We start from the raw sequence: 225305 nt of genomic DNA, 5'->3' as shown, positions 1-225305 counted from the left end.
ACAGTCCTAGTGTGCAGGTGTATAACAAGGCAAACAAACAAACAACAGCACCAGCAGCCCCAAACAGAGCCCCAGAACACCTCTGGTACTCACCTTGAACTCTTTTTCTTTGCCTGCTCAAACACACTGCTTGGCTCTTACCAGGGCATATATAGAATTTGCTGTTGCAGAGTTATTCCTGGTTAATTCACTGTTTATTCCAGTGTGGCACAAGAATTGGGGTGGGATTATCCTGGTCCCAGCCAGCAGCAAGTACTGCTGAGTGATGTAACATATATTCTGCTGCTTCTCTTAGCTTCTTCCAGCTAACCTTTTCTCTGTTACAACACAATCCATTCCTCTCCAGGTGCATAAACCACCCTTTAATGTTTTTCTAGTGTGGCCTGCATGACAGTACCTCCACATCTCACTTGCTGTCCTCTGTGTTCACACTGAATCCTGCCCTGTCATTCCCAGCACCATTACACGAGGCTGTTCCTGCTGCTCCCCTTTCTGGACTGGCACCCCTGCTCCTTCCCCTGTGCTTGCAGCTCCTTGTACTGGCAATTTTGGCTGGAAGAATATCCCTGGATGTGCCACCATCCGTCTGGCAAAGGGAGGTGTTCCTTGGAGCAAGGAAAAGGCACTTTGTGAAATGCAGTTTGCTGCTTTTTTGAGCAGAGTTGAAGGTGTCTGGTTTGTGGCCATCTCTGCTTGCTGGGAATTGCTGCTGCCTCCCCGTTGGCTGGAGGCTCTCTGGCACAAATCCATTCTGCTGTCGGGTGCTGGATCTCACCCTCTCTGTGTGGTTTCTGGTCACAGCCATCCTTGGGCAGATGCCATTTAGACACTGGTCCAACTCATCAGACAACTTGCTTTCCTGCTCAAGGCCTTGGGCTTCAGTCAAGTTAACCTCTGAGAAGCCCTCTCATCTTCAGTTGGATGCAGGAAGGATTTCATTTGTGCTGCCTTTGCTTTTCAGTATTTTTTTCCCCATAGTGTATATATATTGTATATACTCCTATATATGTATGCACACTCTATGTACTTAAAAATATGGACTCTGTGCTCTATGTGATCACACACATATGCATTAGTTTATCTGTCTGTCTATACATCTGTATGTATGTGTATTGTAAATCTTGTAGGAGTCATACTTGCACTCATTTTTCTCTCAGAGATTTTTTTTTCCTGGAGTGTTCCCTGAGCCACAGTTCTGTGGTTTGCCCCATTTTTCCCTTTAAAATCCATTTTCCAAGAACATCTAAAATTACTAAGCTGTTTATTCAGTTGCCTTTTAATGTCTAGAACCTTTGCAAAGAAATATTTCAGAGCAGCTATTTTCAGCTACCTTTCTCATACCTAGTTCTATTTTGTGCTACTTTACTTGTAGTTTCCATGACAATTATCCCCAGAGTTAGAGGCAGCCTTGCCCTCCGTTGCTGTTTTGCAAAGCAGCCATTGCTCTTGCCCACTTGAGACTCTGAGTGCAGAAGTTCATGTTTAATACCAATTTTTTATTTCCATAATTTCTCTATATCCCACTAGCACTGCTTGGGTTCTGCAGGTTGCTCTAATATATGTTGCATCCTGCCTATTTGCCATGGTAATGATCTGGAGGGCAGAGACATCCCATCCTCAAAAGGAGAAGCATATTCTGGCTGGTGGAAGATGGTGGAAGAAGACACAATGTCCACAGAAGGACTCACACAAAGGATTAGCTTCACTTGGTGCAAGGTAACCCCTGTCCCACAGTGCAGTGGAGCCAGGTTTGGTTCCTGGTAGGATGGAAGAGGAGGAGGAGGGTGGGCACAGTGGGTTTGTGCAGGACCTGAGCCCTGGCTGCCTCCTGCCCCCATCCCCCAACACCAGCTCCCCGCTGGGCACAGCCTCTGTTTGGCCACATCCTCCCTCCTGGACACAGGATGCCACTTTCTTCCTGCACAGTTGTTCAAACATGAAAATAATGTACTTTTAATATTTTGAACTGTATACTGTTCAATATATATTTCAATATCTTTTAATGTTATTATCATTTTGGTGTTTTTCTCTTGCTCATTCTTCTTTTCCTGTTTTCTCCATCCCACCTCTAGTGAGTCACAGCAATTTTTGAAGTGCCCAGCAGCAATCCTTTGATATATTAGCCTTATACATTTCCTTATTATCCTTATCTATTCAGTTTGGTACATGTAACTGAACTTTCTGTATGATCTACTCTCAATCCTGCCAGTACCTCCTCACCCCTTTTGTGCATCTTTTTTTTTCTTTAGTTGACTGTTTCCTTCCAATTTTCCATGTACTGCCTCCTTTCATTCTTACCTACTTGCATCCTTTCCACTCACCACCCCCAGTTTCCTCTCCTGAATCCACTTAAGTGTAATCTAAAACATACTTCTTGAAAGTGAAAGCCCAGAGAAATATTTGCTCTGGCTCTCACTAGCACCTCTCAATGCCAGTGAGCTCTGGGACAGTGGATTCTCAGCCCTGCAGTAAAATGAGCTTTTCCTGTAAGTTTAAAATTTGATTCTTTCTCACAAGCTACAGTCAAAGTGATTGTCAGCTCAAAAAGTACCTTTTAACTAAATTCAAAGGAATGCATCCAGAGCAGATTTTTGAATTTCCACATGATAAAATTAATTACAATTAGCAGCTTGTTACTGAAACAGAAAACATCCAGAATGCCACAATATTTGAAGTTATTTTTAAAGGAAAAAAACACAGATCAGAGAAAAAAGCTTCAAAGTCCAAACTGATTATCTTCTTAAAGAGTCTTAATTGTTTGTAAGATAAATGGGAATGAAGAACTAGGGGAAAGAGAGCTCTTGCAGCAGAGAGAGTGTGATCCTCCACAGCACATGAGCTGTGAGTGATTCAGTACTGAATAGCCCCAAATTACCAACCTGCCCACCCAAATGGCACCACTGACCAATGGACTAACTTGGCTTGTAGTGTGGCAAGGGAGACTGAGAGCTCCCATTTCAGGTGGCTATGGGATAATGAATGTGGCTGCTGGTTCCTGAGAGCAGCTCTTCAAAGCTCCTGCAATGTTTGTTCATCCTTAGTCAGATGAAATGCAGGGTTTTGCAGTCATATGGGGTGAATTGCTGGCTAAGTTCCATGACTTGTTCCACTGGCTGCTGGAGGTGATCTGCATGGATGCATTTTGTCAGTCTGATCCTTGCTCTGTGGATTGCTCACTGTGAGATCCAGCCCAGCTGCAGCAGGCTTTGAGGCAATGTTCCTTGTCTGATGTGCCTCACCAGAGACACCCTCTTGGCAGTAAGGGGTTAACCTCCCTTTCCTGAGGATCACTGGTGTTTGATGTTCTCCTGTCCCCATGCTCTGCTGTGTATCCAGTCCCAGCTCCTTGGAACAACCTTGGCAAGAGCTCTATTCCCAAAATGCCCCATGCTCAGGGCTGTACCCAGCAGCCTGGCAGCTGGTTGTGCCAGGATGCCCAGCTGGGCTCCTCCATGGGCAGTGAGAGGCTGCTTGCCTGATTTGACAGTGTCTATCCACACCTCCTCCCAGCTCAGCCTGAGTTGTTGGATTGGCTATGGGGAAGTACAAGCAGTAGCAGAAGAAATTAGAGAAAAGAAAGAGTGGAGGACCAACCTGTGCATTGACCAGCCCCCACCAAGCCCCACAGATTTGTCTCAAAGCATTAGCCAGGAGTGGGGCTGGGACCCCTAAAAAAAGGGCTGGAGTGAGTACTGGGGAGACAAGGAAGAGAAGGGGAAGGTAAGCAGGCTGGTGAGGTGGGCCTGGAAATTGCATCTGGAACTGAAGCTCCCAGACTTGCATCTTTCCCTGTGTGGTTGGACTTGCCACAGTGCCCCAGGGATGTGGATTTTGGAGGCAGTCATGCCTCTTCTCGAGCTGTGGTGTTTATGGCCTGCTGTGGTTTTGGCACACAGTTCCTGTTTCAGCCTCTCCCCAGATGCATGGTTTGGGTATGAAGGTTCCCTGTGGCACGGGGGGCTGCTCCCAAAGTCTGAGGGCTGCATGGGCATTGTCACTGGTGACTTTTCCAGAATCCCTTTCCAAAGAAGATGGAGCCAAAGTGTGGCTGCCCTGCAGTCCCTACTGTTGGTACAAGGCAGCAAATATTTTATTCCAAGTTGGACTAATGATGAAAATGTGCTGGACACTGGAAAGAGATGTCTTGAGCACACAAAGCAGCTTACAAGCCTGAGAAGCAAGGACGGAATTTTTCATTTGGCAGAATAACACGCATAGTGAGCACTCTTGTTTTTAATAAGCTCACAAAGCTTTCTTGAAAGCTAGAGATTTTTTTTCCATCCTGAACACATGAGGTATTTTCATTTCATAATGAATGTATGTTACGTCCAACTTCCAAAAAGCCTTTCACATAAAAAAAAAAAAAGAAGCAAAGAATATTTCAGATGCTGAAGTGAACAGGGTGGAAGTAATCATGAAACAAATGCTGGAATATTTGCTCTGTGCTCAGAGATTGTGTGGCATCTTGTATTGTCTGAAACAGCACCAGATAATAATCATAAGTGCGAATCTCTCAGACTGGGGCAACAGGGAGAGGAGCCAATCTCTGGTCTCCATAGAGCTGGAAGAAATTTCAGATATTTCTGTTTGTCTGCAGAACAGCTGGGGACTTCTCAGACATGAATCTAATTAAGCATATTCCTTGCTACAAACACTTCAAGTCCTATTTCTGAGATCCAAATGTCTTTCCGAAATGAAGCCGTAGGAATATTGCTTTCATGCAGCCTGCTTTTTCTAATTTGGTCTGGGCAAAATTAAATTACAGTTATAAGCTCAGAGGAGAATTTACTGAAGTCAATAATATTGATTGATATTTGGGCATCAGCGTAATGCCATGCATTAGTGATAGCTGAATTTAATCCACAGGCCCACGAGGGCTGCCAGCAGCAATGTGGGGATTGGATTGGACAGGCTGGGTGACATTTGACATGCCTGGTCCCCTCCATCCAGTGATGGGTATCCTCCCCACCATTTGGTACTGGTGCCTGTCCCTACCTCCTGCCCTGCCCTGGGTTTGCAGGTGGTCAGGCTAAGACCAAAACTTAAATATTAAATCTTTTTTTTTTTCCTCTGTTTGCAAAATCCCAAGGTTTAAAATAGAGCATTTATTTTCTCAGTAGAGAAAAGGACTTGCCACAGCAAAGGGCTTAACTGGAGCCATTCCATTCTGCTGGGATGTGAAGTGGTGCAAGCCCAGCTGCCTGAGCACAGTGTGAGCAGCCAGGGCTGCAGCCTGTGGCATGTCCCTGCTTCCTCTGGCACTGGGCACACTGAGATCCTTCAGCTGTTTTCATGGCACAAAGCCCTCGTGGCACAAACTCTCCTGCCTGGCTCTGTGGGCTGGCTGCTCATCCAGTAACCATGCCCAGAACACAGGGCAACTGTGCCCAAATCAGCCCTGCCACCCCTCTCTGAGACCCCATGGCAGCCCCAGCCCCACCACAGCTCTGCAAACCATTAACTTCCAATCTGCAGCCACTTTGTTTTAAACTCTGAGTTTCAAACCAATTCAGAAGAGAAAGAACATTCATTCCTGCTTGCTTTCTTCTGTTTGTTTTGTTGTGTGGCACAAGATTGCCACTGACTTCTCTGCTGCGTGTGGAAGCCCTCTCTGGAATTCCTGCAGATTTGAAGGAATCTTTTCCTGCTGATATTGCAGGGAATACACCAATCTGAGCAAAAATCTCAGTATCAATGTATTCATTAGTTTTCATATTTTCCTTGCTATATTTATTCCTCTCTTAATCCAGTTGAAGCCAAGCATGAGGCTTGCAAGAGGCTGGTCCTAGGCTTCAGGTCCTGCTCTCTGATGCAGGTCACAGCCATGGCAAGGCTCATTGGCAAAGCCACATTTCCTCAGAGTGTCTCATGCAACTGGAAAAAACAGATAAGCTTTCTGTCACATAAGCTTGGGTCTCTTTATATGCAAAGTTATTTGTCTGTGCTCCTCAGAGAGTTTGATTTGTGTTCATTTGCATGTTCCAAGTATAGTGAAACCCAGTGAATTCTCCTGACATGTTTTCACTCCTGCAAGAAACATGATGGGAAGTGGAAGATACGATCATTTCCCTCCCTAGTGGCATCAGTAAGTATCACACGTATCAGATTAAACCCTTGACATTTTTCCAACAGTGTGAAATTTGCTTGAAGATGCTGGAAAATGAGTTATAGATGTGAAAGCAAGTCTTGGAATATGAGTGCAAACATGTTAACCCTAAAACCAGCATAGTTTGCTTTTTCTGAAATCCTGGTGTGTGGAGCTGGAGGAACTGGCAGGGAGAACTGCCACCACAGAGCCTGGGGGTGAGTAAGATGTGGGCCATGAGGCAGAAATGCCTTTTGGCTCCTGAGCAGTGATGGATAGCTAAATCCTGCCCAGTGATCCTCAGGGGTGCACCCCAGCACTGAGGGGGGACATCACTTGGGGGTGCCTGGCTGGGGTCAGGTGTATTCCTGCCCCAATACTGGGTGCAAACTCCTGTGTCATTGTGGCCCGTGGGGAGAGCTGCCCAGCAGGTTTGCATGAGAAAAAAATACACTTTTCACTTAGCTGAAAAGATAAAATCCCTCAGGTGTTGCTGCAGTATGATCATCCACCTATGAAAGATTTCTGGAAAAATGCACATTGGTTGGGGATTTGAGGTGCTCTTGTGGGCAGAACTGAGCCTTTCATGCAGAATTTAAGTCAGGACTCTTTTATGCCTTACAATGAGTCTGATTTTAGTGTTTTTACTGCAAAAACTCTCCAGTAGGTTTTCAGACACTTCTCCCCCTGACATGCTGAAGTTGAAAGGCACAGTAGGGTAACGATTTTGGATTTTCCATGCTTGCATTTGGGATCCATCATGTTCTGATGGTCAAACCTCGTCCTGGTAGAGTAACCCCATTTGAGCATGGCACATCCCACTCAGTCCCCATCTTGGGGATGGTTTATTATCCCATACAATTTTGGGGATTTTTGATCTGTTTTGTTTTGTTAGTGCTCAGGGTGCTGCTGTCCCCACCCCAGCCCCCATCCTGCCTGGCTCTGGGGCTGTTGCAATAAATGGGATCCAAGCTGGGGTTCCTGGAGGGAGCTGGGTGTAGGTGAGAGGCAGCCCTTCCTTTGAGTGTTCTGTTCCCCTGGACACACGTGGCCGGTACCTCTGACCAGGGATCCTGCTGTTCCTGTGGGCTTTGCCTGCTTCTTTGTGGTGGTTATTTTTCTTTTTTTGCTTCAGCACTATGACTGAACTTGCCAGCTTGGCTGCTTTTGCTGCTGTGCTGTAGGGAAGCCCAGAGCCAGTGTGTGCCCTGCCAGGACTCAGGAACATCCTTGTTTTCCCACCTGGAGCTGCCCTCACCCTCAGGGATCAGCCGGTGAGAAATCCCAAGGGGTCTCTCTTTCTCTGCCATGTTTGGGAGCTGGGCTGCTGCTGCCCAGTCCCTTCTGTGCCCCTACTGTTGCTGTGGGTTTTTTGCTACCCTGGAGCTGTTTCACCCCCTGCCTGCCAGGAGGTCCCTCAGCCTGGCTACAGCTGCAGACTTTCTGCTGCCCCTTGCTTGTTGCCTTGGGGAAGCCCGTTCTGTCATTGCACCTTGCTGCTCCAAGGGGCTGCAGCCCCTTTTGCCATCCAGAGGGGCACCAAGACCAGCTGTCCCTGTGAGTTGTTAGGGCAGCTCCTTCTCCATCCCTCTCCTGGCTGTGCCCACCATCACCGTGTGAGGGAAGCAGCCGAGAGAGATATTGAAGACCTTTCTCCTTTGAGGAAATGCTCATTCCAGGGCATTTCCTCCTGAAATTTGTCTTGAAACTGAGACAGTCCCATTCTGCCTCCTCCATTGATATGCACAGGGCAACAGTGAGCAGCAGCAGCAGAACAAAAGCTGAGAGAAATATTGTGCATTTTAAGGAACAGACTAATTGTAATCCAGAGGAATTGTTGAGGCAATTACACTGTTCAAAGTGCTTTCAGTGCCTCTTAATAATTTCTTCTGCATTATCCTCTTGCTCCCTTGGAGATGACCAGGACAGAAGTTGATTGCAACTGCTGCTTGTGAGAGTGCAGCGGTTCCTTGGGAGCCATTAGGGATACAGCATCTGCTGGAGTTGCCATGGAGATGCCAGGACTGATTGTAAGCCAGGTGAAGTGCTCCTGCTGCTGCTGGCTCATCCCTCCTGGGGGACATGGCCACACAGCCTGACACTGGGGTGGGAGGAACAGCAGCCTCAGCCTGGGCACTTGTGCTGCAGGGAGGGATCAAAGCCAGGTGCTGGTGGCTGGAGCAGGACCCATCACCAGGGTGGTGAAGCTGTTGGGAGCAGTACAGACATGTTTGAGATGCACATTTGCAAAAGGAGATCGGCCACAGGAGGGGTTTGCTACGCCAGATCTCTGTCCCAAATATCCTGGCTCAGCCTTTTGCAGGTTCTCTCTGGTTTTCTCACTGACCTGGCCAGGAGTTGCTCCAAGGGAGCTGTGGCTGTCACTGGGTGTTCATACCCAGAGGAGGAGGTAACTCCTTTTGGGGTTGTGTTGTAGCAGTGAGAAATCTGGTCTTTCAAAATCTGGCAAGCACAGTGTGACTTGAAGTACAGTCTGAGCATAAATTAGCTGTGAAGACATTTGTCTGTGGCAGAGGGAAGGTGGCTCTTTGGCAGCAGGTGGCTTGGCTTGCTTTTCTGCAACAGATATTCTGTCTTCACTTAATAAACAGATAAAAGGGTGATGCAATTGACATCAGGCTCATCTATTCTGAGATCTGGCATTTGGGAACATGGTTTCACTGCCTGGATTTGCCTGGAAGCATGTACCATTTCACAGGCAGGAAGGTCCTTCACTGTTAATAAATTCTGACTGAGATTTAATTTCAAGATAAGCAGGTGCCCTCTGTGCCCCAGCTTTTCACTGCAGCCATTGCCTGCATTTTTGGTTTGCCCAAAAAATCAGACTTGCACCCCGTGCTGCCCTCTCCTATCTATCTATTTATCTATCTGTCTATCATCTATCTCTATATATCTGCATACATATATATATACATATCCTACTTTATAAATATCCTGCCCTGACACAATGATCACCTCCTTTGAAAGTTAAAACAGTTCTTACATATTTCAGTCATCAGAATGAAGGTCAAGAATCCTTTTTTTTTGTCTTCTTTTGAGAATGGTAATGGAAAAAAATATTACCAGATATGAAAACAGGGTCAAGAAGTTGCAGATAAATGGGACAGAGCATCAAGTGAAGTGACAGGAGACCTAATTATGGGATTGAAGCTGTGGCATGAAATAGGTAAAAATCTCACAGGAATTTGTATCTCCTTTTCTTTTTCTTTTTTTTTTCCCCCAAAGAACTTTAAATGCTCTTTTCTTTTCTCACCTCAGCCTTTTAGAAATCAGTATATTTTTAGCTCAAAGTTGGAGACAAGGACCAAATGGCCTTGGCATTAAATGTTTCAGTTTTCCAAAAACAGTTGGAGAGGTGTTCGCATTTCCCTCCTGGTATTCAGGACTGGGTGACTGACCTTGGAAATGCGGGGGAAGTCAAGGAAAGCCATTGGGCTTTTTTCCTCCCATTTTAAATTGGAGTTTATAATCACCACCACTACACATCCAGCTGTACTTTATACCAGCTACTCACTTCATGTGCTTAATTTAGAAGGGCAAAATTCTGTGGCACCAAAATATTATCCCATGATTGCAGCTGTCAGTTCATCCTTGCTGTGTGTGGGTGGCATGGGCCATGTGGACCTCTGGTGGGAGGTGTTCCCTGGCAGGGGAAATGGAACTGGATGATCTTTGGGGTCCTTTACAGCCCAAACCATTCTAAGATTCTGTGTTTGGAGAGTCATGTTTGCACACCCAGGAGTGACCGTTCACATTCATGCTCAAGTGCTTGCCCATCCAAAGGTTCAAACTTGCTTGTGCAAGTGGCATTTGATAGGATAGATAGATAGATGATAGATAGAGAGAGAGACAGAGAGAGAGAGAGAGAGAGAGATAGATAGATATAGATAGATAGGATAGATAGTCAGCCAGCCACAAACCTCAGAAATTCAGGCTTCTGAAATACACACACACTGGGGGAGGAAATTAGCAATCAGGTTAAGGTTAAATTGAGAAAATGCCCCTTGTGCCTTGTGCTGTGTTGTGAGAAGAATAAGAAGTGTGTGCTCTGCAGGTGGGCAGAGGCCTGGGAAGATGCTGGTGGGCAATCCATTTGCACAGTCCTGTGCTGGGAAAGTGATGGTAATGCATCAGTGAGAGGGAAATATTACTTTGTGAGTATGTAGTGTCCTCCCACTGCTCCCAAGGCTCCTCAATTCCCAGGGTTCTATGAATAAATAATGCAGTATGAAAATACAGGCAAGGTGTTTATCAGGGCTGCTAGATGGAAGCACATCTGCAGCTGATTTGGAACTGGCTGTTCTGCCTATAGGTTAATGTGGTGGCTTTTGGGAGCATCACTTCTCTGGGAAAATGTGCATGCTGGTGGGGAGAGGGTATCATGCTGATCCCAGAACATGCTTATCTTTAGGAAAGAGTGCTGGGAAATCTTTCTTCACTTTGGTGAAATGATTACTGCCTTATCATTCAGAGCTTGAGGGATATATCCATGCTGTTCTTATAACATGTTATTTCTTCACAGTTCCTCATATAAATGGTGGAGGCTGTGATGTCTGTGTGTGTATGGCAGGAGAGAGAGAGCCTTGTGCCTCTGTAAATGAAAATCCATCTGTTTTCTGTGCTGGAGGTGGATGCTCAGTGCCAGGCAGAGGCTGCTTGCTTGGGTGGTCACAGTGGTCAGCTGAAGCAGCCCTTTTTTGTTTATATAATGAGCAAAACCTCAATCTTCTGGGGTCCACATGTGCAGGGACAATGGCACAATCCTCTCTGGACAGAGGATTTACCTCCTGGAGAGGACCCTATTCCCAAGCACTTGTGCCTACAGCATCTCTGGAAGTGTTTGATCTTGGAGCCTCACTTGCTGCCTTCAAGCCTCGGCGCAAACTCCTACTCAATTTTCTATTATTTTTGCCTGTTCTTTAGCTTGTTTCATTCCTCATCCCAGTTTTCTCCTGTACATGTGATTGAATCCAATACTGCTCCCTGCCCAATTATGGAGGTCTGGAATATTGCACTGAACTCTGATTTTAAAACTGTCACCTGGAAAAAAAAATTGCATTGCACATGGAAATAAAATCAAAATTTAAATTTCATTGAAAGGAAAAATGAGTATTGAGCAATTTTCATTGTAATCTTCATGTCTTAAACCAATCTCAATATTCTAGCAATAATTTTGGGTTGTTTTGACCTGAAAGAATCAAAGTCTTTCTTTTCTGACAAGGCTGACAGATGCTTTGACTGATGACAGCAAAAATCAGGTCTTTTAGTCTAAGAAATGTTACAACATGATTTGCATACAAACAGGGACTGAGACAAGCTCTTGAAAATCTCTTGCACTTGCAAATCCTGACATTGGAGATGAATAAAAGGAATTTTATTCCCAGAGCCCAGTGGATGCTCAGCAATTATGACATTGTCATAAACATTGGTTTGAAACTCCAAATTATGAAAGTGAAACTGGGAGATTTTTGCCTTTTTCCCCCTAGAAAAGCTCTCCCCACCCTCTCCCAGCTGTTAACAATCCAGGAGCATTAAAGGCAGGGATCTCTGGGGCTGCATGAAGCCCTGTGGGGAGCCAGGCTTGTTTGCTCCAGTTCTCTGTGCATCCCAAATCAACTTCTCCTCTTTGTATCTTTTGCCGTAAACAATTATCTTCATAAATATGCAAAGATTTGCCTCCTCTGAGCAAAACCCTCTACTGTCACAACTGGGCCAGGTTGTGAAGCCAGGCACATTTATTCCCAGCACTGTGAATTCCAAAATGAACTGCTGGAAGGCCAAGTGTTGGGAGAGGAGGCTGCTCTAGGGCTCCTGCCCAGGGGCTGCCTTGCTGCGTGCCCAGCGAGGAGAAAGCTTCTCCCCTTCCCCTTTCACTTCCTCTTCTCCCTTGCCTTTCTGCTTTCCTCTTTCCCATTTATTTTGCCCTTTTGCCTTTCCCTTTCCCTTTTTTCCTTTCCCTTCAGGCTGGCAGACCCCACCAGTGCTCCCAGCTGAGCCATCTCCATCCCAGGCTGGGGCCACATCACCATTTTTGGAAGGTCTCATTGAGGTTCCCCACATTCAAAGGCTGCTGTGCTGAGGCCTGGCTTTCCTGGCATATAAAAAAATTGCCATTTCACTCATGTGTTACCCAAGGATTAAGCTTTAATGTAACTCCTCAGTGGTGGGTGAGATCAGTGTAGAGCAGCAGGGGGGGCACAGGGCAGCATCGGATCGTTGGACCAAAATCTTGAAAATTTTCATCTAAGCCTCAAGGATTTTGCAGTGACTCTCCCTGGCTCCCCTTTGCTCCCCTGTGGTCACATGAACAGAAAGCAGTGTGAGATGCAAGTGTTTCACTCAACATTTTAAAGCTGTTTGCTACAGGAATCTATGAATTTAGTAAAACTTCCTAAATATTCACAAACTGCTCAGCAGGCACGTGATGAGGGATTGAAGAAGCAGGATTTACTATTTTGAAGAGTCATCACATAAATTATTCAGCAGCCCTGATGTGCCCAGCTGTGTTCACTGTCCTGGGCCAGGAGCTCCAGAGGTTGCTGCTCCCAACAAGGAGCAATTTTGCTGCTTTGGCTTTTGGTGGGGAGTCAAGGTCAGACCTAAGCCAGGCAGATGGGGCAGGAGGATGGGGGGGCTCATTGGAAGCCTCTGACAGGAAAAATCTCCATTGGGCCAATACATGAATGACCTTTCCAACAGGCACTCTGTGCAATGTGAATGAGCAGTGATAATTACAGAATTGCAGCAGCTCCAGATGTTTTGTGTATGTTTCAGTCTTCATTTATTTGTTTTCTGTGCCAAGTTACTTGGGATACCGAAAAATGTAAATAATGAATATGTGATGAGCAGCGAGAATGAATCCCTGCCCTGCCTCCCTCTTCCAATAAAGCTAATTAATCCAAGTACCAAGAATAAAAACTGCTTGAGTCTGCTCCAGCATCAGCCATGAAAGCATTCTCATGAGCAGATAATTGACAATTAAGGCCCAACTTACAGAAAAGAAGAAAAAAACCCAAGTTTTATAGAGCTAAAGCTCTATAGCAGCAAAGATCTAAGGGAGGAAACAACTCTGATAGAAATTGCTGGCATGCAGTGCCAACAAAGCTGGCTCAAGCCCTGAGCCACTGGTTTAAATCACAACTCCTTTGCCAGCCTCCTTCACCCCAGATTTTAAATTTCTTGTTGTTCAAAGCATGATTGTGGTGGAGGTTTGGAGATGGGGAAACTGAGGCACGGGGCACAGGCAGGGCTGGCAGCCGAAGGGGCCCCTGTGTTTGGGTGGCAGTGATTGCCTGGCTGGGTTTGGTAGAGAGCAGGGCATGGGCTGATGTACCCATGGCCTGGCTCAGGGCTGCCTTTCTCCTGGGTGTGCATTTGGGATCCCAGTGCAGAGGGCTGAGCTTTGACTGCAGGAATTACATGGGATATATGTACATATAGATATATACTGTGATCTGATGTGTGCTCTTCAGAGTTTAATGCTTTATTTAGACTGATTTAACTTGCTTCACAGGGCTTTGTTTATCCATTTTAATAAATCATCTCTTTCAGCTAAATCTTGCCTTAAGAGTTGATCATATCCAGAGCCTCTAAGAGCACAGCAGATATAAATATTTGCTTTTACAAGGGGAAAACTCTCCTGAGAATGCTTTAGCAACTGACTGGGTTTGCCTAGAACAAGGAAACTGGTAATTTGCTGAGTGCTTAATAAGAAGTGAAGAAGCAGAAAGGTGGAGCTGCCTTTGGTCCCTGATCTGAGGGCCAGTGTCCCACAGGTGGTAAATCCTGTGACCTGGCTTCCTCTGCTCCTCCCTACAGAGGATGAAGCCTGGCTGCAGATGAAGCTGATGCTTTAAAACATAGCACAACACTGGAGTCCATTGTTGATGGGCAGAGGCAGCAAATTCAAATCATTTGAACTTCTAAATTTTTCTTCCCTCCTCAGAGATTCTGACAAACTTGTGGATGCTTTTGGAAAGGGGCCCCAGCTCTCCAGTGACTCCCCTTTTTACTCAAACCAGATCTGAATTCCTAAATAGTTTTAAGGATCTAGGTTAAAAGTGTATTGCATTAAAAAAAAAAAAAGAAAAAAAGAAAAAAAGGATAATCTTAAAAATAAAATCCTCTGGAATTGCTTTAAGTTAATGAGCTTTTCTGGACATGGAGGATGGTTATCTAATAGGTGGCAAATAATCTTCAGGAGAACGAGGACAGCCTAGATTTCAAGAATAGCGCAATTGTATGTAAATGCAAGGAACTGGGAGCTTTTTTTTAGCCTGAAAGAGCAAAGTTCATCAGATACCAGGGCAGTTCAAAGCCCAGGAGCCCAGACTAGCTGAGAGCTGGGGAGGGGGCACAGCAGCAGTGCCAGGTGGGTGCTGCCAGTCCCCCACTGCACAGGCATGGACTTTTGGGGTAGTAAATTGTGAGGGTAAACGTGTGTCTGTTTCTCAGGAGCAGTTGGTCTTTGCCAAACTGAGGTAATTTATTAACCCTCCTCTCAGCAATGCTGCCCCTCACTTCATAAGCAACTAGGTTTTCAAAGCCAGGGTGCTTTGGGCTATGCCAGAGTCACTTGGGCCTTTAGCAAATGTGGGATTATCTGTGGATGATAATTTCCAGACCAAGTGCTGCTGAATATTTCTAACTTGACACTTCTGATTTTTCTGCAGAGGCTTTGCTCATCTCATTATGATGTGTCTGCTAGGTTTAAGGCTGTGTGGCCTTTGACTTCCTGAAAAACAAGCCTTAGGTGTGCTAGAAGCTTCCCTGCACAGCTCTAGTGGTTTTTGGGCCATGTTGTCATGCTGGGGTGTTTCAGGTGTTGCAGGGACCTTAGGGAGCCCCCCATGTCTGCAGGGGAGGATGGATGTGAAGGATGCTGTGCTCCCACCATCACACCAGCCATGGCCAAGTATGTGATGCAAACCTTGGCTTTGCAATGGGGGTTAGCACCAGCCCATCCCATGGGAATACTGGGTGGGTTTTGCCAAGGACTTTCTGGACAAAAAAAAGGGGGAAAAAAGAGATATTTTACAGAAGAAACTTGTGGTAGCAATAGACCATAGCAATCTAGATTTAATTATTTTTGTGAGCGACAATGACAGTGTGCCGGGCTGGCTCTGGCAGCACAGCTGTCTGGAGGAGCCCAGCAAAAAGCTTCCAGCCTGGCCAAACCAGGGACACTGCAGGTGACCCCAGGGGACCTGGGAGCCACTGACACTCACCCTGAGCTTTAGGGGGTGTCACCTTCAGCAGCTCTGGAGACGCAAAAGCAACGTCAGCACACGGGCCCTGCTTCCATGGGCAGCAGGCACAGAGAGGGGAATCAGCAGGGCCAGATGGCAAAGGAGCAAGATTTTACAGACTTGTAGCTCCATCCCTCAAGCTCAGTGGGTTTGTCAGAAATGGTTAATCATACTCCAACTGGGCTAAGCAGAAAAAAAAACCCAACTTCTTTTTTCTTTTTCAATCACGTGCCTCAAAGTGTACTGGACTTCTGGAGCCCATATGAAAAATCAAAAGGGTTTGGAAGCTGCATTTTCATTTATTGCTGAAATTTGTACCAACCCTGACTTTCCTAGAAAATGTGACCTGCCACTTTTCTGTTTTCTGTGGTGCTGGTGAAAGGTCCATCAGAGGGGGACATCACCTGAGAGACTCTTTTCTCCCCTGTTTGTTGCCCATCTGTTCCAATTCCAGCACTGCATTAAAACTGGGGTGCATTGCAGGGATGCAGAGATGCTCTGCAGTGAGAACCAAATTTTGAAGAGTTGCTTCCAGCAGCAAAATCATTGTGTGAACAGAGGCACTGTGCCTAGGATTTTAGTAGACAGACTGCACATGCAGAGTGCTGCAATTCTGCTGCAAGGAGTCTCTAAACTTGTTCTGTTACCCCTGGGGAGAGGCAGCAAGCAGGGAAAGAGGAAAGGCTGGGATTAGTTTTTTACCATTTGCTGAGCTACCCAAGCTCCTGCTGCACAAGAGCAGCTCAGCTGTACCAGAGCTGACAGACATTTGTTGTGCTTTTAATCACTGACAATGAATTAAACTGCACATATTAAATTCCAATTATAGAATAACCTGTAGTTACAGTGTCATATTTGTTGCTGTAAGCAATACCCCTATCCAGCTTAACAGGTCTGTTTTGGAAAACATGGCAAGATCTGTGAACTTCTAAGAAAAGGCTGTTATTTGTACATTTTAGGTTGTTAGTCTCCCCCAGTATGCCAGAGGCCCAGCAGGGATTTCAGCTGAGCTGTGCTGGCTTTTACCAGGTGAAGATTTCCAAAGCTGTGTGGATACGGCTCTTGGGAATATCTTTGAGTGGTGAACATGGTGGTGTTGGGTTGTTCTTGCTCAATGATTTTAGAGTTTTTTCCCAACCTTAATGAATCTATGATGTGGCTTTTTAAACAACAAATAATGGGTCCAGGTGTTACAACACCAGATCTCCAACCCTGGGGAAGGTGTGTGGTGTGCAGGAGAAGCTCCTCCACCAGCTTTCCCTGCCCACCAAAACCATGCCAACGATGGAGCTGAGCTGGTTTTTGTGCTTTTATTTCAAGACCAGCTCAGTAAAAATCAAGTTTTTTATTCATGATTAACCAACACTCTTTAAGAGCAAAAAATGTACACAAGACTCTTCCCTTTGGATGAATATTTCCATTTATTCCAACTGGAAAAAACATTTTTAAATATATTTAAGTATCATTTCTTTTTTTTTAAAGGAATAATAATTATCACATTGTCCTTTACAAACAACAAAAAAATTCCTAGCAATAGTCTGTGGTATGGAGACATCCATCTTCTAGATTTTTCTGCATCTGCTGCTTTGAGTAGGCATGGGGGTGTCCCTGTGTGTGCCCAGGGCTGCCAGTGCCACCCCTGCAGTGGGATCCACATTCCCAGGGTGCAGGGAGGGGTGGCCTCGAGGTGCAGGGACACCCTGAGGTGCCAGCAGCACATGGGCCAGGGCAATGCAGCTGGTTAAACTCTCAGCCCTCCTGTGGCTCAAAGCCCAGCCTTATTTTAACCCCCACAGGTGCTCTGGGTGCCAAGAGCCCCTTTCTGCAAACTTGCTCCTTTATGGGAAGCACTGGGACAACCTGGCCTTGGCTTGCAGCTGGGATGGCAGAACCCCAATGGATTAAAGCACACAGAGAACAAACTCACATCCACCAGAATACAACACAGCTGAGCCCCATGCAGGGGCCCTCTGCCACGGCGAGGGGCTGGGCTGAGCCCCCCAGGGGACAAACCCTGGCCACAATCAGCCCCAGAGGGGCCAGGGCATCTTGCCAGGCAGGAGGGACCCGTGGGGAGCAGTTTGCAGGTGTTCTCATATGTCGTAGGCAGGAGGCAATACTGAGACTTCCACTTGGATATGAACAGCAGTTAACCCAGGAGACTAGAGCACCATAAGACAAGTCTATATTCAAAACAACGTCATGCTGACATCACACAATTGCACCATTTACACTTTATTTACTCCAAATAATAGTTCAATGTTTAGTAACTTCAGCGTTCTCTACAGAGGTGTGAAATTCCTTCTCCAGCTTTGGTAATTTACAATGTTGCAGACATTTGGTAGTTCTGGTCTTTCCTATTTAATAATAGTAATAATTAAAAAAAAGGCCCTTTTGCAGCTGTCAGGGGTTCCTGTATCTGACTGATGGAGTGTACCTGCAAATCATAGGCTTCAAAATGCCACTGAGGCTTGTCAAGATTTAATGAATCAAAAACCATTCTGTTTATTGACCAGGATCAAAACAAATAAACAGAAAAAAAGGGTTAAAACAAAAAAAAAACCCTCAAAACCAATGAAAACTCAGACTCTCACTGATAAACTTAAGTGATGATGAAATGGAAAGGGGGTTCCAAAGTACTGTTTGGTTAGCTCTGACTGAAAACAATTCTGAACGTGCATGCATTTTCCCAGTGACTCCTAAGATATAGAAATTCCTCTGATATTACAAAATACAAAAATATTTTCTCCAAACTCTCATTTACATCGCATTTACAACAATCATGGAAATAACTTAGGCTCCCACACTGTCCAAGGGACAAATCACCTACCAACATGGCTAATGGAAAACAAAAATGTGGTGGAAAGCAAAACCTTACCAGCAAACTGATGCTGAGAGTCAACAGTGGCAACCAAAACGTACGGACAAACAGAGCTCAAGGGGCTGGCAGTATCTGGGAGAAGGAAGAGAAACTACTGGGTAAATATTACAGGCTAAAGTGAACTTTTAAAATTTTTATCTCCAAAGTAAGATGTGCAAAATATATTCACTGTGCCCAGGATTATGACTATTTATAGAAGCCGGTCTACAACCTCCTTAACAAATCCCTACTCTTCGGGCCTTTTTTTTGTTACAATAAAAGCACTTACATGATCTAAAACAGTGCAAGATCGTGAGTTAATTTACATTCTCCCAAGGTGCCTGGCAAGGATGCCATTAGGATATGATACAGTTCTTGCTCTTCTGTCTTTTCCGGCTGTGCAACTGTCCCCTGGCCCCCACCGTGGAAGACTTGGGCATGCTGTACGAGCCGTACTTGTGCAGCAGCTCCTCGCTGGTCACGTACCGGAGGCGGGCAGGCTGCGGGATGGGCTCCCCGAGGAAATAGCCCTCGTTGTCAGACTCCGAAGAGGAGGAGCAGGTGGAGCACCAGTCGTACTCGGCAAAGTAGGGCCCCCATCTCTCGCCCAAGTGGTTCTGCAAGGCGAGATCCGACACCGTCCGGGGACAGTGGCCGTAGACATCCCTGTAGGGACCCTGCTCCATGGTCTCCCTGCAGCTCCTCTGGTGCACGAAGGGGTCGTAATCGTCCCTGGCTCGCAGCGAGGGTCTCTCCTTGAGGCGGTAGCACTGCTCGCTGGCCAGGTGCAGGGCGTTGTCGGAGCGGGAGCGCCGCGAGCGCCGGGGCCGGTGCGGGCGGTAGTGCCGCTCGTCGTCGCGGAGCACGGTTCTGCGGCGCGTGCGCTCGCTCATGGGCGCGTGCCGGGGGATCTCCTGCGGGCCCAGCTTGGCGCCGGGCACCCCGCTGCCGTAGTCGAAGCTCTGGTGCATCCGCCCGTGCGACGGCCGCTCCTGGTAGCCCAGGGGGCTGGCGAGGTCGTGCAGGGTGGGCTCCATGTCCTGGTACTGCTGCGCCGACAGCAGGCTGCGCACGGACTCGGCGCTGCGGAACTGCATGGAGGAGTTCAGGGTGCCCATGTTGCTCATCTTCTCCGAGACGTTCATGCCCGAGTCTTTGCTCAGGTCAGGCATGGAGAACCTGGAGAGGTGCTCCTGGCGCTTGGCTCCACCGTCTGCTGAGAGGCCTTTGCAGAAAAAGGGTAAAGGGGAAAAAAAAAAAAAAAAAAAAGAAGTTAAGAAAGAGAATTTTCTGTCAGCAGAGATGCAGGGTGGAAGTTGGTTTTGGCCCAAGACTTTTGCTTTAAAAAGTAACTCAGTGGTACTGATCCTGTCCTGAAGAGCCCTTTTTAAGAGGAGGACTTTAATTTTTTTTTAAAAAGCAGGCAGTTCCTCCTTTGGGGAAATCACACCAATTTAAGGAGTTTTGAGTTGGACTCCAAGCTGCTTTTCACGACTTCCTTTCCCATATGTCTGCACTGTCTGCGACTTGATAGGAATAACCAATGATGCCAGGGAGAAACCATGCGTCAGAGGTAACCCGAGGCCTCCTGCACGCCGAGCTAAGTAGGGTGCCATGATCCAGCACTCACACCTTCTGCAATGACAACACATTTTGGAGGACTAAACAATGTCAGTGGCAGATGAAAATGCAGCCACTGACTTAATTCGGGGTTCTCACTATGCTGGACCTCACAGGTCCCCTGAATGACACCCGTGGAGAGACCAAAGCAGCAGTTGGGTTTCCCAGGAAGCAAGGAAACACCCCAGCACCAGAGGGTCTGCTGGAGCTCCCTGTGAGCAGCAGGACAGTGGGAGGGTCAGACTATCCCTGCAGATATCCAGGGAGTTGTGCATGGCCAGGAGCCAGAAACATGAGCTCCACCTTGATGGGCTGCTCTGCTTGGGAAGGTGACCCATTAGATCTCTCCCATGTGCCAACGAGCCCTGAGCTCCTGCAAGGTGCTTTCCTTCAGCCCAAGAAGCCTTCACCTGGCAGCAGGGAAGAAGTGGGGTGTCTGTTCAGCACCTGCCTGTCAACAAGAAACTCAATGCACCCCACGGTGCCCTAGTCCTTAGCCTGTTTCATGGCTGCTTCCTGACTATTTTCTGACTGTCTCCCTGTTGGCTTGAAAACTGGCAGCAGTCACTGGTTGCTTGCATGCTCAGGACAAGATGTTTCGCAAGTTATTTCAAAGAAAATCTGTTCCATCCCAAATCAAACGTGGAATGTTTGCTTTGGCACCCTTCTCTCCATCCCTTCTCCCACAACATCCCAGTGCAGACCCAACACAGCACCGTCAGCAGAATTTCCAACATGACACACAGCCTTTATGCAATCACCAACAATTTGTGACTTTGTAAATTAATTTTAAAAAATAACAACCCAGCCCACAATTCAAGAATAAAGCCTTTTTTCCTTTAACAAAAGCTGTTTGCATTTCATCAAGAGCTTGGCTCCTTTCGCATTAGCTGCTGCTGCAAACCTGAACAAGAACAAGGGTTGCTGTCACTAACCCCATTCAGGAGCTGCTTTAGGGTTTCCTTGGGCTCAGCCTTGAAAAGATCAACAGCTCTTGCAAAGCTGGGCAGAGTTTTCCAAATCCTGCTTTCGGCGGCATCAGGGAGAGCTTTAGCCATTACTGGCCCTCACATGGTTTGGTTTTGCTCCCTGAGTCCCAGCTTCTTTGCTTTCCCGTTGTTAATGAGGGTGTTTTTGGAGTTTATGATTACAGAGAAAGGTAAAGTGAAGGATCCCTGAACGTCACAGGAAGAGGGATAGGCTGGGTTAAAAACAAGGGAAAGCCATGTTTTCTTTTTAAAAGGACACACTTTTCAAGTCAACTTAATGCTTTCTTTCTTCCTCCCTAAATCACACTGACTTTGAGTGAGCAAGCCCAACCCCACCCAGTGAGTGCCCTTTGGAAAAAGCTCTGTGGATGGGCTTCCTGTCCCCTTTGAAGCTGCCCACCCACACTCCACACTCCCATGTTTCTCCTCCTGGCTGGAGCTGCGATTTTGTGCCTGTGTACCCAGTGGAGGCATCTGTCACATCAGGCACTGCTCCCCATGTCCCCTCCTGTGCCACTGTCCCCAGCAGCCCCTGGTGAGGGAAAAGCAACTTGGGAACACGCGCAAAGATTCCTGAAAAGCCGGAGCAACAGCGGGACTGCCGGCAGAGCTGATCACAATGAGAATCATGGCTGTTGACAGCCCAATGTGGCCTTAATCACATCTGTCACACAATAGCTGACACCAAGGAAAATGAGCCCTCGGTGACATTTATGCAGCACTTCATTAAGGGAGCCGGTGCAGCTCGGCAATAAGAATGAGCAACAGCAATGCTGTGCAGAAATACAGCTCCAACACCACAGGATGCTGCTGTGGCAGCAACACTTTGATTTTGGCAGCATCATTAACAAGGGGCTGACCTTGCCTCACTCACAGGGGGTGCACGAGCTTTGCTCCCAGTGCCAGCCATATCAGGTGGTACCTATGGGTCTCAGTGCCCCTCAGAGCCATCTCCCTCCTGTGGTCCTGCATCCAACAAGAACAGAATGAGTGTCTGGGCACAGGCTCTGGAGACATGGCAAGAGTGAAACAGTTTTTTCAAATTAAAGAGGACATATCTGCATCCTTCACATCACAGACAGGAATGATGTGGCCAAGATCAAGCAGGACAACCAGGAGGGAAACCTGTTTCCTTTATGTAGAGTAAAGCAAGCTGTGGTAAGCGAGGTACTCGAGCTTGAGAAGGGCAGAGCCAGAGCTTCACTGGTTAAGTTTGTGCAGAATAGGAGTCTGCAGCCCCTCACACACCTCCAGCAGACAACCATGAGTGCTTTAGTCTCTTCCCCTTAGAAGGCAGCACGGGGCAGTGAGTTCAGACAAGGATCCTGTGACCACGTGAATGGCTCATGCTCAGAGTGCAAGGTTTAACCAGTCCTGGGGATGTTTCTGGCCGATCATTCAGACAGCTTGATTATAATTAAGCACAAACATTCTGAGATCTTGATTTGCTGAGAAAATGCTGATTGTAAGAGGAATCCAGCACTGAACATGTCCATCACCATTGTCAGCACACAGAACTTGGGGAGTGATGGAGCCTGTGCTCAGGAGGCTCTGATGCAAAGCCAGCCCAACACCCACTGGCTTCATCTCTCCATATGACAGAGTGGAAAAGGCTCTATGCTGAGGGTAAAATGTGTCTTCCCAGGTAGACTGGGCAGGTTGCACATGCACAAGCCTTTTTTTTGGTAGCCACGCTTGGCAATGACCCAGCAAGCTGTGCAGCTGGGAAAGGGAAACTTTATTTTAGCTGCTCATGGTGACAGGTGAAGGATTTATTCCACTTGCTCAGGAGCAAAGCTGTGCTTTTCCAGCTGAAGGCACTGAGAGCTCTGCATGGCTCTTACAGTGCCCACAGCAGGTTACAGGTCCAGGATTCAGTCTACAGTCCTTGCAGAACACAAAGGTGTCTCCAGGCTGAATTTTACATTTATACCAAGGCATCATGAGCAGGGCTAGGCCCAGATTAGTCTTTCTAAAGTCTCAAAATGTCCCTCTCTATGGCTCTCTGTGGAGCCACAAGACCTCAGGAGGCAGAGTGGGAACGAGCCAAAAGTGCTCCAGTCTGACCGCAGTGAGATCAGGGGATAGCAATAACCATTTGTCAAAAAAAAATTCATCTAGAAAACATGATCTGGGAATAAAGTTTTAAAGAGCAGAGGTTGTTTAGTCTAAAGGAGAGAAAGCTGAAGGGGATATAGTAACAACCTTCAAAGGCAGAAAAAAATGCTTGCAAAGAGGAGGGAACACATTTGACTCCTGCTGACTCCTGCAACGAAAGTTTTAAATTGGGGAGGAAGAAAACTCTTGCTGTGTAATCACAGCAGAAGGTGACTGGGGCAGGCTCTGGCACTGGAGGGTTTCCCTGGCACCCAAAGGCAGTGGAGTGGGTGCCCAGGCACACACAGGGTGGTTCCAAATTCCTGGTCCCACACTGCCCTGGATGGTGAAGGTGGCACCAACCCCTGTGTCCTGAGGTCATTTGCCATTCCAGAGCTACACCCACCCATGAGGCCCCATCTTCTTGAGCTGCCAGTATTTATGTGCAGCTGTTGCACCTCCTGCTTAATGAAGTGTTTAATCTGAGCACACAGCTAATAACCCCAGAGAGCTGCAGTCTAGAAGAGCACACGAGATGAGACCCCACCATTCAGCCCTGGCTTTCTCCTAATGAAGAAATGTGAGATTCTGTTTCCCAAGGTCATCCAAGGGAGCAGGAGCCTTGCTCTGGCCCATGGTGTGGGATGGTTGTTACCACATCACCAAGACCATTCCAAGGGTGCAAACCCAGGTATAACATGCTGACCCCACCAAAATTTACTTCTGCATGATGCTCTGAGACTGAGCACATCCACTGCTGGCTGTCCCAGAGGCACATGCACTGGAAGGGATGTCACTGCTGCCTCCAGCATGGTGCTTCGGCCAGTGGCTGTCCTGGAGCCAGACTGGTGCCAGCACCACAGCACACACAGACACAGCAGGTTTTTCTGCTGCTGCTCTCCACTGCATGGGGCTGCCAGGCTCAACATTTCACCCTGGAGCCATGGCAACATGTGCTTTCCCAATGAGCACAAGGGAGAGCTGCAGCTCGCCTGTGGGTGCTCGATATAGAAGTGGAGCTTGCTGCAGCACCAAGAAAACCAAGCAGGTTTCTGGGTAACATTCAGGCTCACTAAGAACACCCTGTACCACCCCCTCTGAAGTCTGTCCCCTCCCCTCCTGAGAACCATGCTTATCCCATAAACACTGCCAAGGGAATTAACACCCCAATAAGCAAAGCCACAGCACAAAGGTACCCTTGGAGAACATCACCTCTACAACCTTGCCACAACAAAAAGCACTCGGAGTGCTCCAGTCCCACTGTATGCTGTGCTAAATGGGGGCTGCAAGTTGCATTATGAATTATTAAAGCACTCAGCAAATGACAGCACAGAGTGTGTGGGCTGGGTGTGAGGCTGGCAGTGGAGCCCCCCACGAGGGGAAGCAGCTCCCAGCCCCCATTAAATCAAACTCCCCGTGAAGCTGCGCTAACACAGGGTGAGCCAGCATCCCACTGCAGGAGAGCACCAGCCAGGGAATGCAAAATATCCTGACATGGGATGTTGCAAACAACTTGGGCTTTGCTGATGCTTGCTTCTTGCCTTAACATTTATCACAGCAGACACACACATCTGTGCATCACAGCTCTCACCACAGAGGTGCCTGCCAGCACCAAAACCCAGCACCCAGCCCTGACAGCCAGTGTTTAAATGCAGCTATAGATACACAGGAGGATACAGCACAGTGTCTCTTATGTCCAGCCCCTTCTCTCTCACACAGCATCAGGCATCCTCACCACTCCTCAAACAGGGTTTATTTCAAGGTCAATGTGTAGAACTAAAAAGAAATTTAAGGAGAAAACAGCCTGCACAGAGCTTTGTTTATAGCTCAGCTCTGTCTCACTTCTGAACGACCTCAGGGCATGCAGAAATAAAGCAGAACCTTCATGTAACTGGAAATCATGGAAAATAAACAATTTGAGGGAAGGCACAGCCCCCACCAAGAGGGTCACAGTCCCACCAGCCTCCCATGGTATGTCCCCATGTGTGACCCACGGATGTCATTGGTTATTTCCCACCCAAGCAATCCTTTCCAGCTTGGTGGAAGAAGTCCCTTACTGCTTGGAGAAGAGTTGGATTTTAACCCAGAAGCCCCACTATAGCTCCTTTACCAGCACTCCCCTCTGCTGCATCCTCCCAGCCATGCTGGGGATGTTGCTTGCCCCAGTAACATCCTCCAGAGTCCATTTTGGTTGTCTCTCTGGTTTTCATTACCCCACCTGCCCTGCACTGTCCATGTGTGACACTGAAGGGGTGAAGACATGCAAGAGGGCGGCCCCACAGCATGCACACCAAACCTCCCAGTGCTGAGTGGCAAAAGGGAAGTGAGGGGGAAAAGAAATGTTCCTGACAGTTTTTTAGCATTGGGCCTTTGGGGTGGAAAACCTTTATCTTCACATCAGTTTTGAAGTTATCTGTTTTGGATTAGGAAATGTTATACCTGTGCCTCAAAATTGCAAAAATTCCCCCCAGGGATCTGATTTTCCAGCTTGGAAGCAGTTTTGTGCTGGCTGTGTCTGGGAGAAAGAGAGTGATAAGAACGTGGTGGAGAGCTGGGAGCCTCCTTTTTTTCATAGAAAAACTCAGGAACAGCCAAATGTGTCACTTTCTGCATTGCATAACTCAGCTGGAGCACTTGGGGCAGCTGCCCTCTCCAGCCCAGGGGAGAGAGGAGCACACAGGGAGGGAGACCAGCATCCAGATCCCTCACTGCCATCCCTGAGGGTGTTCAGGAGCTGCTCCCAAGCCCCCAGTGCAGGAGAGGCTGGGCTAATTAATATCTCTCCAGAAAATACAACCCTGGCCCTTAGTAAGGGCTTGTTCTTACCCTCACCTGCCCTGCAGCTTTTAGCTCCTCTGCAGGCAGAGGAAGAAAAAGGACTGGAGACAGATGATGCTGTTCTGTCACTCTGCAGCTCAGACAGGCAGGGATCAGCCCTGCTCTCTGCTTTCTGGTTATATCACACTTGTCTAGTCCTGGAAAAACAAACTATTTGGGGCCTTTGGGCATCACACAACACATGATGACAAGCACAGTGTGTGCCATACAAATGAAATCACATTCCACCCTGTAACAGCACCAGTTTAACATATTTATAAACTGGATTTATGCTTGTGACAGATGTTCCCCCACCCAAACTCATTTTCTCAAGGAATCCTTAAAATCTGTTTCTCCTTTTGCATGCAGCAGCGTCACCATTCAACATGACTTCTACCTCCAAAAGGCTCCTGCTCTCTGTAAGCAGCACAAAGGGACTGTTCCCAGACAACAACATTTAGCCTGCAGGTACTTTCTTAAATGGGCTATTTGACCAGCTGTCATTTTGTGGAAATAACTGCTTAGAATCAACAGAGTTCAGCTCCTAATTTCCAATTCCACTGCCAGGCACAGGCAGCAACTGCAACATCTTTCTGGAGGAAAACACAAACACAGGGAGCAGGGCTGATGGGCCAAGTATCTTTTGGAAAGTGATTAACCTCTGGCAGGATCAGGCTTCTCATCATGGGCAAACCTTCCTGGACAAATTCCATCTTAGCATTGTCCCAGTTGCTTAATGCAGGGTGCTACAAAGCAAACATTGCTACAGGATCCACTGGTTTTGTTCTTGTTCCTGCCATTAAAAAACTCAACAACCCAAAACCCCCAAAAGTAGACAAAGGAAGCACAATATAAATAATAATATAAAAGAAAATCAGCAAAAATGAGCTCTGTCTTAGAAAATAGGCTGAGAAATACTGTTTCCTTTTTGCTTCTCCATCTGATTGCCATGTAGTGAAGGATACAGTCTCTAAGAAGCTGTAGCAGATTGGAGTCTGTTTTAGCCTTCAGCTGATGGCAGAATAGGGATTTTCAAACAGGAACATGGAAGGGAAGGAGAGATGCCCTCCACCAGCAGGAGACACTGCCCTTTGCCACTGGATGTGCTTAAATCCCATCAGCATTTGTGGCAATTACACAAGCACAAACCAGAGGACAGCAGGGACACTCCCACCTAATTCCAACTCCAACACAGAGCACAAGCAGGGTCACAGCCACCTCTGCCACTCACAAGTCTGCTGTTGCAGCACTGCCCATGGTGACAGCAGAGCACTGTAACCCTGCACTGTAAGGGCACATGCCCAGGATTAACACCGTGTCTCACCTCTTTACTAACCCATGGGGAATTGGCTTTAAAGTGATTAAATAGAGCCCTTTGGTAAGGAAGAAACCTGGGGTCTTGCAGGAGATTGGGGTCACGTAGATCTTGACCCACACAATGGCTGACCCTGAAATGTTACAGGGACCAACATCTGCTCATGGCAGGCAGCCTTCCGGCCACAGGACAGGGATTAGCGCTGCACAGCCCTGAGTTATCTGCATTGCTGACTGTCTCTGCCTAATTAGCAGTTAAGTCGTTGTAGAAACATCACAGCAAAACCCACTGCCAGGGAGGTACCAGCTTTTACCATGTGCTCTCCAGGTCAGGGACTGTTTGCCCTTCAGCTCCCTATAAAAAACAGACTGTTTTCAGTGATGCCATAAAACCTGACATGGATGCGGTGTTAATTATTTCAAAGTGAAAGGTGGAGCAACTCTGCAGCATTGGTAGCTCAAAGGGACTTTGTATGTGGATGCCTGGGAGGCTCTGGCAAAGCAGGACTGGAGGATATGGGGTGAGCCAGACCACCAGGCTGTGGCTGGGGGGAGCTCTGTGGGGAGCTGGATCAGCCACAGCAGTGAGTGCAGGGATGGGAAAAGCCAGGCAGGGGGGTGCTGTGCCCTAACATCACTTGACCAAAAACCTGCTCTCTCACAGACCTCATCCAGGTCACCAAATCTCCCCGTCCTCAAAACACTGCCAATTAAATGGGATGATAATTGTGTCCTCCATAATTGCAGACATGGCCCTGGGGGAGCTGCCTGTTGCTGCTGCAGTGCCCTTAGCTCAGCTGAGCCAGCTCCCAGAGCAAGGAAAATTATTAGAACCTTACACATTAATAAAAATATTATCACCTCACTCTGCAGAGGAACTATGAACACTCACTGCAAGCCTCATCACGCTGAACATCTGCTCCAGAAAGCAGGAACACAGCAAGCCATGAAGGCAGTCACTGCCCCTGAGGAAAGTCAGACTCTGGCTCTGTATGGTGGACAGATGCCTTTGGGAGGTAGCATTTTAAATCCCTCCCAGCATTTTAAAAAGGGGTTTCTAAAATGAAAGGCAGAATGATTTTCATTTTGATACGGAGGCCTTGCCTTGACCTATATCCCCAATAATATGTTACACTTCAGCCCCAAAGCATGCAACAACCTCTCCACTGCTCAGGGATTGCTCATCCAAGCTTGGTGTTACTCAAGACTCTTTGTACTGATGGGGTTTACACAACACAAGTTTTCAGGAACACAAAAGGCTTTGGAAATGTGGAGTTTTGCTTAGGAAAACCCTGTTTTGGAGAGCAATTCCCAATTCCCTCGCCATTTCGCATCTATTTTTCCTCTGTGTATATCTGAGACTGTTTAAGCAAAAACCCTTCCCAGCTCATTAGCTTCTCCTCTCCTCCTGTTTTTCCACTTGCTGGATAGGGAGATCCTGGCTGAAACAGAGATCATTTCACATCTTGGCATGGGGCTGGCAGCTTCCCTAAACAAACACACCAAACCCCAGATGAGGAGTCACGGGCATAGCAGAGCAAACCTGTCCATCCAGGCAGGGCAGAGCCCAGAACTGGGATTCAGGGGGGCTCAGCTCTCTGTGGGCTTGGCAATCCTCACCACCCGTTGCCAGCAATCTGTGGGGGATCTTCAGGACCAGGCACAAACACCCCACAGGCCACTCCTTGCCAGCAACAAGGCAGAAGGGCTCCATTTTGTAGGGGTTCAGATGCAAGACCTGCCCAAATCCAAGCAATGATTGGCTGGAACAGAGAAAAGCCAGGGAAGCTGCAAAGAAAAAGCAAGGCAGCTTCTCTGGTGAGAAAACCAGAGCAAAGCAGGCTCAGTATTCTCTTTTCTGAGTAGCTCTGTGCTGAGGGACGTGGGAGCTGTGGTGGGCGAGCGAAGCAGAGCAGGCTGCAGGAGGACAGAGCCTGCCCAGCCCCGGCTGCAGACCAGAGCCTATGCACACACACACACACCCATCCCTGCAGCCACGAGTGAAACCCAAACATGTTTAGGGTGAGAGGACTGAGAAATATGACCCTGGGATGTGCTCGTGAGAAACAAGCTCAGCCTGATGGGACAAGCATCTTGCCTGGCTTTTCCCTGCAGTTTCTACCAAGGGGTTGGGGAAGAGGAATTAAAGAGCTGTGCAGAGAGGGGGAGGAATTTCTTTTAACTAGTCACATGCTTGAGGACTGCATAACATTCAAAAGGGGTTAACTGGGCCTATTTCAAGGCATTCAGAAATATTTTTAGCCTGCAAGGGCAGCTGACAGCACTCCTTCAAGTGCTGAAAGCTGGAATCTGCCTCTGCGTTAGCAGTTGGCCTTGATTTTCCCCCTCTCTTCACAAAAGGGATGATTAAAGGGTTTGAAAACATTTGTTTTGAGCTGCACAGAAAGGCCAGACATCCATAAAGCACTGAATTTGGTAAACAAGCAAGCGAATGGAGAGGAACTGTCAAGGCTTGTCAGGACCTGGCAGACAAGGCTGTGTCACTGAGCAGTGGTCGCCAGGCTTGGTTACCCTCATCCTGGGAAGACACCAGGACACAAGGGATTCAATTGCATGGAGGGCATGCTGGGGTGGTCTCAGGGTGGCAGGAGCAGGGGTGACATACCTGTGGCATTGGGGTGACATACCTGTGGCATTGGACAGTGCCAGGGATTCCATGGAGCCCCGGGGAGTCTGCTCGGTGGGCGTCAGGTCCTCTGTGAACTTGAGGGCATTGATGGGGTGACGGGTGCGGCACTGCGACGCTGGCATCCCCCCCTCCTCTTCCTCTTCATACTTGGGGACTTTGACACTTCCTCTGGTCTCTGGGAAGCTCTGGTTGGACATGTCACTGTAGCTCTCCTGCGAGCGGAGCCTCCCTGAGTAGTAGTCCTCCCTGCAGTCCTGGATGAAGCTGCCACCGTGGCTCTTCATGGCCAACGAGGAGCTCCTCTTTTGGTTGCTGAAGTGTTTTGCCCATAAATCTGACTGCGAGCCTGGGACCTGGGTGGGGTTATAGGAGGTTCTTATGTTGCACTGGCTGAGAAGCTGCAAGGGGGTTTGAGACTGGCTTTGCTCCATTTTGCCCCCGTAGTGATAGAGCTCATCCCGGCTCCTCCACAGGTGGTCCCTGTTGAGGCTGGGTGTCTGGCTGGCCAGGCTCAGCAGATCCATCTGCAGGGACAGCGGGTCCACGTCGGTGGAGAGGCGGTTGGAGGTGACCTGCAGCTGGTTGCAGGGGCTGCGTGCCCCCTCCTCGCCCTTCCCCTTGTTCTTGCCGATCTTGGCGCTGCGCCGCGACTCCTTGGCCCGTGCGCTCTGGAAAGCTGAGTCGGAGGAGTCGGAGCCGTTGGGGTCATCGCCAATGCTGCAGGCCCTGGAGCAGAAGATCTGCCCCTGCTTGGGCAGGAAGGGCCGTCCCAGCAGTGACTTCTTGCACTGGGCGCAGCAGAAGCAGGTCTCGGTGGCGTGCCAGTGCTGGCCGTCGTACGTCATCTGGCCCTGGTCAATGCCTTGGGAGAAGATCACAGTGTCAGGGTCATCTAGCACTGCACTCAACACCTGCATCAAGACCAGGCTGGATGGGCTTCTGAGCAATCTGGCCCAGTGGAAAGTGTCCCTGCTGATGGTGGGTGGCTGGAATGAGATGACCTTTAAGGTTCATTCCAACCCAAATTATCCTATGACTCTATGACATGCACTCAGCCTTGCTCTTGAAAGCCCTTTTTCAGGGTTTCTCTGATGCATGAAGTTAATCCCATTTTTAATTCCTCCCAATTCTAATTCCAGGCCTTTGCTTGGGAATTACTCAGTGTTGGGAAAGGCAGCGGAACCATGCCTCAAGCTATTTTCTATTAAATGGGGATATTTCCGATCATAAAGCAAAGGAATGCAAGAAGTTCTCCATAAAGTCCTTGAAGTAAAAGCAATATGCTGCTTATTAAAAAAAAAAAAAAGAAAAAAAAAAGAAAAAAAAAGCCTCCAGCTAAACCATAATGAGGAATTTGTTCTGCTTGGTTAAGTATGTAACAGAGCAGATGACACCCCTGTCCCTTGCTGCTACTGTGGTCCCATCCTAACTTTATTTTGGCTTCAAAAGAGCCGGCCCCAGGGGTCGAGCACACACCCTTGCCTTGCACCCAGCCACATTTCCTGGGTTGCTTCACCAGGCCCCCCTTGGGTTCAGTAAAGGAATTGACACAGACAGTCTGTCTCCCTCCAGCCAAACCCCAGGGAGCAACATCTGCACAGTGCTCTCAGTCAGAGCCGTGAGCAAAGCTCCAGAGGTTTCAGTTACAACATTTACACACTTGTTTAAGCTGCTGTTCCTGGCCAAAGCCCCTGCTGCCCCTGTTCCCTGAGGAACTGCCACGCACAGTGTGGGCTGGCTGGCACGGCGGGTGCTGCGCCACATGTGCACAGCACGTGCCTGCTCGCCCGCTGTGGGGCCAAGTGCTGGCAGGTAACTCATAAATGAACACTATGTTACTGGTCTGGTTTGTTCCAAGCTAAGTTAGGTTTAGTATAATCGGTATTTTCCTCCCCTTATAGTGAGCAAAATGCGTTTATACAGTTGGGAGTGCTACACTTGTGAGCAGAAGAGAGATAAGATGGAGGGTGGGATTTTATCAGCTCCTTTTCCACTGCCCAAAGCCATCTTGCAGAGGAAGGAGTGCAGCCTCCATACTCCATCCTCACCTACCCAACCCAAGCCTTACAAGGCTTTATCACATGCTTACCCCTGATTTATGTAGCTTGTCAGCACAGTGCTCAGTTCACTACTATGACAGACTTGCAGCAAAATGGTTGCAGTCCCTCCTCTGCTAGAAATGTGCAAATATGCACCAAACCAGACATTTTACCCTGAAAACCTGACAGTCAGCAGGCTCCAGCAGGCTAGCTGGAGTGAAGGACAGCAGATGGGGGAAGCACAAGAGAAGGGACCATGCAAGAATCATTACCAGCTGCTTCTTCACCTTCCTGCAGCTGAGCTTGTGGGAAGGATGTGCTGCAGGTCACAGTAGATGCATCCTCCCTGTGTTTCCCCTCCCTGTGCCATCTGGCTGCTGCACAGCAGGAAAATGTTTGGTTTCTTTTCCTCTGCAGCATATGAAGTACTTGAACAGCTCACCTCCATGGACAAAGGAAGGGCTGTCTGCGTGCTCACTGTGCTCAGCCAAGTGGCAAAGGGAGCTGGGGAGAGCAGCAAGAGGCTTCCCAGCCCACCCAGCTTGGGGACATCTAGCCCCTTGACTGAAGTGCATTTTAAATCACTGTTCTAGAAACATAAATTGACCCTGATCCATTATTTCTTTCTCTCTGAGAACATCTATCTGCAAGTTGATTGAAAAAGGTCCAGAAACAATAATGATGCCTAATGAACAAGCATCTTTTCTGAGAGTAGCTCATCAAATCATGTGATCCTTTGCCAAGCTTGGATGAGAAAAACCTGAGTTGAAGAGCCAGGCTGTTTACAGGAAAATGAGATTTAAAGGGAAAAAAACGTGCCAGTGAAATTTTATTATGCCAGAGAAAGCTTTCACTAGCTGCCATTGCTCCTGAAGTTGCCCTCTGATAACCCTCCCCTCTCTGACTACAGAAAGGGATAAACAGTGGTTTAACCAAATAAATCACCATGTTACCTCCTTGGTGGGATGAGAGAGAGGCACAAGCACATCTGGTTGCCCCAGCCATGCACAGTCCTGTGGATGCCATGGGACAGAGAGAGAGAAACAGCAAGCGTTTCTCACAGCAGCTTGTGAGAATTTTTAGGGAGCTGTAAGGATGTGATAACTAGTTAAGTATAAACAATCTGCAGGTGGTGTTTTTCTACTTCGTCTTTCTGCTCTTCTCAAGGATGGTGCATGAGGAAGATGTTTTTGTTAGTTAGCCAATCCAATAGAATCTATCGTATCACTATAAAAATCGCATGGTTCTCTTGAATTAAGCCTTTTCTGCACTTTCTACAACACTGCCTCCTGCCTGTTCCTGTGTTATCCTGTGTTATTGTGCACAAGAGTGACACAGTCCTGCCCACAGCCCCACGGTGCTGTCAAGGATGTAATCCAAAAGCTCCTGTGAGCCCCGTGGGCCGTGCCCCCTGCCCGTACCGATGTGCTGGGCGCAGGTGTCGCAGTACTCGGCGTACAGGGACTCGAAGCAGCTGCAGCAGTAGGGCCTCCCATCCTTCATGATGTAGCGCTGCCCGCCCAGCACCGTCTCGCACTCGAAGCAGCAGAAATGCTTCATGTGCCAGTGCCGCCCCTCGGCCTCGGTGCACTCATCAGCAAAAATGATCTGGGGAGGAAACACAAGCGTGGAGAGGAGATGGTCAGAAAAGGGACCTGGGATGCAGACACCAACCTTTGTGTCTCCTGCCCTGCATGACAGCTGGGCCTCTTTGTTGATGCACCCTCTAAATTTTACAGCTTACTCCTCCAGTCCTGCATGAGAAACTCCCATAGTTTGGTTTGCGGCAGGGGCACCCATCATTTCTTAGGAAAATCCATTAAAATGCAAATTCCTCCGAAGCGTGTTAGTGCCCAGACTACAAAGTGTTAAGGCAGAGCTGCAGTGATGTGCTCGTGAGCTCACCCATCAAACAGAGGGGTCGATCAGGGTAATAAACACACTTATATACAACCTATCGATCTGCTGGACTTCTGAAGAACAGAACAGCTGCTTACTGGAACACATTTACTCATCTCTGAAACAGGGACCTGACCACAAAGGAAGAGCAAAAACACAAGGAAAAGTGGCAGCTCTCTAGAGGAGAAAAGATGGAGCTACCTTGGCTCCTCATCTTGCTGCTACCCCAGCCTGGGTGTCTATAAAGGTGATTGCAGTCATTGTACCAGTGGGGAAACTGAGGCACAGAGTGCTGTTAAGGATGAGTTGGAGAAGCAGCCATATAAAGTGTCTTCAGCAGATGCTTTCTTGCTGTGGCTTCTTCTCATCCCCACCCATTCTCAACTTACAAAGCCAAGGGAGCCAGCAGCCTCAGATCTGCTCCCTGTTTCTCTGTGCTGGCACAGGGTACACCAAAAGCTTTTCCCTTGCAGATCCTCCTACCCCCGAATTATTGTTTCTCACAATTAGTAATTGATGTTTTAGGGGAAGAAAAACATGCTGAAAAATGAGCTGAATGAAAGAATTAAACGAGAATTTGCAGGGATAAAAAATACATGAAAAAAATTACCCAGCCTAAGCTACAAAAAAATAGAACCAGTTGAATGGTTAGGGTTGTCTTTCATTGGTAACACTACAAATTTAATTGGACACATACATCAATGCTCTTTATATTTGAAGTGCATATAGCCTTGGATATTTACTATTACATGCTTACAAGGATGGGACGTGGTATTTTATAGAACATACGGTTTTCCACACTATGGTTTTCATAACTTCAAAAACCAGAGCAATTTCCTTCACCAGCCTTTTAAACAGAGATTGACACTTGAGAAGTGCTCAGAGGCGACTCTGTATGGTTTTCTATCTCAGTTTTGTATTCTATTTGTTCAGCTTCCTGTAGCCTGTTAATCGCCTCTCTCAAAGCCTATTTCAGCTCGGCGTGTACTCAGACATGACTGACTTGTAAGAAATACAGCACTCATCCCACCAGGGGCTTCTTCAGGGGAAATGGAGGAGAAGGGAAGATCACCACACCCAGCTGGGCTAAAATCACAAAGAGAGGGGGCTGTGCCTCTACTGGAAACAGTCATGGAAACCTCCCCAGCTTCCTGTGTGTAGATGAGGCCCTAACTCATAACAGTTCTAGGCAGACTGAAACGAAGAATATTTGAAACCTCAGGAAAAGCTTGCTCAAACCCTTGGCAAAGCCATGCCATCAGTTTGGTGTGTATGCCTCCATGAAAAAGTCAGGGATGGAGGGGAGATGCCACCCAACCCTTCTGTTCCACCTCAGCGGGCAGCAGCACTCAAGGCAGATGCTGTCTCTTACCTCATCACATGCAGCACAGCGGGGCTTGAGGCATTCGGCGTGGTGCCTGCCACAGTAGATCTTCCCATCCTGGTAGAAGTAGATCAGGTCAACCAGCAGCTCGTTGCAGACACTGCAGATGAAGCAGGGAGGATGCCAGCAGACACCGTGTCCCGCTCGTGAGGCGAAGACAGCCATGTCCCCTCCATTGATCTGGCCACCGCACTGTCAGAAAAGCCAGGGATTAATGGAGGAGTGTGGGTGACCCCACTGCCACCCATCACCAACAGGTGCTCTCACAGTCACTGCCCTGCATAATGCCAGGAGATGAATTCACAAGTTCATGTCAAGTATCATGAAAGGTGCCCTGACAGACCCCAGCACTCACACCTGGCAGGGCCACAGGCAGGTGCTTGTTTCGTGAGTGTCATTAAATCATGGAATGGTGTGACTTGGAAGGAACCTGAAGATCAACCAATTCCAATCCTCCTGCCATGGGCAGGCTCACCTTCTACCACACCAGGTTCCTCAAAGCCTCATCTAATCTGGCCTGAACACTCTCAGGGATGAAGTAGCCTCAACTTCCCTAGGCAACCTGTGCCAGTGCCTCAACACTCTCAAGGAAAGGATTTCTTTCTAATATCTAAACTAAACATGCCCTCTGTCAGTTTAAAGCCATTCCCTCTATCAATATATGCCCTTGTAAAAAGTCCCTGTTCAGCTCTCATGTAGTCCCTTTAGGTACTAGAGAGGTTTTTAAAGCACCCCAGAACCTTCTCTTCTCCAGGGTGAACAGCCCCAGCTCTCTCAGCCTGTCTTCAGAGGAGACATATTTCACTTAACTTGGTGATGCAGGTACCAGTTCATCAGCCACTACCCACCTGCTCACAGATGGCTCCTGTCATGGTTACAGGGAATGGCCGAACATTGCCTCTCCCTAAATTTTCCCTCTTCCTCTGGTTGCTGAAGAGTTTGAGCTCCCTCTTCTCCTCCTCATCCAATGAGTTGCAATAGCGAACCTAAAAAACACAAATGATGCTCAGTGCCTGGGGTGTCCCTGGCTCGCCACTCAGTGAGGCACCATTCCATGGGCACTGCAAACCTCTGCCCTTGGCTGTGGGGAGGCTGGAGAAACAATGGGCTTCAGGTAGCTGGGGTTTGGTCAGAATTTCAAGAGGTTGAGATGAGAAAAAAGGGCAGGAGGATTGTTGCTCTTTGAGCACTCAATTTGTAGAAAAGTCTTAAAAGTTGGGTTCTCAGAGACCCACCAAGACCAGCAACTGGACTGATGGGTTTTCCTGCTTTCTCCATCAGCCTCCTGTGGCAGAGGTCTTCATAACATTCCACTAGCATTTCTAGAGCACAGACCCTTTTCTTTGCACAAAACACAGAGTTCCAGTGACTTGTGAACTATTTTTCCAGCACAGGATCAAGCCTGCTCATTTGCAAAACCTCTGCATTGCGAGGTAATAAGGAAATAAGTAAAATAAAAGGATATAAACAATGAATGATGCAATTTCCCTGAAGCTTATAAAACTCTGAGGTTTTACTGGCTATTTCCATCCTGCAGGCTTAGCTCTTGGCTGGTTGCATTTCAATGGGGAATACAACTAAAGAGCCAGGGAGGTCAAATGTAGCACCAGTGCCCAATCCACCCTCCGTTATTTGGGAGAGCAGGCTCATGGAGCTGAGCAGCGTTATTCACATGAGCAACCAGCAACACAATGTTAAAAGGAGCAAAACTGAGCACGAAGGGAAACTGGATGCAAAATCTGCCAATTTGCAGAAAATACACACAGACCTGCAAGTCCAACTTGCAGGAAAAGAGGCTGCAGTAGCAGCATTTGTGTGTATTTATTCTTATGTTTTTTGGCTGTCAGAGGCTGTGGGTTTCCAGCAGCTGCCAGGGAAGGAGGCAGGCAGGTTGGGACCCAAGGGTGTACAGGAAGAAATCCCTTTGTGCCTGGAGCTCCCCCCATGCTGACAGTGCTGTGCCCATGGCACCCAGCCACACGCAGGCAAAGTTGTTAAAATCTGACTGAGATCAAACAAGTTACCTGCATGTATTTCCCAGAGCTGCTTCTTCAGAAACTAGCATGAAAATAATTTTTTTTGTTTACACAGGGAAATTTTGCGGGTTACCAAAAGCCAGTGTTCTCACTGGTGAGATCAGGACGTCAAAGACCAGACCCTTTTTGCTGCCTCACATCATTCCTGCGAGACGTAAGAAGGTTTATTTTGCTCTGACTGGTTTTGACTCAACCTGTGGCCTTGCAGGCTCTCCCAGCTCATGAGGCTCAGCCCAGAAAGCCCCTCCTTAGCACACTCACTCCCACTCCAAGGTGAGTCGGAAGCAGCACCTGGGAAAAGGCTTTTGCAACTTTGGATCTGTCTCTAGATAATCTCAACAGCATTCCAAGCCACTTTTAACGGAGCCTTGGCCTCCAAGGGCTGAGGAAATGCTTTTCTTTCAGACAACTGAGGAAAGATGACTTAAAAAAATTTTAACTTTTGAAACAAACAACTCCCCACTCCAACAATCAAAGCAGGAAGCAAATACAGCAACTTAAACAGCAACATGACTGAAATTCAAGTATATCCCCCTGAAAAGCAAAAGGAGTTGAGAAAGGAAAGCCACGCTTCACACAAGCAACCCCAGGAGGAGCACCCACTCCCCACCCGCAGCCCTGCTGATGTCCAAGCACATTTTCTGGATACTGACCTCATTGTCATGTGGCGGCAGCTGGTGAAGAAGCTGCTTTATGCGAGATTTTTCTCCCGGGCTGTTGACATAGGGAACCTTGTCCTCGGGCAGGCAGCTGTAGTACTGGTGCACCTAGGGAACAAAAGAGGGGGCTCCTGTCAGTGGGGTTCCCTGGCCGAGCCCATGCCCCTGTGCCCGGCCAGCAGCCACCCCCTGAGGCAGCAAGCGCTGGGTCTTCCCCAAGATTCTGAGCAAGGAAACGCTGCCAGGAGCTGCTCTGGGTTTGTTTTCTTTTGTCCTCCAAGGCAGAGGGGTGGCAGCCCCGGCGAGGTGGGCACGTTACCGTTTGCTCTGTCAGCCTCCATAGCGTGAGCATTGCGCCGGCTGTGGGGATGTGTCGGCACCTGCCTCGGCAGGGAGGTTAAGAAGGCTGCGCCCCAGCAGTCTCCGTGTTGCCGGCTATCTCAGCCTCCACCTCCATCAAACCCCTCCGGGCTTTTTTCTGCAGCAATTTGTGGAAATAAACAGCAGATAAAATCTGTTGGAAGGCTCAGTTTTTCTCTTTCGTCTCAGAGCGTGTAATTAAAATCAGCTATTAAAAAGGCTGAGGAACGGCGTGCCCGACGCTGGGAGCGCAGTGCAGCCCGGAGAGGAAGCACACCCTGAACCCCAGCATCTCTGCTCCGACTGCCACACCTGGGATGTGCACTCAAGGGCCGGGCCAGCACCGGGAGGGGACTTGCTGGCTGAGGAGCCACTCTGAAATGGCCACAGTGATGTTGAACAGCTTGGGAAGAACCAGGAGAAGGTAAAGGTAAGCTCAGCTGGGACTGGGATTTGCTGCAGCCCCAGATGTCTCTGGATGGTTGGGCAGAAGCAGAAAGCTGGTTGGCTTCCGTAAATCTGCTCCTGGCTGGAGAGATGCAGGCTATTCTCCCAGTGCACACAGCTTTCTGCCTTTGCCATGGTGGGATTAGCCCCGAGATGCTCCCTCAGCTATCAGCAATTCATTTTGGAGTGGCTGCACTGCCTGCAGCTTTCACAGGGCTTTTCCCAAATAACACTTCCTTTGCCATGGTTTCTGATCAGCTTTTTCCCTCACTGTATGCTTTGGACTTTGGCCTAGAAAGCACCACCTAGGCCAGCTCTCTCCAGAGAAGCCCCCTCTGCCTGCACAGCCCCACAGCATCTGCAAATGACAGGGGGGTGCTGTGGGTCACTGGGAGGAAGGGGGACACGGGCTGGTCACACAGGGCTGGCTGCCAGGGGAGCTCACCCATGGGCTCACAGGCTGATGGGGGTGGCTCACATGCAATTACCTTCTACAGAAAGAAATATCCTTTTATTCCAGAATAACTATCCAAACCTAGCTTTATTCAGGAATAATTGCTCTGCATTCATCTCACTCCCTGCTCTCATTCAGAACTACCTGAGAGCAAGAGCTGCTCCAGTGGTTTTCTCAATTTATGGTTCCTCCCAAACCGATGTCACCATCCACCTTTCCCCATCATCAGGTTTTCCAGAAAGGGAGATTTTAGCAGATTTCCACACGCAGGTCTGCAGTGCTGATGACAAGGGAACTGCTTGTGTCGTAAAGCTCAGGAACATGCTGAGCATATTCCACTGCAAAACCCTAAATTTGTTTTGCTAAGGCACAGCAGAAACAGACCCACCAGCTATGGAAACTGACAAAGAAAGAATGGCTGCAAAGTATTTTGTTATGTTAAAAAGAAAACAAACTACATACATTAGAATACTTACTTTGCATTTATAGAGCATCCTTCATCCAGGAACATCAAAGCACATTAAAAACACTAAAATTCTTATGACGTGCTATCCAAGGTAGCAAATATACACATTGCAAAGGCCTAATTGCAGCATCATGGTGTTAAATAAGCTCCCTAAGTTCACGCCGCAAGTCTGCAGCAGAGTTTGCAGTTGAAAATCCCCCAGCAATGCCCCAGCAGACCCTTTCCTGGGCTGCCAGGCTTCCACACAGTCACGCTGTGTGTGCCCAGCCAGCACACACCCCTGTGGCTTCTGCTGCCAAATCCCCCACGTGCAGAGAGGCTGTTCACTGTGCCCTGTGCTCACATTGGTTAGCTTGTGTTTTGATTTCTTGCAATGAAGTTTTTTTTGCCCACCCAATCCTTGAAGTTGGTGGAGACCATAAATTACTTTTTTTTTGAAGAGCTGCCAAACTACTACAGCAACGAGCCCCAAGACGCTCACCCTGGGCAAAAAACAAGGATGGGAGCTCTTCCTTCAGCTGCCTGGGTGCTGCATTCCTGGAGCACAATCCAGCAGGATGTACGTGCCCAGCTCTGCTCCTGCTTCCGCTGGGAAGTTTTCCATTTACTCCCAGCAGGACTGCAGGAACTGGTTCCCATCACACCAGCAACATAGCTTGGCAGGGATGGGCAATTTGGTTTGAGAAGCAAAACAAAATAAATACAACAGGCTCCAACCTGTGTTCTGTTGCCTGAAATAACCTGAAAGGGTTTGCTTTGGATCTGCATCAGCCACAGGGACCTTCTAGAGGAGTGCTCATGGAGAGGATGGAGCAGAGGCAGCTGCCAATCCTTGTCCAGTACCTGTGGAACATCTCATAGGGAGAAAATCCTTATGCCTGCCAACAACTTTCTGCAGCCACCATCCCCTTCTGGAGCCACCATTCCCTTCTGCAGCCACCATCCTCTTCTGGGGAAAAACTTGAACCAAAGGGACACACAGATCCTTTCACCTGGGACATCACTTCTATCCCAAAGATCCACCCAGGGGGTGGATGAAGAGCAGAAGGCCACCCCTTGCCCAGGCTGACATCAGGCCATGCCTGTGCATATTACACTCTCTCATCCATCACCTGTTCCCATGGCATGAACCCAGCTCCTTGGATGGGAGACCCAAGGGAGGGACAGGGTCACAGGCTGCCAGTGTTCCTGCCTCTGTGCCCAGCTGGCTGCTGACAGCATTGCTGACCTGGCATGGGAGCAGCTGGGCTGGCACAGGCCTCTGTGATGCTCAAAAATAAAGAAGGAAAAGGGGATTCTTAGATCAACCTGGTTTTTCAGGGAAAAAGCCTACAGAAAGTGTTAACTTGCTGGGAAACTAAAACTGCTCACTCTGCACTTTGCTTTTGTACAAAAGGTCACTGTTTTATGCTCAAGTAACTCCTCCTCCATCCAGTTCTGTGTTGCAGCATGCACAAGCCTTGTAGCTGGTGAGCCTTGCAGGGCCAGGGCCAGACCCCCCATGTGCCTGCTGATGGCTCCTCACTGCCCTTACGGGCTCTGCAACAGGAGTTGCACCCAGATAAGGATAACAGTGTGGGCAATGACCCCAGAGAGTTAACATTTCCTCTCTAAACCATGCAGTATCTGTAACTGTTTTATTATTAAATACTTCTGCTGTACAACCCAGCAGCTCTGCATCCTCCTATTTCCCCTCACAACAGATCTGTTCTGCCCGTGGTTATCCCAACAAACATCATTAACACACAGGAGGCCCTTGTGGGGCTGGACTAGCTTTTATCCTCAGTTTTCCCACTTGTCTCACTTCACTGACTTCTGCTCACATCTGCATGAGAGAAATCCCAAAAGAGACTGGAAAACATCACACTGAGTTAAAATAAAGCTTCACACAACATCTCAAGGTTGCAGATGCCATGAGCATGGTCTGGCCAGTGCACTGGACACAGGGACAGCTGTGGGTGCTAGGTACCAAGGGATACTGAGGGGCTGGGCAAGCTTCATCCTGCCCCAGGGAAGTCCCACTTGGACAGGCTCCATGCTACCAGAACCTGGCACAACAGATTCTCAGGGTGTTATTCTCACCTTTATAAGGAAAATGTCCAAACACCAAGTTTTGCTAACAAAAACCGACATACATCTTGGAAATTTAACAGCTGCTTGATGCTAAAAGGGAGGAGGGGAAGGTAGAAATTAAAAAAGTCACAAACCAGGAGAAAGGAAAGAACATAATGTAAAAACAGGGCAGGAAAAAGCCTTTAAACTGGAGCCAACTTTATTCAAAGGCACTGAAGAGAGTAATTACATTAGTTTACAAATGCCTTTGTGCTCTGTGGTCTTCTTAGGTTTGGAGTATGTTTCCAGTTTAACTCTGACAGTTTACAAACCTACCCTGGCCCTGCTAAATAAAGGCAGGACTACAGCTTGCCCTGATGGTCCCAGGGTGACCAAAGACAAAACCCACATGAGCGTATCTGTGAGCAAAGCCTTACACCTCCTAGAAGGAAAAGTTTGCAAACATCCTGTAAATTCAAGCTATTGGTGAAGGATCTCTTTGATCAATGAATTAAAGGAGGTGGAGGGGAAATATCATATTTCTTACGCCACAAATTGCTGTTGGGAAGTAGCATTTGGTTGTACTCGCCCTGAGCACAACCCCCCTCCCAAAGCACCCACCAAACCGGGCTGTTTGGGATGACTCGATGGCTGGGATGGACTACAAAGGAGCTCACGGTGTCCTGGCACGGGTGCTGACTTGCTCAGCCCTCACAGCTCCAGCTGGGCAATCCTGCCTGGCTCTCCTGAAACCAAACCAACTGCAAAAGCAACTGCAAGGCTTTTGCAAAGAGCCCTGTGAGGGCAGGACGTGCTGGCCTGTGCACAGTAGGGTGGCTGAGCGCGGATGTCCCCAAGAAGGGGACCTTGGTGAGTCAGCCAGCACTCAGGCACAGTGCAGTAAAGCATCGCACACAGTGGAGTCTGTTGAAAACACAGCATTCCCCAGTGTCCCCACCATGTCCAGCACAGCATCATTTCCCCTGGGAACGTGCCAGGGTACCACAGCCCTGGCAGCCCATTCCATGACAGCTTGGGATGTCCCGTGGCAGCACAGGGAGCTGGTGGCACATTGATGTGTGTGTGCTTCATTGTGGCCCCTTCTCCTGGCTCACTGCTGCGTGCAAACTCCCACGGGACTTGGCTGCTGAGGGAGGAAGGCAAACAGTGGCTCTGACAAGCCTGTGCTGGCCTGGGCGAGCAGGGCTGCTCCTGTGGCTTGCCTGCTCCTCCCCAGTGCCAGCTTCTGAACAGCACACGCCAGGCTTTAATGACCCTTTACACTGAGCACTTAAAATTGACAGAGAAACAAACCTGATGCCTTTGTATGTCTCTCATTTCTGCTGGCCTCCCTTGGAAAAGCAAGGGGAAAAAATCCCAAACAAACCACATGCAAATAACCTTCCCAATATGTCTGTGAAACACTGCAAGTGTTTGTACACGTTGACTCACACACGAGCTCCACAGATGACAGCACGTGTGAGCCTGGAAAACGGGTTCAGTGTGCTTTGGCCTGAGTCTGGCACGTCCTCCTTTTCCAAGGCCATTAAGATACAAAGCACTGATTTATTTTTTTGAAGCAAAACAATCCTTACAGCAGGGCCAGATGCTCTGAAGAGTGGGAACTGCTGGCTGGCTCTGCCAAGCGTGGGGATGCAGGCAGGCAGGCAGGCACCCTGGAGGGATGCAGTGTCCCCTGAGAGCCCAGAGCCCCAGCTGGGAGCAGGCCTGTGTCCCTCCCAGACTGAGAGTGTCCATCACACAGCAGAGGGGGCAGATGCACTCCTGGCGCCGGGCAGTCCGGCATCCCGCAACGCTGCGCGCCTGCTCTTGGAAACCCGCTCCTAAGGCAGAGGGACAAAGGCAGGGAACAAAGGAAAAATCATTTCTCTAAGTGCTATTTGCTCTGGCACGCTCTGCGGCTTTCCGCACGCTCCTCTCCCACGGCAGCTGAGGCGTCAGAGCGCTGCTGCTCCCAGTCAGAACGACATCCATCCCTGCCAAGCCTCTGGAGCAGCTCTCCCTGCAAGAGATCCCTCGGAAGCGCCGCTTCCTGCTGCCATCAAAGAGGAACGTTTGAATGAAGGCTCTACGTCCGCACGTTTTAGACTTGTGAAAGCCTATGACATGGTTTTTCTTTTTTTTTTTTTTAAAGCAGAAATTGAATTTGGATTAAAAAGAGCCAGATCAGTGCTTTCAACAGCATCAAGAGCGGTCTATGCTGCGAGGTCCATGCAGGGCTCAGGGTCCCCTGGAGGACCAGGAATGATAATGATCATCTTCTGCATTGATCATCACTGATCATTCCCCTGGGCATGCCACATAACATGCTCTTGGATTTCTAAGGCACGGGGTAGCACACTTGTGTAACACTGCAACTCAGAAAAGCTGTAATTGCACACTGGAATAAAGCTCCAGGAGAAGTTTCTGTTGGGTAGTCCAGGGTTTTTCAGTTTCCTTTTCCACTCCCTGCTCCTCCCCTGCCTCTCACCTCTGCTGACCTCCACACATATTCTTCAAATTTCAGAATCGAGCAAACCATGTCAGGCAAGTGGTTTCGTTTCTGTGACCCACCAAGAGTAGCTGATTCCTTCCCTGGTAATAAGATTGTTCAAGGATTAAGTAATTTAGACAGCTTCCATTGGCTCACCACGATCAGGGTAACACCCCAGGATACAGAAATGGAGCAAATGTCCAGACACAGTTTTGCCATGGGCTCTTCTGCAGCATGGGATGTGCTCACACTTCATCCACTCTGTTCCAGGTCAGGGGAGCAGCTCCAGGACCTCCTACCCCACTCCAGCTGCCCCCAAGTCATGCAGCACTGGCATCACAGGCAGAAAAAGCAAAGCATTCCGTGTGCAGGACTGCTGCTCCATCCAGCAGCTGGGAAGCATTCGGCACAGTCCGATGCCTGGAGGCTGGATTTAGACAGCTCCAGCCTTGAAATAAGAGCCGCTAACTGCCGGGCTATTTAGATACTGAGAGAGTTCACCGGGGAGGTGATGGACTTACCCTACCTCAAAGTGAAACTGGAGAGCTTTTCAAAACGTGCTGAAAGGCAGCTTTTGGGTAAAACACTCCAGCGTGCACATGTGTAAGCGGGCAGAATGAGAGGCAGCTGCAGCTCCTGGGAGCAGGGTACACCAGGAACAGCTTCTCCTCAGGGCCCTCACTTTCCATCCATGCTGCTCTGCTCCCAGGATCTACCAGCAAGGAAGAGCTCTTCATGGGCCTTTTGTCCTTCCTCTACCAGGTTGTAAATCAGCTTGTCTGCTTCCCACTACTACACAGGTTTGGGTCGCTTTGGTTTGTTTTACTCCTTCCTTGCCCCATGCAAGCCTTCAGTCTCTTGAGGAGTGAAACAGTTTGCTGAACTCAGGAGTCTCAAGAAAGGACAAGATGATACAATGACCGTGACACACAGGCACAAGTGAGACACACGTCCCCCAGGGATGCCTGGCCCAGATAATGTACCATCTGCCTCACCAGAATGGTGAAAATCTTTATGTAAGGTGTAAATGCATGTTCAGTGTAGGTTCATCTCTGTTCTCCTTTCCTCACTTTGTGACCTGAACAGCAACTGATGAAACTTGAAGGTTTTATAACTCGAGCCCTTGCAACAGGTCTTTCAAAATATCCAGAAGAAGGATTAACACATATTCTAGCCCCTGGATAAATTCCCTGTGACAGCTACAAGTTTCACACCACTGCAAAGCTCTTCAGGTCCAAGCTCTAACGGCTGCCTTAGAGAAAAATGGTCCCCTGAACCTTCATGCTGCTAATTTTAGCTCAGATGAGATTTTCATAACTTTTTAAGGGACTCAACCAGAGCAACTGTGTTGACAACAAGAGGGAATTAAGTTCTTACAGCACATGCAAGGTTCTCAGATGTTGGCATGCCAGAGCCATACAAAAAAGCCACAGCAAGGCTGAAGTAGAGCTCCATCTTTTGTTTAATTGGAAATTTCTGCCCATAACCAGCTGCTCCTAATACTGAGACACAATAAAGATAGAAATCCTAAAAAATCCCTTGTATTCAGAAATTCAAAGTGGCATGTTATAACCCCTTTGGATTTCTCCAAACCACAGGCCCAAGGAATTCAAGGCTGCACATTCACATGTATTTACACATGCCCTGCCTAAAAATGAGAAAAACACATCACAGAAGGACTTATTTTCAAGCATCTGCCCTCAAAGTTATGTCAGTGCAAGGAGGATCAGCTGTCACACTGCCAGCCCCAGCAGACAAACTGGCTCCCAAAGATGTCTTCCTCTGTCTCTGCAGCCATGCTCAGCCTGGGATTTTGCTTTGCTGAGGACACACTTCTAAAGGTGTTTGCCCATTTCAAGACTTTGACACTGATTTCTTTATCCAACCATTGAACTGCAAGGCAGAAAAAAAGAGCATTTCACAAAGCCCATGTCCCTGCTTCTGTACAGCCATCTCTGCCATTCCCATCTGCATCCCTATCTTCCAGAAGGGAAGTCCCTCTTCTGCCATAAGACAACTTCTCATTGAATCCAATCCAAGTGGATTGGATTCAATGTGGATTAGACCCCACAGAAGCCTCCTGGCCATCCTGTGTAGCTGATTGCTACTACAAGAAACTCTGTTTCCTTATCACATTGTGATTTATGGAGCTCAGTCCTGGGTTTTTACCTGTCACTTTCCTGGCTGGCAGGTTGTTGCTGAGCCTTACACCCCTGATGGTCTCAAACCTCTTCCAATTTCCTGCCTGAATGCATTTGGAGACAGTTTATGTCTTGGGTGTTCTTGGGCTAAAGTTGGAGCTTGGGTAACTGCTCTGCCCCCTCTAACGAACAGGGCAAAGAACAATCCTAATGAACAATTTGCAAGGCTGGACAAACCAAGCTCTTGTAGGCTCCCCAATGAAATAACATTTCCAGTGTCCTTCCAGTTTACACCCCTCTTTCTTGAGCAGACATGTCATACATTTTAGTTAGTTTACCAGAAAAATTTTCATCATACCTTATGGAGGGGTGCTATCAATTTTTAAATTACTATCCTAATCCCTGTGTTATATTTAGAAATATATTTCATTTATGGCTTTTGAGTAAAGCCCTTTTTAGCCTTACACACTCTAAGACTTTTTAGTCTCACACACTGATGAGCCATAATATAAGGGATAACTTCAAGCTCCACTCCTCATTACAATGTTTGGATCAGTATCTGTGAACATTGGACCAATGCTTTTTTTGTCTTCAGTATTGGGCATTGAGAGTACCCAACATGATTTTCACTATGACATGTCTCACAGAGCAGCTGAGGCCTGAGTTAGTGTCCAGGAGTACAGTGAGACCTTATAGGCTTGAGTCTATTTCCCTCTAGATGACAGTAATTTAAGCTTTGGATTGAAGGGACTCTTCAAATACTGAAATGACCTTTGGACACTGCCAAAAAACAATGTCATGTTTGCAGGCCAACTCCTCCCCACTGAAATCCTGTAAATTGCTGTGTTGAGTGAGGCATGAGCGCTGTCTCCCAAGAATAGTGAGGCAGGGAGGCTGTCGTCCAAGTAAAATAAGAAAATTGCATTAGTCTTTCAGGGGAACACTTACCTCCCCAGTTCATATACTGCACTAAGATTTTAATAAAGTAGAATATTGCGGAAAAAGTTGTTTCATTTAATCTGCTTCACATCCAAAAAAAATGCAACAGCGAAACAGCAGGAGGCAGAGAGAAATTCCCTGCCTGTTAATGTGTTATTTTCAGCCCAGCCTGACAGCAGTACCCTCAGCCAGGGCAGAGCCCACCAGCTTGTTCCATGGCAGGCACCAGCCTTGCAGAGGCTCCACACCACGTGCACACACCTGACTCATTGACCAAAAAAGCCACATCTGCCTGCAGACTGACACGTCCCCAGTGAGCTGCTGCAGAGGCATCTCCTACCCCCATGGGAGGTAAATGGCCCCTCCTGCACTATGGGGCAATCCCAGCCATGGGACAACCTTTCTGTGATTCCATGAAATTCAGGGTGCTGCTCTTCACCAGGGACAAAGGCCAGGCCTGCAGTGTGGCTCCTGCACAGCCCAGGAGAGTCACATCTCGTTTTTGTCATCTCAGTGGCTCATCTAACACGTGAAAAGTCATGACAGGGCTGGCAGATGAGCCATCCTCTGCTGGATGGATTTCAGGGCCTGTCTCTGCCTCTGCTTACGGCTGCTCTTTATCTCCATGGTGATTAGAGACAGGACTGAAGTGGCAAATTTGCCTAAAGGCCCAGCGATGCAGACTGAGGAGTGTACTGAGAAAACAAGTTTTTGGACTGAGGAGCACCGTGACCTCTGCAAGGAACAGATGCTGGAAGAACCTAAAATTACATTAACCTGAGTAATGCATGAGATGTCAGTAGCAACTGGTAGAGCTAAAGGAGTTCTCTTTCCTCCTGAGCATGCCCAACTCCCTGATGCCACATTTAAAGAGCATCTAAAGGATCAAAGAAGCACACAGATCTCCTGGAATATGTCACCTCCATGCTGAAAGAGGGTTTCAATCACTGCCCATAACCATGTCTACCTGGTCAGATGCCACCTGTCACTAAATACCTGTATTTCCACCCAAAGCTACAGGACCATGGGCCAGCTTGAGCTCCAGAAGCTGCTGACATGCTTGGTCAGAAACCAGCAATGAGAGCAGGTGGCACCAGCTTGGGTATGGTCCTCCAATGGGACCCCCCAAACCCATCAGTTCATTTTGCCACAGCACGAAGGACCAGCAGAGCCACTTCAGAACCATCTGCATTTCTCCACACACCACATCTTGTACCTCCTGTGAGGCAAAAAGAGAGCTTCTGACATAAGGAAGGTGACAGAAAATAAGGCTGCTGCCTGATTTGCATGGTTGGATGGCACCAAATGAAACACATGGTGCTGTGGAGTTTCAAGAGAGCACTGAACAAGGCTTATAAAGACAAGGAAAAAAAAAAAGAAACAAGCTACCAAACAACTGGATTTTCTCTAATCAGACAGATAGTATTTACAGCCTACGGGTGGTGCCAAAATATTTCAGGAAATTCCTAAGCCTGTCTGAATAAAAGCACAGGAAAACACAGTACTTAAGGACAGCAACTATGGCAGCAAGAATGAAAGCTTTCCACCCCCTTCCAGCCTCCTTACAGTTTAAAATTATTGCCATATCATATCATTCTGCAATTACCAAGGCTAAGCTCATTTTGCCATCTTCACTGCAAATGATGTTCTGACTTGAACATATAAAGGACCAGCATAAAAATCAAAGGAATCATGTAAACTGGAAGGAGCAGAATCAATGCACACTCCACAGAGCACACTGAGGTCTAATCCGTCCCACTCAATCCTGCACCAAGAGACTTGAGCTTTATTTAAGTTATTCCTTCCAGCAAGGCATAAACATCATGCTTGGAAAACCCAAACCACAAAGCTTTTGGCCCATTTTTCAGAGTTATCTACCAGCTTTGACTGTCTGCCCTGGACTCACCACAGAGAAGAGCAGTCCAGGAAGGCAGAGCACAAGCACTGAGCCCCTGAGAAACACTGGAGTCCCATTGCTTCTTTCCCAGTGAAACATTAGATACGTCTTTTCCCTTGCACAACCACAAGAAATCCCATCCTGGAGGTATTTTGTTTCCCCCCTCTCAATTACCAATTACATCCACAGATCCAGAAAAACACAGGTCCTGCAAGGATCACGTGTCTGTTTTGTTCCATTTGAGCATTCAGACCCTGCAAAGTCTCTCTAGTGCACTCAGAAACAACCACACACAACAAGTGCTTGCACCCCTAGAAGAAAAATCAGGTAAACTATCAAAAGAACACGCAAACCCAATTATTTTCTGGTAGCTGGGTGGTGTCATCATTACCTGCTCAGGCTTCAGGCCAGGGGGCACCCAGGCATACTCCTCCAAAGCACAGCCTGAGTCATCGTCAGAAGTTGAATTCCTCTGGAAGTCAAACATGAGCTTCGTGACTGTCTTCTCCATCTCCAGAGGCATAACTGTTACAATGTGCTCTTCCTGGGAGCACTTACAGTGAAGGCAGATCTTCCTGTAAGGTGAGGAGAGAAAAAGAGAAGCCCTGGTGAGCAGTGCTTTAAGTAAGAAAGTGATTCCTGCCAATCGAGACTAAACTCATCCCTTTCTTATCCTCAGGCATTTTCTAACACAGGATTTGTCTCTCTTATGAGGAGGAAATAAAAGTCCCTATTTACTGCAAAAACACTTGGCAATCCATCTGAGTCAGACTGCCCAGTGTTTGGGGATATGCAATTGCTTGTCCCTTTACTGCACCACACAGAGTAAGTATTTCCAGGGGCCAGCACAGGCACAGGCCATGCCTGGCGGGGGTCGACTTGCCAGCCAGAACTGCGGAGTCATTACTGAATTTAGGACAACTGAGCACTTTGCTAAAATGGGAAATGGTGGATTGACTGGGAAGCTGTGAATGACAAGTCTCTTTAGCATGCTGATAGCATAAATTTGCTTATTAAAGTAGCATAAAAATTGATTATAGTCTGAACATATAAATCTAAATTAAATTAAGGGAGGTTACAAAACCCACACTCACACTGCAATGGAATCTTAACCACCTGGCTTGGTGGCACATGCCACAGCTCAGCAGCACTGGGAGGAAAGCATAAGAGCTGAAAGAACAGCCCAGAGAGGCTGCAATTCAACAGCCATTTGATTAATTCACTGCAAGTATCTGCTGTTCTTAACATTCCTTTAGAGGGGCTGTTCCTGCAGCTTGTGGCCTGTAACAGATTTTCTTCACAGGTTTGAACCTGAACTTTTATCTGCAGGGCTGCAAGGACAGTACAGACTCACAGAATGGTCTGGGTTGAAAGGAACCTTAAAGGTCATTCAGTTCCAACATCCCCTGCCATGGGCAGGGACACCTTCCATTAGACCAGGCTGCTCAGGGCTCCATCCACCTGGCCTTGAACACTTCAAGGGATGGGACATCTGCAAGTTTTCCAGGCAATTTGTGCTAGGGCTTCACCCCTCTCACAGTAAAGAATGCCTCCCTAATATCCAATCTAAACTTTGTCTCAGTTTAAATCCATTCCCCCTTGTCCTAACACTATATGCCCTTGTAGAAAGTCCCTCTTCAGCAATCCTGTAGGCTCCTCCAGGTACTGAAAGGCTGATAAGGTCACCACAGAGCCTTCTCTTCTCCAGGCTGAACAATCCCAACCATCTCAGCCTTTCCTCACAGGACAGGTGTTTCATCCCTCTAATCATCACACTCCCTTCACCAGGGTAACAGCGAAGGACAAACCTGGCTGAAAACGTCTCCTGACAAAGAAAAAGAGGTTAAAGGGAATGCTGATAAATTGGCTTCTATTTCTGAAAACTCAATGCTTTTCCACAGGCTGGGTCAATGGTATCTACTTTAGAGCAACCACACAGGATTCTGAATTAATTTGCACTAATGAAGCACCACTGACTTCTGAGGAATGAGATACGGTTTCACTTGGGTAGCAGAAGGGAGACATCTCAGAAATAAGAAGGCACAACACAAAATCAAGGGAAAATATGCAGCTGCTATTGCAGGTTTCCCTGCTCTGCAGTAAAGCTAAGAAATTCAGAGGGAAGCAATAGTTAAACCCAGGGGCTGGAATTTTTAAACACCTTTCCTTCTCTTTCACTGCTGTGTACAAGCCAGCTAAGCATAGCAGTGCTCGGATCCAGCTTCAAGTCTAAATTTCCATTTGGCCATTACAGCACAAAAAACGCACTCTAGCAAAAGTCAAGAGGCTCCGTTAAGTCAAGCCAGGGAGATTTGCCAGATTTTCCCATTTCCTGCCTTTCATCAGATCTAAACCACACAGCAACCCCCACACACTCCAGCGTCTGGTTTGCGTCCAGTCGGGGAGTCTCGGCATCACCTCTGGCTGTTTCCTTAAAAAATAACCAAGGTACCATTTCATGTGAATATTTTAATTAATCAGCTACCGTGGAAGGGGTACTCTGCCTCAGCAAAATCACTGCTATCATTGATGCTTCCATCTCATTTCATGATACAATTAAAAGCAGCTTAATAGGAAACAAGATTTTAAGGATAATTCATAGAGCCCCAGATTTGGTCCTGGAGTTAAGTTATTCTAAGGCAGTTCAGGACTTAACCAAATTTTGACTTTTGGGATATTGATCATGTGCTTCAAAGGGGGACAAACCCAGCAGTCCAGTGGGAGCATGAGCATTATGATGGGGGAAAAGCCAGAGCACAGGCTTCCTCCTCCTTCCCACTCTAGATACATCCCCCTCAGGAGATGGGACATGGCAGGAGAGCATCAGACATCTTGGCTTTTAATAAATTAAATAAATCAGGACTTGTAATAACAGTGTCAAAGACTGAATCGGTGAGATGTATGATCAGTCAGACCCCAGAGATCACTCCCACCCCCCCAGCTCACACCACACACAGCCAGGAGCCTGAGGACTGGGTCAGGAAGCTGGTTTACCCCCCTCCCTCCTGCCCCATCCCAGGCAAGTGAGCATGGCTGGGGAGTGGCTTCTCTAGTCAGAAAAACAAAGGATGAAAACAACACAGGTAGCCTATCTACTCAGTAGTGATGTCCCCAAGCCAGAAAAACTTTGCACCATTAAAACTTGACCATCTTCAGGCATGGGGTTTCTGCCACCTCCCTGGGCAAACTGTACAAAACTCAAGACCTTGTCTCTGAGATATTCAGCTTTTTCCTGCTCATTAAAAGCAGATGATTAACAGCTTTAATTACAATTTTCTTTACATTAGGATATGTTGTTTCATGGGAACAATACCCAGTGTCCTAGGAGTGTCTTTCCACTTCTATGATCAGGTTTCCATGACTTCTTCACATAGGTCTCACTTACTCAACTTTATTTTATCATCTTCCAGCTCACCATAATTAAAAATAATTCCCCATAGCAAAAATTTAATATCAGAATGTACATTTCAAATGTGAGATGAAATTGAAAAAAAAAAACCGTTTTCCCCTGCTGCACTCAGAGCAGAGCAGCACAAAGCGAGACAACGCACGTGTCAGCGCTCGCCTGTGCCTGCAGTGACCACAGTGACAATGTGGGTGCCACAGAGGGAGCTGGTGGGTGTTGGAGAGGAGCAGGGCCATGGCTGGCAGCCTGCCTGGCTGCTCCTGCCAGCAGCAGCTCCTTAGTCCCTCCTGCAGGAAGTGCAGCACAGCCAGCAGATGCTCAGCACATCCGTGTGTCACACACCTCACCCTGGACAAGGAGCCGCAGCCTTGGGGTGGCACCTCCTCCAAAGGGAAACCCATTACCTTGGCTCTGGCCAAGCCTCACCAACACCAAAGCCTCAGCAACAACAACCTCTGCTGCCTGTGCAGCCTTGCACAACTTGAGAAGAGTGCAGGCAGCCAGGTTTTATTTAGCAAGAATAAATTAACACCAATCACTGGCTGGAAATCCCGTCTTCATTCATGAGCCTTTCCATCTTGCTCCCATCCCAGGTCTGCAAGCTTGTCTCAGGGAAGAATCAGAGATATCACCAGCACTGGGGAGGAAACAACGGAGCAAGGATGGCTGACAGCATGACTGGCTTTGAGCACAGAGGGTGAATAAAGGAGCTTTTAAGCTGGTGTAGCTTGTGGACAGGGAGGAAAGGCAAGCAGGAGCCAGCGGCAGGCAGGCTGCTGCAGGAGGCACGGGCTGGGGAGCATCGGCAGGGCTGCTCTGCACAGAGCTGCACACAGAGCTGTCCTGTGCTGGGGCCAGGGCGGCGGGAAGCAAATGAGGAGAAAAAGAACATTTCCTGGTGTCAGATTTAGCTGGAAAGGAGCCTGTCTTGAATTGACTTCACATGGTACAAAGCAGCAATGTCTCAGAAACAGACTGAAAAATTTCTTCTCCTCAAGGCCAGTGAAGTTACAAGATGGATGTGTTTTATTTTGCATTGGCTGCTTTTTACATGGTGCTCCTGGCACAGTGGGCACGTCCTCTCCTCAGAGGAGGCTCTAAGCCCACTTCCAATCATATCCCTACCCACACACTGGTACAGGAGGAAGGTGCAAATAGTTCCACCACCCCACACCAGGCCTTTGCTCTTATAAATGAAAACAGGGAATGTGAAGCAAACAGGAGCCCAACAAACCAAGCACAGAACATGGCTTCAAAGTACCTCTTGCTTGGGATGCTGAAGTACACTCCCAGCTTTGGTCCACTTGCGTGGATCTTGACACGAAGCCAAGTGACCTGTGAGGCCTCTGGGACAAGGCAGTCCCTTGTTGTACAGCCATGTTAGCAAAGCACAGCCTCTGCCATCTCTGTGGCCTCCTGCAGCCCTTTCATCTCAGCAATGGCACCAACAAAAAGCCAAACCATGCTGAAAACACTAGTGCTGTGCAAGAGGCTCTGGAGAGAGCTGTGAGCATGACCCCAGCTTTCTGAAGAGAGATGAGGTCTCCCTGCTGTGAAAAACCAGCAGACTCCAATTTGGGAAAGCATGAACAGAGCTGAAAAGTCAGGGAAGAGAGATGGAGGGCAGCCTGTCACCAAGGCAAAGGGGGTCCTTGCCAATAGTGTGTAGCTCCAGCAAAGGAGCCAGGTAAGCTGGCCTCTCCCAGGGAACAGCCTGTGTGTCTGGCTTTTGGGATGGGACTCCCTAGGATGCTGAAGGCAGCACACCCCTGCCTGCAGGAAAAGCTCCTGGCCACAGGGCTCTTCTCTTCCTGTTCAGTGGGTGGGCATGCAGAACATAACACAGCAAAGAGCACCAAGGCAAAGCCTGCCCAGGCTCAGATCCACAAATATTCTGAGAAAGGGCAGAGCCCAATGCCTCCCAGCAACAGCAGGAACGAAGGCAGAGTTTAAAATTGTGGCAGAAATGTTAAAATTCCTCCTGGACAAAGAAGGAACTCAGTAAACAGCCCTTATCACCCACCAGCGGGTGCTTATCTCTGCTTCTCACTTGTTTCTTCTGGGATGGAAATAAATGGGCTGTGTCAGGGAGCAGCTCCCTCTCCAGACAAAGCGAGCAGCCGGAATGCCATGGCCCTGCACGGCCATGGACGCCTCTGCTGTGCTCCCTAATACAGGATTTGCATGCATTTGTGCACACATTAGCATGCAAGATTTGGAATCCCTCAAAAGGCAATTGTCTGCTCTGCTCAGATGGGGTGTGTAAATGCAGACGGACAATTCCCTTCTCACTTGGCTTAAGACACACATGGCAGGCTGATCTCTTTCCAGCATCCTGCCATCATTCTGACTGCAATAAGGCTTTTGGGTCATCAGTCAGTAAATCACAAAACCCCAAGACCTCTTGGAAAAGGGACTGGAGGCTCAGGATTTGGGGCAGCTCCTATAACCCCTCAGTCTCTTAACAAGGGTGTCTTAATATCCCTGCCTGTTATCTGCTCTCCTCAATTGAGAGTTAATGAGGCATCTTCCCATCCCAAGTGAGCTCCAGCCATACAGACACCTTTTTCCAGACCCCACAGGCAGGGCAAATATTTACCTAAATGGAAAAATTAACAGTCCTTCACTGCCACAGGGAGAGTCCAGCAGTTCTCCTCCAGCACGGGGAAACTGAGGCATGGAGCAACCACAAGCAGCACCCAGCTGTGGCTCCCCCATGGACTTCCTAACCATCAGAGGAGTCCCAAGCTTTTGTGCTTGAAACAGACAGTTCAGACTGAAATTCTGCCTCTTTCTCCAACTTCTCTAACACTGTATTTTGAACCAAATGGTCCCAGCAGCCCCCATCCAGCTGCTGCCCATGGCCTCAGGACCCATGGATCCCAGTGACAAAGGGGCATCTCCCCAGACAAAATATTTCTGCAGCTTCTCAGCTCTTCCAGTCACTGGAGCTGAAATAACCCCAACCTATCAGTGGGAATGAACTGCAAAGACTCTGTGTTACTTGGGTCGAAAAGGAAGCTTAGCAAAAGCTTTTACCTGCCTACTGTGGTGCAGGAGGAGGTGAATTTGACATGGATACCTAAAATAGCAGGAATTCAAAGTCTGAGGACAAGGTGCCCTTGGTGGCCCGCAAGGACAGTCAGGGGATGCCAACATTCACTTGACACACCATGTTGTAGGAACAGCTGGCTTGACAGATCAACATCAGGTGGTAGCAACAGAGCTGGCAGAACAGTAATGCCAGGAAACCAAGGAAGAGAGAAATAATCCAGCAACCAAAGTGGTTGCATCCTACAGACAGAAGTCCCCAGATCCCAAAGGCCACAGGAAAAGCACATGTAGCCACCCATCTGCATGAAGGTCACATTAGGTGGGGAAACACTAAGAGGATGGAGGAGTTGCAAATCAGACTCTTCTCCATTTTCCCCATCCATGTTCTTGTCTCCCTCCTCAATTTTGCCCTAAGCAAGGCAACTTTCTTTACAGTATTGATTTATTTGTAGTTACCCCTGACCCTTGCAGTGCCCACAGCAGCAGTTGTGAAGGTATTCAGGATGGCATTGAAGCTTTTATGACAAAGCCTATTTCCACTCCTGGAAAAATTCTCCTCTCTGGCTGATTTGTCCATGTTTGGCCTCAGGCTGGAGACTAATTTTAATTTTAAAACTCATCCTTTACCAACGCAGAAGCTATTCTTGCTTAATTAAGAAAAATAAGAATAAAAAAAGAACTACCCCTAGTACTGCCAGTTGCAGCCAAATATGAGCAAAAGCAGCCTTTGAGGATTTTCCATTTGTTCTGCTTCCATCTTGAATCAGGACCATCCCTTTCCCAAGCAGGTAGAACACCTGCCTGTGGGTTCCACTGCCCTGTCTCCAAAGTACTGCTTCCCTGAGGCACAGCCCGGGGCAGCCTCCAGGCTGCTCCCAGTCCTGCTGGGGTCTGAGGCACCACAGGCAGGGAACAACCACCAGCACACCAGCGGCAGACCAGGAAATTAGAACAAAACACAACACAAGGCACAACCCCCCAGATTCCTCATCTGATCTGTCTGGTGCCCTCTTAGGCAAGCAAGGAGTCCCAGAACCACAGACCAAAGCTGTGGCCAGACTTTTCAGCAACACCCCAGGATGAGAATGAAAACATGACCAATCTTTCCAGCCTGTGGCTAAACCACAGTGGGGGATCTGGGGTGCATCACAGGCCATTTGGGAGAGCCCAGGTGCATCTCAGTGCTCTGCAGTGAACACAGGTCAGTGCTTGGGCTCCAGTTTCTCCTTGTGAGCTGGGTAAGAGCAGCAGGGTGTAGAAACACCCTCTTGACCTGAGCCACAGTGCCAGGCTGCTCCCATGAGCCACAACCCCTGACACAAACTGTGAAGATTCTGATGCATAAAGATGAGATGGTTAAATTAAAGGATATTAATAACTCAGCAGCTCTCAGAAGAACCCTCAACTTGGGTCTCTCAGGATATTTTGCAAAAGATTCAATAATTTTTTTTTTCATAATAGAAGTTAGACAGAAGTGGGCAAAGTGCTACACCCACGTGAGCTGCAGATCAAGCAAAGGGGAGAGAGAGAAGAGGCAAAAGAAGCTGCAGTGAGCCCCAGCCTGTTGCCCAGCCATGCTACCAGGAGAAAAGGCATCCAACAGGCTGCTCTCTCACATCCAAGACGATGGAGGCAGTCTGCCAGCTCACAGGCTTACCGCTACTCTCAGCATATTTATATTAGGGTTGTTTTTTTTCCCCTTAAAGGTCCAGCTCTTAGCATACAGAAACACTAATAACCACATGTTTTTCCTCAGTCATGGAGAAGAAATGCAAACCACTAGTTCACAAGTTGAAGAGAAGAACAGGCTCAGGAGCAGCAGCAATAACCCTGAAGCTGGTGGGCAAACAATGCTGAAGCCAAGGTCATGATCATAAAAGGCAGAAGGTACAGGATGGGCAGATGCAGGGGCTGTGGACACCCAGGAGGGTTTGGTGTCCCCCATGGCAGGACAACCCCAAACCCACGGATCCCAGAGACCAATGGGCCTCTGGCTGATGGGGATGGGAGAGGGGAGACAGTGGAGGAGCAGGCACAGCAGGGCCCTGAGGAACTCTCCCTCTGGGCTCCCCATCCAAGAGCCAGTGTGGGTCTGTGTGACAAAGCCCTGCCCTACCCTGAGGGCTATCCTGTCAGATTTTAATGATAGCACTGGGTGGCTTTTTAGCCTAACAGGATGTAGAGCAGTCTCACAGGAGGTCCTTTCTGCTTTGTTCTTAACTGAAGATGAAAATTCCAAGCCTGGGGTTCTAGCACCCTGGATCCAAACCCAGCTGTCCACTGAGAAACCCATCTCAGTTCAGCATGCAGATCTTCACTGTTTTCTCAAGTTTTAATAACTCTGGGCTCTCCACAGGCAGTATTTATCTTCCTGCCCCTCTCTTTCCCCCATCCCATTCCAGGCTCCAAGCCCATCACTCCAGATTAGCTAAACTAAGTGAGTTCCCAGTGACCTGCCCCAGGGCTGTATACACTATTTTAAGGGCCTTCACTTGTATTTGCAGCATGACAAGCAGAAACCACGGGAAGCAGTAAACACGCTGCAATCCAAGCATCTCACAGGCCATACATCCTAAAGGAAAAAACCTGGCTGATGGGCAAGGCGCTCAGAAGCAGGATGAGCTAGACTGAAAATGATAATTTATTTCAGAAGTTAAGGCTCAGACGGTGTCCCCCGAGGCAGGCAATACCGACCCGCATGTGAAAGCAAACACTGGCAGCTGATCCGAGGCTGTGCTGGCTGAGCCCGGCCAGGCTGCCAGCAGCAAATGCGCAAGGCTGGGTCATTCTGTTAAGCCGAGTCTGGCTGGCAGAAAACACACAACGAGAGGAGATTAAAACGCGAAGCAAAATATAATCTTGTTAGCTGCAGACAGTTTTACTTTACAAATCTTTATCACAGGCTCAAGCCGGCACCCTTATAAACACAATGCAGTGATGCGAGACATGTAAGTGCTCCCACAGCAGGCGAAATAATCGCCGAATGAAAATAAGTCAGATAAGTTACAAGATAAGAGAGCTAAAACTGAAAGGATGACACTGCATCTGGTGCAAATAATTATTTTGGCATTATTCTGTCCAGCGCTAATCCTCAACTGCTCAAAAAGATTCAATCACTGTTTAGCACCGCCAAGGAATCATGACTAGAAAACAAAGAATAACTGGATTAAAATCTTTCCACGGTCACAGGTCACGTCTGTGTCACATCTGCTTAAAATGTTCCTTCAAGGGACAAGAAAAAAAGGAAATTGGACTTGAAAAGATTGCACTGAAAAACATAACCCCCAGGTTGCAGTTCTAGGTTGGTTTATAGTTTGCCATACTGGCATGAACAACAAGGGCTTAGAAAGATTATTACTTTAAAACTTCCTATTCTCAGGAAGGCAAAACCACCAAAATAAACATCTGAACGGCAGCGTCCTCATTCACAGCCCCAGCCTCCACGCAGTCTGCTCAGAAAATGTGCAGAGAATCCAGGCTTCTAGGGGCTGCATTCACCAGAGCAATACAATTAACACCGAGAAATGAAGATTTTTAAACTCCTATTAAAGCCAGCTGAGCCTTCCTGATTATTTTTAAAACGAGAACTCCATTACAATAGCATCAGCATTTCTCCCAGACGTCCTGCAGCTGCAGAAATACAATTTAACAATTAACCTTATACATCCATAAACACAGAGCACAGCAAAGGCTGGAAAAACAGCGCAGCCCCTCGCAGCTCACCACCAGCAGCACACTGAGCAAAGTTAGCACTGCGTGCATCCATGGAATGCTCCTTATTCCTCCTCCTCTACTTTCTATCCCTTCTAAAAACCCACGACAAATCTGGAGTGACTGGCCAAAGGCAGCTCCTTACCTGTTCCTGCTGGCGATGGCAGCGCAGGAGGGAAGGATCTATGAGCTGCCCAGCTGCCCTAGCCGTGCCCGGTGCCTGCGGGCTGCTCGCAGGACCAGCCGGAGCCCCGCAGTGCCACAAAGCATCCCTCGCTCCGGCTCTGGGGCTCTGTGGAAGCCTTTCCGAGCAGGCACGTTCCCGTAGGAAAGCTGCCCTGGCAAACCGTGCCTTCCCTGCCCCGCGTCTGCAGCTTTCGCCTCAATCGCCTCGCTTTGAAATCCGGCTCCGGAGGGTCCCTCCCTCCCTGCTCCCAATCCGAGCGGATCCAGCAGCTCCCCCCTCCAGCCTGCCTTTCTCCGAGTGACCCTCGGAGGTGGCGAGAGGATGTCCAATTTGCTCGCCGAGCGCAAGGTATTAACGAGGAGCGATGCAGCCCATGGAGAATAATTGGCGGCGCGGGAGCGGCGCGGGGCTCTGCTGTTGCATTGCTCTCCTCTCCTGCATGTTAATGAGCAATGATGTCAGCAAGCCAAAGTCACCGCATCCCACCCGGACCGCCACGGCCCGGCCACCCGCCCCTTTATTTACATGGAAATCAGCCCGCTCTCCCAAATCGATACATCCTCCAGGTTGCTTGGGCAATGGGAGGGGGAAAAAAAAATCCTCCTCGCTCGCTTGCGTGTTTCTAAGAGTTGGCTGCGCACCAGCAGCCTAAATTGAATGGTGCGAAGACATTAATTATCCTTCCCTTCTTATTTGATGCTGACCGAACCTCAACTTGCTGTCAAACTTCAGGTACCGCTTCTTAGGTATACGGGCTATTAACGCAATGATCCGCTGGCTCCGAGCAACGCATCATTTTTCTCCTGGCTTTCAATGCCCTCTCAATTATCTTCTACACTAGTTTGCTATGATTCCCTACTGGCTTTTAGACGCAGCATGTTTATGACCAGCAGGGCTAAATATTCAGGGGAAAATAAGTTATTAGCATGGCATTTCGGTCACTGCATATTTGAATACATTTTCTCTCACAGGGCCAAGACAGATGAACGATTCACACCTTTTTATGTGTGTCTCAGGTGAGTACTGCGAGCCCCAGGAATACAGCACCTCAACGGGGATGCTAAGCCTCTTTCCCCTGTGTTTCCTTCTCCTTGGAAAAGAAAATGCAGAGAAGGAGCTACGGTGCCAAATTCCTTCTGCTGCTCTTTAATTCCGTTGTTTGGGAATTGGATGGTCAGAAATGAATAATCTGAGTCATCTGGAGGACAGCGTACTTCTTAGTTTTTAGCATTTGCAAAAAAGTGTGTGAAATTCAAAAAAGTCGTTTCTGTGGACTCAAAAAAAAAAACCCCATAGAAAGCAAATAAAACTTTTCCAACACACAGCACTTCTTGTTGAGGAATACATCTGGTCCAGGTAGCTGAGCTTGAAGACTGCAGATTGAGATGGAGATTGAAATGCACTTTAGGTGGGACCCCGAGACAAGAGGCCGTGAACTGCCAACCTTTGGGATAACAAAGGACATGAAGATGGGGGATGCCAGCCAGGTGAATGAACACTGAGAGACATTGCAGGAACTGGGAATTGCCGACCTTTTGGATAACAAAGGAGTTGAAGAGCAGCGATGTTAGTGAGGTGGATGGACAGGAAAAAGGAGAGCAGGAGCCGGAAAATGACTGGAGGGAAAGGCTAGACTAGGAGAGGATAAAAGCCCAGGTGTTCTCTCTTGGAGGGTTCTCAGAGGCACCAGCTTGGGCTAGGTCTGTGTTGCTGCTCCGGGAATAAATGGCTTTATGGAACAGGACATCTGAGACTGCTATGGGAAACCTGGGGTTGAACCAGCGAGGAAACCTGGGGCTGAACCAGTGAGGAAACCTGGTCTGGCTGTGAGAGGGGAAGCCAAGAGGGGATCTAGGCTCACTGGAGCTGCTGCCATGAAGGGGCTTCAGTCCCAGAAGTTAAAGTCTCTGGCCTTGGGAGTGTGACTGCCAGAGAGTCTTGTGAATGGTCAGAGTGGGAAGTTGCCTTAACATTCTCTTGCACGCTCTTGACTTTTGATGCCTGACTCCAGATTTCAGAGTCCTTGATTTTGGCAATATTAGCTATGTTTACAGAACACAGAAGGATGCAGAAACTACAGCTGTGAGTCTTTCTGCAGCCTCAAATGCCTTAAATTGTTATTATTAAGGCTCATAAATTAGGTTTAATTACATGGAATTACACTCAAAATCTCAAGGATGAGATCTGCAGCTGGGACAAACCAGCTCAGCTCTAAGAGCCTCCCCAACTTACTCAGCCAAATGGGACAAATCAAGAATGTGCAGTGTTCTGAACTCTCTCTTTTTTTTTTTTTTTCATTTATATTAAGTTTGAGCAGCAAGTTCAAGAGTTGAGCACTGACTCTTAGTGCATCCAGCCAGATCAGACCTTCCTTTCACAGAGCAGGGGCTTCTGCTAGAGATGGCTGAAGTGCCAAGGATGGTCTCCTTCAACTCCTCCAACTACAAAGAGCAATAGAACTTGTAGGAAAAATCTTCCCTGATCCTTCAGCTTCCTAAACTGGCCCATTTTGCCCTTTCCAGCCTGAATCAGCGCTGCCGGCAGGCTGTCAATCTTGCCTCTGTGATTAATGTGCCATGGCCCCAAGACAATTTACTTTTCCTCTTACACTCAGAACATGTTAATTACAACACAAAGGGAATGAGACAAAACTGAATTGGGCAGAAGCAAACAAAGAAGCCTGCTTATAAAATGATAATGTTGAGCAGAAATGCTGTAGAGCAGAAATTACGTGTGTTCCTTGTAAACATATCCCTCAAAGCACGCAGCAGTGACTCGGGGCTGCAAACAGCACAAGGAACATGTCCTGCTCCATAGGACACGTCCTCTGGACACTCATTTTCACCCAAAATGAGTAAAAATGTCTGACTTTATTGTCATTAATTTTCCAAGAGGAAAGGCCCTTTAGCTGCAAATACTTTGGAGCAAAGTCTCTATTCGTGCTCCAAGGGTCTCCATCAGCTGGCCTCACCCTCAGGGGAAAGGTTGGCAAGGCACGTGTCCAACCCCACACTTCTTGTACAACACCCTCTGTGCCACCATCTACAGCAGCTTCAATCACTCTGCACCAGCCTGACATGATCCCACCCCAGGGCACACGGCAGTGCCATCCCCACACAACCAACCACCCTAAAGGTGAGTTCTGCTTGGCTTTCTTGGCCAACTGATCATCTGCACAAAGGGATCATACCATGAACTGCAAGCTTTTCACTCTAAGATCATCCACAAAGATTAAATGGGTGTCAGAATCACAAATGGAAGTAAAAGATCAGTGAAAGACCAATGTCTGTAACACTTGAGCTGCAGGGCTAGCTGCGAGCAGAAGAGCTTTGTGTCTCCAAACAGCGTCTCTGACTGTCATCGCTCCTGACAGACCTCTTGTTCCAATACTTGCAAATCTAAATATCCACAAAATCCAACGAACAGCCTCTTCTGAGACAGGAAATCAGATCAGAAGCTGTGTAACGTTTGGACACACAACTGTCTCAGGGAAATGGAAATGAGCCTTCCTGCTTTGAAAGCTGCCGGTTTGCTGGCAATTGCTCCATATTACCGTTACCCACTGTGAGGCTTGTGAAAAGGTCATGTGTTGGAATAACTCCAGAAGGCACACAAGATTTCTTGACGGATTCTGCACATTATGCAGGTGAAATGGGTGTTTCATTAGGCAGCAAGGAGAATACTGAGCTGGTGGGGCATATTATCAAAGGTTAGGTGAAGGACTTGCACCATTACAAGGATGGATGCTGACAACTGCCAGCAATGAAGCAAACGACCAGAAGTAAAAAGCTACTAAAATAAAGAAAGATCAAGAGCAGGAAGCCCCTGCTTCAATGCAGTGGTGTGAGACAGACAACTCTGCCTGTAAATGTAGCACCATCTTTCTTCCCTTTGTTGCTAGCTTTAATGACAAGGAGCCAAACCCAGTCAACTCTAAACTTTCTGCCATTTGCACAAACTCAGACCCATGGCTAATTTAACAAATCATTGCAGAGCCCATGTTTCATAAATGCTGTGTTTTATTACCTTGATGTATCGATTGTCTGTCAATCAATAGAGTTCCATGTGACCATGTTGACTCTCCTGATGACAATGGGCTGCACAGCAGAGCCACACGGAGCAACAGCAGGCTGGTGTCCCCAAGGTCACTGGGCTCCTAACCTGATGAATGTCAGATCAAGTGGCCTTTCTGAATTATTTAGTGAGCATCCTCTGCTGCAGCATACCAGGGCACTGCACAGCACTGCTACCTTGTGATGTCACAAGAGGCTTCAGACTCTGCCACCCCAAAATGCTGCCCACAGGGACACAGACTGTCCTGAGGCAGGGGGGTTGAAGGTCCCCACCACCACTGAGTCCATCCTGGCTCACAGCCACAGGCATAGTAATAGATTACTTTCCCATCGCTCTTTCTGACCACAGAAATACAGAATTGGACACTACAGCGGTTTTTTCCTGCACTATTCCCATGCTCACCCTGTAATTTGCAGAGCAATACCCACTGGCAGAGCTAGTGCTCCCAGCCCAGTGCCAGCACAGGATGAGCCCAGTGTGGTCCCTGGGCACAAAGCAGTTTTAAGCAGCTGAACAACAGGCTGGAGAGGGCACAGCTTTGCAAACACTGGATGGGAAAGGCAAGATGACTGCAAAAAGCTGTTAGTGACAGGGAAGGGAAATGGCTCCATGTGGCAGGGTACAGCCCCACTCTGCCCAGCCAAACACCTGGCTCTTCAGGAGACACACAAGCATGTGCCCCAAGTATGGGGAAAGCTCCTTGGAGAATCTGAGTCATGAAATACAGGTCAGGACTTCAAATGCAGATGAGCTTTGTTTTTTCTTCATTCTTTTTGAGCAAGGCAGCAAACGCTTCCTCACAGCTCTCAGTGCTAGAAGCAGGGATGCCTTATCTCAAATAAAAATGGGATAGACAGAGAGGCAGAGAGACCAGCATCAGACACAGATCATTAATCTCCAAACTTGGCGTCCTCCACTTCTCCTCAGGGTTGCCATTTGTGCCTTCCTGTGGCTGCTGCCTGAGACCAACCACAACAGAGCCAGTCCTCCGGCTGTCACCACTGCTGCCTTCCACTCATTTTTGGCAGAGCCATGGGTAAGGATCTGTGCTGTCAGTCTGCAAGGGGGAATTTAGTTTTTAAAACACCATCGAGCCCAGCAGTAGCTGACGCAGAAGGGGAGGCACAGCCCATACACACTGCAGCTGATTCTGGAGACAATTTTCTGTGTTTCCTACCAACTCACCCAGAGAGACAGGTCTGGCCCTGGCTGGTACCCTCTGGTGCACAGCCAGGGCTGGACAGCGAGGTGTGGCCATGAGCTCACGCTGTGCTGCCCATGTCCTCTGGCAGCACTGAACCACACAAATGCAGGGATGATCAGCACACTGTGCTGATGCTCCTGAGCATCACTGCCTGGTACCCCAATCCCCTCCCTGGCAGGGCACCCCAAAAGGATCCTCACCCACTGACCGTCCCTACCCCAGCACTGCACACCCCGGTGTGACACACAGAGCACACCAACAACAGGGTTTCATCAATCACTATCTCTTCCTCTCTCTTTTTTTTTTTTAATCACCTTAATGTAAGAAGCTTTAGAGAGCTTAACACAATAAGGCTTTCATAGCCTCCAGCTTCCACTTGGCACTAATATGTTTTTTACTTTTATATGTTGAAATCAAATTTGTAACTGAATGTGAACAATCCAGATGCACCCGTGGTTTTCTCCCCTTTGCTAGCCTGATAGGCTTCTCATCTGAAGACTTTAATTGTGTCCTTTAATGATGTCTACAAAAGCCTCATTAAAGCAGTCTATCGTAATTTAAGCTAAATAAACTCAACATAGCTATTTTTGTAATCATATCTTTTTCTTGGGGCCTTTCCACAAACAATAAAGTGTTCACTGAAAACGCGTTACAAAGGAAATGCATAAATCTTCAGCTTATCTGGTGGTACGTTGTCCAAAGATCTAAACCTTTGATCAGCAACAAATTAATTTTCCATTTACACAAAACAGAAGATGTATTTTCAGGATAACCAACTAACCCTGCAAGCCTGCACTGACATGTGCCTTGGCAGCAGCTCAGGACTCCCTCGCTGCCGCCCTTCTCACTGCCTGACACTGTCAGGGTCGCTGTCACATCAGATGATTTTTATTTTATTTTTTTGGCTTCAAACCTGTCTAACAGGGTGTTTCGGGTCAGTGGTTATGTACTGAGGATTTCTTGCCTTAAGTCACTGATCTCTCCTCTGCACTGCCTGGCCCTACCACCAAAGCTGTGCATTCCCCAGGACCAGGGGAATTGACCATCTCCGTGCTCAGAGGCCAGCCTTGAGCCAGCCCAGTCCTCGACAAGTGACACAAGCCTGGTTTTTACCTCCTTAAACCAGACTGTGCACATCTTCCCTGGCTGCCAGCAGGATTTCAGTGCTTCCCCTCACTTTGGCTGGCACCACATGAGCCCCTGCTCCCAGTCAGGTCCTGCAGGGCTGCACAAACCTCTGATCCTTGACACCAGCAAAGGTCTGAGATGGCAATGCTTCTACTCCCACCCAGGAGACACAGAGCCAACTAAGACCTGTTTGCTGCTTGCACCCAAACTGTGTTAAATGCCCAGGGAGGTAGCAAATTCAGCATGTTTTTGGATCCAGTCAATTCTCTCATATGATGTCAGGGAGGGAATCATGCATGCTGGGTCACGAACAAGAAGGAGCTTGCAATGTCTTCAAGTCTTAAATTTCCCAGTGTATCTGCAAACACAGGGAAATCAGACATGGTCAGGAATGCACCTGGCTCCTCACTTCCCAACAGGGCAATGGGAAGAAAGGTGCCCAAATGGGTTTTTATTTCACACCTGAGAACAAGAAGTGGCCCTGGACGATACGAAACCAGCTAGTGCCAGCAGATGGACTAGCATGTGCTGTTTCAGTACACCCCAAATTCCACAAGACTTCTACAATCAAGCCGACCTTGATTTTAAAATAATCCTCCAAAACACAGAAAACAATAAAATTCTGAAAAGTGGCATCTCTGTTTAAGCTTGGGTGGTTTCTCAGCCCCAGCCCTCTTAGGATCATGGCCCAGTGCCCTTCCTGGAATGCACAGAGGGTTGTCCTGTCTTAGGCAATGGCAAGGTTCCCAGCCTGGCTGTCCCACTGGTTGAAGCTGGATAGAGCTCCAGTATCCTCCAGACAGCCTGGCAACTGCACACACATGACAGGAGATGTTTGCTATTCTTCCCTTTGTTTTAATTAGTAATAACAACTTGTTACCATGGCTTGACATTTGTTCATACTTGGGAATAAATTGCTTCCTTGAACGATATGCTGAGATTACAACAGGCTTTCTGTGTTTCTGTTGGTTTTAGTAGCTCATAACAAACCATGAAATTCATTACTCTTGCCACAAGCACCCATGAGATGTGCCAACCAGGGTGTGATTTATACACAGCTCAACTCATGGAAATTAAAAGGTTTTAATGTTGCCTGCAAGAAGTCCAGGGTTTGAAATTTTATACAGCTGAATTACAGAAAAAGAGAATCCCAGATGCAAGCCACTGCATTGTTTTATCTGCCTCAGGACTCAACATTAAAGTCAGAGTAAAAATAATTCACTAAATATTAATTAAGTGTGTAATTTGGACAGCCTTTTTAGTGATAAGCCTTCTGGCCTGCAAGTTACTTCAATCTCATCTGTTTTTAACTGCTTTGAAGCTATTAAAAGGACGGTATTTAACAGCAAAACTTCTCTGCTACAATATAATTCATCAAAGCATTCTCACTGAAAGGAATCACTGGAGAACAGCCTGTGCCTCACCATCCTTAATGGGAATGGGCTGTCAGTCATACTCCAGTCCCATCTCTCCATGCCGTGTCAAGCCTTGTACATCAAACCCAATACACAAATCGCCAGCTCCATCAAGATCATTAGAGCTGCTCAGCCCGTCAGGGAAAGGTCAGCGCGTCACTGCCTGCTCCAAACACAGCATCAATCACAGCCCTCATCAAAGGCAGCCTCAGCAGCAGCTGGAAACCTGCATCCCTTCCTCCTGCAGCAGCCTGTCATCCCCTAAACCTTCTTCTCTTCTTGTACAACACGGCCAGGCTTTTATCTTATCATCATCTATAGGGAAATGCAACTATATAGTCTGCTCTGGGAACAGAGGGATCAGCACCTGCAGGGAGGGATTAAGGCTGCATCAGGAGAGGGCTGGCCGGAAACGTGGCCACTGATTCCTACCCTGGCTCCCTCCTCCACGGGGTCCCACAGTGTCCCCACTCCCCTGGATGGGTCCAATGCAGGCAGTGTCACAAGAGCATCCCTTCTCACTGTGTCAGACCAGACCCACACACCTGGAAACAGTCCTAGGGAAGGCTCAAAGCCATCCTGTAAGATGCTGTTGTTTCCATCAGAGCCACACTGAGGCATGGCTTGCAGAGAGACCACATTACCCTGCCAGGCTGCTGCTGGCCTTCCACCAGCCTGAGCCTCAGCTGTGGGGTTTATGTGAGCCCACGAGGGCATCCTGCCCCACAGCTCAAGCACCAGGAGGGGTGGAGAAACCCAATTGCTGGCAATTAACAGGGGACACCAGCATTATTGAATGCTATGGCTCCCACCAGCCACTGCTCATTAAACATGATCAAACCACGGGCCATTTCTTCCTCTTTTTTCTCCTACCAAGCTGTGTCGAACATGCAGCATTATCTTCAAAGGGCAAAGTGGAGATGTTTGCTAAACACAAGCAGACTAAGTACATCAGCCTTTTAGAAGCAGCTATTGCTGCTGGAGACTTAGTGAGTCCCATTGTTTTGTGGCTCATGCAGCTTCTTTGGAAGCTGAGCTTCTTTGGGCTGTTCTGCAAAGCCAGCACCTTGTGACAAGGCATAAACCCTCCCCAGGGAAATAAAAAACAGGTGGGCATCCAAGGAGTGGGGCTTTCTTTCTGCTGAGTGTTTAACTTACAGTATCTCCTTGCAACAAAACAACAGCAGTTTGGGGTCAGCTCAGCAGCTGACTGAAGGCAGGATTAGCCAGGCTCCTGCAGCAGAGGGTTGAAGCTATTTCTGGAAAATCGTGGATGGGTTAAAGCTGGGAATCTTCCTGTAACATGCCCTGACTGGAGGGGACTGCTCTGACCAGCAGTTAGCCTGGTTGCACTGGTACAGGGCAAAACAAAAAGTAGGAAGAAAGGCCTCTTCCCTCCATCTCAAACAAGCTGGCATGCTCCATACCAGGGTGGCTCACCTGGCTGTGACTTTCAGAAATGTGGAGTTGCAGAGTAAGGGCAACACCTCCCCTTTGCATGGCCTTAATTCAAGGCAAACAGCTCAACCCCCAAATCCCTTCTCTGTACAAACTGTGACCATTCCCTTGTGTCAGTACAGAGAAGCAGAGGGGGAGCACCGTGAGGCTCTCTGGGGTAATGAGCACTTCAAACCTATCTCAAAGGGATGAGCAACCATGGATGGCCAACCCGACAGATGGGGGAGGAGAAGGGGAGCTCAGATACCAGCGAGACGATTGTAATTAGTGTAATAAGCAGCAATTGCAGCCCAACAGCTGCAATTGCCCTCCCCGAGCATCTGCCGCATGCACCAGCACCAGCCATGGCCAAGGACTTTGACACTTGCTGCACTCTGAACGTCTCTGCCGTGAAAAAAGTTCTGACTTTGATAGTTTGCATTCCACACAAGACACAGAACAGAGCACATCCATGCTTTTCCAGCCTCTCCACCTCCACCTGAGTGAGCAGCACTGTGTGCTGACAGAAGGGACATGAAATTGGGTTTAGTTTTGATGTCAACTATGATTTTGCCTGTGACTTTGACCAAAACGTTGTTTCCTCTATGTTGAGGCAAACCTGCCATACTCAACTTTCTGAAGTGCCTGAAGCCCCAGAGATAAGCTACACGAATTGCAAAACATGACAAATACAATTTTCAGTGGATATATACAACCATCCTCCACTGATGGGTATTTATCTGATGTTCTTTCCTTACACATCTTGAAGCACAACAAAGTTGGCAGTGAGCATATAGCACAGAAAAAACTTCCACCAGTTTTAGGGTCTGGATCAACATCCACAGTCAGCACAAGGGTTGCAAATCTGCTGATGTGACAAGCTACAGGACCTAAATTGCAAAAATATGCTGTGGCTTAGACCCAGACTAATTCTGAGTAATTTCTGGTGCTCAAGCTCCCCGAGGGAATGCTCTTCTCACTTCCTCTCTTCTATCCCTTGGTCTAATGGAGGTGGTCAGGGGAAGCAGTCAGATCCTCAGGGTATCTGCATATTTTGGCAGTAGTTAAGGATTCAATTCCCAATGATTTTTAGTGGGTGTTAAGACACTCAGAAAGTATCTGCTGTGAATATGTTTGGAGGTATGAGCTCTAAGCTCTTCAAGCAAGGGACTGTTTCTTGTTGTGCTTAAGAAAATGAGAGTATGAAGACAACAAATAAGGACAAGCTCGGAGAGCAGAAAATGTTTATGTTGAGTAAATTTAACCCCTCATGAAAGGAAAAAGCCAAGGCTGGGTGGGAGAGTTCAGGAATAACTGCAGCCAGGAGGTTTGCTGAATGTTCCCTGAATGACCAGTTAGGCAGTGTCAGAGGCAAATTAATCAAAGCCATCTATGTGGGGTGCCACAAGGCATCCTGTGAAAAACAGAACAAAGCAGAGGCTGAGGCCCAGTGAGAGCTCTGTGTGCTGCACGCCTGGCACAAACCACACCACACTCCTGACTGCCATCAGGATCTCATTTCTCATACAAAGGACAGGGGAAAGGTATCAGGAAGCCAAGAGCACAGCTACAGTCAGACCTTTCACTTGCTGCTCTGCTGAACAGTTCCAGTGGAAATCAATGGGGGTTTCAAGTACATAAATGGATCACAGACATCCACATTGAATCCATTTGCTAATTAGTCAAGATTAACATTTATTTTATTCAACAGGCATTCAGGTAAAGGAGGTAATTCTCTCTATGTCCCTTTTACACTTGTTAAGAAGTAGGACAAAGCTGTCTCTTGATGACAGTAATCCTAAAAGGAACTTTCCAGCAGGGGAGGTGCCTGTGGGCATAGCCTGATCTGGGCATGTCACTTGCTACGGCTGGACAGGGCCAGCATCATGGTCCTTCAGCCCCTAATCCCAAATCTGGCAGACCTGTGCAACCACTGCAGCTTTTGACATGAGCCTGACACCAGTCTTGGGCTCAGAGTACTGGTCCAGAACAAGGCATTCTAAAATCTAACACAAGACCCCATGTCATCTCAAAGGAAAATTTAAACCATCAGGCTGCTACTGCTCAATACTTCCATTAACACTGGGAAATCTAAAACACTTTGCTGTGATCCTGTATCTGAGGATGCAATGGCCAGCAAGTGAAAGTATTTCAACCATTTAAATAGCTTCACTTAACAAATATAAGAAACCCTTTTGATTTATAGCACCAGAGTAATTTGATACCTTCTGTGCTGTTAATGAAGCAAGAATTAATAGCATTTTATCATCAGTTCTAATCTTCCTGGCATCATTTCATGCCCACAGAAAACTCACTCTGTAACTCGGTACCTACAGCTCCTGTTGGATGAGGCCCCTGGCCACAGCTGGTTTCCAGCACTCTGAGAACTCAATCTCTGCTAATCCCAGCCCTTTACATCAACTCAGAGCAATCTAAAAAGGAGACACATGAAGTCACTTAGGCTTATCTCTCTAATTGCCTGCCTGCAAATCAGGGGTTCAGTGTCAGCCACTTGCACTCTCATAAGACACGGCAGCCAGAAAAATCAGACCTAAAATATTCACCGCAAGCATTTTGAGAAGGGTAAGTTAAACTACCAAAATCCTGCTCACTGCTGCAGCTCCAAATGCAACGCCAGCTACGAGGGACACATCTGGTAACAAAGGCAGCGTTCATGCCTTGCCTCTGCTGCAGCCCTTTCCAGGTCTGTGGCTGTGCAACACAGACTCCAATTCTCTCGGCAGCTTTCTTGAACTGCCCAGTGCCAACAGAGTGAAAATGTTAATGAATACTGTCCCATAAATACTTAATGCACATTTTCCTGCGAGTCCTGCTGTGATTAAATAGCCACCTCATTACTCAGTACCATCTTTCTTTCTTTTTTATCTTTGCATGAAATACCAAGAGTTGGAACTATAACCACACAATCGAGCTGCTGGAAACATCACTGCATAAACCAACATCAACAGGGCAAAAACCAAACACAGATTTCCAAGGAATGCAAAGAGAAATCGAACCCTGTTAAGAGCAAATATTTCCTCTCAGCTACCTCCTCCCAGGATCAGCAGAGGAAGAAAAGCAGAGGGGACAAGCCTGCAATATATTTTCTTCTTGAGTCTAGCTTATTTGGTTTTACTGTCTTTTTCCATTGCATTTGGAGGTCCTTGTGACAATGGGGGTCCACTGCAGGTATCCTGTGGATACATGAATCCCTGGGTACTGCTCTGGGGCTGGCTCTGCTCTGACACCAACTTCTGAACAGCTGCAACAGGAACTCTGCTGTTCTCCCTCATCTGCAGCTTGGAGGGTGTCCATGATTTGTCCAAGGTTACACAAGCAATCCAGGACAGACAAGTCAGGGAACATGGATCACCCAGAGGCATTGCTATAGCAGTGAACATGCTGACCAGAGCACAGCTGACCACAAGATCCACCATGCCTGCTTGCACAACACCACGACAATCATTTAGGAATCACGACAGAGAAATATTAGGATTTTGTTTTCTAGACCATTAGAATTCCCATATTTGAGTCCTTCCCACCAAACCCTCAGCTATTTCACAAACCAACCCAAAAGCTGCAATTCCCCTGGGATTCCCAAGACCACAAGAGTAACGCTGAGAGGCCAGAGTCAGCCCAGTTGGCAGCACTGGGGCTGGGGGTTTGTATGTGCTGCCAAACGTGACACGTGGGATTTCCAGCACTGCCATCCAAGCAGGTCCCAGCTGGAGTGAGTGCTGGTGCTGGAGACACGTCTGTGCTGCTCCCTGTGGTTTTGCTTCGCAGGGCAATGCTCTGCCTTTCACATAGGCCATGGGAAATGTTTCCTCTGACAGAGGAAAGTCGTACAGTCCAAATTCATGCCAAATGGCTAAAAATGTAGAAGAATCAAAGGACTAAAGCTTGTGTACATCAGAACTTTTGGTAATTCCTCCCAAATACATAATTTTTTGGCACAGATGCTTCAATGTAACTGAAGGGCAAGCATTTAGTTCCATTTTAGCTGGGAGAGTCCCAGCTCTTGTCCCTCTGATTTAAATATGGAAACAGGCTCATTATGCAATATGTGTTTCAGCGAGTTCTGCACCAGGGAGAGTGTGAAGCTAAGGCTAACGAAGGGAATATCATTAAAGTAATAAACAGTGCTAAAGCAGGAACAAATAGACTGGTCTGAAGCACGGGCTGCTGCCACATGTATCACAAGGAGTCTCCGAAGAGAAACATTTGAGTCTCTTTGAGATGCAGGAAAAAGCGCAGCAGAGGATGGTGTGTGGGGAATACTGGTGAGGAACTGGTGCCAGCTGGAGAGGTTGCTTTTGAAGCACTGTGTGGAGACAGTGGGCAGCCAACACAGTGCCATGTGCTAATTCATGGGAAATGTAAAGACCACTGGCGATTAAAAGGTGCTTTATCCCCATCGGAACTGGTCCTGAGACACAACCCCAGTCTTAGTCCAGCTAATACACACAAACAGGGCTTTCAAAGGACCACTTCAACTCATTTTGTTTGTCGGCATGACACAGATGCCAGGAATAAATGCACATCTACACCTCATTTCTAATTCATGCTGCCAGGAGAATCAGCCCACAAGAAGCACCAGCATCTCCTGGAGTCAGAACCACACATGCCGGCACATTTCCACTGCCACCCTTCAAAAGAGAAAAAAAAAAAGAACTTTTCCCCCGTTCTCTGGGTGAGCAAATAGAGTAATTTAAGGTGTAAGTAGATGAAGTAGCTAATTAAGGAAATAACCGATAACTTAAATCAAGACCATTAGAGGAAGCAGCATGTTGCTGCCATTACTTAAATGGCAGCTGAGCTAAAACATGCTCACTCAACCTGAGACTTCAAAATCCACAGTCAGCCTGATCCACACAGGGAGAGCTTCCCATGTCACCCCTCCACGGGGGCCAAAGCCACTAAGGAAAACACTCAAATCTCCTGGTAATTTCCTACAGTCTGAACATTTAATCATCCCCAGCCACCACCATAAAAATCCCAAGCGAATGATTCACATGTTGAGAGAAATTTGCAATAAGCAGCAGCAGCAAGGTCTTCTGCCCTAAGAAGCAGCCTCCGCCTGCTTTTGGCAGTGGGGAGAACAAACCCTCTGCAGAAATAAATTCAAATACATTGGGCCATATGAATTTTGCTTCTGGCATCTTGTGCTGATCGTGCTCCTCAGCCAGCTGCTCCCAGGGTGGACTCTGGGATTTCTCTACCCACCCCCATGGGGTGTTTGCACACCAGTGCCACGTCTCTCACTAATTATTCCACCAGTTGCACAGACAAAACATCTGCTGAAGAAGGGAAGGAATCCTAAAGTACACAAATAATTTGCACTGCCTAAACAAAGGCAAATAGAGGATGCTGTTAAACCCCCACCCCCTGCCTAGCAAACAGACCCAGGAGCTCTGCCCACAGGCTGCGGCTTCCTCTGCCTTCTCCAGCAGGAATGAATCCTTGTTTCCAACCAAAACCGCAGTTTGTTACTAACACAGCCTCCTTCTGTTTAATTCCTAAATTATCCTAAAGCAACTGAATTCGGCAAGTCGATTAAGTACTTAGAACACTTAGTTTCCTTCAAAAGAAGCTTTTGTTTTGCCTGAAAAAAATTGGAGTTTTTCTCCTGAATTCATATTAACAAAGGCATGAGAAATCCAACATCCCAAAGATAAAAAACCCCTTTATCCTGCATTAAACACAGCTGCCAAAGACCCAAAAATCCGCATTCTGTCATTCCACACATATCCTTGCAACAGCTGAGAAGACACACAGCAGGTCTGGAAACTCAGAGCTGAAGATAAGCTGCAGCCTCCCGCGGGGTTTTACTCTTCATGGGTTTTAAAGAGAGTGAAAACGCAGGAGCAGCTCAGGGACTGGCGACAGAAGTCATGTCTGCATCAAGGAAAAGTTTTACTGTGTCCGGATATTCAGCCAAATATTAGCAGAGGATAGAGCACAGCCCTGCTCCAGTGCCTGGCCCCCAACAGCCCCTGGGTACTGCCTGCAAAGGGAACCGATGCTCGCAAAGGCAGGCAGGAACCAGAGCTGAAAGAGAAAACCATCTCCTAATGCAAACATTTGTCGAGCATTAAAGCCTCTTATACTTTCAGAGGCTGTAAACGTGGCGCGATTACTTACCCCGGCTAAACAGGCATTCACAGGCTGGAACAGCCCCATGGAACGGGTGAGGACAGAGGCAAGGAGCGGCAGGACAGACCCTGGAGCATCCCTGGAGCTGGGGCTGCCTGTGCCCTGCCAGCAGCTGTGGTCATCTGGGGAGGGCAGGGCCCTGGCGCTGCCGGAGCGACGCCCACCGCAGCTTTAGCTTATTGGTGAAAATCCTAAACCCCGATCCAATCCTGTCCCTTCACCCAAATGTAGCTCTCTGCAGAGGCAACATCCTTCCCAGTTTTGACTAGCAGTGTGAAAGCAAAGTTACCTTGCCAATGTATAAATCACACAAAGAGAAGCAATAAAAAAACCACCCCCACGCTCAAATTTATTTCACCTCTTTCTGACAAAAAAAGTTTCTTATTTACTTACTAACAGCCATGTGAGAGCATTGAAGAAAGCTGGCAACTCTCAGCCTGTATCACCAGATCAAAAATCAGTATGGTAAATATTAGGATGCCAATACAAGCACTGTTTGTAAGAAAGCCTACCAGTGCTCCTGTCACATCTGGGGCAGGACTGTAACACGTACGGAGGTTTGCAGAAACCATCAGCACATGGGTCCTGAAGTTATACTGAATTTCACAAAGGAAACGGAATCATAAAGGTAACTGAATCATAAAGTGCTGCTGGCAAACAGCCTGTCTGGCCAAAACATATGGTTTGCCTTTTATTTTTCAGCCTGGCACGGACAACGACTGTAGAGACACATCTCTCTCTGCTATACACACACCTAGATGCTTGACCCTGATTGACACTCTGGCTGCACTGGTTCTGTGTTTCTGGTCTCAGAAAGCACAGGGCTACAGGCAGCGACCTGGAAACCTGCATTCATTTGCAAACAACCAACAGGCAGGGATAAAAGCCTCTCATGCAACTGCACATTGCTGCACTCACTTACAGATGTGCAACCCTGGAGCAGCTCCAGAGCGTGGGCTGGCATCTGGGTGACCTCTGAATGTGCTCACACAGCTCCTCCAAGCGAGGGGGGAGCCAGTGGTCTGCACTCCAGGTGTCCCAGCAGACAGGCAGCAGAATCCAGATGTGGGCAAGCTGCCCCAGCCCTAGCACAGGCTGGGGATTCAATGAGGTCTATTCATGGAGGAGAGAGCAGGGCTTCCAGGAACACAGAGGAAGCATTTCGGAGGGGTATTCCCACTGCAAGCCCAATAAGCCTCTTTGCATTCTAACCCCACCACCACTGCAAGCTTTAAATATAGAAGTAATCAAAATGTACGTTAAAAGAAGAACTTAGAACTTGGCAGTGTTAATCTAAGAAACATTCCACTGGGGAGCGGGTCTGGAAGAGCACTGGCAGCCTCGGGGAGGGCTGAGCCTGGCTCTCCAGGAACAAAAGCAGCTTACAAACCAGGTTTGCCACGTGAGAGCCTAATTAGAGACCGAAGCCCACACAGCAAACAGACAGACTACAGAGGAAATTGGAGCCTAATTTACATGGAGAACGATTACTTACTGCAACCAATTAGTGTCAAGCTGACTGACAGACTACCCAAAATATATTCTCCCCACCCTCCCCTGCAAGTCTGAGTTTTCCCCACTGTGTCATTTAACCTGGGTTGTGTGGTAGGTGAGCAGTAGCACCTCAGCACTAGACATGGGACAGCAAACAGGGACCTTCTGAGTGTGTCCATAAGAAACACACAGTTAAAGCCACCCTTGTGCCACCTGGTGCCAGCCTCAGCTGAGCCAGAGACAGCACCATCAGAGATCAGTGTAATGTAATTTTTCGCCTGGTCTTAAATCCTTGAATGACATCCTGAAGATCCCAAAATTTATTATTTTGGAAAGGTGCTCACCCTTTCCTGAGCATGTATTCTGCATGGGGACTTTCACACCCTCATTTGCAACCTCACAGTAAAACTTTAGTAAAGGCTGTATCCACACAGAGAAACTCCTCCTTGGCTGGCACAGCACAGGGGTGCCCATGGTCCCATCAGTGCCTCTGCTGGGCAAGGACACCACCTTCATTCAGAGCATCTCTCTTCAGCAGACCTGGAAGAGGACTACTTCATCATGCTTCCCAAAGTACAAACCTGCTGCTAGTTCTGCATCAAACCTGCCCCTCCTCCCTATCAATTACTACCCAAACTGATAAGCAGACTTTAAAACCTCCTGAAGTGCATACATGGAACTGGGCAAATGCCATTTACCTTCCTTTTACTGTTACAAAAGAAACAACTCATTCTATCATAATTTTTCCCTTCCCAGCACCATACTCATTATTAACAGGACTGACTAATTGCTGTCCTCTCTTCCACGCCCTGGCACATGCATTTGGAATGCACAATGACAACAGCGTTTCAATGCAACTTGCTGTGTTATTCTTCACAAATTCCTAAGTGTGGTCTGTCTGAGCAGCCTGTCTGACTACTCATCAGAGAGCTCTTGAGTACACACACTCAGGCACGCAACAACCACATTCTGGATATTTGAGACCAGATAATCAGCCCTTCCTTTGAGAAACACCAATATAAAGCACATTTAATGACTTTATGAGTCTTCTGCATGGATGAGATAAACATTTTTAATCTCTGCAGGCTGCATGGATATATGGCATTTTAAAAGCAGGTTATCCTAAAAAGAAAACTTGGAGGAAATGCTTGGTAGAGTTTATGTAGCAGCTGTTTGCTAATATCTGCAGATAGTCAGGACCTCAGATGGGGTGAAACATCAGCAAGAATCCTTTGAATTTCAGTTCACTTCACATCAATGGTGCTAAATCAACTTACACCACAGAAGTCCCATCAAGAGAGGTAATGCAGGATCATCCCACCTGGGTGTCCTTCGGATACAGACACCAGAAAGGCTGCAAATCCTGGCAGTTCTGGTCTCTCTCTTTGCTAAATTAAAAGTCTCTGTTAGTTACCAAGTGGATGCAATGAAAATGCATGTGTGCTCATGCTGCTGAGAATTAGGCTGTTAATCTGGTGTTTGTGCTCCTGGAGTTTATCTCCTCCACACCTCCCTTCTCCCCAGGGAATGGCCTTGCTGCCACTTTATCTGCAGCTCTAAGGACAACACACGCTGCTTCGTTTCTGAATTCCCCTCCAGTGCTACCCCTGAACCAAGCTCTGCAGAGAGGGGGGCTCCAGCAGCTGTAATTCCCATTAATTCCCCTTATGATTAACAGGTCAGCTCACTCCACCCTGATGACAGTGGGCTTCGGAAGTCTAACTCTATCAGAATTATCTATGCATAAAAGACAGTCATTACAGGAACAAACGCCTCACTGAGACTTTTATCAGCTGTGTGCTCGCTGCTCGCTGTTGTGCCACTAATTTAGAGAGGCACAGGCTTTAGAGAGAGCAGGGAAGGCTTCAGCCTCACTGCTCTGCAGTGGCTCCAGGCACAGGAACCTCTCTTCTGTGGTTTTGATGTTGATTATAAAGCTGTGGAGGCAATCACTCCTGGAGAGGGGCAAGGGCAGGTGGGAGTGCAGGGAAATTACAGAAACGTTCTTCTGAGTGCATCCCATTAGGGCTGGTGGCAATTACACATGCTGATCAAGGAGGCGGGCTTCCCAGAACTGAAATTACCGGGCTCTGAAATTACCAGGAGGGAAGGGAAGGTGAGAGAAAGAAGGAAAAAAGGAAAAAAAGCAGAAGCAGCAAAATAACCCACAGACATCCCCTGGCTGCCTGGGAGCAGGGACAGAAGAGCCACCTCCTCCCTGCAGGCAACCCTTGCTGGTAGTCACTCAGGGGAGACCCACAGAGATAAAAGGCAGTAAGGCCAGCTGAAAAATGCTTGTAAAAACACTAATGGTCTCAGGTCCTTCTGAGCCACCTCAAGCACCGCTAAATCACTTTTACTTGCTTTCTGGTGGGTTTTGCTTAGGTTTACACTGATGCACTGCACATCCCCATGTGCAGGTCAAAACCTGTGTGGATCCACCAGCCAATCTACAATGCAGGCATCACTGCATCACTATCATCATTTCTTCCTCTCATCTTTCCACTTTTTTCACTAGTTGCACAGGAATAAATGAAGAAACCAACTTAACAACATCTTCCTTTCAATACACACTATTGGGAGTTACTGTAGTAATAAAAACCAGAAGGAAAAGGCAAGAATTTTCATTGCATCCACTGTGCAGCCTTGCAGTCCTGACCCTGGAACTCCTGACAATGTGTCACCACACATTATTAAGAAATATTCATATTAATCCCAACTGTAAAGCTCTACTTCCAGCCAATTAAACTGCCTGAGCAGCTGAGCTCTCCTGGAGACCTTTGTACTCTCCTTTATATTTTTTTTTTAAATGCTCTCTTAGGGAAAGGAATGGTTTCTGCAGAGATGAGCCACCAGCTCCTTCCAGCCTCGTCGTGTGTGTATAAAATGTTCTTGGCTGCTTTCAAACACTGCACATTAATCTGTGCTATGGAGCCTGTCTCCTTCAGTGTTCCATCATTTCTCTTCAAGACTGGTGAGACAGAACTGTTCCACTTGGCATCACATACCCTCCCTGCCCCCTTCCAAGATTTTTTTTTGTTTTGTTTTGTTTTTTGTTTTGTTTGTTAGCTTTGTTAGCTTTGGGGGTTTTTTTGGGTTTTGTTTTTTTTTTGTTTTTTTGTATTGCCACAATAGCTCACAAGCCATCACCCCTGGCAAATCTGGACCTGAAGAATATATTGCTGTAGCAGCCCACAGATATATGATATATGAGACAGCCAGGGTGTTTAGGGAAGATTATGGATTTAGCACTTCAAATTATGAAAAATACCAGTGCTCCCTTCCTGCAGCTTAGGACACATAACTTCTTTCTCCCCCTTCCAGGTCTTTGCCTATGTCTTAACCTGGAGGGACAGAAGCTGCTTCTTGAGTTAAGGGCTGCTGGAAACAAACCCCAGACAGGTGTTTGAGTAGTGATGACCGGAATTTTTTTGTGAGCAATGTGAGCCCCACTGCCCCACCTTGACAAACCCTTGCACTAATAAATCAGAGCCTCTCCCACACACAAAGGGCTCTCTGATACAAAGCCAAGTATTTTTATTAACCCCACTCCTGGAACATGGATTTTCATGCCTGCCTGCCCAAAATTTGCCCACATGAGGATGCCTGTTGCTCAGGCCATGCCAGCCAGGCACCTCACTGGCTGCTTGCATGTGTGACCACTACCACAGCCAAAGTACCTTCTCAACTACCTGTGCGCCACCAAACTGGCAAATCATGACATTTCTTCAAGTATTTATTAAATACTAAAATGTTCTGTAGTGCAGCCAATAGGGTTCCCCCCAGAGAAGCTTCAGCTGCAGCCTTGTCTGCTGAGAAGCGTAACCTTGGCTGTGCCCCACTCAGAAGAGATGCACCCATTGCTGGCCCAAGTGGTTCCTTGCCATGAGTTATGAAGGACAATTCCCTTCTTCACCCTCCTCTCATCACCTTGGGTGCTGCACTCCATGGAAACAGCCGGAGCCTGAGGAATGGAGAGGAGCTGAGCAGAGAAGGACCAAAGACCCCCTTCATGCCCCATGCCAACTGCTTTACCACACCTGAGCTCACCACAAAAGCGATGAGTGCCTCTTCCATAGATGGGGCTTCCCAGGAGGGCAAAGGGATGTGAAGGATAAAAGCTGCCTGAGGATGCATAAGCATCCTAAACCCTGCCAGTTGCTGGTGATCCAGCAGCCACAGGCATCTGCAGCACATCTCGTGTTTTGGAAGCTGCAATGGGAACACCATGCACTTTCCCTTTTTTTCAAGCATCCCTAAATCCTTGGCTCCCGGCATTTCTGCAGTGATTAAACACACAGTTCTCAACATTGAAAGCCCATAAAAACAAAAATCCATATGGGGAGTGTCCCCATAAACCAGCCGATACCTGCCAGCAGCTGTAATCTTGGTGCCATCAGATCTGCACAATAAATGAGTTCATTTTACTGGGGTAGGGTTTTTCTACAAAATAGAAATCAAAATTGGCTTGTGAAGATGAACGATGCCGGTGAAATTTTTTTGCTGCACTTGATTAAATACACACAACAAACCCATTTTTTTCTACTTGAACGATAAACTCAATAGTCTAAAATTAAGCCCAGCAGGGTAAGATCCTGTATAGATTTCAACAGATACTAGGATATTTTTTTTGAAAACCTGACTGTAATGTATACACATTGAAAAATCACTTGAGTACCTCTGGCAGCAAACATAAACACAGGGAAAGCTAAAAATCATGTTGTGTTTTTATCTTGATACATCCTGCACTGCAAAGTACAGGCCTGGTTTGCCATTTCATGATAAACCAACCCTTTGCTTTTGATCACTTCAGTGTGTAACCATGGATGTGAATGTACATTAGTACAACGAAAAGAAAAGGGGAAGGAGAAGTCCAATCACAGAAGCACACCAACCTGAACCACATGCTTCCCAACCAAAGGGTATTTGTAGATACCAGAATTACCATTTCTCTTCAAGACAACTGATCCTTTTAATGAAAATATAAGAAGCCCTAGAGAAATTCTGGTTGATCGTTATTAAACGCACAGACTTCATGCATTTTTTTTCCAAGAAAATGACTGAAGCTTGGCTTTAGCATAATCCTGAAGATTATTTACATCTTCTATATTTTTTTTCCACTGCTGCTGAATAATCAAGGCTCCTTAGAAAACCACTGCCAGAGAAACATAAGTATTTTTTCCCCTTCCTTTCCTCTCTATTTTACCTGCTTTTATACATTCTTTCTTCCAAAGAAGCAGTGAGGAGATGTTAGGATTTTTCCTTTTTTTTCCCCCCTTTCTCTCAGGGAATTTTGTCCCATTTGTTGCCTAAGAGATGATAACGACTGATAACTTAAGAGACAAGAGATGAGGTTGGGAAGGGGAAGGAGGGAAGGGTGCAGCTGGCTACTCTCTTTGCTGGGGGGGTTCTCTGAGAAAAGACAGAGACACCTCGAGATTTTGGCAAGCAGACATGACAGAAATCCCTGGGGAGAAGCTAGGAAGGGGCAGTGTGCACACTGTCTCAGTTTCCCTCCTCAATCCCCAGCTTCCAGACATTTGATGAAAGGGAGCTCAGGTTGCCTTTCAAACATTTTTTTCTCAGCAGAAAAACCTAAGAGAGGAAAAAATTGTGGCTCCTCAGAAGGCAATGGTAGGAGCTGTCTCTCCTCTTTGAAGGAAAGGGCTCCAAAACACTGCAAGTTCCCTGAATATTGGGATGCTTTAGGGAAGGAATCTTACAGGGATGCTTCAAGACAAGCACTTTGCTTTCTGCCTCAGCATTCTTTATTATTTCCCATCACACAACCTCCCTTTTTTACCCTATCCACTCAAAGGGCTGTGCACAGGGAATGAAAACAATTAACTACTCCTAAACGCGCAGGGCTGCAACTGGCACGGTAATGAGGTCATTATGCACCTAAACATGCCTTCTAAAAATAAATTACATCCAGGTACAGAGATCTCCTGGCTGCACCGTGCCCAGGGAATTATCTTAATGCAAAATCTCTAACAGCCTGGTTTGGTTTGGTTATTTCAAAGCAAACCTGGCCTCATCAGGACAATAACTAGGGCTTGGCTGATGCACAGCATCACAAATTTCGGCTCCTCTCGCGTCAAGGGGAAGCCAAGAGAGCTGGAGCTCTGCAGGGCAGAGGCTGTGTCAGAGCCAGGGGTCACCTCTCAGCCCACCAGGGCACAGCCAGGCTGAGGGAGCTCTGCTCCACAACCAGGTGCCATCACAGGTCAGGACCAACATCTCATCCTGCTTGTGTGACATGCTTCCTGTCACAGTGTGGGGACAGACACTGCCAAGGTCCTGCCCAGAAAGGATCCCATCTGGCGAGCAGCCTCGGTTAGAATTACACAGCAGCCTGGGCTGCAGGAGGCTCGTTTGTAGTAATTACAAGAATGATATAGGCACATGGGAGGACATCAAAGGACACTGGTGGCTTTGATGGCACAGGTCTCTTTTTTAGTGGTCAACAGGCAAAAACTCCCCTGTATCCTTGAGCTTCTCTTAATAAACCAAAATTGTACAGATTTTTTTTTTTTTTTTGGTGGAGTAAGCAGACAAGTCACTACAAAACCCACTCCAGGGGAAAATTAAAGGTCAAGATTTTTATTTTAACATGTGCAATTCATAGAATCATTTAGGTTGGGAAAGTTCTCTAAGATCATCAAGTCCACCCACTAACTGGTACTACCACATCCACCACTGAACCCTGGTCTGAAGTGCCACAAGAGACCTGTGCATGTGTATGCACAGACACACACATTCCCTGCTCCAGTGCACAGCCATATGGGCTGCTTTGCTTCTCCTGTCTCCCAAACTGAATACAAACAAGGCTTCATGTATATTGGAATCTGTAGGAAGCTTAACATTTACTTGGCTTTTATGTAAACACTTAGGTGAATTACACAAGTTTCAGCCAAGAGGCTCAGCACCCCGCTGTGCTGAGCCAGATAATTCATTACAATTAAAAGCAGAGAGGGAGGCAATCAGGCTCACCCCACACCGGGTGGGGATGGATTTGCTCTCCCAAATGGTTTCCAATTTGTCTTCTAGGAAACCCCACAGGCATTTGCTTGGGAATGCTGCTCCTGCACCCCAGGGCCAGGCTGTGTGAGCAGGGCTGGGGACATGGAGGTGTCCCAGCCACCAAGGGAGGGTGTTTTGGGCTGTGACTGTGTGAGTGAGGCAGCACCTGCTGAAACTCACCTTGCAGCAGGTGAGCACTGCCCTGGGTACACATAGAGAGCATCACACCCTGACAAAAGTACTTCAATAATAACAATACTGATAATAATAATAGTAATTTACAAAAAGGCACGTGGATGTTGTTGGGGATAAGGTTTAGTGCCGAGTTAACCATTTGACTCGTGATCTTAGAGGTCTTTTCCAACCTTAAGGATTTTATAATAAAAGAACTCCCCTGCCATAAACACATGCATCACCCCAAACTGCAAGGCAGCATCTATTCCCCAGATCTGCCTTTCTCACTCAGTACCCATAATATGCTAAGATATTAAAACTATCCTGTGGAAAGTGCTGTGGCTTACAGTGCTGAAGACAAGTGGTGTTATCATTTGGTATTTCTTCTCTTGTTATTACAGTGAATCTTCACTACAGCTCTGAAAAGAATCCAATTATTGCTTACCACTGGTAAGGTCACTGTTGCTTTGAACAGAGATTTGGGTAATACTCTGATTACTCTTAAGCAAATATTGCTGAGACTTGGGCAGAAATTTCAGAGAGATTGAAAATCCATTTAACTGGAAACCAGGGAAAAGGGAAAATATTCACACTCTAGTGGATATAAACAACAAAAAGAAGGTATCATTTCTCTGTATTATTAAAAAATATTGGTTTATCTGAAATCAACAGCACAGATATATTCAACTATTAAACAATATATGATTTCTCATATCATATAACCTTCAAAATACAGCAATCATTGAATCTTTATTAAATGTTCCCATATGGGCTTCCAAAGGTATTGAACTACTTAAGTGTAATATATGGAAAACAGCAAAAGGTTTGTATCACTTGTGGGAATAAAATAGCTCCTGAAGAAAAGCAGATATCAAAGATCAATCTGTAATAAGGAAAGGAAGTTAACTTTCCTTACAGTGGTCTTGGAGATAATTTTTCTGCATGGAGCCAACGAGATAACAACAAAATCATACAAAATACAGATGGTGCCAAAAATGGTGTCTATTATAATTCATTTGGTGCAATTAATCATAGTTTCTTTACTGTCAGACCATCTCCAGGTAATGGCAAAAAAAAGGGGGGGGAAATACCCAACTCTTTTTGTTATTTTTCCATAAGAAGAAATTAATCATATTGTCACTGGAAGATGCTTTTTCTGACATTGCTTTACTTGAACTGGCCAACTGATTAAAAACAAAACACAGCAAGGACTTGCTGTCCTTCTGCTGAAAGAGTGGAGAAATGCTGAGATTAACCCCCGAGTGTCCTGATAGCTAGGAATGACCCACCAGAAAACCCAAACAAGCATCCCTGGACAGGGAGAAGGATGAAAAATTCCAACAGCTCTGGGGGTAGCCAGGGCTGCCTGACCCATGGATGGCTTCTCCTCCTCTCCTTCTTGAAACCACATTGTTTGCTGGAGAGTCTCCTCTCAACACCCCCACAACACATCTTCATCCCAAAGCAGGGATCTGTGCTAGGGTCTGGGCTGAACTGCTGCTCAGCCCTGGTGGGTTTGGCACAGTGACACCCCTAAAACCCTTTTAGAGCTGCATCTTTTTATTCTCTCCACACTCTCCCAGCCTCCCGAGGTTTCCAGCACCGCAGGCGGATTATGCCAGGGAGGGATGTCACAGTGCTGTGCCAGGAGTGAGACAGCAGTGACATGGCCCTGGGGACACAGGGGGGTGAGCAGGCACAGTGCTGCACTGTCTCTCTCCTAGGAAACCTGCCCCGCCTGCCTCACACACGCCACAATCCCAAGGGGATAGTGAACAGTGGAAATCGCATCAAGAAAACCTATTTAAAGTGATACCCCACTGTCATGCAGCACAGGAAAAATGTGTGCCTCAGCTTTCCAGATGACTCTATTCCCTCCAGAGAGCTGCCTGTGAGCAAGCTGCCTGCCCAGCACCAATGAATGATATGGCAGTGCTATCACAAAGCCGAACCCTGCCTTTGTCCTGCCAGTCTTTGCCTCCTGCCTGCCCATCTTGGACCAAGAAGGGGACAAAGAAGGCCTGGGGAGGAGAGAATCACTGCAGGGCAGCCACTGCCTAGTAAAGACACCAGGGGAGCAGGATGCTCAGGGAATGAGGATGCCCAGGGGATGAGTGAGATCCCAGACATGGCTAATTCCTCTCTGATGGCTAATGAGGAATAGAGCTCCCACTCACCTCCCAGCACAAGCTTCTCCCCTCTCTCCCCAGAGCCAGGAGGCAGCGAGGGGCTGCACTGGGATTCAGGCATGTTTTGCAGCAGGAGGCAATGCTCTCACCCACATTAACATCTTTTCTATTTTGAACCTCAGTCCTGGTGCCTTTCTCCCGGGTGCTTCTTAATGCTTTCCTCATCAATGCCCACACCCACTCTGCAGCACAGACACCTGCAGGCTTTTAATTGCTCCTGGATTGCCTTGATTAGATGCTTTTGGGTACCTTTGACTTTTCTCTCAGGAGGTATCCAAGAGACAGGCATAAACTCACAGTTTATGCCCAACCCAGAGTGCTGGGCTGTTTTCTCTTGTACGTACACAGCAGCCAGGGCTTGGGTCTGCTTACACCATCCCTGGGCATCTACAGTGCTATGAAATCAGCATGCAAAGGGTATAAAATACTGTCTAGCAGAAACTACACTTCCACTGGGCTAAGGACTGACACCTCATGGCTCATTTCTACAAAAACCTAAGTATGTTGCCAACTAATCACCTCTTTCCTACATAGTAACTATATCTGGTTTTTATTTTGCAGCTCTTTCTCTGAAAACTTGTTTCTTCAGAGAAAATGCAGCAGCCTGAAAAACTGAAAACTGACTAGGAAATAAATTGTATTGGTGCCTTAGGAAGAGCATGGGCTATTTTTAGCACATTAGACCATTATGTTAAATATTAGCAAACAGAGGAAGAAAAAACCACATGGTTTTGTGCTTCTTGTTAATGGCACTAATCCCCAACACACAGGAAAGCCCATGGGACAGGATTTTAAAAACCATTCTGTGAGCTGGAGAATAACCTCCAGGTTAAAAGTGCATTAAGATAATTATAATGAAAAACATCTCTGTCAAGGGTGGATCTCAAATCCCTGTTGAGGGACAGGTTTAACTTCTCAGCAAGTGAACACAATCAAACCACACCATTGTTTTGCTGCTAGTGGCTGGAGTAAGTCATCCTGGCCACCTCGGTGGGGCTGGCACTGGCACAGGGACCCAGGATCTGCTGCTGCAGGATGCAGGCACTGTGGGGCAGCCTGGCATGCCAAGGGAGCCCAGCATGCCAAAATGCCCAGGCTCCTCACAGCATCCCCCTTCCAAAAAGCAGTCTGGGTGAGACAGGCTGAGACCTAAGAAATGATGGACAGCTCTGAGATAAATGAACAGATGCAGCATCCGAGGAGAGGGAAGGCAAAATGCAGAGCCAGGTAGCAAGCACTGCCTGTGACTATGCTGGCACAGTCCAGCCTCAATGCTGCCAGGGTTTCCAAGGAAGGAATAAAAAAGTAATAATTATAAAACCCCCTAAACTCAGCTGGCAGACCGCTTTTACAGACATTTGCACAGACACTGGACGAATATCCAAAGTATAGTTGTGTTTAATATTGCAACTTTACAAACAGCACCTGATAATGCTGACTGGGTAGAGCACTTCCCAAATAAACTTTACAGTGAGGAGGACCAAGAGAGGACACCAATCTGCTTTTAGCCAGGGCTAAATGTGAGGAGCCTGGGGAGGCTGCAAGCAGGAAAACAAACCAGTAAGGGTGGATTTAATGCAGAAACCCGAGCTGGCTCATTAGCGTGGAAGCAGCTGTCAAAGAGCTCAGGACCAAAACACCTACGTGGCCAACTGAGCCCAGCTATTTAACCCAGAGTGAATGAGACTTCACTGGTGGTACTGTGCCACCACGCAGACCAAGGCAGCTGAACAGCCAGCAAACACCACGTGTGGTGGGATTTCATAGATCCAGTCCAATAACCAGTTGCACAGAGCAAATGCACATTGAAATAATGTCACTCGCAATATCAAGGCTCTCATCAGGGACAATGTAATGAATCACTGCTGAAGCCAAATTTAAAAGGATATTGATGCCCAGGCATCCCATTTGGTGCTCAGATAACATATGGCACATGTGAATTTTATAGCTTTTGTATTAATCTGCCCAGAATGCCATCACTTTGTGAGATTTCATGAAATATTAAAATTAATGAGGATAATTTATTTTACAACTCTCGGCAAAGGCCCTAGGAATGATGAGAACCTCCCCATTAAATTCACTCAGGTTTGTGACTTGCAGCCCTAATATCTGGCATCTGTTTGCCAAGTGAGAGAAAGGCACAATGTATTTCAAGCTGGTTATTTGATGGATTGGCCTGAATTTATTTATTAAGGTTTCTACAATCAATTATCATGGCAGGAAACAGAGAGGGAGGGATGATAGACTAAGCATGTTTATCAAGCCACGTGAAATCTACAGAGACATTCAATACAATTCTCTAGCCACTGCAGGAAAGTGTCAAGCATGTTTATTGATAGCCCAACTGTGCACTGCACAGTGGGCTTTCAAAAACCCAACAGAAGACTATGATGTATAAGGACAATATAGGAAAAGGCTGAATTTTCATGTCTTGTGATGAATACAACAGTGCTAGAGTCATTTCTAAAAGGACTCTGTCCACCTGTGTGCAAAACAGTATTTGAAATATCAGCAGGTGGCAAAATGCACGTGTGCCAAAGCACAAACGAGGCAGTGACAGCATTGGAAAGCAGCTGGAGCCAAGATATTCCCTGCTACAATGATTACTGTGGAAAAGAGTGGTTTCTGCAATGTGTATCTGGGAGATTCAAAGCCAACAGCTGCTGGGAACTTTGAACAAGCACAGAATTCAATAGTAAATGTCTGATGAATGGTTAACACCTTGCAAATCTTTCAAAGAGCAGGGAATGGTATTGAACTGGCAGCCTGCTGCAGAACTATGTGCGCACAGGGTACAAAGTCAATGTTTCGACCAACTAATAATGAGAAAAGAAGGGTTCATGCAAGGTACCTCAGTCCAACCAGCTGGCCCAAGGGGTAGGGGAATTGATTGTGTGAGTAATCGTGTGCGTCTTGGACCTTGGCTACGTCTGTGCACGCAGGAAGAGGCAGTGGAAAAAATCAAGTGCAGCAGGATATTGTTGTGTGCAACAGCCTCGGCTGTGCTCGTGTCTGAAAAAACAGTTAGCAACCAAGCCCTGTACCTGAAACAGATCACGCACCAACTTCTGCAGAGTTTATTATTCGCTTATTTCCTATTGCAAATTGGTTGACTGAAATTCTCAAAGCTTCGCAAGCAAACAAATCATCCTAATAAACACAAACTGAAGGGAATGGGTGGAGACACATCTGCTTAAATGAGCACACAACTGGTAGTTACTGAAAAGACAGCTATGAAAACTTGAGTCTGTGTCTACAGAGATGTTTCCCATTAAAAAACATCTTGTTAATACCAAATACTCTTGGACTACTTCTCCGCAATATAAAATATCATGTGCAAAATTACATTCTACTTCCAAGACGCCATACACAGGAACAGCAGAAAAACAATATTATGAAAAAGGAATTTCACAGTTCATGTTATTGTGCCAAAATAGCTGCACTGTGACCAAACACACCAACCACAAAAGAGCCAGTATCTGCCCAACAGCAGCCCACAGTCAGAATCAAAACTGATAAGGATGATGATGACGATAAATGAAGTTGGACCAACAACAACTGGCTCTGAATTACACTTTGATTCTATTATTTCTATCTCCCAAGACAGACATGCTCACTATATTGAGAACATATGGTGACATGGTGACACGTGGATTTGAATCTATTTCAAAGGTATGTGGAGTCATATAAGCAGAGCAGGAACGTGTGCTTGCTCCAGCCAAGATACTCATTTATTCTTCATATGCATTTATGTGTGGGAATGGGCTCATCAGCAACACTGCTTGGTTCATCCATAATTAACATCTGGATGCCAAAGAGAATGAAAGCTGACACAAAATCCAAGTATTCCAAAACTCTGCAAACTCTCTGGATACTTGAAAACTAAAGAAGTATCTTGACCTGAAAAGGAGACCTTCCATTCCCAGTTTAAGCATGCGCTAAATTGTACAGACATGTTGGTCCAGGGTGTTGACCCCGTGTCTCAGCTGATGAGGGATGACCTTGCAAGATGGAGTGATCACACAGTAATGCAGAAAAAAGAAAAGATGTTTGTTTTCTGGGAAATGATCAAGTGGAATCACAGAACCACAAAATTAACTAAGCTGGAAAAGACCTTTGACATCACCAAGTCCAATCTATGACCTAACCTAACACCCCCTTGTCAACTAAACCATCCATTCTTTTTTTAAACACATCCAGGGATGGTGACTCCACCACCTCCCTGGGCAGATGATTCCATTGCCCAATCACTCTTTCAGTGCTGACATCTAACCTAAACTTCCCCTTCCAGCCTGTCCAGGTCCCTTTGCAGAGCCCTCCTACCCTCCAACAGATTGACACAGGCTCCCAGCTTGGTGGCATGGACTGAATCCCCTTGTCTAGATCATCAGTGAAGATGATCAGGACTGGCCAGTATTAATCAGGACTGGCCCCAACACAGATCCCTGGAAATGATGCCATTAAATTAAGGGGGGCTGGTGAGTAAAAGACAGGGAGAGGAGAAAAAAACCATACAAAAGAGCTTTCATGCACCACCAAAACATGACAAGGATGCAGATGGCCATACCTTGCTCCCACAAGGGGGTTTGCTGGAGAAACATCCCCTGAGAGATACCTCAAGTCCTTGCTCATCACACCCCAGCCTAGGGGCCCTGTTCTCTTCTCAGTGCAATCACAGTGCTCAGCTGGCTGAGATGCAAAATTTTGACTGGAACCAAAGAATCTTGAATTTGCTCTGCAATTTTGTTTCTGGAAACCTCAGAGCAGCTCTGTCCTTTCCTGTAAGGCAGCCCCATGCTGCTCATGTATGGTTTCACTGAGTCTCCTTGCTTCTAAAGGTCCATCAGATATAACTAGGCTCAGGAAATGGACAAATACACTTGGAAGAAGTCCTTAAAATACTAGTAATGTTCCTTTAAACATTCACTGTAGTGCTTTACTGGAGGATACCACATGCCCTCTGTGCTGTGACCTCCACCAAAGAAAGTAATCCTGGCTATTCCAGGCTTTAACCCACAGCAAATCAATATGGATCACCACATTTTACCTGTCCCTAGAAATAAGGAGGGATTTCTACAAGCCACTACCTTCTCCTCAACTAAACCCCCCTGCGAAACCCCTCGGAAGACTGGCCAGCCCAGGGTTTTTTGTACACTTTTTTATTTTTTACAGCTTTTTTCAGAGGATGTGGGCAAAGTTTAGATGCTGACTGACCTAACATCAAACCCTCAGCCACCACCTCTGCAGTACTAGGGCTTGCAAATCCATGCAATGCACCAGCAAGGTAGGGTTATCTGTGGTATAACTGACTCAGGAGCAGATATGAACCCTGTTCACCCCTTGGTGAGGTGAGAGGCTGAGGCTGATGGACAGTTTGCTTTCAAGTAGCTGTCAGAGATGGAGGTGAAGTCATCACGAAGCAGAGGTACTGTGGTGAGGTGAGGATGTGCAACCCACTATGAATCCTCAGCCACGCTTTTATGCCAAGCAATTAGGGATAGACTCCTTTCACCATAAACATGCTTCTTGTTTGCAAACAAAATTAATGCCACAGCAGAACCTGCTTACAGAACATCAACACGAGTCTGAGATATATTTTCTCCCTCTACAAAGAGAAGATTAACCATAGTACTTCTGGCAACTCACACTTCAATTAGTAAGAGCACTCTCTTACGAATAACCCCAATTATCAACTATCAAAATCCAAAGTTTCCTACAAGAGGGGTTTAATCAAATGAGGAAAACAAAGATTCACTTGCTGTTAGCAGAAGGATGGTCCATCTTTACCTTCCCAGATGCTCTGGGCATTTGGCATCACAGCCACAACACAGTGAGTCAATAGACATATTATATATATTACATATGTTATGTATCAGTACTTTAGGTCTCCAAAGGCATAGGACTACAGACCACTCATCAACAACAAAGCTTATGTGTGCTATTATCCACATAGTTCATGCTTCCAATCTGCCTAGTGTAACTGTCTTGGGTGATTTAAATAAGAACTGAAAATCTTCCCACAAGACTGAAGCAGCACCATCGAATTTGTAAATACCTTGGGCTCCACAGAAGGATGTTAATGCTAATACAGGGAATCTGATGCAAATGAAAAATGAAAAAACCCCTCATTATAGAGTTTCTTGTAATGACAGTGCTCAAATATAACCACAACAGTCTGCTTTTGATTAGAGCAAGCCATTTAGCGCCGCCGTTGTTATTTGTTGTTTCTATGGTTCTTTGGGTGCACATCGCTCCTCCCAGACAAACACAGAGAAAGGCTCAAAAGCTTCTTCACTGAGATAACAAATCCCGCTGGATTTCAGTAATGCCCAGCCTGTGCACATCTCTCCCCTCCTCCTGGTTCCAACAGGGCTTTCCATATGGACTTCACTTCTCTTTCCTCCTTTTTGGAGGAGTGGGGTTCCCCCTTACACATTGAGCTGCACTGGGAACTTTCCATGTTCTCCTATCCATCAGCAGAAAAAGTTCTCACTTCTATTACATCTGGAAAAAAGTCATTCCCACCTTAAGGAGAATTGTTTGGGGTTCATTTAAACCTGTGTAGTGCCATGGATGCCAAAAAAAGGGCCCCAGATGAGCACCTCAAATTAAGCACATGGTCCCCATCCAGCTGCCTCCAAGGTACGTCTACATGGCCAGCACCCAGTGACCCTGCAGCTATCACAGATGTACCATAACTTCAGACTTCTCATCTGAGGCTTAATTTGATTTCTTTTTTAAGAAAAAACCCAGCAAAACAAAAAACCTCCAGCAATCTGTTGGGTCAGAGGGTTAGAAAATGGGAGTCCAACTTTAATTAGGCTGTGGTTGTTAACAGCCCTGTAAATCTGTATTTTTACACTGCATGCCCAGATTTGTGACCTGGGCTCCCTGGCACATGCCTTCATTTGGCTGCAGGAGGTGACACCAGGCACACAAAAGCAGCTCCACAGCTACAGGGTCAGTTTGTGCAGCATTAATGAGGCAATATAGATGATAAGAAATACATCCAGTGCCTGGATATACTGAATGCCCGAGGGAACTGGGCTCATATTAAACAACAAAATAGTGATCTGTTGTGTAGGGATGCAGGCCTGAAAGAATGGTTTCCAGATGAGACCACACCACTGGTAAAGAGAGATTGAAAAAACCTCTCTTTTTAAATAAAACAGAATAAAAAGAATAGTATCTACACACACAGTATATCTATAGCACACATATATCTTGCTTACATTTTTCCAAGGAGCCTTTATGATAGCTCTCCTATAATTTGTGTCTCTTTTGTACCAAGATTTATCTTTTAAGCATAAGGTATTTTATTGATGCAAAATGGGGCCTTCTACTTTAGAAAAGAATTTGAATGAGAATGGCCACACCTTGCTTTTGTCCCCCTCCAAATTCTCCCAGCTGTGGATGGCTGGGATGGACTGTGAGGCTGGAGCTCAGACAGCAAGAAAAACAAAGGTAAAGTTGTTTTAGTTTTTATAGTACTTCCATGTGCAGTACATAAACCCCTATTCAGGGTAAAGAAACTCATTGTGGAGCTGGAGGGAGAGATAACCAGAGTACAGAGATCTCAATAAATAATGTCAAACTATCGAACTGTCAGATTTGGCTCTCTTCTATTTCAAAGGCACCAAACAAACACTTGGAATTAATAAAATATCATTTAGAAAAGCCATGTAATAACAAGGCTGGTAATAAATCACATTAGGAAAGCATCCCAGTACAAACTTGTGTGTTAGAGCAACAGATCCTGGGAGTATAACACTGTTCTCCACTCCTCATTATTAAAACCTTGCTTTGTTGCCATCAACATGTTGTTCTTAAAGCTGTTGAAAAATTTCCTGCTTCTCAGTGATTTTAAAGCAATGTTCAGTATGGGTTGAAATTCCCCCCTGAAGCTGCTTAGGTTGCTGTGGGGCAGGTCACCACGTGCCTCCTCCTTCTGTCTGCCCAGATACTGGACCAGAGGAGAGGGGAACTAAGACAGTGAATCCTGACAATATTTTACCTATTGTTACACACTTTGATTTCTACTCCACTTCTCACATCTGTTTGTCAAATCCAGCTATTTGCTTATCCATTTCACTTAAACATTATTTCCCTCTTTGACATAAACAGTTTATCAGTGGAGAGCTACTCTACACCAGATGAGGGCTGTGAGCAGTACTCCACCCTCTTACTTATGTAAATGCTGTTTATTAATGACAGAACAGAGTGCAACACCTGAACCAAGGCCTGTGAAACTCTGCACCCACACTCTGGCAGAAAATCTGAGAAATGTGGGAAGGTTTGATGGGGTGTACATCAGAGGGAACCCCAGCTTGTTACCAGGGAGCTGTTGGAGCTCTGAGCACCTTGCAATGCCAGGGAAGGCTCTTAATGAGCCAGCCCTAAATGCAAACCCATTTTCTGCAAGTCCCAAGAGGTTCTAAAAAGGCCTCATTTTTCTGAGGGGTAATGTCCACTGTGGCAAGGTCAGGACAGCTTTTTGCTTTGTTGTCACCATTTTACCCCACAGCTGGAGGGAACCCTGCCAGAGGAATTGAGTGAAATGGTAGTTACAATATTATGGCAAGAGATTTGCACCACAGATCAGCAGCTGATGTGATGAAAACCAATATTCCCCAGTAAAATGGTATTCCCTGAATGACTGACCAGGCAACTCAAATGAGTTTAGTACAAAAAAAGGAAAAAAATCTACAGGTCAAATTATTTAAAACCCTGTCTAACCCTTGTTTACTTCACTAATGACAACAAAATCTCTCACTTTTCATCTGCATTACTTCAGCTGTTTATCAGAATTTCAATAAAGATTCTTTTTCTTACTCTGTTTACTTCAATTTTCTATTTCTATTAGAGGTTTCAGACTTCAGCTTTGAACACTGGCTCCACTCTGCTGCTTTTCATCTTGCACCAGCAGACTTGCAGCTGACTGAAATAAGGTAACCTCTCCTCTGCTTGTCCCCGGGCAGAGCCCAGGCAAGGTGCAACTCCCTGGATAAACACCCTGTGAGCCACTTCGTTACTGAGGCTGGGTGCTAGCTAATTAATTGGCTTTATCTGTTCCTCTGTGCTGTATTTATTCAAGGCAGCCCCCCCAGAAAGGCTGGCTGCCTCGCAGTTACAGCATTCAGATGTTACAAGTTCATGAGCCAGAATCAGTAAACATGATGCAATTATAAAAATAAGTTGGTGTGGAAAATCAATTTAAAGGGTCCTCGAGAGAAAAAGCACTTCTAGATAAAATGCCTCATAAAAATGCACATAACAGCACCCTGGCTGTGGCACAACCAACAATCCAGGACTGCATTTTATTTCATACTGGGGGAGTTACACCCCAAGACAGATATCTGATTCTGCCTTTCCCATCCAGTGTGTGTCCAAGGTCCACAGCTCTGGATCTGCTCCCCCTTCCCAGACTTTGACTGGACCACACCAAGCACTCAGCCATTTGGCAGACTGACAGGATGGGTCTTCTCCTGTTGTACTTCTTACTGTTTCCCAGGGTTTCTTCTGATTTTACTGTCATGTTAATTCTCCTGAAATCCTGTGATAATCACCCTTAATCCAGCTGTCAGGATCCCAGCATTTGTTACCTTGCATTTAGTCCAAGGAAGGTGTGAAGGTGTTTTATTACAACCAAGTCACACACAGATGAACTTCTAATTGCAGAACTGTTTCTACTTGCAAACCAATTTCCTTAAGGAAGATGAGAAAGCCTTTGCACCACCCTGCACTTTCACATGGTCAGCACATTCTATTGGCTCTCCTGGCAGTCACAAAACCACTGTCCACCAGCTTCACTGCTTGCCTGCAGTACTGGACAAGAGAGGACAAGTCTGATCACTAGTGGCTTCTTCCTGCTTCAGAGGTCTCAAGAAATTCAAGTGGTTAAATCTCTAATCTCATCAGAGGGCTCTGGTGAATCATGGCCTCTCACAGTCTGAGGTCATCAACACGTGTTCTCAGCTGCAAGACCATCTCTTCAGGATGCTCTGTCCTACATCTCCAGCAGCTGGTGCATGGGCAGGAGGAAGGGCACCCACACACCTTGGGAAAAAAGCCCAGCTGCAAAGCAGGCACCATACAGACATGTGCCCACTGTGCTTGTCATCATCTCGAGGAGAGAACAAGTTTATAGAATTGCAGAATTGTTTAGGTCAGAAAAGACTTTCAAGATCATCAAGTTCAACCATGAACCCAGCACTGCCAAGCCTACCACTAAAACATGTCCTTGAGTACCTCTTCTACTCTGCTTTTAAATACCTTCTTCAGGGATGATGACTCAACCACTTCCCTGGGCAGCCTATTCAACGCTTCACAATCCTTTCAGAACAAGTATTTCCTAATATCTAATCCAAACCTCTCCCAGTGCAGCTTGAGGCCCATTTCCTCTTGTCCTCTTGATTGCTGCCTGGGAGAAGAGGCTGACCCTCACTTCTCTACATCCTTTCAGGGAGCTGCAGAGAGTGAGCCTCTCTGAGCCACCTTTTCTCCAGGCTGAGTGCCCCCAGCTCACTCACCACTCCTCATAAGCCCTTAGGAGTGTTCTTCCCTTTAACTTCTATCAGCAAGTTCTGAGAGAGTCCTGTGAGGAGCCTCATCTTGTTGAAGCCAGGATTACACCTTCCTTGCCCTCAGCTTGACAGCAGGAAGAGTTGTCAGGATGTGCAGAGAGACACTTACACAGTGACTGCCTGAGCACCACTACAGCCACATAGGCTGGGCTGATGTGTGATGCCCTGAGGGGTCCTGGGGCAGGTGTTGCAGAAGAGCACAAGTTTTGGGATCTCCTGGTAGAGAACCATCCCTGTGCCCCTTCCTGGGCTCCAAGCAATGAGACAAACTGAGCATTTGGGCAGAGTGCTATCCCAGCCCTTGTGCCAACATGTGCCAGATGCCATGGCAACTATGGCAACTGGTGCACTGAGCTAATGCTGTCTGGCCACAGTTACATCACCTCATTAGAAAGCCTCTGCCTGGCACTGCCCTCTCTCCCTGCTCTGCCTGCAAGGGGAAGAGAGCACTTCTGCATTGCAGGGCCCTTCCAGCAAAAATGACAGCTCCCCATGCAGGTGATGGAGCTGGACCTGGCAGGCTCTCCCACAAAAAACTCCATTCCATGGGGCAAACAGAGGTGGGTGAGCTTGGGAGGCGATGCTCTCCCTCATATCCAGCACGGCCCCTTCCCTTTGCCTCCCCCCATGTGGTGTTTAAGGCAGCTCAGCAAAGCATCCCTGACTTGGGGCTGGCTCCCACCCACCGGTATCCACACAGGACCTGCTTGGCTGGACTGGCCAGCACCATTTCTGTGGTCTCTGTGTGTGGTCCCCGATCAAGCACCATCTGTCTTGAGTTTAGCACAACAACGCTGCAGCCCCACCAATTAAAACAGGCTGCAGAGTTAAATCCTGAGTAAATGCAAAGTTAAGTAAATGATCAGCAGTGAAGATAAATAGCACAGGGATGGGTCTGGCATTGAGGTGGGAGCCAGAGGGGCTGGGACACCACAGAAGGTGATGGCACGGACTCCAAACTAACTGCAGGTAGAGCCAGTCCCCATCCTGACCCTTAGACTGGTGACAGTGACACCAGGACACCGCTCACTTTCTTTAATGCAGCCTTAACTGTTCATTTTCTACTGCATGGTACCTCACTACTACAGTGTCAAGGGAAAATGCAATTGTTATCCAGCCTGCCTGGCATCCTCCCCATTCCAAGCATTCCATGTCATACTGGAGAACAGGGTGGGATGCTCCCAGTGCCTGCATCCAGCCCCTGCACCTGCTGAAAGCCTCTTTGAGGCACCCAGGCCTGCAGGTCCTGCCTGCTGTCCCAGTACTGTATCTACCAAGGCTTTTAGTAGATGCAGGAGCTTTAAGAAGCTCTCAGAGGAGCAGCTCTGCACCATGCCCCTGAGGATGCCCAGCTCCATCTACCCCACAGGCACCATTGCAATAGCACATTCTACCAATACCACTGGAGAGGTCCTGCTGGCTCCAGTGGGAAGAGGACTATTTCTTAACCTAGATGATGCAGGTGGAAGCTACTCAGTGGGGATAGTTTAGATAAGGATCATATAAAATAGCTGAATCCCAATTCCTGTGCAGAAATGTATCTAGTTGTATTTACCACCCACATACTATTTTATGAAGACAATCTCAAACCAGAATTGTTGCCATTGCTGAAGTTTATTTTAACATATGGCCAACTGAGCCTAAGAAAAACATGTAAAATACATTTTAATGTGCTATTCTTGCCTAATAGTTTTTATAATTTTTTTAATGTGCAATATATATTTATACATTCCAAACATTTGGGGAGGTGTACATTAAAAAATTATATCAGTCACAAGCTGACTGTTAAATGAAAAAAGTACTGTGGTTTCTTTGTGTTAGCCCAAAACCACTAGCATTGCATTAATTTTCAATAGGTAAAAGGTAATTTGTGGCTTCATAAATTCACTTCAAGACATGGTAATTCTTACCTGGTCACAGCTGTCAGACATTGATAGGCTATACTATGGTGATGGGTTTTTAGAACCAGAGATGGATGTCTTGTGAAAATCCTGATGTATTTAAACAGCTGAAAAATTCTTTCAGTCCAGAAAAAGCCCAGCTGAACTCCTGGCTGGGGTCAGCTGCTTTCTCTACAATTCAACAAGGCACTGAAACACACACCTAATACTGAGTACAGGAGTCAGTTCTGCTGCCTTTGATAAACCATTCATGCATACAACTTTAAGCACACAATTTGCCACATAATCACAGATATCAGGACCCCATTAACTGAAAACCATTGGCAGAATGAGCATCCTTGGGGTATCCAGCTCTCTCATCCTCTTTGCACACAGGTATGGTGCAGGCACCATCCCACTCCTGCAAACAGGGAATGCTGCTTGCCTCCTCACTCCCAAATTATTCCCCCAGGCCTTAAAAGTGTGTCTGGCAGTACTGATCATCCCCACAACAGTGAAGTGCAGTAACACATCAAACCACTCTTGGGCTGCCCTGGATAGAGAGCATTCCCTCTCTCCAGGTTGTTCAGTCACTCTCTCCCACAGAGGAGCATCCTGACGAGAGACCAGGATGTGCCACCCAGCCAGAGGGATGCTGGAGCATCAGAGGGTGCAGCCCATGCAGAGAGACCACAGGGCAGCCCAGGCTTCCCCAGCAAAGCCCCTGAGCTGCTGTGACCTACCCACCCATTCCCACATTGGTTTCTCATCCATATGATGCAGACCCAACCAAAGGTGGCAATCACAGAATCATTTAGGTTGGAGAAGACCCTTAAGACCATCAACTCCAAGCATAAATTTAACATGAGCCTTGCTCCTTGCTCCTTCCATGATGCCATATAACCAGAACATGCCAGCCATTCCCTGGTGGAAGACAGGCTCCCAACTCATCAGTGACCACACCCAGGGCTGGAAAAAGTCCTTGTCAAAACCATGATGAAGTTACAGCTAAACACCTCTTCATCAGTCCCTGCTTCTCATGCTTGAAGGGACATGTATTTATCCTCACATGAAAGCCCACTCTGCAGAATTTAATTGGATACATTCTAAAATATCAGCTTTGTTTCTTCACCAATAAACCAGAAAGCTGCTCTCTCACATGTTTATTTGAAATAGGGATTTAGCAAGTATTAAATGCTCTCCTCTTAGCCATGGTTCCAGGCCTGGATTTAAATATCTGTGTTACAAGATGAATTCTAGCCTTAAACTGCAGTAAGCACATTCTAAAAATGGAATAAAATAATAAATTCCATGTGCAAATCTCTGCCCTCCTGGTAACCTTCCTGACCCAAATACAGCCAATGCTCTGACCGGCATGGGATGGTCCCCTTGGTGTATGCTTCAAGTAAAGGAAGCCAGAAAGCCAAGGCAGAAAACGCTCCCTAATTTTTGCAGTTTTCAGCTATTACCCTCAAAGGACAGAGGGTTGGAGAGGATGAACTCTGAGACCACTTGCAAAGGCCACTCTGCACACACGCAGCATTCTTTACTCAGCATTTACATATTGACTCGCATCCTGTTTTGCTGTAAACCATAATATTACTTCACTGCTGTCTGAAAAATGCAAATTCCAGCAGATCTGGCAAAACACTTTAGCCACTGCTTAGCTTCCAGTCCAGCAGTTGCTCAATGGGGCTATTCATAAGCCCTGCACAGACTTAAATCCTTTTTGCACCAAGCAGTGCTGAGCTCTTTGCCTCGCTGCAATCTGGAGTTCCCGGCAGGAGATATTTTCACTTCTGCCCTCTGGCTTTATCTCCTCTCTGTGCTGCACATGATGCAACAGCCAAAAAACTGAACAGCCCAAACCAAACAAACAAAACCAAACAAAAAATCCCCCCAAATCAAATCAAACCAAACCAAACCCATCAAGAAAATCACAGAGAATGCAATGACTTTGATTTGTTTTCAGTGCTGGCCTGAAGGCAGCCATAGTTCAGCACAAGAAGTGGGTAGCAAAGGATGGTATTGCTGATCACAGCCTGGCTCACCACTACAGACACAGCAGAACTGTCATTTTCTATATTTTCTAGGACACCACTCATACAGAAAACATTCAAGATTAACCTTACATTAGGTACGGGTTTATCATTTTATGAAACGCATTTTTAATTCCTATTTTTTAAAGAGAAAAAGGAGAATCATATAGCATTTTACATCCAGTGAATCAAACTCCTTATAATTAGGACTGCTGGTTTCCTAGGTAACAAGGATCCAACTCTTTTATGTGAAGTAAAAATAAAGAACAACTCCATCCAGCTACCATAGTGGTGTGGGCACTTTATGCCAGTGACGGGATGGTGCTGCAGACGTGGTGGAGCTTGGAGCACCCAGGGCAGTTCTGCTCTGCTGCCAGTGCCACCACACTGGAGGAGGGAACAGAGCAGGAGAGTGTCTCCAATCCAGCCAAAATCATGGACATGGACAAGGTGTAGGCAGGGATTTCTCCAGCCTTCCCACTGGTGCCTGTGTCCCCTTGGCCCAGGACTCCACTGCTGCCACCACCCCTCTTTCTGCAAGAACAGCATCGCCCACACCCCTCCCCAAGGGCTACAGCCTCCTCTGTGATGACTTCACCTCTAATAATAACTTCCAGAGCCCCATGGACTCCAGAGGAAAATAAACTCCAGTTACTTTTCCCTTTTACACTCCTCTTATTTTAGGAATTTGATGTGGGTGTAAAAGAAAAGAGACACACCTATCATAGCTGGAAAAAAGCGCTGTGGGTATGATGTGACTCTGGCAAGCACAGAAGTGAATCACAGGAGGATCTGCACCGACTCTCTAAAGCAGTAATTTGCCTGGACCAGGCTTCTGCAACAGATGTTGCCATTTATATATGTAATTTAGTACTGCTTTTTCAATAGTATATATAAGAAGAAAATGTGTGTGAGCATGTCTGTGTGTTAGTGTGTATGTAACTCTGTGTGTGTGAGTGTATTTGAGTCTGCAAGAGTGTGTGTGAGTGTGGCACAGTCACTACACAAAGTCAGCACTTTTGCAGCAAGGCCTGGGCACCTGGAGAGCTCAGATGTCCCAAAGCCCACCAGTCACTTGTATAAAATGGTTATTTTCTGGATGGTTTCTCCCTCTTCCCCAGCTTCTGGCAACCCAGAGCCAGAGCCTGTACTGAGAGCAGCTGAAGGGACACGGCCAAAAGGACAGCCCCTCTCACAGACAGCTGGCCTTTGTACACCCCATGTAATGTGTAGGAAGTTCCTGGCCTCCCTCTGTCACCACAGTCTAGGAGATCATTTTCAATCAAGCACCACGGACTTCTGCAGCCCTCAATACATTGTATTCCACGGCAGATGTCAGGTCAGAGTCATTCATGCAGTCAAAAAACCTGGTTACATTCACAAACCATGTAAGCATCTGAGCTACCAGGATGTCTTTTGAACAAAACAAACCCAATTATTTGCACAACATTGGACAGGGGGTTGTTCACTCCTGCAGAAGAATGCCTGTAATGTTTAAATGCTTTCCAAGAAAACCCTTTTCCTTTTTTTGCTTTTCATCCAACCACAAAGCTTCTTCCTTATCTGTTAGGAATCTTTATTACAGATAAAACTGATGAGAGAATGAGATAGGCTGAATAAATTTGCAACTGCTGCTATACTATGAGCCAATAGGGGAAAAGATATAATTTGCTTGAGCTTCCAAGTACTGCTTTGAGAAGAAATGTGGCCATCAGTGCAGCTCTGGTGCTGGCAAGGACCTGTGGGCAGCCTGGGAAGGCCTTTCCCTCTCCCTCCTCTGCCTCCCCACCTGCATGGTGTGACCTTGCTGAAGGAAATCACCTGGGTTCAGAGCACCCTCAGCAAGGTGATCCCTCTTGCAGGGGCACCGAGCCATGGCGAGTGAGGCTGTGGTGCCACAAGTCCATGTGGGCTCAAAGGAAGAAGGGAACTTATGGAACAGAAAGGCATCCAGGGATACCTGGAAATCACCATGGCTTAGAAAGTCCCCAGACTGCAAATACTTTGGGTGTGGGAACATGCGCAAGACACCAGACACTCCCAATTACCTGACTCACCCCTTCCTCTCCACTCTCAGGTTGTGCTCACCTCTGCATTCCAAAAACCAGAGCATCTTGTAAACCACCAAACTAATGTCTGCTTGTCTGGTTTTTTAGTTGAAAACATAGAAATGCTACATTTGACAAGTCACTCCTTTTGCTTCCAGAAACTTTTCAGACCTGTTTTCCCACTTCTCCCCTACATGCTTTGGCCGGTTATAAGCACCAAGGAAGTTTTACCAAGGAGGTTTTCAACCCAAGTCTAATGTTAAATAAAGCTCAGATTCATGGGACACTAATAAACCCAGCAGAGACATAATGTGGCATGAGACGTTTGCAGAATTCACTTTGGAAATCCACAGAGGTGCTTAAAAAGACATCTACCCTGATCAAAGTGATTTATATTTTTCATGAGTGAGCAATTTGCTTACTAGGAAAAAGACAAATTTAATTTTTAATTTGATCCCCATCAAAACAATATTTTCTTGTTGCTATGACAGCTGAAAGGAAAACCTCTTCCCTTGGCAAGAGCCAGCTAACAGCACTGCCGCACATCCCCCAGCAGCAGCTCAGGGAGGGAACACAGCCATGTGCATCATTTTTGGCTCTTGGTGGCTTTGATTTGATGAGATTTTTTTAAAAGGACGTTCCGAAGCCAGGAAGTAGAAAGTGTCTTTGGAGAGACTGAGGGGAAAGAGCTACAAAACATGGGAGCCTCGTAACACCTGTGGGACCGTGGACTCTCCACAGCCCTGAGGATCATCCCAGGGACCCTCTGGGTTTCACACCAGGCTCCTCAGATCAGCTGCCCTGCACCATAACCCAAACTGCACCTCTAATCCAAGATGCACAGTGCTGGGAGGGGAGAAAAAAAGACATCTGCTGACCATCAGCAGATATGGCAAGAGGCCAACAACAATAACAGAAAGGGCTTAAATACATAACCGTTCTTTTCCTTCCACTCCTCCATGGCTACCATCCTTGCAGTACTGAAGAAGTGCCCTGATGAATAAATATCTTCTTTGCCTTAGCAACAGTTAGCAACAGAGTCATGGTTTTTTTGCCTTGCTCAAAAGAAACACATTTCCAACTAACATAGATGATTTAAACGGCAATAAATATAGGACGTGGGTGTAATCAAAAATCGCTGAAATGCAGATCACACTTTTTAGCCTGGGTTATTTTAAAGCACGAGCAAAACTGCCAATGATCTGTAGAAAGAGCAAGGAGAGGGCTAAAGGAGAAAGGAAAATCAGAGCAAGGTTTGAGGAGGACAGAGATACACTATCCATTCCTCCTGAGCAAAGCCAGGAACAGCGATGAAACCTGAGGTTTGCCTTCAGCCTTGAGTACCATTTGAGTTTCTGCAGCAGATTCCACTTTTTACAAACTGCAAAGGTCGCATATAGTAAAAAATCTGTTAAATCCATAACCCCAGTGCACAGCAAACGTATTCTTTTCACGGCTCTATTCCTTTAACAGTTCATTTAAGATGTCTGCCTTGCATTTTTCCATTTGGTGTTGGGAAAATGTTTTCCTTCACCTGGCATAGAGCCCAATTCAACAGAAAAAGAAAGCCCTCCCCGTTTCCATGGGGCCCTGCAGTATAAGACATGGGACTGATTTTACCTTTAACCAGGCTACTTTCAGCTCTGCCACCAGTATTTTGGCCCCTTCCCTTTAGTCCAGGCTCTTTTCTTCCTGGTCATTTAGAGGATCCTTTGCTGGTTCCTTGCTGCTACCTACCATCGAGGGCAATTCCCTACTACCACCTCTGCTCCTCTAAGGGTTGTCATCACCACCTCCACCACAATCCATGAGAGCCAACTCCCTGCAACCCTTTCCATCCCACACCCTCAAGCCTTGGTCCCAAAGAATACAAAGCTCTACTGCCATCAGCAAAATGTCACAAGACATGGGTCTAGCTGGGGTTTTGGTGACACCTCCATGCTCTTTCTCCACCAAGAGAAATATTCCTGATTTCCATACAAATCACAACAGGAATCACAGCTGGACCACAGAACATAGCCTGGTTTCTACCCAACACCAAACAATGCCAAATATCACTAACTGCAAACCAAAATTATGGCATGGTCTTGCTGATAGGGTACTGCTAAAGGGTAGCCTCAGGGTCCAGCAGTTCCATGGGGAAGAGCAAATCTTTGGGATGCCTGGCTCCCACGGATACGGGGGGAATGGCAATTGGAGCCAGACAGTTCCAATGTGTCCTGATTTTATTTCTCTAGAGAGAAATAAAATATGTCACAGGTAAAAAAATATCTCAGAGAGATAACAGCCTTTGGTTCCTGCTGAGTTTTTCACGATAAAAACTGGTTGAATTATTTTATTTTTTGGATTTCAGACTGAAGCTGGAGACGGCAGAAGGCATCTTGCAGCCAAGTAAGCCCAGCTCCCCAGCTGCCACTGTGCAATGCCACATCCCCTCTTCATCCTGTTCTATTTCAACAATGAAAACCTGTTAGGTGCTTTTACCTAATCACCTGTTGACTTCAGAGAAGCAGCCCCCAACTCAGTGATGAACTGAGGAATGATTCCCATGCCACACTCCGTCAGGACACTGCGCTGTAACCACGTCACAGGGCTGTGCCGTAAGGATTTGTAGCTGAAATGACTCAGTAGAATGATGCCAGCTGTGCTGACTGAGAATTGGGCTGCTACGTGGCTTTCTATTGTACGTAGATGTCTAAATCCCTAAGCCTGAAGTGAAATAATTTATAAGCTTCAGGTAAAAAAGATCTACTCCCAAATCCTCATCGCTTTTCAATCCTGGTCTCTAACATATTATACTCTGTCTGCATTTAATGTGCCCTTAAGGTGGGGATTAGGCAGACATTTGATTACATCCTTTATGTTTATGGCAATTCATTTCCAAACCTTTACAAACTTTAATTAAATGCTACATTTTTACCGCCTCATCCTGAATTGAGAGAGAACAGCAGAGAAAAATCTGTCCTCAAACAGAATTTACATTTCTAAAGCACCTTTTTCTGTGCAAGCACCTTAGGGCTACTGCATAAAATCATCCTGAGCTGCCTTAAGATGTATCAGTGCAGACATCAAAGCAGCTCTAATACCCAGCCTCACGCAGACCTGCACACAGCTGAGATCACTGTGTTTCCAAGCACGAAATAAAACAGTTCCTGCCAAAACCAACCATCGATCCCCTCAAGAGGTGGCCGTGGGGAAAGTGAGAGCAGCAGCCAAGCTCCAGCAGAAAAACCCAACCTTTGCCTTTGAGAAGGCTCACAGGAAGGGGCTTGGTAGCCAAAAGCATGGCAACTTCATTCAGTCCCACAGCCCCTTTTCTTGAGCATCTCTGTCCTCAAGAGGAGACGCTGCTGTGTTCCCATAAAGCTGAAGGGAAGCTGAGCATTCCCAGTGAGGAGATCTCAGCAAAGCTAGTCCTCCAAAACTGGGAATGACCAAATCCTCTCCAAAGGTAATCCTCCCTGGACTGTAAAGACTTCCAGTGACTGAGAAATGTAATGCCATTCCCTTAAAATTTGGACTCTTCTCTTGGGTTGCAGTTGGGGTCACGCCATCGCTGGTCCAGTGAAAGGCCACACACCTGCATGCATCGTCTCTGTGGTCATTTTGCAGAGGGACACAACCCAAAATTTGTCTCTGCTCAGCATTTTGGACCAAAGACATTGGTTTTGAAGCCAAATTTTAATTACAGGTTGGAAACTGGGAATTTACAGGTTGGAAATTGGGAATTTGTCCTATTTTAAAGTCTGGGTGCAGCAGAAACCATCCTCAGAAGCTGCTGGATCAAAAGGACAGGAATCTTGTAAGATTGGTTGAGCTCTGAAGCTTTGCTCTTTGGGGCCAAGACAGAAGAAATGTTATCAAATTTTTATCAGTTAAGAAACTCAAGCCTGGCTTGAACACCACCACATCACTGCAGTCCATTGGAATAAATTCAAACTACTTAAGGAGAATACTAAAAAAGGTTTAGTTGAAAATCTCACAGGTTGGCTAGCATCAAGATCAAAGCTGCAGACACAGAAAACAATGAATCAGCAGCAAGATCCTTGTTTTCTACTTTCCTGCAGCTCTCTGCCCATCCTTTCAATGCCACATCCAGTGATGCTGTGCCTCACTTGCTGCCTCCCCATCCTACAGCATTCAGGGTGGCATGGTGACATGAGATCTCTGCAGCTATGGATGATGCCACCTGAGCTGGCAGGGCACTCCAGCTCCCTGTGCCACAGCCAGCTTCAAACTCTTTAAACAGCTTGGGGGAGATGGGATTTAAATCATTGATCACCCTTGCGTGTGCCCCCTGTGCTGGGCTGAAATTTCACTCCTTGGGTTACCATCACTGGAAGCACCACGCATGCACAGAGCGTCCCACTCTGCAGATTCACTCATTGCTCACTTCCAAACAGCTTCACTTTTCCTGGATCACACAAAGGCATTTCCCAGCAATAGCCATGGTCAGGCCAAATTTTGGTCTTCCAGCTGCTGTTGTTGCCATCAAAGAGCATTAAGAAGATGTAAAGCTTTGTTTCATTTTGCCTAAAAAAATCCCACAAAGGCCAGACAAATTTTATTCAAGGACTGTTATCACAGGTCTTGCACTGATGACAACTTTCTTGGTCCCTGGGAAATTCATGACATGACTTTCCCAAGGTCAGGATTTCACTCCAAACTTGGAAGAGTTCAGGTCAAAAGGAAAGTTTCAGCAGTTGCTGCATGTGCTCCAAGGAGTGGCTGGAGCAGGGAGGCAGTGTTTAACAGCACTTGCAGCCCTGCAAAATTTTACAAGACACAACCCTCGCATTAGAGGATCCATTTCTTTCTTCATAAAATATATTGGGCCTTTCCACAAACTCCTTTTATTGGTCCATTTGGCTACTCACTCCTTTTATGAACTACTCAAGCTCCTGGATCATCTGGAAAAGCTGAGGGAGGTGGTGGAGCTGAACCACAATGATGTGCTAGCCATGGCTAACAACCCTGTCTGCTACCAGGGCTCAGGCACTGTGTGCCAGCACACAGGGCAGCTGGGTTTCATCCCCTGAAAGGAAGCATGCAGCATCTTTTTAACCCATTTCTTCTCACTGCCTACAAGATTTTGGAGTCCCAAAGTGGAGATAAATCCCCCAAACCCAGGTGCCTTTATGCCTTTCACTTCAGACCAAAATCTACTTGGCAGCAAACAAGCAGTTAAGACGGGGATTTCTTTTTTTAACCAGCCTCCTACATCTCTTCCATGGGGTCCTTTAATTGATCTAGTTAGAAAGCAAGCTTGCATGGAGGTCCACATGCTAACATAACAACATATTTTAATTGTGTATTTAAATAGTTTCATTTCTATTGACTCTGGCTAAGGTGAGTCATAAGGCTTGCTGGTCTCCAGCACAAGGCTGGATAATTCACGAGTGCAGCTTTTCAAGCTCTGCATTGCCACATCTCTGTTAACAACAACAAAACATTTCACAATCACTGTTTCCCAAGGAGACAAATACCTGAGGCACTCTGTGTGCTAAGTCCAGTGCCTTGTGGAATGGTCAGCACAGAAAAAAAGACCAGCAAATCCTTACAAGAAAGGAAAAGCCAAGCAGTACAAGCAGATAAGTGCCCGGCTCTACAAACGTGCTCCTGCCCAAAAACCTGTAGCCAGAAGGGCAGAGCCAGGATCCTGTGCTCCAGGCTGGGGTGTTACAACTTGCTCTTGGTCCCAATCCCAGACCTGCAACAGTTCATTCCCAGCAGCGTTCTCCCAGTACTTCCCAGCCCACCAGCAGATGCAGAAGCATCTAACTGGTGGTGGCAGCACCATACTGCTCTCACAGCCCCAAAACAACCAGGAACCAATCCAGGAGCCACCATAATGGGACAAAATGCCCCATCCCAGACCCAGCTCCAGTGACACCTCCAGGAAAGCAATTATCCAGGCACAGTGATATAACAGCATCTTTATCCTAGTGAGAAGGTGCTTTGCAGCACGTGGGCCAGCTTGTATCCTTGAAATTACTCACATATGTCATGTCTGAGCTGTACCAAGCCCTTGTGAAATAACCAGCCAAGGACAAACGCTGCTTGTGACAATCCCATGGAAAGGTTGTTTTAAGCCATGTAACAAGGAGCTCTGCTGCCCTCCCAAATAGCAGGAGCTACTTTAAAAAAACCCTTACTATTGTAATCTTGGATTACTCCCTACCACCCAAATCCACTTCATCATAATTAGCACCCATTATTATAAAGCCCCTCCAGCATTTCCATATTTCTCTGATCATTATATGCCACAGATTCTCTATAGAAAAATCCACCCAGCTGTGTATTTTGCATAAACTGGTTATCTTGAACCACATGCCCTCTCATTCTTGTTACCAGGCCCATATTTTATACAACAGCGTTGACACTTCCAGATTCTTGCAGGAGCCCTGCTTTGAGAGATTTAGATTAAGCCCAACGCAAGCAGCTCACTGGGGGAGACGGGAGGAAATCTGAATTCCTCTTGAATTAATTACTAAAATCTGAAAATTCAGCATGGCATTGTATGATTTTACCATGAAACACATCACCCAAAGCATGTCACAAAATCCAGCCACCCAGAATACCTCAACAGCATTACAATGCAGCCAAAAGCTGATCAAGGACTTGGCTTTGGAGTTCTTTATTCCCTCTTAAAAGAAAAACACAAGGTGCACTAAGAGTTAAACTAGAAAAACACCTTGGCAGTACCTTGGCAGTGTCTGAGTAATTAGCTAAAGGGAACAAAAATGAAAAAAGTCCATTTTTGTTGGGGAAAAAAAAATTATTAAAGAAGTGAGATGGCACCAATCTCTGTGATCATCTCTGGACCATGAAGCACACACCTCTGTACCTCCAGGATGGGGTCCCTCCCCAGCAAGCAAGTGCTTCATCTTCCAACTAACAACACCCCAGCCAGCATCCAGCCCTTCCACAGCATCCTTGGGGTTAGGGCTGCTTCCTGCTTCAGGCACAAACCTCAGTATTTTAAATTTCCTTACACAGATAACTCCTACAGTAAGGATAAAAACAATCTCAGGGACTTCCACGAGAGCCTCGCAACTCCACAAGCTTTAGTGCTGCTGGGAACGAGACCTCAGCACTACAAACTCCAGCACAGAACACCCAAGCCCCCAGATCTGCTGCTTTTATAGACAGAAGGACTCTTAATTCTGTCCCCTCCAATATTATCCATCTTTCAAGATCTTTCCTTTGCTCGGGCAGTTCCCAGCATCCTAGGCTGTCGCCAGCCTCTGTGCCTTCAAGAAGATGAAGATTGCAACCCTTCACTAGCCAGGGCCTCTTCATTTTCTCCTCTCAGCACACTTCAGTTCCCTCTGAAGCTCAGCATAACAGCAGGCAGAGCATTAATCAACACAACATGTGCTTCACCTAACTTCAGCAACCACTACGAATATTTAAGTTTTACATTATGTGCTGGGATTATTTTTATATATACGCCACCCTGTGTCTTTTTATATACACACTCACACCCCTGTATAAGCAAACACACACAGAGTATTTCATTTCTGCAAACTATAATTTAAGCACAGGGATTGTTTTCCCCTTCAGGCAGCTGGAGCAGCAGCCGAGTAGTGCAGCAGCGATGCCGAGTGCCCTCTGCTGTACATGCGACAAATGCTTCTTTGTTTAAAAATATTCTTTAAATACTTATAACTTTTCTTAGGAAAATATTTATTAATATTACATTTGATCATTTCGAACGCAACATGCAATAATGATGCCACCTGATTTCTCCTGTCACACTAAAAGATTCATGTCTCTTCCAAGTTACCTCAGCAGAAAGTAAATAAGTCTGGGCTGGAACTGCACAGGGTTCAATGTGAAAATGTTTTATTTATACACCTGAAAATGACAAAGGGAGATCAGAACAAACAATATAGCTTTATTATTCAGGCACTTATCAGATAGCCTTCACACTTCAGCAGATCACACATCTATTAGAGGTACAAGCTGAAACTGTCACGTGGCAATGTGAAATCATTTTTCTATTGTAAAGCAGCATTGTTCCTGCTACTGGAAGGAAAGATAATATTAAAACATATTCAAATATATGTATTTCAAACTGCTACACCTCGTAATAAATTATGCACTTGATATTAAAAATCCAAGCTACGCTGCACAAACCTGACTTTAGAATATTAACTTTTCTTGTCTTCTCATGTTCCAGTTCTTCTCACATCTGACATTTAAAGGGGCTGCACTTTAGACACATGGCCTTTATGGCACCAAATGCAGATAATAGGGCCCAGCCACAGCAATGTGATGAGTGCTCCCACTGACAGGTGAGAAGAGAAAGGGAATCAGCCTTGTCCCCATCCTGCTGCTACTTCTTCAAATGTGTAATTTCAAGCAGAAGTCTGACTTTGATAGAGTTGGGATTTTGCAAAAATAGGGATTAAATTATCTGCTAAGAGTCAGGGCAAGACAGGGGACACCAAGCCCAGCAGCATCTCTGCACAGGGCTCCACCTCCAAGGCAGATGGGTCAAAGAGCAGCCAGGTCCTTCTCCACAGAGCAAACCCTGCCATGACAAGCACCCGACAGCCTGGAGAGGTCAGAGCAGCACTGTCTGCTACATGAGCACCAAAACCCCGGTTACTGGCACCACGAGGTATTTTCTCCCTCTCTGTGTCACGCTCCCACAGAAGGAGACATCTTTTTTTAACCTGTCTCTGTGCAATACCTTGGCACTGCAAGCAGGGCCCATCTGCTCTGCAGAGCTCCGTGAGGACACCTCCACACTGCCCTTGGAGGGTGGGAGGAGGACAGGGGGGTCCAAGCACCCTTGGGTGCTGGCTTGAGATGCCCAAACCTCCAGGTGCTTTCACACAGCCACTCTGTCCCTGGCAGGTCAAAGAGCTGGTTGTCATCAGCACAATCACACCAGAACAACTGGTTCCTCATCCCTTCCAGTGACTCACTGCAAAACCTCTCAATTTCCAGCATTTGTATTCACTTCACAGCTTGGATTTCCTAGAGGAGGCACTACCCAGGAAAACAAGCCTCCTCTTACGCCCTCCTGTAAATGTGTCCACATGAAGCTGATCAAAAATATTTCAGATTATTTTTTTAAACAAAATCTTTTACCAGCTTTTTTTTCTGCCAACAAAATGCTGTGGTTTTTTATAACTTCTCATCTTGCTCTTCTAAGAGCATTCAGGGATTCTTGTCCTAGATTCCCTGTCTTGGTTGAAGGCCAAGCATCACTAGCTGAGCCAGAGGGAATATAAAAGTATCTTTCTAAGACGCTATAGAAAAGAAGAAGAATTGGACCCTGGGAGACAATTCGCTTTTATGCCTTGGGTATTTAAGGATCAAATGCACATTTGTGAGCTGACACCAGGTAAAGAGGTGGCTTTGAGACTTTATGGCATCTAAAGAAGCCTCTCAAAGCATCTTTTTACCAACTAGAGCAAAAGAGAAATCAAGGAGAAGTGACACAACCCCTGGTGTGGCTGCCAAGCCCCTGGGGACAACAGGGCTCATGGGCCACTCCTGGTGACACCAGGGGCACTTGCAACCACTGCTACTCTTGCAAAGCAAACAGATGAAGGCAGGAGAACAGGAACCACCCAAGACATGCTGAGAAGGTTTCCTATGGTTACTGCTGCCATGGAAATATGTTTTTTTGTTGGCTTGATCTAAATAATCTCTGGCTCCCTGGCTGCAGTATGCTTCCTGCAAGGTTGGGCTGGATCCCTAGACCTTCACCTTGCTGCTGGAATGTGAATGCACTGAGCAGTGGCCACCTTCAAGCTGGTCCAGGAGCATCTCAAACCTGAACTGCTTGAGCGCTCCTCTGGACTCCCTGAAGCCTGTGACTTGGTTTCAAAGAGAAGAGGAGGAAAGAAAGTGGAGGGAGGGGAAAAGACATCCTTTACTAATTGCTCACAGCTGTGTCCGAGCAGCTCCCACTTCAGCTGCCAGGAGCTGCAGGCTCGTGCTCTCCCCAACAGGCTCCAGAGCAACAGAAACCCCTCAGAGGGAGAGGGACTCTCCATCCATCCTCTGAGCTCTGCATAGGGATTTCAATAATTACACTTACACACTCCCCTTATCAGCAAGAGCAGCCATTATGTTTTTTATCACCGCAGCGGCAGCATCCACACAAGGGCAATGGATAGGGGATGAAACGTTTGCTGCAATGGCTCAGTACAAAGTGTCTCGCTCTGCAGTGAGAATAGTAATTGTCTCGCTGAGCTCTCCAAGTGATAAGCCCTGGTATCAGGGTCCTGTGAAGAGTGGAGACACACGTGGGAAGACACAGCCTCTCCAGCAGCAGAGAGGAGCACCCTGAGTTTTCTGTACACCTCTTGACCCAAGCACTGGGGAACTCAGAAAGGTTCTGGCCATTGGGACTGCACTGATGCATGTCTGGGGTCTGCAAGCATGAGAAAAATGTTCTTTACAGCCACGCTCATGAGATTTACCCTGAAATTAGTTTTCCTCACATCAGACAATTCTGCTAATGTTACAAATTCCTTCAACATTAGATAGCGACCGCAGAGATGCTACAAGCACAGGAAGGGTCCGGCTTTCCACCACCACTGCTGGGAGATTATTCATTGGAGAAAAAAGCAAATAGCCAAATGAGCACCACAAATTGCAAAGCCAGCTGCCAAAGGTCTCAGCTGATACTATCGGCCATCCTTAAACTCGGTGATAGACTTACGAGCCAGACAACGAAAACGCAATTCATTATTTGAAGAGTGACTCACTGGTGTAATAAGGATGGATTACTGGGCGGGGGGGAATGAGGTGGGGAGAATGTCTTTGAAAAAGGCTAAAAGACTGAAGATTGACTTTTTAAAGGCAAACAGAAAAAGAACAAAAACAAAGAAAAACTCTTGAAAACACTGAACAGACTCTCAACAGCCGAGAGCAACAAAGAGGAGGGCAGCGCTCCGTGGGCGTCAGCCAAAAGCTGCGCCCGGCCCCTCCAGCGGGAATCCCGGCTTCCAGCCTTTATCCCACCAAAGCGCTGGCTGGCAGCTTTTTCTTCCACGCCACAGCACGCTGGTGACAAAGGCCTGTTGCAAACCCTCTAATAAAGCAGTAGGAGCTTTCCTGCCGGCCCGACCCAGGCCACACGCAGCACGGCACGGCCGCGCTCCAGCGGGACGCAGCCCGGGGCAGCGCGGGTCTGAGCGGCCGGAGGGACAGCTCGGGAAGGGCGTGAGGGTGGCGACAGCGGGGGTGACAGCTCAGCTTTGCATGTCATGGGACCAGTGCAACTCTTCATCTCCCACCTCCTCCCTCTCATCAGCTCAGCAGAGGCTTCAACAAGTGATTTAACCCATTTCCCTGGGCTTGGGTGGATGCACAGGGAGCTCAGGACCTTACACATCCAGCGGCACTGGGCTATAAAATCATTCACCATGTCCCACTAATTCACAGCTTCCAAATCCAAAGCTGTCTGCTTCTAGGAGATCCCAGTGCTAGCCAATCCATCCTGCTTCCAGGTTTTGTGGGTCTTTTCCTGGGCAAATCCATCTCAAAAGGCTCCATGAGGGAACTGTGCTTTGCCAGTGTCCGGCAGCACAGCCCCGTGGCTGAGGCACCAGCAAAATATTCACTGGCCAAATTCTGCCCTTGGGATGGCAAACCCCACTGGCTCATGCCAGGCAGGCAAACTTCTACTTTTTGCATACCAAGAAGCAATTGTAGTTATTAAAAAAAAAATAGTGCAAAAAAAAAATCCCGACCAAATTTTAAAATTATTTGTTTAGAAGTAAAATACCATACAAACTCAGAATTCAGTGTGTCTGCTCTACCGACAGCTATCCATCATCACTGTAATTCACAATCACACCAGATACAGAATAAACCCCACAAAATCAGCCCAAATCCCGCAACAGCTTATAAGTGTTTTTTCACACCATTCATAAAAATAGAATTGCACATGGCCACTTCAAAACAGACAGAAAATCTACCCACACTGCCCGTTCCCTAGGAGAAATTCTGCTTTTCTGGCTTTTGCCAGCAGCTCAGTGGCAATGGAGCCAGGCAGAGCAGCTCCAGTGAGAGCAGCTGCAGAGCAGGGCTCTGTGCTCAGCTGAAATTCAATCAACAAGTGTCCAAACTGCTTTTGAGTTCTTGCAATACAATCCCGAGTGGCTTGTAAAGGACTTCAAACAGGCTCCCTGGGCTTGCCCGGAAACAAATACATACCTCACCTGCTCTTTTGTACATTGCATACAAAAAATTAAAGAATTTATTTTAGGCTTTTTGCCAGGGACAACACTGCCTCTGACACTGTAATGCTCTGGTAATGTGGATACTGTGTCTCCCAGCCAACACAAACAGGATACCTTATCAGTCTTGGCTGTCTTAAGTGCTGTTTCAAGTGCTGTTTCAGCAGCAGGGCACAAAGAAATGGAACCCACAAGTCAGAAAAAATTGTTGAGAGCTCCTTAAATGTAACTGTGCACTCAACATTTAAGAAAAGAATTGTCCCAGGGCAGGGCAAAGCTGATACCTACACCACAATCCACCCAAACCCCCATGGCAATGGCCCGGACACCCCTTGGTAGAGATGCTGTTGGAACAGTGGGAGCAGCACGAGCCATCACTCATTATCCCTGCTCTCCCTACTACCATGGGGGTGAAAAGCCCCCCAAAAAGTAGACCTGATTTTCCAAACACTTACACAAGTGTTTAATCTTGCAGGTGTAAAAAAATAGGACAGCTGAAGTCATGGATGCCAAGCCAAGTGCACAGTGCAGCATCCCCCTGAGCTGAGCTCCAGTGCCCACAGCCACCTACACCAAACCAGCCTGGGCACAGGGGCTGAAGGGCACTGACTGCCACTGAAGAACCTGGCAGGGAGTGGCTTCTCCTTTCTGAACCTGTGACCAAATAAGCACACAAAAAATAAATTAAAAACAAGCTAATGGTACCAACCGCTTTGTGAAAGGCTTTAAAATCAGCAAACAAAACCAGCCTTTGAATTTTTTTGCACTCCCTCTGCCAGGGTGACAGCATCTTTTGGAAGCAGGCGACTCCTGCCCACCCCTAGGGACAGGCACAGGTCCCCTAGGGACAGCAGCAGCCTTAGCCCTCTGCAGTCCCTTGGGGACTCACCTCAGGAGTGTTTGATGGATCTGCACTGGGCTAGACCTGCACTGGCTGAATTTTGCCCATTTCAGCAGGTTCCCAACTGCAAAATGATGAATTTTCTAAAACCTTCCAGGCTAGCACAATTCACCATGGCAGTGATAGGAACATCAGACTATTCAAGATAAGGCATTGCTATTCTCACATCTCCAAATCCTTTCCAATAAACATGCAAGGAAGTGCGGAATATCTGAATCCTAAAGAAGGGAGGCACAAAGCCTGTTATTCATGCCAGGGAAAAGCTGGGAGTGTGTGTGTGCAAGAGACATAACCTATGAGAAATGCTGAAAACATATGGAAGCAATAATCTGTACTTTTTTTTTCTTTTGGAAGTAGAAACAAATGCTTCAGAATTCGGTGTTATTCGTTCATGTGCTGCGTTACAAATATTATTGTTTCTGCTCTCTGGATGAGGAACTAGGCAGCAAACTGCAGACCCAAAGGCACCCAGGGATGAGCTTGCTGGGGTGTACCTCCTATGGGCAGGATCAGAGCCCTAGGAATGCAGACAAAGGCTGCAAACACACAGAATTTCTCGCTCATTTCAAACACACAGATTGCTGCTCTTGTGCACAGCAATCTCCAGAGCACTGGGCACTAAACAAACAAACCTACAAAACAAAACAAACATCCACTGCCACAAGCAACTCCCTGCCTACAGTCAACAAGGCAGAGAAGGGAGTTGCAAAGCAATTTGTGCATCGTCACCCAACATCATCAAACATCACAGGGCGTCTGGTCCACTACCCCATTTCAGGTCACAGTCTCATGACATGCATCTCTTTTCCTTGTCCAGAGGTTTCTGTGATCCAGCGGTCAATCAAAACCCCTTGGGCTGATCACCTGGGATCTCCAGGCAGCTCTCTCCTGAGAAGATGAGAAGTTTGTCTTTGCAGACACTCCCTGATCCAAAAAGGCCGGATGAGATCAGACTTCAGCAGGACTAACTGCAGTAGATTACAGCAAGATGCTGAGTTATGGAAATAAATAAACAAATGCTCAAAACAACTGTATGCAGCAAAATTTGTTAATAAGGAATATTACTGAATACTACATCAGGTCACATAAATTTGCCCTGAAAGGCAAGGGCCAGGCACTGTGTGCTGCACAAACACACAGCACTGATATTAAGAGCACAATGTGTGACAGCAATGCATGAAGAGAAGCAGATCTCTTCCTCAGCAAAATGTGATTCCAAAGGACAAAGATTGTGTGACGTATGCAAGGAAAAAGATGCTCCAAGAAAAAATGTAAGACATAATCTCACACTGAAACTAAAACCCTGGCAAACCAGTCTTTGTCTTCATGTCATGTTTATTACTGCTTTTCAAATTCTTCTGCAAACCAGAAGAATAACTATGGCAACAAAGACTTCTCCAAAGGTTTTCAGACTCTATTTTTAAAATTGTCTTCTCTGTCACAGCATCCAAATTCCTTCCCTCAGAAACCAGCCGTATGCCACTGCCTCTGCAGGCTTTGCAAACCAGGTGGCACATCCCCCTTCCTCACACCAAAGCTCAAACACCATCCTGAGACCTGCGTGTCCTGCTTCTATCTTTTTAGTTGGTGGGTTTGGAGAAGGCAGGGAGCAGGGAACAGCAAGGTCTGCTGAACTGCAAGAGTATTTTGGCTTTCTCTAGGAGCAAACAAACCATGGCTCCGTGTGCTAAACACATGCCAATCTCCCAACACGAAGGATCAGCTATTTTAACGGAGGTACTAAGGCTGTAATTTTACTTCACCCGGAGTAAATCTGAAATTAGTTCTTCACAGTAAGCTTAACAGCAGCAAAAGCGAACCATTTGTCACCTTTAAGGTTTGCATATTCACACTAATTGCACCGGCACTAGGTTATAAATTCCCTTCCTTGCTCCTGGACCACCTCCCTCGAAGGCTTTTCTCTGCAAGACATTATGCAAAAGACACTGCTAATGGCTATTCATTCACCAAACTCCAGTGACAGCTTTATTTAATGCCAAAGCTTGTTAACAAGCTGAATGGCACACAGTTTAATGTAATGCAGATCTGATTAGAAAACAGCAACCGGGCTCCTAAGGAGTTCAATTTTTATTGAATTTGATTTCTCTTTTTCCACGCAAAGCCACCTTTATTAATGAGGATTTGGTTACCTACACGCCATTTCCATTTTCTAGACTGGAGCCCACACAAATGAACTCAGTCCTTTGGCACTTTGCTGACAACCCACCACAGCAGAAAGTGATGAGACGAGAGGAAGGAGTCATTTTTCTGCTCAGCCCATGAGAAATTCAGGATTTTACTGGTTATAGTTTGATAGCTGTGTCTTCATGGACTTTGCCCCCAAACCTTCTGAGAAAAAACACTTACTTTTTCCTCTTTAGGGCTAAATGATTTAAAGCTATAAATTGAATTTCTGCCTCACAACGAGAGGCAGAGATCTGTGGCATGCAGAAGAGAGCTCTTTGATGGAGTAAGATGTAGGCTCTAGCTGGATTGAGGTGTTTTCAATTGCTTGCTTCCACCACATTAGCATTAAATAAACTGACACTGCTACAGGATAATTCACCTACTACCTTAAATGTGGGATTATAATTTCAGAGCAATATTACGAAGATTCTAAAACAAACTTCAAAAACCAGGGACGTTTTTTAATTCTTTAACAATCCCCTTTCATCTTCTTTTTGCACATCACCTGCAGTAGAGAGAAGGCTTATTCTGAAAACAGTTCTGCAGAATATAAATTATTTTCAAGAGGTTTCCCTGTCTCGGGAAGCATGCCTGTGCTTCCAGGAATGATAAATTCAGCAAACGCTCAGAGCCATCTCTGAGAAAAGTGGCTGTTAAGGCAACATAGGAACACAGGAATCTTCCTCTTCTAACAAAGCAATCTGCTTGCTTGAGGTAGTGCCTGCACAGATCACACCTAAAATCACAGGTAAGTAGAAAATACACAGTCCAGCATAATTAGGTATAGACAATGCCTGCCTCAGCAATGGCTTCAGTGTCTGCAAGTTTATAAATTCTGTCTCCCTAAAGTGTTATCACCACTCTGCATCTTTGAAGCAAAAACACCCCATTTACATTTATCAGCAAAACTCTGCTGTCAAAGGATTATAAAAAGCCTTACAAATCTCTACAGGTCAACTGATCTGGATTTATACCCCTAATGTGAGGATCTCCTTGCAAAACCTTGTTTTCTTGTTTTCTTTCAGTCTCATTCTGCACGTTTAGGTGAGCAGCCCCACCAGTCAGTGACTGCAACATCTCCTGCACAGAGGGCACAGGCTCCTCAGCATGTTATCAACCTACAAACTATTGGGAATAATTTGTCTGCTTACCTATTCCTGGCATTAATAGACCATTGCCTAGTGAAAAATGAACGAATTTCCTCTCTATTGTGTTCTGGCAAATAGACTGCTTTATTTGGTTTAATTGTGTAATTACTCTTACATCAAGGCAATTAAATGGGAATGTCTGCAGGAGGGCTCTCAGCTAATCGAGTCCTGGTGTAAGGAAACTTGGAGTAAGGTCTAACCTGCTCAGTGGGATGCAAACCCTGGAGCACAAAGGCTGCAATGCCTCTGGGAGCTGACCCCACCCATACCCAAAGGGTCCCCATCCTTCTCCTGCCCCAAGGGACATAAGCACTTCTCTCCTGAGAGAAAGCTGCTGGAAAAATCCACACTGTTTTAGCAAAATCCTCTCCCAGGTTTGGGGGTCCTCAGCAAAGGAGATGGCTATGGGTAGTCCTGGCAGGGTGGAGGCTCCTCCTGCACATGGGGTTTGGCAGGATCTGGCCTAGAGGCACAGTGTACCAATGCAGAGGGCACAGTCTGAAAAGAGCTGCAACATCCCTCTCATCTGACACTCCCCAGGCAGCTGTGTGCCCCTTCTGCTGGGCCATTTGGCCTCTGGTGGGATCCTATCAAAATTCACTTAATCCTTCAAAAGCTACTGTACAGTTGTACTCTCTGACATTACGAAACGTGAAGCGCAGCACCTCAAAAGTCCTTGGGGCAGGGTAGAAATAGAAACATGAAGCACAGCACCTCAAAAGTCCTTGGAGCAGGGGAGAAATACTGTTGGTGACCACGGCTTTTCTTCTTATCCTGCATTTGAAAGTTCTCCTTAGCACTTTTAAGTATTACAAAGTGGCTCTGCAGGGACACGAGGAAATCCGGGACAGCCCGAGGACCAGGGCAAGCCCCACCTGCTGCTGTGTGCATCCCTCAGGGCAGGCCTCAGCCTATGGAACCCGTCCCACCACACCCTGGGGCAAATGCCAAAGGGAACAATGATTTGCAAGGCTAAACGTTAAGATACAATTCAACAGGAATATATCAATCCCCATCCTTGCTCTGAATCCAAGCTTTAATCTGGTGAGACACAGCTCTGAGAGAAGTAGGGCAGAGGCTGGGAGGAATGCCAAGCACAGCAGATGCTGGAGAAAAGGGTATACCCTGAAAAATAAGGTTAAAAGGTCGCCAAGGGCTCCCTGGCCTACTAAGACTATGTAGAGCTCCCAGGGCCCACAGCCCAGATTTAATATCACCGAGTCCCAGATCGCACATCAGCAGGAACTCATTTCGAGACAGCAGAACATGGGGAGGGGGAGAAGGGGCTGACCCAGGAGAAGGCCAGGGCTTGCTGTGCTTATCAGGCACCGGCACTGTCAGGTTTGTAAAGAGACAGAAATACCATCTTTGTAAAGACAAGAGAAATAACCAAAAATACTATTTTTGCCGGAGTTTCACGCAGCGGTTTGGTGCAGACCGCAAGAACCCCTTCAGCCCCATTTTTCCCTTCGCACCCCACCCCACCCCACCCAGGTTGTCCCTGACAGGGCGGCTTCAGCCCCCGGCATGACCCGGAGCAGCAGGACGAGCTCCTGACCGCACTGGGGAAGCTGCGAGTCGGTAATCGCCAAACCAGTTACCCCAGTCCCGCATCTGGATCCTGCTGCGCCCCGCACCGGCGGCGGCCGCGGGCATACCTGTGTGGGGGGTGGCCCACCCGTGTCCCCAAAACCCCCACCGTGGGTGGGCAACGCGCTTCGGACTAACACAAGCCCTCCCAAAATAGCCACACCTGCACCCCGGATGCGCTCGGAACCAGGAGGGCGCCGCGAAGGGAGAGCCGCGACGGGACCCAGCGTGGGGGGACGGGGGCGATGGGCCGGGGAAAATCGGGGGTCGGGCCGGGGAAAATCGGGGGTCTGGCCGGGCCTTACCTCCACTTGTGCAGGGCGAAGCCCGGGCACTGGTCCCCGCAGGTGTTGCAGGGCTGGCCCCGCTCCGGCTCCCCCGACGCCGTCAGCTGCAAGGAACAGCAGAGTCAGCGGCGGCTGCGGGACGAGGGCGACGGGAACGGGCACCGGAGGGATCGGGAAGGGGCACGCCCGGGGGAAAGGCACCCGCACGGCTGGAAGAGGGCAGGGGAAGGGCTGGAGCGGGGACGCACTCCAAGCAAGCGGCACATGGGGGCGGCGGGGACCCGCCGGGCGCCGGGGCGCAGCCGAAGCGGGCGGCGGGACAGAGCCACAGGTGGGAGCGGAGCGGGGCGGGGAACGAGGGGCGAGGGACCCCTGGCACTCACCGAGCGGCTAGAGAGCCGCTTGCGGGAGCCGCGGCCGAACATGGCAGCGCTCCCGGCGCGGAGCCCGGCGCAGCCCTGCCCGAGTGCGCGGCAGCAGCGGCCGCCCCGTCCGGGCCCGTCCCGCCCCCCCGGCGGCCGCCCCTCGGCCGCGCTCCCGCCCCTCACCCGCCCCTCAGCCCGGCAGGCACCGCCCCGGCACGGACCGGCTCCCCCGCCCCGCTGCCGTCGCTCCCCTCAGGGTTAACCGCGCTCCCCGGGCCCTGCCGGCCCTGGCCGCCCTCGGAGAACCGCGCTCGGCCGCGTGTGCAGTGGGCAGCGCGATGTCCTCGTTGGGCTCCAGAGCTGGGTGGCGATAAAGAAGCTCAGCTCCCCAAGGGCAGAGCTGGGGCTCGGCAGGGCGCACGCTGAGGTTACCTGCGCTGTGCAGGGGATTTCACTGGCCCAGGCACGGAGCGATCATCCCGGATTCCTGCCGGGGATCCCCTCCTCAAGGAGGAAAGGTTTAGCCCACAAACACGAGCAGGGTGCAGGAGAAACACTGTCATAGGAAATATGTTTGCGGCCTGAGATGCTGGAGTGGGACGCAAAGCACCTGTTACAGCCCCGAGCTCACGGTGCTACCGGAGCTACGTGTGGGCCAGCAGGGCTGTGATCCTGGGATCCAGGGGCTGGGAGCTGGGATCCTGGGATCCGTGGGGCTGGGAGCCTGAGATCTGTGGGCCTGGGAGCCTGGGATTTGTGGGGTTGTGATCCTGGGATCCGTGGGGCTGGGAGCCGTGATCCTGGGATCTGTGGGGCTGGGAGCTGTGATCCTAGGATCTGTGGATCCATGGGGCTGGGAGCCATAGGGTTGCCCATGCATCAGCCCACCCTTGTCATGCATGCAGTGCACTAAAAGCAATGCCCACCCCGTGCCCCTGGGGTTTGCAGTCAAACAGCACATCTGGCACAAGGCAGAGCAAAATGAACCGTGGGGAGAGGAGGAGCAGCAAACGCTTCACAGAGCACAGGGCTCCTCGGAAAATCTTCCCCAGTGGGGCTGGAGCGGCGTCGCCATTAGCATTTCACAGCTTCACCCAGGGTTGTGGTTGTTTGCAGATCCTGTCAGCTCCTTCCCCTCCTTCCCTGCCTCTTTGTTCCCTTGCCTTGCTGCCTCACAGCTGGTTAAAATGGTAACCCTTTGATAATTTCTTTTTTCCATTTAATCAGTTCTCATTTTTGTCAGTTCTTCTCTTGTATCTTCTTCCCTGGGAGGCTGAAATGAGGCTGGAAGCTGTGGAGCTGAGGTGGCCTTTTGAAGAGTCTCAGACAAAAAGTTTCAGGGAGATTTTCACTCTTTCCTGCCATAAATACTGTACTTCCTTAAAAAAACCAAAAAACCCCAAACAAACAACCAAACAAAAACCCAAATAAAACAAACAAACCCAACCTAAGGAAAATAAAAAACCCTCCACGTGGAGAATTTTATAATGGAGAAAATTTCCTTTTCCATATGCTTTCTTCATGGCACTGAGAAAATATTGAATGCTCCCTGCTCTGTTTTTCTGTGGTTGCTATTTTTACCTTTCCAAAACCCTCCAAGCTTCCCTCTATTGCTCCCTTCTGCTGAATTTCCTCATCATTTTCCTTCTTGGTTTCTCTCCCAGTTTCCAACTCATACAGTGGTGCATGAATATATTATAAACTCTCAAGGGAAGAGGCGATCTCTCCAAGTATACATTTCATCACACAGTGGGCAACTGGTTGCAGACTGGGTTTTGACCTTGTATTGAAACATCTCAGCCTCCAGCCTATATCCAGTGTCAAATGCATTATCAGGGTGCTGAGTTACTGTTAGCTCTACAGAAGGACAATGGGATTTCAGGGAGTGGGTGTCATGCAAGAGAGGGCCTGAAAATCTCCAGCACTTTGGGTGTCTTGCATAAGGTTCAGAATATTTAAAACTCCAATTAAAACTGCTGAAATAAAAGCAGTATTGGATACAGGACTTATAACAAGATTCAACGTGCTGTGGGAGATGCTTTAAAGGTGACCTGCAAATCCTCTTTAATTGCTCTGCTGTTGCAAGAGATGCTGTGCGCCCTCAATAACAGGGCTGGCGAGGACATCTGCTATGAGTTTAAAACAGCAAATGTAAGTCAAAGTTGGAGGATAAATTCCTTGGAGGTGTGGCTGTACTGAATCACAGCTCCAGTCTTCTGATGAAGATGCAAGTCCTAAATTGCTACTTAAAACAAGGCTGGCTGGTCCCCTCCCAAGCTGTCCATGAAGCTACCAAACTTCCCTGTCACCCTGCATGCTTGTGTCCTCCAGGCTCATGCCAGCAGATACTGCAAGCACAGGGGGGGACACAAGCAAAAGTCAGGGGAGGCTCTGAGCATCAAGGCTTGCATCAGTATGTTCAGAAGAGGGAAGATGAGGACTCAGCCTGGGAGTGCAGAAAATGCAGATAAGAGGGGTGAGGAGTGCTCACTGCTTCTGCTGTGCCTGCAGAGGGATCTGGGGAAATCAGGTCCATGCAGAGCCATAAAAATGTTCAGGTAGCACAGACCCCCGTGAAGTCAGGTCCTTAGGGACTCCTGCTCACCTAAATATCTCATGGGATCAACAATTTCTCTCTGGTCTGAGACATGCAGGGTAAACAAAAGGCTCTTTGGGAGGACCCCATCCCCCCTTTTAGGGATGCTCAGATGCTCCCTCTCTATAAGGAAACAGCCAGGCCAGAACATCATCTCTGGATGCATTTGGGAAAGGGAGGGGATACATTATCTCATTGGCCTGAATGCTCCTCTTCTCTTTCCTCCCCCAGAAAAGCTGCCAAGAGTAAAGATCTCTCAGGAAATAAACTCCCACTCCCTTGTTCTCACCATGTGCAAAGGGGATGATGCACCATCCTGGCATGGCTGGGTAGGCAGGGGACAGCAACACAGCTCCAGCCCTACCTGTGCTACCACAAGAGCTACTTTCAAAAGAGTATTTTGCATTATTATTTTTATAGACATGGAGATCTTCCTCTTGAGTGGAGGCAGACTCAGCTTGGAGGTGGGGGGTGTCAGATACTGCTGTCAAATAGGCTCAGAAACAGACACACATGTATAATACATGCTAGACAGTTTGGCTGACAAATTATTGTTTCTGCTGTCACTTAAATTGTTCCATACGTGATCTTCCCCTCCCATTTCTGTTTCAATCAAACCTGCCTAGAGCTGACTCTCCTTCCAGCCCTTCTAATGACTAAACCAGTTTAAAACCCAGTTTGCTCCATTCATGCACTGAGTTGGACCCATTTCCCTTCCCTTTGAAGTTGTGGATGGCCAAGAGGAGGGAAATGACAGGGATGCTCTTTGCTTCCTGCTCCCTGTTGTACCTGATACTACAGAAATAATTATGATGAAAATCAGAGAGCTCAGGGAAAGGTATAATACAGCTCCTGTGTTAGCTTTTGGTCACAAGGTAGGTGGAACAGGGACTGGCATGGGATAGATCTGTGCAGAAGGGCAGCCTGGGATGCAGGGCAGAGCTGTCATTAGGGCTCTGTTCTCCTGGTGACCTCCATCCCATATGGGACACCAGCATGTGCAATAGCATCAGTGATTGTGTCCCAGCCCAGTGGGCAGTCCTTACCAGCTGGGAAGAGGAGCTGCAGGTCCACAGCAGTAGCTGCAACCATGGGATGGGAAATATGGGGACAACTTGTGCCACCAAAGACCATGGAAAGTCTGCTTCCAGCTCTGGTCCAGTAATTCTGGATGGGAGTTAGCTGGCAGACAAAACAGTTCTGAGTGTGAAGCCAGGAAAATTTGCTAGTCTTTCCAGGAAAGTGCCCCTGGCTTTTCTATCCTGCAAACCGTGCCTCATGTCAGGAAATCACCTCCAAAATACCCACATGCAGGAAGCTCTCATCCTCTCTCCATCAGCTCTGACACCCCTGTGCCTCTTACAGTCCAGCCCTGACCATGAGCACCAAGGCAGGGGTAGCACCAACAGAAAGCAGTGTAGTAAGGCAGAAAGCAGCTCTCATTTTCATGCTGGACCCATCCATTTCTCCCCTCTGTGATGTCAAGGTGAATTTGGCTGTTACATACTGAGTCAGTCCCCTCGTGGTTCCTCCTGCCAGCAGCCTGTGCAGGTGAATTACAGCTCAACATGAGCCCTGTCTCCATCTAGTACTGTGAAGGTTATAAATGTCTCACTGTTATTAGGAAGTTATTGTCTGAAGCCTTTCAAACAGCAAAAGGAGGGCTTAAAAATACCTCTAAGTGCCACAGCTGCTGAAGGAGTTTGATGGGGACTACACCTCTAATTTACTGCATCGTTCCTCCACCAAGCCTCCTTCTTCCTGGGTAAATGTGCCCCCATGAGGGTCTTTTAGGAGTTCTCAGTGTTTCCACTCATTCCAGCTCCCAGATTTGCAATTACTGCAGGCAGAAAAGGCTGTGCACAAACCCCAGTTTGAGGTGGGGAGATGGAATTTCAATCTGTGCTGTGCATAACAGGAACCCAGGCCGGGATGAATCATGCTGTGTTACTTTGGTTTTAAAATTTTTTTGCGCTGCGTAGGATTTTCTGGGGCATATTCCATCAGGCATGTAATGGTCAGATTCACTCTGAACGTTTCTTACAGGGATACTTTGCAGTACACACACTTCAAATGTCACAAATGGCAACAAAGTAGGCTTAGCAACTTAACAAGCCCTTCTACAAGTTCTGGAGATCATACATTTTCTCAGTGCTCTTTATCACAGCCATTTGACTATTACTTTTTTGTTCGATTTCTCTGTTCTGAGGTATTTTGATTAAAACGGTACTGAGTAATTGCACCTTTTTTCTTTCATCAGTACACTCATTTGTAAATATCCCAGGAATTTTTTTTGTGTCCTCCCACCCAGGAATGCAAATGGCCATTATGTGCTCCCCAAGGTATCTCCAAATAACCCTTCTCCTTTTAACCTTAGGATTTTATTGTGTTAGTTGCTAAGTAACTGAGTAAGATTTATAGCCATCTATTGTTAATTTTGAAGGCGGTCTTCAATTTCCCTGTAAATAGCATTTGGGAGTTGGAGTCCACACCAATAAAAAGTTGGAGCCCAGTTCCACTCTGTGGAGAGCAGCACCTGCTATGAAATGCAGAGCCAAGTGGATACATAAAACTTATCCTCTCAAAAAGGAACCTGCCCCTCTCAGGCTGGGCATTGCTGAGGTGCTGGAGGGACCCTGGCCTCTGATGCCAGCATGGCAGAGTGTCACTGGCCCCCTTCCCTCCCTCCTGCTCCTTTCCAGCCCCTCTCCTCATCCCTCAGGCTTTTGCTCTCCAAAATGAAATGCCAGTGCTTCAGCTTTTCCCAGGTCTGTATTTCTCTGCTGTCAAGCTCAGGAACCCCTCAGCTCAGCTCCCCCAGCCTCTCTGACAAAGGGGTGGGAGATGGCCCTAGTTCATGTGATTACTTAATGCCTTTCAATTTGAAGCTAAACAAAGCAATCAGGTGGGACTCTGCCAATTTGCACACAACATCCTAGTGCTATAGCAACAAGTAACTTTCTACTATCCCCCCTCACTCCCTGGAGCTGTCTTTAGTGCAGCAGAATTATTTGCTTTACGCTGTAAATTCACACTTCTGCCATGCTACTTTGACTTTTCAGGACCATTTATGAAGATAAGGGAAAACAAACCAATTTAGGGTAACTGGCAGAGAGGCAGGTGTCAGCAGGCACGGCAGGAGGCGAGCTGGCAGGAGTGAAGCCATCCTGCCCTTCCTTTGCCACAGCACTGGAAGTGTCACAGACATCCTGCAATCCCTCACATTAATCATTCATTTGCCACCCTGCAGGTGGAAAGGTCCTTTGACTCATGTTTTTAAAGCTGTTTTATTGTCTCTTTTGATTGGGAGAAAAAGAAAAGAGTCTTTTACTTACCATTTTACAGGGTTGAAGCCTGCTTAAAAATAGGGTAGAGAAATGCCTAGCAAAACCAGGCTGCTGGTGGTAGCTCAGATTATGAGAGATTAGGTAGCTGTGAGGCCAGAAATTGTTTCTTTTCTAGACACCAATGTTATCAGGTTTTATATTGGTGCTGTTTTTGCCTGCTGGAGCCACCAGTTCTTTAGCCAAGGCAAACAGCCCAGGACAAACCTGCTGTCAAAAGCTTCTGGTTCTCCCAGGTTAAATGCTGCCATACATTTGAGTTCTTGAAAGCCCCAAGCCATTGGGAATGATCAGATGGGAGAATGCCCTTACTGAAACCTGAATGTGAGTTGTACCTGGAAAGCTTCACATGCCACTTGCACAATGTGGAGGAAAGCTGAAGAGGAGGACACACTCAGGTTATCTTGGGCAACAGCCTCTCTGGGGCAGGCAGGCAGCTCTCAGGGGTTATTCCAGGTGAGCTCTGCCCCAGCACAGGGCACACCCACTGCATTTTTCCACACAGAGCAGGATGAAGCTGTCAGTGTTGACAAGAGCTGTTGAAATGTCTTGAGGACACCCCACTTCAAGCAATTCAGTCAGCAGAATTTAGAAATATCTCTAAAAAGTGGATCTGAAGGGTATCACCTCTCTATTTGCCCTACCTGAATGGAGCAGCAGCTCAGGTGAGAGTCAGCAGAGTGATCTGCTGGGGTTTCCTGTGCCACTGATCTGGGTTTACTGTTCCCCTGAGACATGTGGTTTGAGGAGACATGGCATGCTCAGGGATGAGGACACTGAAGGACAGACAGGCAGCAAAATGTTTAGGTAGCTGAGCCCCAGCACAGTAAGAAGAAAGGCCATTGCCTCCTGCTCCCACAGACAAGGCTCAGACTCACTGTGCTGCTCCTGTGCTGCTCGGAAACAAACCTCCATGGCCACTGCTGCCCTACATCTCCTTTCAGCAGCTCATGGTTTGAAATTCTAGGTCTCAGTTGTTTGCCAGTTCAGCTGTGCTGCGTTTTCTGAAGCAGGGACAGGCTGCCACCAGTGTGTACCTGCTTATTCTAAGCTCTGGCAAGGCATCAGCCTCAGTGGGAAGTGCAGAGCTGCGTGCTCCCACCACTACACACGTGCATCCTACTCCAAAGGGCTACTCACACCTGGGACCAAGCTGAGAAACTTCATCTGGGAAGTCCAAGCCATGCATGAGGCCACAGCTCCAGCCTCTGGCAGCATCTGGTACCTGCTTGCATCCTCTGCTGCGGGCGGCCTCGCTCCCCTCTGCGCGGGGGCTTGGAGGCAGCACCTGTATTTACTGCTACTCGGATTTGCCAGTAACAGCAACTAACCTGGACGTGTCTGTTCTTGCCAGCGAGTTTGCAGGGAGCCATTCCCACTTCCCTGCTGCCGGCAGCAGGAGCAATGAGAGCGTTTCACAGTCAATGCTCCTTTCTGTGTGGGGCTGAGGAAGGCAGGCAGCGAGCTGTGAATAGCTTCAAAGAGGAAGGTCAGAGGATGGATTAGAAAAGGACAATGCAGAAAAGACCTGATTAATTTAATTGCTCATCTGAAATGTAGGCGCAGACTAAAGAAGGATGAAGAAATTATAAGCATATGAATGGAGCCAAGTAATGATTTTCAGAGAGAATATCAGAGCCCTGCCTCCCGCTGCACCCTCTGCCCCACATACAAAGGGTTTTGTAATCAGAGATTATTCCAGACTTCTGGCTCTTCTCCTCATACTGTCTCTTAAGAAATGGAGACACTGACTACCAACACATGTTTAATTAGCTGCAGCTTGATCTTGTTGCTGGCGGCTCAGACTGATCATTAGAGCCAGGCATGTGCCAAAACCTGTGAGGAGATGTAATGTGGAAACCATTCTGCTCCCAGCAGAACTGAGGCTTTCCTGGTGGAAATGGATTGATGGGCATGGCCTCAGCCTCTGCATTTCATATCCTGCCTAGAAGGACCTAGATCAGTGACACAAAGGAGAAATGAATTTCTACCTCCCCTTACTGAAAATGGTACCTACATCAGATCTTCTTGTACTTACAGTCAACAGATCACAGCTCCAAACACTTCAAAATCAATATTTATAACTAGAGAGAGGCAGAAGTAATTTTATGGAAAATTTCACAGGTTTATTTTTCTTTTTTTTTTCATTTGAAACAAACAAACAAAAGAAACCTCCCCAGGAAATATAGTATAAAAGGCATTTGGGTTAGGTCAAAATACTATGCTTTTTTTTTTTCTGAAATCTGTGCCTTGTATTTGCAAATGTTAAATAGCTGGAAAATTAAGCCAACTTTGAAGTGGAAACTCAGGCTCTTCTGTGAAGGCTGAAAATAACTTCTTAGCATTCTTCATCTCGCTATTGCAAAGAGAGGTCAGAAACTTGTCAGCTAAATCTGCTTCTGGAAAGCTACAATTCCAATTGCCTGGATCACTTCACAGGCGAGAATACTTGGAAAATGTTGGAGTGAGACTGACAGGCACCACTTTCGGTCATCAGCTTCCTCCTCCTGCTCAATGCAAGCCGGAGCTGCCTCCAGGAATCTGTTCTGCAGAGGGACTCATCCCCTCCCACAACGTGACCAACACTACGAAGGGCTGTGACTGCTGGATGAACTGAAACACTTCTCTTACAACGACCTGGTTGAAAGAGTTCTCCATTTGAAGAGTTCAAGTGATGGGAGAACTTAAGGCATGGGCTGAGCCACTTCAGCTGTTAATGACACCTGGGTTGGGTTGAATTCCTGTGCCTTTGCCTGGTAATGGGAGGTGTCTCACCTCAGTGCTCTTCCCCTGACAGAATGCTTTCTTCTGAGTCAGCCCTCAATCATCTGTTTGAGGAGTTGTGTTGGAAAGACTCAACAGAACAGGCTTCTCTGCACTCTTCAATTTTCAAAGTATGGCTATGAGGAAAGGAAGGAAATGAATCAAATGTCCTGATTTAGGACTAATTCCTTGAGACACGCCTTTCCAACAGCCTTCAAGAAAATGTGTTTTTCTGTAGAAAAAAAATGCCCATCATTGGGGCAGAAGGCCAAAATGATCAAGCAATCACCTCTGTCTCTGAAGCTGCACAAAGAGACTGGAGAAGAATTCTGCAATTGCCATAGAACCAGCACTAAACACACAGAACCTAAGCACTGAAAGTGTTAAAATGCCCTTTCATTATACAGGGCTGGAAAGTCAAATATGATTCAGGGTCTGTGTATTAATTCCACAGCAGCTCACATTTAAAGTCTTTATAATAATTTATTATGGATAAATGATAGAAAAGACATTTTTACGAGATTGGTCATTTAAAATAAGAATTGAGCTTTTGAAACACTGCATGTTCTGTTTTCTGCATCTGACAGTGTTTCAGACAGCACAAGGGAGGAATCCTCTCTCCTTTGAAAAAAATAGAAGCTGGAAAAGGCTGGACCTGCCAGCACTAAGAGATCTGCAGCATTTTCTGAGACAAAGCATGAGGAACATATAAGGGAAGACAGAAATTGCAACTTCACTCTTACCTGCAGTATCTGGGGCAGTGGTGATGTAACACTGGTTGCACTTCAACACTTGATTGTCATCCTGAGAGGCAGTCCCTACATTTCCTTCCTTTTAAACCAAATTTCTCCTGCCTGAATTTTCTTGTATATTTGATACTATCTTTTCTAATTTAGAAAAGTTGATTTTTTTTTTAATTTTGTATTTCTTTCCATAACACTAGAAGTAGTGTGGACCAGGCCATTATCCCAGCTCATCCTTCAAAAACATTTGCAAAATGAACTGCTTGTCTCCCTTACATGCCATGTCAAAGGATGTCCCCAGTCATTGAGGGCAGCATCAGCCACTCACCAGACACATCTGAACAATGCATGGGACATCTCTGAGATGTGCTTATGCAGATTATGCACCTTGGAGCAGTCCTCTCTGGACAGAAATTTGGGAGCATCAGCCTCTCCAGCCATCAGGACATGAGTGGGTGGTCATGGCCATTCTCCAAGGTGGTCCCTGGTCCACAGACTCCAACACAGGTTTGGGGCAGGGCTCCATAAAAACAATATTCTTCACATCCCTCATTCCTTTTTCATGGGACAATCAAACCCACACCTTGGAAATAAACACCAGCACAGAAAAAAAATGTTTACCATTAAATGTATTATTCCCTTGTGTACAAAGTATTTTGCCTCTATTGTAGGACACAGGTATTGAAATACGATGGCAAATGCAGCAAGACCATATAGACATGTCATACAGGTATTCTCATTTCCTTTTGAGTATAAGCAGAAAGAAAGGAAACATTGTACAGGAAAGTGCTTGCAAAAAAATACCCCAGTTTGTAGAAAAATAATGGCATTGATATACAAAACCCAGAGTTTTTTCCTGAACAAGAAATGTCTATTGTCTCTGTTCCTCAAAATCTGCTCTATTTAACGATGACCATTAAGGAATGTCAGGATTAGTGCTCTGTCATTTTTTTCCCTTAGAGTTTATTTTGTATTTTTTTAGGTTCTGCTAGCTCTGTTAATAGCTGCCCTGAAACTATATGGTAGAAATTAATTTGTACAGGTCAAAATAGTATTTCTTTTTATAAATAGCCATTCACTTCATTTCACTTCCCTTCCAGTGGTAAAGCACCACAATTTCTTTCTGAAGTTCATAGTGCAATTTTCCCTTTTCCCCTACAGAATTTATACATAAGCAATTATTAGAAAATCACTATTCCATTATTACTCCTTTCCCCTTTCCCTTTTTTCTCTTTCTCTTTCCCTTTTTCCTCTTTCCTTCACCAGTTCTCCAGCTCTGGGCTGTACCACAGCTCTGCTCGCCTGTGAGGTGTCTCCCAGCTGACAGGAATGTGTCAATCCCTGATTGCCAGGCTGACAGGTTTCACTCCAAAGGCTGAACACAGCCTGGGACACACAGGTTATGAATCCAGGGATTGGATCATTTATCACCATTGATCCAACTCTTTTGTAACACACTGATTACACATCCTTTGGGGAGCTCTGTAAAAGACTCACACAAGATCCCGAGGTTGTGTTTGGTAACTGCTTGCATCCAAAATGGAAAGAGTTATCTGGAGTAGCAGATAAGCCTCTTTGGTTTTCCAAACTGCTGGTAATTTTGTGCTGAAAAGCTTCCTTTCCTTGTACTTTGTGCTCCTGGCTGCCTTGACATAAAAGGTGAAAGGGCAGCACCTTCCTATCACTAAGTAAAGTTGTGGAGAAAGAGATACGGGACATATCATAGACTACAACAGCAACCTGGTCACATCACCCCGTTCAGTGTGCTGCAGAGCTCTGTGAAAGCGTGGCGTGCCACAGCTGAGGGCTATGCACAGGCAGGAGCCACCACACCTAAGGGACATGGCTCCTCAGTTTGATTAAATAAAAGCCAATAGCAAATGTCTGGCTGTACATGGGAATGAGGAGAGGCAAGGAGCACAGATGCCTTACCAGGAAGATCCGAAGCAACACAGGAGTAGGCGTAAAGCAGCTTGCTCTTGAAGGGGGGCAGAATCATCTGTAGGTACAGAGTGATCTTGCTGAAAGGAGGCAGCGAAGCCTCCCTCTGCAGATGGTCTGGGAGTGAGTAGGAAGCTGGGGAAATGCTGCAAGTGCCTGCAGGGGAGTACCCTGGCCAAGAGAAGGGGTGGCTTGGCTGGGTGTGCTGTCCCCATCCCTGGGGGCACTGTCCCCATCCCTGGGTGTGCTGTCCCCACAGTCCTCACCAGCCCCATGGGGAGGGAACACCACAGGGATGCTTTTGTCTTCATGCTAGGATTTTGTAACAGAGTCTGTAAGAAACTACATCTCTTCTGAGAACACAGCCCAGGGAAACATATGGCCTGATCAGCCTGTCTGGGATGAGTTAATACCCCGCTTCCAGATGGAGTCAGGAAGCACAGTGGCACATGCAATTAGGAGACAAAGATACATTTTTTTTTAAAAAAGTGAGTTCACTTCAGAACCCTAAAAAAAAGGGGCTTGAGCTGAAGGTCCATCTGCAGGAATTTTCCTTAACCTGGGGTAGATCTTGATTGATTTGAATTGCCTGACAATTTTTCTGCTTTATCCCCTTTTTCAATGATAAAGGCACTGGATTAACTAAAACTACAGAGCATTAATAAATATTATGTTAGCACCAAACCAGTGCTTTCAGCACTGGCCACAGAGGTCATGTGAAATTCAAAACATACCTAAAAGATAAAGATTGCTAATGCAACTAGCACAGTATTCATTGTCATGTTTTCCTTGAGTGCTGTCAGCCTAATCCCTAAAAATAAAAATTTAAGCACATCTTGTCTAATTTCCTTGCATAAAGACAGATTGAAATGCCAAAAATACCCCTATGCAGATTGTGTAGCACCGTGGAGGGCCAAAGCAGCCCATAACTGAAGGAAAATTACTGACTGAAAGTAAACAACTGAATACAGTGACAATTAAGTATCACTTGTCATAATGCTACATATAATGTAGAGTATGCAAAATGCAGTGGTTTGACTGCAAGATTTAACAATAAAAATAAAAATAGTAAAAGCAGCCTTAATATAATGATTATTTTACGTACAAAAATATTAAATCAAAATAAATAATCCCAAACATAAATATTATACTGTACATTAGGAATATGCAATCTATATACACATATACACAGATATAAAAGTGGAAGGCAGAGGTATTGCATCACTATCCTTCATCCATCTCTCATCTCCACTGGCTGCTCCCAGAGAACCTGGAAAACACAGAAAAGGTGCACATTTGGAGTCATCCTGGCCTCTGGAACATGTCACCAGAGAAAGTGGCACAGGAGCAGAGCAAAGGTGGGTGCCAGCAAGGTGGGGAGGTGTCTCCAGGTGACAGTGCTGTATCCACAGGGGTTACTGGGGCAGCAGGGGATCCCACTGGGATGCTGTGTGGGGTGGGTGGCTGTCACCAATGCACTCCACATCTTTCTGCAAGCATGGCCTGATCTGCTCCTTCTGGGCATTTTGGGGGAGATTCTCCTTCATGCAGAAGCAGCTGAGAACTCACCACTGCTATAACACCTGAATGTCGAGGCCTGTTCCAGATGATGGAGTGCACTTCCCACAGTAACCACCACATCTTCCCACAACTTTGGTACCATCCTGCAGGCAAAATCAGAAATAACAGCTCAGTAAGAGCTCAGGAATTCCATGCTGTAGAAGGGCCAGATCTGGGTTACTCAAGCCATGGTTTTTAGGGTGTATAATAAAACAAATGATGCTGAAATCAATCTGTGAAATCACTGCTGTATTCAAATGTACACAAATTCTCTTTAGTGCTAGCAGGTCAGATGGTGGACACAAACAGGAAAGGGTAGTTTTGATTTATTAAATTGAAAGCTGCCCAAGGAAAGGCCATTTGGAGGGTATCTGAAGGATATCTGCTTTCTGCAGTTTGCCCCACAGTGAATAACAGGAATGAGTAGAAAACTTGGCTCATGCAAGAACAAAACCACTCTGGGTCAGTAACAACTGCTCAGCTCTGCCTGAGCATGGGAAGGGCATGGAAAGGGTATTTGCAGGCAATACCAGGAAATATCCACTTGGAAGGGAAAGTCCTGGAGTGGCTCCAGAGACAAGAGAGGAGGGAAAGGCACAGGGTGAGGTGATGTCACTTGCTCCAAGTGCCAACCCTCCTCCCCTTCCCACAGCCAGTAGGGGTAAGTATGGAGTGGTCCTGAGGTTGACCTGGTCTCCAGGTGAGCCCAGCAAGCAGGGTGCAACTCTGGGCCTGAGTCAGGAGATTAATACCTCCATCTGGCCTTCCTTATCTCACCTCTGCAGAGTCTTTCTCCTCCTGGTCATTAGAATGGACAGACAGTCCTTGAGGGGAATTCAACCCTCAATTACCAGAAAATTGGACTTAAGCACACAACAAGCTTGCACAAAGCACTTATTTTTAAACGAGCTCCACCCTGCCCTTGACATTATTGATCTGTGACTGCAGCAGGCTGCTATCATCTCTTCTCACTCCACCGTTCTTTCTTCTGCTCCTGCAGGCAATTATGCTCTTGGAACAGCACTTGACAGATGCCACCAGGTGATGGAGGATTTCTGAGAACCCCTGTTCCTTAAAGTTGTTTTAATTCTGCCAGCCATGATGTTTTCTGCAACCCCAAAGCTGACTTCTCTCCTTTTAGAAGGGGAGGATAGAAAAGCACCTGCTGGAACTGACATACAGGGCTGGTCCTCTTCCACCTGTAGTGTGGTCAGATCTGCAGCACTAATTCTCCTCTAAGAGCAGCAGCACAGAGGAGACTCATGCTCCCCAGAGCCAGGGGGGAGACTGAAAGCAGTACAGGAGAGGATATTTTGCCAATTGCTGTTTGTTAAATGATGGTGACCTCCTTTGGAGAGTTTTAACAGGGGCAATTGGGATGACTCACATGAAATAACAGCCAAAAAAGCAGTCCTGGGTTTCTACCATTTCAGAATATGACATAGAAGCAACAGAGTGAAGGCACACAGTGACTGCAGGAGGTGTTAACAGGCAGGCAAATTAAGCAGTGCAAATTTGGCTGTGAGTGATTGTGAAGGGCTGCCTGGCTTACCCTGAGGCTCCAGCCAGCAGAGCCCCAGGCAGTGACAGGGGATGATGCCTCTGCAACACTCCAGTGACTTGAGACTTTCCCAAGGAGATAAACCCAGACCAGACCAGCAGGAAGGTCCACATCCTCCATGCTTTATCAGCCATGTGTTGGGAACAATTCCTACTCAGGGCACTTGCCTGGCACCAGACCCTACCTGCAGATCCAACTCTGGAGCCCTGAAGCTGTCCTGCTGCCCTGCCTTGTGATGCACACTCCATGCTGGACATCTCAGGCTGATTAAAGATCTGTCTGCCCCACAGCACTGAGCACTTTCAGCTTCACAGTTAATCAGGCTCACTAATTAAGTGCAATAACTCAGATCAAGCTAAACCCGCAAGGGCCTCACCCCTCTACAATTACATACAACACTTTAATGCAGATGTTCATTTTTTGTTAGTCTCTATTGGAAGATGTTGCCATGAATGACAATGTAGTGATGAGCAGGTATAGCCATAATTAAAGTTACAACTTACTGGGGATTTCTGAATTTCCGACACGGCGTAATTCCCTTGTGAGAGCCACTTGGCTGTTCCCATCAGGGACAGGCCTGTCCCATACAGGTCTATGCTGAAACGACCCTAAAAAACAATAAGCCTGGTTATCCCAAAATGCCATGCTCCAGACTCCCAGCATGCCACCGTGTCACTTTTCTAACAGCATCTTGACAGCAGCGTTTTCCTTGTTTTCCATTGCTCTGACCGTGATCATTGTACAAATCACAGCACAGCTCACATTAGGAATTTCTTCTCCTTGGTGGCTGCAGAGAAGGGGGGGTTTCAGATTTCTTTTGAACTGCCCTTTTCCCCCAGATTTTCACTGCTTTACCCCGGTTTTGCACTGCTTCTTCTCTGCCGGCTGAGGGCATTGTTGGCTTTCCCATGGCAAACGGCAGAGCCTGACGTGCTCCAGCAGCTGATGGGAAGGAATTTCAGGGATGTGCTGCAGCTGCTCTCACTGCTCCCTCCTCAACTGGAGAGGGCACACTTGTCCTTCTTTTCTTCTTTTCCTTATTTTTCACTGTTTTTTTTTTTTTTTTCAGACTAGTGAAATAAAAACTCTCCCATTTCTTTAAAACACTTAATTCCACCCTTGCTTAAAATGAAGAAGATGGATGGAAAATTAAGGACTATGCCAGCATCCAACACTCAGCCCCCCCAGCCCTCCCCTCACCCCCATGGCAGACTCCAGTCCTGCCAAATTCTGGACCCATGAAGAGATCCTTTGGACACATCCCCAGGCTGACCCACAGCCCAGCAGTACCAGATGGTGTTAGCTTTGCTCCTTGCACTTGCTGCCTTGGGAATGCTGATTTTCTGTGAGAAGCAAACTGTTTGGGTCAGGTGGATGGATATTAACATTTATGAGCATTCCTGAGGTAAGGAGTCAATCCCTAAGCTGCTGAGCTGTGCAGGAAAGTGTCAGCTCTGGAAGCAGGGAGGGAAGGAGATGGAGATGTTTGCCCTCTGCTGCCGTGACTCCCTGTTAATGCCCTTTGCCAGTAATGCCCACCCAATACCTTGGACTATCCAAACAGATCACTTACCATCCCCAGCCCCACAAAAAGTAGGTGTGCTGGGGACATGCAGCAAGCCATCCCTAATACAGTGTTATTTGTCTCCTACAGACTTTTGAAATCATCTGCTCCCTCCTGCTCTCTCTGCCCAGCATGTCCACCAAGTCCTGTCATGGACTGATCCCCCTGTCTCAAACCTAGTTCTCCCCCCACAGCCTCTTTCTTCTTCCTTTTCTCCTTTACTGGGGCCTTAGGCAGCCACTGGCCTGATAACATGGAAAATGGAAACTACTTTCTTCCCATGCACAAAGGGAACTTTTTCCATCACTTTCTCCCTCTTCACAAAGGGAAAAGTTTCAGATCGCTGAGATAAGAACGTGCCACTCACAGAAGTTGGGCTGCTGCGATCAGCAGTAATTAATAGAGGGCCTGAACATGACAAATGGCACCAATTCCTGTTAAATGCTCTTGTCAAATACCTGCGGGCATTTGGCAGCGCTGTAGCAGTCCCCAGCAGTGGCATAAGGAACAGGTCGTCCATCATGTGTCTGTGCAAACTGTAAATCAGTTGCTGTGGAGAAGAGTTGGTGAATAACATGGAAAGGAAGATGCAGGGAGAGAGACAAAATAAATGTAAACATGCTCTTTGATAATGTTTAAATTCACCAAAGCTGGCTTCCCACATTAATGTAGGAAGTCAAGATTTCTATATTTTTGTGATATCAAGATTACTATATTTTTTAATATTGAATATCCTGATTCATCCCACATGTGATTCCCAGCACATGAGCACTGAATTTAACAGGACACTTACACTCAGTATTTACAGCTCAGTTTAAATCTGGTGGTGATTTAGGAACAAGGTATAAATAACAACAAAACTCAAACCCTTAACTTGGGGTTTATTTCGCTATCAAAAAATTCCCCACTTTCAAAAAGGCTACAGCACCTTCTAAGTCTCTCTTTTAAACAAAAGCAAACAACATCTCTGCTCTCCTGGCTGCCCCAGCCCAGGGGTCGGGTTTTCAAAGGGAATTGGAGTATTTTGCTCTGGAGGGATCTGAAGTAACTGAGACTCATTTAGATGGGGATGTGAGATAGCTCCTGCCTGACAGAGGTAGGTGCCCAGCTCCTTTTGAAATTCAAAGGGAGCTGGTATCAAATTCCCAGAGGGTGGTTCCTTTAAGATCTTTACCTAGAAGCTTTTACAGATTATTAGTTGCTTTTTACAGATTGATAGACTGGGAGGTCTTGAAAATTAAGTGATAAAACCCACTTATCAGATAAGGAGTCATTTTACAGGGAAGGATTTTGATTTGCTAAAAGACCACTTAGCTATTTACTGAATGAACTCCCAACAATATGTTGTATTTTTAAAACACTTGCTGAAAACTGATAGCAGCGGAGTCAGGGGGCTGAAACCATAACCCCATGGAATGCTACAGGGTCTCTGGTGGTGGGATGGGCTCCCAGCTCACAGGAATGACAAAAGAGACAGTGTGTTACTCTTATTGCACAGCTATATTCTCTTTCTCCATTGCAAATCCATGTCCCCAGCCCTCAGCACAAGTTATTTCCCTGTGGTCTGGCTCTGCTGAGAGACTTCTCTGCCCTGGCCACTGGGAATAGCATCCCCACCCCAGTGGAGACCCCTGCACTGGGATCTCCTGACACCTCTCTGAGTAAAGTGGAGGGGGTGGGGGAGTGGGGCAGCTCCTCCCTGGTCAGGCTTTCCTCTGAAAAGAGGGGACCAAATGAAATAAAATAAAATAAAATCCTTCACAAAATGCACTGGGCTGCTGGGAGTATGCAAATACTCATTCTGCAGAGCAGATACAACACGAATTGCCGTAGTATTTTCCTGTTTTACAGAGAAATAACATGAGCATCTCTGATGTACTCAGTCTCCCAGTGTAAAGCAGCAAACAGGTGACCAAGTCTAAAAGCAGCTTTTAACAGGAATTCTCAAGAATATTGCTCACTAGAGTACTACTGCTTGCTTGTAGTTACAGCTATATTTCTGTAAAATAAACATTTTTTTTTAATGGCAAGGCCCTGTTTTTACTCACTTATTATTTGCATAGTGTTCAGGTCCAGCCTTACTTTGCTGAAGGTGGAAAACCCAGCTGCTGTGTAATCTTTCCTACACTGGCAGTCTTCTCGTCTGCTCCCATTATACGGACACTCGGTCGGGTTATGCAATCTAAATCAAAAGAAAACCCTTTCTACTCATGACCAGGAAATATTGCCATGGAAAACAAAAACACTGTGAGGTTCATGATTACAGGATTTCTTACCTGTATCCATACACCTCTGAAAAATTCTCTGCATCCCCGTTTACAAGGGTCACATACTCCTTTGGGCTGTCAGTCTGCATCCCAGAGCAATACACCTGAGAGAGAGAAGCCAGAATTGTGTCATGTGCAAAGGCATCACTGAGACAACCAAAGGCAGAAAATCCAAGAGTGGAAGTGAAGACCACAGGCAGGGTCCTCTTGAACCTTCAGAAAAACCATGAAGTATCATTCTGTTGCTGAAATGCACCTTTAATGTCTTTCCTTTGACTTGCAGGAAATATTCACCATCTTCAGTGGCACCGTCAAGATTTTTAACATCTTTGCAACTCCTTGGTAAGTCACCTGAAACAAAACAGAAATACTTGTAGTCACTGAACAACTATACATCAAAATTTATTTTGGAACACTCTGAGGCTTCCAAAGCATCAAAACATCTTTTTTATTTTTAACAGCTTTCCCTGAAGTGTCTCAGTGCTTACTTGGATGGCTCCCAATGCTTGGAAATACTGCAGATCTCTAGGAGTTTGAGGGGAAAAGATGCTGAAGCCATGAGAAAGGCAAAAGAAGGTGTAAATCTGCAGACTTACAGTCATGGACATTGTGACATGTCCTCCTCTCTTCAGGTTTCAGGTCCACGTGGCACAAGCTGCTGACCTGGTCGTCGTTGGTCAAACACTGCACTGAGCGGTGCATGACCCCAACTCCACAGGTGACAGAGCACTGTGGGACACAAGACAGAGATTCCTGCTTTATCTCAAGGGTTTATGGGCTCCACAAGAAAGAACAGAGACAGATGGTTTCCCTTGTATCAAGAGACAGCAGCAAAAGACTTCAATCCTGTGAAGTGTTCAAACACAGGCTTAATTTTAATCAAATGAGTAGTCCCTTCGGTAATTAATCCCTTCCTTATTATCATTGATTACTTCAAGACTACCATACTTTGCTCAGTGTTTGCACACTTTGCTAGATGAGGCAGTTGGTTAAAGAGAACCATGTGCTCAAGTGAAATTGCTTATTTTTCATATTAGGAAGATTGCTGTTTTCCATGCAAATTGCACCAAAAGAAACGGACCCTCAAAATCTTCTCTCCCCTCACCTGCTGGGAAAATGGGTACATCTGTGCAAACACTGGGTCATCCTCAAACCATCCAGATTAAGGGTAATCCGAAGGCTGAAATTGCACAAATTGCTGGAGGTACCAAGCAGTAGAGCATCCAGCTACTGAGTGTGGGCTGGGAGGACCTTGCTCCTCCATCCACAATTTGTTCTTTCAAGTACTTGAGAAATGAAAATCAGCTCTTTCTACAGCTACCAGGTTAGGCTATAAAGAAAATGAAGTTGCTCATCCATTTAGAAATTATTATTCTAAAGGAATACACCATGAAGAAGATGGTCTTCAATGGCTCATGGTATTCACAGCTTGGGCATTTACTCTTTATCAAGTCCAGTTCCATAAAATTTAGCTGAAGTGCTGAGTAGGACTCTCTCTGTCCATCAAAGGTGATGGCATTTTACATTAAATCCCTTTCAAAATCACAGCTGACAAGGTTCGTGGCACTTGGTGGTCACTGGGACATTCAGCAGCCCAAAGTGAGGAGAAAGGTCTTGCTCTCTGAAATGAGTGCTCATTGCAGTGAAGTTGGGTTAATGAGTTGGCTATTTTGCACTTAAATTCTGAGAGAAAATATCAATTAATTGAGGCTGAGCTCTTTGCTATAACTCCTCTATGCTGACTCACAGGGAGGATCTGAAGCTTCCTATGGGGCAGGAGGAACTTAGGTTTCAAATGGCTTTGCCAGTTACCGTGACAACTTCTACTGCGTTTTACTTGGCCTGACACTCATCGCCTTGTAAAGGTTTGACAAATTCCTACAAATGCCTGAGCTGGGTTAATAAATCAAGTTTACGGGAGAAACATCACATTTCAAAGAATGTCAGAAGCCCTAAGAAGTGAAATGTTATCACCTTAACTAAAATTTGATCTTGTAGTTCAGGTCCCAGAAGAGGCTCAAAACAAATAACTTTAGCAGAAAGGCCAGGTTCTTTCCCCTGACCTGTCCCAGCATTTGTGAGAAGGAGGGGGAGGAAAAAACAAGAAAAAAAATGGTTTTAAGGTTCAAATAACCAGTGTTTCAGCCTAATGCTGGCTCCCAAGTCTTTCTTATACACGTGGCCAAGCAGGATCAACTGCAGTTGCCAGTGACCAACCAATCCTTCTAGCACAAGGCTTCCAAACCCTTGTTTTCTGCAATGACCCCACTCTCTGCCTAAGCATTCATCATGGCCATCAACATGGCCACAAATGTTGGCTACATCCCAGTTTTCATGAATGACTCTACTTGTAGCTGCTGGGACTCCCCCATACGAAGGGGTTTAGTCTGAAGTATGGAGCCCTGCACATACCAGGCCTGCTGCTGCACCAGAGTATCCCATGCATTAATTTAAGCATCTCTAAAACATTCCCCTGCCAAACCTTCAGTCTGTGTCTAAAAAAACCCCAAGTTGTTCCAGCCTTTTTGGCCAAAAAAGAAGTTTGCCCGACTTACGCTTCCCCAGTTGCCGACGCGCCAGGAGGCCGAGATGGGGCACTCTCCGAGGTAGCAGGGCTGGATGTTGGGGGGCTGTGTGCCAGGACAGTTGACCATGTTCTGGTAGCCATACTCATAGTGGTCCTTCCCGGTGTAGATCTCACTGCAGGACACCAGGCGCTGCCTGTATCCCTTCCCGCACGTGACGGAGCACTGTGGGCACAGCAAGGACCGGTGAGCACCACGTGCTTCAGCAGGGCTGCCCAAAATGGGAGGGGAGGAAACCAGGCCCGACAGCTTTTAACACAGGAAACTGATTCAAGGGATCACTGGTATCTATGCAAGCCAATCATGAATATTGTAAGTGGCTACTACAAGTGGGCTGGTGCCTGGCACTGTCTTTGAGCATCCAATTCCTCTCTGGGCTGGATCTACAGCTGCTCCAGGACTCCCTGCTCCAGGCTGGCTCCTGGCCATGTGTTATTTCTTCCCAAGCACAAAGAAAGGAGCAGAAGATCCATGGGAATTTGGAAATGCCTCTATTAGTTGTTTTGTTTGGGTGGGGTTTTTTTTTCCATACATACAGAGAGATAGAAAGTGGTCAAGATTGACCCTGAATTGCAGGTACTTGTCAGAAACTAGAAGAAGAGAGCCAGAAGAACCAGAAAAATGCAGAGAACCAGAAGAACCAGCAACCAGAAGAATGAGAAAATTTTCATTGCAATTAGAGGATAAACAGCACTTTTGCCTTCCTCATCAAAGGGCTGAGTGGGACCTGGGAGAGCCAAACTCTGGCTCTGTTATCTCTCTTCACCTCTCTGTCTTCAAGGGCCTGAGTGCTCCCAGGTGGTCTCCCAGGCACTGGGGGTGGGTAAAGGGTGCCTGGGCAAGAAGAAGCCAGAGCTCCAGCCTCACAAGCACCTCAATATTTCTCTTAAGAAATATTTCTCTTCACTCAGGACACCAGGCTGCTCTGAGATATTCTCATGTATCCACATTTCTCCCTCCTTGCACTATCTCAGGTGGCTGGGCTCTCCTTCCCCTCAGTCCTGCCATGTTTTCTTTTTTCCCTTTTCTTGTTCTTTCTCTTTAATCAGTGCTGTGTCAGCAGCTGCCTTGTCATTTCCCTCTGCTGTTTCTCCAACTGGAAAGTAATCCTTCACTGGCTGCAGAAGGAAACAGCAGAGATTAGCCTGCGTCCTCCCGCATGCGGCGCCCGCTGCAAGGAAAACTCATCTATTTTCCCTGCCTCCCAGCTGTGAGGGTGAATGCCCTGCCTTCCCTCACTCTGGGTCTTTGCCCCTGCAAAGACAGCACTGAGGAAGGATGTGCCCCCATGGTCACCTCCAGGCTTGCCTCTCCCCCATGATGCACATCTGGACCCTTACACAACTCACAGGGCCCCAGAGCCCCCAGGGAGTGGATGGGAATAAACCCAATTAAATAAATAAATGAAATAAACCAGCAGAAAACCAAAGAAGGTGCCTGCTGAATGCACTGTGCTTTGGAAGAAAATTGCCTCCAGATAATATTAACTAGGACCCTGAGCACGCTGCTTTTAGTCTCTAATATCCTGGTTGTCTCCCACAGCACAGCTCCTTTCTATCCAACAGAGAGACTGCACACCGAAATAAACCAAAAAAGAAGAATTCAAACCCAGAGCGCTGCCTTGGCATTGTTGATTGCTTTGGGTTGCAATTCCTCATCAGGGGCAGTGTTGAGAGGAGGAGAGGGATGCAGGGGCGGGGACGGGGCCTCACCTCTGACCACTCGCCCGTGATCCAGATGTACTCGCAGGGGGGCAGCGCGCAGCTCTGCACCTCGGGCGGGCGCTCGCTGGCCTCGCAGCGGCCGCTGCTCTGCGGCTGCTCCTCCTCATCCACACACAACACCTCGCGGAACCGCGACGCCTCCCCGCACGTCTTCGTGCACTGTGTGCGACAAACAACAGCTCAGGCAACCCTGGGGGACTCCAGGGGATGAACCCGCACCCCAGCAACCCCTGTAAGCTGGCACTGGCATCACCTGGGGAAAGATTTTCCAGCAGGACCCGGCTGTGCCACATGCTGCTGCCTGTGACAAACTGCTGCTGACCTCTGGAGGCAGTGACCCACATGCCCAGGAGAGAGCAGAAACCAAGGGAGCAGGCATTGGGATGGGGCAGATGTGGGATCCAGCTGTGGTAGGATCAAAATATGCAGGGTTGGGCATGCTGGGCCAGGAGATAGGGCCAACCCCTATTATTTCAGCCCCTAGTGAATACAGCTGTTTGGAGAATGACAACTCAACCATCCTCCTTGCAAAATTCACACTGCTGCACCTCTGGCTGTGGCTGGTGTGGGGGGAGCTCCTTCCCCAGCTTCTGCCTTGGCATGGGGACACACAGAATCATCATAGAATAGTTTGGGTGAGAAAGACCTTAGAAATCATCTCATTCCAACCCCCTGCCATGGGCAGAGACACCTTCCACTAGAGTAGGTTGCTCAGAGTTTCACCCAGCCTGGCCTTGAACACAACTCTACAACCACTGCAGTGGAGGCAGCCCTGCAGGTTTATTCTCTTTTAAACACTGCCCTGCCTGATAGTAAGATCAACCCATGCCAGACAAGTACAACTGCTCCCCAGGTCCTTCTGGAGATTTCAAGGACTCAGTTCTTTCTCTGCTTGTCACAGAAAAATGAGCCTGACTATGAGGCTGTGTTCCTGGGAGTGAGGCTGTCCTTGGAGAGCATCTTAGAAAAACACATAAAACAAAATAAATCAGTGTAAGAGCAGCTGCCTAGATAAAACCCTATTTTCTTTTAGTTATTGCCTGTAATGGACTTCTAACACTTTCAACTAACTGGATTAACGAGGAGAAAAATGCATGAAAATAATAATTTTATAGAACATGTAGGGAATGTCTTCCCCTTAAGGAAAAGGAGAAAACATCCAATCAGACCATCCCTATCTGTACAGAAACACCACTTGAAGTTACCTAGGCTTGGAACACTGTGCCAGTTTAATCTAGTTAGAGTCTTACCCTCCAAACATCATTTCCAGCCTCCCTGAAGCAGCTCCTGTTCTCCTGGCTGGCCAACAATTAGGAAGATATTAGTGGGTTCAGCTGATTGCAAAATGCAGGCACTGTCATGGCCCTGTTACTGTAACTGGCTGTCAGAACCAGGATTGCAAATTATTTGAGAATATTGAAAAATCAGATCAGTGTGTGGCAGCAGCAGCGAACCAGGAGAGCAGCAGTGAGCACAACATCATGTTGGGTGTAAACATTTAAAACTGGGGCAAAGTGGAAAGGGATGGGGAAGGAGAGGCAGCTCCACAAAGCAGCATTTATTCCAAAGGAATAACTTAGGAGCTCTTAGGAAACAGTCAACATTGCAAAATCTGCAGTCTGCCAGAAGACCCCAAGGGCTTTGTGTGCTTTCAACCTTATTTACTCTCTTGCTTTGAGTCCTTGGAGTGGAAGCTCCTTCTAGGTCTGTGCTGAGACATGGCAATCCTACAGGGGTTGGAGGAATTTGCTGGAGTGTGATTTCCCCAGAAAGCAAACAAAGTGAGCTATATTTGCCCATCTCTGATTATCTCCCTATTACATAAGTAAAAACTGAAAGGGGGTCATTGTGTGTGAATATGGCACCACTTCAGCTCCATCATCAGGGAGCTTCCCTGACAGCTCTCCAGGCACCTTCTGGGGCAGGCTGAACCCCAACCTTCCTGCTCAGTGGGAGTGGGGCCACAGGATGCTCAAAGCTTCCCTCCCCTCTGCTTTGGCATTTTCCAGCCCAGCAAGGGGTCAGCAATACAGGGTGAATCGTTCCATGGTCCCTCACAGCCAGAGGAGGCACCTGGAAAGGAGTGGGAAGAACCAAGCCTGATGTTGTTTCATCTCCTTAATGTATATTTCAGATTAAATTTACAAAGTACATTGGCTGATGCTTCAGTTTAAGGGGGTGGAACCTTGTCTATGCCATCAAGGCATCTTCTAACAGGGGCAGTGAAGAGCTATCACATCAAAAGCCCATCCTTGTTTAAAATCATTACTTGCTGATGAAAGACTGACACTCCCAAGGACAGGCCAGCCTGATTTGGGTTTGTCTGCAAATAACAGTTGTGTGGCCAAATAAACCTGAGCCAGCTCTGTGCATTTTGTCATCATCAGAAACTGAAAATTTGGTTATTTGTATTTTTAAGGGTAACTGGCAGTTGAAATAATCCCACTGAAATATTAAATGAGGCTCAAAGACAGTGAGACCATCATAAACTAAGTCAAAGAGAAACACTGCAGAGGTTCCAATCAGCCATCCCAAAGTTATAAAACATTGTTCATGTAGAAAGCAGACAGTTCAGCTAGCATGGAAAGGCTATTTTTCCTTTTAATGCAGTGACAGATTTTGCACAAATTCTCATGTTCAAGATTGATTTAAATCTCACACAAAACAGTGGGGCCAGGCTATAACAGCTATTGATAGCAAAATCTGAAAACAGGTCAGGCATTTGACAATATTTGTCTCTTTTGCCTCATTTCCCAAATTCTGAACTATTTTCCTGGCAGATCAAATTAAGGATCATTTCAAGCACTTCTGAAACTGCTTCAGAAGAGCAATAATAATAATAATTAAAACAACCCCAAAGGCATTGCTTTGCAAAAGCATTGATTTTTTTTCTCTTTTTTTTTTTTTTTTCCAAATAACAATCTAACACAGAGATGAAATGTACCCCCCGTGCCATGAATGCTTGAAACATGCCTTGGGTAACTCTGCAATTCAAATCAGGCAAGCATGGCACAATTTCCCCCCAAAAAGACAAATGTCAAAGATTCAGAAGTTGCATGGCAGCTTCCAGAGCTGTGCACTGTCTTTCCACAGAGGCTCGTATTAAAGAAAAAACCCTTTTTTCTCCCAATTTTCCCTTTTTCTTTGTGACTCTAGTCTGAGTTTTATTTTGACGTTAGCAAGGCTCTTTCTATTGACTTTCTTCTCCCTGGTGAGGGCACTGAGAACAGGTGATTAATGGTGATACACCAACAGAGCAGTAAATGGTTTCCAGTAAGTTTCATATTCCTTCTCATTGTCAAGACCAACACTTTTTTTCCTAAACAACACAAGTGCAACAACAAAAAGGAACAATTAAAAAACCTCAAACCCTCTTGAGAGATTCCCTTTAAAGATAAGAAATCACGAACAGGACAGCACTGAGATGTTATTTATATCCTGCCTTCCATGTCAATTAGGGTTCATTGATGCTCCCTGCTCAGAGAATACCAATGCAATCTGTGCCTCCTCATGGACACTGCCTGTGGCTGGAGGGAGGTGCTATTCTTTTTTTTTTCACTGTACACCAGAACAAAATAAGAAGTGTTTGGAAGAAATGTTTGGAATCAGCCAGAGGGGCAAGCTCACATTGGGCAGCTCCTGCATTTTCCTGTTCACGGTTACTTATGAATACTTATGAGGGTGAGGAAACCTCCAGTCCATCCTCTTAGTAAAGCTCCCTTGGGGAAAAAACAAATCTCCACAATATGTTCAAAATTTGCCCAGTGCCATGGGGAGTCCTGAAAAACTTCAGAAAACATCAGTATTTGTATCCCATCAAGGGCTCAGAAGGGTGGGGGCAGGCACCTCTCCAAACTGTTTTGAGAAGTTGCAAAAATAAGGGAGAGAGGGCAAAACTTAGCTGCAAGTTGGACTTGATGATTTTGGAGGGCTTTTCCAACTAATGATTCTAAGATTCTGTGAAAGGATGGGGCAGGAGCTCTTTCTTTCCAGGGCTGATTGCAGGTAAGGACTGTCACTACATGCTGCTTGGTGACCTCTTTGCTGCCTTTAAATTTATTATCTGAAGAAGTTAATGGGCTCTGTAAAACTAAAACTAAAACTGCAGGAAAGCTGCTGGAGCCCCCTCAGCTGTTCCTACATTTCCTTTTCTGGCTGGGATGTTTCCATCTGCTACCACTGTGTGACCAGCCTGGCTTTGCCTCCTGCTGCTTCCCATCACACTTCCCTGTGTACTGGGAAGCAGCTGGGAAAGGGCACAGCCCCCTCTGGCCTCCTGCACTCATGGCTGGGTTACACAGGATTATAAACCCAACTTCCCAGCACTGCTGAGGCTGGGGAAATGAAGATAAACTTGTGTGTCCTGTTCCAGTCAGGCTGAGGTACTACATGCAGGGGCTAAAAATGGAAAAAAAAAAAAAAAAACAGAATGAAAAGAATCACTTTGGTGTCTGGTCTGGACTGCCTCTGCCAAAAACTTCTGGGCATTTGAAGGCTGACACAGCACCCTCTTGGCAGTGCATGGGGGGGCTCCTCCTGCTCAGAATCCCCTTGTCATCCTACCACCCACCAGCCTTGAGGCCACTCATTGCCCACACTGCAGGAGAGTTGGAGTCACTCCCTAAGCCACTGGAGCAGCAGCTTTATCCCCAGTTTCAGCCTCAGGAGCTGTTTTTGATGGGAACTGATCCTGGTCACACAGAAAAGCATCTCCCACAGAAGACTTGATCTCAGCACTGCTCATGGCTTGATAAAACAGCAAAGGCTGGGAGCTCAGTGAAAGGATAGGGATGTCAGATGGAACTGGGGTAATGGGGCAGCAAAGAGGGAATTACCACTGCTCCCTAACTCCTCCAGGCACTGGGCTCAGGCTGCAGCAGCACAGCAGGGCTCTGCCTCCTGGAAGAGACCCAAATCCACCCTACCCAAGACCTGCTCAGTATTTACATAGGACCCAGCCAAACCCAGGGCAGCAGAAGCAATAAATTAACCCTACAGAGGCATTTCTCTGCTCCCCCTTTCAGACAGCATGCATGAACATTTTTTTTGTTTTTTGCAACCCTAGGTTGCAACCCAAACACCCTGATCCTCCAGCAGCACTCCCAGCATCACGGCATGCCTGAGAGCACAGGAGCTGTGAGCAGGGGGAAGGAAGGAGGGAGGGAAGGAAAGGGAAGGGAGGGAAGGGAAGGCAAGGAAGGGAAGGGAAGGAAGGGAAGGAAGGGAAGGAAGGGAAGGAAGGGAAGGAAGGGAAGGAAGGGAAGGAAGGGAAGGGAAGGAAGGGAAGGAAGGGAAGGAAGGGAAGGAAGGGAAGGGAAGGAAAGGAAGGGAAGGAAGGAAAGGAAGGAAAGGAAGGGAAGGGAGGGAAGGGAAGGAAGGGAAGGAAGGGAAGGAAGGGAAGGAAGGGAAGGGAAGGAAGGGAAGGGAAGGAAATGGAAAGAAGGGAAGGGAGGAAGGGAAGGAAGGAAGGAAGGAGGGTTCTTACCGCCTGCCATTCCCCGGCTGCCCAGCGGTGCGTGGGGCACGGGGGGAGGTGACAGTCCCGCTGAGGAGGGGGCTGGCTGGCCGGGTCACACTTGGCCTCCTTGGGGCTGCTGCTGCTGCTGTGGCACTGCACGGAGCGGCGCTGGACGCCCCGGCCGCAGGACACCGAGCACTGCAGGGAGGGACACAAGGTGAGTGGAGCTCCCCAGCACAGCCACCACGGTGAGTTCAGGGGTTCGGGCTCTGCTCTGGGCTCCACGGCATTGTTAGCAATGATTAACAATTCTCTTTAATAGTAAGATTCTCCTTAGTAATATATACTAATGATGTTTCTAGCAAAAACTTAAAATTTTGGAATTTGAAAACAAGTTAGCGATGCTCTATCAAACTTCCAAGTGAGGCTTTTCATTGTGCAAGGGAAAACTTGGAATCTGAAGCCAGTGTGAATATTTGCCGTTGGCTTCAGTGGGGTCAGGACTTCCTGAACAGGATTTTTATTGAAAAATCTGTTTTTATTGCAAAATAGCGGCGCTGCTAAACCACCCTGACATGCCAGAGGCGGCCAGGCTCTGAGATTTGCTCTGAGTATTGCTTCTCAGGCACTGGTTCAAAAAAGTAATAGTTCAAAATACATCAAATGCCACAAACAGAGTGGGCTTTAATGAAAAGCAAATTTGGATTCTATGGAAGAAAGTGCGTAGCTGTAGAGAGGGAAAGGTGTGATACAGCTGGGATTTCTTTCAGCATGCATCTAAACATGTACATGCACCAAGGCAGGGAATACAGTTAGATTTTGAAAACAAATGTCTTTTTGAAATTAACTGCATTTCACATTTCCTTCATTACACTGTGGGCACATTTTTCCCAACTTCAAGGCACAGCAACAAATGCCTGCATTTCTCTGTTTCTCAGACATCTTTAAATTATTATCTATATTGCAATATTATTGACAGCTTATTTTTTCTTTCACGCAACATTTCTTAGTGTTGTGACTGCACACTAACATGTTTAGCAGTACTTAATATTCCCCTGGAACAGATTCCTCCTGGCTAGACCTTAAAGTATACTATACAGATTTGGAGTAAAGAGAATTTGCTTTTGTAGAAGAAAGTGCATAAAAAATAAAGGTATGTATTAAAACCACAGCTGAATTAACAATTAGTTATTTATAACAACTAATATTACTTATTAATATATCAGCTACTAAGAAAATAAGTTCACAGCCTGTTATTGCAAGGTCCACTAAAATGAACCTTCTTAAGGCAGGGAATTAAGTGGTGCCTGATGGGGAAGCAATTCCCTTTTCTGTATTCCTCCATAATGCTCTTTGCTTTACTATCCAAATGCCCCATAAAGGCAAGAAAACCAGAGAAAAGCTGACTGTGACTATTTGTCTGGCTTCAGATATTCGTAGGAGGGTGGGAGTATTTTTGTGTAGCTTTTGAAAGCAGCAGTGGGATTTCTGTCACTAGTGATGCAAATGCTTCCCATATGCTGCTGCTTCCCTGGGATTAACAGTGCTCTTTGTCCTACTCATTCCATAGGGGACTCTTAAACTGAATAAAGGCACAAACTTGGAGAAACATACACACCAGGATGCCTACCATGCTCTAAGATATCTTTTCAGTTGTATTTACATAAAAAGCCCAGGTATGGATAAAAGAGCACAGGTGACACTGTGGCTTTTTCATGGGGGGCTGCACTGTGTGTGTGACACCTGGGTTTGGGGAGAGGATGGTCCCTGGACTGTGCCAGAAACTCCACCTGATGCTCTGCCTGTGTTTTTATACAGGGCTGGATTTCAGCCTGTAGCTGAAGTATGCAAATACCAGACAGCAGAATAAATATTGGTATTTTTGTTAAATGAAAGGTAAATGGCCATAATTGACATCACTTAGGAGAAACAAACACATTAAATCTGATATTTCAGTGTAGACATAAACACACTTAAAACTTGGAGAAAAAGCCTTTTTAGAGATATATCAAAAATGCTTTGCTCCAGGGATGTGGGTTCTTAACAATCTAGAAAAGAACTAACCATGTTCTGAATACAAAATATCCAAAGAGAAAAAAACCTAGGATTGGAGCACCAGCACAGCCAGTGTTCAACTGAGACTGATTTTTAACCATTCCTGTATTTTTTGATCTTCATTTTCTCAATAATTCCTTTTCCAGAAGGCAAAAACCCCCAACACCTACCTAAAGGTATGTGCAATGGGTTCTGTGCATATCTAGTGACATAAGGATGCACTTTTATGGGAGAACCTTGCCTTATTTCTCATGCAGATTTTTTGGTTTATACAGGAGAAAAAGCACAGCAGTTCAGCTTTGGGATTAACATTCTGAGACAATTACACCTTCAGAAAGTTAGAGGTTTTTTTGGATAATATCAAAGTGGAAACTGATCATGGTTCCTATTTGGAGATAGGGAAAGTCACATGGAGTTTTCATGCCCAGTTCATACCCTCATCTACTGTGTATTCAGAGCACCAAACTCGTGTCTGTTTCATGCTCTTAAGGAGAAGTTCAGCACCTAAATCCAGCTTGGCTCCATGGCATTAAACCTCTGGCAAAGCCCTGAACACCCCTTACAAGGGACCCAGAACCAGCACTCCCAAGCTGTGACAGCCCCAACTCTTCATCTGTCACAGGCAAAAAAAAAAATGCTGCCAGCACCAGTGAGGCTCAGAGATCCATGCCACAGCATCTGACAGGGCTTTAAAAAGCCCAATTTAACATTGTAGCCCAAGTGTTTCTACCCCTTTATTTTCTCCCCAAGCAAGATGCTGGCTGGCTGAGCACATCCTGCATCAGGAACCTGGGCTGAGGAGCTACTCCTGGAAAAGCCTGTTCTTAGCCTTATCATTAGCATACAAATATTCCTTAATTGCCTGGTCATGAGAGATTACCTTAGACCATAAATCACCTCATCCTTCTATTAACTTGGGTTTCTTTCTCTAGTTGCATAAAATTAATATCCATGATGCAGTGAAAAGCTGAGAATTTTAAACCACTTACTTTTACCAATTAGTATTAGTGTATTTTAATGCAAATGACAGCCCATTACATTATTATGTTTACAATTATTAGTAAAAACTGCTTTCAGGAGTAGCCACTTAAATAAGGTGCAAATTGGATACCACAAGTCTGTCTAATGGCCTTGCATTTCATTTTAGTCTGGCTCCTGTATAAAACTGAGGTTTCAGTCCTGAAGGTAATAAATCTAATAATATTGACCTAATTTCTAGTATGGCAGCAGTACTGTGGATTTCACAGGCTGGATGCTCCTATCCTCAAGTAAAGAGCCCAGAACCTTGGTAACTGAACCTCCATGGTGAGCAAGCACTTAGTCCTTTACATACATAATGGCAAATACTCCTATCCTGTGAATCCAAAGGTAAGGATTGAAAAAAAAAAAAAACTAATACAAGTGTGAAAACAATCATAGATCATTAATGGGTTTATTGTCCTTTTTATTAGTGGACATTAATCAACAGCATGCTGTCCTAGTCCTAACTTTGCGTATGTGCCTGTAGCAATGTTAATGGTTTGTCTTTCAGGGAACTGGAATACCCCAAGAATGGGTGTTTTGTACCTAAATTTGGAAGACAGAATGCAAGGGAACATGATATTTTACAAGTTAACAGTTAATTTAGTCTGGAATTTACAATAATTCATCTGATTAGCATGCTAATGAGGTAGAGGGAAAAGCAAGGTTCAGAGTTAAAAATGTGATGCAGCAGATTCAAGGTGATGACAAAGACATTATTTTCAGGAAAAAAGGATTCAAGGTATGCTTTCAGCAAGCAAGAAGTTTAATAACTCAAAATACTTTTTCATTTCCAGCAGCCTCTGCTCTATGCATGGCTGTCTGACTTTTTAACAAGGGAAAACCAAACAATGAGTTTATTTCTCAAAACTAAGGAAGATTTTACTTGAGATATATTTAAATTCTATTAACAACATGAATAAATAGTAGATTCTCTTTAATAATATATACTAATGATGTTTCTAGCAAAAACCTAAAATTTTGGAATTTGAAAACAATGAATTTGCTTTCAGATAGACACTAAAAGCAAGCTGCCTAGTTTTCAGCTGGTACAAATCTGTGCTGCTCCACTGCTGTCCATGAAGCTGCACTGTTTTACACCAGGATCTGGCCCAAAACCTTTATCCCTGAATAATTCATGAGGACAGAAGTGACTGGAAAACCAGGCTCTAACCAAATTGATGGAGGAGGAATACCAAAAGGTGCAAAAGGGTACACAAGATGTCTCACCTGGCCCCAATCTCCTGCTTTCCACTTCGGACATCTGCCCCCTCTGCATTTCTTTTGCACGTTGGGCTTAGCAAGGTGTTTACAATTCTCTTCTTCTACATGCCTCCCTTCCTTTGACAAACAGTACACACTGCGGTGCTTTTGGCCCCTTCCACAGGAGACAGAACACTGTAAATATAAAGTAATAACAGATCAGCTTGCACACTCATACAGGGGCCATGGCTACCCAGGGCATTTTCTTTTAGCTGGACCAAAAAGCACCTCCCCAGGTCCCCAGCAGGCTACACAAAGCTTGAGGGGAGTGCAGGTATTTAATATCGTGTGATATTCTTGGTCAAAGCCCCAAAAAATGCCAGTATCAAAATAGAGAAAACAGCTGACATTCAGCAGGGATAACAGCCTGGATTCCTGGCATTGCTCCAGTCCTTTCAAAGGAGCAGAGTCATCTTACAGGGATCAAGGCAGGAGCCCTCAGTATCTACTTAGAGGAACTTGAAAGGAACCATTTCCATTTACCTTGGTACAAAGGGATGTCAAATATTGGTAAATCAGGAGGGTAAAGTGTGCTCTGCACCTTCACAGAGGGAAATAACTGCACAAAGGACAAGGCAGAAGAGTGCAGCATTTTCTTGTCCTTGGTACAAAAGCTTGTGTTTGTTTTATCAGTGTAGTCTGACTTTTCTTTTTTCCTTCACTAAACAGACTGAAACCAGGACATGTTCATCCTTAAGATTTATGCATTTTGAAAACAACTCAGAAGGTGGCAAGAAGGCAGAGCCTGGAGAATCAAAGCAAAAAGCAAACCAGCAGGTATGTTAGCTGCAAGCTTTGTAGTGAAGCAACTAATTTCAACCTCCCTCTGCAGGTTCACTGAGCTTTTTCAAATGTGACCACTTCTGGCATGCAAACCCCAAGCAACTTCACTTTGATTTCAGATTAGTCTCCTCCAAAGATTTAGGAATCAAAGGGGTCTGGAATCACGACACGAATTTAATATGACAGTTTCATGTAGAACAAGCCTCTTACTCAGCATGATGCACCCAGAGACTCAGCTTCCATTTCTTCATTACATGCTACACCATAATACTGGTTTAATCCTTGAGGGCAAACACACTGTTCTAACCATCTCTCCATATAAAATGTTCTGCTTTCTTTTCAGAATGGAGAAAACATGCAGAAATGAGGCTTCAACCTTCATTTTGGAGTCACTCCATCATTATATTTCCCAAGAAATATATTACAGCTTAAGCTCTTCCCAGCCTATAAATACATTTGAAACCTAAAAAATTTATATATATAGCAGCTCTGGAAGATCCACTAGAATAGAAATAGGCATATACATTGACACCTGTGAATATTTTATATTACAGCCCTACTTACAGCTCATTCAGCCCACAAAGAATCAGCAAGAGAGCAGTTTCTAAATGGAAAAGTTCAGACCAATGTGGAGAGCAATGGATGCAGCTCCAAAAACCAGATATTGATACTTGAAAGCTTGTATAAACGATGCCCTGAAAAAGGCTGTTTTCCTGCTGCAAGAGTGTTACAGATTGACAAAAGATCACTGAGGTCCTGTTGATCAACAGCTTTAAGAGCCATAAATGATGCTCCTCTGAGAGGCTGAGCAGGGATAGCTGCCTCTGAATTTTTCTGAGCCCAGATCAAGATAGGCCAAAAACCCCAACAAGCAACATCCAACCTTGCACTGAAAAACAGAAGAAATGTTGTCCCTTGCAATAAAATAAAACTGCCACGAGTTACCCAGATCCATAAACTTCACTTCTTTTCTTTAGCATCAAGAGAAGAAAGATCAAACTAATGTTATCCCTATTTTTATAAGCCTTCAAATTTCATCAGAAGTTAATTTTTTCATTTTCTCTACTTCTCCTCCCAGGCAATGAAAGTCAGCAGCAAGACAAAAATGTCACATCCTACAAAACCCAGGTCTAAACTTCTAGTATTTTCATCCACTTACTGTCTTTGGACTAAACACCAACACTGATGCTTAAACAAAAATTCGAGTGCTCCTTGGTAAACAGTCTTCATGCAGGTTATGCCACTTTACTGTGACAGCCAAAGTTAGAGAGTAAATTTACAGCATTGATCAGGACTCTCTCATGTCCCACACCCTGAGCTGATACAGCCCAGAGCATCCTTAATTTAAAAAACACATGGGATGCCACTACTTATCCTAAAGTAAGACTAACCACACTGTGCAACAATGCAAGCACCTTTCTGGGGACCTGAAGCTGGTTGATAAATACTTGATCTCACAAACAATTTGGTCCTAGTTATTTCCAAAGTTATTACTCCCCTAGAAAATGCTTAACTTTGGCGTGGAGCCTGATTCTGACATTTATCTCGTGATCCCATGATCAAACAAGTCTGCGTGCAAACCTCGGTGCACTCAGAGGTTGAGGCATAATTTGCTTAATTTTTTTAATACTTAAATGTAATTCCCATGATGCTGGAATGAATCATCTCTATGTCTGCCTTTAATATAAATCAAATTTAGGCAGCTGTGCATTTTCAGATCTAAACCACCCGTTTGCTTTCATGCACATTTGAGTTATGATCTCATTTGCACTGACAGAAAAGAAAGGTTGAATAATCTAATTTAACCAAGTATCAGAGACTGAAAATTCCTTTGCAAAGAGTCTACTTAATAACTGCCATCTAATTCATCTCAGGTATTCAACTTTTATCTGGCACATAGATTTTAAGCATATGTGAGCCACATGCAAAGCATAATTTAATAGTGGGCTGCATCTCAACACCATGTGAGTCTGGGAAGTTCTACACCCAACTACCACCATCAGCCTCATCATTTATTTTGGACCCTGAATAAACTTTGCATTTCATTAACAGGATTTTTCATGGCTGCAAATGCTGCCTGCTTATGGTACCCACCAATAACAGTACCACAATGAGGTAAGCTTTGACCTTGCCTTCCTCAAAACATTTGGCAAAATCACTGCCTTCACATTCCTCTTTTTCTTGAACTTTTTTCCCACACTCCCCATAGAAATTGCTTCCAAGTACTGGGGGCAGATGGTGGCTCTCTGGAATAACAGCCTCACCTTATCCAAGGTTTTCTGAGTCAACAGAAAAGCCTCTACCGGTTTTAAGCACCCCTGGGACAGCCCTGAAGGTGTAGCCAGGTACTGTATGGAATTTTTTCACTAACCAGCTTCCTAGAGTCAAGGATCACATGCACTTGGGCATGCCTGTGGTCACATTGCCTCTGCCTCCACTTAAGTGTGGGAAATGCTGCCCTGAAAGGCTGTTTACAGCCTGTGATTGAGGCACAACAGCAAACAGCACCCCTGGATGAACCTGGGAGGACAGCCAGGCATGGTTCTGTTTTTTTACAGAAACATAACAAGTTGTTATGTTTCTGTAAAAAAACCACCAGAAAGTTTGCGGTGCATAAAGTAATAGAGAAACAGTATTTTGAAAAATCAGCTATAGCCATCACTCTAAAACTCTAGCAAACCTTCCCCTTGTTATTATCTTTATTATCTCCTAAACCCACCAGAGTTGCACCTGGCAATTTACACGGAGAACAATAACAAAAGAACTTTCCTAAGAGCATTAGGATCAAAGCACTTAGCACAGATTTAAGGGCTTTATGTTTATTGCATGATTAGTGTTAACCTGCCAAGAACTGGAGATTGGCATGCTGCTGATATTTTCAAATAAATATACTGCCTAGTTTAAATAAATTCTAGGAAAAAGGTTTAAATAAATACAGCAGAAATATTTCCATATCAACTGTTTCCATAAAGGTCAGAACACGATGCTAAACATCTGCAATGCCTTGCTCTGCTCTGCTTGTGTTTTTGTTTCCACAAAAAAATTGTTTTCTGTTTCAGAGTTTAGGAGATGATCATTCTGTTTTACCAAGTGTGTGCAATTTGCTTTAAAATAGCCCCTTTTGCATTTCCTGATCTCATCGTTTGGGAGGTGAGGGTACCTCTTGTTCATTAAGACCCCTCTAAAATAGATGGGTTGCTACTTGATGCATAGGGCTGGCAGCAGGAAAAAAAAAAAAACCAAAGAGAATATGTTCAAAATCTCTTAAAAATCTGTACAAAGTCTCTGGTGAATTTCTGGGAGTGGGGTCAGTCCAGCACCAAGAGGACTCAAGAGCCCTGGGCACAAATGAACAGATCTCAGCAAGAAAAAGGCACCACAGCGCAGTCAAGAAGAAATGGAATGACTGCTCCTTGTACACTTGGTGCATTGAAGGGGCAGCTCCACAAAGGGCAGAAGGGCACATCCCAAGCAAGAACCTGGGAAAACTCTCCCCCAGAAGTGAAAAGCTGCAGAAAATGCTGTCAGACCACTTTTCAGACCCACCGTGCATCACCCCACAGCGATTTGGGAGGTATTTAAGACAATGAATGCAAGCTGTGGTGATCACCCAGTGAATTCCCAAAGATAGGAATGATAGCTCAGCAAGGGCAGGGCTGGGAAGGATTAGACTGAAAATGGCTTTATCAGATTCTGCCAGGAGCAACTTTTTGGAGGAAATTAAAATCAATCCTCGTAGATTTAGACTGCCCCACATTAAGGACTTTATGGAAAGTCAGCAGCTGTAAGTAAGCCCTGGTTCATCCTTTCCAACAATCTGAGACAAAACGTGTTGGATGAAATAAAGCAGAAAAGCAACAGAGCCCTCCAATGCTTTACATCTATTTTCCAAGAGGGCTGTGCTCCTGGATGCCAGCAAACTTCTCCAGCTACAAGCAAACCCAACAATGTACCCTCATGGCTACTTTTCAGCAGCCTATTAGTCTGTGTCACCTTTTACTACCACTAACACTGCTGCTGTCAGATACTGAAACCATATCCCAGTGACTTCTGTGCCTCTGAAGTCCCTGAGCACAAAGGACATCAACAGACACATCACCAAGGAAAGCCTGGATCCTTCCTCACCAGCTGAACCTTTACCAGGAATCTTAAAATGTTGGAACCTTTTTGTGCTGTTCAGCAACAGGGGCTCTGTGGCTTCCAAACCAAACCAGCTTCACAAACAGCAAGGTATTTCAGCAGGTAATTCCCTTGGCTTCAGTGAGACAGGCTGAAAGCAAGGCTGCAGCACTTTAGGAGATGTTTAGGAAATGTTTATTGCTGCTCTGAAGCCCTGTTTCTCCCACCAATGTGTTTTATCAAGGTCTTGTGCCCATCTGCGTTGGCATGGTGAGAAATCCCTAAAGTTGGGTGGGGATGCAAGCAGGGCAGGAGTCACCCAGCTTGGCCTTCCTTTCCTCACAAAGCAAGGAGCCATGACTTAAGACATGGGTGCTGAGTGTGTATGGTCATGGTGATTTTAGCTGGTGCATGGCCAAAAAGTACCTGTGCTTCTTGTACATTTAAAAGGAAAAGGGGTCTCTACATTTAAGGGAGGGCAAATGGACCAGAGACCTGAACAAAACACACCAAAGCACTGCACTGCAGTTCTGAAAGAGGCTTTAGAAATGTTTCATCCAAATTGATTCCTCAGAGAAACGGGGTGATTGAAAAACAAGGCACAAACATTAGGGATTTTGGAATGTATAGCCTGAATGTGTTTGTGAGCACTGTGCAGAGCCCCTGTGGAAGTGTTCTGAGGAGCCCCCTTAGAGCTGGAGCACAGCCTCCAGTCTGAACAGGTTTTGCCCCAGTATTCCCAAGGAGCCCTCATTGTCCTGGGCATGGGCAAGAGGGAACTTCCCTGCTGGCCTGTCCTGTCTCTGCAGTGCCCACAGGGTCTCCATCCTCCAGAGGCTCTGGTCTTGGCTTGGAGCAGAGGCACAGACCTTCTTAAGTCATTACTGCAAAAGGGAGAAATCTTCTAAAAAAAAATCACTAAATCTTCACCTTCCTGCCACCGAACTCAGCTGCAGGCACTGGTGAGTGGCCTCAGATGATGTCTTATAACACATTAAAACAAACAAACAAACAAAAAAAATAACAGAGAAAAAGAGGAAAATTTATCAGAGAACAGGGTCCAATTTAATGTGCTGCTGGAGGGGAAGAAAGAGCTGGTGTGTCTGGAGCCCACTGCTCCAGCAAAAATTGCCCAGAGGAAAGGATGCTCTTGGGTTCTTTAACTCCTGCAACATTGAAGGCCTGAGTGCCAAAGTCAATACAATAACTTCCCCAAGCTGGTAAACCCCACAAGATATATGACAGAAAGAGGTAACTGCAGCAGGAGAAGCCATGCATCTCCTCTTCTGCAGCATCCACCCAGTAAACAGCACCTTCTCCCCCTCTTTTCTCTGCCCTATTACACCACAAAAGATTTCACCAGGCACAGAAATTAGCAGGGCTGTGGGCACACAAAGCTCTCCTAAAAGCTGTGTTCCTGTTCTGCTCCACACTATTTACCCTCAACAACAAACAAAAGCCCCACAGAGCCACTGCAGGTCTCTCCAGGGAGGAAGGCAGAGGATGGCATTTCATCAAACTGGGAGGAGATGTGTGAGCTACCTAAGGACACCAAAACAGTGGGATGTGGAAGATGCTGATGAAGCCTATTTTCCATGCTGTGGCACTTCTAGGAGAGTACCAATTGAAGCAGCAAGGTGCCTCAGCTACCTGACACTTCATATTTCTAGGGAACAGTGGTACTACAATGCCATTTAGATATTCTGTTCCAGAATAGGATTTTTCTGTATTGGATGGAGTAAAACACAAAGTAAAGAGCTCTCCAAGAAATGTCAGCCCTGTTTCATAGGTGTGCATCACACTGGGAGGTTGTAGGAGCACTGGGCAGCTGCTTGCTCTCCCATTTTATAAAGAATAATCTTGGCTTAATGCACTAGGGATAAATATTGTCAACCAGTACATGGTCTTGGGCATCAGACAGATTTTCATCCATGCTGCTGGCTCACTCACTTCCCCTGTGAACTAGTAAAATTAAAATATGAATAGAGCTTTAAATGTCTTTGGAACAGGACTGACTACACAATTTTTTTCTTAATAACTGCACAAATCAGTCACTGGGAAAGTTAGAAGCACAGTAAATCTCTTTGTGCTTCATGTCCCTCATTGTTATACATCCTTGTTTCTAAATCCCCAGGATCTGAGCAACAGCAATGATTGCAGTATGGGGTATCCAGTGTGACTCTGGAAAATGGACAAAACTGCAGGCAGACTCCCAAAACCCAGCTCAGGGATCTGCCTGGAGATGCTGCATTTCACAGCTCATCCCTGAAAGTGTGTAACTGCTTCAATGAGTCCCCTGCAGTCCAATGAATTCCTGTACTCAGAGCCAGTGCTTTGGGAGACAAATATTCCCAGCAATTGCCCTTTTTTATTGCTTTATTTCTCCTGTGAGGGCCTATGCAGATGGGCAGGAGATCTGCAGCCAGGGATGGGCCACCCATAACACAAGGCCTGAAGCCAGCCATCACTGAACAGCAGCCTCACCACCTCTTGGTTGAGTTTAGGCCTAGAAAATGACTTTTTCATTGAGAAAATGTGTAAGGGAGGAGGTGTAAAAAGGCAACCACAGAGGCATGCCAAATGCAGCCAAACAGCCACTGCACTATGGGAAGAAAGAGACTGCTCTGGGTGGGAAAGTGCTCTGAGGAACTTGGGGAGAAAATGCACTGTCTGGGGGCAAAGGGGTGAGAAGATTTTAAAGATACCTGAAAATAACCTTTGTGAGCCTAACCACTGGCCCAGCTCCTGTCTGTGCTGGCAGTGGCAACAGGAGAGGTTGTTAAAGGACAGCAATCTGCAGCTCCTTTCCCTGGTCCTTCCCCTGCATTTATTCCCTGGATTAAGGAGGTCAGAAGGGACATTGCTGACCAGTCCTTTTACTTCTCCATCACACTAAAAGCTCATGATGGGGGTAAAGACCAATGGGGGTTTGCAAGGGGGAGAGTGAACTGTAACAGCTGAGATTTAAGTTGCAGGAAATCAGTCCTGCGAGGAGTTGATCCAGGAATCACTAAGGTGCTGGCTCAGTGTTAAACACACAGTGCCCCAGGGTGGTCCCTCACCTGCAGGGTGTAGCTGATGGGCTTCCATGGTTGTTTTCCTGCTAATGGAGCATCAACACCAGCAAAGAGGAGGCAGAGAACTGATTACAAAAGTATACCCGTATAGTTCTCTCCTTTTTTAAGTAGAAACAGAACAATGAAAGATAGTGATAATAGGCAAAAAATAAAAATGGAAAGGAAAACAAAAATTGGAGATTTTAGGGTAAAAAGAGATGAAGAAAAATGATGGGACTCTACTGGGCAGCTGGGTACCACTGGCTTTGCCCACCTGTGATTGCCCTGGAGCCACCAGCTGTGAGCACTGAGGTGAGGAGAGAGATGCATGAGCATCCATCACCACTGCCTCAGAGGAGCAACAGGCTGAGACTCTTCAAACAAAACCCCAAGAGCAGCTCAGCAATGCTGCTGTCACAGCAAATTCATTTTCTGCAGAGGAGAAGAAGGGAACAGTAGAGTTATATACACTTGCAACCAAATCTGTCCCTGGCTATCACTTCTGCCTTAGCAAGACCTGACATCCTGCCTGCTATGAACATTATCAGAACAATGACACAGAGAATATTGCTGTTGAGCAGCCTATTTTCAGCCAGCTGCACGGGGAAGGCATTTTGCAAACAACATGTTGGGGCTTTGACAGAATTAAATACAAATAACCCAAAGTTTCCACTGACACCAACTTTAAGATTAAAATTCCAGAGTGCCAGCTGCCTGACACAGATGTTGGCCAGGCAGTTCTTCCACTTCCCACCCAGTTCAGAGCTCCTTTGCTGCTCTATCCCTGTGTGCAGCAGAGAGCCCTGCAAAGCCATCAATGCCACCAGCTTCCTGCCAAGGGAAACCAATGCTGTCCTAGCCCAAACCTGAACTCACATCCACAATAAGAGAGTTTGGAACTTAGTTGGTTAATGTTCTAATTACTTGACAGTAAGCTTCTGATTCTTCATTAGAGCAAAAAAAGCCCTCAAAGACTCTGATTCCAGCACTTCTGCCTACAGGATACAGAGCTGGGAAGCACTGAGAGCTGCACAACCACTGCACCAGCAGCTTGAACTTCAGATACCCAAGACTGACAAGTACCTGACAAGGCAGACTACTTTTAAAATTATAATACTTTTTTGGAAAAAAACCCAAACAAACCCCAAATAAATCTAAACCTCACCCACCCATTTTCCAGAGTTTAAAGTCAAATGATCACTGCCCTGTGCAGTGAAGCCCAAATGACTCACCCAACTGAAGCAGGGTGCTGTAGATAGAATTGTTTTACCTTATCTGTGACCATTTCCTGACTCGGAAAGAATGAGAAGCCCACAACAAGTTAGTTCAGCATTGTTCCTAAATTGTATCAAGATACAGTTGGATATTAAGGCAAACTCAAAATATCAGAAATTATTGCATGGAGCAAATCTGCTCCAAGACAGGTGCTTTAAGGGAGGTTATGCATATATTTTATATATGTGGTATAAATATGGGTATATTTATTAAAACCAAACCTTGGGTTTTAAGTGAAGCAATGGATAATTCTCATTGTGAACACCTCCCTCATTCTGGAGAACATGGCAAGATTTCCTCTCGGGATTCAAGAGTGTGCATGGAGATCTGCATTCACACCATAAAGCATTCAGAGGAGAAAAAACACTCTCTGTATTCTGGTGACAGTCAGTGCATGTTTTCTAAAGCATGGTTTTAATAAAAAGGTCAGGTCTATCACATGGTGTACAATTCTGCAATGGGTAAATACATCTTCTTAAATAAGCAAGGGAATAAAAGTGTCACCTCCTCTTAGTCCTCTTTGAACATACATTAAAATGACAAGACATCTCACCAGTCTCTTGTTGTAAAATTATCATTTACACATACAATCTCTTTTTCCATTTAATTATCTCTTCCAAACCTGGATTTAACCAGCCAGATAAAGATCACTTGTTTACTGTATAAAATCCCAGTGGAATTTTGCCCGAGGACTGCAGGTTGGGTGCTTCAGACTCTCTGCTTTAATTTGTAAGTATTTTATAGTACTAATTTCACTGAAACTTGAGTAATGCTAAGGCAGTCAGATGATTGCAAGAAATTAGTTATCCAAACTTTGCAATTCATACACCTTTAACTGTGTTTGTTTAATCATTGAGAATGACAATTTCTGTTGGAGAACAAAGCAAGTAAAAGAAAAGCCAGATAAAAGATGGAACATTGCAGAACCGTTTCAGAAAATTTAGCAAAAGTTACCAAAACTAAATATATGATCTGAATTTAGCAAAAGACTCAAGAAATCATTGTACAAATTCATTTATGATTACATTCTACTTGTCTTTAATTTTCACTGTTCAACATAAACATTAAACATTGTAAATGTATGCAATATTTATATAAAATTAAATAACAGTATTGGAAAAATAAATACACTTTTACATAAATACATAAATCCATACTGCTGAAAAGTTTCAGCTAATACTATACTCTTGTTTCAAAAGTGACCAAAAAATATGGTAGTGACACTCCATCCCAACAGATGAAGTATGTACAGCTACAGAATGATGTTTGCAACCGACGACAGAGCTAAAGCAAATCCAGGTGACACCACACTACAGGAGGAAAATTTGGCCGTTACTACCTACAGTAGTAGCACGAGGTAGACATACACGTGGAGTGTTCTGCTGGAGGGACACGAAGCCCTGGGGACCCCACAGATACTTCTCAGTCTTCCAACAGCTCTGGGTCCCCTATGTCAGAGCCCAAGGACACCTCGGTAAATGTGACTGAAAAACCAAATCAGTTCATGGCAATGACAGGGGCTCAGTCCTGCAGCCTCTTCCCCAGGGCTGTGGCCCTGCACCAGCTGGGAGGAGACACTGCAGGCAGGACAGGGTGTCCCTGCCCTTCACCTGTCCCACCTGCTCCCAGGAGAGCAAGGACAACCCACTGAGACTAATACAACAGAATGGAGCCAAGGGAACTTTTCCTGGGTGAAAAGAAAACCACCAGACTAGAGGACTGCACCCTGTGTTTCCAACACTGAGAAGCAGGTGCAGCCCTGGAGCCTGCTCCTCAACAGCCATGAAGAATGAAACACAACTCTGTCCACACCTTTGGCTCTTGAAAATGGTCCAGCACAGGTAAAACAAAGTTGGAGGCACCTCCCTGCTGGCAAATCCTGTGGGGCAGCCAGCACATGCATCGCTACCTCTGCTTACCTCACCTTGCTCTTCCTTAGCACCAGGAAGGTTGATGGACAAGGGGTACATTAGCACCTCAAATGAAATATTTCATAGCACTGTGTCTTGTACTGGTGAAGCACCGGATACACACCAGTTCAGCAGTTTTATGGCTATTGCAGAGCTCACTGAGGTATGATAAAAATATTGAAGAGTGTTACTGAAGGCATCCGTGTTACTGAAAGCACCCACAGAAGGAGAGCAGGTTTTGGCAAGATGACATTCCAAACTATGACAATTGAGGAAGTCCAATACCTTAAAAAACAGGCCTCTTTTTTCTTTTCCTATAAAGTGCTTTTGAATCAGATTTTTAAAAAAGTTGTCTTCGAATGCTTTTATAACAAAATACACAATGAAGGTTTACATCTGTTTGAAGGCCACTCCAAAATGGACAGGTCTGTGGTTTTCCAGGGCTCCAGAAGCACCTCAGGTGGCACTTGCTTTGGTGCAGGTTCACAGAAAAGGTTGTTGCTCTGGGCAGGGACAATTGCAAAGGTGTGGCACCCAAAATAGCACCCCAACCCTGTGGTTCATGGCTGCTCTGCCCTCACAAGAGCATCTCTGTAGCAGACTCCTCCAGCAGCAAAGGAGCAAAGTAAGACACCTCTGCTCCAAATACTATTTTGCTCTTGGGAAATTGCCAGGGTTTTTAGCCTTCCAACACCTGGCTGATCATTTGCTGGATTAGTGATAAAGCAGCAGCTGGAGATCAAGCTAGACAATCACTCTCCAGAACCAGAGAGATGCATGAGAATAGCTTACAGGTGTCTTTGCACTGTACATCACAGTCTTATTATATACACAGGAACAGAAATAGAGCACAGGTGTGAATGCACACATGTTTCTATGTAGGTCTGTGTGTGGGCATGTGCCCACATGCACACACATCTATACACACTTATACATGCCTGGGAATTGATGCCATTTAGCACATTCTCCCCACTTCTCTTGCCTTTGGCAGAGAACACACCACTGCTAAACCAGTAGGTGCCCAGTGCAGTACTACCATTAAAGAGCAGAACAATTTAACTTCAATGGAAATGTACTGCTTAAATTCCAGGTTTAAATCCATATGCAAAAACTTAGCCAGAACCAAGATTCATAATGCACAGCACTTGCAAAGTGTAATAAAATGGACAAAGGTTGCTACTTAGCAGAAAGTGCCTTTTAAATTAAAGGACCAGAGCTCCCCTAATATAAGCCCTTCCTGAACAGGTGTTATTCTGAATACATAGTAAATAATCCTCTGTAAGTGCAGTTTTAAGACATGAAGCATTAGCACCTTGGTTTGAAGCAAATTAAATGTTGTTAGGGGATATCTACAAAATAGTTCATAAAGAGAAAGAGTTTATGGTCGTACCGAGCTCCAAGGACCAGCACTCCAGGCAGCATCTCTAGGACAGTCCTGCACATTGCACTGCTCTCTGTCTGGTGGCTTGTCAAGGATTTCACAGCTCAGATCCGTAAACCTTTCTCCATTAGGGCGCTGGCACACCACCAGCCGTGTCCTTGTCCCTCCTCCACATGGCTTTGTGCACTGCAAGTCAGCAGAGGACAGAGCAATCACCATTGGGACAGCAAAAACACTGTTCTCCCCTGCTGCCCAAGGCACTAGCACCTCAAAAAACCAATGGTAATTTCTGCTCCAAACTAACCCCCTCCAGCCAAATCCCTCTCGTTAGCCTCAGAGGGACCTTCAGCTGCCTCAGCTTCTCTCCCCCTAAAGCTGCTCATGCTGTTCCACCATGATATTGCCCAACTCAATGTGATAATGGAGGTTTACATCTCCAATTGTGCATCTCAGATTAATTTTCAAAAGGAAGCAGTGCTTTTATTAAAAAAAAAAAAAAAAGACCTTCAGTTAAAGTTGGCTTCTCTTAAAAAAAAAATCTTCATTTTTGTAAAACTTACTCTTGTGCTTGGGAAGAAAGTTTTCCCATGACAAATGGAAATGAAAACACCACCCAACAATTGCTTGGGTTTACTCACTTATCAGAGGCTGCCCTGCAAATTCCAATCCTTCTAATAAATGTCACCACAATACCCCTCTCTTCTCCCATTTTTCTGCCACCTGCTAATGAAAGTCTTGCCCTGGGCAGGGAGCCCAGATGGATGGTGCACTCACCTCTCCCCAGTTGCCATAGGCCCACTGAGGGCAGGGGCCAGACTCGCAGGATCTCTGCTCCATGGGTTTGCTTTTCTCATCGCAGTTATTTGCAGTGTATCCGTTTTCATCCTGGCACACCACGACCCGCCGCTGGAACCCCCCTGCACATGTACTAGAGCACTGGAAGACACAATTGCCCAGAGCTTCATTAAGTCCAGGAACAGGCTTGCATTTCCAGCTCCTTCCCAGTGCCTTGCACCGTGGGAATGCACTGCTAGAAGTTTAATTCATCTAACAGGTATTATTAGACTTCAAAACCCAGCTATTGCTAATAGCAGTGCAATGACTTAGGTGCTGACTAAGCAAAGAAAGTAAACGCCAGCCTAGTTTTAAGCAGGTGAGTAATCCCTGCTGCAGTGTCTGACATCCCATTTGTGCTTAATTCCCTTCAGAGACTTCCATGATAAAGTGTTGCATACTGTTTGCAGAGAGAGGAGCTGGCATCGAGGCTCTGCTGTGCTTTGGCAACAACCCTGCACAGCTGTAAATGCCCCAGGAGACAGCCCAGAAGCAGAGGCCAGCCTTTGCCTCATGGAAAATGATGCTGTCAGCTTTCTGCCTAGACTGCCTTGGAGATACGAGGTATGAGAGGCTGACAAGTGATGCCTGAGCCCTTCTGCAACACTTGCTTGTGTGAGCAGAGAGCAGACAGTGGGGAGACAGGTCCCTCTCTCTTTCCTCTTTGTGCTGACTTTAAGAAAATACAGATTAGCTTGGTAAAGAAACAAAACCCAACAAAACCCAGGAATAAGAGAATCAGGGCACTTACAGCACCCCAGGGGCCAATCCTCCACTGATTGCCTCCTGGTATATGTGCACGGTTTCGGTTCGGGCTGCCCCCAGGGTGCGGTTTGAGGCGATGGTCTGGATAGAGGAAAGGGGGGATGGGCCTGCCGTAGTCATGGCTGTTTGGATGACAAGGAGACATGGAGCACTCTTGCTCGGTGGCAGGGAGGTCGTCTGGGTCACACTCGCTCCTCTCCACCAGCTGGTCACTGTAATTGACGCAGATCACTTGTCGCGTTGCCTTACCTTGACCACAGGTCACCGAGCACTGCGTTACAGTGGGAAAAGGAGACATGGTCACATTTCCACTTTAGAAAACCAGCTCTTGCTAATAACGAACAGCAGAAAACCCAAATAACCTCACTTATAAAAGGGCAAGTGCGACAGATTAATGAAGCACATTTGCAGCAATGAGGTCTCTTGCAAGAGACAGCGTGATGCTTACAGAGCTCCACTCCAAGGCCTTCCACTGCCCACATGGTGTCACGGTGCACATTTCTGTGGCTGATGGCTTTGGAAGGTGGAAACAAGCTGACTCATCAGCCACGGAGCCCTGGTCATCCCGGCAGCTGACGTATCTCATCCGGGTTCCCTTCCCACATGTTGCAGAGCACTAGGGAAGAGCAAAGAGCACTCCACTAGGAAGTTGCCTGACATACATTGCAAGGACTTTGTAATGAAAAGTTGGGCATATGCACTTAAAAGTATCACATTGTCTACTGTAAAATAATCCTGAAAGTATTATGATGTGTGCTTACCGGTGTCCAGGATCCAAATCTCCACTGTGTCCTGTGAGTGCCTGATATGGCTCTCTTGGCTTCCGGGCTATTTGGATGGGAAGGACATACAGCTATTTCACAGTCCTGTACAGGAAATACATGGGGGAAAAGCAGGATATAAAGAATTTGCAGATGTTTTAGTGAAACCACCTCCTCTTCAATGTAATTATGAAGAACATGCAACATCTTGAAACTCTGTGACCTGCACACGTTGTGCAGGCAGCTTCCTCCCTGCATCCCCTTGGTGAATCAGCAAAACTCAACGTCATTTCCTGGGGCCTTCATATGGAGTACCCTATGTGGACTTTTGACTTACTAGGAACTCTACAATAGGGATCCCCACAACCATGTGCCATCTCCATGCATTAAAACCAGATGTTTTTGAGGCAAAAGATGAAAGTTCATTAAACTTTCTGGCATGAACAAACATCTGCAAAACAGCAACTTTATCTCCCTTCAAAGCTCTCTTCCTTCAGTGTGAGACCTGCAGCCCACACAATAAAGGTTATGCTGCTGATTGCAGCCCTTTGATTCCCTGCAGCCCACCAGACCACCTATATCCATGTGCTGATCTCCACCACACACCAAGCAATGTGAGGTTTTGGGGACAGATGTGTCATTCTGCTCAGTCTTTGTACAATGCCTCTCAGGAGGGCTCTGGTCCTGTCTGGACCTCCCAGGAGGTCTGGTGCCAGAAACTATGAACATCCATGACTTTACTCCATTGAGCAGTCCTTGACAAAAAGGAAATTAAGAGTGATTGTCCCTATGAGGGGGAGAGCAGCTTCTGACAAATGGCAAACCCAATTTCTGTTTTGCTGTGATTTCACTTATGCTGGAGGCATGTATGCCAAATGATGGCTGATGACAGGTGGGTTTGCTACCCCTTTACTGCAGTGCAACTGGTCTCCATACATGAGGAAAACAGCTCTTTCCCAAATGTTGTGGCCTTGGTTAAACTCTGAGTTCATGCAAGACTGAAGCTGCACAGGGCATGAGCACTATAACTCTCCTAGATGGTAATGTTCTGTTTTATCCAGCTCCTCCAGACACCCTAGAATATCCTCTGCTTGAAATGGGAATTTTCATGTTTGCTTCCAAGTACACAGCATGGAAAGCCTCTTCAGCAAATTTGCAAAAGGTGTGCAACATTTCTCAATTTATCTGGCCAGGGAGGACATGTCTGGAACTACAGCTGTCACAAACATTACATTGTCACATGCAGCAGACAAGAAATGGCCTCTCACCATCATTTGTGGTGAGGGGCAACAGCAAAAGTCCTGCAGCCACATGAGCCCAGACTGCAGCCAGGCATCCCTGACTCCATGCAAGCCAAAGGAGGTGTCTGCTGTGTCAAAACCTGAACCTCTGAGGCCAGTAATTATGTCTCAACCTTGAGGTCTCTTGTTGTTATTCTAGATTCACCCGCTGCAGATTCTTCAGCTCATGAGCTCTTAAGACTCCAGCTTTAGTGCTGCATCTGAACACACCCTCACATCCCATGGCATGACTAGAGCTCCATGGATATAAACCATAAGCAAAGGTAATTCATCTTCACCCAAAAAGTCCTGATACCCTCATACATTGTTGCTTTTCTGGCAATCTGGTGCTTCAGTAAGGTCAACCACGTGGAGAGGATCTGGAATCTGGATGGGAACTCCCTGAACACAGTTTATCTATCCCATTCCTACCAAAGCAGGGTGCTGTGCTGCATCTTTCCAACAACCATGAGCAGCCCAAGGTACTGCTCTGCAGGGCTGGCATTCAGGGCAAAGCTTTGCTGCAGCAAGATGTCCCCTGAACCTGTAGCCTGGAAGCCTCTATACACACACTGGGAAGAGATGGAGACAAGAGGGCAGAATTTACCTGGGTATCTGTCGGCCTGGTTGCAGCATTACACTCGTTATCATCCACCACTGACATGTAAGTGCCCACAACACACTTCACTGCTCTCATCTGGTAGCCTTGGCCACAAGTCACAGTGCACTGGGAGAAGACAGATGGGAGAAGAGAGCACTGGGTCTGAGTAGGTGCCTTGGTTAGAAAGTATTAATTAGCCCCGTCTTTGTTTAGGCATGTAGCAAGAGCAGCAAAAATGAAAGACAGTTTCCCTTCTGGTTTCTCTCCACTTCATGCATTTCAGCTTTAAATTAGGTCAAAGTTTTAACTCGCTGCAGCCACCAGTGCCTTGCACGCTTCACTTGCTTCTTTGGGAAGGAAGGTGGAACACTGAAATGATTTACTTTGCTGCACACATTAGAATCAGAGTCTGGTAGAACCTGTATGATATCCTTCTTAAAAACTGGTTGTTCAGCCCCATGGTAGCACGAGCAGCTAATGAATAATTTTACTGATGGGAAATATGTCTGACTGGGACAACTGGTCTGGGTTTACTGCTGTTTTTTAAGTCAAGAGCTAACAGCTTTGTGAAAAAGCAGATGCCAGAACACTCTGGAAGGAATGAGTAACTTGTATTTTAACAGAAAAAAAACCCCTCACTAACCCAGAAACTGGAAAACATTAAAAGCAACAAAAGTTATTCAACGTGAGCAGCTTTTCTGTGAAAATTAGGGCATGTATTTATGTGCCTAAATATGGATTTAGGAGCGTAACCTTGGAAACCCCTTTTTTGGAAAATCATAGCCAATTCAGTATGACAGAGATTAAATTTAGCACAAAGGGCAGGTACTGTTATTGCTGCCTATCCGCTGAACCCAAGCAAACAGAGGGCTGCTTTGGTGTGCAAATCAATTAACACAGTTATGCTGCTGAATCTGGATGAAAGGGCAGCGCCCAGCCCCAGAGTCACCCTTATCCAGGTCCCCCCAGGCAGGAGCCCTGTGGGGCTGTGTGGTACCTGTCCCCACGGCCCCACTTGCCACGAGGCACACTCCTGCTGCTGACACATCTGCACCGACTCCGGCTTCGTCTTGGGGTCGCAAAACCTGTCGTTCAATCGATCTTCTCCAAACTGGCACCACGTCTGGCGGTGCTTGTGCCCTTTTCCACAGGTGACCAAGCACTGTGAGGAGAAAAGTTCAAGCTCAGGTGGTGCTGGGGATGCACACTGCCAGCTCAGCACCTGCGCTGGCACTGGAAAATAAACCTGGAGATCTACTGCAATCACTGGCTAAAAAAATCCTGGTGCTGAAGTGCAGCTCTTTAGCTAATATGTCCTGGAAGACAAGGGAGTGTCTTGTCAACAAGAAGATTGCTCTCAGGAGCTGGTCTAGAGGAGGGGCTGGATCATGGAGAGCACAGCTGGGCTAGAATCCTTCAGCATGGGCAAAGTGAGGGCACAAAAGCTCTTGAATTCCAGTAGCTGTGAGACACAGGGCAAAGGCACAGCACTGCCCTGTGGGGTTTTAGCTGTGCACAACAGGGTGTTTCTAAAACACTTGTTCTTTCTGAGTGTGCATTTTAAGGGTCTTGGCTTCTGCAGGCTGTGAGCACTTCTTCCACTGCCCTGGTGTGGCTTGGACTGCCACCAGCTCGAATCAGAAGACACATTTGGTAGAAAACAATCCCTGTTCCCATTTAATTGCTTTCATTATGCCCTAAAAGAACACGATTCACAGAAACAAGAGAAATTTGGCCACAATGATGATGAGCAGCCTTTGAAGATTGTTCTCCAGGACCCCCAGTCCTGCTGCAGAGACAAACCTATCAAGATTGTTTTGTTGCATTGCAGAAAACACCAGCAGCAGTGGAAGCAGTAATAAACAGCAGAGGCTGAGCAAAACATCAGCAGGGTGCAATCCTGCCCTCCAGTGACAGCCAGAGCTGCCAGGGCTCTTGAGGACAATCTCAAGGGAAAATAAGGGCAGAAGGTATTTTTCTTCCCAAATGCACGGCAGAACTACAGAAAAACTGTGGAGAAATTACTGCAGGATTGCAGAGACATTAACCCCCAGTGGCTTTGCAGGGAGGAAAGTGGCCACTTGACCAGTGGTAACAAGGCCAATGACTTTGCTGCCTGTCTGAAGCCTCCCTGTGCACAGGCTTGCCACCTTCTGCAGGAGGCACAAACAAATCATGACAGACAAGTAGGGATGGAGACACTTCTTTGCAGACAGCAGCCCCTCAGGGTGGAGGACCAGGAGGGTGAGCCCAGCCTGGTGACCAGCACCCACCTCAGACCAGTCGCCAGTTTTCCACTGTGGGCACGAGAAGTCACTGCATCTCTGCACCGTCAGCTTCTCCTGCTGGCTGCACTTGCTGTCGTCCAGCACATCGTTGTAGGTGTTCACGCACATGGCTCGCCGCCGCCGCGTGCCCCCGCCGCAGCTCTTGGAGCACTGCGAGGGACACACATCCAGTCAGCATTTCCTGCCACTCTACTGCTATTGCCTCCTCCCTCACTGTGGAGTGACTTCAGGAAACCTCCAGAGCAACAATTTATACTTTGAGTAACAGGCTTTTACTTTATGTATTCCTTTAAAAACCTAATCTTGCTAAGCTTAATAAAATGTCGTGGCAATGTGTTTCTCAAATTCATCTCAGAATATAACCCCATTATTATTTTTACAAGTGTTGCCTTTCAGTTCTCCTAAATGGCTGCTGCTTGTTCTCATTTTAAGAGAGATTAACTTTCTCTGACCAGCCAGCCCCCCTTCACTGTGCCCTCCCTGGAAAACCCGAGGCTCGTCAATCTCTTGGCGCCTGCAGGAATATTCTTGTTCATGCAAAAGCTAAGATGTGTAAAGGAAACAAATTTCAGAAGTCCTCTGATGACAGCAACATGTCCTCCCCAGCTCCTGGCAGTGGTAACAGCTTTGATGGCAGCTAGCAGAGCTTCATATAATGAAGATGAAAAGATTAATTGCAGTGGTAGTACCAGGAGTACCAGGCTGATTCAGACTAGAGTGCCCTCCAGAAGAAGCAATGAAAGCAGAACCACTGTGGCCATATTTTACATAATTCTGTTAGCAACCTAAACAGCCCAATGTACTCCTGTGCAAGGACCAGATTCTCCGTGCCACAGAGCATCCCTTACCTCAGTCCAGGCCGAGTAGCGCCATCCTCCCACGTTGCAGTCTCCAGTGCACTTCTCCCTCGTGCTGGGTTTGGTCTGGCTGTTGCAGAAGCGGTCGTCCACCTTCTCTATCTTGCCCTCCAGCCGGCTGTACTTGGAGCAGTAGATCTCCAGGGTGCGGTAGCCCAGCCCGCACTGCGCCGTGCACTCGCTCTTCCTCGCGATGTGCCACCTGTGCCAGGGACAGCAAACATCAGCCCCGGGCTCTGCAGGGAACGTGCTCAAGGGTGTGGGACAGAAATAAGGAATATATGCTCTTGAACAGGAAGTTTTGCCTCTGTGTCACACTTCCCAGTGCTTTGGGACTTACAATTAGCCTGGCACTGCTGCTTGAAGGGAAGGAACTGTCAGAAAGGTCTTTCTTGAGCAAAAGAAAGACAGCCAAGCCACACTGTAATCCTGTGGGACCAGTCAAGGTGGCAAGGGGAATTCATGGTCAAGCAAGGAACAGTGCTCTGAAAGCTTCTGAAAGCTTTCCACCCTATGTTCCACCTTGGCATCTAAAAACTGGAAAATACAGCATCAGAAAATGATCTGCACAGGCTGGAGAGGTGTTCCACAATAAAGGACACCCACAAAGCAGTTTCAGCTCTCCAAGGAACAAGCAAATGACTTGCTACAAAATACTCAAGCCCTAGCTATGTCAACAGAGATTAGAGGTGTTCCCTCTTGACAGATTTCCACCCTGCTGCCTCCTCTGTGAGATGGACAACAAGGATGGTGCTGGAGGCCCCGAAGGACTCATTTGGGGATACACCCCTCCTTCACATCAGTCCAGCTCTGGAAAGAGATGCTGGACATGAGGCCTGATCCAGGGAGGTGCTGGAGACCCTGAAGCCATTGCCCCTCACACCTGGCAGGGGTGTCTTCTGGGGGAGGAGGCAGTGACATCCTCTAGGGGTCCTGGAGACCCTTGGGCTGATGCCTGTGCCTGTACAGGGAGCACAGAGCCCCGCTCCCAAACCAAGAGAGCAAACTCTACCACGGCCCAGAGAAGAATAAGATCAAGGGGATTTGGAATCAATAGCTCCTGACTGGTGGGAGCCTCACATCCCTGCATGCTTTTCAGACTCCTGCTTTGCCCTTCTCAAGTTTCCAACCTGTTGCAATGGCAACAGCTGTTACCGCGACAACCCGGCCCCGCGCAGCCCCTGCACAGCCCCGGTTTAACAGGGCTGCAGAAACCCCTCGGGAAGCTCGCCCGTCTGAATTGCTTCACCAGCAGAGGCTTAATGCCACCACATTTAAGCCCCAGGAAGGAAAACAGATTGCTTTTTAAAGGAAAATGGGTTGTGATGATTTAGACTGTGCTCCATCAATTCCAGCTTGCCAAGAATTGTCTGGGGACAGCCCCAAACCCATTCTACACTTAAGACTATTCTTTGCTTTAAATAAACAGTGATAAATCCAAGTCTTAGCTACGTTTTTGCTTTAAGTATGTGTTTTCCCCTCTCTGCAGGCTGTATGTAGAATGGCACTGAGCATTTCTGATCCAGGCAGATGCAAATTTCAGGCCTTGTACTGCACAGGGAGATTTTTCAACATTAGAGAATTTTTGTTATAGTTAGCTCTAATTGAATCCAGCAAGAGAAATGTAAAAACATTGAAAAGTGCCTTTCAAAACACCACTGGTGGATGACAATTCCTTTTGGTTGACAAAGAGGCAACTACCAATCCTTTTCTTTTTCAAAATCTAATGCAGACTGGTGAGAAAGGGAATTAGGGTGAGAAGCGAAAGGAAAGAGGAGTAAATAATAAGTACACAATGTTATTTATATACATGGCTGAGCACAGTGCACCTTAATTCACATTCTGTGTTACAAGGCTCAGTGCTGGGCTCAGGCTGGGGAATTCGATCGCATCGCTGGTCTGACACCGTGAGCTGATCTGACTCTCTCTTACACACAGGCTTCCTTTTGCGTTCTCCTGCAAAGAAAATCAGCACTTGCTTTGAGTCAAGCAGCAAAGTGATCAATTCAGTTATTTCTCTTGCTCCTTTTATAGTAGTATTTAAAAGATGTTTAGGTGTGCTTTTCTATCTCTGTCAGAAATAGGGAGGGGGTTTAAGACTAAGTGGAGCAGAAGGGGTTTATCACAGATGGGATGGACACAGGCAGAGAGCTGCAGTACCCCCATAAGGATGGGCTCTGAGTGAGTATTTAGCAGGGTGGTCACCCTTAGGAAATGCCTCATTTTCTGTGCTTCAGCTTCCTCACCTGCAAACCAGGTTGTGAGGCTCACCTGGCTGGGAGGGGGTGTAAGGTGCCCTGCTCTGAAACCCAGAAGCACCTTATAGGATGTTATCCTCCACTGCAGACCAGGGAAACAACAATACTCACAGGGTGAGAATCTCTTGACAGAGAGGGATCTGTTTGATGTACTGCCCAGACCCCAAATGAATCCAGGACAAAACTACTTTTCCCAAGCACCCACCTTGGCAGAGCTTACTGCAGGGCTGCCATGGGCCATGCTCATTCCAGTAAAACTGCTGAGGTTTGTCCTCAATAGGGATATTGAACGTGTAACGAACGTCAGGATTGTACAAATTGCCCACTGATAAAACCTGAGAGGAAGAAAAATGAAGCAGAGTAAATCAACAGATATCACTGCCTGCTGTTTTCAGTCCAACAATGCTGGGCAGACTTGTCCATAGACACAACATATACTTCACCTGAAGTGTTATTTCTTGCTCAATCCGATCTGTAGAATTAATCCTTTCAACAGTATTATCGGAGCCACTGTATTCGATCACAGCATTCCCAACTTTGATTTCCCTTTTAAACATACTGACGACAAAGTCTCCATTTAATATAAAGTCTCCTTGACTGTTAGATAAGGCTGCATAGGTGCAAAAAACAATAGCTAAAGAGGCAGAATTAACTCATACATACATAACAACGTGGGACATGTGCTCTCAGGGCTCCTTTCTCTGGGGGGGGGAATGAGGGAAAAGCCCACTGGCATTCTCAAACAGAAAGGATGTAAAGTGAGCAGCAGACCTTTTGCAGACATTCTGCTTTCTCCTTTTTCCACTGGAAAGCCTCCTAAAAATGAAGGCTGAACTCCTGAAGTTGTTGCTAAACAGTTCATCCATAACCCATTGCAAAGGTATCCAAAAGGCATTCTGGGCTGGCTGCTGCAAGGAGCACACACAGGCTGTATCCCCACATATACCACAGAAATAATCCTGCCCAAAACTTTTCATGAGCTGGGTGGATAGGGTGTCTTCCCTAGTGTTTCCAGGTGTGTTCTTAGGGTAAATAAATGTATGCACCCTAATTACCTACACATAATTTCTAGTATATAATTACAGAGAATTTGGTCAGTATCTCCCCCTTGGTCGTCCTCTCCCTCCTCCCCCCATACTTTTTATTATTCCAAATCTTAAGGTATGTGAGAGCACTGGAGGCTTAAAGCCTAAATGCTTTATAAAAGGAACAGTTTCCTGAAAACAGCAGTCTGCTGCACAACTTCACACTAATGCGATTATGTAGCTAATTTCCTAAGTTAGTTTCCCCACCATTTCACCCATCACAGCTATGTTACTAAAAAGCCCCTGTACTGAAAAATCTAAACACCAAAACACCAAAGGGAAGGTTTTTCCATCAAATGAGGAGAGATAATGAAGCAATACATTGCTTAGTAGCAAAAAGACATAGATGGAGAAAACCCCACAAAGCAGAGGCTACACTCAACCAAGTTTCACACTTTGGAGGTTTTAATGTTATTAGGCAGTAGTAAAACTCATTAAGGGATTACTTCTCTTTTACTATATCTCCTATAACAGTAGGTACATCTTGGACTTGATGACAACATCAAATTCCTCCTAAATTGTTAAGCAACTACAAGGTTCACAGTAACTGAGGGCCCAAGATTTCACACTCAGTGAGCTGCAAAGTAAGTGGACACATGCACACTTCTCATTTACTTCCAGTCAGGCCTAATGTGAAGAGATGCTTTCCCAGCAATATTAAAGCAACATTAAAGAAGATTTGACTTCATTGTTTCCCAAGAAGATTAAAGGCCCTCCAAGAAGAGCTGAGAAGTTTGGGGCTCCTTCTGGGGTGAACCAGTTTGAAAAGGCATAACATAGGGAGGACTGTTTTTCCCAGGAAAGAGGAAAAATAAAATTTGGCTCCCTCCTCCAAGACAGAAAACTCTTGAGACCTCAGTAACACTTTTTTGGTGCTGATGTGCATTCATGCTGCACCACCTCAACAGCACGACTGTCATTGCCTCCCTTTCGTGCGTGGTAGTCTCTGGCACTTGTTTCTCAAATGGGTCCCTATACCTTTGATGGGCTAGGGGCCACCAGCCAACTCCCCTCATTAACACATCTAGTTACAGGAATTTGGTGAGATATAACAAGATGAAGTGCCCTGTTCAAAGATGTAAGTACAGGACGCTGTGCTACTGGAACACAGCTGGTGGTGCAAGGCACAGGGTGTGCAAAAGAGGAGAACCAGAGACTCTGACAGGACTTAATGGCAAAATCAGCCTTCAACTGGGAAGTGTAACATCAATGATGATGTTCATTGGTATTATCTCTGCTATTGAAGCCAAACAGAACTATCTATGGAGTGAGTGATCATGGTGGAAAAGACACTCATGGCCATGCTAACAGCACATGTGCATGTAGTACAGTGGTCTAACACAGCACCACAAGCATTTCCATCTGCCTCTAAAGACACAGCCACAGATTAGAGAGAACAGTGATTATGAAATTCCAACAGCCAAAGGCCAAGTTACTGTTAGGTTTAAATCAAACCAACATCTTTGGTGCAAGGGTATTTCTTTACAGTTACATGTCACTATCAGGCAGGGACAAGAAGGCCTCACTAAGTGAAATCAGAATTATTATTCTCAGAAGAATAGAAAATAATTTCTCTTTGTTTGTGTTTACAAACATCTTTCAGGACATGGCAGCAACCAAAGCATGGTGACAGCAGAGATAAAGTTGCAGTGAAGAGACTCCAGCAGAGCTCAGAATGCTGTTTGGTTCCCAGCTTTGTCCCTCAGCTACCACCCAGGCTCAACAGTCCTTCACAGCCCTAGACACACCCTAAGGGAATATTTCTTATAATTGGAGAACCTCCCAAATTTTGCAACTAGGATGGCATGAAGAAAAAAAAAAAAGGAAGAAGATAAGGCTGAATATTTGGCAGACACAGAAAAATTCTCACCAAGAAAACATCTCCCTCAAATTAATTCTTCAACCTCCCTAGCAGAGAGCTGCCAGTAGATACATCACCACAACCAGACAACCAAGCAGATTTCTGGAGTGCCAGAAGGAGTACAACTCACCCAGGTAGTTGTCATCCTCTGGTTTCCCTGAGTAACTGTGCTGACGCACATCAATATTAGTGGCACCAGCTGGGATGCGAACCACAACGTTATAACCTAGGAAAGACGGAACAGAAAGTCAAGGCTGTTACACAGGCACTTGATTTGTTTTCTACAGGGGAAGGGAAATGAGCTAAGTTACCTCACATTACACAAGCTGATACTTTTCATTTAGGGATAGCATAAATAGTTATAAAAAGGAATATACTATAACTAGAAGGATTTTGTGTTTTATATCTGTGTTTTTGTAGATTAAGTGTCGTAATGGCTTTTATAGACCCACATTTTTTCACCATAAAGTTTTTAGCAACAGATTCTTACCATAATGCACTGTGTTAAATGTGCCTGCAACAGTTTTGCATGAAGAATTATCCCCACCACAAACACCACATTTATCTCTTCTTGCTTTTGAATTCAGCACATGATCACATCCAGCTTGCTTTAAGAGAAAAATTGAAAAAAACAGATTGAGCAAATACAGACTAGAACAGCACTGACAAATCTCCTAATTAAGGCAAACAAAAGCTGTGTATGCAAAAGGCTGCTGTGAGATAAACTGGTTTGCTTCCCCACATTTTTCCACTGATTTACAGTGTGGCCATCCTACAAGGTTTTACAACACAAGGCTTTTTTACAAAGCAAGAAGCAGAACAACTATTTGCACCAGGTAATGCTTTCACTAGAAAAAAAATTCTTGCATCAATTGTTCCTGTAGAGAAAAGTGTGAATGGAAATGTAGGGGCTCTGGGGCCTGATCAGGAGGAACTGGGGCAAAACACAGAAGGAAGCAACACGCAATTTAGGCTGAGATTCCACAGCCCTCAGTAACTTAGGGCAGATGTGCAAACATGTTCCACTTAAGTGTGTCCCCTGGTGAATGGTCTAGACTAAGATGAGGAGTGGCTGAGGAGCTCATTCTGGAGAGAAAGAGGCTCAGGAGAGACTTTCTCACGCTCTACAACTACCTGAAAGGAAGTTGTACCCAGGTGGGGGTCAGGCTCTTTTCACAGGTAACAGCCTCACATACAACAGAGGAGGTTTAGATTTGATATTAGGAAATAATTCTTCACCAAAAAGGTTATCAAACACTGGAACAGGCTGCTCAGGGCAATGGCAGGAGTCACCCTCCCTGGTAGTATTAGAGGACATGTAGATATGGCACTTGGGGAAATGGTTTAGTGGTGAACTTGGCACTGCTGGGTTAATGGCTGGACTTGATATCAAAGGTCTTTTCCAACCTAAATGATCCTATGATTCCATGTGTGGCTCTTCAGCACATCTGGAGGCTGGCACAAGTTTGAGACCATTTGGGGCTGACAGAGCCTGCAGATGCTGCTGGCATCCTCTGAGTGAAGAGGACACGCCACCAACTGCCTGGAGCATGGTGCAGAAGCACCAGCCTGCCCTACCAAACTGCCATGGCCTTTTGGTGAAGAGGAGGGACAATGATTACCCGGCAGAGGCCCTGCACGCAGATGTCGTTGGTGTCGGGGCCGCAGGGCGTCCCGTCGATGACGCGGTCCCGCAGCTGGTAGTAGGCCGTGTTCCCCGCCACCCGGCAGAAGAGCTTGCACCGATCCTTCATCAGGACTGCGGGGGGAGGAGGGACACCAGGAGCACGTTATCTGAACACCCTGACCCCAGGCAGCAATCCAGGAGGCAGGATCTGCATCCCCCCAGCCACTTACTGCCGCTGTATTTGGGAACCCAGCGCACGTTCGTGGGCAGCCCGTTGATGTTGAAGTGCTTCCCATCAAAGTCGGCACACTGCTCGTCCCGGAAATCCTTCTTCAGCTTCGAGCACGGTTCCGTGTTGCAGGATTTAAACTTCATCCGACGACCCACGCAGTATTTCCCACCATTTTTGGGTCTGCAGAGACAACACCGGGCTGGAAATGGGGTGGAATTGCAATTCTGCAACTGGTTCAGTACAGTCAGGATTTGCAGCAGCACTCTGTGGGCTCTGTCTTTCTGCACACATCTTTAATTAATATCCCAGCTTGACAAGCAGGAAATGTTATGCTGGTGTCTTAAAAAAATTCCCCATAGGCAATAAAAAGGGATGAAAAAGAGAATATTTGCTTTCTGATGGATGCAATGGTAGTGAGAGAAACTAGAAAGGAAAAGCAACATCTTCTTCCCCACCTGAGGATTTATTTTATTACATTGTGGGATCCTACTCAGGCCCATGTTTCCTTACAACCCCATCAGTCCTATGGATTTTGTGGCTGACAGTTTGCCTTTGATCTAGTGGGTTGCAAATAACTAAACATTACAGGAGAAAAGGCTTCCTTCCCTGCAGAGGCTGAAAGGTCAGGCAGCACTTAGTCCTTCAGGATTTCTAGCCCCAAATGTTAAAAATGGTAATGCTGAGCACTTTGAAACAACTTTACCTCCATATATTCCAGAAAGCACCAAAGACAGCCAAAAAATAACTTACCCCCATTTTATAGCAGGATGACACTGGTATAAACTGGGAAGAGAGATCCCATCCAAGCCACATAAAACCCAGTGGATAAGCCTAGAAGCTTTCATTTTAAATTTCCTGACTCACAGATTCAGGGCTGTAGTCATAAAACTATTTTTCTCATATGCAGATGAAGCCTTTGCCAGAGAACGTCACTCTGGGGACTGAAAGAGCCTCTCCCATTCCATCTGCTGCCAGCAGTGGTGCAAGAATGAGCTGCACATCAAAATAACCACCAAACCTACATCTTCTACCTACCCCCTGGAAAAGGAGTGCCTGCAGTAGCAAGAAGTGCAATCAGAAGAGTGACTTGCCAGGCTCCAACAACCATGCACTCACAACTCCTGTCTCCCAGGGCTGTTCTTCAGGATCAGCTCTGCCTTGCCTGGGAACCAGGTGCCCATCAGTGCCCCAGGAATGCTGGCAGAATGCTCCTTCCCTTGGAGCTTGGTTGGGAAGGAACACACACACAAGGTTTGCACACTTGGAGAACCCTTCAAGAAGCAGATGAATGAGTGATAAATGGGAGCCACCCCGTCCTCAGAACAGATGTGCTCACCATGAGATCTCCAAGTTGCATGCAGCCAGCACCTCTAACAAAAGAGACAGCATTCCCTTGCACCTGCACAATGGTCTCTACACACAGTGAGTCAACAAGTTCCTGCAGCTGAACAGAATTTTTGAGCATCTCTGCACCTCAGGAAGCCCAGCAGTGCCATTTCCCCCGCAAATAACAATTCTTCACTCTTACGCTTGAAAATTCTTTGTGACTCAAGTAGCAGAGTTCCTGTGAAACACATGAGAGACAGAAGCACAGAACAGCTTGCCCTTGCCAAAAGATTGCCTGCAAAACCAGGAAAGGCAGGCAGACTTCCCACCACCCCATCAGCACCACACTAGGGATGCTCACAGGTTTGGCAGAAGAAGGTGTCTCCTTGAGCAGCTGCAGGTGAGATGCTGGGCACCAGCAGTTACACATGTGGGATTTTTCCTGCCAGCATCCTCCAGTCACTGAGATCCTCACTGCCCTGGTGCAGACCCCCCTAGTCCTACCCTAAATGCCACAGGGTATGATTTGTCCTCAGGCACAGCCCTGAGCAATAGCTCACAACACCAGCTCTACCTGCTCTGAGGGCAGTTCTCACGTTCCATCTGTAAGTGAAATGCCTGTCACTTACAAAGACTTTTGGTGTTTGCAATTAAGCAAGTACCAGTGGTAAAAAGCCCAAGCAACCACACAGTGGCCATTGCAGATTCCTGATTACAGATTGATTTTACACCTTTACAGTTCCTAGTGGAGGAGTAAGTCTAAACCTGGTTTTTAACTGATTTAGTCTGTTGTCCACCTTGTGACAAACAACTTCAAAGAACTTACTTGATTACACTTAGGACAGCTCCAGGGCTATCCCAGCACAGCAGCTCCTGCAGACACAGCCCAAACTCCTCCTTGCCTTGCAGGCACAATGGCAATTGCTGGGGGTTTCCCAATACTAGGGCCCATCCCATGGACTATTCCCATGCAGGCACATGAGCCACTTCTAGCTACAAAGGGGCATCTCAACCACCTTGATACACAGCACACGGGGAAGCTTCTTAATTATGGCAGCAGCACACACCAGACCTGGGTGAGTCTGAGTCATTCATGGGGGAATTAACAGGATTCATCATTTTCACTTCAAAAGCATTTGTACCTCTGCAGGACTGCTGCAGTTTTGACAAAGCCTTTGAGTTATACAAACCTTTAGGAGGGCATTTCCTTTTTAAAAAAATTGCAATTACAACATTATTTTTATGGCAACCACATTGCTTCCAATATAAATCAATTTAACTAAAATGAAAGTCTCACCTACTTAGTTAAGAAGAACATGAACACACGAGCTCTTTTTTTAAGGTATATATCTAATAAAATCCAAAAATTCCAAGCTACTATATAGTTTTCTCTTCACTAGACATGACCCCTGAGATTGAGATAACATTGACACATGGACACACCACAAACTGAAGGATGCTAAAGCTTGCTACCTTGTTGCAAACTGTTAGCTTTGTAACCCTGGCAGGAAATCTCCTTGCAGACAATGCTGGGGGCTGAAGCACACTCACACTTTTGACACTTAAAACCAGCTCCAAACTCCCTTGACAGTTTCAGAGTGTTTTTAACCAGCACTGCTCCTCACAGAATCTGAGGGACAGAAAGGGCTGACCCTGAAAAAGAAGCCACCCTCATATAACATCAATTTTCAGTGTCATGAAGAAATACAGCATTATTGGAATATAACATCACACTGCAACACAGCATACTTCATTCTGTGTAATATTTTTATGGATCATCAACGCTCTACCACAGAGTCAGAAAGGAAAGTAATAAATGCAGAGAAACCTTTTTTTCTTCCATTTCCCTTCTCTTGGAGTCACCTAGTTGACCAATTAACACCTGGCATGGACCCACTTTCAATCCAGTACCATTCCCCTGACAGGCTCCTGCACACATCCCAGACCCACTGCACTCCTCCCAGCAGCCCAGAAACTCTCAGGCCCAGGGAATGATGGGGTCTCATCTCCATTCCCACCCCAACAGGTCTGAAACACATGATGCTTAATCCATCACCTTGAGCATTTTGAGGCTGTGCTCATGTGTGACTGCAGAAAAATCTGTGAAGCTCCAGCGTGCACAGATCAGTTTGAGATACCCTTCCCCACATTCCAGGAAGCCCTAGGACTGGGAATTGGTTGGTGGCTAGCACAGTTTTCTATACATTTGTTTACATGTCAGGCTCAGACAGTTAAGCACAGGTGGATACTTCTGTGATGGACTAAAATGCAAATGTGATCTGACTCACATCCAGAGATAACATTCCCCCATCCAAAAAGCCATTCCTGAAAACGGGGCTTCTGGTATTGACCTGTTATCAAATGTGCCCTTTCCCATAATTCTGCAGCATGTCTTTATTTGAAAACCAGGGCTTGCACCACAGCCCCTCTGATGATGCACCACAGCCATGGGCTTTGTCCACCAGCCAGGCTCAAATTCCCATGTGGGCAATCTCAACGGGAAGGGTCTGGTCTGGTTAGCAAAGACATTCCTTCAGGGTATGTCAAAACAGTCTGTTGCCATTCCAGAGGCTTTCAGCTCTCCCTGCATCCCTGCAGGATACTCATCATGTAGGTGTCAGAGCACTCTACAAAGAGAGGCAGGAGCTGCAGCTTTACTTTCTGCAGCATGGAGGGAATGGATGTAATTTTCAGTGCCAGATTTAACACAATTTTTTAGCGGATGCAAGATCCCACCCCAGATTCTCATGCACACAAAAACCTTTAAAAAGCTAAACCAACTTTGAATATAGAAAACGTATTGAGAATTATTTCAGACCTCGCTTGAGGTATCTGGGTTGGGTTTGCTGCCTTCTGCAACAGAGGAGAAACTGTCTCCTTTTTAAGTACTTTGAGAAGGGGAAAAGGCAAGAGAGTATCCAGTGGGGTCTCATCCATTTGCATCGTTTTAGCAGCCCCATGGTAATGGCAACACAGGTGGTGGGAGCTCACACTACGGTGTCAAATTACAGGCACAAACCAACAACGATCAGTGGGAAGCTCTGTGTATGGTGCCAGGACAGGCTACTCCTCCCAGAGACCTTGTGAGGGGCTGGAGAGGCCAGTGCCAGCACAAGGCTCAGGAAAGGGGGCCTGGAAAATAGCACTATCAATCATAAGGATTTCTCAGGCAGCTTGGTGCCGAGTGTGTTTAGGTGCTTTTGCAAATCCCAGCCACAGCAATACACCTACTGAAGCACCAGGATACAAACCACAAACAATCAGGGAAGATGGAATTTCAAATCCCCTGGCTAGCCTTTAGGATAAAAGAAGATTTTCTATCACAAAAAGCTATCAGTCTGAATAGATGCGTCTCAGAAGACAGGAATACATCTCACTGACAGCATCCAAAGTTTCAGCAGCAGAGCTGCAAAGATGCTTTGTTTTTGTCTTTCCATGGCTACAGAAGACCATATGGAGCGTGCTGAGTCAGCACAGCCAGAGGAGAGCTCTTTGCACTTGTGTTTTTCTTAGCATTGTTTTAATTAACGTGTCCTACTCTCTCAGCCTCAACTTTTCACATTTGCTCAACTGTGCTGAGCAGCCTCTCCTGTCACCACAGCACGAGTGTCATAGGCATAAACTCTCCCTTCTCCCATTAGCAGTGATGAAACTATCACTGGCACAACTCTAGTGGCAATTTCCTTGGCAATAAACCATCCAACACCAGTGATGAGAAATAGGAATCTTTTTAAGACCCCTTAGTGCAACCAGCCCCACAGACACTCTCCTCCCTGTATCTCAGTGCCAAATAAAAGCCTCCCTTCTTCTGCAAGAAGGCATTTAAACAGAAACCAGCACAATTTACGTAAACAGGCTGTTTTCATACCAGTTGCTCAAGCTGTTACTATTGCACCAGCTACATATTTGTCTCCTTGAAGCCCACAGCAAAATTCCCTGCCATTTCAAACGGTGCAGGATTTTGCATTCCAGGCTGATAGCAAACATTCTCGAGTACCACTTTTTAATGGGGTACAGATTTCTGCTGAGGTTTGGCTAGTCTGCACCAGCTGAAATGTAACTGTATAAAGGATCAGCGGCAAAAGCAGCCAAAAGCTGCAAAACCAGACAAAGCAGGAATAAAACAGTAGAAAACCTTATTATAAAGGCCTCTAGGAACAGCTGCAAAAGCAACCGAAGCAGGGGTAAAATGGCAAAAAAGGAAAGCTCCTTCCTTTCTGAATCACAGCTTTGGAGAAAGAAAAACACCTCTGGAAGTGGGACCCCAGCTGTGCCTCCACAGGAAAACAAGGTAATAAACCCATGGAGGCATCAGCTTTTTATCCCTCATTGTTGAATGGATGGATCCCTTTTTAGAGCACTTCACCCACACACCAATGACCAGATCCTGCCTCACCCATGCCAGGCAAAGCCACCCATCCCCAGGGCAGAGCCACCTGTCCTTGGCACTCACAAGGACTGGGGACAGCCAAGGTTGATTCCAGCCCATTTGAGCAGCCCAAGGTGCTGTTCCCCATCTCCCCCTGTGCACTCACTCGGGCCTGTTGCACTCTCGGATCGCCGTCTTTATGCCGCCGCCGCAGGTCCTCGAGCAGGTCCCGAAGGGGCTCCAGGTGCCCCAGGCTCCGTCTGTCACCGGCGCCTCCCGCTCCTTGGGCACACACATCCCAAACCTGCAGTGCTGCACGTGAAGGAGACACATGGCAAAGGTGGGATTGTGCTGCTTTGCATTATGAGTGACCCACAGTGACCAGCCTGGGCAACGAGACTCAGCCTCGCTTATTTCTCAGCCACACACAATGATTTTGTAATCAAATAAAACTGAACTGCTTTTACTTTTGTCTGTCACCCCCCATATTTCTCTTTCTCCATACCCTAAAATGGCAAAGTGAAAGCAAGGTGCTGAGTCCATGGAATGATTTATGGGATGAAGACTAAAGACAACAGCAACCACTAAATATTCCCTGTTTATTGGTGCTAAGCAGCACAGCAAGCTTGCAGCACTGGCTTTTCAAAAGGCTGCTCTATCTGATTTCCTGCAGAGCTGCAGAAACTCTGCATGGAGACCCATGTCAGGGGAGGAGACAGGCAATGAGGAGAAACACCAGGGAAAACTCAAACCTCCCCACAGTTACCCAAAGCAGAAAACTTCCAAATCCAAAAGGCAAATAAAATAGGAAAATTAATTCCTCAAGCGCAAGTGTTTTTTTTTTACACTCAGACATAACATGGGACTTGCCAAGACTTGGTCTACACTTCTGTTTTCCAGCTATGACTCGTTTTCTTTTGTTTGGAAAGCTGGATTAAGTTACCTTGGCAAGCCCCTATCCCTATTTTCATGGTATAAATTGTATCCTTTGGGGTATGTTTACTTCATGGACTACACAGGCTTCTGCAGAAGTGAGGGAAGAGTCACCCTCTGGCCTCACTAGAATGGATGGAAAAATGTCCCCTCTCCGTGAGCAGTGCTTGCTACAGTTGCTTTAAACCCAGAGACATGCAGATGCCTAAATCTTTGTAATTATGGGAAGCCCAAACATTGCTGATTGCTCACAGATTAGAAGAGGCTACAGACCATAGAATATAGGTAGAGAGCATCACTAAAATATTCCCTTGCAGTATTTCTGTGCACCAGGTGCTGTTCAGCTCTGATGATCTTTATGGCAACAGGGTCAAATTTGCTGATGCACTGTGTTTTTCCAGCCCTTCCACTAATAGTACAACAGGGCTATGTCAAGACACACCAAAAGCTCAACCCACTCCTTTAGACACCCTTCTGAACCACCTTGGATAAAGCTATCTAGGAAAACAGAGCAGGATCAAGCTGTTATGGGGCTGTTCATCTCACAGGACACCAGCTCTGCAGCACGTGGGACACCTTTTGCCCATGAAGGCTGACTTGTTACATAGCTTTGCTGATGAAGAAAGCTGATCTCAGGTGCATTTGCCCATGGACATGGTTTGCAGGACAGCTGAAGAACTCATAATTTTTGTCCTGCACGTGGTGTTTGCTCAGAGACAAGCATGGTCTCTAGGCTGCAAAATGCCCCAGATTTACTTTTATCTGAAGATCTGACTCCCCAGATAAAACTAAAACCCATGTGCTACAGTAAAGAACAGCAATAAAATCAGCTGAAATGCCTGTTTCTTTGCTGCAGGACAAATTACAATGCACAACTCTTCCTGGCATTTAGAGGTTGAAAACCTGAAGGTTGGGGTCCCTATACAGGTCCAAAGAGGTCTGACAGCTATCATTAAACGACAGAAATACATGACACCAATCCAACAGTGCTGTCCCAGTGGAGAACTTCTTGCAGCAATGTTGATGCTCACAGCTAAATATCTAACCAGAGTCATGCCTGGCACCACTGACCCAGGGAAGATGACTGAATAGCTAACTAGTGAATGAACATAGCTTACAGACCGTGACATGACCTATATGTCTCCCATCTCATGGTTGAGTATTAACCAGGAAGTCATCTACATCCATTGATTTTATTAAAAATTTGGGGGTTGGAGTTGATGGTAAAGCAAGGCAGGGGAAAAGAGCAGCTGTTCTAAATAAACAGCAAGATTATCTTATGAAAACACAATGGTGCTTTTTGGAACCACACTGTGAACAGTCTGGCTGTGCAACCTTTATGCCTTTCATATTTTAAAAATAATTTCTATGTTGAGATACAGCAGAAAGACTAAAAAGCCTGCCAGGGTTCTCTTTCCTATAAGCTAACAGCTCACAGAATGAAGAGAATAAAAGGCAGATTGTCTGGAGCAAATTCAAAATATCTTAGACACACAGTGGAGCTGGAGAGCCCTGGCAGGGATGGAAGACATTACAGCAGACTTTCCTTTCCTTTGTCTTGCCACCAGAGTTCCAGATAATTCCCCAAATCCAGCTGCCATCCTTGGGCTGGCTGAATGGAGTAGCAGGGGGCAGAAGGGGCTGTGCATCTCCATGCATGTATAACAGACACACTACCTGCTGCCACAGGGCAGCAGACACAAATCATTACTGCTCATCTGCTCTACTGTTACCATTCTTTAAACAGCCCTGAAAAGCACAACGGAGAGTGGCCCAAATTTACAACCCCCTTTATCTTCTTTCAGAGATTTATCTCCACCCAACAATGAGCTGGTTCTGTGGAACCTGGTAAAACCATCACCCAGCAAAGCCAGACTCTGGGCTGGGCTTATGGCTTGATTTAGCAGTATGAGATTCAGTGTCCTCACATGCAAAATATGTGTAAGTTAATACTCCCATGTTTTTTAATGCCCTTGCTTTAAGAGTAAATTTAGAGCCCAGTTAAATCAACATCCCAGTAGTTTTAGCTAGATTTTTTTTTTTTTTTAGCTATTCAGGCTCTCCTATTTCCAAAGATATCCCCATAAAAATTGGTATGGTATTTTCTCCATCTGCCAACCCATACAGCATGGGCTTTAATGACGCAGACTTGAGGCATTAGTCAGCAAGTAGCAGTTTGATAGGGCTCCTGTCCACAGCAGAGTACCAAAATAGCAATTTATTCCAAGGAAAAGCACTTCAGACTTGCACCTCAGCACTTCAGAAGTCCAAGTAAATACCAAGCAGGACAGAGTTTATGTTGATCCAAACTTTAAGCTTGAATCAGATGAACACACAGACAGCAAAATTACTCCATAAAGCTCTTTTGTGAGAACACATTTAAATGCCCGAACACGAGTGGGCTGCATTAACTTTTCTTAAGAGCCCATCTGCTCTCAGCTGAGACATTCAGATCACACTTATCTAGTTTGTCTAAACTTGTCAGATTGTCTAAATTTGTGACCTGGTATGTTTTTGCTCACACAATCTTTGTTAAGAGCCATGCAGCTGGACACTGCATGACACAGGATGGCTCTGAGGGGGTGCTGATCTGCTCAGCTGCTGCTGTTTGCACATCACTCTGGTCATATCCAAGGATAAGGGCAGGTTTGCTGCAGCCCAGAGTTTTAGAATTTCAAGAAAATTTCCAAGTTATTGCTGATCTTTCAGCACTGAGCAGATCCCAAGCTCACCAACAGAGAAGTTGAGGGCACAAGGTCTCAAGTCATAGGGACTCTGCAGATACCTATGCTCAAAAGGGGATTTTACAGAAAAACATTAGACATTCCAATTACATCTCTAATGCACTTTCTCAGCCATAAAAACAAATCTGCAATTGCACTTTTCCCTAAGAAAGGAAGGAAAATTCACACTTGATGCTCATTGTCCTGAAGGAAATCAGTCAAGTGTCATTGAACAATCAAGTTTTCAGACACATACATCAAAAGATAAATTTCCAAAGAGTTCCACAGCCTGTATGGAAAACTATATTTAAAATAGCATTCAGAATTTTCATTAAAGTACCTTTGAGGGACTATGATTTAAAACTTTGACTCATTCTAAAGAAAACATTATTAATGTTGATCTTGAGAGTCAAGATCTTGAGAAAAGCAAAATTTTAAGCTATACCATGTAGAATAACATCATACTATTTTTACTTGACACAGATGGAGAATACTTTTGTTCAGACACAAATAGTAAGAACCAGTTAGCATTTTTATTCAAAAGCTTCAGTATCTCAATAAAAGAAAAATGCTCTCAACTATTTTTCTACAGATACGAATATCTAAAAATTAAACACTTACCCTAGAAATCACAATGCTAGCTGGAAATTAACATTGCACATGGAAACGGAAAGTTTCTATGAATTACTGCCAAAAATGTTCCATACATAAAATGTCAACCAATTCTATATTTTACTTTGAAGCTGTCAGGATGAAAAGCCAGCTGACAAGTTTATGTTACACAGAATTACTAATTGCTCACATCACACAGGCAATTTCTAACAAGAGCTTAGGGAAGCTTTGCAAAAGTTTTGCTCAAAAGTTCACTCAAGGGCATTAATTCAAGAAGATAAGCACTCCAGGAATACCTGCTTTAAACAATATTATGCCAAGCAGTTGACTTTAATCATGTTATCTGGGCTGGGGATGTCCCAGGCACCACCAGGCTGAAAACACATCAAGCTGCTTTGGGCTTCCAGCACTGCAGTCAGAGCTGTGCCCCACACAACTGGCATTAGGGTAGGATGATTCTGACTGATATGCTCATCCTCAGCCCCAGGAAATAGAGCACAAACCACCAGGTATTACAGACCTTTCCAGGCTCACATTCCGTTCCATCAGCCCAAGGTGTGTGTTGGGTTCGACATCCCTTGTGAGCACCATCAACGTTGATACACCAAAGTCGCCGACACTGCATCTGCTTAATTGATTGCAGAGATCAAAACATTAAATATGCACCACATGCCTTACCAGACAGATGATCCTTTATGAAATTATCCCCCCAGGATTTATCATTAACTCACAAGCTTGACAGTAAGTTGATGGATTGTGAGTCTGCCATTCATCCAACCCCAGGAGACCTTATTTTGCTCTGGCAAAACCAGGAAAAATAAGGTGTGAAATTTCACTTACCATATAGGGGCACACTTGGGATCCGGGTCCAAAAATTAACTCACATTGTTTGTTGACGTCATAAATCAGCCCTGGGAGCTGCTGAGGCAATGTGTAAGTTCTTGATGAAGGTTCATCAAGCAAACACTCCCCATAACCAGTGCTACAACACAAATCAGAATACTGGTGTTAAACAGGAGGTGGGAGATCAGAACCCACTTGTGCTTGCCTGTATTAGCCTTAGGGCAGTTGCACACCATGTTTGCCATATTTAACAAGCACTACAAGAGCTATTTCAAACTTAAGCACAGGAGGGTGTGTTCCCCATACACCACCACCCCTGTGCTGTGACAGCAACCATCCACCACACCACGGTCAGCTACCATGGCAAAAGCATTTCTGAGTGTGCATTTAGTTGCTGAGCAAGCACTGGCGCATTTTTATAAAGAATTCAGAAAAAAAATCATTGATTAGCAGAACTGCCCAAGGGACTGAGCTCCTGGATTTGCCAGAACACCGTCATGGCTCTCATTCTGTTCCACACCACAACACACGGGAAGGCACGACAGCAAAATGGGCGAATCACTGTGCATCAAACTGACCCGTGGGCTCCTGGAACGGTGTTCCCACACGGATTAGTGCCAGGGCTTTATCTTGACCTGTGGAGCAGAAAGGCAGATTCAATCTGCCTTCTAAAACACAGCTCCGTATCTGGGCCACAAAGCTTGGAAAAGTCATTCTTCAGGTTTGAGGGAAAACACACATTCCTTAAAAGCAATATCCATGGGGCAAGACTTATTCTTCCCCATTGAGAGGCTGGTCCTTGCCAGCTTATCATGAGGCTGAACTGGCAGGGACTGGATGCCAGGGGTGCATTCCTGCTCTAGGTAAAGGATGCGTGCACACACAAATCCCTCTGATTTCCTCCAAACGCTGCACACTAGGGCTCCAAATTAACTGAAGAACTCCATGGGACACATGGACACGTGAAAACAGCCCAACACATGCATATGCGAGGTCTTACTCCAGAAATTCGGTGATGTATTTCCTACTGCACTTTGACCACATCCAGGGATTGGTGTAGAAGTTCAGTGTTGGTGCCATGACATGCTGTTGGTTTTTACCTCCATCTTCCTTGCACTTGTGATTGTCATCATGTGGCATGTTAAATCTAAGAGGAAAAGAGCAGCAAAAAGTAGAGTCAGTTAAGAGGCAAATATCAATTATTTAGCATAGCAAGGGCAACAGTGTGAACTAAATGCAAGCAAACCCAAGAATTTTCCCTAAATATGCTGCCGACAGATATTACAGAATAAAAGTATTAATACACATATATTCATAATAAATTTAGAAGTGTTAATGAACAGGGTTTCTAGCACTCATCTGGGAAAATCTGTGCAGCACCCTGCTAAGCTCTCCACTCCATGACTGCATATATTTAGCCAGACAAGTTCTCTAGGGAGCCTGGAGTGAGATGCAAACCCAGCTGCAGTTTCCTTTTCAGCTGACAGTTGCTATCCTGCAGACAGGCTGGAGTCTGGCCCCTCCTTCATAAAAATGGGAAATACCCTGGAACTGACCACAGTTCCAAGAGTTGATCTCAGGAAATTCTGAAGGAGATGACTGACATGAGCCCCCTGACTGCAGACACAGACAATACCCCTTTGGATGCAAAATAATTTCTAATGCAGTTGAATACCCTGGGCCACACTGCTGCCTAAGCAGGGTTGCACCAGCGATAGACTTGGCTCCTATACTTTATGTGGCAGGTTTACAAAATGCCAGCAAGCATTGGTATCAGCAGAAACCAACATGAAGTTTGCAGCACATGACACCTTGAAGAATGTGGTAAATTCACTAATGGAGACAGAGCGGCTTAAAGCGCTGCGCTGTTTGAAGTGGGGAAGGGGAAGTGAACTGGTGTGATCCTGTGTTCCAAGGCTGGGGAGTTTGTATTCCATTAAGATTACCTCCAACAAACCATCTTTTCACTCTGCTCTCTGAAAAAAAGAGCACAGAGGTATTTCCTGCTCAGGAGCATTGCTAACCCCCCCAGCAGCTCTGAGGCAGCATTAGCAAAGGATTTAGGCACAGGTTAGGTGTGGGGAACACCAAACTTTGGGGGACTTTCTGTCAGGAAGTCTTACTTAAACAAATACTACTATGGTAAAAAATAGACTGTCTCAGCCAGCTCTCCATGAAGAAAAACAAGAGTTTAGAACAATGAGAGATCTGTTCTCAAGTACTCATCTATCCCACACCTACAGACCTCCACTGCAAAGCAGGCGTGTGATGGTTTGGGACTGAATCAGCTGCCAAAGGTTGTAGCCAGGGGTAAAGGACTATGTGATCTAAGGTGATTTTTCTCATGACTGCTTAGTAGTGATAAAAAGTCTCAGATGTGAGAAAAAGCAAAAATTGTTTGAAAGAAATTTCTGCTGGAGGAGGTGAATGGCAGCATCTCTTCTGGGGTCTCTGCTGGATGTCTAGCAGCAGAGGATTTTCCATGATGAAACAGTTCAAGAGCTGAGTCAAGCTCACTTATACACCTCATCATCTCCCAAATGCCCTGGGTAAGTTCCTCCTTCACACACAGCTGCTGCACTGCCTTCACCAGCACCACACAGAGCTGTGGGACAAGCTGTGGTAGGCTGAGGATCTCCTCTCAGAGAAGACTTCAGTCCCAAAAGATAGTTCAAATGTGCCAGCATCCTTTATCCTGGTCCTCCCCAAGGACCTCTGCCTAAAACCCTGGCTAGTTCCAATAGCTTGGTCAAGATGTCATTTCTTAGGTGCTGCTTGTGGTACTCTATCATTTATCCTCCCCAAAACACGGCCCTGCTGGTTTGGCTGCTCTCAGGTAGGCTCCAGAGCACCCCACAGTTTCATCTACCTCAGTGGTGCATCTTCTAGCCAAGTATATCATCTCCCCTCAAATAATTAGGCTCAGCAGTACCAGTTCCCAGCCTGGCTGGCAAGCCCTAGTTAGCATAAATATTGGACTATTTAAATGTAAATGTATTTACATAGAACATACACATGGCCAAGTTCATGTGCTATTGTGAAAGCAGTGCTCAGTCCATTATCTTCACTAATTGAACAGCTCCTGTATGGGTCACAGACTGTGCCCAGCTCTGCCAGACCTAGGAGAGAACAGAGAGGTTTATGATAGAAAAAGAAATGTCACTCACAGTTCAGCACAGACAACTAACATTGTCACTACAAAAAAAGTTATTAAAGGACAAAATAAGGTTTTCCTTACCCAGAGTATCGCATTTGTCGTGTGCTCTACAAATATCCTGTCTGAAAGCAGAACAGACCTGACACATTAATTCTCAATGCAGCAGTGAGTTAAGGTACAAGCACAGCAACAACAGCAGAAACAACACTTGGTTGTTCAATGGACTTTCTCATGCTGGCTTGCCACACCACCCAGAGTACAAAATAACTCCCCACCATAGTCAGAGTTTTTCATCTTGTGCTAAACCCACAGGCAGAACTTAGACAGCCTTGAACCTCTCAAAATCATCTCTTGTTATGGTGGACATATGCTCCCACAACTGCAAATATCATTACACCCACATCAAAACCTGAACATTTCCCATATATTACATGCTCACAGCCCCTGGCACACAAGTGGCTACAGTTTTCATCTGAATATTCACCACACCTGGTAACAAGCACGGCTGTATCATGCCGAAGGTGACTTCCCTCTGGGTGGTTTTGGGACTGCTGCCATTGGCAGAAGTTTTTTAATGTTGTCTGGGCATTGTAAGATATTGCAGGGCCGTCCTGATAAGCAACACACAGAAAGCAGGTATTTTAATTATTCATGACAATGCTCACTACAAATGCCATTGTCAAGCAGAAGATGAGGAAAATAATTTCCATTACCTGCTCATTATGTATCACGACCAATTTCACAATAACAATATTAATTAAATTTCCAATGCTTGGGTCTTTGTAGATAGAAGCCACCTGTTTCAAAAAGCAATATTTGGAATTACTGTTAACATTCAAGGAAACAAACAATTAAGACAACATATATATTTTCCAACTGCTTTTCTCCTGGGCTGCTCTTCTGCCCTGCTCAGTGCTCTGATGCTACTTGGAGAGACCTCCTGGCAGAAGCACAATTTTAGAATGAAGAAAACCAGCTGGTATCAGAGAAACCCAACATTTCCTTTTGCTTTAGCCCACATTTCACCAAATTAAAGGATCATTCTGCTCTGAGACACAAAGACCACCAAACAAGACTGTCAAAAGCAACTTATTCTTCCAAGTGTCTGATTTTGACATGGGCAAATTCAGACCACATATTCAGTGCACTTCTACACTCAAACAGGATGAACATCCCTCCAGAGACACAAATATGTTGGATACTCCCTGCCAGTCACTCTACATCTACAGAATTGCCTGTCTGCAAGCTGCACTACTGCATCCTAGTACCTGCAGCTACTAAGATGCTTGTTCTCAGCCTGGAAAGCCAACTTGAGAGCTATGCTAAGGATCAAGGTGACAACAGGCTCCTTCTCCTTGCAACAGCAAGGGAAGTCAGGCAACTGCATAATCTACCAGCCTCAGTCCTCTGGAAGGCACAGTGCCCAAAGTACCTTTTTAATTCAGATGTTATTTCACGTGGGCTTAAATAAAAAGAAGAGTACAGCATGTGGACTAAACAACCAGTGATATTGCTCATGATGTTCAGAAAGCTGGAAGAGAGAGGTGTGAGAAGGATCAGGAAGCGTGATGGATCTGGGAAAGAAGACTCCAACCAGCACTTTCCAGCCATGTTTTACCATTTTTGATGTAACCCCAGCATTATCTCCATGCCTAGGGAAGGCAAACTGATGGCGTTGCATATGAACGCAGCAGAGAGGGGCTCTGTGACCACTAGAAAACGATTTGTGGGTGAATCTACTCGCCCTGGTTGAACACTCACTATTGACATCAGGGTTAAGACATAGTGCTGAAGGTTGGCTCCATGGTAGGCAACCATCCTGCTGTCAGCCACCACCATCACCTCCACAAAACGTGGGTAGGACAAGAACCGCTTCGTTCGCTTGTGGCTCTTCTTTTCACCAATGGTCCCCGTCTTGTTGCTGTCCCCAGAAAAAGAATTCACTTCCAGGCTGTGTTTCAACATCTCCACGTCAGACAATATGCTGCTCTCTGCCCACTGCCTTCTCCAGTGTTTCCGTTTGTTCTTTTTGTGACTGTGGTCATGATCTATGGTTAAAAGGCAGAAAAAACATACAGTACATTCTGGAGTGAATAAAATTAATACCACGTGTATGCTAAGTCAAAATACCTATTGCCTCAACAAAGTTGTGTGGGCTGGCTCCAAACAAGCAGGGAACTGAAACAGAAGCACTCTGTGGAAGCCCACTATGTAATCTAACATCTAAGGCTTCATTTTTAAAGCCATCTTGGGGAAGCCAGTAGCACTTAGAGGTGGACATTCCCTGTACCAGAGCCAGCTCCTGGTCTGTGCAGGAGGGATGGAGCCCTGCAACGGTAATTAGCCACTGCAGCAGCAGTGTGAGGATTCTGGGCACGTCCAAGGTGGCCAGGAAACCACAGGAAACAAAGGTCCAAATCCTGTATTTCTAACTCAGGCATGAAGGACGGCAGGATTTGGCCTTCACAGCAAAGCAATTATATATGATTTATTTCTGTCTCTAACAATAACACGGCTGGGCTTCAGCTCCCCCCCTCCCTTTATTATTCTGTGCTACAGGAATGGTAAAGGTCATCTAATAGCACAGCTGCCACTGGCAAAAGAATAGAATTCAGGAAGTTTCACATATACTGCTTTTGATATTCAATTAGGCCAAACATAAAAGCAGCCTGAAAATATACTCCATGCTGATACAAAGACGACAAAGTGAAGAGGGAGAACAGGCATATAAAACATATGGAACGTGTACAATTAAGATTTACCATCTGATTAGTATGTAATTATAGCATTATTTAAATGTAAGAGCAAAATCAGGCTTATTTGATGCCACTTAATTTTTAATCAGTTCATCATAGGAAGTAGCTAATTGAATGTGATTCATCCACGAAAGACTGTTCACTTCTGCATTTAATATAAAGCCAGATCTGAACTACTCATCTACGACTCCAGGCTACAACCCTCATGCTCTTTGTAGCTTTAGTTTAATTTCGTCATGGTGGTGAAAAATATCACATTTCCTTATCTGACCCATTGAGTAGGTTAGAGGAAGCATAATATTACAGAACAAAGGAATATTCAATGCTCAAACAAGATTGAAATGATAGGAAACTTCTTAGTTACTTTTCCTGTATAGTTTCCTTTTAGGAATATTTGTAATAATTTCCAAAAAAGGAAATATGTTCTGCAGTATCACAGTGGGCAAAGGGGATTAGCCAGCTTCTACCTACGTGAAAAATACTATCTTTTTGCCCTATGTGTAAATAGGCAATAGAGTAGTTAAGAATTAAATCCTGCCTGCTCTGTACTACCTAAGTCCTCTAAATTCCTCTTTCTTGATATAGTCCAGACCACCTTAATACAGCAGAGAGTCTGCAGTTATTTGAGTAAGTATTTGAGAAAGCCAATGGCATTTGTGGTTATAATTGGATTGCCCTAGTTCCTCTGCTCTAATCAATGCCCTTGTGTTGGCAAGGTTATGCTCTCATGCTGGCACTGCTTCGTGGGCAACCATGACATTATCCCGACTCATTCGGTGCCAATCAGCTTGGGGAGCCAACTATGCATACAAATAACTTAAAGGTGAGGAGAGGACCAGACTGAGGAGAAAGTGCTAACCCCAGCCCTTGAGCCAGCTCCTCTCCTCTCCTCTCTGCACCCTCAGATCACCATTCAAATTTCCCTTTTAAATAACTAACTTCCAAAAGGAGCAGGTGCCCAAGGAAAAATGTGTTAAAGATGGGGAGATGCTCAACCGGGCTCGAGCGAGGCTGAAGACAAAGCTGCAGAATGAAGGCAGAGTTCTGCAGGGCCCCAGGTGGGACCATGAGGCTCAGGTTCCTTCTCCTCCAACCATCTAGTCAGAGGGAAGTTAGATGGCAAAAAAGAGGGAATTGCAAAGACACCTATCACACAGGTCTACAAAAGAAGTTGATATTCACTGGGCTTGCCCTGAAATCCTGCAGCTGGTGTCACATGCTAAAAAATACCCCACAAACCACCCAAAACCCAGAGAGTACCACATGAAATTCCACATCTTGTTCTGAGAGCCCTGACCTGCTCCTGATCATGCGGGGGAATTAGAGCCCAACAAAGCCAGGTATGCCCAGCACAGAGGAAAAATAACTTTTCCTTTTTGAAGAGATTTGGCACAGAGTCACCGAATCACAGAATCATTTAGGTTGGAAAAGATACTTAAGGTCATCAAGTCCAATCATTAATCTAATGCTGCCAAGTGTTGGTACAGTATCAGTGCTCTTTCCCCATTCAGCACACAAATTAAGTCAGACACATCATCACTTCCAAAACAACTGAATTATTTCCACTCACAAAGTCACTCCAACACTTGCAGTGTGCTATTTGGACAGGTCACATATTGGGTATTTATCAGCCTGGTTACTGGAAAACCAGGCACCAGTGATGGGGATGCACTGCATGGGAAGCCAGTCCTGGACTTTGGTAGTAGTGAACTGTTATCGTCACCCATCTTTCTTGCATGTAGATCATGTGCACTCACCTGTAAAAAATTAAATGCTAATGGCTGTGCACTGCTCTCAACCCATCTGTAAAATCCTGACCACGTTAATGGGAGCTGTACACAGGCACTGCCAGGAACTCTGTGTGCCTGATTCTGTTGATATCCTGCTCCATTACAATGGCCACAACAGCAGTGCTCTCACTGAATGGTGCAATGTGCTCCTGCTCCATCAGGCAGAAGGGAAAATCTCTCACATTACACAAAACTGATTTTGCAGCACCAGCTTCCTACTGCCACACATAACATCAGAAAAGGGTGTGATATTTCCCCACCTTATTTTCCTTTTTTTTTCCTATTGTGTTAACATAGGAACAGAAATCAGCAAGAAAAATGGTTTTCTTGGCAAGCCTCCAATCTTTGCAATGACCTGAAACACATCTACTTACACATGGTAGTAACTGGATTTAAGAAACAAAACATTTTTCTTTTACTTTGTAGAAAAACCAAATTCCAGTGAGTAGACAAACCCTTTAAACCATGCAAACTACAGTTCAATAATTCAAGCATCAGGCGAGCCCATGTCCTGACTCAACACAAATTCATGAAAGTTCATATTCATTTGAGAGGCAGGTAAAGGCTAGAATAATGTCCATTTTACTGCATACTTTACTAAGACAATCTATGCTGTTTTCACTGTCTTTATATAGACCTGGTAGTTTATATTAATTTTTTTTCTGTTTGGTTTCTTCTTTGTAATGTGGGACTTAAAAGGAGACCCAATCCTGTGAAAGGATATTGCTTCCTCATGGCATCTTTTCACTAATGCCATTTATTTTTGCTTGGGCAAGAAGCCTCAGCCCAGAATCCATTCAGCTGATTTATGGATGTTTCCTGCTGGTTAATGTACTTTGGATCTATCATAAGAAAGAGGGCAGGGAAAACTTGGGCCCTGTGTGAGTACTTTGCCTGCAGGAAAGGGTGACAGGGCAGAGTCAGGATCTGCTTTTGACATAGTAACTATTGTTATACTAAACCAAATATTAAAAGATGGAATGATCACTTATCCCAACAGTCCTAATCCTTTCAATTTCTACATTAACTAGTCCTTGGAATAGAAAGCAATTTGCACAATTAAGTAAGACATGTAACAATTCAAGCAATTCCAGTTCAGCTCCAAGTTCATAAGAGCTGCACATAGCAGCAGAAAAAAAATGTAACACAGAGAGAGAGAGAGCGAGAGCGCAAGAGAAGGGGGCAAGAAAAATTCTCTTTCTTGAGCTAACAACATCTCCCTGCTAGGGAAGAAGTATGATCCTGTCAAACTGACTAATTATCACAAGTTTTCTGAATGTGTGACCTAGGATTTTTAATAAAATTTGCCACTCAGCAGTTGGCCCACAATCATTTCTAGCCCTGCTCTGATCCAGTTGCACAGATAATAAATTATTGCACACCTCCATAAAACAGACCAAAATTCAGCTGAGTTCCCCTCACACAGTCAGTCACTGTGTGACCTGTCTCCCTCAGCTCCACAGGAGCAAACCCTGGCCAAAAGCTTCAGTACAAGCCCCAGCTCCAGCTGCCTGGCTGGGTTTGCTGCCTGTAGCTGCTACAACAGCAGCTGCCCCAGGGACTGCCATCATCTGGGAAACAGAGAGAGGCAAAATGGATTTGCCTTCATGCAGAGATCAGACTGGCTGAAACTGAACCACATTTTTAGGCTCTTCTTGCCAAGAAATGGAACGGAAACTGGCTCCTCTTTAGGACACAAACAGGTAAGAAGCCAGACCAAAGAACTTTTCTAGCCCTGGGTCTGTCCTAATTCTATATCAAGATGTTTTGTATCTGTCTTTCTATACACCTACAAATGTATCTCAGATGGATTTTCATGAAGCCAAATTCTCATCTCTGTTACTGTGGGGTGCTGTTGTGGTCAGCATAACCCAGAGCTGAACACACCTTCTCTACCAGATGATTCACACCCTGCTTGGACAATAGCCAGGGATTGAAACATAATGGAGGACCAGCCACTGCCTTGCTCTTACCACACTGATATGATCAGTCCTATGAGCAGGATTAATCCTGCCTTCCCTCTGGATAGCTCCTTGACTGAACCAGAGCTGCTGCTATAGCCAGGTCCATGTCCAGGAGCTCCTCCTGCTGAAGTCAGTCCCATGTGTCAAGCCCAGAGCCTGGAGTTTGTGTTTGCAAAATGTGAAAACATTAAGGCCAGAAAGCAAAGCTATAAAGCCATGAGCAGTTCAGAGTGGCATGAAGCATCACTGATGCAAAAACCAACAGTTTTACCCCAATTCACTCACTGCATCCTGTGTCTGACTATAGAGACTCGGAGGTGCCAAAGCTCAAGGTGATGCTGAACCCTGATGTCTGTCAGGGTGACCCTGCCTTTCTTCTCACTGCTTGAACCAGAATGCTGAGAACCATGGAATTGCAGTGAGCAGCCATCAGCTTCCCTTAGTAATAAAACATTCTCTGGTTTATACCATGCTAACACTAAAGACCACACATACTCTAAATGTTTTCTTTCCAGGTGATGAATATCAGAATGCATTCCAGCCTAAAAGATTATTTTTATGCCTAAGGTAAAAAGTTGTAAGTGAAAGCTATCAATTTTGCACAGTAGACAGAAAATAGATTAATGAACAAAACAATAAATTTTCTCTTTAAGAAAGGAGATACTAACACATGAACTGAACATGTGGCAGAAAATGATTCAAGATCATCTTACAGAACTCCCACACATGCTCTTCAGGCAACTTCCAATGCACAACAGTCACAAGCACATCAACCTGTGTCCCACACTAGTGTCTAGTGACACCTATGAGGCACCATGCCAACAAGAACAACACTGAGGCCACCACAACTTTGTACTGACAATCAGTAAAAGATAAGACAAAATATCCCATTAGAAAAAAAAAAGAAGAAATTGTTCAGCAGTTGGCCACAGGGGTGTTGATAATGACATTAGAGGCATATGAAAGAAGCAGTCACAGAATAGTCAGCCTGTTTATTTTCATTAATATACACCATAGGGAACGGACAGAAAGCACCCAAGTGATTCCCCCCTGCTTCTCCCACCTGTCCTCCTTCAGTCACAGATGAGGTGAAAGTATATCCATTTTAATTCCAGGAGAATAATTTAACTCTGTCCACTTACCATGTTTAAATTGCAGAACAATAACCAATCAACAACAATTTGTTTAGTCACAATCTTAAGTCTTACACCTTTAGGGCACCAAATGGATGCTTGATACATTTTCAATGCTAAGAGTAACAACAAAATGCATGCATTTATAACTCACATTGAGGAATCTTAAGCTAAAACTAATTATGGGATCTGTATCACTGACTGTGATCAATATTTTTTAACTGAATTCAGTCCATTACCTTATTTCACTTGTCAACATCACAAGATAGCTCAAACATTACAGATTGATCCCTTCCCCAGCTCAGCATGGCAAAAGCTTGTGCTTGACCTCTCAGGCCCATCTGACCAAATACCAGTTGGCTCTTACTGTGCTGTTACCTCAACAGGGAGGCAGAAATAGAATTAATTACATTAGCATATGGGAGTTGTGATGCAATTCTCTTCTTTATTCTGGGAGGGAAGGAAATCTGAATTAATTACTATCTGACTAAAAATTACAATCCATTTCTTTAAGATAAGAAACTTTTCTGAGGAAAAGAACAAAGTCAGTGTTTTACCCTGAGGCCAAGAGCAAAGCTGACAGCTTAAACAGACTCTTGAAACAGCTCAAGGATTGCTCAACCTGGAAGTAAAGGCTTAAGAAAGCCTCCCTGCAGATCTCCTGCAACCCTGAGTTTACGTGACACTCAGCAGTACAGAATTTGCCTGAAGACCTGCCTGGAAACCAGACACCTAGAATGCAGAATTCTGCTGGATGAATGAGTTGAAAACAAAAAAGAGGGGACACAGTTGGAAGCAAGACAGAGTCCAAAAGAAACAGCAAAAATACTAAAGGGCTCTAGACCAACAATCCAAGTGCAAAGGATCTGGGATTTCAGCACAGACCACTCACAAGAGTACAAACATTGAGTCCTGCAGAAAAGCAATTCAAAGTTTTTGCCTCGAACTGTTTAAGTAACAACATAAAACATACAAAGGATCTGGAGAAGGAGCAGGAAATTTTCCATCACTGGCCTCATTCCACTCTATTGCCAATTTTAACACTGTGAACACACCTTGAACCATAGCTGGAGCAGGAACAAAAGCTCATCCCCTTCCTGCACCAATGAAATACCACACTACAAAGTCAGGCTTTAGCCACAGTACCAGATACCTAACACATCCTTCCCCAGGTCTCCTCCCAGATCATGGCACTGATAACACACTAACAAACCCCCATTCTGGCAACCTCAACCTGACCACCCCTTCCAAGCACAAGGGAACACGGTGACAGGACCATCTCCTGCTTGTGCCATTGGTTCACCAGTGACTTCCCATGCAGCTGGCTGGCATTAGGAGAGCAGGCTGGTGCTAATTATCATTGCAGAAATAAGATCACAATCATTGAGCTGGCAGCAACAGGCATCTGCTTGCTCAAGACACAGGGCAGCACTCCTCTGCCCCGGTGGTTCCCCAGTGTCACGTTCAGTGGGAAAGGTTGTTACAGTTACTGTGAAAGGGTAATCTATTACAAATTACTCGTTAATGCAACTGCAAAATCAGTGACACATTACTGAGTATGCCTGTGTCATGCTGGCTCAGCAGCAAGACTTGGTTCATGCTGCTGGTTCCTCCTCTGCTTTCTATAGGACCATTCTCAGCACAACTTACACACAGACCTCTTCTCCTCACCTGGACCACATGGGGCTTCCCTTTGTGGAGCTGCTGTGCCTGGCCGCACATGTACTCTCCAGTAGTCCAACTGCTCTAACACCCAACAAAATACCAGCAAATGTGAGACCATTTTGCATCCATTTCTGGCAGGTACTGGGATATGCTAAGCCTGCAGGTTGTGTCCCACAGCCATCTGTGCTGATAATACTTGGTGGATTTTGGAAAGCAGCCACAGCAGGTGAGTCACTGGGCTTTCCCACCTCTGCCAGCAGTGGGTGGGGGCACAGTCAGCACGGCACAGGTAAGACCTGCTCTGTCCTGCACTCATCTGAGCCTCTTTCCAAAACCTCACCACCTCAGCACGAACTGCTGGAAGGCCTCTTTGCTGGCTACAGCCCCTTGGCTTCCCTCCAGAAACAGGAACAGCTCTAATCATCTTCCTACTAGTTTGGCACCATCAGAGCGTTACTGCTGCTTCTGCATAATGAGTTTTGCCCGTGGTGGATATTCCTGCTTTAAATGCTCTCATTAAGGAGCGAGGACTTTGTGCAAGATCCTCACATTCAGCCCCAGAGCTCAGGTCCAATGCCAGCCTCGGGATGGGCACAGCTGACCAGCAGCAAGAGAGGGAGCAGCTCACACTCACTATACATAAATTACAAAGGCTAAAACCTAAGGCATCATGGGTACAAAGAAGGAGCTGCCCCAAAAAGTTTAGTTGGGAGTCCTGCATCAGGGTCACAGTAAAAGCTACACAGAATTTGCTAAGTTTGGAGCAAGAGCCGAACAGGCAACAGAAGTGGGGTGACAAAAGGGCACAATACTTGCAATTACACTCACAGACACAGGGGAATTGTGGCTCAGTGCAACCAGGCAGGTGGAGGCCACATCTGTCTCAGAACAAGGGGTGGCCAATAGGCAGAATGATTGCTAAGGTTCAGTAGAAGGCTAAAGCTATCACAGACCCCAACAAAACTGGAAGAGAAGAGCTCCAGAGAACTCAACAACTGAAATATACATAGAAATACATACACACATACATCACTGACAAAAAGTATGGGAAATATGATAGAAAGGAGAAACAGCAGAAATGGACGTAAGACCCAGAGCAAGAGGTGCCTGAAGTGGTTTATTTAAGTGATGACGAAAGGCAGTATCCCATTGGCATCTGGAGCTGGACATCTCTCTGCAAGACCAAACCTTGACGGTTTCACATGGAAAGGGCTCACGGGTCTGCTCCTGGCAGAAGGCCCCACTGGATGGGGGCCTGGGGAGGTGCTGCCTGCCTCATGAAGGTGGCTGGCACACGGATGCAGGATGCAGCTCCGTGCCTTTATCACTGGAGTCAGATTGTTCCTCCATGGGGTGCAGGAAAGCGGCGCTGTCCAGCCTTGCAATGAGCCACTTCCTCTTTTCTTTTTTTAGGAGTGCAATTTCTTTTCTCTTCCTCCTCCACCTCAAAAAAGCGGATATTTAATAAATGGGTCGGAAGAGCTTGCTATCCTGAAGCGATGGGTGGTAGTGGTGCTGCACCTCAGTGACATCATGCTGTCTGCCTGGCCAAGCCCTCATCCCGTCAGGGCTATTCAGTAAAACACAACTAATTATTCTGCCAGATCGCCGGCCAGATGACAAACTGATTCACGGCACTAACTACAAGAAAAGCAGGAGAGGAAAATGCACCATTTCCTATGACTGAAACGACATTAACCTGTTACCCCAAGGAAAACTCTGTCCAAAGCTTTTCTTGCAGCAGCTGAGCTGTATGCCAGACGGCTGAAATGCATTGCCAGAGACCCCAGTGCTGTGCTATGAAAGTTCATCTGCAGAGCACAGCTTCCATTTGATATCCATCAGCATTCAGAGGAAAAAGATCTTTTTCCAGAACACCTGTAGAGTATTTTTATGTCAGAGGACCTAAAACTGTTATCAGAAACTGCTAATTAAAACTTAACAAAAGCAAATGCCTGGTTTTCTAAGCTGACCTCAGGATGCTGAAAACTAAAAGTATGACCAAGGAAACTGCTGCAAATGAAAGCTTTTACTCAATCTGTTAGTCAATTCACAAGGGAAACTTTCCTGAGTACCTCAAGAAGTTTAAAATTACATCATTATGGCAAGGGCACACCAGTATGTTGACTATTAATCATTTCCAGGAAGATGACTATCAGAAAGTCATTCTTAATAGCACCACTGCCTGGCAACATAGGGTCCCTTGCTCACTTCAAGGGGGGTACCTTAGATTTCCCTCCCATGGATTTCCTCGTCAAGCAAATTTCCACCCCTGCCAGAAGCCTGCAAAGCAAATGCACCGTTTCACACATTCTTCTGACAAAAGACTGGATTCACACAACACCCTACAATTATGACTAACTCCCAAACTCTCACAAAACCATTCTTCTCTGGCAGGAGTGAGAGATACACCTTGTCTAAAACAGTGAGCACTGCTAGATTTTGCACATTCACCTCTGATGCAAATACATGTGAGACACCTTCTCTCACCAGATGTAACCTGAGGTAAGATGCCAAGGTTCATCATCGCCCAAGCTGCTCTGAACTTGCTCCTTAAATGAAATAACCAAGACTTGTTCACAATACACATATGGCCATAGCATCATTCCCTTTCAAAAGTTTGGACGATGACAAAAAGAAGAGATGGTAAAGAGGGAGAGATGGAGGGAAAGAGGACAGGAAGACAAGACTCTCATGCCTATCTGGAACACTTAAGCTTGTGTTTGAAAGATGAGAACTCCTCCCTCCACTACATGAAGCAACTGAGAAGAGCAAGAAAACAAAGACAAGCAAGAAGCAAAGTATATTGGAACAAAGAAGGAAGAGATATACAGCACATTGGTAAAATCACAGATGGAGTATTATTCTTCTTTATTACAATACAGAAGAATAATATTCTAAATGGGAACTATGATACAGTGGGGTGAAATACAGCAGTCAGTTACAGCAGCACAGAGTCAAGTTCTCAAGCAAAATTCAGAGCCCTCCCAGCTACCTTTGATTCAATGAGTCTTGTGATCTGCTGCTCCGTTCCTCCAAGGGTTACTGATGCAATGTGCCAGATTCCGTGTTTCTTTCCAACTGTTCTGAGTCTCCTGCATCTGATCTCATAGAAGGGAGCAGAAACAGCTGGAAGAGAGAAACCAGAATGGCATATTCCAGCAGCAACCCTTGGAAGAACAAACAATGACAGCCTTGTGAGAGGTGCCACTGTACCCCTGGCAGGTAGGTTTGCATGTGGAAGTGGATTCACATGTCTTCCAGAAGAAGCACATGTTGCTCTGGCTGGTCACAGAGTATCAGAGCATCTTTGGACTCAGCATGATCAGTGCAAGCTGAACAGACTGACAGCTCAACAACACAGCCACGATCCACAGTCATGGGTGCCAAACAAGCGATGTATGCTAATTGCAGCCTAATTTGGGCACCATACTTCTCCAGTGGTACCTTTACTTCCTGAGCAACTCCACCTACTTTGCAGCATATGAGCAGCTTGCAGCCCACAAGGGAACTCAGTCAAGGTCTACTCTGTTTAGGTTCTAAAGTTCCTGTATATCTAGCTGCAGGCCAAAGGACAAGGGCAAAACAGCAGGTGAAACAGGAGACTGAAGGAATAAGCTTCATCAGAGAAAATTGAGGTATTTGCTGCCAAAGGGGAAGATTAGTTGTGAACATCAGGAAGTCAGGGAAGCAGAGAGCAGCAGGAGGCCACCATAGATAATAGGGACAGTAGGAGCAAGGCTATTGGTCATCAAGGCAGGGAGAAAAAGGTCTGTGCTCTTTCATATGTGCAAGGACTAGAAAGAGGGAGTGAGGAGGTCAGGGAGATGGTGCTGGTGGAGGAAGGGCCATGAGGAAAAAAAAAAGCCTTTGAAAATGAACCATGGAAAAGTGATTACTAAGGACTGTCAGGATTGGTGTTAGGACCTCCTCATTTCCACTAGAAAGAAGACGTGGCAACTCCCAGCCAGATTTGGGAAAAGAAGACCAGGAGCAAAGTAAGACTAAGACAGATGCCATTTAAAGGACAGAGTATCAGACAGAGAGTTTAACAGATTAGGGTGGCTGGGAATTACATGTAGGATAGAACAGAAAACAAGTTTAAGGGCTCACAGGATACTTAAGGCAAGACAGATGAAAAGCTCTCTTGCCAGCTTTACCTCAGGAATCAAAGGGAAACTTTTTTCTGACCGCAACTTCCTCATAAGCAATTCCTAGAAAGCACCTCCAGGTGCACCACATCTCTCCAGGACAACGTTACCACCATGAGCCCAGTCCTGCACCATTTCTAGAGGGGTCCCTCAACTCCACATCTCTTTTTTCCCCACAAACCTACTGCCTTTTAACTGTGAATAGCACATCCAAGTATCAAGTCATCCAAGGCAGCAAGAAAATGAGTACCTGGAGTATTGCAAGTCTGCCAGTCCCCTGAAGAGTTGGTAGGAGGTGTCCGGTGCCGGTAGACAAGATGTGGTTTATTGTGCTCTTCTTCATACTCCTGCTCCTCAAGCGATAGGAGTGGCTCTACAAAATAGTCCCCATCATCAGACTTGAATGTGCCTAGCTGAGAGGGTCCAGAGAGAGGAACAGGAGGTCAGCTGTGTGCGATGACAAGCCACCTAGCAGCACTACCCCACAAAGCAAGCAGTTAATGAGGGAGGTGTGCCTAGTTCTGTGGTAACCCCTGTGAAGGCAGTGGCTGGAGCTCCAGCTTTGGTCACACTGCTTGCACCCACCCTGGGCTGCACAGCCATCCCCCTGGTGCTTACAGAGGGCTAATTACCAAGCCACAGGCAGGGAGCACGAGAGAGGCATATGTCTGCCAGACCCTGTCCTTATGCCAGTGACGCTCACCAAGCCAGTCCTGCCCAAAGGGTGATGGTGCTGCTGTGTGCTGGAGGCCCAAGTGCAACTCCATCATGTGCTGGTTTCACACAGCACGTTTCCCTGAGACAGGCTTTTAACCCACATATAAGACCAGAGGAAGGTGTCCAGCTAGTGAAATCCCTGCTTATGAGGAGACATCAATGCTCCTAGTTGCATACAACTATGAATGCACGTATTTGGTAGGTAAATAAAAAACTATCAAAGACAAAACATTCTGCAGCCATCTCATACTGGTATCCATGGTCAGTACCTGGGAGGGAAGCCACATAGACATGTGCCCAAGCCTAGGTGAACACATGCGCACCCAGAGGAACCCCGGGACTGAATGAAGCCAGCAGAAACCTCCGGGGCGCCCCTGGGATTGGCACCCCGTGGGACTGAAAGGCACCAGGACAGACACAAGAGTCAGCGCTTTTAGGAGCTTTTGCACATCCCGGTGTCAACATCCCTGCACCGAAGGGCACCCAGCTAGGGTACCAGGGACCGGGACATGTCCCGGGTGCTGGGTGGCTCTGAGGCCAGCGCTGGTGGTAAGCCCGCAGCTACCGCTCACCGGCACCCCGGCAACCCCAGGGGCAGGCAGGGTCCGTGCCCGGGTCTGGCCCACAGACCGCCCCTCCGGGTGTCGATGGGTGGCATTTTCCCCCCAAAATCCGCGGAGCAGGAGCGGCGCACCCCGGAACCCGAGGGATGAAGAGCGGCGTGGGAGCAGCCCCCGGCCGGGGTGGGCCGGAGCCACCCGCCGCCGTCAGGGGAAGGGGCGGGCGCCATGGCTCTGCCCGCCCACCCTCCCTCGCCCCGCTCCTCCTTCGCCCCGCTCCTCCTTCTCCTCCTCCTCCGCGCTTCCGCCCCTGGCCCTCAGCGGGGCGGGGGTCTCACCATCCCGGAGCAGAGACTGATAACGGCGGTGAGCCGAGGGCGGGCGTTGACGTGCCCCCGGTAGAAGCAGTGCTTCACATCGGCGTCGGCCGCCTCGGCGTAGAGGCGCCGTTGGTCTGCGGCGGGCTCTCCCAGGAGGCTGACGGTGAAGAGCGGGGCGATGAAGGCCGAGCTGGCCGTCAGGTTGAAGAGGAACTGCTGCCCGAAGGCGGACAGCCTGTAGTGTGCCTTCGGGGAGCCGGCGGCGGCCGCCGTCCAGGCGTCGGGGGCAGCACTGGTGCTCCGCCGGCGCCGCCTGAAGTGGACATCGGTGGGGAAGGGCTCACCGAACTCATTCACTCGGGTAGGAGTCACGATCTCGTACTCGCTGAGCTTCTCCAGCAGCTGGGCTGCGAGGGGACAGACGCTGAGTGAAGTGGCCGAGCCCCGCGGCCCCGGGGCGGGGGGCAGCAGCGCAGCACTCCCCTTGCCCCTCCCCGAGCACCCCCTTACCTTGCCTGGGGTGCAGCTTCTGCCTCCTCGCTGCCGTCCGCCAGCCGTCGATGAAGAGCGTGGTGAGTGCCAGCGCCAGCGGCGCCAGCTGCATGGTGCTGCGCGCTGTCCTCGGAGGAGCAGCTTTCCCCGCCTCCGCTTCTTCTCCTCCTTTTTCCTCCCTTTCCCTCTTTTAATTTTTTTTCCCCCTCTCCTTTCCTTTCTTGCGGCCCCCCTCCCGGCCCCCGGAGCGCTGCCGCGGGAAGGCGCAGGAGCCGGGCGGCGTTAGGGGCGGGCGGGCCGGCGGCGCGCGGGGCGCCGGGGGCCGCGCATGGTGCGCGGGGGCGGACGGGCCGGGGTCGGGACCGACGGGCCGGGACGGGGGAGCCGCCCGCCCGCCCGCCTGCCTGCTCTCCCTCGCTTTCCGCCTCTCCCCCCGTCGGGCTGGTGGACGAGAGCTGCCGGGACTCTCTGTTTAAAAAGGGGCGGGCTCCATAGATCAAGCCCGCCCTCCTCTGCTCCCCCCCTTCCAATGACACTTTCTTTTTTCGTTGCCGGCGAGAGCCGAAGTCGCAGGTTTTGGTCAAGAAAACCAGCGCTGGAGCGGGCGGGGGGAGTCCGAGCCACGGCTTCGTACACCCGGGATCGGCGCCCGCTCCCCGCCGGCTCCATCCAAAAGGCTTTAAAATCTCAAAGTAGCCCAGGCAGAGCGGCACCGGCAGCTGCCTGCTCTGCCAGGACCTGGTGGGGATGAGTCCCTTTGTCACTCATTGGGAGGAGAGATGGGTTTTCTTACGTAATTAACGTTTTCCCTTTTTTTATTTCCCCAAGGCAGCTTGAAGAAGTGGACCAGCAGTTGAAGAATCCCCTGTGTGGCACTTCTCATAGCAGTTGTTTTCTTATGCATTTCTCAGATAAGAGGCAATTCACGCAACTTTTGTTCAGGATGAGATTTGTGTTGTGCACTTTTCAGGCACCCTGAGGGAAAAGGAAGATTATATCCAAAACTGAGTTTATTTTGTGTTGGTTTACAGTTTGAAAGGTCTCTAAAAATTTAATTATATGTAGCTCAAAAGCATGTCTTAAGTGTTGTCTTCTACCCCTTCCTCAAATCAAAACCCTCAGCCTTGGTTTAAAAGGTTTTTAAACCTTTAAAACCCATAAGCAAGGCAAAAAAGAATTTTGGAAGTTCAGTTTGCGCTTCCACAGAAAATGTCAAAGTTCTTTACATTCTTTGCTCAACTTTGGGACAAGGCACAGAAATGTCGGTATTTGCTGCAGAAAGGGAAAGTTTTAAAATAAAAATCAATTCAGAATTCACTTCTGGGCAAAATGTTACCTCCTGACTCTTCAAAACAACTGGTAAAGTGCTACAAACCTCAACTATTAGGAGTCAATTATTAATTTTGTATGATGAATGTAAAAGTCAGAGCAAATAAAGCATCACCTGCAAAGCCATGCATCTTCAACCCTGCTACTGGCTGGCCAGGGTCGCAGGGCTGGGAGGCAGAGCCTCGACAGTGCAGGAATCTCCAGGATTGTGGAGACCAAGTCAACACATCCTTAGGGCAAGGTGTAATGGCACATAACTTCCCTGCATGGCATTGTGCCCACACCTATAAACCAGGTTTAATTAAAATCTCGGATACTTACCAAGAGATAACTCACCCCTATCTCCCTGAGCTGCAGGGCTCGGAGAGCACCCTGAGCCCTGACCACCTTCCTACAATGAACGCATGTACCCCAAAGCTTTCAGTCTTCACAGAGAGAAATACACACAAGTGAGCTTGGGATAATGCTCCAGAACTCATGGTGGGAGAAGGAAGGGTAGGCTGTGTCCTGAACTCAGGTGGGAGAAGGAAGGGTAGGCTGTGTCCTGAACTCAGGTGGGTGTGGACACATTCCACAGGAGTGCCAGGGGGATCCCGTGCTGCCATTTAGGTGTGTGGAGCAATACTGAGCAGCTGATCAGCAAAAAGGGAGTGAGGAAAAGTGAACCGAGTTGCCTGAGGAAGGGGAGGCAAAAAGCTGAGCATAGCATTAGGGCTGAGTCAGAGGGGAGGGGAGGAGGCTTACGTGGAGCTAGTCCTGCTGGTGTCTGGGAAAGAGGGGTGCAGCTTTCAGGCTTCTGTTCAGCACGGTGTTGGGAAACAGGTCTGGTTTATCTGGGCTGCAGAGTGCCCCTGGGGCATCCCCAGTTCACAAACATCTCACACCCCACCACTCTCAGCCTCAGCATCCCCTGTGCCCCATCAGGCACTGTTGAGAGCTGCCACGCTTCTGTTCAGCTCACTGTCACAGGAAGACCTATCAGAGCTTTGGAGTTTTTTCTCCTTAGTTTTCTGCAAGGTGACCAGTAAAAAACGAATTTGGCTCTGGGGTGAGGTTTGATGGAGCTCAGGAGCTGGTAGAGGCTGAGAATTGACAGTACGTACCTGTGACTTAGTTGGGTAGGACTCTTTCCTTTTTGGCACTGAGCTGAATGGAGCAAGGTTGTTTTGTGGAGCATCCTCACAGCCCCACCCACTGATCTGAAACCACCAACCTGAAGGAAGGCAAGAAACACAAATTTATCATTCAGAAAAGGGGATCCAACTCACGGGACTCCATTATGAGGCAGAGTTGGGAGTGGTCTGAAGCCTCCCAGGACCAAATCCTGGCTTTGCAATGTCACTAAACATACATTTATGCATTCCATGCAGCATGGCATGACTTCCAGAGCCATTTCCATCAATATGCACAAGTCGTATGTTGTGTGGCATTTTGAATCTTTACAGCTGGAGATTAGTAAGTGCAGAATGAAAGCTGTACTCTAAGTAAATAGATTATGTGGAGCTTAGAGAAACTAAGCTGCAATCTTAAATTCAAATAACTTTCCTATTAGGAAGGATCTATTAATACTTACAGCATGGTAATTGTGCAGACTCCAAGTCCTCACCCAGTCAAGAGTAAGACTTAAGAGCCCATAGCCGTGGAAAAATCCCCTTAAAACACTGGGAATTTTGCCTATGTAAATATTGCAGAACTTGAGCTGCAGATGCCTCTTCTATAAACCACAAAATCAGAACTTGATCACAACAGCAAAATTTCAGTAAGAAATTAAGGCAGTGCACACTGCTGCAAGAATACACTTGAGGAACCCAGATTTCCTGAGGTTTTTGCACTGCTTTTCTCCATTGCTACCATTTCATTTTCACTATAGGTGAGGCCATCCCCAGTACTAATCTTTGTTCTTTGTGGTTCAGCCTCTCTGGGTAAGCATCATCTTCCTTTATCTGCTGCATCCTCTTGCTTGCCCAGTGATTATTCCACAAGGCAGACAGTTTCCCTTTGGTGGTTGCTCCTCAATGCTACAAGATATCTGAAACAGCCAACTCTTCTCCTGTCTAATCTGTGTGGTCAGAAAGTGAAAGATTTCATTCCCTTCAAAGAGCTGACCACCCTCTCCTGCCTCTCTCATTCATCTGCTGATACTGGTAACAAGGATACCACTCTGGGCTGCCTTTCTCTTTGTTTTGGAGCTCTCATAGAGGCTTCTCTTTAAAAGACATTTTCAGCAGTTGTGTCAAAGCTGGATTTTTAGGTTTTGTAAGCCTTTCACATTTGTTTGGAGGGACTGAAACTTGCAAGTTCTTGGTGTATACTTAATTTTCAAACTTATCTGTGCCAAGCCAACTCTTTTTGGTCCTCGTTAAAAGGATTTAAATACACTCATCTACTGTAGTCCTTTAAGCTCCTGCTTCCTCCCTGGGGTTCTCTTCTTACCCCATGTAGGGTGCTGCTGCCATCAAGGTCTGAAGGCTGGGGAGTGCTCCCTGCCATTCCCAGCAATACCAGCACAGCACTGCTATCACTGCTGTCACAACTTGCCCTCTGTGGGCCCATATCCTGGTCCCCATTTTAGGGCCATTGGCTGAGGGAGATGTGAAATGATGTCTCAGGATGCTGCAGAGCCATCAGTGCCATCCCACTCCCCTGAGCACTGAGACGTGCACATTGAGGTGACTAATTCAAGGTTACCCAGGGCAATAATACCCAAACATCCTTCATCTTGGTCCTGGGTCAAACTGTGCAACTCAAACATCTTCCCAGCCAGTGCATTGCAGCAGGAGCTGTGTTCTGTGTGGCACACAGGTGCAAGGTGGGGCACAGTGGAAATGCAGTGTAGCCTTGTCCTTGCAGATACCATCCCTGCTCTTTGCCTGGTAGGGAATCACCATTTGGGAGCAGAAGGTGAAGGCGGGAACACAAACAAGTCTGTTCCACTGCTCCACTCACATGCAAGGAAACTGGCCTTCAGCTTGCCTCAGAAACAACTTTGACCCTGGAAAACAGATACATGAGTAGGAGCTAGGGACTGGGTGGGAGGAACAGCAAAGCCCACGTAGACACTGCAAACGTGTGGGATTTTCATCTTCAGGTCGGCACGGATGGACATAATGATCCCTTGAGGCTCTCCACTTGAAACTGCTGGTTCCAGCTTGCCCCTCCCCTGCTCCCAGCATTTCTGCTGACTGTTCACACACTGCTCCTTTTCCTTACACCTCTTATCTGCCATGTGGAAAGTGCTCAGGGTAGCCCAGCTTCTGGGTCTCGCTGCAGCCTGGCAGTTCCTTTGGCCTAATAAGCAGTTATAGATCCCATCTCCCTTTTTACTACAGGTAAACCTGGAAGAGGTCCTAAAGTAGCTAAGAAACACTCAATTCTGAATCTTCCCATTTTTGTGCAAATTAAGCCACATAAAGCTAAACATTATATTAGTTTATCTTTTGAATACACTCTTCATGACTTTTGATATTATGTACTTATGCATCTATGCTACGCTTCAGGTGCCTTTGCCAAAACATTAACAGTAATACTAGGAGGATTAAATAGAGCAGATGTTCTGTAATCCCACACCAAAAGGCAACCTGGGAATGCTGGAAATTATACAGGTACAGAAAGCTTTATCCCTCGAGTCATGTACTTTTGTTATAGAAACAAATTATCATAACAGCTCTGTGAGGTGTCACCATCACCTTATGAAAAGAAGACTGAGATGATTGATTTGGCAAAGAACATGGGGTCATGGAGCTCTGACCTCATGGTAGTTCCACCCTCCCTCTCCATCTTGTATGCAGTCTAAGTGTATAATGTAATATTTCAGTGCAGGGATCATTAAACTGTAAAACTCTATTTTAGGAGGGTTGTTTTCATTCTTTTCCCAAATAGTAGATTGTCTCCAGAGATAACAAAATACAAATATCCAGTAGAGCAGGGAAAAAGCTAAGCAACATTACAGATATCAAGTTCTTTTTCCCTACACTGTTTGATTTCCCTTGGGGTGTAACGAGGTACCCAGCTAAAAGCAAAGGCGTCTCCCTGGGGGAAGTCTTTACAGTGTTGTTGCATTTGTATTGGGATAGGAAGTCTCTACTGGTTGTAAAACTGTCAAAAAAATTGTCAATGGACAAAAAGCTGGGAATGTTTTAGGCCTAATCCAGTGCCTGTCAAAACTCATCATCTAAACTTCCACTGACTTGGAGAAGTGCAGAATCTCTGTCATTTCCAGGAGCTATTTTACAGCATCATATCTTGCTCATTAATATCTACCTGACAAACATATAACATCCACTATTTCTTTACCAAGATGCAACAGCTTGAAAAAAACATTTCTTTTTTAACTTAGCAAAATGTCTGTGCTTGCCAAGTTGCAGTACCAGAACTAGGGTGTTTTAAAACATTCTCAGATAGCTGAGGGTTCCCAGAACAGATGGGCACAAGGAGGGAGAAGATAATCTAATGGCAGCCCATCACTTTGTAGCACTGCTGGTACCACATCATTACCACAGCCAGAATGTGCAACAGACCACAGCCATTGACCCCCAACTTAGAGGATGTGTTGAGGAAACAGCTCTCTTCTTATAGGTGCTCCTATACCCTTGCACCCAGTTTCCTCCTTTCCTCTGAAAGCAGCATTGATAAGAAACAGACTAGAAATGTTTAGTGTGGAAGATTCAGCATATAAACACAGGACAAAAATCCAAAAAGGGATTTGGTCTCTCCCCAAACTACACTGTTTGCCCTGGATGAAGGAATGGTGAACAAATTCTATTTTCAGCCGCACGCCCTGCGCTGTTTCTCACGATGGCTGTCGCTGCCTGAGCAGCTGGTGCACCTAACACAGGATCCCTCACTCTGGTTTGTGCCTGAGCTACTGCTTTGTTGTCAGGTACCTGCAGCCTTGGCTTTGCTGCTTAACTTCACTGTCAGGCTCTGCTTTTGCAACCAAAATAGAGGACTAAGAATTCAGTTTCTTAGAAGATGGAGTTCATGTGAGATGATAAAAGCAGGCACAAAAGTAGCAGGGTGCAGAGAGAGCAAACTTTGGGTGATCTGCAAAGCTGAAACAAAATTGTCTTTTTCTTCCCAGCTGTTTCCAACAGCCACCTCTGCTCTATGCCTTCATGCCTTCCTACTCACAAAATACCTTTTTTTTTTTTTGATGGCAAAGGTTGTCTAGGAGCAAACCTGGAATCCATCCTTTCCCCTCACAGGTGCGAGGAGAGCTACAAGAATGATGTGAATTGGCTGCAGCCTTCTTAACCACATTCATGTCATGCCACTCTGGCTGGGATGCTGGACAGAGAATTAATGGAGTGTAAATCCCTGTTTGGAAATCTCCAGCTTCTCCCTGTAACTCCTTCATTCCCTTTGCAAACCACAGGAAGAGGGGATCTCCCCAGAGAACCACAGCTGCACGTTTTGGGTTTTGATTAAAAGTAGTGGAGAATTCACACAACCAGAGCTGCCTGTCTAACGGGTTCAGAGTGAACTGGGATACTTCCAAGAGAATCTGTAGTCCTGAGACTAAACCCTGCGAGCAACAATCCTCTTTTAAAGTTATTGTATGGCTTGGCTACAAAGATAAGGCACCAGATGGCTTGGGAAGAATTTTTAGGAGACAGTCTGCTGGTATGCCTGGAAGGATCTTGAGAGTTTACATTTACAATAGACCATTTCTTTGGAGGCGAATGTTTGTCAGGAACATCAGTTTTAATTACCTAAAATGTAGGCTGTTTCCAAATGCAGACAATGTTAAGAGGAGTAGGTTTTTTTTTCCTAAAGAGAGGACAGCCGACAGAAATCCCTTCCTTTATAGGTAGCAAATTGACTTGTGAGACTACTGTTGTGCAGTTTTCATCCCAAATACTATCCTGCAGCATTTTCTTTCACTGCTGAATTATTCATAGCACAAGTAGGTGTTACTTTTAATCTGTTTTCAGCCAATGAATTAAGCAGCTAATTTTGTCACCTCTAAGCACACAAGAACAGCCCTCAAAATTCCCAAGACTTTTCAACTGAGCCTTCTGTATGTCTTTTGCATGCAAGGAGGATAAGCTGGGACAGGAGCCATAAGGATGCCAGTAGGAATAAACAGCCTGTCAGTAATCTCTATGTTGCTTTAATACATGCAACTTGCTTCTAAATCCAGGTGTGATCATTTGGCAGTAAGGATTATAGCACTATTACCCATAATATCTGAATTCAATGACACCAGGAACTGAGCTCCCACATACCCAGTGCGAGGACATGGCATTTCTTTCCCAGCCAGAAGTATTACCAAAAATTATCTAAAGGATTTGGACCTTCCTGGGAACTGTGGTCCTGCTGGAGCTCCTCATCACCTGCAGGTGCATGGCAGACCCGAGGAGATGTGCGTGTGGGCAGCACACCTTGTATTTCTGGAGGTGTGGCAGCTCTGCTAAGGGGGTAATTTCCTACCCTACACATGGAGGCTGAGATATACATGTCATGTTTTTCAGACCTTTCAACTTTCTTATATGCATTACAACATAAGTAACGTTAACAAATGCTGGTGATGGGAATCAGGCTTATGTTTGTAAGCCAGCTGTTTCCATGTTGTCTCCCCATATTTTATCATCTTAATTCTTAAATATCCCTAACCTTTCCATTCAGAATTTTTAAAAGGATAAAGCATGATTTGGAAATGACTGTAACACAAGGATATTTGTTGACTTAACTGACATTGTTTTGACACGTCAGGGCCTCCCAGGGGACCAAGACCCCATTGTCTAATGGCAGAGCAAACACAGGGCTGAAAATGGGGCCAGTATCGGCATTCCCCTGCCTTATCACACTCAGTTAATGCGTTACTCCACACCAGCCAGCCAGCTAAGAATAGCATTTGTTGAAGGGAGGAGAAATCTCATACACACCAGCAGCATTCTTTTTCTCTGCTGTTTTCATAGGAGGTTCTAGCACACAGTTCTTAAAGCCCATAGCCAAAACAGAATTGTCCAAATCTGAGCCATTTCATCTACCAACAAATTGGATGTTTGTGTTCCTTCAACAACAGGACAGGGAGATGCTTGCCCATGGCTGAGACTCCTAGACCTGTCATAGGCTTGTGAAACACATGGAGAACCAAAAGAGCAACTTCCCCCAAACACGAGTAGAAGTGCGCACATTAAAACAAACATGTTATCCTGTTTGATTCTGTGCATCAGTTAACTCCTCTGAACAGTGAGAATAAAACTTTGTAGCCCTGGTTATACTTATATAAAACCATGTGGTTTAGGACAGCAGTATCTAATTGCATGGATTTTTTTTGGATAATATTATGTATAGAAAATAGGCCTCTGGGCCAGGAGCTGGCACTTTTCAGAAGCTGACATGCTTCTGCTGAAAGCATTGTGAGGGATCCATTGTCACCACCTCTCTGCAGCATCATTAACAACACTGACCAAGAACCATCCCTGTGGCCTTCTCTCTTGCAGATATCCCTAAGTCACTCTCCTGCAATCCACTGCACAGCACAAGGAAAACAGGAGTTTCTGCATTACTTAAACACACAAGAACTACTGACCTGACCTTCTTCAAGCCATCTCACACTCTCTCCAGGGCACATCAATGGTGAGTGTTCAGTGGTGACAGGGCAGGAACAGGGAAAGCTTGCAGGGCCTTGCCTGAGCACCAGTCCATCTTCCAGGGACCTGCAGTTGGGTGACCCATGCCAGAGGTGATGTCCTTCTGCTCTTCTGCTGAGCTGCTCCAGGAGGAGAGGGACACAAGTCCTGCCTGGGGACACACAAACATCAATGTAACTCTCACCCTTGTGCAAATGCTGGGGTACAAAAGCCCAGCCTTGCACTGCTCTACAGTCTGATGTTGGTACCACACATTATAGTTTAGTTTCCACTTCCACCACCCAGACAGACATGGCTGTGGAAATCCCAAATTAACAATTCCAATTAGGAATACCCACCATAGTCTCAATGATGTGCGTGTGTGACTGCCAGTGGCTGTGACATCTCTCAGGGTGTGGAGATATAGTTACAGCTGTCAGATGCAGAAGTTCCCTTTTCTGCCCCATTCCATAAGATTTTGCTCATGCTCCAGCCCTCTTCTTGTGTTGTTCCCTCAGGCCATGTGTCATCTGTCCTGGTCACCAAGGAATTTGGTTCCTGTGCCTGGAACAGCTTTTGTGTAATTGGCAGCTCTTCTTTCTGCACCCATTGAAATCTATAAAAATAATACAATGCACGAGTAGCTTTTAAATCTAATTATTCTTGTGTTTACTTGGCAAAATCTTGGATATTTTGCAACCAATTTATTTGACTCAGCTTCCAGGAGAAGGCTTGAAGCGTGAGATACAGTGACGCGGATGTTTCCTGTAGGTCTAAAATGTGGTACAAGCATGGCCTTTTCTATCCAAGCCCTTCAGCAAAAGTGCTTGTAGCTTGCTCCTTGACTTCAGGAAATGGGTGGAAATGCACCCAGGCTCACCCTGCAGCTGGAGGTGTCTGGGGCACCCTCCAAATGTAGGTCCAGCTCCATCTGTCCCTCATGTCACAGGCATGAGCCCCTGGCCCTGAGCGGCACGTGACTAGCACAGCAGTCAGAAAAATTCACACAGAAGATTTTGTAAGCACATTTGCTGGTTTAAACTTTGCCCTAGAGACTGGAGACTCCTGCAACTGTGAGAAAGAGGGGTCCTTGTCATTTATAGCTGAGGTCAGCGGAGGGCCAGAGCAAGGAAGTTTGTATTGCAGCAATTTGTACCTTATCTTGTTTATAGATGTAAACAGAAGGTTTACACTTCCGTTACTGAACTCTCCTACACCAAAAATGTCGAGTGCAAAGAGAAGGAGAGGGATAGGCAACGTGTGTGCACTCGTTTCTTGAACTTATTTCAAAAAGTACAGTTAAAGAGTCTGGTGTTTCTGAAGTTTGGAAATTTGGACCCCCTTGCAGGGTTTAAAAACCCATCTCTGCAGACTGCAGGGGTCATTCCAGGATCTCAATAAGGTCTGGATGCAACTTGTAAGTCTGATGGACCTGAGTCAATACCATTGAAGCCAAGAATCCGTTATGAGCTTTAGGTCACTCCCAATTGCTTCTGAAGTCATTGCCCAGGCTTTTCTCATTTTAGTCACAGTACCAGGGTTTTGTATTATCTGAAAAGCTCCAAGGGAAGGGACATATGGAGCTTACAAAAGCATTTATTGTGCTAGTTAGCTCCAGTCCCATGCCAAGCAAATTATCAAATTATTCATGCACATTCTGTGGATAGGAGAAACAATTTTCATGTGGTTATATGGATAAAGGGAGAAGAATTTGGGCCACTGACTCAGCCTGTCAGCAATGCTTCCCCCTAAATTCAGCCATGGAGCTGTGAAGCAGATTTCTCACAGCACTGATGGTGGGGCAGCGCTCTCTTTGGAAAATGTGACCCCTTATTTACATGCCACTTGGAAACCAGTATCATACAGGGGAGCCAAATTATTCCTGAAGTAGGGCCTTTTGATTATAACCTTTCAGGAAAGTAAGCAATTGAACAAAAGCAGCTTAGAGATAGCATTCCAAGTGAGAATCAACCAGCTTGGCTGGAATAGGAGCAGCAGCAAACTGCCCAGCCTATTGGAGACACGGCCATGCCATGTGATGCTGCTCTCCTGCATCCTAAAGGAAACCTGACATTCTGCAGGTGTTCTGCTTTTGAGTCTCATGGAAGGAGACAGAGTTTGAAGAGACACACTACAAAAGTTCCTTTTAACAGTTGCTGCTTTTCCATTTCAGCTCTGTGACCAAAGTGCTTTTTGTTTTTTCTTTTTTGTCTCAGCAGATTTTATTCAACTGCCATTGCAGTGGGCACTGCAGAATGCAGGGTACATTCCAGCTTCAGTTGTCTTTCTGTGTGCTTGGCAGCAATTCTGGATACCCAGAAACACAGACCATTGCTATTTTCTTTAATTTCCACTTTCCCTTTAGAAATATTTCATAAAAGGGCTTCCCACATTGAAAAAAAATTAAATAATTAATAATTTTTAAAAATTTAAAGTAATTAAATTTGCTCTATTATTCAAATTAGTGGAGATAGAAAAGCTAATCAGCTGACTGTTATTGTACAATAAAGTCAAGAGCAGTTAATTTCAATCCTTGTTCCATAATACTTATATAATTCAGAGCTAGAGACAAAAGCACTAAGGTAATGGATTAGCAGTGGCTTAAAGTTGAAAATAGCCTGAGGAAGTAAGGAAGTACATATGACAAATCATATGTAATGGGTATGGGAATTACTTAGTATATGATATTTTATCAATATAAATGGAAGAAATACAAAAGCAAATTCCATTTTTAAGGTGTCTGTGAATAAAAAGATATGTAAACCTGTATTATAAATATAAATAAAAAATATAAATTCTATATGAATATAAAATATAAATTCTATATAAATATAAATATAACCAGTCTCTATACTTGAAACAGAGTGACAAAAAAAAAATTTGAAATGACAATATAGTAAAACAAATAATTTGGTAACAATTAAAACAGTTGTTGAAATGCAGAGCTAGTTCCCATTAACAGTGTTTTATAAGTTTGCTTTCTTTCAGTGATGTACAAAACTAAAACCTGTGTCATTCAACTGAGGTGCCAAGCCGTTCAAAGAACACACTGAGCAGAAGTTCATTCCAAAGCACCAGCCACAAACTACACTTTTCTAGATAAAAAATTATGGTTCATAGGTAAATAATTATGGCAATTCACTTAGATATAGCATGTGAGGTAAATGACATCAAAGCCTTCACATGCATACCCAAATGAATTAGCAAAATCTATAGTAAAAGCTCTGGAGGGGCCCATACTCACCAGTGTTGGCATTTCACAGGACGCCTACCAAGGTTTCATTATGATTACCTTTTACAAGCATTGCAGCTGGTACAATAATAATTGCTGTGCCAAAGGGAATTGTGAAAGCACAAAGCACAGGAAAACTAGAAAAGGAATTTTGTGACAAGAATGCCATGCAATTTTTCACATACCAGCAGAGAAAATTAGATTTCTAAACAGTGGGTGAACACTTGTTTGCCAGGGTAACAGCCACTGCCTGTGCAGAAACCATCCCTCAGAGACTATGGGATGTTCACAACAAGCAGCAGCTGAACACACCCAAGGAGAATAGTGGTAATTAGTTATTTAGTGCTTCTGTGCTAAAAGAAATTATACATGTACATGTTACTAGTGGGTAAAAACCTCACACATCCACAAAAATGCATAAAGAGCAGCTCTGTTATTGATCAGAATAACTTCTAGCCATTTTGACCAGGTTACCTCCTTAAGAGGAACATCTTTACCCAGTGATTGTGTCTCACTGGGGGAAATTAATTGTGTTGATTTGGCACTGCCTGATTTTTTGGTAGCGGGAGAGGGCCACAGGGGTAGATTCTGTGAGAAGCTGCTGGAAGCTTCCACCATGTCCAACAGAGCCCATCTCTGATGGCTCTGAAGATGGACATGCTGCTGGCCCAGTTAGAGAGGTTGGTAATGCCTCTCTGATGACATTGAAGAAGAAAATCAAAATATTGTTTTTTCCAGGAGTGGTGAAGCACCACTGCCAGGGCCATCCCTGGCACGGAGCATGGCAATGCCCTGCCAAGGCCAAACCCATCTCATTGCAGCTCACAGTGAGCTCTGCCTGCCTGGCTGCCCCTGCAAGCCGTGGTGAGGAGCATGGTTAAACAAACTGCACCCTGGAATTCATGAAGTGCACGGGGGATGCAGAGATCCACTCAGAGCCCTTGGGCAAATTGCTCACACCAGAGTGGGTGGATGCCAGAGAAATCTGTGATCCAGTGTGGGATCCGAATAGACAGAGGGCCCCTGCTGCCAGAGATAGAGAGGAGGGTCCTTGCTTTCAAACTAGAGCAGCCTACCCTTCAAGGACTGCACCCCAGGGACGAGTGACCCACACCAGAGCAGCTTTGGGAAGGCTGTTTGCCTGTGGGAGGGACTCACAACATAGCAGAAAAAAGACTCCTCTCCCTGAATGATGAGAAAAAGATATTGAGTGACAAACTGACCAAAACTCCCATGCCCTGTCTTCCTGTGCTGTCGCTGGGAAAGAGGGAGGGACTGGAGGGAAAAAAGGTGTTTTAAGGACTTATTTCACTCCTCATTATCCTCCTCTTACTCTGTTAATAATAAATTTACTATATACCTTTCAATTTAAACCTGTTTTGCCCCTAGAGTGTTTTTTCTCCCAGTCCTCATCTCAGCCCTTCCTTAATTCTCTTTTTTCCCCCCTCTCCTCTGCCCAGCTGTAGCAGAAGGAGGTAAGGGAATGACTCTCGTGAGTGCCTGGAGTTTGGCCAGTGTCAAACCATTCACCTTGGCCTCAATTCACAGCTCAGTCAGAAAGTTTACAGAGGCCTCTTGGGTGTTTGTAACACTCTGTTAAGTAATAGCACAAATAAAACCACTGTCTTGGGATAATATACCTTCTTTTATACAAACATTTCATTTCAAAGTCTTAAATTGGCAATAAAACAATATTTAGTCTTGTAAGTCTTCTTTGGTTAGGTTCATAATGTACCTGCCTACCAATTACATTCCCTGCAGTCAGAACACCTAGAAAACTCTTTTTATTAGCAATCTATCCCAAAATAAATGTACCACTTGAGTCAAAGATAATCTATTCTGAAGGAAACTGCTAAGACAGCTCCTGGGATAAAGAAGTGTAAGGTGCTCTTGACTATTAACAGAAAAGAAATAAAAATAAGTGTTTTTCATTTCAGAAGTAAATTTTTTCACACTCTCATTCTTGTTTTCATCATTCAGACATTGCTGTGACCTCCACTGAGGTCCTCACTGAAGTAAATATCCACTGACACCCTTCTTACTGCAGCCTTTGAATAGCTACATCTGGAAGATGATGAGACATCATATCCTTTGCCCATACACACAACACAGCATCTCAGGCTGTTTCAGTATTTCACTTGCCCTTCAAGGGCCCCATACAGAAGCAAAATGGTTGTTACATGCATGTAGTTCCTGCCTTATGAGCCACATAATCCTGTTTAGTGTTTTAGCTATGTCACACATGAATTGGTGGCTCTGTGCAGTGCCTTGTCCAGTGATGGCAGATAATAATGACTTTGGTGTGCAACACTCAGCTGAGGCAAGCTTGGAAAGTGTTAACTCTGAGGCAGGATAATGTCTTATTTGGTTGAAGTAAAAAGTAAACCAATACAGGATTTACAGCAATTTAAGGCTTAAGATGAGATTAGATGCCTGTCATCTCCAAACACCTCTCAATCTGCAAAACATAATCCTCCATGAAGTAGATTTTTGGGTTTTGGTACAAGCTTTTTTGGGGAAAATGGGCCCATATGTTATTGTTCTGTAGAGAGGAGGGAGGTGAAGCATAAACCCAGCTGAAAACTGATCCAGGGCTTCTGGCAAGTGTGGGCCAGAAGCGTGGGATTTGTGCTGCTTACCAGATCCCTGCATTTCATGAATCCCACATGATGATTTGCAGGGGGATCTCTTTAAAAGGATTCAGGAAGTTAGAACTATCATCAGCTAATGAAGAGGGCAGAGAAATTAAAATGGAACCAAAGGGAGGGGAAGATGTACTCATTTTCCTGAGAACCACTGCATTAGAGTCACCTGCTTACAGGGTTAACTTTCTTTCTCTCTATTTCAAATAAGGGGAGTCAACCTGACCTTTACTTTCAGATCTGAGAGAAGCCTTGAAAATGAGAACAGTGAGGCTCTCCAAATGCAAACACTGGCTGCAGCAGACCTATTTATAAATAGTTTAGAAGAACACCATGAACTACAGGAGGGGAATTTCCCCCCACAAGTTTGCTGCCTCACTGAACACAGCGACAAGCTTGAATTTGCTCTCTTACATACCAGGAGGCCTGTAGCAGAAAATGGAAGTTAAATTCACAAACACAAGACCCAAAGCACTCAAGTGGCACCAGCTCCAGTTTTGCTGCAGTGTATTAAGGAGCCATTCTGCAGAGAATGCCCCTGCTCCAACATGCTCAGGCTTTAGTTAATGGTCCTGCTTCATGGGAACAGACCCTGGGCAGAGCTGCTAAGGGGAAAAATCCCAAACCAGCTCAAGTGGCTCAGAGGACATCTGCCTCTGAGAAGGGAGGAGTTTGGTACAGCCTCTCAGGCTGCATTCATCATTCTCTACTATCTCTCTCCAACTGAAAAAGTTTTT

The 225305-nt window shown here is 46.3% G+C and overlaps 2 protein-coding genes and 1 long non-coding RNA gene across 5 annotated transcripts; 1 reads left to right on the top strand and 2 right to left on the bottom strand.

Moving 5' to 3' along the window:
- Positions 1-16756: 16756 nt before the first annotated feature.
- Positions 16757-120943, bottom strand: PRICKLE2 (prickle planar cell polarity protein 2). Of its 3 annotated transcripts, XM_066558101.1 has the most exons (9): positions 120879-120943; positions 120514-120599; positions 49360-49543; positions 37713-37826; positions 35872-36009; positions 35012-35215; positions 33162-33348; positions 29700-30563; positions 16757-19439 (listed from the first exon to the last, which is right to left on the bottom strand). In XM_066558101.1, the coding sequence occupies exons 1-9, from the start codon at positions 120918-120920 to the stop codon at positions 18571-18573; spliced, it is 2688 nt and encodes an 895-aa protein (XP_066414198.1). In that variant the 5' UTR covers positions 120921-120943; the 3' UTR covers positions 16757-18570. The 3 variants fall into 3 exon arrangements, with proteins under 3 accessions (XP_066414198.1, XP_066414200.1, XP_066414199.1); XM_066558103.1 differs by lacking the exons at positions 120514-120599; positions 120879-120943 and adding an exon at positions 74729-74836; XM_066558102.1 differs by lacking the exons at positions 120514-120599; positions 120879-120943 and adding an exon at positions 59285-59704.
- Positions 120944-130918: 9975 nt separating this feature from the next.
- On the bottom strand, positions 130919-209900 carry ADAMTS9 (ADAM metallopeptidase with thrombospondin type 1 motif 9). Its single transcript, XM_066557913.1, has 40 exons — positions 209807-209900; positions 209315-209703; positions 207950-208112; positions 196002-196288; positions 194954-195037; positions 194730-194851; positions 194322-194362; positions 194097-194202; positions 192084-192230; positions 191081-191222; positions 190761-190868; positions 186139-186284; positions 180276-180457; positions 180041-180177; positions 178909-179026; positions 178549-178644; positions 175916-176082; positions 175678-175807; positions 175044-175170; positions 173206-173416; positions 172343-172507; positions 171067-171231; positions 170076-170195; positions 168189-168293; positions 167876-168043; positions 167414-167698; positions 166603-166764; positions 165838-166014; positions 153272-153439; positions 148994-149164; positions 143497-143667; positions 141755-141949; positions 139796-139928; positions 139456-139550; positions 139209-139303; positions 138981-139114; positions 137391-137482; positions 135872-135976; positions 133817-133911; positions 130919-133517 (listed from the first exon to the last, which is right to left on the bottom strand). The coding sequence occupies exons 1-39, from the start codon at positions 209898-209900 to the stop codon at positions 133822-133824; spliced, it is 5793 nt and encodes a 1930-aa protein (XP_066414010.1). The 3' UTR covers positions 130919-133517; positions 133817-133821.
- Positions 209249-211105, top strand: LOC136561557 (uncharacterized). The gene is made up of 2 exons (XR_010784364.1): positions 209249-209868; positions 210350-211105. It is a non-coding gene; the product is annotated as an uncharacterized lncRNA (long non-coding RNA).
- Positions 211106-225305: the final 14200 nt, after the last annotated feature.

Source organism: Molothrus aeneus, chromosome 12 (assembly GCF_037042795.1).
Source record: "Molothrus aeneus isolate 106 chromosome 12, BPBGC_Maene_1.0, whole genome shotgun sequence".
NCBI lineage: Eukaryota > Metazoa > Chordata > Aves > Passeriformes > Icteridae > Molothrus > Molothrus aeneus.
The sequence above is the reverse complement of the archived record's forward strand: the minus strand, read 5'-3'. Positions and strand labels throughout refer to the sequence as shown.

What these genes read in the sequence shown, in the direction of transcription:
- ADAMTS9 (XM_066557913.1), bottom strand. Translation starts at nt 209,900, where the DNA reads ATGCAGCTGGCGCCGCTGGCGCTGGCACTCACCACGCTCTTCATCGAC. An exon ending in TCGTGATACATAATGAGCAG is followed by an intron (nt 194,852 to 194,953) that starts GTAATGGAAATT and finishes GTTGCTTATCAG; the next exon opens with GACGGCCCTGCAATATCTTA. An exon ending in AACACAGAATGTGAATTAAG is followed by an intron (nt 173,417 to 175,043) that starts GTGCACTGTGCT and finishes TCCCTGGCACAG; the next exon opens with GTGGCACATCGCGAGGAAGA.
- PRICKLE2 (XM_066558101.1), bottom strand. Translation starts at nt 120,920, where the DNA reads ATGTTCGGCCGCGGCTCCCGCAAGCGGCTCTCTAGCCGCTCG. An exon ending in CAGGAGCCATCTGTGAGCAG is followed by an intron (nt 35,216 to 35,871) that starts GTGGGTAGTGGC and finishes CTTTTCTGACAG; the next exon opens with TGCGGTGGCCAGATCAATGG. An exon ending in GCTGTGCTGCATGTGATGAG is followed by an intron (nt 33,349 to 35,011) that starts GTAAGAGACAGC and finishes TTTCCTCCCCAG; the next exon opens with ATCATTTTTGCTGATGAGTG.